The sequence below is a fragment of the Equus quagga genome, chromosome 11, assembly GCF_021613505.1.
Source record: "Equus quagga isolate Etosha38 chromosome 11, UCLA_HA_Equagga_1.0, whole genome shotgun sequence".
Lineage (NCBI taxonomy): Eukaryota > Metazoa > Chordata > Mammalia > Perissodactyla > Equidae > Equus > Equus quagga.
The window spans coordinates 67145828-67417984 of NC_060277.1; the positions used below are offsets into that span (position 1 = coordinate 67145828).

Here is a 272157-nt window from a genome sequence, read left to right on the forward strand (position 1 = left end):
ATGTTATCTATGGCTGACTCATGTAGCATATTGATTACCTTTCTCTTCTTGCACAAACTTGTTTTCCCTGAATAACTGACATTTAAAGAATTTGCTTATTCTCTGAATTTATCACTAATTCTTGTCTATACACTCCTCCAGAAGTCTATATATCCTCTCAATGCATTCAAAACAAACAGATGTTCATCTCTTTCATCTCCTTGAAGAAATATCTCCGGGAGCCTTCTGATCTGCTCCATTCTGAACTGGATGTTCTTCACGCCTGTCACCCTGGATCTCCCTTCACCCAAAGCTGGGGGTTCCTGTTCACCTCTCTTGCAAGTTGAAGGCCTTAGTTCCTGCATCTTCCTCTTCTGGGTCTAACTCTAATAAGCTCCTGAGAAAAGGTTCTTGGGAGAAAAATTTGAGACCTGGTACCTATCAAAATGCTATCTTCATTACTGACAGTTTGGCTGATGTGAGTCCAGATATCCCCTTAAATCTACCCGTCCATGGTGCTAGGACAATACCTGGCCAACTAGGTAAGGACCGGATTTCCCAGAACCCCTGAGTTAGGTGAGACCATTTGACTAAGTTTTATTTAATGGAATGTAAGTAAAAATTATATGGGCCACTTCCTAGCCAGTCCTCTGAGACAGGTGTGCCTCCTCCACATTTTCTCTTCCCCCTTCTTGCCAGCTGTGACCCAGAGATGGCAGCAACCCAGCTTTGACACTGCAGACAGCAAGGCCCTAGAGCAATGTTTCTCAAATGTCACCATGCATAGAGATCACCTCGGGATCTTCAAATTGACTCAGTGGGTCTGGGGTGGGGCCTGAGATTCTGCATTTTTAACAAGCTTCTAGGTAATGCCAGTGCTACTGGCCTACAGACCACACTTTTGAGTATAAGACCCTAAAGGATGGCAGAGCTGCACTGCTAGCCTTGGTCCCTATAAGATTTGTGGAGCACACTGAACTACTCAGACTGAACTGTTTTATGAGAAACAATCAAGTTCTATTTTGTTGAGTCATTGTGTTTTTAGCCTTCACCCTAGCACAGCTGGAGTAGAGAATTCTAGATTGGAAATCACTTTCCCACAAAATTGAAGGCATTGCAGGGGCTGGCCTGGTGGCGCAGCAGTTTGCACGTTCTGCTTCAGCGGCCCGGGGTTTGCCAGTTTGGATCCCGGGTACAGAAATGGCAACGCTGGACAGGCCATGCTGTGGCAGGCGTCCCACATGTAAGGTAGAGGAAGATGGGCACAGATGTTAGCTCAGGGCCAGTCTTCCTCGAAAAAAAAAAATTGAAGCCATTGCTCTACCCTCTTCTACTGTGGAGTGTTACTGTTAAGAGGCTGATCCTCAGCATGTGGTCTGTTCTCTCGCTGGAAGCCTTTGCAAGACCATTTCCTTTGAGCCTAATGTTCTGATATTTCATCATGTACCTTGATGCTGGGCCTTGATGGGCCCTTTTCATATGGAAGTTAAGTCTTTTCTTCCTCTTCATTTTCTCTTGTCTCTTTGTTGAATTTAAGCCCCCTGAACTGATTCTCTAATTTTCTCATCTTTTCTTTCCTATATACCATCTCTTTTCTTTTGCTTTACTTGCTGGGAGAGTTCCTCAATTTCTCTTTCAACTCTTCTGCTAGATTTTTCATTCCTTCCCTCATGGTTTTATTTTTCAAGTGTGCTTTCTTGGATTCAATCTTTTATTATAGAATCTCTTACCTAAGAATCAATAGGGTTTTTTTCCTTAAGTTTTACTCCGTGTTGTCTAAGGTGTTGCTCTGTTTTATCGTGTTTATTTTGGTTTCTACCTTTCATTAGAAAACTTTCTTCAAATATACAGAAATCCTTTATCTTCTGTCTGCTCAGATAATGGTGAGATGCTAAGAAGTTGACTAGAAGATCTATGGAAACAGCTGGGACTTCAACTGTGGGTTTCACTATAGGGTGATGTGGCTGACTGCTTTGTTGGGGAACTCCTGATGTTAATACCCCTAGGTCTTTTCTCTGACTAATCAAATTCCCCAGATAAGTCTTCCAGTCTCTGACCTGGAAGGAATAAGCCTGGTTGCCAGAGTTCTAGAAACCACGCTTCAGTAAATAAACTTTCACTTAATCTCTGTTTTCAATACAACCGTGCCCAGGTGCCCTCCATGCCAAAGACCCTCTGTTTTCCATCTCCAACAAACAAACTTCCAGTAATCTAATGGGTTAGGGGTGAGTAGTTGTCAAGATATATAGTGTAAAGGAGGAGATCTGGGGGGGTCTAACTACTTCAAATAATCCCCCCTAATTTTAGTACCTACACCCCAGTTGTACATGATGCCACTAATTTAAGGGTACATCAAGGTGCTTCTAAGCTTTCTTCACTGCTAGCTTATTTACCACTTCACTGCTAAATCACTTACACTTAGCCTTCTGTTTTCCAGTTTCTATCTAAAGTTTTGCTAATAACTCCTCTCTTTCTCTTTGACCCCTTTATAAAAGAACAATTTTATTATGATTTAGGAAAGGAGTGAAGTTAAGTGCTAGATTCCTCGAGTGTAACTGAAAGTCTCTATTCATTTGCTAACCCTGAGCAAAGTGACTTCATTCTCAATCTTCCATAAGCTGTTGAGATTGATCTTTCCAAAAAGGTAAATCTGCTCATTACACACTTCTTGAAAATCCTTCATCAAAGGTTCCCAAATGCTTTCAGAACAAAGTGCAAACTACTTGGCTTGCAAGCCTTTTCCTGATCTGGCTCCCCACTCGTCTTACCACTGTCACACCTAAACACCACCACACTCCATTCACTCCCGTCAAACTGAATCCCTCGCTGTACATCAAATTTGCTAGGCTTTTTCACAGCACCATGCACTTGCCTGTGCTGGTTTCCTTTTCCATTGCAACCTCTCATCCACCTGCTTAACCCTTAAGATTCAGTTCAAGCAGCACTTCCTCCCAGAACCCTTTCTCTGTGCTCCCAGCGACACACCTCGGGCATATCTCTAAGAAAATTCTATCCCACTACCACCTGAGCGTCCATCTCATTCATCTCTGTATCCCCAGAGCACACGAAATAGGCAGCCAGGAAGGGAAAGTGGAAAAGGCTGAAAGGAGCGAGCGTCTGACAATACATTGACAGTCTGTGTCTTGGTTGGGCTCCTGTTGAGCAGGAAGCGCTAGGGCGAATAATATAACACTCACGAAGTCAAGCTTTCCCCAGGCCCCGACAGATGGCGGAGCCGGGTAGGCAGACAGAGGGTCCACGGCTGTCCAGTCTGGAGGAACACCCCAGAGCTCCCACTATCATCACCTAGCACCAGCAGACGCTCAATAAGCTCTGGTAGAAGAAATGAAATATAGACCACAAGATTGTGTCGTGAAAGTGGACAGGTCTGAACAGCCTCAACCTAGGGAATGTTTGATACCGCCTCTTCCCACAGGTGTTCCCCTAGCAGCGGCGCAGACCTAGGCGTGCGCAGTACACCCTGGGAATTGTAGTTCACCAGGTGAAGCCAGACAGGCGAGACTGCGCTGAGCGCCCTGGGAATTGTAGTGTCAGCGAGAGACCGCTCTCCGCGCAGGCGCAAAACGACAGCCACTTCCGGGCTCAAGCGCAGCGTTTCGCAAAACGAGAAAATCCCGTGGAGGATTCCCAGAGTGACAATGGCTACCTACAGCCTGGCGAACGAGCGTCTACGCGCCCTGGAAGACATCGAACGGGAAATCGGCGCCATTCTTCAAAATGCAGGTTCGGGATACGACGACCAAAGGGCAGGGAGCGAGAGTAAGGCCGAGCCGCGTGCACATGCGCCAATCGGAGACTAGAAGGGGTTGGGGAGGGATCCTTGGTGCATGCGCGGCGCGTGTGGGGTGGGAGGGGCTGGCCCTGGGGCGGGGCTGTACTGGCCGTCTCCGGGTAACCCCGCCCTCTCTCCGCCCCGGCAGGTACAGTGATCTTGGAACTGTCCAAGGAAAAAACCAATGAACGGCTCCTAGACCGGCAGGCGGCGGCCTTCACGGCGTCCGTGCAACACGTTGAGGCGGAGCTGTCGGCCCAGATCCGCTACCTCACCCAGGTGTGTGTGTGTGGCGGAGGTGCTACGCGCCCACCCAGCCCTCTGCCTTAGCCTTTGGCGGTCCCAGGCGGAGCTTTGGCCCTGGGAGCCAGGCAGGACCAGACCTCCCAAGCCGGCACTACCGGGCCAGATGACCCTAGCAGGACCCCTCTCTTCCAGGGCCGGTTTCTTCCTTTAGAATTAAAGGTAGCCCTGCCTACTTCACTGGGTTGCATCTTATGAGCCACTGGATGGAAGAGCCCTGGGAGAGGGCTTGTAAACAATGCCAAAGCCACAGGACTTTGCCCTTAGAAACTTGCTGACATCAGGGGCATGAAGCCCAGATGGCTACATCTTGATTAAAGGGACAGGATTGAGAGGGTTTTGAAGTCATTGCAACAGCAGCCACCATTTACTAAAGTTTTACAATGTGCCAAACACTTTGCATTATCTTATCTAATCTTACAACTCTAGAAAGTAGTTATTGTCGCCCCCATTTTACAGATGTGGTTAACAGAAGGTAAGTGATTTGCCCTAGGTCATCCAGCTACCATGTGGCGTAATGGATTCACACTCAGGGAAGAAATGAGACAAGAGATGGGATGCCTGGTTGGGGAGATGGGTAAGGGAAGGGGTGCTTCATTGATCAATCTCACTGTCCTGTAGGTGGCCACAGGGCAGCCCCATGAGGGCTCCAGCTACTCTTCAAGGAAGGACTGTCAGATGGCCCTGAAACGAGTGGACTATGCCCGCCTCAAGCTCAGTGACGTGGCCCGGACCTGTGAGCAGATGCTGGAAAACTAAGCCAAGGAGCCCGTGGAGCAAGAGCTTCACGGGAGACCACCGTCTGCATCCCAGGACAGGACCTGGAGACCCGGAGGATGGGAGCATGGGCTGCCACACACATGCTCTCCCGGTTAGAGTATAGTAGGACAAAGGGGCAAAAGGTGGGAATGGAGAAACTTAAAAGACCAAGCCTGCCCACAACTATGCCCAGGCTCCTGCAGCAGGGTGCTCCTGCTCTGCACTTGACAGAAGCACTGACAAGCTGAGACAGGAGATGGAGATTCAGATACCTAACCCACTTCATATGCTTCATGTCCCCGCCCCAGGCTTCCTGCAGACTTGGGCCACTGAAGACATTCCTCTTCATTGGAAAAAGACTAAACAAGAACTAAGGATTTTAGTAATAAAAACATAACAATAAAAACAAGGAGCTCAGATTCTCACTGGGGCGTATATGGGTGACGCAGAGGATTGAGGAAGTAAAACCAGCCTGTATGGCGTCTGCTGAGGGAGGGTGGGAAAGCCTAGGCCTTCCCTGTGGGGTCAGGAGAGGAAGCAGGAGAGGGCTGGATGTAGGAGGAACAACTAGTGTAGTAGGAAGAGAGAGTTGGGACAAGGGGGGGACCATCAGCAGAGAAGCTGAAGCCAGGAATCATGGTCAGGGGGCAAGGGCATGAAGCCAATGTCTGCAGAAAGAAGAGTCAATAATTATAAAAATAATTTTTAGTAGTTAAAAAACACATAGAAAACTTGTCTAAGATATTACCCAGTGTAAAAGACGATTTCACATTATAGCACAGGAAAAAAATCAAACAGGTAAGGTCTAAGAGAGGGAAGTAAGTATATTAAACATTAACATACATACAGATACATACATAGTGTTAATGTATTAACATTAAACATACATACAGAGTGCCTGCCATGTGCTAGAGACTTAGAGTGTATTGAATGCATATGGTGCTGAATAAGTCACAATTTCTACCGTCACAAGCTTCCATTCTTAGCTCAAGCATCAGTCTGGGGCCACACGTTCATAATGAGCCTGCAAATCTGGAAAAGATAAAGAAATTGAGAGAGAAGCTCTGGGATCAAGGGAAGTTGGTGGGCGGTGATAGCTTGAACTAGGGAATCAGACTCCCAAACATTAACCATATGACCTGGGTCACAGTAGGTACTCAATAAAGATTTGTGAATTAAATGAATGGCTCCCACTTTCCTTCACGGCCTACTCTAGGTGCCACTTTGTTACTCCAAGCACTGCCCAGCTTTGGAGGCCAACCACTGGGTCCCTGGGCCAGTGGTGGCTTCCCTCCCTTCCCATTCCGTAGTCTCTGGCTGACTCCTCTCACAGCTTATGGTCCACAGTGCAGAGAGCTTTCATATTTCTCCACCGAGGGTAAGTTTCCAGCCACCTGGGAGCTACTGGGGGTAGGATCCCTGCCAGGGAGTCTGGGTCCCTGGGGAAAGGGTTCAGTGGCCCAGTTTACCTGGAGAGGGCCGCAGTGTCTTCTCCCTCTTCTTACATAACACATAGAGGAGGACTCCTGTGAGGAAGAAGACGATGGCCAAGAGGGACGGCACTGCCACTGTAACTGATGTCCCAATTGCAGAACCCACATGTTCTTTCAGCTGCTTCTGGTTCTCCCCAGCCTCGGGCGCAGACACTAGGCTGTGGCCCAAAGTGGAGGCAGTGGTTTCATTGGCATGGATGAGGCTTTTGTCCAAGGACGGTGTTGCTGCTGGACGGGTGGACTGCTGGATAGGCTGCAGGGTAGATGGCAGGTATGTCTGGGCAGGGGTGACTACGTCTGAAGATGCCCTTTCTGTGGGTTCAGGAGCCTGAGTGCTGGGGGGAGGTAAATGCTCCCGGTGGGCCACTCTCCCAAGGTTACCACGTCCACATTCTGGAGAGGCAAGAAGTGAGGAATCAGGGCTATGAGGGGACAAGGTGAAGAAGCAGATAGAGGGAAGGGTAGTGGGTCAAGGAGAACATCAAGGGAACAGCTGAACGGCAGGAGAGGAAGGCAGAGGCGGAGGGGAAAGTTGGGGGACAAGAAGTGAGCAAACCACAACATGGAACCACTGGGACCAGCGTGCATTCTGAACTGGGAAGTAAGTAGACCTGGGTTAGAACCCTGGCTCTATTACAAAGTAGCTGTATGACCTTACCCCTTGTCTCTTAACCTCTCTAGAACTCATTTCTTTAGGTGTAAAGTGGAGATAATTTTAGTACCAAGGGCCAGAGTAGCTGGGAGGATCCAATGAAATAATGTGGATCTGTGCAGCCGTAAGGGCAGTATGCGTACAACTGGTGCAACACAAGACAACTTTAGGTGGGACACGGAAGAATATTTTGTATTTTAATAGCTGTGTGTTTATTTTAGGAGAAAAATACAACCAGCACATCAAATTTGTGACTTCACAGAGGTTATTGCTTAGGACAAGTTGCTACTTAAGTTTTTCAAACGTGGCTAGTGTACACTTAAGATTTATTCATTTCAGTGTATATAAATTTTACCTCAAAAGAAAAAAGGAAGAATAAAATATTGAACTCTACTTAATAATATACATGCTGAAATGTTTGGGGATGAAGTATAGTCACGCCTGCAACTTACTTAGAAATGCATCAGAAAGAAGGGGGATTCATGATGGACAGTCAGACGGAGGTGCAATAAAGCAAAGATAGTTAAAATGTAATCTCAGTAAAGTATAAAATATATTTGTTTTCATTATGTGCATATTACATAAAATATGTAAAATATAAAAATATAAAATCAAATGTTGTAGAATCTAGGTGTGGGTATATGGATGTTGACGTACAATTCCTTCAACTTTTGTATATGTCTTTAACTTTCCATAACAAAATATTGGAAAACAAAAATAGTGCCCTTGAGGGACCAGCCCGGTGGCGCAGCGGTTAAGTGCGCACATTCCGCTTTGGCAGCCCCGGGTTCACCGGTTCAGATCCCGGGTGCGGACATGGCACTGCTTGGCACGCTATGCTGTGGTAGGCTCCCACATATAAAGTAGAGGAAGATGGGCACAGACGTTAGCTCAGGGCCAGCCTTTCTCAGCAAAAAGAGGAGGATTGGCAGCAGATGTTAGCTCAGGGCTGATCTTCCTCAAAAAAAAAAAAAAATAGTGCCCTTGATTTTAAGAAAAACATTAAGTAAATAATAGCACGGGTGTTAGGATAAATTGGCAAAAACTCATGAAAGTGGTGGTGAATGATGTTTGGTAAAGAGGGACTTAAGTGAAAGTCCTTTGGCCTTAGCGTCAGACGGTTCTAGGAATGTCAGGGGCGCTGGGGGAAAGCGCTGAGGCAAAGAAAATTGTAAGGCGGAGGCAGATGAGCCCTAGAGACCGAGCCTGGAGACGAGGGCCAAACGCTCACCTTTGCGATCGAAGCAGCTTATCAATTCATGAACCCACTGGTCTTTGCTGCCCCCGCACACACTCCGGGAATGTAGCTGAAACCTGTCGGGAAACGACCTGTTCTCAGCTACACCTCCCGCCCCATCCTTTCCCCAGCTCTTTCCTCATACCGACGGAGTGACGTCACCACCAAGATAGAGCCCTTTCTGCTGGGGCTGGGCAATTCCAGATAGCTGGGACAAGGAAACGAAGGTGAACTGGGAGAATCAGGGCAATCATAAGCCGGAGAGGGGGCTAGGTCCTCCCAGAAGGAGTTCAAGTTTGACCAGAGAGGGTCCCAGAGGCGCTGTCTTCCCGGGGTGGGGGGTGTGGGGGGTTAAGATTACCTGACGTACGAACCACAGCGATCATAGCCTCTCAGTTGTTTTCGGAAATGTTTCATAATGTGAACCGTCGGAGGGGAGTCGGACGGAAATCTTGTATTACAGCGACAACTTCCAGCGATGCTGCCCTCGTTGCCATCCCCTGAGAGAGACAGCGAAGGTCTGCACAGGTTCCCACGCCAAAGGGCTCCCCCAGCTATTACTTAGCCTCCAACCCACTGCCCCATCGCAGCCTCTCACCTAGACCAGGGTCTGGTTCCCAGGCTCACCCACACATCACACCCCTCAAAGACGTCCATAATCCCACCCGGACCCCGGCGTCCTTGAGCCTCTGTTTCTCTGCCCCAGCTGCCTTGGGGACTCTGGCGTACCTGGCTCCCCACTTATTTAACTCAACCTCGCGGCCCTAAACCCCCCCCCCCCCGACACACACACACGCAAACACTCATTGCCTTCCCGGGATTTGGGGATCTGGGCCCCAGCCCGCCCCTGACGAACCTTGCAGAGTCAGCAACGCTAGCAGGAGCAGGAGCTCGAAGGGCAGGGGTCCCCGGCGCCGCCTCATCTCGGCGCCGCCTCGCCGTCTGACTCTCAGACAGGCTCGAGAGCAAGATGTCCAGCTGATTTCTCAGGCTTTCGCCTCGACCCCCCGCTCCGCCGGAGATTCCGGGGCCGACTGCGGCCAAGGGCACCGAGTCTCGGCCGAAGAGGGGGCGCGAGGTGGCGGCGCCCTCCGTCCCCAAGCTGCGCCGCCTAGAACAGACAGCGCGGCCAGCCCTGGGGACCCCGGGCGTCCGCCCGCCTCCCGCGGCGGGGAAACCCCCGGAGGCGGAGCCCCTTCGCCCACGTCGGGCCCAGAGCCTTCGTCGACGGGGCGGCCAGGAATGTCTAAAGAAAGCGAAAGAAAAGTCAGGCTGCGGAGCGAGGCGGGACAGGCGGCCAGTGGCCGGACGGCCGATTGCAGTCGGGTTCAGGGATGCCGGTGCGCCCGCCCCAGGTCACTCCGCGGACCTGGGGATGCAGGTGAGCCGCTTCACCTCGCCTCTCCTCCGAGCCGCTTTCACTTCCCCCGTAGGGGTCCCGGCGCAACCGGACCTGTCACATGGCCGGGGTGATGACCGCGAGAAAGTTCGCGCGCTGGCCAGGCGCTCAGCTCACTCTTGATTCACCACCGGGGCGTGGCCACCGAGGGGCGGGCCGTGGGCGCGGGCAGCCCTGACGTCACGACCGCCCCGCCCCGAGGTATTTACCTTCGAAAAGTGGTGGCGGCTGCAGGTACCGGAGTAGTGGAGCGGCCAGAAGGGACTAGGTCTACTGGGGCGCACGGCCAAACCGATCCAAGCCAAAGGGATGCCTCGGCTCCTATTCCCTCCTCCTACACCCGGGAGACTGATCCCAAATTCTTCCCTCCTCACTAAACCCTTCTCCAGAGGATTAACCCTCCCTCATCTCTATCCCCAAGTCAAATCCTACTTTTGAGGGTTCGAGCCTCAAATTTTGAGCCCAAATACTATCTGACTGCTGACTACTCATCTTTAACCCTAATCTCCCGCTTTCAAGTCTAGTCCCGATTCTCATCCCGAACTCCCATCCTCAGCCCTGAAAACCCTATTCTCCGCTCATACCACTCATCCGTTGGCTCCACCCTGTGACCCTTAAACTCACACCCTTCCCAATCTTGTGACCCAGCTCCAAACTCTAACCGCTACCCTCTCCCTCACCATATATCCCTTCCTCTGCTTAATCTGGGCCCAGGCCCTGTGCCCCTGAAGACATGGAGTTTGTGTCTGGATACCGGGATGAGTTCCTTGATTTTGCTGCCCTCCTCTTTGGCTGGTTCCGCAAGTTTGTGGCAGAACGTGGGGCTGCAGGGGCCAGCGTTGATGGCCGCTGGCAACAGCTGGAGACTCAGATCAGAAGGCTGCCCCAGGACCCTGCCCTTTGGGTGCTCCACGTCTTGCCCAACCATAGTGTGGGCATCAGCCTGGGGCAAGGGGCAGAGCCAGGCCCTGGACCAGGTCTGGGGGCTGCCCGGCTCCTAGGAGATGAGCCCCCACTCCACCTTCGAGACCTAAGCCCCTATGTCAGCTTTGTCAGCCTGGAGGAAGGGGAGGAAGAGGAGGAGGAGAACGAGGAAGAGGAAGAGAATGTTGAGGAGGAGGGTGCAGGCGTGGAGAAGGTAGAACCAGAGGAGGGTGGGGAGCCAGCCCCTGTCAGCAGCGAGACCCCCCAGGAAGCAAACCCTCCAGGGGAGCCAGAGGAGGCTGAGCAGGAGGCAGGAGGTGGCGAGGATGGCTGCCGAGAGGACAGGGCAGAGGACGAAACGGGGCCTGAGAGGAGGAAGGGACGGAGAAGTGGTAAGAACCAGGGGCCGGCCCTGCCCTGCCCCCCCCCCCCCCCCAGGCATCCTCCCCTTCTGACGCCCTCCTCTACTATTCAGAACCCAGCTAGGAGTCTCAAACAGGTGGCCTTCAGGCCAACAGGCCTGAAAAGCTGTTTTCATTGACCTTTCATTCAGTGATTTTTGTTTTTTAGTTTGAGCCAACATTTAAACATTGAAAGAAAAAAATTCCAGATGCCTGGATTTATACCTTCTCAAGAAAAACATAAAGTTCTGACAGCAGGCCCACATTTCTACATGGCAGCAAATGCTGGTACTATGTAGCAGCTGTCCCCTTGAGATGAGGCACACCCTCTCTACCTAATCCCCTTTACTCACTTAGTTTACTTGCCTCACCCCTGTAGGTATTTGAATTTGGTACCCACACCCCTGACTTTTCCCTTCCTCCCCAGAGGCTGCCCCCCTGCACCTTTCCTGCCTTTTACTGGTGACGGATGAATATGGCACCATCTTGGGCATTGACCTGCTAATGGGTGGAGCCCAGGGGAGTGCCGGCAGGGTCTCAGGGACAGAGAACCTGGCTCCTCGGGCCTATGCTCTCCTCTGCCACAGCATGACCTGCCCCATGGGCTCTGGAGACCCCCGAAAGCCCCGACAGCTTACCGTGGGAGACGCTCAGCTGCACAGGTACAGAAATCCGGTATCTGAGGGGGAGGAGGCCGGGGGGTCTGGACTCTTGAACCCTCCAGCCTGATGCTGTCTCTACCCCCATTCAGAGAGCTGGAGAGTCTGGTCCCAAGGCTGGGAGTGAAGTTAGCCAAGACCCCAATGCGGACATGGGGTCCCCAGCCAGGCTTCACCTTTGCCTCCCTTCGGGCCCGAACCTGCCATGTTTGTCACAGGCACAGCTTTGAAGTGAAGCTGACACCCTGGTGAGCAGCCTGCAAAGATGGAGTGAGAGGGAGGAAGACCCTAATAGTTAGGCAAATAGAGAGAAAACAGGCCGGTGGGGGGCCCAGCAGACAGACAAAGAGAGGGACTGGGAAATAAGAAGATGAAAAAAAATAATAAGCTGTTACAGGCAGAGTATAAGGAAAAACAGACTGCGTGACCTATGGGCAGCTGCAGGGCAGATGGACAGTGGACAGAGGACCTCCAGAGGTTAACACTGGGTGCCCACCATCCCTGTGATCCCAGCCCCCAGTGCAGTGCTGTCTTATACTGTGGAGAGGCTTGTCTCCGGGCCGACTGGCAGCGATGCCCAGATGATGTGAGCCACCGATTTTGGTGCCCAAGGCTTGCAGCCTTCATGGAGCGAGCTGAAGAACTGGCAACCCTGCCTTTTACCTACACCGCAGGTACCAAAAAGAGGTCAGGATGGTGGGGGAAACTGAGACCAGGTGTTTGGGACTGGGGACTGGGTGCCTGGGAACAGAGTCCTGGGGCTGAAGTCTAAGTGCCTGGGGCTGGAGTCTAGATTCCTGGATTAAGGGCTGGATGTGGGGTATTGGGGGCTGGGGGTTAGACCCCTAGGGCTGAAGACAGGGTCTCTGGAGCTGAGGACTGAGGCCTGGGTCCCTGAGAGCTTAAGGGATTTGGGAGTAGGGATTCAAACACTCACTTCCCAGCTCCACCACAAACAGGTGACCTTAATCAAACTACTTCTCAGAGCCTCAGTTTCCTCATCTGTAAAATAGGAATAGTAACAAATGTTAAGACCCAGGGAACTGCTATAAGGATTCTGTGGGTTTGATGACTGCTACATTGTAAACACTCAGAAATGTTAGTTGGCTCCATGACCAGAACCAGACTCAGACCCAGGGTCCCTGGGAGAGGCTGAGGAGAGCTACAGTCTGAGCTCCTAGCCACCAGGCCCTCAATCCCTCCCCTCCCCCCCTCCAGAGGTGACCAGTGAAACCTTCAACAAGGAGGCCTTCCTGGCCTCGCGGGGCCTCACTGGTGGCTACTGGACCCAGCTCAGCATGCTGATTCCCGGCCCTGGCACACCGAGGCACCCCTGGGGCAGCACGCCATGCCTCAACCTTCTTCTCGGTGGTGCGTGGGGCCTCTCTTCAGGCGTGGGCCCCTCAGCTTAGAGGGAAGGATGGGAGAGAAAAAAGTGTCCAGGTCCCAGAGAACCCCTCCACAGTCACACCACCAGGGCCATTTCAGGCCTTTCCCCGATCCTCAAAGAAGTCACCCCCACCCACCCTGTCCAGAAGCCCCCTCCATAGGGAACCCCCCATTTCCTCTTGCTGCAGCTCCAGGCTCTCCCTCAGGGAATACACATCCTTTAGAAGGAAGAGACAGATGAGCCAGGCGGGGTCTCCCTGACACCAGGCTCCTCTTCTTTTCATCCTCTCAGGAGATCCCTACCAGCTTCTCCAGGGGGATGGGCCTGCCCTGATGCCTCCTTTGCCCCCAGATCCACCCAGAGGCCTCTTTGGTGAGCTGGAGGGGCCCTGAGAGAGCTAGGGGTAGGGACAGGGACTGGAGGGCCAGCAGTCTGGGTGGCTGAGAAAAAGGGGGCTATTGGACGGAAGGGGTTGGGGTCCAGGCCTGGGGTCAGGTCCCCAGTAACCCACTCTCCCCAGGTTCTTGGCAGGATTACTACACATGGCGGGGCCTCAGCTTGGACTCCCCCGTGGCTGTGCTTCTCACCTACCCACTGACTGTGTACTACGTCATCACCCACCTGGTGCCCCAGTCCTGTAAGGAGAACCAAGGCAGGGGGAGGAGTGCAGGGAGGAGGGGGAGCTGGTAGGGGACAAGAGGGAGGAGGACAGTATTCTTAAATGGCTAGCTTCTCACCCAGTCCCTGAGCTCAACATCCAGAACAAACAGTCACTGAAAATCCATGTGGTGGAGGCCGGGAAGGAGTTTGACCTTGTCATGGTGTTTTGGGTAAGTCCCTCCAGGCCTGATGGTTGGGCATTTGGGTGTGGGGGTGGACGCAGGGTGGGACCCAGATCTGTCTTCTCTGTCCTTCAGGAGCTCTTGGTCTTGCTCCCCCACGTGGCCCTGGAGATGCAGTTTGTGGGTGACGGCCTGCCCCCTGAGAGTGACCAGCAGCATTTTACCCTGCAGAGGGTGAGGGCTGAGGGGGGCTCTCATCCTGCTGTCATCCTGATTGGGCCCTCCGCTGCTTCTCTCCCCATCCCTCTTCCCTCTCTTACCTAATGCATCTGCCAGTACCCTAACTTCCAGTGGTTTCTCCATCCCACTCCTGGCTCCCCAGAATGGCCCCGAAGTATCTGCCCGTTCTAGTCCTGGGGTATCAGCACGGCTCAACTCTGGGACTAAAGAGAAGGGGGGCCACAGGGACCTGCAGATCAAGGTGTCTGCCCGGCCCTACCACCTGCTCCAGGGGCCTAAGCCTGACCTGGTTATCGGTAAGAGCCTGGAGTATGAGTGTGGGGAAGGTGGGAGAGAAGAAGACCATAGGAACCAGCTTCTCCCTGCTCTCCCTTGGTCTGCAGGATTTAACTCTGGCTTTGGTCTCAAGGACACTTGGCTGAGCTCACTGCCCCGGTTACAGGTGAGGGATGAGGCAAAAAGGAACTTTTCACCTCCTGCTCAGCCCCTCCTCTTTTTCTGAAAGTCTCTCCGTGCCATCATCTGCTCCACAGACATGGGGTGCGCCCACGGGTCCTCTTGCCCCTCTCTGTGTCTGTCTGGTGCTTCTCCCTCATCCCTGTCCGTCTGGGTCCTCAGTGTTCAACCCAGTCTTGGATCCCCGTGGCTCGGGAGGTACCTGAGGGGAAGGAGCCTCTTGAAGTTTGTCTGAGGCCCCGCCCCACCCCCAGTCCCTCCGAGTGCCGGCCTTCTTCACCGAGAGCAGCGAGTACGGCTGTGTGATGGACGACCAGACCATGGCGGTGGCCACAGGAGGGGGCACCAGCCCTCCACAGCCCAACCCCTTCCGCTCCCCGTTTCGCCTCAGAGCGGGTGACAATTGCATGCCTTGGTAAGGGCCAGAGACCCTCCTTATTTCCTTCCTGACCTTTAACTTCTTACTCCGGCTGTGCATCCTAAAAGGCCCACCTCGACCCTCGTCTCTGCTCTTCTGAGACCCTCCTCGCCCCAGCCCTACAACCCGCCTTCTCTGCCTCCACTACTCACCGCCCCACTAGCGGGTCTCGACAACCCCACCACACCCCTCTTTAGATCCAGCTCACAAAATCTCTCCAACTCCTCTCCCACCTCCTACCCCTAAAAGACCCCGCTTCCCTCTGCCTGGCCAGCCCCTAAATCTAGCCTCATTTCCTGGAACTTGGGGCCCACAAACCCCGCCCCTTGGGAATCCCGGCCTCTTGGCCCCGCCCTTGACGGCCACGCCCCCTCAGGTACTGCAACGCCTTTATCTTCCACCTGGTCTACAAGCCCCCGCAGGGGAACGGGGCTCGCCCTGCGCCCAGGCCCGCACCCCCAGCCCCAACTCCCGCCGCTCCTCCCGTCCCCGCCCGAAGGCGCCGAGGAGAAAAGAAGCTTAGGCGGGGGGCCCGCCGGCGGAGATGAGGGCGGAGAGGTAGCAGTCCACCCGTCCCCCAACACGCCTCTGAAAGGAATACGAAAATACTCAAGGCCGGGGAGTAGGCCGGTTGGAGGAACACGAAACGGTAAATAAAATTACTTGTTTGAAACCACTGAGTCAGACGCTCATAATTGGGTCATTAAACGGGGAAGGGAGAAACGGACTCAGATAATTTCTTTTCCTCCAGCTTCCCTCAGCCCCTCGACGGCTCTACCTACTCTTACTTGGGACTCTGACCCTCCTTGGTAATCTCAAACCTCTTCTAATGTATATGTCGATAAGTCATTTTCCGTCCCCAGTAACCCTCAGGGACCTGCACCAAGGCAAGCCAAGACCAAGAAGCAGAAAGTGGCTTCTCACTGGGGGGGCAGGGGAAGCGTACAACCTCCTAGGGGCACACAGACCTCTTGGTTTAGTGAAAGGCCCCAGCCACCCAACTGTCCAAGTTAGAAACCTGGCGGCCATCCTTGAGTCCACCTTCTCTCATCCCTCATATCCAATGAAGAACCAACTCCTGCTGAGTCAGACTCCTCAAGCCCCTCCCATCCACCAGTTTATGCCCAGTCCCACTGCAAACTCCACCATACCTCAGTCTCCACATTTCAGCCAGCATATTCCTTCTAAAACATTCAATTTACCTGCTTAAATACCTTCCATGACTCTCCACTTCTAAAGTCCCCTTGAGTATGGGCTGGACTTAGTGACTCTCACTAAGTATAGGATCGGAAAAATAGCAGAGAAATCTGGCAGACACCACCTTAACCAAGTGACTAAGGTTAATAAGAAATAGTCATGTTGACATCATGTGCTCCCTGACATGATGCAATGAGAAAGCCACATCACCTCTGTAGTATTCTTCCCAGAAATCCATAACTTCAGTCTAATCATGAGAAAACATCAGACAAATCCAAATTGTGGGACAGTCTATGCCTGACCACTATTCTTCAAAAGTATCCGAGTCATGAAAGGCAAGGAAAGACCAAGACACTGTTGATGTGGGCTTGGCGAGCCAAGGAGTTGAAAGAAAGATTTCTTGGACTCTCAAGGCCTGGCAGCAGTGTTCTTTTATTCAGAGAATAGCATGGAGTAGCATGGGGAGAGGACCCATGGGCAGTAAGAGCTGCAATGGGTTGAGGGTAGGGCTAAATTTATAAGGTATAGGTATGTGAGTTATTTCTTTACAAGACAAAGGAAAGATCATGAAAAAAATCATTAAAATGGCATCAGTGCAGGTGGGGTCTGCTTATTGGATGGTCCTATAACTTTGGATATGAATTAGGCTGAATCAGGTCAGGATATCCTGTGCTTCCCAGAGGATGATATAGTTCAGTATGTAGGGCAGGACACCTTGGGCTTCTCTCCCTGGGGCAGCCTTAATCCTCATCATAAAATCCCCCCTGAACCCATTTGGCCCCGAAATCTTTTGGGGATATGGATGATGGTCAATCTTCTGTAACTGCTTCCAGCTGTACAAGGTCGTAGAGCTGTCCCTAAATGGGGCCATATGGGTACAGGCAGGAAGTTCAGTGGACCGGAAGGTTGTGAGTCCAAGGCTGACAAGGTATACAGATCCTCTGGAGATGAGAGAATCATTTGATGAGAAGTGGTCCAGGAGGTGAAACTTTGTTGACACGAGGAAGACAAACAATGAATTAGACAACAAATTATAATAAGATATACAAGCAGTATGATTAACCCAATGAATATGGCTTTGATAGTAGTCAAGAAACCTGGACCTGACCAGGAGTCTAACCAATCATTTAGGGATAAGGAAGGGTCAAACACGGATTTAATTTGGTGGCTCATATCAGATAGGAAATTTGTTTAGGGCTTCCACGTGCCAGATGATACTTTCGATTCGTAATTGGGGAAGGAAAGTTGAGGCAAGGTGATCATACCAGTGGAAGACAGAACGGGTCCAGCGTTGTCATAGGTTGGGTAGGTTAGCAGGAGAAGATATAGCAAACGTAGTTCTACCTGGTATCAAGATGAAGCCTAGGGTGCATCGTCCAGTCCATCCAGGCGGCAGCCAAGGCCATAAGTTGGAGCCACATAACCACTGACTGCCGTTAGGGGCTAACCAATGAATGCTGAGCCATCTATCCCAGTCAGTCCCAAACCAATCAGCATTTTTAAGGCTATGATATGAGAATACATATAATGGGGAATTTTTCCTATAGGTTGGGTGCTATTAGGCCACGTATCACAAGTGTGATTGGTTTATTTCCAACACAGAGTGGCCTTTCGACTGAGTTGACCACTAATAGCAATGCACCAAGTATATTTGTCCCAAATTTGATATAGTCCATTCTGTGTGTATTAATAGGTTGGGGACTTTACCTTTGCAACTCATTGTTTATGATCCACCTGTGACAAGGCAAATTTAGTCAGTATTTGGGCAATAGAGTTGAAGGGAAAGGTCTAATTGTGGCCAGGGAGCTCCCAGGCATCAGAGACGGATGGCCACAAGGAGACATTATGATTAGTAATACATGAATCTTGTAGAAGAGAAGAGCTAGAAATATATCCATGAATGTGTACTATAGCTTCTACTGAAACATAATTTTTCTCTCTAAAATCACCCTCATTTTTACAAAAGATAGCCAAATTAAGATAAACTTGTTTGAAAAATAAGTGTAGTTTCAATACAACTTGGTCCAAGTATTTACATAAGTGCAGCAAGAATAGCAATTGATCATATAGGCTCTTTTAAATCTGCTTTGCTGGATTTTTTAATGAGGAATCTCAGATTGAATTTTAAAGGCCTCTCGAGGCCAGAAAAACCAAGCCAAGGACTTTCCATCAGATTTTGCCTGCAATACCTACAGATTTGGGTGGACTCCTCTCTTCTAGAAGTCCCCCAAAATATTTCGAGGTTCCTTGCACCTGCCAGATAAGTGAGCTTCCTTACTTACAAGGTAAGATTGCTGGAATCTCTGTAAACAAGGTACCAGGCCAATATTTCCAAGTGGCTTTAGTCCAGAAAGTCAACCTTATTCCTCAAAGGCAGTATTGTCATATCTGAGTCTGTATGTTTCTCTCAAATATGACATTCCAGTCAAAGCCTTGGTAAGATAACCAATGTTTCCAGATGTGTCCTGTTATAAGGAGAACAGATTCATACTGAACTTATGCAAATAACTATATTGCCATGAAATAACCATACTCACTCACAAAGAGTTTCCAAATTCTGGAGGGATCAGGTAGGGAGAAAAAGATAAATGTTTCAGTTCTGATCACAAAGGTATAATTTCACCAAATTGCTATAAGTCATAGTTAGCATAAGAGAAAAGAGAAAAAGATTTCCTTAAATCCAAGAAAACAAAACATCAAAAACTCAACAATATTTCAAACAAAAGTTATAAAAAATTACAATTACCCTCATCAGTTCATACAGTCCTGTTTAATCGATTCTTGATCTTAATCTTCTGTTAGCAGATTTATGAAGTCATCAGTTTCTCCATTAGAATTCTGTAATTTCTTACCCAGTTCAGTTTTACGATCTGAAAGTTTATCAGGAAGCTGTACTCTAGAGTAAGCGCCAGAGTCCTTTTCATGAATGTCTCTGAAGATGAAATATATTTTGCAAAAGGAAAAAGCATCAGAGTAAAACAGCAACTATCTGCAAATGACAAAAGACTCAAAAGGGCAACTGACAAAGAAATTTCGCTACTTCTGCGACATCAAGATAATAACTAGAATTATGGCTAACAGCCAGGATGGATCAGAATTTTAGGAATGCTATATAATTTTAAAACATTTATATCAATAACATTCACCTACATAATACCACCTAAAAAAGTTTATCATCACTTATTTGACAATGCTTCCCATGTAATTTAACAGACTAAATAAGCCTAATTAGTTTAGTATTTTCCTCCTTACAGGAAGAGAGCAAATTTCTTTGAGAAGTCTCAGGGGCCCTCTGAAAATCCTTATAGATATGTTCTTCCTTCTACCAGGTCAAAAGAAAGCCTTCATTCAGGATTTGAATATTCTTTTGAGGGAGAAGCTTGTCAAAAATATCAAAAGATTTTAAAACACTTCTTCAAATAGGAAACGACACTCACTGTTAAACAATGCTCAGGTATCTATTCAAAGTGACAACAGAAACAGTCAAAACATCTTGAGAGACCTCAGTCCTTCTGAACATAGGAAATTATTTTAGCAAAACATTTTCTGTCTTTTAGGTAGCCTTAGAGCAGGCCAAAAGTTCAAGAAAATTAACCTTTGAGAGAAAACCAAATTTTAATTTTTGCACCAGCTTATTTTTAACATTAAAATTCATTTACTTGGGGCAGGCCCCTTGGCCGAGTGGTTAAGTTTGTGCGCTGTGCTTCAGTGGCCCAGGGTTTCGCTGGTTCAGATCCTGGGTGCGGACATGGCTCCACTCGTCAGGGCATGCTGAGGCAGATCCCAAATGCCACAACTAGAAGGACCCACAAGGAAAATATACAACTATGTACTAGGGGGTTTGAGGAAAAACAAATAAACAAACAAAAACTCATTTACTTAATTGGATTTACTTTAATCTTAGCCAACTTGACCAGGCATAAAATTCTTTCCTGAATTTCTCTTTTACAAGCCTTCTACAACTTTCTTTTTACATTCAGAATTTGTCCCATGTTTGCTTTCTCCCCTTTTAGTACTTTAGGACAAATTTATCTTTCTTAACCCAACAAACAAAAATACTTTCATTCTTTATACCCTCTTTACTGAAAACATACATTTTTACTTTCCTTTAATACAGAGCTGTTTTCCTTATTAATTTCCAGTAGCTTTAATTACATATATTAATTAGAATTTTTAACCCTTAACAGACCCTATAAAAACTAAAAAACTAAACAATTATGAACCACCTTTTATATCAGCATTCTAAACACTTTTCATAATTTCTAGGAAACACGCTACTTCACAGTAGTAAAACACAGGTTGCTAATAGACCCAAACATCCTTTAGCCTCTCCACAATAAGAAGCCAAAAGAAGATGAATTAGATGCATTTAGCAATAATGTCTCAGTGTTTCATCTTATCCAAAAATGACCCAGATACTCAACAGGCTTTTATCATTTAACTTAACTTGGCAAAACTCAAGATTGTTACCAAAAAGAATTTGGAAGCTGTTTTTTTCCCCAAGTATACAGACCATAAAACATAATTATTATACCCACAAACTCTTACCCATTTTCATCTATCTAAATGATTTGTTTCCAACAATTATGTTCATATTACCCACAAAACCTTCATGAGTCATTAGACAAAATTAGCTATCATTTAAAGTTATTATTTTGCCGACAAATTTCTAATGGACAACATGAGCTTATTTCACTAGTAAACCCAGGCTGCATGCCTGCATCATATCCAAATACCGACAACTCTGAGGTCAAGGCTATTTCAATCAAACGAACAAACTTAAGCTTTCATTTACCAAAGGTTGATTCACATCACGTTAACTTGAAAGTCATTGGGTTAATTTCTACTGCATTTAGAATTTACGTAAGTGCTTACTTTAGGCCAATTAAACAGAGCTCTTGATTTTGGCCATACCATCCAGAGGTAAAATATCACACATATATAATGTACACATACACAGAATCTCCATAGCAACTGTTTTAAAATTACTGCCATGAACCTGTATACAGGTACAGTAATATAAAGCTCACCAGTTTTGAATCCAAATTTTCTTTTGAGACTTTTATTAATATTTGTAGGGAAGACACTCAAGATGCTAGATGTTTTAGCAAGGATGCTCTTATGGCCATTTTTTTGGCCTTTTCCTTTTTTTTTTTTTTCCTTCAGTCTTAGGAATTAGTGATGGGCTAGGTAGTTCCCAGAGGATTTGCAAGCTCTTTGAGAGAAGGGAAATGAGTGGAACCTGAACCACCCCTAGAACTGCTTTTCCAGCCTTGCAAGGATTTTCCAAAGACAGTTGCTCTTGATTTCTCAGAAATTGGGTTGTAATTCAAATGACACTATAGGTTGATCTACCTGTCCAACTACATCACAAAGGCACAGAGAAACCCCTCAAGTTTTCTCCAAGATGGAGTTTCTGGAGCATAACCCATCCAATTGAAAGAGTTTCAATTAGTTAAAATACACCCAAGGGGTGAGTCTCCAGGGATGCTTGGGGCATTCCCCATGGCAGTAAAGCCGGTGTCTGACTGACGGCGGGCCAGAGAAGGCTGCAGAGCTGGACTGCAGGCGTCAATATAGTTAAAAGATTTAGTCAAGTCCCACTCAGCCCGGGCACTTAGTCCCTGAGCAAGCACAAGGTGGGCCAGGGAGGCAAGAGGCAGAGGCCTGGAGCTGGGTGGGGGCCGGGGCTCCTAATCCTGGAGCTAAGAGTTAAGTCCCTGGCAAAAGGTTTAAGTTTTTGATTTTACAGAAGGTCCAGGTTCTGCTCAGGTCCAGCCTGAACTTAACCTTGACTCGGTGACAAGAGAGGAGATGACAAATAAAACAGACAAAGAAAGGAAAAGAAGAGATCAGGCCTCTCCCTCATGGCCTCTTCCTGAGGATTATCAACATAAGGGTCACACAACAGTTCTCGTGCCAGAGCACACCACACCAGCAGGACAGTTCACAGAATAAATCACCGGTCTCCTATCCTCACAACTGACTCAGTAGGTGTCTAAAATACTCAACGAGTCAACCACCAAGAGAGGGGATCCCACTTGGGGTCACCAGTGTGATCAGGCCTGGAAACCAGAGTGGGGGTTCCCAGGGGTAAAGCCTTTGACTCTTTAAAGATTTCTTTGTTTCTTGCTTGCAAAGCTCAAAAGGAATCCAAAATGGCAACTCTAACTTTGAGATGAAAGAAAAGGGTCCATTACCTTGAAATCCCCCCTGAACCTAGGGCAGCATCCTACCCGTTGTTCCTCCTGTGGGGTTCCTGTAGCAAGGGGTGATGGGGGCATCCCCTGGCATTGCATCCTTTGTATACCCTCCCTATTATGCCTGGTAGTAATAGGTGCCTGGTGCACGGTCCCAGAGATAAAAGAATAGAGAAAAACAGTGAAGAATTTTCTGCTGGTCTGGGGGACATTCTACCCAATTGCGTCCTGAAGCCGTTCTCCCAAGAAAGGGTTCCCATACTCAACCAAAGGTTAGCGTTTGGTACTTCCCTTAAACTGGAGTCCCGAGTGGGACTTTCCTGCAGTTCAGAGTGTGGTCAGGAGCCATAGGGAGGGATTCCAATCCAGCCTTAGGAAAAGAAACCTTCCATGGGAGTCTTGGAGATTGGTGATCACCCTAATGACTTAAGCAGTCGACAAGTAACCAAGTAAAATTTGTATATTAGAGATAGGATTAGGAAGGAATGGATTAATTCATTCTTCATCACCCTCAGGCTTAAGGTACTGATTCTCTTCAGGCTGAATGCCATGGTTTGCCCCATAGAGTAGCCATGGGCAGAAAATGTGGATTCATACAGCTGTCCGAGAAGGTTCCTGATGGAGAAGTGAATTTAGATCCATCCTTGAAAAAGAGGAAGGCACAAGGAATAAAAGGGCACTTACCAGAACCTAAGCTCACCAGCCCATGAAGCAAGACCCCCGTGTGGGCCACCAGAAGAAATGATGCGGGCTCGGCGAGCCAAAGAGTCGAAAGAAAGATTTCTTGGACTCTCAAGGTCTGGCAGTCGTGCTCTTTTATTCAGAGACTAGCATAGAGTAGCATGGGGACAGGACCCATGGGCAGTAAGAGCTGCAATGGGTTGAGGGTAGGGCTAAATTTATAAGGCATAGGTATGTGAGTTATTTCTTTACAAGACAAAGGAAAGATCATGAAAAAAATCATTAAAATGGCATCAGTGTAGGTGGGGTCTGCTTATTGGGTGGTCCTATAACTTTGGATACAAATCAGGTCGAATCAGGTCAGGACATCCTATGCTTCCCGGAGGATGATGTAGATCGGTATGTAGGCCAGGAAGCCTTGGGCTTCTCCCTGGGGCAGCCTTGATCCTCATCACTGTGACAGATTGGAAGAGACTAAGGAGACAGGCCAACTAAATATAACGCAGTATTCTGGATTGGATCCTGGAACAGAAAAAGGACATTAGTGGAAAAACTGGAGAAATCCAGATAAAGTCTGTGGTTTAGCTAATGGTATTGTATCAATGTTAATTTCTCAGTTTTGATAAATGTGCCATGGATATTTAAGATGTAACATGAAAGGAAGATGGGTGAAGGGTATATAGAAACATTCTACTATCTTTGCAACTCATCTATAAATCTAAAATTATTTCAAAATAAAAAGTTAAAAATCAAGTTCAGCCTCCTTAGTATGGCTTATGAGGTGTCTTTCTGTCATTCTCTTTTATTATAAATATTTTATTATCTAAGTTTCCAAATATACACAAAAGCCCAGAGGCTTAGCATAATAAATTTCTATGTACCCATCACTTAGCTTCAACAATTATCAACATTTTTCCCTTTTTAGTATTATCCTATGTGATATTGTGATATAATAACAAATATATATTTGGTCTTGTCCTGGTTCTTGGCACAAGAGCTTCTAAAACCCTTCGAATTTCGTGAGTGTCTTTTGTTATTCATAATAAGCCCCTTTCAACCATACCTGAGTCTGTGCTAATGAAGTGACCCTAGGTGGGCCCTTATTTAACTTCAGGGTGAGGGCTGGTTGCTAGAAGAACCAACCATGTGATTAGAGGGCTGCAACTTTCAGGCCTAACCCTCAACCCATGGGGAGAGCAGAGGGACTGGAGATCGAGTTAATCACCAAGATTCAATCAGTCGTGCCTACATACTGGAACCTCATAAAAATCCCAGCCACCAGGGCTCAGAGAGCTTCTGGGTTGGTGAATACACTGAGCTACTGAGGATGGTGCACCTGGAGGGAGCATGGAAGTTCCACCCCACCCTGCCACCCCCATACCTTGCCCTATGCCTCTCTTCCATTTGGCTATTCCTGAGTTGTATCCTTTATAATAAACAGTAGTGGTTAGTAAACTGTTTTCCTGAGTTTTGTGAGCCGTTTTAGTAAATTATCAAACCTGAGGAGGGGTCATGGAAACCCTTGATTTATAGTCAGTGGTCAGAAGTACAGGAGGCCCAGGACTTGTGATTGGCATCTGAAGTGGGGACAGATTTGTGGGATTAAGCTCACTCTGGGTATTTAGTATCAGAATTAATTGAACTGCAGGACACTCAGTTGGAGAATTGGTGGGTGTGGGGGAAAAAACCCACAAATTTGGTACAGAAGTGCTGGTAGTATAAACAGCTAATAGTTGGTGTCAGAAGTGAGATTTGCTAGACTGGCCCTGGCTCACAGAAATATGTGGTTTGGGAAGAGAAAGAATGAAAGGGTAGCAGGTGAGAAACCTTTGATTCCGGGTGGCCATGTGGTCACCCATGGTATGGAACAGCAGCTGTGCGGCAATCAGTTACTAAAGGTAAAAGTTACGAGGGGAATTTAGAATTGGATCAAACCCCCAGGGAGTTGGTTCACTGGATGTATAAGGAAATGCAAACTAATAAGAAAAATGTGAAACACATAATCTCTTGGTTATTATCTGTAATATTAAAATGAAATTTTAAAAGAGTTCTGGTTGGACTTTGATGCTAGACTAAGCTCAAATTTTGGGCAGTTTAAGCTTCGGCCACTAGCCTCAAAGCTGTTTACAAAGTGAAAAATTGAGGCCAGCCCCGTGGCCAAGCGGTTAAGTTCATGTGCTCCGCTTCAGCGGCCGAGGGTTTCGCTGGTTCAGATCCTGGGGGCGGACATGGCACCACTCATCCCGCCACGCTGAGGCGGCATCCCACATGCCACAACCAGAGGGACCTACAACTAGAATATACAACTATGTACTGGGGGGCTTTGGGGAAAAGAAGAAGAAAAAAGAAAAAAAGAATATTGGCAACAGATGTTAGCTCAGATGCTAATCTTTAAAAAAAAAAAAACTGAAAAGTTATGTAGGTACAACAGAAAGTCTCAAAAGCATCTGGTCACCAAGAAGGTAGTCAACATGAGGGGAGAGCAAAACCAAGAAACTACTGAAACCAGGGGGTGTAGAGTGTGAAGGAGTTCATTTTGCAGATTGGTATCATCAGCTTCCTGAAGACCCTTTACTAAAATGGATTGTGAGAGTGACTAATTTAGGGGTAATATCTTTGGTTTTGAATGCTGCAGGGTGAAAAAACATGCTTGGGTTGATACAGGACCCACAGCTCCCTATTAAACAATCACAGATGGCTGTACACAATCCAGACACACAGAAGGTTATTCCTGGGGAATAATCCAGAAGCTATCTAGGGGCCCAGTAAGAGTCACTTCATTAGCATAAACTCAGGTATGGTTGAAAGGGGCTTATGATCACTAACAAGAGCTGCTCCTCTTACCCCTATCATGCAGGAGATGCCAAGGGTTTTAGAAACACTTGTGCCAGGAACCTGGGACAGAGACCAAATACATATTTCTTATATCACAATATCACACACCCCAGCTTTTTTCCAGACTGTTTTAAAGCGCCCCCCAGACATCAGTCATCTCACTTATATGCATCTGTAACTAATAACGGGTTTTTTAAAAATGTAACCACCATGCCATTATCATACCCAATAAAATTAACAATTATTCTTTAATATCTTATAATACTCAGTTCATATTCAAATTTCTTCAATTATCTCAAAGATGCCTCTTACAGTTGGTTTGTTCTAATCAAGAAATAAATCAGATCTACACATGGCTTTTGGTTGTTATGTGTCCCATGTTTCTTTTATTCTATAACAGACCCCCCTCCCTTTTCTTTCTTTTTTATTTTTATGCCACTGATTCAATGAGAAACTGAATCATTTGTCCTGTCGAATGTTCTTCACGTCTGGATCTGGCCGCTTACTTCCTCAGGGTGTTTTTTAATTTGCTCATCTATCTCCTCTAGTTCCTGAAAACTGGTAGCTAGACCTAGATGGCAAGGCCCTTTTAATGCGGTCCCCGCCAGCCTCCGCAGGCTGATCTCATGCCACTTCCTGCCCCTTCTCTACCCTGCAGCCAGCTGCTTCTAAATGAAAACATCACACTCTCTCACTGTGGAACTTCCCTGCTTTCTTGCTCAACACATTCCTTTCCAACCTAAACATCACTTCCTTAGGGAGGGAGGACTTCCTGGACCCCCAGATGAAGATAAGCCCTCATATTGCCCTGGACATCCCCTACAGCCATAAAAGAGAAGCCTAGGTCCCTGGTAGGTTACGGGGAAATAGAACTTTGCATGACTCCCTTGGCTGGAAAATAACCCTTCCCTAAATTCCTGCCATCCACTGGATAAAAATATGAAAGGATATGGTTACCTCTGAGCCATAGGATTACTAAGGATTTGTTTATTGATTTTGTTTAGCTATATTGCTCATTTTTCTTCCATGAATACATAGTACTTTTGTAATAAAAATGTTTAATTTATAAATTTCTCTCTTTAATAATTTAATAAATACTGATTGAATGCACACAGGCTTTATGTTAGAGATGCAATGGGGAAAAAAGACAGGTAGTGGTCCCTGCCTCCAGGAAGCTTCCAGGCTGTGGCAGGGGTCAGTAAACTACGGCCTCTGGCCAAATCCAGCCCACCGCCGGTTTTGTATGGTCTGTAAGCTAAGAAATCAAAAGAAGATGACTATTTCATAATGTAAAAATCATATGAAATTCAAATTGCAGTGTTCATAAATTTATACTGAAATAGACTGACAACTATTTCTTTATGTATTGTCTGTGGCTACCTTCGTGATACAAACAGGAGGGTTTGAGCACTACTGACAGAAAGCATACTGCCTGCAGAGTCTGAAATATTTACTAACAGGCTCTTCATGGAAAAAGTTTGCTGACCCCTGGTCTAGGGCCAGGTTTTCAAAATGCGGACTTCTGTGATTTTGTGATTTTGTGTGGCTTGTAAAGTCCATTTAGAGGCCCTCAAATAGCATTCTTTTTTTAATGAAATAGAACAGAATCAAAATATTAGGCGTATCGCATGTAGTAAGAGTAAATATTGTGTGAAACAATTGTTTTGCTTCTATATACAACACACGCATGTATGTGCTGCATCATGATATAAAGTGTATTTCTTACGGTAGACCATGGTCAAAACATCTGGAGGCCACTGGCTTAGAGGGAGGCCTGAAAGAAACAGAGGAGTAACAGGAAAATTATAGTACAATGGGATTGGTGTGATGATGACAGAGTTAGAGACTCTTAGAGACAAAGAGGAGGCATTTAAGACAGCCTCAGGGTGTCAGGGAAGGCTTCCTGGAAGAAATGACTTTTAAGCAGTGACTTGAAGGACAAGTAGGAGTTAGCCAGGAAAAGAAGACTGACAGCATGTACAGAGGCCCTGGGGCAAAAGGAAGCAAAGCCCTGAGAAAAATTACAAGAAGTTCAACGTAGTGGGAGTTTAGGATGAGATGAGGCTCCCTTACCCCCTCACTCTCCATCACATTACTCTTTTATTTTCTTTGAGCACTTATCACAGTTATTTGATTGGCCCATCATTTATGTATGTTTATTACCCCTGCTCCTCCAACACATACGAAAAAGTAAAATCCACAAAACGGGAGACCTTGTCGGCCTTGTTTATAACTATGCCCTAGCACAGTGCCTAGGGTGTCATAGCCACTCAGCATTTCCTAAAGGAACTGTAGAAAGATGTTCCTGCTATACTAGGGGGGAAAATGGACTCTGGGAGGGTAAGACCTGAGAAGACAGACCAGTTTGGAAGTTCTGGTAATAACACAGGCAAGAGCTGATGGTGCCTTAATGTTGGAGAGAAACAGGGAGATCCCGGGCTCGTGAGGAGGTAAAAATAACAGGTGGTGATCAAATGAATAGATGTTAGGGCAAGGGGAGGGCCGGCTGAAGGGATGAAGGATGACCTCTGGTTCCTAGTTAGGGCAACTAGATAGAAGAATGGCCATCTGCTCGCAGTGGGGACACAAGAAGAAGAGGAGTGAAGTTAGACTAGTTGGAAGAGGATGAGAGAGAAAGGTAATAAATTCAGAGTGGGACTTGTGAAGTTGGAGATGCTTGTGGGACCTCCTGGTGGAGATTCTGGCAGGCAGCGGATATGTGAGATGGAACTCACACAACTAGGAGAGTGGGTGAGAGCCCTAGAGAGAAGGAGAAGAGGCCTTAACAGAATCCTGGTGAAGGCCAAAATGTAAGGCTGGTCAGAGCAAGGAGAGGCAGAGTTCCAAGGGCAGCAGGGAACCCAGGAGAGCTCAGAAACAAAGAACACGTGCTCAGCTGTGTCAGGGGCTGCTTACACCAGGTAAGATGAGAGTGAAGAAGAGTCCCCTGGACTTAGCAACAAGGACACAGAGTACGGTAGCCCCCCCGATCCATGTGGATATGTTCCAAGACCCCCAGTGGATGCCTGAAACCACGGATAGCACCGAACCCTATACATACTATGTTTTTTCCTATACATACACACCTATGATAAAGTTTAATTTATAAATCAGGCACAGTAAGAGATTAACAACAACTAACAATAAAATACAACCATTATAAAACAATATGCTGTAATAAAACTTATTGTAGATCTTAGCAACCTCAGTACGTGATTTTTTTTCTTTCCTTATTAAACGGAGACTTTTCACCTTTTCACTTAAAGGAAACACTTTGTGGCTTCTCTTTGGCATATCTGAATTGCCAGAACCACTGCTCTTGTGCTTTGTGGCCACTATTAATTAAAGTAAGGGTGACTGGAACACAAGCACTGCGACGATGGCCACTAAGTGACTACCGGGCGGGTAATGACTACAGCATGGATACGCTGGGCAAAGGGATGATTCAGGTCCCGAGTGGGATAGAGCAGGGTGGCGTGAGATTTCATCATGCTACTCACTATGGCGCTTGATTTAAAACTTATGAATTGTCTATTTCTGAAATTTTCCATTTAATATTTTGGATCGTGGTTGACAGCAGGTAACTGAAACCGTGGAAAGAGAAACCACGGATACGAGGGGGACAACTGTATTCAATAGAGTGGTGGTGGCAGACTGGAGAGGGCAGATAAGTGAGAGGGAGGTGAATTGGGGGGCAAGAATCGGACAACTTAGAAAATACAGAAAACACAAAAAAGAAAATTCCAGTGGTCTTCAATTTCAACACCCAGAGATAACTACCATCACCATTTTGGTATGTTTAGTTTTTTTGAGCAGAATGTACATATTTTTACAAACTTTTATCATACTGTACATAATGTTAACTAGCTTTCTTTTTTTAATATAACAATGCTATGAATAGTTTTTCACATCATTAGACAGTCTCTATTCATGGATGGCTGTACACTAGCTACTTTATGAATGTAACATACCCTGGCCCACTTTTGGACATTTAAGCAGCTTCTAATTTTTCTCTATTATAAATGAAGAAAGAAGCAGAAAGTGACCCAGCTTGGAACCAAACTGGGACCCAAGATAGTGTGGGCCTCCCTGGCAGCTGGGGAGTTGATTTACCTGAGATGCTTTGCATGGCATTTTTGGCCAAGGAAGGAGGAAGACAGTTTGCAGGTTCTTGGGTAGAAGCATGGGGTGAGGAAGGCAACATGATTCTGTGTGGCGTGTGAGTCCCAACCCCTATGGCCTTATGGACTAAGGTCTGACGTCTACAAGAGAGGAACCATAGGCAGAGGCCAAAGGAGCCATGGGGCATAAAGAGCACAGCACAGCACAGCACCTGGATCTCAGGAAACAAAGTCACACACAGAAAGGGCTCCTCCTACTTCTCAGTGGACACAGTGTGGCTTTGGGGGGCACTGAGAACTCCAAAGAACCCAAAAGAATGGCTGTGGTACATGGATAACTGGCAGGTTTGGAAGCTGTCACTTTCACATTGGGAGCATTACACAGTTGAGACAAGAGCCAGCAAGCTACAGGTTGTTATTATTATTATTTTTTTTATTATTATTATTATTTTGGTGAGGAAGCTTGGCCTTGAGCTAACATCTGTTGCCAATGTTCTTCTTTTTGCCTGAGGAAGATTGTCCCTGAGCTAACATATGCGCCAGTCTTCCTCTATTTTGTATGTGGGATGCTGCCACAGCATGGTTTGATGAGTGGCGTGTACGTCCACGCCAGGGATCCAAACCCAGAAACCCTGAGCCACTGAAGCAGAGCACGCGAACTTAACCACTATGCCACCGGGCCAGCCTACAGGTTGTTATTATTAATGGCCTCAGTTAGTACCCACCTGCTAGTGAGGTCATGGGTTTTTTAAGTTTCCAAGTGTTTAGAGATTTTCCCATTATCTTTCGTCATTGATTTCTAGTTTCTGTCTGTTGTGGTCAGAGAACATACTCTGTAAGATTTCACTTCTCTTCAATGTGCTGAGGTCGGTTTTATGGCCCAGGATACGGTCTATCTCGGTACATGTTTCACGAGTGCTTGAAAAGAATGTGTATTCTGCTGTTGTTGGGTGGAGTCATCTACAAGAATCGATTACATCCTGTTGGTTGATGGTGTTGAGTTCTTTTATATCCTTGCTGATTTTCTGCCTAATTGTTCAATCAGTTACTGAAAGGTAGGCCATGGGTTATGGATTTAGAGAAACTTGGTTTGAACCCAAGCATATGCAGATCCAGAACCCTGGAGAAACTCTTCTGAGAGCCACACTCTATTGGCCTAGGATGGAAAGCGCAAAGAGCAAATATTCATATAACGCTTACTCTGTGCCAGACTATGTTCTAAGCACTTTATATCAATTTGATCCTCACGACAAACCTGCAAGTCAGTAGTATTATTTTCCCCCATTTTACAGATGAGGAAACTGAGGCAATGGGAGGTTAAGTAACTTAACCAAGGTCAAGAGGGGTAGCCTGGAAACAAACCTAGGCAATCTGGCTCCAGAATATGCGCTTTTAACCTCTATACTACTGCTTCCTGGAAAACGACACAATTTCCCAGGACAGATACGAAAGGCTTGCCATGAAAGTCATTTTTCCCTTGATGATTGGCCATACAAAGAATCAGAAACACTCTGTCAAGTTTTCTTTGAAATACATGGAAGGATTTAAGGAAGGCCGCAGAGATAGATCCACGAGCTCCTGGTAAGACCACTACTCCCCCATCTGAATACTGCCCATCTCACCACGCCAGCGGGAGATGGAATGGAATATGACGAAAGCCACAGCTTAGGAATGAAAATGAACATGGTGCCACTCACCACTTGCAGCTGTTGAACAGGAAAATTTGGCAAGTCTGACTTGAGACGGGCCTCAAGTACAAAATGCAAACTGGATTTTGAAGATTTAGTATGAAGGAAGGAATGTAAACTGTCTCATTAATAACTTTTTATATTGATTACATGTTGAAAAGACATTTTGAATATATTTGGTTAAATAAAATATACTATTAAAATTTTTTTATAAAACAAGATTTAGGGATCAGATAGCCTGAGTTTGAATCCGAGCCTCCCACTTACTAGTTTCCTGACCTTGAGCAGGTTACCCAGCCTCTCTGTGCCTGTTTCCCCACCTGCAAAATGGGGATAGTAACGGGATTGTCGTGAGGATGAAGGAAAGTGACAAATGTAAGTGCTTAGGAGAGTTCTCAGCACGGTAAGTATTCAATAGATGTTATATGTTGTTGTTATTATTATTGCAAACTGCCTAAGAGACCCATTCTAAGACAGAGATGACAACTAAAACTAACATCCTACCTTTCACAAAGAGATACCATGCCTTACACCTCTGTTCATTGTAGGCACCATGCTAGAAGTTCACACTTGCCGGGGCATCCACTGTCACCTTGACTTAGCCCCGAATGACTCTGTCCTTCTGCTCTTGGGTTCAATGTCTACCCCTCCCGCACCCTGCCCCAAATCCTTTCACTGGACCTTCTGGAACTTAAGGTTGACAAAATTCCCCCAATCGTCAACCTCTTCTCTCAGTTTTCCCTTTGCCTTCTTGCTCTCATAGAAACTTGGCTCTCCTCCAAAGCCACTGCTCCCTCGCAACCTTTTGAAGAGGGAGGTGTTTTTTCTCCCACATTCCACATACTCTGAGGTGAGGCAACTCCCTGTTGTTGCTTCCAAAAAATTTCAAAACCCCAGCCTCTTTGAAGCACACAGCAACAGACTATATATCACCCATTACCCCTCCTTGTTACAGGCATCTTCCAACATCTGCCAACTTCTCTGAGGACTTAAGCATTTGGCTGATGTTTACTTCTTCACCATTAATCATGTCTTCATTCTTGTAGACTAAGATATCTACCTAGACAGTCCACCCAACACCCCAATCTCTCAGTTCCCTTGTCCTCTGCACTCTAATCTCCTCCACCCCACCTCAGCCACACACTCCAAAGGCCAAACCCTAGAACCCTGCCATTATCAGTAACTGCACCACTTCCAATCTCCTGATTTCAAACATCTCTCCACTCTCCATCTTTCCAGTCCCCTTTCTGATCCCCTCAGTTCAACAATCCTTCAACCCTTTGGGCTCTTTAGTCCATTGACCAGTCCACATCTTCACTGTCCATTACCCTCTTCAAGCCTTCACATCTCACCTCACCCAGTTTAGATCTGATTATCCATTACTATAATCATTCCTTTGTGTACATCTCAACTCTCTTGTCCTTCTTCCTCCATCTTATTTGCAAAACTGCAAGCATGACTTTTTTTTTTTTTTTTTTTTTTTGAGGAAGAATGGCCCTGATTTAACATCTGTGCCCATCTTCTTCCATTTTCTGTGCAGGACACCTGCCACAGCACGGTTTGATGAGCAGTGCTAGGTCCATGCCCGGGATCCAAACCCCGAGCCACCAAAGCAGAGTGCACGAACTTAGCCACTACGCCACCCGGCTGGCCCTGCAAGCATGATTAAACCAAGCTCCACCAACAATGAGACTTTCCCTGAGCTGCTGAGCACAGCTAAAGATAAACGACTGTGCTGACAGGTCTCACTTTGGATTTGTAATGATGAATCATAAGTAGGCTCTTGGCACTGCCCAACAATCCTATGGTTTTTCCTACTCAATTCTCTCCGCTGCTCTCTGAAATAATACTTCATACCCCTCTCTCCTCAAGTGGCAACACCCTGCCATCCTCGGCTAGTGATCTTAATTCTTATTTTACAGAGAAAAGAGAAGCAGCCTGAAAAGAACTTCCTCATCTTTCTACCAGTGCTTCTTATGATATCTACACCCTGCAAATTCCTTTTTTCTAGTTGTTTTTTGGTCTGTCATGTTGAATGCATTCCCCAAATGTCTGGTCAGCCTTTCTTCTCCATTTCACATCCCCACTAGTCCAATGAAAGCACCCTGTTGGAGATAATCTTGCCAAATCCAATGGTGAGTACTCACCTTCTTAGGAGCATTTAACAGAGTTGTCACTCCCTTCTTGAAACATTGTCTTGGCCTCCAGGACATCACACTCTCCTGGTTCTCCTCCCACCTTGCCAGGGGATCCTTTTGCTGGCTTCTCCTCCTCTTACCAGTCTCTCCATCCTCTACCCTCTTTTCTCTGACTACGCTCACTCTCCCACTCCTGCCCCACACAACTAACTGTCTTCCCTGTGCTGCTTCATGTTTATAAATGGTACCACCCATCCCATCACTGGGTCTAAATCTTAGGGTTCATCCATGCGTGCAACCCCTCAGCCAGTCCAATGGCTCTATCTTCAAACTCTCTCCCAAATCTGGTCACTCTTCATCACCTCCACCTTTACCACACTGGTCCAGGCTACCACCATCCCTCACCCGGGCTAACTGCAATAACCTCCTCACTGTCTCCCTACTTCCGTCTTGCCCTTCTACAGTCCGTTCTCCTCATAACAAAGGGTAACAGTAAAACCTGAATCAGATCACAAAGCCCCTGCTCCAAACTCTCCAGGGGCTTCCCCATGACCCCTGTGACAGCACTCAGACTCTGACCATGACCAACACGGGTTAGGGCCCTACATCACCCCTCCAGCTCTTCCCTCACTCACCAAACTCCAGCCACTCGGCCATTCTTTGCCTTGCCTACAGCAGGCCACAGTCATTTCCTCAGGGCCTTGCTCTTGCCTTCACTGGAACACCCTTCCTCCCAAACCTTCCTTCCTTCCTGAGTGCACTGCCTCAGAGAGCCCTTCCCTGACCTCCCCAACTAAAACAGCCCTCAGTACCTCTTAGACTATCTCCTTCACTTGTTTTGTTTTTCTTCATAACACTTATCGCTACCTAAAGTTGTGTATTTATTCATTTACTTGTTTATTGTCTGCTTCTCCCAACTGAATCCCCAGCACATCGAACAATGCCTGGTATGAAGTAAGTACTCAATAAATCTTTGTTGTACGAAAGAAAAAAAAGGAGAGAGAGAAATAACAAGCAGGTGAGCAAAAAGCCTCAGAAAACTGATTCTGGATAAAGCCAGCTAAATCATCAGCTCTTCCCCTCTGCACATGTCATCAAGCATGTTGATCACACAGCACAGGAACTTCAAGCACGAGAACTGAGTCTGACAGGCCTGAGTGCAAGTCCCAGCTTGACTACTTTCAGCTGTGCAGTCTCCGGCAAGTTACTTAATTTCTCTGGGCCGCATACACTCATTCAGCAAACATTTACTGAGTGCCTACTTTACAACAGGGGCACTGTGCCATGTCTGTTGTGAAGATTATATAAGACAGTGTACGATGAGTCTCTGGCACCAAGCCTAGCTAATCATAATACTCAGTCGTCTGGTATTATCTATGCCCATTCTTCAAGTTTTGCCACGAGACATTCTGTCTGTTTATAATCATCTGTGTTTGCAATTTGGATTGTCTCATTGATCAAATCATTATTTAGGACTGTTTTGGGGTTATTAAGAGGTTGGGTTTTGTTACTTAAACATTTGTAGATTTCTGGTTTATTGCATTGTGGCTGGAGAACGTGACCAGTACAATTTCAGGTTTGGGGAATTTGGTATTTCTTTCAGAGCCTAATATTTTATCAATATTTGTAAATGTTTCATTGGCAGTGAAAAAGGTGTGTTCTCCATTTATGAGATACAGAGTTCAATAAATAACATTTGAAATGCTCCAGGATGGAGACACTACGTTCACCACTGATTCCTCGTCTCCAGCAAAGGACCTGGCACACGTCATAGACATTCTATAAATATTTGTTGAATGAGCGGCTAATTAATCAATCAACCTTATTATCATCTAGATTCTCGATACCTTTGTACCTTTGTATATTTTTTTCTTATTTCACCTGCCAAAGACTGGTGAGTTGTTACAATTTCCCACCACTCTTACATTTCTGACTGTTTCCCAATGTATTTCTGACTATTTTGGCTTTATATATTTCAATACAATATGATTCAGTGCCTGAGAGTTTATGGCTGTTATACAATCATTATAAATATACTCTCTATCAATATAAAATGACTATTTAACAAAACACTATACTATATGATCTCATTTTATTATGCATTTATTATTTTGAATAGGCAACACAATAATAAAATTCAAAAGGTACAAAAGTATCTTTTCACAAAAGCGGAAAGTAATTTCCCTTCCTCTCATCTCCCGTCACCCCGTTCCCCCGACCCTGAGGCAACCAGTTAACAGAATTTTTCTGACTAGCTCAATTTGAAAACATTACTTTTTTTCACAGAGGAGTCTAAAATATCTGCGTGAATTGTTTTGAGCCATATATGTGGCAGAGTCATTTTACGCTTTCTGTTGTTTATGCTCCCTTGATGCTTTGTCTTGTGCTATGTGGGTTAAGTCTTCTTTCTTTTTATCTTCTCTGGTGCTTTGGAAGGCATATACCCCATTTTTTATTTCTCTAATGTTTCCATTTAACATTTTCAAAAGTATTCTTAACCTGTATTTCTTGACTTGGAGTCAAGAGTAAAATACCACGCTATGAGTCTGCCCAATTAAATCAAGAATGTGAGCATATCCCTTTCCTCCCCTCCTCAGAGGATGTTGATGAAATTAGGGGTTTACAGACATAGATTGTTATTATTGTTCTAGTCTGGCCTTATGGTTGTAAGGAAGATTTACCCACCTGTTATGGGCTCAACTTTGGCTCCTGGAAATTCATAGGTTGATGTCCTAATCCCCAGTAGCTCAAAATGTGACTCTATTTGAAAATAGAGTCTTTAAATAAGTTAAAGGGTGGTCGTCACATGGGCCCTAATCCAAAAAGACCGATGTCCTTATAAAAAGAGGAAATTTGGACAGAGACACATGCAGAGGGAAGGTCATGTGAGGACACAGGGAGAATGTCATCATCTACAAGCCAAAGTAAGAGGCCTCGGATGAAACCAGCCCTGGGACATCTTGATCTCAGCCTTCTGGCCTCCAGAACTGTGAGAAATACATTTCTGTTGTTGAAGCCGCCTAGTCTGTGCTGCTTTGTTATGGCGGCCCCAGCAAATGAGTGCATCACCCGAAATAACTCAAGGAAAAGGGGACCATGTGGCAAGCCCCCTCACATCTTCCCACAGGGCATCTCTAAGGACCCTCTAGAAAGAAACCTATGGAGGGGACCCAGCATGACGTGTTCCCCGCTAGGCTGCCATCTGCTGGAAACTCTTCCTTGCCACTAGTGGTCCCTAGGAAGGATGTGGTGACTGACACCTCTTAGGTGACACTGAGCAGGAAGTGACCCTCCCCTGCTCAGGATTCTGCCTTGCCAGCCTCCCAGTATAAGGAGTTAAGAAGGATTTTTTTTTTTTTTTTGAGGAAGATTAGCCCTGAGCTAACATCTGCTGCCAATCCTCCTCTTTTTGCTGAGGAAGACTGGCCCTGAGCTAACATCCATGCCCATCTTCCCCTACTTTATATGTGGGACGCCTACCACAGCATGCCTTGCCAAGAAGTGCCATGTCGGCACCGGGGATCTGAACCAGTGAATCCCGGGCTGCCGAGAAGCAGAATGTGCACATCTAACCACTGTGCCACCGGGCCGGCCCTGGAGTTAAGCAGTCTTTACCACTCCATTTAGATGTCTTCTCCTGAGGATAAAAGGAGAGAGACACCAGGCCTAGAACTCCTGCTCTAGCAGCTTGTTCCTTGCCCTACACCCCAGATTGTGACTCGCTTGCAGATGACCCGTGGACGGCCCCTCATTCCCAATACTCCACCTCTTTCTACAATTCTTTCCTGACCCCTGCTGAGTTGGTGCCTTCTTCTCAGGAAATGCCACCATTCTTGCCTATGGGAAGAATCTATTCTCAATACTTTCTTTGGTCTTGAAAATATTGAAGCCAAATGCATTTTTTTCCTGGTATCTCAGTGTCTACTCCCCACAAACATATAGTGGAGGGCGAGGGGGGACCAGTGAGCTTGGGTCCCAAGGTCTCCAGCAGTCTCAGCTGTGAGAGGGAAGAGGAGAGAAATGCCAAGGGGCTATAGTATTTGCAGGGTTTCTACTGAAAAATCTGAATTCAAACACTCTTCACCATCTGAAGGTTATTTCTCTTCTAAAGATTCCATCTGGTCCTCATTTGGACCTTACTTCTCAGGAGCTGAAAACCCTGGTCTTACCAAGCTAAGAGAGCATTCAACCCCCATCCCTGCCCCAGGTTACATTCTGAAACTTCTCACCTGGTCTACTGCGAGGGCCTCCTAACCGCTGGTCTCCACGCTTCCACGCTTCCACCCTTCCCCTCGACAATCCGTTCTCCAGACACCACCAAAACAGTCTTTTGAAGAATAAATAAAATCATGTCACTCCATTGCTTAAAATCCTCCAAAGGCTTCTAAACTCTTCACAAGGTCCTACACGATCTAGCCCCTGCCTACCTCTCTGCCCTCATCCTGGACCCCTCCCCCTCATTCTAATCACACTGGCCTTCTTTGGTCTCTTAATGCAATGCTTCTCCCCCAGCCTTTGCCTGTCCCTCAGCCCAGAATGTTCTCTGCCTCCAGCTCATCATGTGACTATCTCCCCCTGTCCTTCAGGCTCCAAGAGGCTTCCCCCTCTGAGTGGAGGCCACAGAGCATCGTGGTCAAGAGCACAGACCCTGGAGCCAAACCACCTAGATTTGAATCCAGTTGCTTCATCTGCAAAATGGGGAGGATGATAATTGTTCCAATTCCTTGTGGGTTTGTTTTGAGAATTATGGGAGTTAATATATGTTAAATACTTAGAGCCTGGCATACAGGTTAGCCATTATTATTGTGAGTTATTATTATTATTATTATATCCTGCAGCCCACTGCTAACATTGTAAGGCCCAGGACAGTAGCAGAAATGAAGGTCCACATACTGGAAGTCTAAATATTCTAATGTATAAATCAAGCTATGCCCAAGGCCTGGCCCACATTCACCCTTGGACTGCTCACCTCCTCACAATCCAGAAGCTAAAGGAGCCAAATTCTTCCCTGGACCAGGGCTGCCTCCTGTAAGCCTGAGGGTTAGCCCAGAACTGCTGGGGCAGGGTGAGCAGAAGCTGCTCTGGGCCCAGACTCCCATGTCACAGCGCACACACCTGCACACTCAGCTTCCCATCCACTCCAGCTGGCACATTTCTCTCTCATAATTCCCATTTTCTCAGTCAGTTACTGAACTTTCAAAAACTTTCTCACAGGGGCCGGCCCAGTGGCACAGTGGTTAAGTTCACACGTTCTGCTTCTCCGTGGCCCGGGGTTCACCGGTTCGGATCCTGGGTGCTGACATGGCACCGCTTGGCAAAAGCCATGCTGAGGTAGGCGTCCCACATATAAAGCAGAGAAAGATGGGCATGGATGTTAGCTCAGGGCCAGTCTTCTTCAGCAAAAAGAAGAGGATTGGTAGTAGTCAGCTCAGGGCTAATCTTCCTCAAAATAAGGCCAAAAGGGGATTTGCGTTTCAGTATTTGTGATATGCAGGGCCCCCTACAGCCTTGCTACCTATAGTGGGTCCTTGGAAGAGGAGCATCAGCATCACCTGGGAGCCAGGTAGAAACACAGGCTCTCTGGTCCTGCCCCAGCTCCACTGAATCCGAACCTCCATTTTAACAAGATCCCCAGGAGATCTGCATGAAGTTAAAGTTTGAGAAGCACTGAACTAAGCAGAGAGCCAGGGAGGGGCCCCTCCTGCCCAGGTCTAAGTGTGGGTCTGGTTCTCTAACCGCCAAATCTAGAGCAGCTACCGCCCCAGACACTCTCTATCACATCGCCCTGTTTCCTTCCTTCATATAATTTAGCATAGTCTCTAATTTCTAGTTTACCGGCTGTCTCCCTAAACTATAATATAAACTACACGGAGGGACCTTGTCTGTCAGGCTTAGTCCTGTATCCCCTGGGTCCAGAAGTGAGCCAGTACAGAGACAGTGCTCAATACTGAATTTCACTGAATCTAAGACACCTTCAATTGTAACACACACTATTATTTTATGCACCACTAAGAAAAAATGCTGCCAGTTAAATTATAACATAATGCTTTCTTAACACTTAAATTTTTATTTTTTTTTTTGAGGAAGATTAGCCCTGAGCTAACTACTGCCAATCCTCCTCTTTTTTGCTGAGGAAGACTGGCCCTGAACTAACATCTATGCCCATCTTCCTCTACTTTATACGTGGGATGCCTACCACAGCATGGCTCTCGCCAAGTAGTGCCATTCCGGCACCCGGGATCCGAACTGGCGAACCCTGGGCTGCCGAGAAGCAGAACGTGCACACTTAACCGCTGTGCCACTGGGCCAGCCGCTACACTTAAATTTTTTTAAATTGAGATTCATAATAGTTTACATCATTGTGAAATTTCAGTTGTACATTATTTCTTATCTATCACCACACAAGTGCTCCCCTTTACCCTCTGTGGCCACCCTCCACCCCCATTCCCCTGGTAACCACTGAACTGTTTTCTTTGTCCATGTGTTTGTTTATATTCTGCACATAGTGAAATCATATGGTGTTTGTCTTTCTCAGTCTGGCTTATTTCGCTAAGCATAATACCCTCCAGGTCCATCCATGTTGTTGCAAATAGGATTATATTGTCTTTTTTATGGCTGAGTAGTATTCCATTGTATATATATATATACCACATCTTCTTTATCCAATTATCAATCGATGGGCACTTGGATTGTTTCCATGTCTTGGCTATTGTGAATAGAGCTGCAATGAACATAGGAGTGCATATGTTACTTCGGATTGTTGATTTCAACTTTGGGTAGATGCCTAGTAGTGGGATAGCTGGGTCATATGGTAGTTCTATTTTTAGTGTTTTGAGGAATCTCCATACTGTTTTCCATAGTGGCTGCACCAGTTAGCATTCCCACCAGCAGTGTATGAGGGTTCCCTTTTCTCCACACCCTCTCCAACATTTGTTGTTTTTGGTCTTGGTAATTACAGCCATTCTGACTGGTGTAAGGTGATGTCTCACTGTAGTTTTCATTTGCATTTCCCTAATGATTAGTGATGTTGAACATCTTTTCATGTGCCTGTTGGCCATCTGTATATCTTCCTTTGAAAAATGTCTGTTCATATCCTCTGCCCACTTTTTGATGGGGTTGTTTGGGTATTTTGTTGAGTTGTGTGAGTTCTTTATATACGTTGGATATAAACGATTTGTCTGATAAACGATTTGCACATATTTTCTCCCAGTTGGTGAGTTGTCTTTCCATTTTGTTGATGGTTTCCTTTGCTTTGTAGCAGCTTTTTTTAACATAAAATTTTTATTTTTTGCTAATTTAAAAGCTTTTTTAGGTCCTTTTTAAGAAAATCATTCTGGTGCATACATGAAAAGAAAACAAGAAGTAAAATAAATTGGCTAAAATATTCCAGAGTCTGGCCAGTGGTGTAGTGGTTAAGCTCGTGCGCTCCACTTTGGTGGCCCAGGGTTCACAGGTTTGAATCCCAGGCGAGGACCTATACACCACTCACCAAGCCATGCTGTGGTGGCGACCCACAAACAAAATAAAGGAAGATTGGCACAGATGGTAGCTCAGCGACAATCTTCCTCAAGGAAAAAGAGGAAGATTGGCAACAGATGTTAGCTCAGGGACAATCTTCCTCACCAAAAAAATTAAAAATTAAAAAAGAAAATATTCCTGGCCCAGCCTGGTGGCTCAGGGGTTAAGTACACACATTCCACTTTGGTGGCCTGTTCAGATCCCAGGTGCAGACATGGCACAGCTTGGCACATCACGCTGTAGTAGGCATCCCACATATAAAAAAGTAGAGGAAGATGGGCATGGATGTTAGCTCAGGGTCAGTCTTCCTCAACAAAAAGAGGAGGATCGGTGGCAGATGTTAGCTCAGGGCTAATCTTCCTCAAAAAATAAATAAATAAATAAAATAAAAAATAAAATAAAATATTCCAAAATTTCTTCAGAGTCTGATTCTCCTGAATCACTTTCTGACTGAGTTATCAATCTCTGTGTTTTCCCATGCAATACTGTCCTCTATGCCATCAAGGGCACTGGTGATGCACCATTTCTCAAGAGTCCTCCCCTATTGTCTCCAAGATTTTCTCCCAAACTGCTGGCACTTTCTTATTTTACCAGATGGTATCAACAGAATTGACACCTTCATTCACATCAAATTTTTGTCCCACTACTTTGGGACAAAGCATTAGCTTTTTGTCTCAATTTTATTTTACTTATTTTTTTTTGAGGAAGATTAGCCCTGAGCTAACTACTGCCAATCCTCCTCTTTTTGCTGAAGAAGACTGGCCCTGAGCTAACATCCATGCCCATCTTCCTCTACTTTATATACGTGGGACGCCTACCACAGCATGGCTTGATGAGTGCAAGTGCCATGTCCGCACCCGGGATCCGAACCGGAGAACCCCGGGCCGCTGAGAATCAAAATGTGAATTTAACCACTGTGCCACTGGGCTTGCCCCGTTTCAATTTTAAAACACAATGTAATCCTTTTGGAGACTTTTTTTTATTGAGATGTAATTGACATATAACATTGTGTAGGTTTAGGTGTATAGCATAATGATTTGCTACATGTATATATTGCAAAATGATTACCAAAATTAGTCTAGTTAACATCCACCACCTCAGGTATTTACAATTTTTTTTTTCCTTGTCATGAGAACTTTTAAGATGTACTCTCTTTACTTGGATACTTTTTTAAAAAAATAGACTTTATTTTGTTCAATCAGTTTTAGGGTCACAGCAAAATTGAGCAGAAAGCACAAGGGTTCCATATGCCCCCTGCCCGCCACACACCCACAGCCGCCCCTACTATCAACAACCCCCACCAGAGTGGTATGTTTGTTATAATCAATGAACCTACACTGACACATCAGTATCACCCAAAGTCCATAGTTTTACATCAGGGTTCCTGCTTGGTGGTGTACGTTCTATGGCTTTCGACAAATGTATAACGACACGGATCCACCATTATAGTATCAAACAGAATAATTTCACTGTCCTAAAACCCTCTGGGCTCTGCCTATTCATCCCTCCCCATCCCCAAACCACTGGCAAACACTGACCTTTTTACTGTCTCCAGAGTTGTGCCTTTTCCAGAATGTCATCTAGTTAGAATCAATAGTGTGCGGCCTTTTCAGACTGGCTGCCTTCACTTAGTAACATGCATTTAAGTTTCCTCTATGTCTTTTCATGACTTGAGAGCTCCTTTCTTTTTAGTGCTGAACAATATCGCCTGAATGTACCACAGTTTATTTATCCACTCACTTACTGAAGGACACCTTGGTTGCTTCCAAGCTTTGGCAATCAAGAATAAAGCTGCCGTAAACATCCGTGTGCACGTTTTCGTGTGGACGCGTTTTCAACTCCATTGGGTAAATATCATGCTGGGTCGTATGGAAAGAGTATGTTTAGTTTTATAAGAAAATGCCAAATTTTCCTCAAAAGTGGTTGCACCTTTTTGCATTCCCAACAGGAAAGAATGAGAATTCCCATCGCTCCACATCTTCATCAGCATTTGACGTTGTCACTGTTTAGGATTTTGGCCATTCTAATAGGTGCGTCGTGATACCTCCTCTTTGTAAGGAAATTTGCATTTCCCTGAGGACATGTGATGTTGAGCATCTTTTCATATGCTCATTTGCCATCCCATCTGTGCATCTTCTTTGGTGAGGTGTCTATTCAGGTCTTTTGTCCAATTTTTTAATCAGGTTGTTCTTTTGTCTTATTCTTGAGTTTAAGAGTTTTTGTATGTTTTGGATAACAGTCCTTTAATCAGATATGTCCTTTGCAACTATTTTCTCCCAGGCTGGTTTCTTTTCTCATTCTTTTGATGGTGTCTTTAACAGGGCAGAAGTTTTTAATTTTAATGAAGCCTAGCTCATCAATTATTTCTTTCATGGATTGTGCCTGAAAGTTAGTTCTATCTTTGGACGTTTTGATTACCTAAACCAATAAATTCCCTTTTCATTTCAGTTAAGTTGGGTTTTCTGTTACCTGATATATTTCCTTAAAATGGACTCTGGACATGGCAGGCAAGAAATAATTGACATCTTTACTACTGTTAATATAATTTTTAGAATTTATATAGTTTCTCCTTAAGGGATTTTTTTTGTTGAAATTCCTGCTGAGTTTCGTAACCAGATTTATAGAAATTATTTAGAGTTTTGCCGAGACTTCCCCAATTTGGAGTTTTTATTTTACTACATGTCTTGGTGAGTTAAAACACTTTTTTTAAAACAAAAGGAGAAGAAGAAGAAGGAGACACAGTGGTATTTCCAAACCCAAGCATTCTCAGAAATGCAATTCTGTTGCCCTTCACATACAAAAAGCAACTTGGATATATACACAATAATTGAGTCATAGCTTTCTTTTCCTGTCCTAACTATAGACATTGCTCCTTTGTCTTCTAGAATGTCATATTGCAGAGAAGTCTCAGGCCAGACCAACTTCTGTTCCTTTCTACGTAGCCTTTTAATTCACATATTTTCTTGGGGGGAATCTAGGTTCAGTTCACTTTTAATAATTTACCTGGGGTACAGTATGCCTTTCACTCTGCTAATACGCCCAGGGATGCTTTCACGTCCACCAGCCCCGTTCTTGTCTTTGGGAGCAGCCAACAACTCTGACATCTCTATTCATCGTTCATCTCAACATTACCTGACATCTCTGTTCTCTCTATCATCTCCCCTTCCAGTGTTTTAATTGCAGGTCCTTTTTGCTAAACTTCTGGTCCTTTGCCTGTGAATTCAAGAGTTTTCTCAGGTTTGTCCTCTGCAACCCTCATTCGCTTTGTGGCTTCCATTCTGTTCGTTAGCACTGCTGATGCAGACTTCAGTTCTCTTTGTGCATTTGGAGTTTCCGTGCAATTCTCCGTTTTCTCCCCCAGATACATGCTGGCACCTTGTCATCTCAGCCTTTTCTTTCTTCAAGTACTCTGCTCCTACTTCCAGGAGAATTCTAGTGAAAACCTTCCTGAAAATTCCTTCCAAATCCTCCAGTAAACATGTCTCGAGAGTTCTGTTTCTTTCAGTCTTCAGGATGATGTGCCCCTTCCCTTGTTTTGAGAAAAATTTTCAGAATCCCCATGTTTTTAACATTACTAACGCTATTTCATGCATACAGAATTGCATAAAATGTAATATAATGAATACCTCTGGACGACCCTCCACACACGACTTCTTTGTCCTCTTTATCCTGAAAAGGAGTACCATCTCTCAGACTCAGTATTGACGGAGTTCTGCACAGATATGTGGCTTGCTCTTGGCCCCGCTCTCTGTCCCTCGGGACAATGGCTGGATCCCTCGCCAGGCCTGCAGTGGGAAGGCCCACTATTCAGCATGAAAGCTGCTCTAACAGTTCAACATTACTGCTGGTGACGCAGCAGAACCTCTTGTCAGCCGCTTCACCTAGGACCCAAATTTTCCATCTCCACTTCCCAGTCCTTGTGCCTCTTCCTCCTGAACTGCTTCTCCACACAATTCTACAGCTTCTGCTTATTTGTGGTTTCAGTTACCTCGTGACTTTTGCTCACTCCCTGCTTTCATATTTCTCTCAGTTTGGGGCCACTCTTCCCTCTGATGACTCTCTCAAGTTGTCTTGAAGTCAAGTTTCCCAAGAATTCATCACTGGTCAGTCATCACGCAGAGAGGGTACCACTGCTGGGCAGAGTGCTCAAGCTACTTCATAGGTCTCTGGCTACATGTCTGCCTTTGGGTCAGCAACTCATTCCTGGATCAGTCAGCTGTGGCCCAGATAATGAGGTCTGTGTCAGTCAGCTATTGGTGTAGAACAAAAAAGCCCACAAAGTCTGAGTGACATACAAATATAAGCATTTATTTCACTCATACATGTCTGGGTTGTTGGGGTCAGCTGATCTGGGCCTTTTCCTTGTATGTTATGCCTTCCTTTTACCAGTGGGATAACTTGGACATGTTCTTCCCACGGCAGTGATGGGGCACAAGATTTCACGCAGCAACAGAGAATGCCTCTTAAGGCCCAGGCTCAAACTGAGATATTGTTGATCCTGCCCACATTCCACTGTGCCCATATTATGGGAGGTACAATCTACCTCTAGTGGGAGTGACTACAAAATGAGATAGCAAAGAGCAAAGAGGACTGAACAATCAGAACAAACAGTTTTCAATTTTTACTACAGAATCACATGGTCACATAGCCATAAGCTATAAAGCTCAGTGTGCTAACCCGTCTGTACAGAACCCCTCAAAGGAGCCTGCAGGTATGACAGGCAGTCTGACGCTTCTCATAAAGAGGCAGGGTGACAAGTTAAAGGATGCCTTTGCAACACTTACAAGCAACCACTTCCAGGATTTAAAATATGCCTTCTAAAACACAGGAGAATGCAAAAATTCTCATGCAAAGAGGCAGAAAATTTAATGAGAGAGACATGAAAAACAACATGGAAATCTTTAAAGCATTAAACAAGACGACAGAAGCAAAACCAAGCATCAGTTATCACAATAATTGTCTATGAGTCAGAGGCAGACAGTTAGGGGAGGTTCAACGTATTTTCTTTTTCAGATATCCTCTGATTCAAGAGGTAAATTCCTTCGTAGATTTTTCTCAATCCAGCTCCTCTGTCTTATAAATAGTAGGAATCCCTCCCGGATTCTGGCATTCATCTTGAGTGGTAAGTTTTCTCCATTTTCCATGTCTCTGTAGTGGTTTGAGTGGGCTGTTGGGACAAGCTACAACCAAGGCCACTGGCTGGATACCACTCTGTGTGACATTCTCATCGCATGCCTCTGAAGTCCTGCAGCACTTCCTGCCCCCTCATCTCTTCCACGGCACTACCACATCCTACTGGGGCCTTTGCTCTCCTTTTTGTTTTGGAGGCCCAGATCTAGCTCTCATGCATACAAATGTGAACGCCCACAGTCTCCAGCACAAGGTTCTGTCCATATCCAGGGCTTAATGAATTAACTCCGTATCAGAAAAGACTCTCTACAATGCAGTTGACAGAAACACAACTCAAACTGGTTTACAAAATCAAAACTTTCCAAGGAATGACCAGGCTTCAGGCATGGCTGGATCAGCAAGTTCAAAAGATGTCATCAGGACTTAGTCCCTCTCCATCTCTTGATTGTTCTTTCCTCTGGATTGACTTCACTCTCCAACAGGAAGGCCCTCCCTCGTGACGACAATATGCCACCAGCAACTTCAGCACCCCAACAAAAACAGAACTTCTTTGACCTCAGATCATCAACATAAAAAACCAGAAATTGATTCTCACGAGACTGGTTTAGACCATGTGGCCCTTGCTGAATCAGACACTGAGGTCAGAGGATGGAATAGTCTAATCGGTCAGGCCTCAGTCCAGAGCCCACCCTGAAAGACAGGCGGTGGCCTCAGCCAGAGATGGGTTTGTTAAACAAATAGTGACAAGAAGAAATGAAAAGACAACAAATGTCCACTGCCATCTTCTTAGTTTCTTTCCAGGAGGAACCCTCCCTTTGGGACTAATTGGAACGATGAGGCCACCATACCTCTGCTTAGTGCATCCTGGTTTACAAAATACTTCTCACATTGTCCCATTTAATCCTCACAACCAGCCCACAAGCCAAGTGGCATCACCATACCCTTCAAACAGCTGAGGCAACTGAGACTTAGAGATATTAAGGGCTTGGCTGAGTCACAGAGCAGGTAAGGAGCCAACAGAGGGGCTGTAGAGAGGTGAGTGCAGAACAAGAGGATGAAACACTGACCCTCCCGGCAACTTCCTCTGTGTGTCAAGCTCCCCCTCCTCCTCCACCACATCCTCCACTGCACTTCACCTCCTCTTTGCCCAGTCTCGGGCCTCTCTCCCTTATCATCGATCCTGCTTGCTTCTGCCACACCTCTTCCCTGACCTTTGCTCCTTGCTCCAGGCTTGTTTTCCTCTGGACCTGGAAACCACGGGCTCACTTTCACTGACTGCCTGTCCTTCTCAACTGCCTCACCATGTGTACGGGAAAGTGCGCCCGCTTCTTGGGGCTCACCCTCATCCCCCTTTCCCTGGTCTGCATCGTGGCCAACGCCCTCCTGCTGGTGCCTAACGGGGAGACTGCCTGGACCAACCACCTCAGCTTGCAAGTCTGGCTCATGGCTGGCTTCGTCGGTGGGGGCCTGATGGTGAGAAGGCTGGCAAGGGAGCACAAACCAGGGGTCTGGGCACCACTCTATGGGGTTCTGTATAGGACGGAGGGAGAGAGAGAGAGAGGGAAGAGGACAGCTGCCTGGGAAGGGATGGCAGTGGCGTGGTGGGGACCTGGAGCCCTCCCAATCTGCCTCCAAACACTAAGCACTCTGAAGAGGACCTGGAGGAGCTCCAGCATCCTGAGCTGAATGTCTGAGGGGAACAAGAAGGAAGGGAGCCCCACTGCTCTAAACAGCTCCCCTTCTGGGGAGGGAGTATGTCCCCCCTGCCACTCACTGCCCCCGCTGCTGAGCAGATGCCGGGAACACTTCAGTAGAAGGGTAGATGCAGAAGGAGCAGCTGGTTATGTGGGAGGTTATCAGGGCAAGATAACAATGGGCATGGGGGTTGGGGTGCAGTGGCAACGTCTGGAGCCAGGGAGAGACGTCGCGGATCAGCTCGGTGTCACCCTCCCCCACCTCCATGTCCATTCACTCTCAGCCCACATTTCTGGATGCCCACTCTGTGCTTGGCGCTAAAGATAAACTCAGAACCTAGGTCAGTATGACAGAGAAGGTGTCCCCACGCCTTTCTGGAGACTAGGATCTGTCAGGAGGAAGGGGAGACACAGATTTGCTGGACTTCCTAACCCCCAACCTCCATCTCCCTCCCCATTTAAGGGGATTTTTGGAAGGTGGAGCTGGTTTAACATCTTCAAGGGATGAAGACAAAAGATCCACTCGGCATGGTTCCCCACCTCTCCGGAAGGTTGGAGAGGTCTCACCTGCCGCTCTTTTGCTGGTCACACCTCTTCTGCTTTACCCAACAATCCCCTCTTACCCTCTGGGATCTTTTCTACTGCTCCCCCTCCTGCAAGGAGTCGTGGCTGTTGGATTCTACTCCATTCCTCTGACCTCAGCTCTCTCTGAGATTCACACTCCACCCAGGCCAACACACTCACCCGGTGTCGCATCATGCCACTCATCCTGCAGCCTAAACCAGCCACCACCCCCAGTCTAACCAGCATGTTTCCAGGAGATCCCTAAGAATGCCCTCCCAACGTGCCCCTTCCCAGTGCCTTCCTCCCACCTCCATGCCCAGAGCCCCTCTTGAGAAAGAAGACTTTCTCAAATGTATTCACATAGCCCGTGCTACACCACAGGGGCACAGGCGAGGTCCCTGCTGTCCCCAAAGCTCGTGTTCCCACTGGGGAAATGCACAGCATCAAGAAAGCAAGAACATAAGCCCGCAACAGCAAGGACTGCCTGTTTCTTTGGCTGCTGTGTGCCAGGTGCCTAGATCGGTGCCTTGCAATTAACAGGCACTCGATTAATAGTCAGTGAATGAACAAAGTACATAAATGAACAAGGTGATTTCAGATAGCAGTAGGTACCATCAAGAAAACAAAGCAGGGGGCCATCATAAAGAGCTCCTCGGGTAATGTGGGAGGCCACTTTTTACAGCATTTTCAAGGAAGGCCTCGATGAGGTGATGTCTGAACTGAGACCCTAAGGACAAACAGAAGGAATCAGCGCTACAGACAGGCGGACAGGCAAGCACAAAGCCTGAGGCAGGAAAAGGCTCGCACATCTGAGGACTGGACAGGCGGCCGTGCGGCTGAGGTTTCATGAGATGAGAGCTGAGCTGGGCAGAGGCCAGAGCCTGCACAGAAAGCCACAGGGAGGAATTCGAATTGTATAACAAGGACAACAGAAAACTACTGAAGGACTTTTTAACCTTTTTCTGAATTTAAAAATTTTTTCCAACTTTATTTAAGTCATACAGACAAGTGCTCAGATCCTTAGTATACAACTCAATGAATTTTTACAAAGTGAACACACCCAGGGACCCAGCACCCAGATCAAGACACAGGTCATTACCAGAATCCCAGACGTGCCACCCACACCAGGCACTACCCCCCACCAAGAAGGGTCCTCACTATCTTGACTTCTACCTCATCGACTAGTTTTGCCTGTTTCCCCCTTTACATACATGGAATCGTACAGTATGGACACTGCTGTGTCTGACTTCTTTAGCTCAACATTAGGTTTGTGAGATTCATCCATGTTATTGTGTGCAGTTGTTTTTTTATTTCTTATGCATCCCATTGTGTGAAAATACCACAGTTTATTTAAACTTTCTACTGCTGATGGACATTTGATAATTCCCAATTTGGGTTTATTACAAATAATGCCGCTATAAACATTCCTCTAAATGTCTTTAGGTAAACATATGCTTGCATTTCTCTTGGATATATACTGAAGAGTAAAACTTCTGATTCTTTTTTTTTAAGGTATACTTTTTCTTTTTTCTTTTTCTTCTTCTTTTTCTTTTTCTTCTTCTTTTTTTTTTTTTGGTGAGGAAGATTGGCACTGGGCTAACATCTGTTGCTAATCTTCCTCTTTTTGTTTTTTTCCTCCCCAAAGCCTCAGTACATAATTGTATATCCTAGTTGTAAGTCATTCTAGTTCTTCTATGTGGGATGCCACCACAGCATGGCCTGATGAGCAGCGTGTACGTCCGCGCCCAGGATCCAAACCAGCAAACCCTGGGCCACCAAAGCAGAGCACACGAACTTAACCACTCGGCCATGGGGCCAGCCCTCAAAACTGCTGATTCTTAAGGTGTACAAATATTCAGTGCTGACAGGTATTGCCAAATAGTTTTCTAAACTTCTTATACCAACTTCATCCCCATCAGCTAAGTATGAGAGTTCTAGCCGCTCCACATCTTTTTGGCTCTAAGAAGGTCCCTCTGGCTGCTGTGCAGAGAACGGATAACAGGAAGTCAGCAGTGGATGCAGGAAGACCAGACTGAGGTCAGTGCAGTTGTCCAGGAGAGATGATAGTGGCTTGGAGTAGGTCAGTGGCCATGGAGATGGAGAAAAGTAAGCAGATTCAAGCTATAAACTCAATGTTTCCTCCTGCATTTACAATGGCCTTTCTCTCTCCTTAAGATGAGTAGATGGCAGAGAGCAAGACAGAGAAGCTCAGACAACAGAAGGAAACAAACACTTTGACTAAAAAAGTAAAAATCTCAAACAGGTAGATCATTCAAAATTGGTAAATCTAAAAGATAAATCCAAATTCTCGGTGTCTTTGGATCTAGGAGCTTCCCAGTAAGTGACTTAACCAGAGAAGCTAAGCAAGGGGATCAGCACTGGTCCTAGATCTGCCATGCGGCGTGGAAGAGAAGAGACACGTCTGGTGGAAAGTCTGTTCAACTCTGCAGGTGTTTCTGTGAGGTTGCTGTGAATAATATAACAGAACTAAAACTCTCAGCCCCTCCCCTGGAGAAGAGCAAAATGCTGGCTTGTACGGTGTATGCCACACACTACACAGAGGAAGGCAAAGATCAAGACAACTGTGGAGGGGCCAGCCCCGTGGCCGAGTGGTTGCGTTCTCACGCTCTGCTTAGGCGGCCTGGGGTTTCACCGGATCGGATCCTGGGCACAGACATGGTACCACTTGTCGGGCCATGCTGAGGCGGCGTCCCACATGCCACAACTAGAAGGACCTACAGCTAGAATATACAACTATGTACTGCGGGCTTTGGTGAGAAGAAGGAAAAATAAAATCTTTTAAAAAAAAAGACAGCTGTGGAATTCTAGAGATGGGAGGTGAGCAAAGAACCTGGCCTGGTGCAGCAAAGATAAAGCTGGAGCCAAAGTGAAGAGCCTCGAATGGCTTCCCAGAGCTCAGTCTGGACAGGCTACTCTTTGAGGAGAACCTAAAGGATTTGAACAGGGAAAAGACCAGTTGAAAGCTAAGTTTAATCAGGTGGTAGCAATGTAGGATGGAGTGTGGGGTGGCACAGGGCAAGAGACATGGAAATCTAGTAGGAAGGTTGAGAACATCATCTTCATGGGAGATGATTATGGATTGACGATGGGGAAGGAGAAAGGACTGACGGATTCAAGAGCCATTGAAGGAAAAATCTTAAGGACATGAGGTCCTGCTGGGTGTAGAGGATTCAAGTTTTCCAACCTGGGTGACCTGGAAGATGTTTCCACTGACGGAGACAAGAAAGTCAAAGGGAGATGAATTGGGGGGGAATAAATTGTAAGGTCAGTATGAGGTTGGCTGAATGTGAGCTAAAACCAAGACAATAAAATGAACATATCCTTCAGGCAGTTAGATATGAATCCGGAGGCATCAACTTAGGAGGCAACTATTGTTAGAGGGAGCAGCTGATGCCCTGAGAGGGGATGGGCTCTGTGAGGAAGGCCATAGGGAGAAAGAAAGACAAAGAGGATCAGGGCTGTACCTGGGGGATTCCTACACTGCCCATCAGAGCATTCACTAACATTCTCCTCTATCCTCCACCATAATCCCAGCTCACCAGACACTCCAACACCACCGTTCCTTCCTGCTGCTGAGGGAATTTATAGTTATTGAGCATTTACTCTGAGCCAGTCTTGACATCAGCTCAACCTGTTATTTCATTAAATCCTGAGAACAGCTGTATAAGGTAGAGCTTGCAGACTCATTTTACAATGGACAAAACAGACCCAGAGAGATAAATCAATTCATGAAGTGAGCACAAGGCAACCCAAGTCTCCTGATTCTCCTTCAGTTGGGCACCTACTGTGTGCCCAGATTTAGAAGCGACATAATGATATTGGGCCCTACCCTACATTGGAGGCTACAATCTGGACAGAGATAAGCAGGCACAAAAAATAAGGATACATTAAGGTAGAGCCCGACAGCGCTCCAGGAGAAACAGAGATAAGGTCTTCCTGTAGTCCAAAGGGATGAGGGCATCACAGGTAGCTTCCAGGAGGAGGTAGGCACTGCTGCAAGTAAGGGCCAGAGGATCTGGGGGGACTCGCTATCACACTGACTCTCTTCCCCCAGGTACTGTGTCCAGGAATCGCAGCCGTTCGGGCAGGGGGCAAGGGCTGCTGTGGGGCAGGCTGCTGTGGAAACCGCTGCAGGGTAAGCTCCAAATTAAGACGGGATTCTGGATCTGTCTTTGAACAGGTCCTCGAAGAGCCACGCCTAAAGCCACGGCCCACTCTACAGAATTCCTAGCTACACGAGCTCATTGGCAGAGTCCCAGGCTCCCCCTCACTTTCCCTCCCACCAGCAAATCTTAGGCCTCAGTGGGCCTGAGCACAGAGGACTACAACCCCCATGAACCTCCGCGGCCTCTGGGTCTTAGGATTAGCAGAGCTCCAAGCCGCGAGGTTTGACGGGAAATGTATTTTTAAGGTGACTCCAGAGGCGGGCGGTTAATGTGGAGGGGCGGAACTAGGCGCCATCTGCCCACAGGTGGGGACGGAGGGACCTACTCACCTCTTTTTCCACTCTGCGTCCAGATGCTGCGCTCGGTCTTCTGCTCGGCGTTCGGGGTGCTAGGTGCCATCTACTGCCTTTCGGTATCGGGAACTGGGCTCCGAAGTGGACCCTACTGCTTAGTGAACGGCACGTGGGACTACCACTTCGAAGAGACCTTGTAAGGCTTAGCCTGTATTCGCGCCCCTCCATTTTCTGTCTCTCTCACCTGCCTTTCTCACGTGGACCGGGAAACTTCGGTGGGACTCGCCTTCGAGAGTGCTTCCACCACGTGGGCCAAACGAGCCCTTCGCGAGTTCCCCTTGGCGCGTGCGCGGGGCGGGGAACCGGGAGGGGGGCGATCTGCCTGCTCGCCCTCTCTCACGTGACCCTGCCCCGCCCACAGAGGCTCCTACCTGCTCAACCGCACCCAGTGGGATTTGTGCGAGAAGCCGCCTGGTGTGGTCTACTGGAATGTGACGCTCTTCTCGCTGCTGGTGGCTGCCTCGTGCCTGGAGATCGTGCTGTGTGGGGTGCAGCTGGTGAACGCGGCCATTGGTGTCTTCTGTGGCGATTGCAGGAAGGAGGTGGGACGGCGTGAGGTGGAGTTGTAGAGGGAACCTACTTGCTTCCTGGCTGTGTCTTCACTTTCTCTTTTCCGCAGGACGCCCCTCACTGAGGCTCCACGGACTGCCCTGCTCGCTCCTGGACGCCCACCTGGCCCGCCCCAGCCCTGGAATAAACTGTTTTGAGCTCTCTTGCGCGTCTCAGATTACGCCCTCTGCATCCACCGGGGCTGGAACTCTGGTGTTTGGGGTCCCTACACCCGGCTTGTTATTTTCTTAACAAATAGTTAATTGAGCTCTTAGTGTGCCCTGGGAATACAGCGGTAAACAAGACAGGCAAGTTCTATGCTCTCAAAGAATTTAACATTCTAGGAGTGGAAGATTTTTAAAAGAGTGGCAATTTTTAAAAGAGGCAATAAGGGCCAGCCTGGTGGTGCAGCAGTTAAGTTCGCACATTCTGCTTATGCTGCCCGGGGTGTGGCAGTTCGGATCCCCGGTAGGGACCTATGCGTCGCTTGTCAAGCCATGCTGTGGCAGGTGTCCCACATATAAGGTAGAGGAAGATGGGCACAGATGTTAGCTCAGGGCCGGTCTTCCTCAGCAAAAATAGGAGGATTGGCGGCAGATGTTAGCTCAGGGCTAATCTTCTTCAGAAAATTAAAAAATAAATAAAAGAGGCAATAGATTGTTTCAGTTGGTGATAAGCACTTTTTAAAAACAGGTTGGTAATGGGATAGACATTGACTGATGGAGGGACTTTTGAAAATAAGATAGGGGCCTGCCCGGTGGCTCATCGGTTAAGTGCACACGTTCTTCTTCGGCTGCCCTGGGTTCGAGGGTTCGGATCCTGGGTGCGGACATGGCACTGCTTGTCAAGCCATGCTGTGGTAGGCGTCCCACATATGAAGCAGAGGAACATGGGCATGGATGTGAGCTCAGGGCCAGTCTTCCTCAGCAAAAAGAGGAGGATTGGCAGTAGTTAGCTCAGAGCTAATCTTCCTCAAAAAAATATAAATAAATAAAAATAAAAATAAGATAAAGTCTGAGAAAGTGAAATTGGAGCTGAAATCTGGTGGATGGGCTAACCATCTGGAAAGCTGGGGATTCCAGGCAAAGAGAACAACAAGAACAAAGATCCTAAAAGGAATCAGTATAGAGAAAAGCCACTGTTTGAGTTTTGTAGGGGAAAAAGGGGAGGAGGGAGGACTATAGGAAAGACATATTAGCCTCTTAAACTCTAGAAAAGCCTTAAAGCGTTATGACATTGTCATCTCCTAATTTGGTAGAAGTTTCTTAATCTGAGGTCACTGAGTGGTTGAGAAAGGAAACAACTAGGGCTCTGAATGGGGGCAGTGTGTCTGCAGACGCCCTCAGGAAGCCAGAAACTTCCTTAGCTTGCACGCAAGCATGTGTTTGTTTTTCTGGACTATGGGTTCGTAACTTTCAGTAGTCTGTGAAAGACTCCTGAAACCAAACCCAAACTTGGGCCTGGCCCAATGCGAGGTGAGGAGGAAGACAAGGAGGGCAGTGTCCCTCCCCGAAACAACCAAGACCAAAGCCAAGACAGAGAAGCTTTAATGGCGGGATGTGGGACTAGGCTCGGGGCCAGGAAGAGTGAGGCTGCAGCGTCAACTTTGGCAGCAGAAGAAGCGCGCGTCGTTAACCGCGGTGTCATCGCGGAGGCCTCTAGGCCGCTCGACCTTGGTCTGCAAGCCGCACACGCCTTTGGGGCATGGGTCACTCCAGTCTCCGTAGTCTCCCCAGGCCAGGCCAGGCCCCTCCAGCACCGTGCCGTCGGAGCAGCGGAAGCGCACGTTGTTCGCAGCCGTGTTGTCCCCGGGGGTCATGGGTGCCTCCACGCGAAGCGAGAAAGCCACCAGGAAGCCGCCGCCGGGACACCACAGCGGCCCACTCCACGCGCCCCACCTGTGAGGGGAGAGGAGACTCGCTGGCTCTGCGGGTCCCTCTACCCGCCTCCAGCCTGCCCCAGCCCTCGGGACTTCCCGGCCAGGTGCCACACGACCTGGGTGGGTTGGTTCTAGTCACCTGACCTCCTCCCAGGTGCGGAGGGGAGGTCTTCCAGCCACTCCGCAGGTCTAAACTGCCCCACAGCTGTGGAGGAACCTGCCTGCGGGGAGGGTGTGTGTGTAACAGAGTAAGGGGCATACGCCCACCCTAGGGGATCCGTGGCCCCTGACCCCCACCTTCCAGATTCGGACTCCACCACATGCGTGTTGAGCTCCGCGTTTCCGCGCGCGCAGTGCAGCCGGATCCCGTTTAGAGCTGTGTCGTCGCCAGGAATGCCTTGCTGGGGCTCCACCTTGGCGGCGAGAAGAGGCGGGGTAAGGAGAGTCAGAAGACCGCCAACCTCTGCTCTGGGGTCCCGCTCATCTCCGCCCCCCTCCGAGACCTAGGCCTGAGCCCACACCTTGAGCGAGAACCCGCTGGCGAAGAATCCGTCAGGACACATCTCGGGCCAGGCCCAGTGGCCCCAGGGGCCTCCGTTGGTCACCTCGATGACCGACTTGTAGCCTCTCAGCCCATCTGCTCGTGCACGTCCCCAGCAAGTCGCCGACAGCAGCAGCAGCAGCAACTTGGCTCCCGCGACCCGCTCCATCTCGCAGCCTCTGTGAGCCCGGGCCCCTTACGCAGGTTTATACCACCTCTCCTAGAGGCTCGGATTGCGGAAACGCTACCCGGATTAAGTGAAACCCAAAACCAATCCACTCCTGGAACCCTGCAGACCAGTTGTCGCTCAGGCAAACAGGCTCCCAGAGCCAGAGGAGGGGCGGTGAGAGCCGCTAAGTTGAAGTAACCATCACCTGCTGAAGGGTTACTATAGGCCACGAATTGTAGTTGGCGTTTTGCAGGCATTGCAACAATTTTAGGAGGTGGGAATTACCCTTCCCATTCTGCAGAGGAGGGAACTGGGGTTTAGAAATGGGAAGCGACTTGCCTAAGGTCACAGACAGCAAGCCAGGAAAGGGTCTAACACTGGGAAATGGCGAGCCCAAGTCTAGGGATGGAAGTGATGGCTCGGGAATCCCACTGGACAGGATTGGTCAGAAGCCAGCCTAGGGACCTCTAGGATGTGAGGGAGCATCAGAGTGAGAGATAGGGCAAGAATCATGAACTGTGGCAGCTAGGAACGGTCTTCTTAGCGATTGGGATCCTGACTCCTTGAGAATCTTGGATACCCCTTCTCCACTAGAAGAAAATATACATAGAGACAGGAACAATTCTAAGAAGTTTATGGACAGGAGATGCTGTTTCTTCCATTGCTTCCTGTATCCTTTCCCTGAATGTTTTTCCCCCCATGACCACCAGGTGGACTCCTAATTTGCTAAAAACAAACCAAAAAAACCTGGCTCAAATTTGTCCTGGGGAGCACCACCCCTGATTTGCCTGCCCCTCATACATATTCCTTTGCTTATTCAATATATATTTATTTAGCAATAATGTATTTTGACCCAGGTGATATTCTAAGTGCTGGAAATAGAGCAGCAACAAAGAAAAACAAGGCCCCTGTCTTCCTCAGAGTTCACATTCCAGTCGGGGAAACAGATGATAATTTTTTCCAGTGGACCTTGAACTCTGTGAGGGCACTTTTGTCTTCCTGAGGCCTAGTACAGGGCCTGGGATGCAGAAGTAGTTAATAAAGGTTGGTTTGATGAACGATTGAGGAACCAATCTGGAGTTTCAAACATTAAACCGCAAAAATGTAAAAGGATAAAGCGTAAAGTACCTAATCGAGAAGTCATGCAATCAGGTTAAGACAAGGCCCCCTGGGGATACAATGGAGAATTTAGAAGTGAGTGTTCCCTGGAGCCCAGGTGCCCCACGCTTGAACCTAATAGGTAAGATTTATGGAGCAATTGTGGTAAGCTTTTCCATTTACAGTGTTTGCACATAACATTATCATTTAATCTTCACATGAGGCTTGCAAAGTACCTATTATTGGCCTCAATTTACAGTGAGTGAAGTCAAGCCCAGAGTTAATTTAGGGCCGACACCGTTTCTCAGTGGGAGAGCTGGTTCTGACCCCAGCCTCTCTTCCCAATACCCAGGCTGCCTCTTCCTACAACATGGCCATATAGGGAAGGGAAATGCAGAGACGTGTCATTGCTCAAATCCCCCAAATCCTCTTCATCCAGTCCCTCACCCCCGGGATGCTGCTCTTAGGGGCAAAGGGCAGAGGGGAAGGGGGCTTAGTAGGTTAATTATTAACCCTTAGTACCTCAGAGTACCGCGGGCTTCTCTCCCCTCCTGGAGGTGAGGCGAAGGGATAAGGACTGGCTAGCGGTTGGTGAGGGGGCCGTGGTCCCAGCAGCAGCCATGAGGGTCATGCTGCCTCTGCAGGTCCCGCGGCGCTGGTTCTGCCGTGTAATTCCTCTCACTGTCTTCACGCTGCTGCTGCTTTATCTCAGCGCTCGGAGCCTCCGTGCGTGGCCCCTTCCCTCACCTGCTCTGGGAGGAACCCAGGAATCCAGGACCTCGGGACCTAAGCCCCCTCCTGGAGCCCTCACCGCTCCACCTCGCCTCTCCCCTGGCGCCCTCTCAGGCTGCCCATCCGGAACACAGTCCTGCATTCCCGAGGGACTGCCGCCTTTCCAGGTATGCTGGTGCAGGGCTGGGACTTGGAGCTCCAACTGGGACTCTGAACAGGGCGAAGTGGAGCTAAGCTGAGGATCTGGTCAAAGGCAGGTCCTCCTCCTCGTCTCCCCTCTTCTGTCAGAAGCTGAGAGTACAGCAGGAGGGACACGAGCTAGACCTTAGGAATAATTTCTTCAGAGCCCACCTGGGCTGCCCAGCAAGGAGGCCCAGAAGGCGAGGGGCTCTGCTCCCGCCCCCTTCCCCTCACATCTTCCTCCCCAGGTTCGGCAACAGTCAGGACCCCTGGAGGCCCCGGAGAGAGAAGAGCCTCAGTGTCTGGGCCCCCAGGGGATGCTGGGCCGCATGATGAGGCCGTTCCGCGCCAGTCTGAACCCCGAAGGGGATGTGGAATTGTCGCAGTACCTGGCAGGATGGAGGGAGCTAGTCAAGTGAGTGGTCTCCCTCCCCTAACCCAGTCCCCGCCTCTTTGTGGCTCCATCGCCCTTTCTCAAACCATCTCACTCTTCCCACCACCAAACACACAGGTTCCTAACTCCGCTCCGCTCCATCTTCGCCTTCGCCACAAGCGAGGCCTTCATCAAAGTGACAGCCCTGGAGGCTCGCGTGCACGGGCCAGATGCCGCGCACTACACGTCGCTGGCAGCCATGGTGACCTGGGAGCGGCGGGCGGGACTTTTGGAGCCGCCCGGGATCGCCCCTCGAGACCTGGCCAAGTCCTCAGGCTCGCGAACGATGCTTTTGCTGCACCGTGCGCTACGGTGGTCCCAGCTCTGCCTCCACCGGGTGGCGACCGGGACGCTCGGAGGCCCGGACGCCGGTGTGCAGTGCAGCGACGCCTACGACACAGCTTTGGCCCCGTACCACCCTTGGGTCATCCGTCAGGCCGCCCGACTCGCATTCCTCGCCTTCCCAGGTCGCGGCCGCTTGCTGGAGTTGGCCTGTCCGGGAACTAGAGAGGCGGAGGCACGGGCCGCGCTGGCCCGGGCCGCGGGCACCCTGGAAGATGTTTACAACCGCACCCAGGGCTTGTTGGCCGAACGCGGCCTGCTCCAGCTGGCCTGAAGCCAGCAGCTGCCGGGACCGGCGAGGCACGTAGCGCCCCGGCGCGGGGTGAGCGCCACCCGGAGTCTACTCCTCCGCGCTGGCTGCCAGCGCCAGGGGGCGGGGCCGCCGCCTAGCTCTCCTCTTCGGTGACGTCATCGCCCTTGAGGGCTCGCCCCCGGCGGGAGTGGTTTTTAGCACCTCCCTTTATTCGCTGCCTTGGAAAGAAGAGGAGCTATGGGGAATAAAAAGTATTCTTTGATTGCCGTCCATTTAGGGCGTTTTGTGTGATGACGGCAGACGCTTAAGGGAAAGAGAAAAAAATGGATATGGGAAGATGTGTCGTCTTTATTCCCGGCAGCCGAGAGATTCACGCTCCCCGTGGCCTATCTCGACCATTCCTATGGCTTCACTTGCCAACTACATGCCAAGTCTCCAGCCCAGACTTGTCCCCTGGGCTCCAGCCCCCATAAAGCCAACTCTTTCCTGAACACCTCCACAGACAGGGCAAATGCAACACGTCCCACACGGATCCAATCACCTCCTCCCAGAACCGCACCTCTTCCTGTGTTCCCTGTCTCTGTGAATAAATGGCACCCTCTCCTGTCAACGATCCAAGCCTAAAACCTGTGGGCCATGCCTCACACCAAGCAGACGCTCACCTCTATGTTTATTAAATGACTCCTTGGCCACTCCCACAATAATAGTGAATGTGAAAGAGGCTGGCCATTTCATTAATAACTCCCGAATTATAACTCCAACACACTTTCCCCTGGACTCCAGAATCCTATAATACACCTCTTTATTTGACATCTCCACTTGGATTTCAGCTAGCCATAGCAAACTTGGCATGTCCAAAACTGAGCTTCTAATACCTATTCCTCCAAAAATAGTCCCTTCATAGTCTTTGCTGGCTCAGTAGATGACAACTCCATTCTTCCAGGTCTTAAGAAAAAAACCTGTAGTCATCCTGACTCTTCTGTTTCTCTTTCATCATACCCACATCCAATCTGTCAGAATCTAACCATTTCCCACTATCTCCACTGCTACCACCCTTGTCAAGCCAACTTTATCATCTGGATTATTGCAATGGCCTCCTAATTGTCTCTCTGTCCCATACTTGGCCTTTCTATAGTGTATTTTCAATAGAGCAGCCACAGTGATCCTTTAAAACGTACATCCTATCGTGTCACTTCCCTGCTTAAAATCTTCCAATGGCTTCTTATTGCACTCAGATGAAATTTTTTTGCAATTTAAGCAGGAAGTTTTCTGGATCATATTTTCAGTTGAGGATAATGAAAAACTTCATAAAGGTCCTGTGTGATGTGACTCTACTAGCCAAATCGACCTTCTCAATATTCATTCAACATGTCAGGCATGATCCAGCCTCAGGACCTTTGCAATTGCTCTTCTCTCTGTCCAGAATGCTTTTTACTCAAATAGACAAATGACTTCCCTCCTTACTTCCTTCTGGTCTTTATTCAAATGTCTCCTCAGTGAGACCTTCCCTGATGATTCTTTCTAAAATTTCAAAACACGTACTTACACACACACACACACACACGCTTCCTATCTCCCTTCCCTACTTTGTTTTTCTTCTTAGTATGATTCACAATCTACCATACTGTATGTTGTACTTATTTGTTTTGGTTTTTGGTCTCCCAAAATAGATGTAAGCTCCATGGGGCTAGGAATTTCTGTCTATTTTGTTTCCTGATGTCCCTCCAGTGCGTCAAACAATGCCTGGCACCTAGTAGACATTCAATAGATTTTTGTTGAATGAATGTATGAATACTAAAAATAGTTCAGATGGTTGGAGCCCAGGGTGTTAAAAGGAAAAGAGGAGGATCGTGCCGGCCAGGTGGTGCAGAGGTTAAGTACACACATTCCACTTTGGTGGCCCAGGGTTCGCAGGTTCGGACCCCGGGTGTGCACCTACACATTGCTCATCAAGCCATGCTGTGGTGGGCCTCCCATATATAAAGTAGAGGAAGATGGGCACGGATGTTAGCTCAGGGCCAGTCTTCCTCAGCAAAAAGAGGAGGATTGGTGGCAGATGTTAGCTCAGGGCTAATCTTCCTCAAAAAAAAAAAGAAAGAAAAGGGGGGGTTGCACAACAGGGCAAATATACTTAATGCTACTGAATTATACTGAACCAAAAATGGTTAAAATGCTAAATTTTATTTTATATTATGTTATATTTTATTACAACAAAAATTAAAAAGCAAAGTGGAGATGGGATTCTGGACAGGTGGGCAGGAGCAAGTTCATGAAGGGCCTTATAAACTATGTTACAGGGGCCAGCCCAGTGGTGCAGTGGTTAAGTTCACACATTCCACTTTGGTGGCCCAGCGTTCACCAGTTCCGATCCTGGGTGTGGGCCTATGAACCGCTTGTCAAACCATGATGTGGCAGGCATCCCACATATAAAGTAGAGAAAGATGGGCATGGATGTTAGCTCAGTCTTCCTCAGCAAAAAGAGGAGGATTGGCTGCAGATGTTAGCTCAGAGGGAATCTTCCTCAAAAAATAAAATTAAAAAAAAACTATGTTACAGAGATGGGACTTTATCTCAAGAGTTAATTTTAAGCAGGGGATTGTCTGGATCATATTTTCCATTTAAAAAAAATGAGCACAGCTGCAGTGTGTAGAAAGAGTGTGGCAGATTCATAGAAGGACCACTCAACACAATAACAGCAAAATACACAATCTTCTCAAGTGCACGTGTGACATTCTCCAGCACAGACCATATGTTAGGCCACAAAAAAGTCTCAATAAATTTAAAAAGATTGAAGTCGGGGGCCAGCTGGTGGCGCAGCAGTTAAGTTCACACACTCCAATTCGGCAGCCTGGGGTTCGCCAGTTTGGATCCCAGGTGTGGACCTATGCTCTGCTTATCAAGCCATGCTGTGACAGGCACCCCACATATAAAGTAGAGGAAGATGGGCACAGATGTTAGCTCAGGGCCAATCTTCCTCAGCAAAAAAAAAAAAAAAAAAAAAAAAGAGGAGGATTGGTGGTGGATGTTAGCTCAGGGCTAATCTTCCCTTAAAAAAAAGATTGAAGTCATAAAATATTCTCCAGCTAAAATGGATGAAATTAGAAATTGATAACAGAAGGGAATTTGGGAGCCTCACAAACACGTGGAATCTAAACAACACACTCCTAAAAAACCAATGGGTCAAAGGAGAAATCACAAGGAAAATATTTTGAGATTAGTGAAAATGAAAACAAAACATACCAAAACTTGGGGATGCAGCATAAGCAGTGTTCAGAGGGAAATTTGTAGCTCTAAATGCTTATATTAAAAATGAAGAAAGATCTCAAATCAATAGCTTAACCTTCCACCTTAAGAAACTAGAGGGGCCGGCCCCGTGGCCGAGTGGTTAAGTTCATGCGTTCCACTGCAGCAGCCCAGGGTTTTGCCAGTTCAGATCCTAGGCTCAGACATGGCACCGCTCATCAAGCCATGCTGAGGCGGTGTCCCACATGCCACAACTAGAAGAACCCACAACTAAAAATATACAGCTATGTACCCGGGGGCTTTGGGGAGAAAAAGGAAAAATAAAATCTTAAAAGAAAAAAAGAAACTAGAAAAAGAAGAGCAAACTAAACCTAAAGAAAGCAGAAGGAACAAATAATAAAGATCAGTGGAAATAAACGAAATAGAAAATAGAAAAACAATAGAAAGAATCAACTAAACCAAAACTTGGCTCTTTGAAAAGATCAAACCTTTAGCTAGACTGACCAAGAAAAAAAGAGAGAAAATTCAAATTACTAAAATCAAGAATGAAAGAGGAGGGGCCGGCCCAGTGGCGCAGTAGTTAAGTTCGCACATTCGGCTTCTCGGCGGTCTGGGATTCGCCAATTCAGATCCCAGATGCGGACATGGCACCGCTTGGCAAAAGCCATGCTGTGGTAGGCGTCCCACGTATATAAAGTGGAGGAAGATGGGCATGGATGTTAGCTCAGGGCCAGTCTTCCCAGCAAAAAGAGGAGGATTGGATGTAGTTAGTTCAGGGCTAATCTTCCTCAAAAAGAAAAAAAAAAATGAATGAAAGAGGAGACTTTACTACCAATCTTACAGAAATAAAAAGGATTATAAAGGATTACCATAAACAATTGTAGTCCAACAAATTAAAGAATCTAAATGAAATGGACAAATTCCTAGAAAGACACAAACTACCAAAACTGACCCAAGAATAAATAGAAAATCTGACTAGATCTATAACAAAGAGATTGAGTTAGTAATTTAAAAAATTTCCCACAAAGAAAAGCCCAAGACAAGATGTTTTTTACTAACGAATTCTACCAAACATTTAAAGAAAAATTAACACAAATCCTTCACAAACTCACAAAAATAGAAAAGGAGGGAACACTTCCCTACTCATTCTACAAGGCCAGTATTACTCTGATACCAAAGATATCACAAGAAGAAAAAAAAAAAGACCCTACAGACCAATATATCGTTGGAATAGAGATGCAAAAAATCTTCAGCAAAATACTACCAAATCACATACAGAAAGGATTATACATCATGGTTGATTTTCAACAAGACCATTCAAAGGAAAAGAACAGTCTTTTCAACAAATGATGCTGGAACAACTGGATACCCACAAGCAAAAGAATGAACTCGGGCCCCTATTTCACATCATATATAAAAATTAATTCAAAATGGATCATAGACCTAAAAATGTAAGAACTAAAACTATCATAGAAGAAAACACAGATCTAAATCTTTGTGGTCTTGGATTAGGCAATGGTTTCTTGGACACGACATCAAAAGCACAAGCAAGGGGCCAGCCCAGTGGCGCAGCAGATAAGTTCACACGTTCCACTTCTCAGCGGCCTGGGGTTTGCTGGTTTGGATCCCAGGTGTGGAGACGGCACTGCTTGGCACGCCATGTTGTGGTAGGTGTCCCATGTATAAAGTAGAGGAAGATGGGCACGGATGTTAGCTCAGGGCCAGGCTTCCTCAGCAAAAAGAGGAGCACTGGCAGTAGTTAGCTCAGGGCTAATCTTCCTCAAAAAAAAAAAAAAAAAAAAACCACAAGCAACCAAAGGAAAAACAGATAAATTGGACTTTATCAAAATTTAAACCTTTTGTGCTTCAAAGGACACCAGTGGTGGAAGTGAAAAGAATCCATAAAATGGGAGAAAATATTTACAAATCGTATATCTGATAAAGATCTAGTATCTAGGGGGCTGGTCCTGTGGCAGAGTAGTTAAGTTCGCTGCTCTGCTTCTGCGGCCCAGGATTTCCCCTGGTTGCGATCCTGGGCATGGACATGGCACCCATCCTCAGGTCATGCTGAGGCCACATCCCACATAGTACAACCAAAGGCACTCATAACTAGAATACACAACTATGTACCAGGGGACTCTGGGGAGAAGAAGGAGAAAAAAAAAACCCACTGGCAACAGATGTTAGCTCAGGTGCCAATCTTTAAAAGATAAAAAGTGAAAAAATAAAAGATCTTGTATCTAGACTATAAAAACACTTACAATTCAACAAAAAGATAACCCAATTTTAAAATGGGCAAAGGACTTGAATAGACATTTCTCCAAAGAAAATACGCAACGCTCAAATAGCACATGAAAATATGCTCAACATTGCTAATGATTAAGGAAGTGCAAAAAGAAAAAAAAAAACCACAAGATACCACTTCACACCCACTAGGACAGCTAAAATAAAAAATGCACAATAACAATGGGATGTGGAAAAACTGGAGTCCTCATACATTGCTGGTGGGAACATGAAATGGGGCAGCCGCCATGGAAAACAGTTGTCAGTTCCGGAAAACGCTAAACACAGTTATTATATGACCCAGCAACTCCACTCCTAGTATATATACAGTGTGGTTTAACTCAGAGACTCTCAAGTCTAGCTTGAAGGCTCTTCGAACTGCAAATCCGGTCAGATACATCAGTCTTGCGCAATCCGAGAGTAAACTCAGTCCTTGCAGATTGTTTCCGGGGTTTTTTTTGTTTGCCTACCACGCTGCCATCAAGCGCTCACTGTCGCAAAAGAACCTTCCCTACACATTTCTTTTCCGTTCTTCCGTCAACCATGGCATAGCCTCGCCCCGAGAAGACCTCAGAGCACGACCAAAGAGAGTGACAGGGCGCTTTACGACAGTTGCTTTGTGGCAATACCGGAGGAGAAAGATGGCGGCCACCTCAGTTGCTGCTCGATTACCGGGGCCAGCACCGGCCTGGGGACCCGAGGCCATTACCCCCGACTGGGAAAACCGAGAAGTCTCCACAGGGGTGAGGAAGGACTCGGGGTTCAGGAGAGATGCACAATGCTTGATGCGATGGAAGGATAAGGCCTGAATGGGTTGTGAGAACTGGGGGGCAGGGGAGGGAGATGGTCTGTGATATGCTCGAGGCAGAGGGAGAGATATTCTGAGGATGCTGGAGTGGTGTGGTCCTTTCATGGTGGGAGGTGGCAGGCAGGTGAAGCGTGGAATTCGGGAATCTTGCGGGACCAGGGCTTAAGGCTGGGATGGGCCTTTGGGGATTTGAGGATTGGAATTGTGGTAGTTTGCGGGGTGTTGAGGCCCCCTGAAATTTGTTAATGGGTCAGTAGCACACGACTTTCGTACTCTACGGCCTGGGTAGGCGGATCATTGAGGTTTGTGTATGCTGGAGAAAGCGGAGGGGCCCAGACTCACCCCTTTCTCCTTTTTCCCAGACCACTATCATGGCCGTGCAGTTTGACGGGGGCGTGGTTCTGGGGGCGGACTCCAGAACAACCACTGGGTGAGCTCAGGACAGATATGTGAAAGGTCTTCCCATCTTTCCCTTCCTTGCTTGCCAGCCTATCCTGAACCCTCCACAAACTGCTGTGGGGTGGGAGGTTTTCCCCTACCTGGAGATAACGGTTTGTTCCAGCTTCTACTTCTCAGTTCCCCTTACCTTTTGGTGAAATTCTTGCAAAAATCTGTTCTCCAGCCTGCTTCAGTTTGGATGAGAACTAATAGGAAATACTGGAATTCCTATTCCTGATCCCTGAGGGAGTGGAGAGTAATGATACTGAGATGGGAGCAAGTGGGATCCTTCCCTCACTATTCTTCTATCTTGCAGGTCCTACATCGCCAATCGAGTTACTGACAAGCTGACCCCTATTCACGACCGTATTTTCTGCTGCCGCTCAGGCTCAGCAGCTGATACCCAGGCAGTAGCAGATGCTGTCACTTATCAGCTTGGTTTCCACAGGTGCTTGTGGGCAGGGGAGGAGCAAGAATCTGAAGGGAGTTGGGACCTGAGGAGCTAAATGGTCCGACTCCCGGGTCCTGACACTGCCTTCCCTATCACTCCCCTCACCCTTTAGCATTGAGCTGAATGAGCCTCCGCTGGTGCACACGGCAGCCAGCCTCTTTAAGGAGATGTGCTACAGATACCGGGAAGACCTGATGGCAGGAATCATCATTGCCGGCTGGGACCCCCAAGAAGGAGGGCAGGTCGGACACTACCACCCCCAGAGCACTGGAGCCACACCTTTGATCCTCTCCCCACCCCAGCCATTTTCTATTTCTCTTTCCACTGTTTACCTCACTTACTCTTACTATTAGTTCTTCCCAGACCAATCCCACAACACACGGGTGAATGTACATGTGTTTCATGGAGGGCACAACTGGTGACTCTTCTCCTCCCTCCATCTGGCAGGTGTACTCAGTGCCCATGGGGGGTATGATGGTAAGGCAGTCCTTTGCCATTGGGGGCTCTGGGAGCTCCTATATCTATGGCTATGTGGATGCCACCTACCGGGAAGGCATGACCAAGGAAGAATGTCTGCAGTTCACTGCCAATGGTGAGAACTTGGGCTTCGGGGCCCGTGAGCTTCAACCCCAGGCCAACATTCCTCATTCCTTGCAGTGATCCCCGCATCTGACTCTGACCCCAACTCTCTTCTTTTATCCACAGCTCTCGCTTTGGCCATGGAGCGGGATGGCTCCAGTGGAGGGGTGATCCGCTTGGCAGCCATTGCAGAATCAGGGGTAGAGCGGCAGGTACTTTTGGGAGACCAGATCCCCAAATTCACCATTGCCACTTTACCACCTCCTTGAATCCTGGGAATCTAGGATACAATAAGATATACCCCATACCATCGCAAAATTCAATAAACAGTTTGTCAAAGAATCTGTGTGCTCTGGAGTTCTTCTCTTGACCTCAAGCCTGAACTTGTCTGGTCCACTCCTATTTGTACAAACCCCTGCTGTGAGCTCCAAGGGAGTTGGAGAGGAGTCTTTGCAAGGGTGGTTTTCAAGCCTCTTTCTTTCTTTCTTTCTTTTTTTCTGAGGAAGATTAGCCCTGAGCTAACATCTGCTGCCAATCCTCCTCCTTTTGCTGAGGAAGACTGGCCTGAGCTAACATCCATGCCTATCTTCCTCTACTTTATATGTGGGACGCCTGCCACAGCATGGTCTTCCCACACAGTGCCATGTCTGCACCGGGGCTCTGAACTGGCGAACCCCAGGCCGTCAAAGCGGAATGTGTACACTTAACCACTGTGCCACCGGGCCGGCCCCTCAAGCCTCTTTCTCCAGACCACCTTCCCCCACATTTCCTTTCCTCTACCATATCTTAGGACACTAGAGTGTGGTTGATGGCAGGGCTACCAACAAACGGCTACCTCTCTCCCTGTTCAAGCCTGATGCGGAACTCAGAATCATGGCTGAGACTGGGGTCACCTCCCCTCAGCCTGCCTCCTGCGTGTCACCATGGGTGGCTACTTGGCCCTAAGGCCAGAAGGACTCCAGATCTCTGACCCAGGCTCATGGTCCCCTCTCTCCACACTCATCTCTGTCGCCTCATCTTGTCAGGAGCAGCAGTGTGACTTCCTGGACTTTTGGGAGAAAGGTGGACCTTGTTTGCAAATGGAGTTTAAGATGGATGTTGGGTAGGAGAGGGCAGCCATAGGAGTACTCTGGGCCAGCTCTGGAAGCCACCATTCTCCTGGGGAGTGTGATGGTAAGTCAGTCTTTAGCCCCTTGGATGGGAGACTGAGAGTGGGCTCTGGCCCCTCCAAGGCTGTCCCCACTCGAGTTCAATATTGCTCATTAACAGTGACCAACGTTCTCAGTCTTGCCTCAGTCTTCTTTTCTCCGCTCTCTGCATCAGGGAACTGTAGAAACCACATTTGAAACCTTGTTCTAGAATATAATCCTGCCCTGGAGGATTTCGGAGGGTACGAGGGAGACTTCCCAAGGAGGTGGGGAGGTCTTGGATTAAGTGAAGAAGAGCAGAGAAGGAGCTCTGACCCCAAGCATTGTACCTCAAAACTAACCAATAGAGAACTTCTGGTTTTCCTGCAAAACCTGTTCTCCTGGTCCTCCCTTTTTCAAGGCATCTTTGATTCCTCTCTTTCCCTCGTACTCCACATTCAGTCTAACTGTAAGTCCTAAAAACTCCGCAAATGCATATCTAGGCTCCATTGACCTCTCACCCTCTCCACAGCACTGTCCTCTGCCAAGCCACCATCATCTCTTGCCTGGCGGATGGCAAACCCCCTACACGCCTTGCTGCTTCCACACTTGCTCTGCCGCAGTCTCCCCATTCGGCAACTAAAGTGATCTTTAGATGTGAGTGAAATCACGTCGTCTCTGTCTAGAATGGTATTTATCTCTTTACCCAGCAGGTCCCGTCAACCTCGACACTCCAGTCACTGGCTTTTTTTCTGTTTTCTAGAACCTAAGGGGTTTACACTTAACCCTTGCTGTTTTTTTCTGCCTGGGACTGCTCTTCCCTGGTTAAAAAAATAAACTATTTTTTTGAGGAGTTTTAGGTTCACAACAGAATTGAGCAGAAAGTGCAGAGATTTCCCATATACCTCCTGCCCCCACATATGCATAGCCTCTCCCACCATCAACAGCCTGCACCAGAGTGGGACATTTGTTACCATCAGTGAACCTACATTGACACATCATTCAGGTCTCAGCTCAAATGTCACCTCATCAGAAAGGCCTTTCCTAATCACTTGGAATTTAAGAGATACCCTCCTCCACCCTGCTCTCACATTATTCTATTTAATTCTCCTCTTGGTGGCACTTATCGCTATCTTGTACTGTCACGCTTATTTGTTTATTTATTGTCTACTTCCCCTACTAGAAAGTAAGGTCAGTGAGGAGAGAGAATTCTTTCTGTTTGGTTCACTGATATATCCTCAATGCCTGGCAGGCAGTGGACGCTTGCTATTTATTGAATGAATGTGCTCCCTAGCCCCATCTGCTGTCCTGCCTAGTCCCCAGCCTCTCCAGACTGCCATCGCCACACTCAACTCTGAAGGTTGATTTCAGCAAACTTACTTCCTGCTGGCCACAGGCGCTCTGCATTAGATCAGCTGCATCATATTTACCACTGCTGTGCCCTCACTCCCACCCCATGCTGCACATCCCGCCTCAGCCCTGTTAGCCAGCCCAGTGCCTTGGCCCCCGTCGACTCCCCCCACCAACACGCACACACATACGCACAGCATTTGGCAACTTTGAATATATTTAATAAGAAGGTCATGAGGGACCTGGGGGAGCCAGACACTGGGATCAGTGAGAAGTTGGGGGAAGGAAGGTTTCCAAGGCTTCCCGGAAGTTCAGCCCCTGCTTGTCCCCTTCAAATGGTGGAGTCATTGGCCGATGCCATGTCATGCAACTGGTGGCGGAAGGAGAGTCGGGCTTTCCTGCTGAAGTAGGCACCAGACCCTGGGGTGGGTATGCCCCCCTCAGCCACCATGGGGACTATAGCTGGACTGGGATCTGGATCTGGAGGGGCAGCTGGAGCTAGGCCTAAAAGGGAGATTGGAAGAGGAAGAAGGAAGTTGTGGGTCAGAGTCCCCCTTCCCTCCCCACCCAACACCCCCACCCAGTGAGGAGGAAAGAGGCTGGAGGACACCTGAGGGTCTGGGGGGTGAGCGTCAGTGGCATCAGCAGGGATAGGGAGAGGGGGTGTTGAGAGGGCAGGGCTGGCTTCACTGGCCTATGACCCTGCGCAGCCACACAGGGCCCCACACTCAGAAGGGCTCCCCGTGCTTGGTGTAATGCTCTGCTGTCACCATCTTGAAAGTGTTAAATTTTTTTTTTTGAGGATTGGCACCTGAGCTAACATCTATTGCCAATCTTCTTCTTTTTTTTTTCCCTACTCCCCAAAGCCCCCTAGTACATAGTTGTATATTCTAGTTGTGAGTGCCTCTAGTTGTGGCATGAGACGCGGCCTCAGCATGGCCTGATGAGCGGTGCTGTGTCCATGCCCAGGATCCCAAACGGCGAAATCCTGGGCTGCCAAAGCGGAGCACACAAACTTAACTACTCCGTCATAGGGCCAGCCCCTGAAAGTGTTAATAATTTTTTAACAAGGGGTCCCTCTTCTCCATTTTGCACTGGGCCCTGCCAAGTATTTAGCCAGTCCTATGGGGAAGCGATAGATCCACCTCCTACGTGGGGAGACGGATTATCCTTTTCCCTTCACTGATTTGAGCATTTACCTTTCTTCCCAGTGCAGTTTGTCTATCTGCCTGGCAGCCCCCCTTTTTCCTCAGTTTCCCCCCATACCTGCTCCTCTTTCAGTCCCCCGCTGTCTCCGGCACCCACACCATGGGAAACACCATGCCCCCTTGAGACCCATCTCAACAATGGAGGAGACCAGGATGCTGGGAGTGGCCAGGAGGGCCTCAGGAGGAGGGGTGTGGTTTCCAAGCCCCCCCACTGTGGACAAAACTACCACTTAGCCTCAGACCGCCCGGTGATTATAGGCGGTGATTATAGGCGCCAGGAGATGGAAGGGGGAGAAGAGGGAGGAGGGTCGAGGTAGCGGAGGAATACCCCATTCAACACCTATCCTTTTGTGCCCCCTTAATTTGAGGGGTTCTCTCTGATCCCCACGGAGAAGCAGGAGGAGACTGGGAGGGGTGGCATGGCACAGGCAGTTGCAGTGAAAATTCATTGCAGCAATGCCGGACAACTTGGAGCCAGCCTGGACACTGCTGCGGAGTCATTTGTATTTTAGAATGAGAATTTAGAATGCCCAGGATGAAAAATTTTCAAGAATAGTCCATTTTTTTAGAACAGGAAACTTTACTAGTCAGAAAAATGTTATGTTCTCATTGAATGGTCTAGTAGTTCTTGTCCTCTTTTATGGAAAGTGTTGTAATTAATTAATTATGCTATGCCAGGTAGATTCTAGGCAGTTTTACATGTTGTCTCATTTAATGACATCAATGATCCTTTGAGGTAAGAGTTATGACTATCCTGACTTTACAGATGAGTAATCAGAGGCACTTAGAGTTTAGGTCAATTGCCCAAGGTCACACAGGCGGTTATCAGTAGAGCAGGAATTCAGCCCCACCCCCATCAGTCTGATCCCAGGGTTCACTCTGTTTGCTCCCACCCTGAGCTTCCCAAACATGTCCCTGGTAGGCACTGATGCCTTCACCCAGGTCTGGGGGTGTCTAGAGCACCCTAGCCAAGGACTCTAAATGCCCTCCACTAAGGCTGTGCAAATGCTGTATTATCATTCCCTAAGGGTGCCATGATGTGGGAAAGGTGGGGAAACACTGCTGACTACACTGTACCGCCTGACAGACAGAATTCTGTTTTTTGTTTTAAATTAAGTAAATGAAGTAAAAATTTACATACAATTTACTGCACACATCTTAGTGTACAGTTCTTTGTTTTGACAAGTGTACACACCCATGTAATCACCAGTCCAATCCAGATATAGGACATTTCTATCACCAAGTTCCCTTAGTATGCCCCTTTACAGTCAATCTTTTCCCCATCCCTGGCCACAGACAACTACTGATCTGATTTCCATCAAAATAGATTGGTTTGACCTGTTTCAGAAGTTTATATAAATGGAGTCATAGTATTACTCTTTTGTGTCTGGCTTCCTTTATCATAATGGTTTGTTGGAGGGCTTTTTTCCCCAAATCCCCCCAGTACATAGTTGTATATTTTTTAGCTGTGGGTCCTTCTAGTTGTGGCATGTGGGACACTGCCTTGGCATGGCTTGACAAGCGGTGCCATGTCTGCGCCCAGGATCCGAACCAGTGAAACTGTGGGCTGCCGAAGCAGAGCATGCGAACTTAACCACTCAGCCACAGGGCCGGCCCCAATCATAATGGTTTTGAAATTCACCCATGCTATATGTATTAACAGTTTATTTGTTTGTGTTTTTTGTAATAACAGCTTTATTGAAACAGTCACATATCATAAAATTCACCTTTTTTTTTTGAGGAAGATTAGCCCTGAGCTAACATCCGCCACCAATCCTCCTCTTTTTCCTGAGGAAGATTAGCCCTGAGCTAACATCTGTGCCCATTTTCCTCTATTTTATATGTGGGATGCCTTCCACAGCATGGCTGGACAAGTGGTGCGTAGGTCCACGCCCGCGATCTAAACTGGTGAACCCCAGGCTGCTGAAGTGGAACGTGCAAACTTAATTGCTGCGCCACTCGGCCAGCCCAAAATTCACCTTTTTAAAGTATACGGTTCAGTGGTTTTTACTCTATTCACAGAGCTGTACAACCATCACAGTTAATTTTATAACATTTTCATCACCCTCAAAAGAAACCTTGTATCCATTAGTAGTCACTTTCCTGTCTTCCTTCTCCCCAGCTGCTGGTAACCACTAATCAATTTTCTGTCTCTACTGACTTATTTATTCTGGACATTTCATATAACTGGAATCATACAATATGTGGTCCTTTGTGTCTGCCTTCTTTCACTTAGCATAATGTTTTCAAGGTTCATCCATGTTGTAGCATGTAATCAGTACATCAATCCACTTTATGGCTGAATAATATTCCATTGTAGGGATATACCACATTTTGTTTATCCCTTCAGTTGATGCACATTTGGGTTGTGTCTACCTTTCGGCTATTCAAATACTACTACTATGGACATTTGTGTACAAGCTTTTGTGTGGACATATGTTTTCAATACTTTTGGGTATATACTTAAACGTGGAATTGCTGGGCCATCTGGTAACTCTACATTTAACATTTTGAGAAGCTGTTTTCCAGGGTGGCTGCACCATTTTACACTTTATTAATTTTTATTGCTGAGTAATAGTCTATCTACCACAAACTAATCCAAATCAAAAATTTTTGCTCTTCAAAAGGCACCATTATTTTAAAAAGACAAGCCACATTCTGGGAGAAAATATTTGCAATACATATATCTGATAAAGGATTTGTATCCAAAATATAGAAAGAACTCTTATAATTCAATAGTAAGACAGACAACATGGTTTTTAAAAAGTTAGCAAAAGACAGACACTTTACAAAAGAAGATACACAAATGGCTGATAAGCACATGAAACATGGTCAACATCAGTAATCATCAGAGAAATAGAACTGCAATGATATAATTACTATTTTACAGTTATTAGAATGACCAACATTAAAAAGATTGACTAGCAGATGTGAGCCATGTTGTGGACAAACTGGAACTACCATACATTGACTTTGGAAACGTAAAATGAAACACCATTTTGGAAAACAGTTTGGCAGTTTCTTATAAAGTTGAAATACACTTAGTACATGACCCAGCAACTCCACTCCTAGCTATTTACCCAAAAGAAATTAAAACACATATCCACACCAAGACTTATACAGGAATGTTTGCAGGAGCTTTATTCACAGTAGACAAAAACTGGAAACAATCCTAATGTCCATCCTAAGAAGAGATAAAGAAATCTGTTTTAGAAAAAAAATGAAACATTTTGTCTTTTAGAATCTGAAAATTTTCCTGTTTCCCCCTAGCCTGTAAGTTCCAGGAGAGCAGTTCCACCATCGTCTTGTGCACTATTGTACGCTCAGTGTTTGGCACGCAAGAGCGCAATAAATGGTGAATGAATGGAAGAATGCAGGCTCGCGTAATTAATGAACTTGTGGCTGCCATCCCTTGGGCCTTTCATCATTCCTTCCATCTGCAAACATCTAGGCCAGGCCCCATGTGATTCGCAGCCGGCCCGAGAAGGGGGCACCCACAGAGCCCTGCCGCTGAGGCGCGTCCCGCCAGGGGCCCAGGCAGCACCAGCGGCCGGAAAGGGCCCGGGGGCCGCTCCGGAGCGAAGGAAGGTGCGCAGCGTCGAGAGCCCACAGGGCGGCGGCCGGGCGCTCTCGGACCGACCGCGCGGGACAGACCGACAGACCGCGGACAGCGCCCAGCGGTCGCACCGAGCGGACGCGGGGCCCCGCAGCGCCAGGGCGGACCCCCAACCAAGGGCGGCGCGCAGGACGCGGGGCGTGCCGAGGGCGGCGGGGGCGGGACAGGACAGACGAGAATCCCGCGGAGGTGAGGTCGGGGGCCGTCCCGCCCCCGAGGGCAGGCCCTGAATGCCGACCCCGCCCCGGGCCGCTGGGGCGTGGGCTCCGGCTGCGGCCCCGCTCTGCTGCCTCCGCTCGCGGACCCGCGCCGGCTCCGGCTGGGGCTGCCCGGGTGAGGGTTCCGGGGAGGGGGCGCCGCGGAGGTCCTGGCCCTGGGAATCGGGCGGGGACGGGAGTGGCCCTGGACTGCGCCTCCTGACTCAGCCGCACGCTCAGATTTCGGGCTTTCCTTCCCGGGCGGGGAGCGCGTAACTTCCTCATTCCCGCCTGGACCCCTTCTCCTGGCCAGCCGGGCCCGCCTTGAGCTCCGGTGGCTACGGTCCCCTTGCGACCCCCCGGGACCCCTTCCCCTGGCTTCTGCTCTGCCTCAGTTCGGGACCATCCGGGCCTGGCTGGGTCTTCCTCGGCGCCCTAGTTAAGGGACGGGAGGCGGGGCTCAGGGATCCTGAATGAAGGATTGCGGTAGGGGATGGAGGTTAGAGGCGGGTTGGTGGGGCGTTGCAGACCGGTGGGCCGTAATGAGAGAGAGGTTGGGAGTCATCGGGGTCCAGGTGGGTGGGGAAGAGGGGGACTTGTGGGAGATGGAGAGCCGTAGGGGTGGGAGGGAGGGCAGGGTTCTGCAGGGCAGATCACCTCCCTGAGGCCGCCCCATAATCCTAGGATGATGGCGACCCCCGTGAGCCTGTTCCCCTCTGGGGACGACCTGGACTCCAGCCAGTTACAGATGGAGCCCGATGAAGTGGACACTCTGAGGGAGGGAGAGGACCCAGGTACACAGGGAGGACGGCCCTCAGGAAGAGGAGGACCAGGGGGCTGAGAACTCCTGAGGTCTACATTCTTCCACTTTCTTTCCTTCCAGCTGACCGGATGCACCCCTTTCTGGCCATCTACCACCTCCAGCCTCTGAAAACGCACCCCTTGGTGTTTGCCGCTGGGGTCCCTGTCACAGCCCGGGTGGTGGGCACTGAAAGATACACCAGTGGATCCAAGGTGGCTGGGCTGGTTCCAGGGAGGGGGGTAATGGGAGGGCTGGCCAGAGTGGGGGGGCTGTGACCCAATCAGGGGACATCTATTCAGTTCTTCACACTCCCAGGTAGGAACCTGCACTCTGTATTCTGTCCAATTGACTCATGGCGACTTTACCTGGACAACCAAGAAGAAATTCCGTCATTTCCAGGAGCTGCATCGAGACCTTCTGAGACACAAAGTCTTCATGAGTCTGCTCCCTCTGGCTCGGTGAGGGGGACCGGACTGCTTCCTGTGAAGAGCAGGTGGCTCTCACCCTGTGGCAGCATGGGCTGTCACTGCCCCAACCCCCATCACTCCTTTCTGCCTGTCTCATCCCCAGGCCACAACCTTCTCTCCCCAGGTGCCGTCCTTCCCCAGCTCTGGCCACTGGGCCCCCTGCCCTGACCCCGGTTACCAGGAAACCTTCCCTACTCAGCTCTCCTTGTTCATGGTTCTGTGCCAGTATCTCGGCTGGGCTGCATGCCCAAAATACCCTTGGCAGCCTCCCCTCTTTTCTTGTCTCCATTCTCAAGGTAGGGGGCCTTCTTTCTGCCAGCTTCTAGGCCTCCTCCCCCATCCAAGACCCCATCTCCAGTGCTTCAGGAACCCAGGCACTCGGCCCCCCAGATCTTTCTTGACCCTCACCCCATCCCTTCCACAGTTTTGCCATTGCCCATCCTCCAGCCCGAGAGGCAGCCAACAGAGAGATGCCCTCTCTCCCCCGAGCAGGTCCTGAAGGCTCTGCCAGACATGCATCCAGCAAACAGGTGCGTCTGGGACCCCAGGTCCTCTGGGAAGGCGTTTGGTGTGCAAATGGCTCTGGTCCCATCTATCTCTCCCTATCTCCCATCTCTGCTTTAGAAATACCTGGAGAATTACCTCAACTGCCTCCTGACCATGTCTTTCTACCGCAACTACCATGCCATGGTAAGGTCCAGGGTCTGGGTGCCTGTGTATTTGGAAGTGGGGCAGGATATTCAGACCCCCAAGGGGTAAAGGATCAGGGTCAGGGGCTGAGGGGCTGAGAGCCAAAGTCTCTCCTCTGAGCCTTTGTCTTGCTTTGCAGACGGAGTTCCTGGAAGTCAGTCAGCTGTCCTTTATCCCGGACCTTGGATGCAAAGGACTGTGAGTATCTGACACTCCTCCCCCAGCCGTCTGCAGACGTCTGGATCTCTCCCTGCCTAAGAATGGGGAAAGCAGTGCAGGGTGGGCTGGGGTCTGCATTCCTCATCCAGCATCTCTTCCTGATTCTCCCCACAGGGAGGGGGTGATCCGGAAGCGCTCCGGTGGCCACCGTGTTCCTGGCCTCACCTGCTGTGGCCGGGACCAAGTTTGTTACCGCTGGTCCAAGAGGTGAGACCTGGAGTACAGCAGCTGGGCAGTGGGTGGGGGTGAGGAAGGTGATCTCGAGGGCAGGGTGGAACGGATGGAGCCCTTCTGCTCCAGGTGGCTGGTGGTGAAGGACTCCTTCCTGCTGTACATGTGCCTCGAGACCGGCACCATCTCATTTGTTCAGCTCTTCGACCCTGGCTTCGAGGTGCAGGTGGGGAAAAGGAGCACAGAGGTACGGTACGGGGTCCGGATCGACACCTCCCACAGGTAAGGCCTCCCTGGTGTGGACCGCACCTAATGAGTGAAGAGCCAGCTGAGGGCCCTGAGTGGAGTTGAGTGGAAGAGACCAGGGAAGAAAGGAAGGCATTGCCACTCTCTTGAAGCCTGCCATGATTTGGAACCAGGGAACTAGTCTAGCCAGATGCTTGAGACTGCTCTTAGAGTCTGGGTTCAGAGAAAGGGGGTTGAATATAAGCTTGGAGGAGGGACTCTTGATGTAAAAGAAAAGAAACTCCATTCATTGATTCTTTCAGCAAACCTGAGTGTCTGGCACAATACTAGGTGCCTGGGACCCAACTGTGAAAATGCAGATAATATGCCCTGTCCCCATGGAGTCGTGAATTAGGGACTAAGGGAGGAAGTGGGAAAGAGGTGATAGCTAAAGTAGGGAGGTTTCTGAGCTGCGCTAGAGGAATGGAGGGGGAGGATTGTGGTCCATCTCCTTGTTCCTGTCCAGGTCCCTGATTCTCAAGTGCAGCAGCTACCGGCAGGCGCGGTGGTGGGCCCAGGAGATCACTGAGCTGGCCCAGGGCCCGGGCAGAGACTTCCTACAGCTGCACCGGCATGACAGCTATGCTCCTCCTCGGCCTGGGACTTTGGCCCGGTGGTGAGACACTGATGTCCCTTCTGAGCTTGTCTGTGGCCTTCATGACCCCCTTGGTGTTCTCTGAGTCCTTGATCCTCTTTTATGTCCTCTGACCCCTTCTGACCTCAATAACCTCCCCCTTTGACTTCTTGAATCTCCTTAACCCTCTGACCTCTTTAACTACACTGATCTCTCTGATCTTTCTAACCCTCAGACTTGGTAATCTCCTTTGACCCCTGACCTCTCTGACCTCCTGTCACATTTCGAACCCTCTTTTACCACACTGACCCTCTCTGTTCTCTGTGATCTCCTCAAATCTCTCTGATTTATCAGTTCATGCAACAAAGATTTTCTAAGCATCTACCATGTGCCAGGTCCAGTGACAGGAATAAGACACAAGCCAGTAGGTGATTCAATCATGAAACAATGGGAGCTCGCCCGAGTGGTGGTAGATACAGGGACTGAGCACAGAGGAGGGGCATCTGCCCCCGCGTGGGGATGTCAAGAATGACTCCCAGAGGCAGTAATCCTGAGGTTGCCTTAGCAAGATAAAGAATATGGAGAAGGGCAGTCAGTGCAGAGAAGTTAGAAATAGCCTGGCGTGTTTGGGAACCACAGGACCGAATGTTGTTGCCACGTGACGAGGAGCAGCCAGAGGAGTCTGGGAGTGGGCCGCCCCTGCTGAGCCCTGAGCACTGAGCTGTGGAGGTTGACCTTCATCATAGGCAGGGGGGAATCAGGGAAGGAATATTTTTCTTAGAGGTGGTGTTGGGTTATTTGTTTTTTGTTTTTTTTTGAGGAAGATTAGCCCTGAGCTAACTGCTGCCAATCCTCCTCTTTTTCTGAGGAAGACTGGCCCTGAGCTAACATCCGTGCCCATCTTCCTCTACTTTATATGTGGGACGTCTGCCACAGCATGGCCTGCCAAGCGGTGCCATGTCTGCACCCGGGATCCGAACCGGTGAACCCCGAGCTGCAGAAGCGGAATGTGCGCACTTAACCGCTGCGCCACTGGGCCGGCCCCAAGTTATTTTTTTAACATGGGAACTAATAATAGCTAATACTTACGTAGCACTTACTGTGTGCCAGGAACCGTTCTAAGTGTTTTCCGTGTGTTAACTTATTGAATCCTCACAGCAAGCTTAGGGGGCGGGTATGGCTATCTCCATTTTACAGATGAGAGAACTGATGCACTGAGAAGTTGAGTAACTTGCCCAGGGTCACACACCTTGTAAAGAGTGAAAGAATTCCCATCCAGGCAGGCTGGGTCAAGAGCTTGCTCTGAACTCTCATACTAGACTGTTAGTTATTAAAAAGACAAACAATATGGAAACAATTAAATAAAAAATTAAAGTTCCCACTCATTGCACAACCCTTTCTCCCCCAGCCCTTCTTCCCTACCCTCCCTCCCAGCAATCCCATTTCTCCTCCCAGAAGTAACCCTGGCAACAGTTTGATCTTTACCCTCCCAGACCTTTTCCTGCATATTTTCAAATGCTTCTGCGTGTATGTTGCTTTCCGATTCAACATAAATAAGATCATGCACTCTCTTCTGTGACTTATTCCTTCACTTAATAAATGTGTTAGAGATTAGGCGTTTAGATTATTTCCTATTTTTCACTCTTATCAATGATGCTGTGATGAACATAATCTTTGCCTAAGCATTTAATAGGATCTTTTCCTAGGATTAGATTTACTATGTGCATTTAATGGTATTGAGGTATATGCATTTAATATTCTGATAGATACTGCCAAATTGTCCTCTAAAAAGGCAATAATCAAGGTATATTCCTATAGTCTGTGAGAATGCTCACTTCCCTATATGCTAATATTGAATGTTACCACTGATTTTAATTTTTGCCAATCTAATGAATTAAACTGTTTCATTTTAGTATAAATTTCCTTGTTTAGTAGTGAAATTGAACATCTTTCCCTATAGTTAACTATTGATTTCCTCTGTAAACTGTCAGTTCTTAATCTGAGGCTTCAGATTCTCTGCTCATTTTTCAGTTGGCTTATATGTCTCTTTCGTATTGATTTGTTGACACTCTTTATGTATGATGTATTAATCCTCCCAATCTTTAGTCATTTTCTTTAGTTTATTGTGTCTTTTGTAATTTTTAATTTTATTTAGCTCATACTGACAAATTTATCTATCCCACTTTGATATATCTAATACCATCTGACCTCTCTGATCACTCTTGATCTGTTGTCACCTCTGACCCATGACTGTCCTCCGGTCTTCACTCTCCAGAACTTTCTGGCTTCTGACTCCCCTGACCTCCTTGGCTTGGCCTCCCCTCAGGTTTGTGAATGGGGCAGGTTACTTTGCTGCTGTGGCAGATGCCATTCTTCGAGCTCGAGAGGAGATTTTCATCACAGACTGGTGGTGAGTCGGGGAAAAGCCCAAGCAAGAAGGGGCAGGATAGGGCCTGTAGCAGATCAGCTGAGGGTCAGAGGAGGGGTGGCAGGAGAGGAGTGGCCGGTTGTCTGGAGCTTAGCCCTCACCCCCTGCCCTGAATCCCAGGTTGAGTCCTGAGATGTACCTGAAGCGTCCGGCCCATTCAGATGACTGGAGACTGGACATTATGCTCAAGAAGAAGGCGGTGAGGAGAGTGGTCAGGCTGCAGAGGAGTTGGGGTGGGGTTGTCTGTGGGTGGAGGTTGGTTGGAAGGGACTGCGGCATGGGGGAAGGTAGGGAATCTGAGGCTTCAGGGGGAGGAAGCATGCCCATCCTGGCTCAGTGTCCAGCAAGCATAACCTCTACCTCTTCCTTAAGGAGAACTGACACCTCCCTCTTCGTGCTCCTCTTCTGCCTGGTATAGACTTCTCTCCCAGCTAACTTATTATGTTAACTGGGCATGTACATGTCTATCTCTCCCACTGGACTGATAACATCAGTAGTTCCAGTACGAGGCACAGTGTCTGCCATGTTGGGAGCACCCATAGATGTTAATGGACAGGAGGATGATGGAGAGTGAGTGGGTGAGTGGATGGATAGATGATGGAAAGGGAGATGGATAGGGGCTGGCCTGGTGGTGCAGTGGTTAAGTTCACGCGTTCTGCTTCGCTGGCCCAGGGTTCGCCGGTTCGGATCCCCAGGGCACTGCTTGTCAAGCCATGCTGTGGTAGGCATCCAACATATAAAGTAGAGGACGATGGGCATGAATGTTAGCTCAGGGGTCAGTCTTCCTCAGCAAAAAGAGGAAGATTGGCAGCAGATGTTAGCTCAGGGCTAATCTTCCTCAAAAAAAAATTTTTTTTAATAAAAAAAGAATTAAAAAAAAAAAGAGGGTCGGCCCAGTGGCACAGCGGTTAGGTTCACACGTTCTGCTTCTCGGCGGCCTGGGGTTCGCCAGTTTGGATCCCAGGTGTGGACATGGCACCACTTGGCAAAGCCATGCTGTGGTAGGCATCCTACCTATAAAGTAGAGGAAGATGGACACGGATGTTAGGTCAGGGCCAGTCTTCCTCAGCAAAAAGAGGGGGATTGGCAGTAGTTAGCTCAGGGCTAATCTTCCTCAAAAAACAAAGAAAAGAAAAAAGAAAAAAAAAGAAAGGGAGATGGATGGAAGGATATGAGGTTGGAAAAGTGGGTCAATAGGAGGGTGAGTGGGTAGATGGGCGTATGATAGATGGTAGATAAGTAAATGGTTGGGAAGATGGATGGATAGATAATGATAGGTAGGTGGGTAGATGTGCGGTTGGATGAGAGGGTGAGCAGGTAGTTGACATTCAATCTAAGTTTGCTGTAAGCATCAAGGCAGGGTGTAAGTGGCAGAACATAGAGGCTCTCCAGGCAGGGTGGAGGGACATACAGGAATCCTGAGCATGGGGAAGGGTTTGGAAGGGTGGAAAGAGGCTGTTCTGGGAGAAGCATTAGGATCTGATTCCCTCACCACCAGGAGGAGGGTGTCCGTGTGTCCGTACTGCTGTTTAAGGAAGTGGAGTTGGCCTTGGGCATCAACAGTGGCTATAGCAAGAGGGTTCTGATGCTGCTGCACCCCAACGTAAAGGTGACTCTCAGGCCTCGGAGACCCCTCCCACACTCCAGCCTGCCTCCCCACACTTGCCTATTCCCTCCACCCTCTCTTTCCTTAAACAAACGTGTCATCCTGTCTCATCCTTCTATCTTCCCATTCTCCCTCCCAACACCTCCTGTCTTCACTCATCTATGCCCACCTTCACGAACTCCTCCATACCTGCTCCAGGTGATGCGCCACCCAGACCAGGTGACGCTGTGGGCCCATCATGAGAAGCTCCTGGTAGTGGACCAAGTAGTGGCCTTCTTGGGGGGGCTGGACCTTGCCTATGGCCGCTGGGATGACCTGCACTACCGACTGACTGACCTTGGGGCCTCCTCTGGATCAGCTGCCCCACAGGTAATCCCCCAAGGCCTTCCTGGTTCCCCCAAACTCAGCTAACCCAAATCTACACCTCTTCCCAGCTCCAGCCTTCCCCCTCCAGTCATTCCAAGCACTACCCACGCCAGAGTTCCTTGGCCTTTCTGGCACCTCAAGAACCCACTTTGAAGATACTATGACTCAGTCCCTTCCCCATTTCCACAACACCACCCCCCATTCTGTTACCACCCAAAGGGGGTCATCTGCCCACCTCAAGACATGTCAGCATTCCAGAGGCAAGGTGGTAGGAGAGAGAGGGTTTTATTACAGCTCGCTAACAAGGGGGAAGATGGCTGACTAATGTCAGAAGGGACCATCTTACAGAACAAAGACTACAGGCCAGTTATATAGAGGGTTGGTCTCTGGATGAGGGAGGCATCTGGTCTCTGGGGGGGCAGACATTTGGTCCAAGTTTCTGATAATCTTTTGTTTTACTGGATATGCATCAGAGACTGGAGCACTACACCCTGATCTTTCGGTTGTCATTGATGATGGCTATCAGCATAGACTCTGCCTGGGGCTCATCACATTCCTAAGGAACTCAAAAGAACAAAGTTATTTACTTATAGCGGCTGGGAGGGGCCATGGAATCTACAGAGCATGTCTATCTCCTGGAAGGTGCATATCCAGCTGGGTTAGTTAATCAAAGGTCATTCAAAGTTACAGTGTGGTTTCTTTTCTACAATATGGCTTCCCTTATGGCAACCTTGTGTTGAGCCCATATCTATTCCTCCAGGGATGTCAAATGCAGCTGAAGGGGAGGGCTGGGGAAGCAAACTCTCTCTGTTTCATTCTTACTCTGTGTCTCTCTTGTGTGTCTGTCTCACACTTTTTCAGTGTTCCTATCTTCTCTTTGGCCCTGGCTCTGTATGGCCTCCATGACCTCTCCTTGCCCCTGGCTGGGGTGTGTTCCCCCTGCAGCCTCCCACCCCGTGCTCAGACTCTTCAGACACCCCAGACCTCTCTCACAACCAACTCTTCTGGCTGGGCAAGGACTACAGCAATCTTATCACTAAGGACTGGGTGCAACTGGACCGGCCTTTTGAGGGTGAGGGTCCCCCTCCTCCAAAGACCCTGAGAGCTGGGACCAGGGGTAGAAGTTGGGGCTGGGACTGAGAATGGGATGAGCTGGGTCGGGATAATGCAGCCTTTCCTCTGGGCAGCTCCTCCTCCCCCCGTCCCAAGTGTTCCCAAGAGACCATCCCTGACCTCTCTTGACTCTCCTGGGACCCCCAGATTTCATTGACAGGGAGACCACACCCCGCATGCCATGGCGGGACGTTGGGGTGGTCATCCACGGCCCACCCGCCCGGGACCTTGCCCGACACTTCATCCAGCGCTGGAACTTCACCAAGGTGCTCACCCCCTCCTGTAGGGGCTGGAGGGTGGGAAAGAGGCAGGGGCAGCTCGCCACCTCCCACTGACTCTACCATCCCTCCACCTCAGACTACCAAGGCCAAGTACAAGACACCCATGTACCCCTACCTGCTGCCCAAGTCCACCAGCACTGCAAACCAGTTCCCCTTCATGCTCCCGGGGATGCAGTGCGCCACTGTGCAGGTGAGGCTCCCCACTTCAGCCTGCCATCTCCCCACTTCCTTCAGCCACCACCTCAGCCCACTCTCCCTGACCTGAGAGCCCCCCAGACTCCTCCTCTCCCAGGGTCTGAAACCACGTCGTATTCGCCATCCCCCAGGTCTTGCGGTCAGTGGACCGCTGGTCAGCGGGGACTTTGGAGAACTCCATCCTCAATGCCTACCTGCACACCATCAGGGAGAGCCAGCACTTCCTCTACATTGAGGTCGGCCTTGGGGTAGAGAGCGGGGAGGGCATGGAGGGATGTTGCAGGAGAGAGATGTAGGAAGTCAGTGGGATCAGTCTTGAGGGCTGGTATAGTAGGGCCTGGAGAAATGCAGAAGCCTGGGGCCAGGGCCTGGAGCCTGGGGGTAGGGACATGGCTGGGAGCCTGAGGGCAGGGGCAGGGGCCAGGGCCAGGCTGCTGATGTCTCTCTTTGGTGCCTGCCCTAGAATCAGTTCTTCATTAGCTGCTCAGATGGGCGGACGGTTCTGAACAAAGTGGGCGATGAGATTGTGGACAGAATCCTGAAGGCCCACAAGTAAGGTGGACTGGCAGGAGGTGGGGGGACTGTGGGCATGGCTTAAACCCATCTGGAGGGTGGAGCTTTGGGGACAGGTCACACCTCTGACTCTGCCCCCTCCTCAGACAGGGGCAGTGCTTCCGGGTCTACGTGCTTTTGCCCCTGCTCCCCGGGTTTGAGGGTGACATCTCCACAGGTGGTGGTAACTCCATCCAGGCCATTCTGCACTTCACTTACAGGTGACCCCCTCAGCCAGACTCTGCCTCTCTGTGGCCTCATCCCACTCGTGTCCCCATCCTGACTCTGTCCTGATCCCTTCCTGCTGGACTTGTGAGATCTATCTCTCTCCTGACATCCCCATTCCCTCCTCCAGCCTCCACCTCCCTCACTGGTTCTTTTCCCTCAGGACTCTGTGTCGTGGGGAATATTCAATCCTACATCGCCTCAAAGCAGCCAGTGAGTGCTGGGGGCTGGGGGATGAGCTCTGGAACCCTGCAGAGGGGGAGACTGGGGAGCTGGAGGCCACAGGGGTGGAGAGAAGGAGGCTGTCATTCTTGCATGCCTCTGGGACTATTGCCCTGAGACCATTAGTGGGCTTTCACCACAGGGAAAATTATATAGACTAGGCTCTACAGGGCTTCTGAACTGAGGAGATAGGTGGGACAGGGCTCCATCTGCACACGGAGGGCACCTCTCACCTCACTCCCCTCACCCCCATCTCTCTTACTCACAGTGGGGACAGCATGGCGGGACTATATATCCATCTGTGGGCTTCGTACACACGGAGAGCTGTGCGGGCACCCAGTCTCAGAGCTCATCTATATCCACAGCAAGATGCTCATTGCGGATGACCGGACAGTCATCATTGGTCAGTGCTGGATCTGGGCCCCTGGCAGCAAGAGGAGGGTGGGGAGGGGTGAGGCAGAGGTAGCCTGGGGCAATGGGATGAAAGGGGATGACCAGACTGCAGCTGAGGCCCAGTTGGGAATGGAGACCAAAGAAGGTGTGTTGCCCACAGGCCGGTGCTCTGGTAGAGGTGATGGGGGTGAGGGGTCCCCCTGGATCCAGACAGACACAGTGTGTCCCACACCCACCCCAGGTTCCGCAAACATCAATGACCGGAGCTTGCTAGGGAAGCGGGACAGTGAGCTGGCCGTGCTGATCGAGGACACAGAGATGGAGCCATCCCTCATGGACGGCGTGGAGTATCAGGCGGGCAGGTTTGCCCTGAGTTTGCGGAAGCATTGCTTCAGGTAGAGCCAGGGTGGGGTGCTATAAGGTGGGGAGAGGAAGTCGGGGGTGGGGGAGTCCTGCCTTTTGAGCAGGTATGAGGACTGCTTAGATTTCCCAGTAGGAAGACTAACCCAGTTTAGGGTACCAGCAAAGTAGGGATACCAAAAAATGAGAAACAAGCATTTTAAAGATAATTTAGTATATATATATTTTTTAAAGCATCAAAGTAGTTGCCAAAGTTGAGACAAATTAAAGCTCTGTTGGACTCTTTTGGCTTACTTTACTGTTTCACATTGTATCTATTTTGAATGGCCTGGGTAGGCACAACACAACTTTTCTGCATTGGAGTTCTCTAAGGATCTTAATCTAGCCCCGCTGGGACTCCTTTCTCCTGTAGTGTGATTCTTGGGGCAGCTGCCCGGCCAGACCTGGATCTCCGAGACCCTATCTGTGATGTCTTCTTCCAGTTGTGGCAAGACACAGCGGAGAGCAATGCCAATATCTATGAGCAGGTGGGCACTGAGGGGGGCTGCCTATGAGAAATTCTTGGCTTATCTTGTTCCGGCTGGGATGGAGAAAAGCCCCACCACACAGCCCTTCTTAGAAGGGGGATGAGGGTCTGGGGGGCATATTAAGGGATTCAGCGGCTCAAGGTCAGTGTCACGGGAATTGATATGGGGAGTGAGGGCATCCAGCCCAGTTGGGCTTGGACTCTTGGCAGAGTCTCCCTAAGCCCTATTGGCTTCCATGTCTGCCATCCACAGATCTTCCGCTGCCTGCCGTCCAACGCCACACGTTCCCTGCGGGCACTCCGGGAGTATGTGGCCGTGGAGCCTCTAGCCACAGTCTGCCCTCCTTTGGCCCTGTCTGAGCTCACCCAGGTCCAGGGACACCTGGTCCACTTCCCTCTCAAGTTCCTGGAGGATGAGTCTTTGCTGCCCCCTCTGGGTAGCAAGGAGGGTGTGATGCCCCTAGAAGTGTGGACGTAGCTGTGGCTCCACCCAGGAGAGATCACCAGACACTGGGCTCCACTGGATTTGGCTCCCTGCCTCCTAACTCTGAGGACTGAGGGCAGTGCCCTTTGAGACCTGTGGGAGCAAGCATCCCTGGAGGGGATGAGAGAAGTCACAGAGGATCCTGTCTTGAGAAGCAGCCAGAGAAGACACTCCCAACCCTGGGCCGGGGAGGCGGGAGAGGGCCTCAGAGAAGTTCATCCTCCCCGCCGCCCAGTTCAAACCACTGCCTCCGGGGAGAAGCGTAACTCCTGCCAGGACGCCTGGGACAAGCCTCTTACTCCAGGAGGAGCAGGCTCTGCCCTGGGTCTTTCCATCTCTCCCTTCTTCCTGCTGCCCTGGAACCCCCTCCCTGCCCCAGGGTCTCTCCCAGCCCATTGCTGCCAAGGTGGAGGGAAGGATGAAGCCACTCCTGGCTTCAGCCCCCACCGTGGGGAGGGGTTGTTGTGGGGGGTACACACTAACTCCCTCCACCAGCCTGCTGACAGACACTAACTTTGTATCAGTTCAATAAGCATTTCGTAAATAAAAGCATAGAAAAGGTCCCTGTGCCTCTCCCTCACCAAACTGAATGCTTGTCTCAGCCTCTCCCCCCCCCCCCCCCCCACACACACATAGTGCCAGATGCCTTCACCTTCTCTCCACCCGACTCCTGTCCTCTTTCTGCTGCTTCATCTCTGCTCTACTTGTCTGTGGCTTCAGGAGCTCGATCACCTAGCTGCTGGGAGGAGAAGGTGTTCACACAGGGCTGCCTGGGGAGAAGGAAAGGCAGGGTCAAATCCCGACACCTGGAGACCCAGGAGGGAGGTCCACGGAGAAGGGCCTGGAGGGGCTGCTTCTTGTTCCTCAAGTGACAGTGCAGGAGAGGCTTAGGGAAGCCCCTTTGGGAGTGGTTAAGGGTACAGGCTTGAGGGCAGGAAGAACTGGGCCCAAATCCTGGACTTGTCACTTATTACCTAGGTGACATTGTCAAGTCACATCACTTCTCTGGGCCTCGGTGGTCCCAACTGGGAAATGGGAATAATACTTGCATAACTGGCTTGTGCAAAGATTCAGTCGCGGGCTTAAACATTTATTGAGCACCTGCTATTTGCCAGACACTGTTCTAGACTCACAGAAGTGAGTACAACAGAGCCTCCCCCCGCCTCATGGGGCGCTTTCGCACTTCGGCACGTATATGGTGGAGCTTCACTCTCCAGGACAGTAGCTGCTAGCCACGTTTGGCTATTTACATTTAAATTAATTGAAATTAGAAATAATTAAAAATGTAGTTCCTCACTTGCACTAGCCACATTTCAAGAGCTCGGTAGCCACTTGTTGCTAGTGGCTAGCATACTGGACAGTGTAGGTATAGACCATTTCCATCATTCCACAAAATTCGATTGCTTGGTGCTGCTCCAGAGGGAGAGAGAAAATAAATGGTATTATCTACGAGAGTGTACAGCACACACTGGATTGAAGAGGGTTACCTCCCAGTGTGGGTGGAGAGAAGGGGATAACAGAGGGGAAGGCAGAGCTCTTCAGGTGAATTGGTGGCTTTTATTTCTTAAGCTGAGTGGTGGGTACAGGAACATATATATATTCATATCTTTTTGCAATTAGAACAAAGTTTAGCACAGGTCCTGGCTCTTGCCCTTCATTCTCCTAACCTCACTCTCAGTCTCAGAATTGATGACAGGAGCAGGAAGAAACAGGGGAGTAGAGCGAGGAGTACCGGAAGCCTTCCTGGAAGAGGGGTGTGCAGTGGATGATGACGAGGGAAGAGGGGAGGCTGGTGTCTTGCCCCCATCCTCTCTTTTGAGTCCAGCCCTCCACTCCTCTGAAGAAGACACTTCCACACAAGAAATCCCCCCTCCTGCATATAGCAGTCCCCTGGCACTAATTGGCATTCTGCTAATGAGCCTCCTTGTCAGCACTAAGTGCCTCTTTCCCTAGGGGACTGTCACCTCATTAAGCGAGGAGTGGGGCAGAGGCAGCAGCTGCCCCAGGCTGGGCCCAAGGCTGAGTTGGCTTCTGCTTCACACTGTCGGTTGGTCTGTCTGCCCCCACCCTGCCTCCTTATTCCCGAAGTTTCTTGAATGGAGGCCACCACAGTGCTGGGGGAAAAGCTGTAGGTTTGGAATCAGAAGAGTTAGCTCGAGACCCAGGAGGAAGAAAAGGAATCCAGCCTCCCAAGGAGGATGGACGATCCTGAGGGTGACTGGGCCTGTGCAAAATGTTCATTCATCCCCCAGGGGTCCTAAAATTTGACTTACTTTTAATATTTTAAATTTTCTTGATGGCTGATCCAGGGCTTCCTCCACCACATTGTCTCTCTTTAAGTTTTGTTTTGATTTGTTTTTTTGAGGAAGGTTAGCCCTGAGTTAACTGCTGCCAATCCTCCTCTTTTTGCTGAGGAACACTGGCCCTGAGCTAACATCCATGCCCATCTTCCTCTACTTTATATGTGGGACACCTACCACAGCATGGCATGCCAAGCGGTGCCATGTCCACACCCGGGATCCGAAACAGCGAACCCCGGGCCACTGAGAAGCGGAACGTGCGCACTTAACCTTATTACAAACAATTACGCATATACAGTAGTCTCCCTTTATCTGTGGTTTCACTTTCTGTGGTTTCAGTTAACCACGGTCAACCACGGTCCAAAAATATTAAATGGAATATTCCAGAAATAAACAAGTCATAAGTTTTAAATTGTACACCATTCTGAGTAGCATGATGAAATCTTGCACCATCCCACTCTGTCCAGCCCTGGACGTGAATCATCCCTTTGTCCAGCGCATCCATACTGTACACGCTACCCACCCGTTAGTCACTTAGTAGCCGTCTCAGTTATCAGATTGACGGTAGTGGTATCACAGTGTTTGTGTTCAAATAACACTTATTTAACTTAATAATGGCCCCAAAGCTCAAGAGTGGTAATGCTGGCAATTGGGATATGCCAAAGAGGAGTCATAAAGTGCTTCCTTTAAGTGAAAAGGTAAAAGTTCTCGATGTAATAAGAAAAAAAATTCTATGCTGAGGTTGCTAATCTATGCTACAGTAAGAACAAATCTTCTATCCAAGAAATTGTGAGAAGGAAAAAGAAATTCATGTTGGTTTTGCTTAAACTGTAAAAAATATGGCCACAGTACGTGATAGGTGCTTAGTTAAGATGGAAAAGGCATTAAGTTTGTGGGTGGAAGACACGAACAGAAAACGTGTTCTGACTGATGGCAACGTGTTGCACCAGACAGCTTTGAGCCTATACGGAGGCTTCAGCAAGAGATCCTCTGAATTGAGTGACACAAAGCCAATCACTGCAAGTAAGAGATGGTTACAGATTCAGGAATAGGTTTGGACTGAAAGAGAAAGAGACTACATTCACACAACTTTTATTACACTATATATTGTTATAATTTTTCTATTTTATTGGTAGTTACTATTATTAATCTCCTACTGTGCCTAATTTATAAATTAAACTTTATTATAGGTATGTCTGTATACATAGGAGAAAACATAGTATATATATAGGGTTCAGTAGTTTCAGGCATCCACTGGGGGTCTTGGAATGTACCCCCTGTGGATAAGGGAGATACGTTCCCCTTTCGGGGGATAGGAGAAAGGACCCTCATGCATCCATACTCCATACTCCAGCTTCAGTAATTATCAGCACAGGGCCAATCTTGTTTCTCTACCTTCCACACCCCACAAATTACACTGCCTCTTAGGTTTGAGTGATCATTTATCCTATCCCTGTGATCTTAATTTGCTTATTCATTGATTCAGCATCTCCTTATTAAACACTGCCTACGAGTCAGGTGTTAGTAAATTTATTAAAGACCTAGGATACACCAAGTGCTTTACATAGCTAATTTTAGTTTACCCTAACCTCCCTCTTATTATTCCTGTTTTACAGATTGAGCCTGAATTGAGCCTCAGAGAGATTAATGACTTGCCCAAAGCACTAACTTCAAATTCTGTGTTTTCTTCCCACTATCCCACAGTCTTGACGTTGAATTACTATATATCACAGTGCCTACCCAAACAACAGGGGCCTTCACTCACTTAAATGTTACTGAACCTCTCGTGGGTTCCAGGCCTTGTGTTGAACAAGACTGACAGAATTCCCGCCATTAAGGAGATTCAACAGATATTTACAATTCAAGTGTTAAATGTTACCATGGGTTTAAGCCATGCAGCTAAAGTGGAAGAGCCAAACTCAGTCTTAGTGGGTCAAGGTAGGCTTCATGGAGGAGATGATTTAGACACGTAGTACAAAGCAAAGGGCAGTGAGAGTGGGCATGGTCAGAATATTCCAGGGAGAAGAAACAGCAAGTGCATGGCTGGAGGAGGACCAGTTGAGTTCTGGGAGCTGTGAGGAGAGGATTTCAGTATGGCTAGAACATGTGAGGTGGAATGGTGGAGTGTTGAAAAAGAAGGCAGGAAAAGCAGGCAGAATCCTGAAGGATCTTTCATGCTACACTTTAGACTCTACTTGGGGAGGGGCCAGCCCAGTGGCCAAGTGGTTAAGTTCGCACCCTCCACTTTGGTGGCCCAGAGTTACACTAGCTTCGGGTCCTGGGCACGGACCTAGCACCTCAAATCAACCCATGCTGAGGCGGCGTCCCATGCCACAGCTAGAAGGACCCGCAACTAAAATATACAGCTATGTACTGGGGGGGCTTTGAGGAGAAGAAGGAAAAATAAAATCTTAAAAAAGAAAAAAAGACAGTGGGGAGCCAGCGAAGGGTCTTAGTTTGAGAGTGACATCAGATTTGAGTTTTAGAAAAATCACTCTGGGTATGGAGAGTTGACTTAAGCGGGTCAGGCAGGAAGACCAAGTAGGAGGCTGATAAGAGTAATGGAGGTGAGTGGGGATGGTGGCTTCGACAAGGACAATGGCAAGATAAATAGGACGGGAGGGAAGCAAAACTTTTTCACATGTGCATGTGCATGTGAATGTACTGAGGAGAAGGATCCAGACTTTCGATTCCAACTCTCCTAAGTGATGTTTGTATTAAGGCTGGTGGTGGGGTCTTTTGGAGATAGTATTGTTGCTGGAAGTGATCTTAGGGATCAAGCAACCTTCTCCCTCAACTTTACAGTGAAAGAAAAGCCCAGAGGAGCAAAGCAACTTGCTCAAGGTCACACAGCGTGTCAGTGGTAGAACATGACTCCTTGTTCTTTACATAGCATTACCCAGCCTCTAGTGAGGCTAATGGCTGCGGGTGCTGTGCCAACACGGCTAGACCTAAGGTGACCCAAGCAAGATTTGAAGGGATTGGACATAGATTTCTTCTCTTCCCCTCCGCCTCTCCCTGCCACCCCTTTCCCCACGCGCGGCTCCAGGGATCAGTCAATGAATAATTGTTGAAACAGTTCCTTTGTGCAGAACAAGAGGTGCAGAGATAAAGCCCTGCGGTAGGATTCCCTATCCTGAGATCTGAGATTCGCCTCCCCAACACCCCTGACTCCAGCCAGGGAAGGGGGTAAAGGGCATCCCCGAGGCAGCCAGTCCCCCGTCTCCACTCCCCAAGTGGTTTCGACAGCCACGTTCTCACGGAGAGGCCCCTCCCTCAGCGGCTCCACTGTTGCCATGGCAACTAGGTGGGTGGACAGCCCATCCTATCTAGAGGCCACCCAGCCCTCGCGTGGGGAGTTACCATAACAACCCCCCAAGTAACAGAGGGGGTTGGGTCCCGCCCCCCTTCCCCCGCAAATAGAGAGGTGGGTGGCTTGATTGGCAGCTGGGCACAGGAAAGAGGAGGGAAAGGGAAGGAAAGGTGTCAAAGGAGAGCTAAGAAGGAAATGGGGGAAAGAAAGGGCAAAAAATAGGCGAAGAGAAGGAAGCGCGTGTGCGCATGCGCGCCAGCTGGTGGGCGCGCTCCGCGGCCGCCTCGGCCGCCGCCCACTTCTTTCACGCCAGGCTCGCGCAGTCGCTCAGTCCTCGCGCGCGCCTTTCGCTCTCTCTCTTGCGCCTGCGCGCAGGTGTCGACGCCGAGGGGGAGGGGGAACCCGGCGCGCTCGCGTCACGTTCCCTTTACCACCTTCCCAGTGCACGGCCACTCCGCGCCTGCGCAGGAGAGTCGGGAGCTCGGGTGGCAAGCTCCCGGGCGAGAGCGCCTGTCAGTCGCTGGGTCGGTCCTCCCGCCGGCCCTCCCCCTCCCCGTTCTCCGGGGGAGGCACGGTGGAGTCCGCCTCCGGGATCCCCCGATGGGGGAGAAGCGGCGACGGCGGCAGCGGAATAACCGAGCCGGAGCGTGAGCGGCCCCGGGGCCCCGTTCCCCGCGGAGGCCATGGGCGACCCAGCCCCCGCCCGCAGCCTGGACGACATCGACCTGTCCGCCCTGCGGGTGAGCGCGCCGCCCCCCAGCCTCGCCCTGGTTCCAGGCCCCGCCGCAGAGGAGCGGGGTGGCTGCACACCTCACGTGCTCCCTGGTCGCCCCCTCCGCCAGCCCCGTCCCCCTCGGCCACCCCCGCCCCTTTCCCGGGCGCCCGCCGCTGCTGGGCCCCCGCCCCTGCTCCCCCTCTCTCCGCTCGCTGCAGATTCTGGGAGCCCGTTCGGTCCCCACCCTGTGGTGCCCCGCCCCCACGCTTCCTAGCCACCTCTACCTTTACTGAGATTCCGGACCCCCTTCCTCCAAGGTGTTTGAGGATCACTCCTGGTTCCCCTAAACTTAGGCCCCCATCACCTGCAGAATCTTTGTTGTGGTGCCCTCCCTGGCCCCATACCTCCTCTTGGGCCTTTCCACCATTGCCCTTAGTTATATCTTCTTCCTCCCCCTCCTCTTTCTCGGTTCCTCGAATTTTGACTTTGCAACTGTCTTGACAGCCTCCCCCTCGTCACCCTTTCTCCTCCTCGCCCACCCTTGAATTGCATCTCTTCTCTGGTCGGAATTTCAGCCTCCCCTCTCCACTCCACACCTCCTGCCGTCGCCCCTCATCCCCATGTTCGACTCTCCCCATCCCTTCTCTCTTGTTTCAAGTGCAGCAGTCCAGAACCAGGCATTTCCGGTCTCAGGGTCCCTGAATATTGCATTACCAACTCTGCAGCGGTGTGGGGCTGGGAGGAAAGACAAGTGCACTGGGGAGGAGGGGAAGCATGGATTCTCTTCGGAAACTAGCCTGGGAAGAGGATGTTTATATGTATGCACACACACAAAACACACGCTGCATGTGGTCCCTCAGGAGGTGAGGGAGAGCAGTGGGTATGTTGTATGTTTGCTGGAGGGAGGGCGAGGTAATGGAGATCTCTCAAGGGAGGGGCTAATTAGAAAAGGAATAAAAGGAAACAATCGCAGCAGGAATTTCTTCGAAATACCTTTTCTATTGTCCCTCCTGGGGCACTTGCACACACTCATTTGGGAGCTTTCAGCAGCATTTATGTGTTTTTCTTCAGCAAGGAGCTCTGGCTGAAGGGGCAACTTAGAGATTTCAAGGTGAACACTCCAGACTGTCACCCAGGTGGTGTTTTTGTCCTGTGTCCTTCGGGCTTTCTCAACAGGCCAAGGTGTGGGGAGAGCAGGATTTCCCATCTCTGGGTTGGAGGCCCCAGTTTAAATTGTCTTCTGGCTTTTGAGTTAGCCAAGGAACATGGCCAGTAGCCAGAAAGGCGGTCAGCCACACTGGTGCCCTGGATATGACTGGAGGGGAATTGAAGAGAGCAGAGTCATGTCGTTAATTGGGTTTCTTTAGGTGACACAGTTTTTCTTGCCATTCAGGTCATAATTTGTTTGGTGCAGTGTTGGACTAGGAGACCTGACTTGCTGGAGATAAGGTGATAAGTTGCTGAAGAGGGAGACTGAGCATTGAATTTCTGTGTGTGTGTGTGTGTGTGTGTGTGTGTTGGTGGGGAGAGGGTCTGAAGGCTTTGGGAAAAAGATTCTAAAGGTCGGTGTGAACTACATTTCTCAAGTTAAGCCAGGTGGATATAAGATGGAAATCCAGGCTCCCCTTAATGTGCTCCTCTCTGGCATGAACCCCATCTTCCCTGACCACCTTGGTTGTTGATTAACTCTGGCTACAGGTTCCTGTGGCTGTGGTGACTGACATACAATAAAAAACGGGTTGGTCCAAATCCTGACCTTTGGTTTAAGCCTTGTGGGACTCTGCTTGGGTTTTCTTTCCCTTTAGCCTCTTCTGGTAATTCGGCCTGGAACCTCAACCTGGGATTTCCAGCAATTCTGCAAACACCCTCTGACCTTGGATGTGGTATTTCCCTTCTGGACTGATCTGCTTGAAGCAGTGTGAGCCTTCTTCCTCAAGCCTCCTGCCTTATTCTCCTCTCCCTCCCTCAAGAGAGCTGGGTGACCTGCTCCCTGTCTTCCGTCTTTCCTGCCTCATGCTTCTTAAGAAAGCATTCCTCTTCCCCCACTATCACCCCAGTCCTCCAGAGCTTGAGGGAGAGCTGTGCTTTCTTGAAATGGGGCTAGAGAGGGCTGCTTTCTCCTTGCCTCTGACCTCTTCTCAGTGCCTGTCCCCTTCGCTCCACTCAGAGAGCTACTGGGGCACTGTGGAGCAGCTAGCCCAGTCATCCCTTGTTCTGTTCCTGTCTGTTTTCCAGTAAGAAACCGTAACCTGGAGAATTAGCAACAAGGCATGTTTCCCTTTACTTCACCGACTTGTGTTGGAGGTCTGGGGGGAGGGGAGAGGAACGTAGTCAGCATTTATCGGCTGGCCTTGAAGAGCCCAAGTTGTCTTTCTCCTCTTGTTTCAAGGTAAGGCTTGGTTTCCAGCTGCTGATGAGAGTAATAGTCTGATATTAGGGAAGATTGAATTGCACTCATCTCTTAGCTATGTGTGGGGAGGGCAGGTGGCCCTGCCACTTTGTGACCACAGGCACACTTGACCTCTTTGAGGTTCCATCTCTTCATCAGCACGGTAGCATGGGATTGTATTCCTGAGTTCAAGTCCGGCTTCCTCACTTACTGTGCAGCCTTGGCCTTGCTCTCTCTTCTTTTATTTTTTTAAAGGTTTTATTTTTTCCTCTTTTTCCCCAAAGGCCCGTGGTACATAGTTGTGTATTTTTAGTTGTGGGTCCTTCTAGTTGTGGCATTTGGGATGCCACCTCAGCATGGCTTGATGAGCGGTGCCGTGTCCGTGCCCACGATCTGAACCAGTGAAACCCTGGGCCACCGAAATGGAGCATGCAAACTTAACCACTCAGCCCCTGGGCCGGCCCCCTTGCTCTCTCTTCTTGCCCTACTCGCTGGAGATTCTGCAAAGGGCCTTACTTCTCTAAGGCTCCGTTTTCTATTTTTTTTTTTTTTAAGATTTTATTTTATTTATTTATTTATTTTTCCTTTCTCTCCCCAAAGCTCCCTGGTACATAGTTGTATATTCTTCGTTGTGGGTCCTTCTAGTTGTGGCGTGTGGGACGCTGCCTCAGTGTGGTTTGATGAGCAGTGCCATGTCCGCGCCCAGGATTCGAACCAATGAAACACTGGGCCGCCTGCAGCGGAGTGTGCGAACTTAACCACTTGGCCACGGGGTCAGCCCCTCCGTTTTCTCATCTATATCAGAGAGGATGGTAATAGTACTGAACTGAGACTTGCTAAGGATTAAATGAAATATTGCATGTCCAGTACTTAGTCCAGGTCCTAGCACACAGTGACCATATATGCTAGCCCTTATTGTCATTAATTGTTATCAAATGGCAATCAGAGAAGCCTTCCAGGACAACTGTATCTAAAATAGCATTCCCTCCCTTTATTTTTATTTATTTATTTATTTATTTTAAAAATTTGATTGAAGGAGATTAGCCCTGAGCTAACATCTGCCACCAGTCCTCTTTTTGCTGAGGAAGATTGGCCCTGAGCTAACATCTGTGCCCATCTTCCTCTATTTTGTATGTGGGACGCCTGCCTCAGCATGGCTGAATGAGCGGTACATAGGTCCACGCCTGGGATCCAAACCGGTGAACCCCAGGCTGCCGAAGCAGAGTATGTGAACTTAACTCCTGCGCCACCAGGCTGCCTCCTTTCCCTTTATTTTATTTATTTATTTATTTATTTTTAAGAAAGATTAGCCCTCAGCTATCTACCGCCAATCCTCCTCTTTTTTCTGAGGAAGACTGGCCCTGAGCTAACATCCGTGCCCATCTTCCTCTACTTTATACGTGGGACGCCTACCACAGCATGGCTTTTGCCAAGTGGTGCCATGTCCGCACCCAGGATCCGAACCGGTGAGCCCCGGGCCGCCGAGAAGTGGAACATGCGAACTTAACCGCTGCACCACCGGGTCAGCCCCTCCCTTTATTTTTATATAAAATTTTATATAGCATTCCTTTAGTCTGCTTTTTCTTCATATTGTTTATTACCAGCTGACATGTAGATTTATTTTTATCAACTTCGACTAAGATGTAAGTTGAGTGAAAACTAGAATTTTGGCTATTTTGTTCCTTTTTGTATCCCCAGTGCCTACAACAGTGTTTTTCACATAGTGGGGTCTCAAATGTTTGTGGAATAAATGGTTGTTATAACAAGTGAAAGCTCTTAGCATAATGCTTGCTTAGAGAAAGCATTCAATTAATGTCACTTTTGTTAGGCTTCCTCTTGCCCCTCTTTTATATACACACAATTAAGAGTATGTCTTTTCTCAGTTGTTTTTGGAATCAGACCTTGTTTGGTGGTAAACACAGTTCTGGAACCCTCCATCTGAGCAATGCCCTTGAAGTAAAGTTACGATCATCCAAGAGAAAATTTGGGCCTTTTGTTTCAAACTTTCTCTGTGTCCAAGCTTGGTTACAGTCCAGAAGAATCTTCTGACTTAGGACTCTTGGCTTCTCCTAAAGGATAAGTGTCAGTGGAGATGGACGGGACAAGGAGGGAGCATACCCCAAGCTGACCTCTTTCCTCTTGTGTTACTCCCTTTGATTGACCCACTTCATAAATCACACAGCTTCTCTTTACTGTCTGGCCATCTGGAAGTTTTAGACTGCAGTGTCCTTGAAACTATGGAGCTGTGCTCCCTATTGCTGTATTGAAATAAAACCACGGATCGTAGTCAAGAGGGACTTGTTGCCTGGTAGAAGTGCTAACAGGGATGTTCTTTTTCGAATGATTTTGTGTTGTTGTGTCTGTTCTTTGGAGAAGTCTCTTCCCTTTCCTTCTCTCTTCACAAGGCTGTGGAGCCAGCACCACTGGGAAAGCTGGCAGTTCTGGGCTGCATTTCTAGGCTGCTGAGCAACGTGGGACTGCTACTGTGTTCTGATGTGCTAGCTGTCCAAATGTTGACGACAGATGCCTCAGGCAGGGGAACTGGAAGACTGACCTCCTGCAGCAGAAGTAATGGCATTTTTTCCTAGAGGACTGCAAATGGGTGGGGCTGTTTCGGTGGCTAGTGGCTTTTGGAGTGAAGTGAAATGCTGCCTTGGCAAAACGATGGAAGGAAGATTGCAGAGAACTTTGCTGAAACTAGGTGTTCAGCCATTCCCCAAATGAGGGAAGAGACACCACACTCATTATGCTGTGGGTTAGGACAGGTTGCCACAGCCCTTAGTGATACATGGAGGGGAGGGTCTTTGGAAAAGTGAAGGTTTGACAGTTAAGATAACAGTAAGAGGGTCAGCAGGGGAGCCAGCTGCTTCACCCACTCGTGCTTGCCTGAAGAACTCAGTTAGCACCGTGCTGCATAGAATCCTAATTTCAGACCTGGCCTCCGTTCCTTTCATCTTTGAACTATGTGCCTAAGGGTAGCTCACAGTTTGGATATGTAGTGTCCTTGCTTGTCATCTTGGGGACAAGATGGCAGGAAGTGTGCAGTCGCTCTTTACAAGCTTGCACTCTGGCATAGGTCTATAAATAAGAAATGCAGTAACCTCTCAACCCAGAAACATAAAACAGTTCTGGGTCTGGAGAGCATCTCCAGAAGTAATCTGAGAGTCTGCCTAACTGATCTTTCTGTCTCCAGACAACACTGTACAAAAGAAAGTTGTCACTAATGTTCTTTCCTGCATCAGTCAGTCACCAAGCATTGTCAGTCTACTGTATCAAGAATCAGATTCTAGATACTATGGGAAGAATGTAATATTGTGCTCAGTACTATAGTAAGCTATTTAATCAGAGCTCTGGGAGCATCCATGTAAGAAATGCCTTTGTAGGCTCAGGCTCCCCTTTTCTTAACTGTCATTGCTTTCCTCAATATCTTAGAACCCTCAAGGTCGGGAGGTTTTTGTTAAATCTGATTGCTGTGAATTTTCTGTTGTCCTGTGGTCAGTCATCTTGAATTCTGGTATCCACTCTTTTCCCCTCCACCAATACTCTGTTTACGCCCCCATCTCCCTCAGTCTTTTCTTTCCCAGGTTGAAGAAATAGTACAAAAAATAATCAGGTTAATGAGTCAACTCTCAAAGCCTTTCTTGAATGCCCACAGAATACAGGATGATATAAAAACAGTACTTGGTAGAAGACTTGGACCCTGTCTCCAGCCCACATTCATCCTCTCCTCTCTCCTGTTCTTCCTGCCGTTCTCCTCCCAACCAGTCATCGACGTGAGTCTAGGATTCTCCCATCTACAGGAAGCTCCTTCAGAGGGTAACTGAAAGGGTACTTGAGGCTTTTTGTTCTTTATAAGGGTAGGGAATGGCAGGGGGAGGAGACAAGAAAGGGGTAGAATTGTCGTGACCCAAGGAGCCCCTGGAGATTTTGTCCAGTGACCAGGCAGCCTGAGGATGTCCTAGCTAACTAGAGTTCTATTTGAAGAAAGAAGAAGGATTTCGTGTTCTGTTTGAGTAGAGATCTAGAACTTGGCACAGAGGACACACGGATGAACAAAGCAGATGTGGTTTTCCTACAGTGTAGTAGTAGGCAGAGGCATTACTAAAATAATCATATATGTATAATTACATATATATAAAGTTGCAAACCATGATAAGGACTTTAGCAGAAGACTTTAGCATGCCAGGAGAGCATATAACAAGAATTGTTTTTACTTTTTACAAGACAAAAAAAAATTTGGTTAGTTGATTGAGAGAGGAATAAATCACGTATCAGAAAACCAAGCTGGCGTTGTTGCAGAAAGAGTAGATAGAGGTGAGCCAGCCGGTGGAGTTTCGTGATGACCAGAATTGGGAGACCCTGGAATGGGTCCCTTCTTACGGCAGAGCATTTGATCAACACCCAGCGGTCTTGGGGCCTGAGGGTGGGTTGGAAACTCCAGGCTTAATTTCCAAAAGGATTTCTTCTGAGCCTTCCTATGGGAGGGGAAAAATATTTTTGTTTGTTTCTTTGTTTCAGAGGGTAAAGGTATATGTATTTGGAAAGGACATGTGACTAGTGTGATCTTCCTTTTTATTGGGGGGAGGGTGTCTGGTCTGTATGGGCTCACATGTGGCTCTGCAGAGGGTGGGAGTGTGCTTGTTGACCAGAGCAGGTGAGGGAGAAGGGTGTCTCACTAGATGTTTTGGTTTTTAAATAAAAATTGTATATATTTCAGGTGTACAATATGATGTTTTGATATTCGTCTACATAGTGAAGTGATTAGTACAGTCAAGCTAATTAACATACCCACCTCCTCGCACAGTTACCTGGGGGGTGTGTGTGACTAAATGTTCTTAGCCTGAGTGGTGGCTGGGGTTGGAAGGTAGCAGAGTCTCACAGAGATAAGCACAGGGAGGCCCAGCCTTGGGCATGGGTCTTGTGGTCTGAGGGAAGTGGGCTTCTTCCCCCACCTTAGAGAGGTACTGTGCATACATAGATGAGACGCTCAGTTTACATAGTGCATACATAAAGGTTGAGTGGGGTGTGTAGGGGGAGTATTACTGATTTTGCGTGTTTGAAGTGACATAGGGTTGGGGAAGCCACAGTGTTGGGCTTCTTGAAGGAGCCAGACTCCAGGAGCAGCTTAAATGTCAGGCTGGTGGCCGAGGAGGAGATGGTGGGATGGGCTGTGAGAAGTGTTTGGTGGCACAGCCTGCGAGAGGAGCCTTCGAGACGAATGGAGGAAGTGGAGATTCTGCCTGAGAAAAAGGGTGGTGGGTGGTAAGGGAGGAGGCAGTTAGGACCTCAGACTCATCTGGGAAGTGCATGTCCCCACAGCAGGAGCATCTTACAGGGCCAAGGTGACAGGTAAAGTGGAGAGTTTCTGTAATCACAGCGGGAACCCCCACCCTTTAGGGTCTGTGCCTGAGTCAGTGCAGGTGGCGGTCACTGCACCCCTGCCTTTACGATGAGACAGCCTCCTTAAAGCAGGCCTCACACTGGCCGGTCTTCTGAGGGAGAATGGGAAATTTCTCACACCCTCTTCCACCAGGAACCATTGGAGGATAGGATCTGAAGGGCTTGGATTGCTGATTGGCTCCTGGAACCACAGGTTTGGAGGAGTTTTGTGGGGTTTTTTTTGTTTTTTGGGGGGGAAGATTAGCCCTGAGCTAACATCTGCCGCCAGTCCTCCTCTTTTTGCTGAGGAAGACTGGCCCTGAGCTAACATCCGTGCCCATCTTCCTCTACTTTATATGTGGGATGCCTACCACAGCATGGCTTTTGCCAAGTGGTGCCATGTCCACACCTGGCATCCGAACTGGCGAACCCCGGGCCGCCGAAGCAGAACGTGCGCACTTAACCACTGCGCCACCGGGCTGGCCCCATGGAGGAGTTTTCTGTGAACGGTGGTCCTTGGGGGGACAGATTGAGGACCATTAGGGCTGAGTGAAGAAAATTCCACCTCCTTCAAGCCATCACAACTTCTGCTTTTTCCGTGAAGCCTCCTCTGGCTGTGCCAGCCCTCACTGGTCACATTCCCCACCACCTCCCGGATCCTACAATTTAGCATTTAATTATGTATTGCCTCGTGTTGAATACTGTTTTATGGTCTTGTTTTTCCTATCACCTCCTTACATGTAGGGATCATGATCCATATTTCCTGTTGATCCCTCACAGTGCCTACAAAAACAGCACATAGTAGGAGTTCAGGGATTGTTCGCTTGGTAAGAGCCATGGATCTAAGTATTCCTGTGACTTGTCCTTTCCCACTAGATTCAACCCATAAGCAGCAAAGCGTGCCTTGTGTGTGCTGGGCACCGTGCAACACAAAACGATACAGGTTCTTACTCGGTAGTTCTCAACTAGAGTGGCCCTGCCTCCAGGAGGTGTTTGGAAATGCTGGGGAGGGAGCTTCAATTGTCGCTATGTTTGGGGAGCACCAACAGCATTTAGTATGTGGGGATGAGGGATGTTAACCAGCCTGTGATGTCTGGGTATTACATTGAAGAATTATTTTTCCACCCAAATTGCCGGTAGTGCCTCTTGTGAGCTCGTTATGGACCTGGGAAAGGTCAGGTGAAGCACTAGACAGGTTTCTTCCGTGAAGTCGGAAGAGCTCCTAAGTCTGCTTCTTTCTGCATGGAGAGAGGACTGTAGGCTCTGAGTTACTTTTGTGCATTGCACACAACCTTCTGAGAGCTTTTATTTGCCTGCCAGCACACCTCAGAAGGTGAAATGAGCAGGCTGGAAGCCAGACTGTAAGGAGGAAGATTTTCATGTTCTCTCTTCACCACCCGCCCACTCTTTCTTTCAAGGCACATTTGTGAGAAAGGGGCTGAAGCATGTAGTCCTTGGTCTTTCATTCTAAGTGGTCAGAAAAGAATCTTCAAGACAACAGTCAGACAGGGGCGCCCCAAAGCCTAAGCAGCACGAGGCAGAGATACTGTGTCTGAGAGAGGAGGCCAGCACCTTCGTCACTTCTCTCGGGTCTTTTCATCTGACAGTTGTCTCCTTGAAGACAGAAGTGTGGCCAGTGAGTGTCGTCACTCAGATTGCAGGGGAGTAACCAGAGGGTGGGAGGCAACTTGCCTTGTATATCCTTTAGAAGAACAGAGCTGTGGGGTGGGTGAGTGGCTGGGAGCAGAGCAGCTGACAGGGACAAGCTGATGGAGCTGTCCATCCACTTCAGACGACTCAAGAGAGGTGAACTTGCTGGGCTCTTGGTCTTGTCCAGCTAAGGTTTGGAGAAGCAGGAGAAAGTTCCTCCAACGTTGACCAGGTCATTCTTCACCCTGGAAACTGCCCTAGACCCACATGTCACAGCGGGGCTGAGGGGACAGGCAGCATGTGGCTCAGAAGTTGGTCGGTTCCTTTATCCCTTTAGACCTCTAGTAAGCCCTTCTTTTTCTCCCTTTCTTCAGTTCGGAACAAAGACTGTTCTGATGCAAGTCATTTATATTTTAATGTGGATTCGTTTCAGAAGGGGTTTTGGGGTTGGAATAAGAATAATGATGAACGCTTACGATGCAGTAGGTCCTCTCCTTATGTAATCTCCTTACCCTCACAGTAACCCTTTGAGGTGGATGATATTCCTCATTTTCATGAAGAAACCAAGGCTTATAGAACTGGGAAGTTGAGTGACTTGCCTAAGGTTGGACAGCCAGTACGTGGCAGCGCGCAGATTCAGACTCAGGTCTGACTCCCAGCCGGACACCTGTGCCATCAGAGGCTGCTCCCCAGTGGCGTGGTGTGTGTGTGGGTGCGTGCTGAGGGGAGGGCCGTGTGCAGCTGACATTCTAGTTGGTGTGTTTTGAGCAATATTGTTTGCTTCTCACTTTAATTGTAAATTTGTGACCTGTGGCAAACAGGCTTTGTGGGCTTAGGGATATCGCCCCCTCTGTGATGTTTCTGCAGTCAAGTATTTGGTGACTTTTGGAATATGGCCTGTTTCGTGGCTTGGAGACAGCCTGTGTGAGACATGGTTACTGCCCTCCAGGAGCACACGGTCTACATCTGTGTCTTGGTGGACACAGGTTTTATTCGTATATCTGGGATAGTTTTTGAGAAGAGGGAGTAAGTGGCTTGAGCCTGAGCCTTTGGGAACTGCTGGTGGCTTGGCATTGGTGGGAGCGTGCTGGGAATACAAAGCTCCGTGGGGCCTGTGCCCAGAAGCGAGAGGTTTCTGGATGTTGGGCTGCTGGGTAGAGCGCTGTGATGACAGGAGGGGAAAGACATGCAAAAGAAGTCAGAAGATTTAGTATGGAGGAAAGACAGTTGAATGATTCAGAAGGCCTGTTCTTCAGAGGGAGGAGAAGAGGGCTGTCTCACTCCCCCCACTCTTAATAAAAAATTTAGTTAAATATGCATAATGTAAAATTTACCATTTTAACTGTTTTTAAGTGTATAGTTCAGTGGCATTAAGTACATTCACATTCTTGTGTACCCATCATCACCATTTATCTCCAAAACTTTGTTGTCGTCCCGAACTGAAACTCTGTACCCCCTGAACACGAACTCTCCCTCCCCCCTTGTCCCCAGCCCCTGGCAGCCACCATCCTGCGTCTCCTCCCTTTTTGTGTGTGCAGAGTTGAACAGAGGGCATGACAGAGCAGATGCTTAATATTTGTCAAGTCAGGTGAGGTGACCTGTCTCAGAAGTCCATGCGTCATCAGCCAACCCAGAACATTCCCCACCCTCCTGGCTCCACTACCAGGCCGTAGGCCTCTGAGAAGGATTTTAAATGAAATGGCTGCACGGAATCACAAGAGGATTAGGTAGTAGAAAGAGAAGTTAAGGCTTTCTCCGCTGTGTTCAGCTCCTTTTGCCGTCTCCCACCTATGACTTGCTTTCTGGTTCTGTCGTTGTGCTTCTGTTCAACATCTTGCTTGTTCTCAGCTCTTCTCATCCTGGGGGTCTGGTGGGTAGGTGCTCAAGGAGGTTGGAAAGAAGGTCATTTAGGGGATGAAGGTCATAAAATGTAACAGCATTTCTGTATCTGTGTGTGAGAGAGTACACGTATTAACAGGGAGTCTCCCTGGAGGTGAAAGAAAACCACCCTGAGATGAGTACCCAGGACCTGGGACAGTGTCTTCCTATGTCCTGAAGGGCGGCCCGTGCTGCATCTCTGGCTGGAGGCTTTGTTCAATAAACATGTATTCCTGTATCGTTGGGAACTGTTCTAGGTGCCGAAAGCTCGTGCGTGGGTGACGTCAAGTAAAGGCAGGGCAGTATGAACTCAGATGCTTCTCTCCTCTGGGATGGTGGGCCCCAGAAAAGGCCTAAATTCTTATGGGAGGAGGGGATGGTTAGCTGCTAAAGATGTTTTGGTGAAACTTTGGGCAGCCTTTGAGGCCCCTTCGATATCACCCTCCTAGGCCTCCAGGCCTGCACAGTTTGGCTCCAGGTCAAACTGTAACCCTCTGTGATGTCCACACCCCTGGACAGACCCAAAGTATGACCTAGAATTGAGTTGGATTTCTCAGAATAGAGGTGACCAATTCGATGACCTGCCCAGCCTCCTCACTTTTGTTTGTCCACGCCATTTACAGTTTTTTCACTGACTTTCATGGGGAAAGAAGGAAAAAGGAAGGAGTGACAGGCTTGGCACTCAAGTCGTGTAGGAAGAGAGGAGGGCAGGAGAGCCCCATGCCTGAGGGACGCCTGTCCTGCAGGTCAAATCCAGGCCGCAGAGGCCTCTAGCCGGTAGGTTGGGGTTGGCAACTTAGGGTCACCGTTCAGAGCTGTGTCCCTAGGTCACCAGTGCTTGTGTTCAATTCCCAGGACTGAGGGAAAGCTTAAGGACTCAGTCTTTTTCTCTGTCTTCCGTGCACAACCTTAGAAGAGGTTACTGGTATTTAGCATTCTCTGCCAGGGTCTGCCCAATACTAAGGGCCCTTCTCACTGCAGACCCTGTCACTGCAGTCTGAGGGCTACTTTTTTCTTCACTTGAGCTGTTTATGAACTGGGCTTGGTTGTTTTCCTTGGACTGAGCCTATTTTCCTCAACCCTGGTGCTCCAAGTTTGAATGGAGAAATGTTCCACTCACTCACTCCTAGAAACACTGCCCGCCTTAGGTGTTATCCTGTAGTCTATCACTATGCACTGCCTGGATGTGGGTGTCATCACCATCACTAAGAGAAATATTAAACACAGTATGCCTGTGTTTAAAGCAGAGCGTCCACAGGCCCATCTTACATTTTTAGAGGTGCCAGCAGTAGATCAGGGTCTCAGAGCTTGTTAGATCTGACTTCCGAGACGTACTCGTGTGCTTTACCACTCTGCTGTGTTACCCGTCTCCACCAGAAACGAAGGTCTCTTGTGTTTGGTCAGCCTGGGGTCCAAGGTGCATTCTGTGCAGATGAGGTGTGTTTCACAAAGCAGTGATTAATGCCCCTGCTCCCGCCTGGATGCCCTGCCCTGGCCTCAGAACCTCCCCTGATGGGGTAAAATTGGCTTCCCCAGAGAGCTCCCAGTTGGAGCCCTGCTGACTGACACTGGGGCTGGTGAAGCGTAGGCAACATGATACATGGAGTGAGTGTGGCGTTAGGAGCTGGGAGACCTGGTTCTAGTTTCAGTTCCATCTCCAGTTTATAGGATGAGTGTCGTCTCTCTGGGACAGGACTTGGTTTCCTCGCTGGCATAATGAGGGGTGAGAGCAGTGGCTCTTAATCAGAGGCGCAGTCACCTGGGAAGCCTTTTTAACTTACGTATACCCAGACCCAGGCCCAGAGGTGATTCAGGCAATCCAGGCTGGGGCCCTGGTATGTGTGTTCCCAGTGATCTGATGCAGATTTCCTCTGAGAACTGCTGGACTAGATGATCCCTAGGGTCCCTCTCACCCAGGAGTCCCCTCCTCCCTTCTTTCTTCTCTTCCTAAAAATCTTTGAGTGCCTACCATGTGGTGTGCTCTATTCTTAACACCGACTTAAACGTATGAACCAATCAGATGTGTGATTTGCAATGTACTATATATGTAAGGAAAGGTGCACTTATGGGGTGGTGACTGTGCGTGAAGCTGGGCAAAAGAAGAGTTGAGAGAAACAGTATTGGGAAGGGGGTTGGCCGGGGGGAGAGGGTTGAGGGTGGGGAGGGGTAACTGATGATGATGTCTCTGAGCTGGTCTGGGAAACACCAGCACCTACTGTGTAGAGATCTTGGGGGCGGGGGTGCGGTGGGAGGCGCTGGCAATGTTAGGGTGGGCATGGGGCTGGGCATCTGGGAGGGACACAAAATAAAAGGAAGGTTCAGAAAAAGGTCTAAAGGACTGTTTGAAGCATGAACTTCAGCATCAGTGTGCTCCGGAGACTGCTTCCTGAGTCTCTGAATGAAATGGCTGCACGGAATCACAAGAGGATTAGGTAGCAGAAAGAGAAGTTAAGGGTTTCTCCGCTGTGTTCAGCTCCTTTTGCCGTCTCCCAGCTATGACTGAGGGGAAGAGCAGTCAGACCAGGTGGGGGTTGACCTGGGAAGAAGGGGGAGTTTTATTTGGGTTTTGAAGATGGGGAGGGACCTGGGATAGTGGGGCCTTCCCCATCATCGCTTAGCCTCAAAAGTGATGGCATTGGAAACAGACTTGAATTCAGATCTCAGTTCTGTCACTTACTGTGTGAACTTTGGTAAGGCCATGCCTCATTTTCGTCACTTATAAGAAAGAAGACCCACCTCATAGTGCGAGGGCTGAATGACAGTGGGGTAAAGTGCGTGGCCTGGGCACTGCTCAGTAGAGGTGGTAGCTGCCTGATTTCTCTTATGAAGGAAAGTGCCCAGAAAGGGTGTCTCCTGGGGTTCTGTTAACATTCCCTCTCCTCCCGACTTGCGTTGTTTTTGGAAAAGAGAAAACCACCCCGTCTACTGGGCTCCATCTTAATGGCTGTGGGTGGGTGAGTCAGAGCCCCCAGGTGTGGGCATGGAATTCCATGAGTCTGGCGCCCCTTCCCTGCCCTAGAGCCTTCTCCCATCCCTGGAAGTCTACCTTCACTGGAAGAAAGAGCAACTTCAAAATCTAGTATCTGAACTTGAAACTCCTGTTTGTCCTGCCCCCTGAGTCAGGAATTCCGGGCAGCAGCGTCCCTGCCTGCCCTTTTGTGTGAAGGCTCTGGGCCCAGAAACACTCAGACTGAGGGGGGAAACCTGCCTCGCCCTTGAGGACATTCTGATTGGGGTACATGGCTTTGTTTGGATGCGAGAGACAGGACATTCGTACAAAAATGGGTAGAGAGCTTTACTGAAAGACCTGGATTCCCGGCTGGGCGGCTGGGGCTGCTGGGCTCCTCCTTGCCTGGAGACTGAAGATTCTTCCCGCCTCAGAGCATCTGGCCTTCCCCACCCCTTGACCTTTGCTTGGTTAATTCTTTCTTGTCCTTTTGGTCTCAGTTTAAATATCAGTTCCCCAGCAGGCCTGTCCTGGCCCCCCTCCTCATCATGACTTCCCTTTTATCTTTCTAATAGTGCTCCGAACTTTCCCTCCATAGTCTATCACAGTTGAATTCATGTAGTTGTTGTGTCATTATGTTTTCAACGTCTGCTTCCTATAAGCTCCACGAAGGAAGGGACCGTATCTGTTTTGTTCATTGCCACAGTCTAGTATGTGGCAGGCACTCGATGTTTGTTGAGTGAATGCGTGAACTGGTTCACTCGGCCCTAGAGTTGGCTTGAATGCAACCAAGGAAGATTTCTTAGGAAAAAGAGGAGAGATGGGCCTGGGGAAAAGTTGGGTGAGCATGTTTGCTCTGTCCTGCTGGTCAGGAAGTTCCTCCTCCTATCTCACCTACATCCCTTGGGCTGTAATTTATTCTGAGTTGGTCCTTGGTGGGGCCAGAGAATATATGGTCTCCGCCCTTTGGAGAATAATCCTGGTCTTCCTCTCTAAGTCTGTGATTCAGACAGTCCTTCCTTCCTTCCCCTCCCTGCTGGCCCCACCCTCCACCTGCTCTTCTCCCAACTGACTCAGCTTTGTGCCCTCTACCCTTCCTTCCAGGGTCTCTTTTCATAGTTCCCTTGTCTTTCGCGGTATTCTTTAATAAGATCTCTCTCATGCCTTCTGGTTGGTCTCCCATCTGGAACTAGAAGCAATACATGGGTAAGACAAGTCACAGGTTTTCTTGGTCCTGAAGCTTCTCCGGTCTCTTTCTTGGATTTGTGGACACCTGACTCCCCCAGGAGGAGGTTGGCAATGAGGTATAATGATTTGTTTGTGCTGCAATTGAAAACCAGCAGTGAGAAGCCTTATTATTACCCAGCCCCTGATTATTGTTGTCCTCCTCCGTGAGCTTGGTGTCTGCCAGCTGGAATGGGCTTGACATCCCCCTCTGTGCCTCCCTGCCTGCCTCCTCCTGCCTCCATGCTCTGCCTTTCTTGCTCTCCTAGAGCCTGCTTCCCGGGAACCACGCTCCTCCCTGCCCCTCTCAGCCCTGCCTCCAGGGCCAGAGTCTCTTTTTCTCCCTCCTTTTAATTCTACATACCTTGTTTCTTCTCTCCTGAGCTGCCGCTCTTCACTCTAAATCCCAGTAACACCAACAGTCTCACTAAGTCACCTTTTGACACAGTTTCTCCTGCTCTCTGGGAGGCAGCCTCTTCATAATGATTCTGTGCAAATTTATAACACTTAATGGATTTCAGAATGTGTTTACCTCCGTGAACTCTTTTGAGATGGGATTGGGTAGATAAGGAAAAGAGGCTCTAGGAGGCTAAGTGATTTGCTGATTTGCCTCAATTACATGAACGATTCGGAACCAGTCCCTGGGCTTCTGATTCCTAGTGAAGTATGAACACTAACCATTCCCTGTCCTTCCATCTGACGACACTTCTGGCTTCCTTTCTGCCTCGGTTAAGAGACTCTGTCCCTGAGTTGTCCTCTTGCACTTTTGAACCTTCCTGTAAGTTGTCCAGAGGTGGGACCTTCTGCCCTTCTCACCTACTCCAGCCTCTGCCCACCTCTTTCTCCTCCTTTCCAAAATACTTGGCTCCTTTCTCCCCTGGGAAGCCTTCCCTTTATCTCTTCTTGCCCTGTTGCTTCCTGTCGTCTTTGGGTCCTTACTCATGTTCCTGTTTGGGTTTTGCCAACTATAGAGGAGTTCTCCTGCTTTAAGAAAGTCCACTTTCTAGTGATACATATTTACCAAGCATATAAATTATGGGGCGCTGATGCACATGGCAAAGAAGGATTCATTTTTAGTAGATGCTCTAGTACACTGCACTTTTTTTTTTCTTTTTTTGCTAAGGAAGATTCACCCTGAGCTAACATCTATGCCAGTCTTCCTCTGTTCTGTGTGTGGATCCCACACAGCATGGCTGCTGAGGAGTGCTGTAAGTCCACACCCAGGAACCAAGTATGGGCTGCCAAAGCAGAGTGCACTGAACTTAACCACTAGGCCATGGGGCCGGCCCCTCTCCTGCATTGCTTTTGAGTGAATATTCATGGATTATTTTGGAGGAATGGAGATAAACCCAAAACTAGTGTTAGAAACCATTGTATTAAGGAGAGGGGAAGGTTTTTCTACATAATACCAACTTTCTTTTTATTTCTATATGAATTCATTCAACAGCCAGGTATTGAATGTGGCCCTGACCTCCAAGAACTCAGTCTAGCAGAGCAGACAGGCAATTAAAGAATCAATCACAAAAATGTACTTGGTGCCCTGAAAGGGGCAGCACAGAGTACTGTGGGAGCAGGATAGTCAGGAAAACTTCCTGGAGGAGGTGACGTTCACATTGAGGTCTGGAAGGATGGGCATGGGGCATCCAGGTAAAGAGGAGGGGAATGATCTGCTTGGAAGGGCGAGCAGCATGTGCAGAGACCCAGAGGTGAGAAAGGGCATGGCATATTAGAAGAGCTAAGAAAAACCCAGTGGATTCCAAGGCTCCTGCCCCTCTGCCTCATTCTCACACTAGCAGGAAACACAATGACCCCGTTGGAGAGGTAAAGGAGGACGCCACCTCAGCTGCCTAGAAGACTGCAAGGTCTTCAGACTCTGGACAGGGGCATGGCTGGCATGACCTCCAGCAGACTTCAGACCTGAGGCAGGATTGTCCTCACAGGCCTGCACTTCTCTGCTTTCCCTTAGAAGGCTCTGGAGGCAGGCGGAACCTCAGAAGCAAGCTGTTTATCTTTTAGGGTTTTCGGTTTATTTTTACATTTCTGACTGTGATGGGTATTTATTTTTTCCTTTTCCCTTTCCCCACTTCTCCGGCTCAGCGTCAGAAAGGGACCATCTGTCCCCTGCCTTGCCTGTGGCCATTTTAGAACCAGCACAAGGCTGCTTGAATTCTGGTCCCCTCCTTGCCTTCTCTCCCTCCCCCACTGCCTGACTGTCTGTCCTCTGTACTCTCCCAGAAACCTCTCATCTAGCTCCATCCATATGTCAGCTCCCCACCTCCTGTGGGCCTCCCCCTCCAGGAAGACCTCTGGTCTAGATAAAGCACCACCCAGGGCCCCTGTCTGAGGCAGCCAGGTCTGTGGGGAACCTGGGCATTGAGGCATGGAGGGGAACTGCTCCCAGCCTCCTTGCTCAGACAGGGCCCCCTGTCCTCTGACTGGTTTCTGATTAGAATGGTATTTATGTTTGTGTATGTGTCATGTCTAAACTTGTTTCAGCCTCTGCTTGTATCTGCAAGTCTCTGTGTCCGCGTTCACGTTCATGTATGTGTCCTTCTGGCATAAATACCAGGAGGAGTCACTTAACTGCCCTTCCTCCCAGCACATAAATATCTTTCCTGGTTTCTTTCCCTTTCCTCTATTCCCAGAGCTTACTTGAATTCCTCCCCTCCTGTGCCTCATTCCTATAAAAACACTTCAAGACGTGTGTATCAGTCAATAGATAATCAGTGGACTAGTACCTCACCGTGTGGAGCCAGAATAAAAGGATCCAGTTCAGTTCCACAGTGTGAAAGGCGGGATTAGCCCAGAGCAGAGTGGAGAGTCAGTGTTAGAGAGTAATGAAAGTTGGGAAAAGGAGTTTTTTGATGCTTTATTAGAGTCCAGTTTATTATGGACATGATGGGGAATAGGGAATTGATGAGGGTTTTAACCTTCCTTTCATTCTCTGTTCCTTCCCGATGGTTGGCTCAGTGAAGAGGTGCTTCCTTTCTCACCATAGGAGCATTTCATCTATTTCATGCTTTGGCTTTGAGCCTACTTTCCCCACTGAGCCCTTTGGGGTAGGAGTGGGGTAAAGCAACATACGTCCCCTGGTTGGCTTGGGGGAGATGGATACAGACTCTGGCTTGGAGGGCCACCTCCTGTTGAGAAAGGCAGGGGTCTGGCTCTCTGTTTTCCTGTTGGGTCCTTGGGACTGTGCCTGGTTTCTCCGCTTGGGTAGGAAGGAAGAGGTGACCTGATGCAACTTTTCCTGCCACATCCCTACCCCCAGCCCACACATCCACTCCAATTTTTTTTCTTACATACATACTCTCTTTTTCACAAACACATACCGTCCTACATTTTTTTCTCAAGTGCATACACGCACACACATCCTTTAGGTACTCACAGCTAATTGAAGGATGTCTGAGTCTCCACCCTCCTCTACCAGCATACTCCTCCTCTTTCCTGTCTGCCAGTACTGATTTTGGCCTCTGTCCCTGAGGGACTTGAACTGTTGGAGAAACTCCATCTGCCCGTCAGGCCCTTCGCCGCTCCCCTGGTGGTGGCCTGAGCATCCCCTGTAGAAGGGCTCTGGGGTTAGTCATCTGGTTGGTGCTGGGACTGAGGGATGGGGTCTGCAGCTGCACTGGCATAGCAGTCACTGTTTTAGCGCTTAGGTGGTTGGGGTTTTGAGGCACTGATGAGCTGGGAGGTTGAAGGCCCCTTCCCCCAGGCTGTGCCTTGGTACCACCCTGCCTTTGCCCCCCTCTTCCTCTTTGTGTGGGCCTTCTGGGTCACAGGAAGAGCTCAGGAAAACAGGCTTATTGTTTTCTTCTGGGAGAGAGGGAGGGCGGGCCCCTCAGCCCAGCCCAGTCTCAGTACCAGATAAATAGAGGCTCCGCGGGCCCTGGCACCCCTGCTCTTCTAGACCAAGAGACTTGTTTGGCTTGGACTCCATTATACCAGGTCTTGTTGGTGCCGTCTGCAGACCACAGGTTCTCGTTCTCTTTCCCTGGTGGCCCCACCATTCTTTTTTCCCTCTTCCCCCATCTATTTGTCTCTATCAGGTTTCTCTGAGTCTCTCGTCCTCTGTGGAGTCCCGGTGTACTTAGCCATAGGAGTAAGTCTGTCTGCTGTAAGTGGGAGGAGCTGGGCCTGTAGCCCCCTCCCCCAGCCCTTGTCCTCCTATCCCCCCACACCCATGGCAGCCCCGCCTCCTGGTGCTGCTCCTCTTAGGTAGGATGGCACCTCGTCTGGGTTTGGGAACAGCACTGGTTACAGCAGCAGGACCTGCCAGGGCATATCCAAGTGAATAATCATTGCTGGGCCTGGAGCACGGGAGAGACTAGTCCTTCCCTCGTCTCTTTCCCAAGGACTTCCAGCCCTTCCCCAGGCTTTATAGTTGTTTTTTTTTTTTGAGGAAGATTAGTCCTGAGCTAACATCTGCCACCAATCCTCCTCTTTTTGCTGAGGAAGACTGGCCCTGAGCTAACATCCGTACCCATCCTCCTCTACTTTATACGTGGGACGCCTACCACAGCATGGCTTGCCAAGTGGTGCCATGTCCGCACCCAGGATCTGAACCAGCGAACCCTGGGCCGCCAAAGCGGAACGTGCGCACTTAACCGCTTCGCCATCGGGCCGGCCCCCAGGCTTTACAGTTTTAATTCTTTCTCCCATTCTAGCATCCTCCTAGAATCTCCTGGGATTCTTAATAAATGTACCCTTCCAGCTCTGAAATTTTGTGATTATAAGCCTCATGGGTCAACAAAAAAGTGGGGGGTACATTTTCCTATCCTACCTGCTGCTTCTCCAGCCTCACAAGCAGTCTTACCCTTTTATATTTTGCTGTATTTTATGTAGCTCTTCTCTTCTCTCTGTGTTGCTGTCTGACTTACAAGCTCCTAGAAGGCAGTTAAAGGCACTTAAAAAAGATACTGGCTAATATTGATAATAGCAATCTGCTTTCGTTAAAGTACTTCAAAAAAATTTTACCCCTCAGGGGCTTTCATCTACATGCAAAGCAGACACAGCGAGCGTGCCTTGCCCTAGTTGGAGCCTGGCGGCCTAAGTACCTGAGGGAGAGGCATGTTGTCAGAGGAGTTGTTAGTGGAACAGCACTGGAGGCCAAGGTTCTCATCTCCCAGCGCTGGGCCACTTCCAAGAAAGGTGACCCCAAACCTAGGGTGCTCGCCTCCCTTTGCCCATTCTGTCACCCACCCCTTTCATCCTAGGTTCCACCGTGACGCCAGACCCCTCCTGTACATGTCTGGGCATCCGCACGCTAATGAGGAGGGAGTAATTGGGGTTTTCTCCTTCTCCTTCCCTTGTCCTCTAGCCTTGGCTCACTGCTCCCTCATCCCTGAGCTTCAGGTAGTAGCCCCACCGCCACCCCACCCCAGCCTCTGAACTGGACTGTGATTTGGTAGTCCTGAAACAATTGATGCAGAAACTCTTTTGCAAGACTCAAAAATGCGTAAATTCATTTGGCACAGCATTGTGCCAAATACTGGGGAGAGTCTGAAGAATAAGGCAGTGCCTTCAGGAAGTCTGTGGGCTATAGCTGGGAAGACCAAGACACCTGAAATTCTTGAAGGGGGATTTAAGGCGGAGGAGAAGGGACAGCTCCTTTCTTTCTATGCCCTTGCCCACCCACAGGCTGTGTGCCTCCTCTTTACTCCCAGCTGGGGGCCTCTTCTCTCCATCCAGCTCTTTTTTTTCTTTTTTTCTTGTGAGGAAGGTCAGCCCTGAGCTAACTACTGCCAATCCTCCTCTTTTTGCTGAGGAAGACTGGCCCTGAGCTAACATCCGTGCCCATCTTCCTCTACTTTATATGTGGGATGCCTACCACAGCATGGCTTTTTTGCCAAGCAGTGCTATCTCTGTGCCTGGGATCCAAACCAGTGAACCCTGGGCTGCAAAGAAGTGAAACATGTGCACCTAGTCACTGTGCCACCGGACCAGCCCCACCATCCAGCACTTTATCCTCAACTTCCAGAAAGCTTTCCTTGACCAAACCCATCTCTACCTTGCTCTGTCTGGCATTTAAACGTTAAATCAACAAGCATCTGAGTACTTCATGCATACTCAGAAAAATACCTGGTGCTGTGAGGAAGACAGAGGGATAGGCACCAGGCATTTCCTGAGTTGTGCAGGGGTAGCATCCTGAATGAGCTGCATATCACTAAATATGTGCACATCAGGATGAAATGTGTGTGTGAAACAAAGTCCTTTGTATTGCATGTGCGTTATATCTACCTGGAGAGCGTGTGCAGTTAACATCGTGCTGCCTCTTCATATCTGAACATGTATAAATTGTAAATGACATCATACAGTGTAAAGCACAGGGCCACATGACACACCTCTGACAGTGTTTGACCCACGTGAGGGGGTGTGTCAGTTGTCTCAGAGCCCCACTCTTCAATAATTGATTCTAACACTTTTATGATGCCTTCCATCAGTTGAAGGCTTTATGAAATTTTAATGTATATAAAATGTGGAGGATAAGAAATGCTTAGTAACGTAAGCTCTAGTGAGTGAAAGAAAGCAGCCAGACTGTTACTCTACATGCTCAATATGCAACAGAAATAGTTGTGTGTATGATACAGATTCCAAGCTGCACTGACAATGTGCTGCTACTGTTTTTCCACTCAGGCATCCGTGTCAGCACAAGTCTGCATAACCCTCTCCCATGCAGTGCTCACAACCACCTGAGCATGGTTCCTGCCCTTAAAGAGCTTCTCTTCTACTTGGGGAGAAGAGACATCATCACGTGAAAACTTACTGATGGTGTGGTCTGGCTCGTTCAGTTACAAGGAACCTGCTCAGGCTGGGTCAAAGAAAGGGATAGTTGTAGCATAGACTGGAGCCAGGCTGCATGCGTTCAAATCCTGGCTCTGCCCCTTAATTAGCTTGTTGACTTTGGGCAAGTTACTTCCCTTCACTGAGCCTTCATTTTCTCATCTGTAAAATGGGAATAGTAGTAGTGTTAATGTCATGGACTTTTGTGGGAATTAAATTAATTGGCGTGTGTAAAGCTCTTAAACAATGCTGGCTATCAATGTTAATTTTTATTAACTTTAAGGTCCAGAATTTCGTTGGCATCTGAGCACAAGAACTGCAGCATAGCCAGTTCCATGGAACTGGAACTGTAGGGTGGCTCTGGATTTGTGGTGATACCAGGGGACAGCTAGAACAACCGGTCAATCTCTCTCCTGCTTCTGTCCCCCTCCCTGCGGCCCTCTTCCCTTCTCCCTCCACGCTGCTTTGTTCTCAGCTTGCCTTTCCCTGAGACGGTAACGGCCTCCCCAGCCCTGACTCTGGCTGCTCCCTCTACTACCTGGCGTCTTCCCTCTGCACGTTAGTCGGAAAGGCTGAGGGGGACGTTTGCCTGAGCTCATCTTTTCTCTTTTGTCTTGGGCTGGCTACTTTTGGGTCAGGACCCCTTTTTTGGACTCATGAGCTATGACTGGGGCAAGAAAGGGACCAAATGGCTGAAAACATGGTCCATTAGGCAACAGGAGCTGTGAGCAAGGGAAAGCAGGCCTTGGAATCAAATCTTTGAAGTCACACCTTGGTTCCACCACTTCCTAGCTGTCTGTAACCCTGGCCAAGTCGTTTATTGCTTTCCTCTACCCAGGAAATGAATGTACCAACAGCACCTACCTCAGAGTTTGTTGTGAGATTATACTTCTAAAGTGCTCAGCAGTACCAGAAACTAAGAAAATGCTCAAAAATTGCTAGCTACTTAATTATTAAGGGGGTATGGGGAGGGTGGGCAATGAGACAGATCTCTGAGATGGAAAATATGGGAGATCTCATAAGATAGTAAAGATAAGGGTCACAGGGACAGGGCAGATAACAGCATTCATTGCCCCGAGGAGGTTTGGGAAGGCCTTTAGACCCCAACTTAAACATGGCTTCCCGAGAGAGCCTTTCTCTGATTGCCCACACTTGGTCACGCTTGTTCTCGTAGTGCCCAATGCTTCTCCATAGCGTGTAGATGTACCACGGTTATAATTCAAGTTAATTGTTGAGTTGTTTAATGTCTGCCTCCCCCATCAGAATGTAAACACCATTACGGCAGGGATGCCCCCATTTTATTCACTACTATATTCCCGAGCCTAACACAGCTCCTGGCACACAGTATGGAAGTAGTACCTAGTCATCAGGTGGCAGTTTCACGGAGTGTGGACTTGAGCATTTAGAATCATAGAGTTAGAACTGGAAAGTTTTCTTATCTTGTTGAAAGGGAACCCAGAGAGGTTAAATGACTTGCCCCCAAACACACAGCCTGTTAGCAGTAGAGCCAAGATTAGAAACCAAGTTGCCTAACTCTTAATCACGTAAGTGGTTGTATGTTATCCAGCCTTTTGTCTCAGGACTTTCTCGTATGTGTTATTGGATCAGAAGCACCTTGAGGGCTCCCTTCGTGTTTCTGGGCAGCTTTCTTAGAGTGGAAACTGTCGCTCATCAACAATAATTTATTGGGCACTATGGGAAGTGCTCTTAGGATGATTATTATGATTTTTAATTGAAGTATAATTGACATACAGTATTCTATTAGTTTCAGTTGTACAACACAGTGACCTGACCCTTGTATATACCATGAAATGATAATAGTAGGTCAGTTAACATCCATCACCACACATAGTTACAGAATTTTTTTCTTGTGATGAGAACTTTTAAGATCTACTCTGTTAGCAACTTTCAAATATGTAATACAGTATTATCAACTATAGTCACTATGCTGTACATTTCGTCCCAAGACTTATTTATTTTTTAACTGGAGGTTTGTACCTTTTGACTCCCTTCAGGATTCTTGTTTTTAATAACAGCTTTATTTATTTATTTGTTGGTTTGGTTTTTTTTTTTTTTTTTTGCATTGTCAACTTGAAGAGGTTTTTAATTTTTATTGCATTCCCCAAATCTGTTGAGAATCTCTTGTAGGCTTTCCCCAAATAAACATATCTGCCTTACATAATTTTGCGTACAATTTCCAGGGGGACTTGTAGAGCCCCTTAACGGCATTCACTAACCTAAAAGTTAACAACCACAGCCCTAAAAAAGACAGGAGAACCTGCCTGAAGGAGTTAGTTTGGGTTTTTTTTTGAGGAAGATTAGCCCTGAGCTAACATCTGCTGCCAATCCTCTTTTTGCTGAGGAAGACTGGCTCTGAGCTAACATCTGTGCCCATCTTCCTCTGTTTCATGTGGGACGTCTGTCACAGCATGGCTTGACAAGCAGTGTGTACGTCCGCACCCAAGATTCGAACCAGCGAACCATGGGCCGCTGAAGAGGAACGTGCAAACTTAACTGCTGCGCCACCGGGCCAACCCCTATAACAGCTTTATTGATATATAATTCACATACCACAAAATTCATCCTTTTAAAGTATTTTAAAGTGGTTTTTAGTGTATTCACAGATATACCGTCACCAACATCTAATTTCAGAACATTTTCATCAGCCCCAAATAAAACGCAGTACCCATTAGCAGTCACTGCCCATTCTGCCCTCCATGCAGCCCCTGGAAACCACTAATCTACTTCTGTCTCTGTGGATTTGCCTAGTATGGGCATTACACATAAATGGAGCCATACAGTATGTTGCCTTTTTTGACTGGCTTCTTTCATTTAGCCTAACGTTTTCAAGGTTCATCCATGTTGTAGCATGTGTCATTACTTCATACCTTTTTATTGCCAAATAATGTTCTGTTCTATGGGTATATCACGTTTATCCACTCATCAGTTGATGGACATTTGGGTTGTTTCTACTTTTTGGCTACTATGAATAATGCTGCTGTGAAGTGTGCATGTATGTTTTCAGTTCTCTTAAGTATCTACCTAGGAGTATAATTGCTGGGTCGTGTGATAACTCTGTTTTGCATTTTGAAGAACTGCCAAACTGTTTTCCAAAGTAACTGCAGCATTTTACATTCCCACCAGCAATGTATGAGGGTTCCAAGTTCTCCACACCCTGGCCAGTGCCGTTAGATTACAGCCCTTTTAGTGGATGTGAAGAGGTATCTTGTGGTTTTGGTTCACATTTCCCTAGTGACTAATGATGTTAAACATCTCTTTGTGTGCTTATTGGCCACTGTATATCATTTTTGGAGAACTGTCTATTCCGATCCTTTGCCCATTTTTAAGTTATTTGTCTTTTTATTGTTGAGTTATTTTATTAGTGAGGAGTCCTTTTTATGTTATGTATACAAGTCCCTTATCAGATACAAGTCCCTTATTTATTTACAAGTCCCTTATCTGAGAGAGAATTTACAGATGTTTTCTTCTATACTGTGGGTTTTCACTTTCTTAAAGTTTTTAATTTTGATGAACTCACACTTATCATTTTTTTCTTTTATTGCTCGTGCTTTTGGTATCATGTGTAAGAAACCATTACCTCATCCAAAGTCGTGAAGATTTATTCCTATGTTTTCTTTTAAGACTTTTATGGGTTTAGCTCTTACATTTTTAGGTCTGTGATCCATTTTGAGTTACTTTTTGTATATAGTGTGAGGTAGGGGTCCAACTTCATTCTTTCACATGTGTGTGTCCAGTTGTCCCAGCACCATCTGTTGAAAAGACTATAGAATAGTCTTGGTCCTCATGTCAAAAATCAGTTGACCACGGTGGGCCGGCCCGGTGGTGTAGCTGTTAAGTTCACGAACTCCACTTCAGCAGCCCAGGTTTCGCAGGCCCGGATCCTGGGGCGGACCTAGCCCTGCTCATCAAACCACGCTGTGGTGGCATCCCACGTAAAGTAGAGAGAGATTGGCACAGATGTCAGCTCAGGGCCAGTCTTCCTCACACACCACAAAAAATCAATTGACCACAAATGTAAGAGTTTATTTTTGGATTGTCAATTCTCGTCCATTGATCCGTATGTCTGTCATTGTGCCAGTATCACGCTGTCTTGATTACTGTAGCTTTGTAGTAGGTTTTGAAATTGGAAATGTGAGTCCTCCAACTTTGTTGTTTTTCAAGATTGTCTCTTCTGGATCCCTTGCATTTCCCTATGATTTTTAGGAGAAGCTTATCAATTTCTGCAAAAAAGGCAGCTGAGATTTTGAGAGAAGTGCACTGAATCTGTAGATCTTAACAATATTATCTTTTGATCCATAAGTATAGGCTATCTTTCCATTTGCTTAGGTTTTCAAAGATATTTTGTAGTTTTCAGTGTATACATCTAACTCTTCTTTGGTTAAATTTATTCTTTTTGATGCTATTATAAATTAAATTGATTTCTTAATTTCATTTTTGGATTATTCATTGTAGAATATGGAAATTCAGTTAGTTTTTGTATATTAATCTTGTATCGTGCAAGCTTGCTGAACGTGCTGATTAGTTCTAATAGTTTATTTAGATTTCTTAGGATTTTCTACATGCAAGATCATGTCATCTGCACATATAGGGTTTTTTTTGTTGTTGGTTTTTTTTTTTTTTTTTTCAGGAAGATTAGCCCTGAGCTGACATCTGCCCCCAATCCTCCTCTTTTTTGCTGAGGAAAGCTGGCCCTGAGCTAACATGCGTGCCCATCTTCCTCTACTTTATACGTGGGACGCCTACCACAGCATGGTATGCCAAGCGGTGCCATGTCCACACCCAGGATCCGAACCGGCGAACCCTGGGCTGCCAAAGCGGAACGTGCACACTTAACCGTTGTGCCACCGGGCCAGCCCCTGCACATGGAGATAGTTTTATTCCTTTCTTTCCAATTCAGTTGCTTTTTATCGCTCTTACTTGCCTAATTTCCCTGGCTAGAACTTCCAGTACAACACTGAGTAGAAGTGGCAAGAGTGGATAATCTTGTCTTGTTCTTAGATTACTTAAAAAATTATATCCACTTGTTCCTGTTCGTGAGAAACTTAAACTCATGATGGAGGTGAAATTGAGATTGAAATTCATGGGTAGGATAGCTTGTGGTGGGCTGGAGGAGCTAGAGAAGACTTCCTGGGAAAAAAACTTGAGATTTGGCTTGGCTGAAAGGAGAGAGGTCATTTTTAGGCACAGTTGGCCACATGAACATGGAAAAAAATGGGCCTGAGTTGAGTGAGTGAAGACAGGTGCTGTAGAGCTGCTGCAGGAGAGAGCAGGAATTAATCACCCAGATGCTGCTCACCCACCGCTTGCGCAGGCTGCCTGACCTCCCTCAGATCCCTGCCACTCCTAGATCATCCCACCCCTTCTGTTCACCTGTTAGTAACTGCCTAAGGTGCAGCATTTTTCACAGTGGGTCCACTGACCCTCTGCGTTAGAATCAGCAGTGCATCTGTTAAACATCCAGAGGCCTGCTCCTCCCCAGACCTGTGGTGCTGCATGAGGGTCTCTGGAGGCGGATCCTAGGAGTCTGCCTCCCAAGTGATTCTCATGTACCCTGACGTCTGAGAACCACCACCCTAAAGCCCCCTGTCTCGTGGCTGTTCCTGAGCTTTTCCACCTCATTCGGGCCCCCCACCTCCCTCCTACCTAGCAGATGGTCTTCCCTCCTACGCAGTTCTTAAAGTCAAGGTCATTGGGTGTTCATGGAACTCCCTCATCTTTCTTCCTCTTTACCTCAGAAGACCAGTGTCTCTTCACTTCTCCTCTCTTGTCCTCCTCTCTCCCTCCTCTCATTAGTTACCCAGCTGCTGAGAGCAAAGAGTTTGAGTGCCAAGAAACAGCAAGGGAAGGCCTACAGTGACAGCATCGGACAGAGCTGTGCCCGCGTGCAGAGGGCAAGCCAGGGCCGCCTGGGGCTTCCCAGGAGTGCAGCCCCTCCCTCTGGAGGCGCCTCTTCTAGTCACCATTGAGGAGCGTGATCAAGCACACAGACAAGTGCGTAGTCGAAGGGCCCACATTTGAAGCCAGATCAATGCACGAATCATATTAGAACTGTGACACATTTCTGGGCATTCGGAATCCTTGGGTATGTGTATGAGAGAGAGTGGGCACTGCCGTATTTTATCACAACTGTAACCCGGTGGGAGATGCAGCTGCATACTCTGGCAATGCACACTTCCATATATATACACACATAGTATAAAAGGTTAACTTGTCAAACATCATCAGTCTCACTTTTTAGCTTTTTCCCTTCCACAAGCATGACAGATCTTCCCTATCTTGAAAACCCCTTTGTCTGACCCTGCTGCCTCCTTTAGCCATCATCTGATTTCCCCTTCCTCTCAAGTTCAAGCTCTCTAGAGAGAGTGCTGTACCCATTGCCTTCACTTCCTCATTGCTCCCCTTTCCTCCAGCCCTTCTGTCTGCCTTCTGCTCGCTCAACTGCAGTTCCCACAGAGGTTCCCAGGGCTTCTTGGGTGCTGAGGCCAGTGGTATTGTCCTCAGTCCTCTCTGACCATTTCCTCCGCTGGGGTCTGTTCTTCTCCTCCTCTCCCGTGTGTAGCGCTTGGCCATTCCTCCAAGGCTGGCCCTGGCTCTTTCCTCCTTTGCCCATACACTCTCCCTGGACTTCTTATCTCCTCTCTCCCACTCTCCCACTCGTGAGCGTCCTCTACATCTTTCTCTGCAGGCCCTTGTTTCTAACTGCCTGATAGACGTTTACCCCTCCGTGTCCCCTAACGTCTCAAACTCAACATCCAAACCCAGACTGCTGTCCCTCAGCATGGCATGGCCTTCCTCACTCTTAAATTCCTGTCACCAATTGAAAACTTAATCAGCCTCCAAAGCCCAGCTCAGACACCGTCTCCTCCAGGAAGCCTGCCTGAGATTCCAAGCCAGAATTTGATTCTGTCCCTGAAACCATGAAACAGACTTTTTACCCAGTGCAACACCTTCTTAGTTTGTGTGAGGAAGATGAGGCCCCAAACAGTTAAATACTTGCCCAGGGGCACACAGCTGATGCTAAAGTTCCCTCTAGAAGGTCACTCTCCAGTGCTCTGAACGCTGTACCGAGCAGTTCCTAATGCCTCTAGTGCTGTCAGTTGCTCTGACGGCATGTGATCAAACACTGCTACATATTGCTGTTGGGGGACTTGGCCTGTCTATAAAATTATAAGGTCCTTGAGGGGCCGTCCATGTTCCTCATGTACCGTTGACTTCCTCATTGTGCCTAACTGAGTGCTCAGTAAATATTGAACAGATGGACGAAATAAGAGAAAGGTGCCTTATAGATTTTCCCTGATTAGGGCCTAGCCCGGTGCAGGATAGATGTAGCTCCTCAGAAAATATTTAGTGGTTGGTTAATGATGGGACAACTTTAAATATCAAGCTGAGGTGTTTGGACTCTTCTGGAAGCAGTGGGGAGCCGTGTGGGTTCTGGGCAGAAGAGTAAAATTAGGAAGGCGCCGTGTTAGGGGGGTTAATCCGGCAGTGGGAAGAGTGGTGAGGGAGGAGCGAAGGGAGTGGTCCGGGTGGCAGCTTCAGGAATTCAGCGGCAGAGACAAACGGACACTTTGAAGGGAGAAAGGCTGGGTGACTGATGCGGAGAGGGAAGGAGGGGAAGTAGAGAACGGTGCGGAGGCAGGATTTGGTGTGGAAAATGGTGCTGCCCTTGAGTGGAGAGGGCCGGCTCTGTGGGCGCGTTCTCTGGAGGGTGTTAGGTACCATGGCTGCCAGGCCACACGCGTGCTCTCAGCTTAATCTTCAGAATAACTCTTTCAAGGCGTGGTCGTCCTGACCTGTGAGTCAGAAAATGGGCTTGAAACCATTAAATCAATATCTGAACCCAGCCCAGCGTGTCTGACCTCAGAGATTGTTCTTTCATCACTCAGTGCCTCCCAAATGTATAGGAACAAGACAAATTCGGAGCCAGGATTGCAAAATGAATCCATTTGTGCTGATTTGAGGAGATGATGGTATAGCATGGATGACTCTACCAGGCCCATCATATTTTACCCTCTTAGTTTAGGAGCATCCAGAAAATCATGACCCTGAGTCCTTTTTCCTGTCTCCATCCATCTCAGAAGAACTAAGTTAGATGTAAGAAGGGACTTCCCAAGAGTCCGAGTTCAGAGGCCCCGAAATGGATGGGCCCTTCTTTTGGGGAGAGCGTGAGGGAACTGTGTTCCCTTCCTCTTCAGTCCTCTTGAGACAGGGTTCCCTGCAGCTCTCAGATTGAGGCAAACCTCTCCTGAGCCCCCACTCAGGGGCAGTTTCTCCCTTTCCTGGGGCTGCTGTGTTTTTAGACCTTCAACTGGAGCTAAATAATTGAACACAGAACCATGAAATTCTTGGTCTGGTCAGCTTAGGCCCCTTGGCGCTCATAGAAGGAGCCCCTGTGCAGCTTCGCTCCAGTGTCCCCGGAGCAGGTTTGGGATGTCCTTTCAGGCTGCCATGTGCCGGGCCCTGGGCTAGTGCTGCCACACTAGCCAGCAAAGAGGGTCCAGTCCCTTTCCTCCGGGAACTGACAGACAAGTAAGTACACAGCCACAGTGCATGATGACACATGCTCTGACGGGGAAGCACAGGGAGCAGAGTACGTTTCCAGTCCTCCCATCCCCACTCTGAGAAAATGGGCAAAGACAGCGCGCAGTGAGGATGGGCTGGTGTCTCCCTGTCTCCACCACGCCCAGGTTCTGTTCCATCTGCTGATGGCAGTGCATGGAGGCTCAAGGGTTCTTTTGGTTTGTTTGGTATTATTTATTTTTTAGAAATTCTATATTGGTTTTCAAAATCAAGGAGAAAGCAGTTTTAGATTATATGCTTTTAGGATTTTCAGCACGGAGACCTAAGCATTACCTGGAGAGTTTATTTCCTAGTGACATCTTCACTTTGTGCCTCCCCTCTCAGTCCTTCAGGTGGCCGGAGGGGGCCCACACCCAGAAACACCAGCCTTTTCTGCTGGGAGTGCGGACAGCACTGGGCTCGAGGGCTCGAGGCTGGCTCTCAGCCTGCCGCTCCACCTCCCAACCTCTCTCTCTCTCTCTCTCTTTCTCTCTCCCGCTCTCTCTCTCTCAAAAAGAAGTCCTGCCAGGAGGGTGTGGGTGGCCTCCCAGCAGCTGTGCTGCTCAGCCAGCCTGCCTGCTCTCAGCCCAGCAGGCGGTGAACCTCTTTGGAAGCTTTGTTTGAGCCCTTTGGGCCCTCTCCTCCTGGCACCACTTGGCTCGGGAAAGTAGGAACCGAAACGTCTCCCTTTTCACTGCCCCTCCCAGCGGCCTCTCATTGTCACCTGCTATCCCCCACCCCCAGGTCCCTTCTACCCACAAATGCCCCAAAACTTGGCCTGGAAGCCCAGGGTCTTGGGAGGACTGGGAAGGGGGGAAAGGACAGAAGGATGACTCAAATTCTAGCCCCTACCAGCTTTCCCCATCCCTGCTTTTAAAAACTAAAATAACAACAATGATAATTAACTTTTATTGTGTACACGCTCTGTGCTAGGCACTGTCTTGAGCATTTTGTGGTCATTGCCTCATTTAAAGTTGACACCAACCCCAGAGATGGGTACTCAGGATCCCCATTTTGCCGATGAGCCCACACTCTCAGTGTTTATCACTGACTTTGAAATCAGGAGCATGTCTGACAAGCCAGCTGGGCTCTGACTTCTGTTTGCTGTCACCTCTTTCTGATGTTTCCCATAGAAAACGAACTCTGAGCCAATCCAGGAGAAGGGCAGCTGGCCATCAGGGGCCCCTTGAAGCCCCCTCGTAATGTACTAGTTAGTTCTTCACTCATCTCCTGACTGAGTACCTCTTCCCACCCCACGAGCCGCATAACCCTGTTCTGAAGTCCTGACACCTTATTCTTTCTCTGCCCCCAGGACCCTGCTGGAATCTTTGAACTGGTGGAGGTGGTCGGCAATGGAACCTACGGACAGGTGTACAAGGTGAGACTGGTGGTGCAGAAGCGTGGCCCTCTTCCAGGGGGCCCTCTCAGGAGGGGTGGAAGAAGTGGGCCCCAGGCCTAGAGATCTGGGGGCGGGCCGTGGGAGAGTCCAGAGGCTGGGGGCCCTTCCCGGGGAGTGGAGCGAGGACCTGGAAAGAGAGGAGAATACAAGGAAGGAAGGGAAGGAAGCAGCAGGAAGTGGGCTGTTTTTGCTGGCCTCTGCCTCTGAGTTTAGAACTAGTCCTGGGTGTGGCAGGAACAGGTCTCGAGCTGGGTGGAGTGTGGAACAGCACATATGAGGGCAGTAGGAAGGGTCTGGGGACATGTGTGTCAGAGCTCACCTGGGAGCTCAGAGCAGAGCTCAACCAAAGGTGCAGGTTTGGCTCCTCCCAAGACCACAGAGACCCACAGGACTTGGAGTTGGTGGGACCTAATGGTTGACCTGCAGAGGGGAAGTGGTTTCTTGAGCTCCCGCAGCTGGCCTGCAGCAGGGCTGGAGCCAGAGCTCAGGCCTTCTGCTTTTGAGGCTGCCTCTCTCCCACAGAAGTGGCATTGCCTCAGCCACTGATTGTAGCTTTTAGCTTGGCCAGCCCAGCCTCTCACGTGGCCTGACCACTGGTCACGCTTGGGTGAGGGGAGGTGGCCACAGCAGAGAGATGTTCAAGGTGGACGCTGCCCCAGAGCTGGAGGCGCCCAGAGCAGATGCCGTGCTTCTTTGTGTCCAGACACAATGCTGTCTTGTCGCGAGTCTCCTCTGCATCTCAGGGGTCTGTGGTCCTGGATCATTAGGACCACCTGCCTTTCTCTTACCCTTCTTCCCTGTAAGCTTTGGGGAACAGGCACCCCCCTCCCCCCATCTCTTGCCTAGTCGTTGCCATGGAAATAGTAGCTCTATGTTCTGCTTCTCTGGGCTTGGGGTCTTAAATGAATGCTGGGGATAAAAATAATCCATGGTTGGCAATACCCATGTCCATCTGCACAAGGGGCTGCCTTCCCCCACCCACCCTGCTCTTCCCCAGGAAGCCTTGGGCTTTCCTGTCCAAGCCTGAGATGGCCCCTGCTAGCGATCTCAGAAGGATGAGGAGGGAGGAGTGGGGAAGATGGGGACGTACTCTCGAAGGAGAAGTTTCTTTCCATTAGCTTTGGTGATGGGGCATCAACACGTGTCAGCCCTTCTGTGTTTCCCCCAGTTCCCTAAAATCTCAGCTGTCTTTGTTCTTTCCTGTCAACAATAATAAAAAGGCTTGGGGGGGTGGTGATTCTGGGAAAGGACTCCCGTCCAGAGGGGACGGGGCGAGAAAGCACCCAGGCAGTTTATCGTACACAGAAGAGGCCAGAGAGGCAGAACCCCTCCCTCCGCAGCCTCCTCCCCAGCTCCCTCCAGCTCCAGCTGAGGATGGAGAAGGTACCCTGCGTTGCTCACTCTGTCAGACTGTAGGAAGTCCAAGCCCTAGAGGCTGGAGGACAACATACGTCTCTCGCTTATCTCTCGAGTGTTGGATGGGAGGAGACCCTTGGTCTTCATCAGGCTCAGCGCCTGGAATCCAGGCTCCGTAGTCTTTCTGTAGCCCTCTGTCTACCCCTGTGACCAACCCACAAACTGAGGTGTCTAGCCACCGCGAGGGGCACTTTCTAAGACAGAAAACAGACAAAAGGTGTGGCCTCTCCCAGAATCCAGCCCTCCCTGAGCGGAGACCCAGATCCCTCCATGCCTGGCTCTCTGTCCTGCAGGGTCGGCATGTCAAGACTGGGCAGCTGGCTGCCATCAAGGTCATGGATGTCACGGAGGTAGGGAGTGGTGAGGGGCAGAGGGAGGGTGGGAGCATTGAGGAGGGGGTGGGGAGACTCTCAGGGCTCACCTCCTCTGTTCACCCAGGATGAGGAGGAGGAGATCAAACAGGAGATCAACATGTTGAAAAAATATTCTCACCACCGCAACATTGCCACCTACTATGGGGCTTTTATCAAGAAGAGCCCCCCTGGAAACGACGACCAGCTCTGGGTGAGAAGTGCCCTCAGCCTTCCTGGCTGCGCATCCCTGCCCTTCCCTGGCTCCAGGCTGCTCTTGAACTCAGTGTCAGTCCCCGGGCTCCTCTTGCCAGCCCTCCCCTTCAGTCTACACAGTTCTCCCGTGTCTGATCCAGAGGGACTTCCTGACTCACACGGAGCCTCCCACACATTGCAGCCTCTTGTCCTCTGAGCCTTTTGGTGGCAGGGGTCTGGGGATTGCCCCCACCTTTGCCCTGATCGGTAGTGTGCCCTTACCCTGTGTCCAGCAGGCACTTAATGAATAATGAGCAATGGAATCCCAGCAAGGGCTGAAAGAGACCACAGGGAGGCTAGGCCATCAGTTCTCCTGTCTGTGCACAGCTCCTGGGAGAGCAACAGACCAAAATATTTGTGGGTGGCCACAGGGCTCAGACCCCTCCCGACAGTGCACAAGCCCTTCTGGATGATTATTCTAACCAGGGCTTGCTGTGGCTCTTTTGGGCCTCCCCCAAATTCCCTCTTGGCAGAACATTCCTAAGAGTCATCGCCCTCCCTGGCCTGACGCTGGTGCCAAGCTGATTCCCCGGCCTCGCCCTTCCTGGTACTCAGCTCAGCCCCCAGGAGAGAGCAGTAGGGTGCATGGCCGTGGCTGTGGGGATTTGGAGCTGTCTCCCCTCCCAGCAGTCTGCCAGACAAGTACTTATTGAGCACCTCTGTCTACCCTGCACAGATAGACATGTGTCATGGTCCCTGCCTCCAAGGCACTTAGTCTTGCTGGGGACAGGTGTGTGTATGCACACACACACACACACACACACACTCTCACACACAAAGAAAGGGAGTAGCACATCAGGTAGGTTTACCCATCAACTGTGGTAGGAGACCATCTAGGACTAGAGGCAGGGCACACGTGGCCAGGCGCCCCCTTCTGGGCCTGTTGAACACTGTCCTCCTGTCCTCCCACTGTGCTCTGCTGTTGGAGGGGGAGGCCTATGCAGAGGACTTTTATTGCATATGCAAATGTACGTGTCCCGTCCAGCTTTTTTCTGCGTTGGATGCAGCTTCTGGAAAACGTACAGTGAAAACGTTTGGACAGGCATACTGATCCCAGGGGACTGATTTGCCCTGCTTCTGGGTCTCAGTGGTTCTTCCCTCGAGGTGCTGAGATGCCTGCAGGGATCTCTCCTTATCTCCCGGCCTTGGCCGCCCCTCCGTGTGCGGTTTATGCTTCAGTCTCGCACCAGTTCCTCCTGCAGCTCTCTCTAGCCCCTTGCCCTGTTTCTGTCTCTCACAGACCTGCGGAATTGTTGATTCTTAGCCCCTTTCTTGCCTCTGGGTCAGCTATTGGCAAACTTTCTCTGTGCAGGGCCAGATAGTAACTATTTGGGGCTTTGTGGGTCATAAAGTCTCTGTCTCAACTACTCAGTTGAGCCGTTGCACCGTGAAGGCAGCTGTAGACAGTACATAAATGAATGGACGTTGACGTATCCCCCAAAGCTTTATGCAGGATACTGAAATTTGAGTTTCATATGATTCTTTTGATTTTTTCCAACCATTAAAAAATGTAAATACTATGCTTGACTCACTGCATGTGTTACTGGCCCTTGGGCTTATGGGTCCCCATGAGGATCTGACGAAAGTGTTGGACCCTTCCCCAGGGAAAAGGCACATACCTCCATTGTTTTGTCTACAATTTCAGGGATTCTTTGGACTTCTATTTTCCTTCTCCCAGACCACCTCCTTCAGCCCCACTTGCCCTGTCTTTCCCCTTTCTTTCTAAATCTCTGGAAGTTCTGTGGCCTTTGCGAGCGGTCTCAAAGGCCCTGCTCTCCAGCTCCTACCAGTTCTGTCCCCGAGGCCTCTGGTCCTCCTCCAGGGGGCTGCTAGGGGAAGGAGGCCTTGCCTGACCAGTGCTCTTCCTTCCCGTGCCTCCCTGGTAGCTGGTGATGGAGTTCTGTGGTGCTGGCTCTGTGACGGACCTGGTAAAGAACACCAAAGGAAACGCCCTGAAGGAGGACTGCATCGCCTACATCTGCAGGGAGATTCTCCGGGTGAGTGCCCGCCCCTCCCTCACCGCTGCCCCTGGGCCACCCCCGCTAGAGCTTCTCCCTGCACAAGGACCCTCCTCGCACTGGGAGGGGGTGGAACTGTGCCTCTTTAAGGAGCAGATGGCCTGATAGGGGTGGGGACGAGACAGAGTCCCGACCTTGGGGAACCCTCAGACCGTTGGAGGAGACAAGTGCCTCTGTTTCCAAGCTCTGCCACTTGGCTTGCAGCCCTCAGCTGCGAGGAATTCTCCCCACGACAGCTCTGCCTGTATGTGGGCTCCTGGGTGGAGAGGGGCCGCTCCTTCAGCTCAGTCCCGTCTAGCCTGATGACTCCTCCTCGCCTGGGCTCAGGTCCGTGGCCTTGCTCTTTCCCACCCATTCCAACACCAAGACTAATCCTTCCAACTCTCCTGCCCCAGGGTCTGGCCCACCTCCACGCCCACAAGGTGATCCACCGAGACATCAAGGGGCAGAACGTCCTGCTGACAGAGAATGCCGAGGTCAAGCTAGGTATGCTGATTCCTTCTGAGGCGGCCGGGGCACTCTCACTTCCAGGACGGAATGAGAGGCCCCTTTATTCTACCTGTTGGCTGGGAGGCTTGCCCCTCCCCTTCCCCATCTCCTCCCCTGGGGTGCCCTGCCTCCTGCTAAAAGTCATTCAAGAAATTTTTTGCCGGCTACCTGTTATGACCCTGGGGGCTGTGCAGGTCCCTCTGGGGAGAGGGGATATTTTTGACCCCTCCTGCCTGGGATGCTCTCCCTTGGTCCTTTCACCTTGGATTTTCCCCCAAGATGCAGGAAGACTAGGTCAGCTTCTTCAGGATGTTGGTGGGGTGGAAGAGGTGCTGAGGAGTGTCTGGGTAGGACAAGGACCTCCACTGCCCTGGGGCACACACATGCTGGGCTGAGACAAGGGGAGCAGATGTCACCCCTCCCTCCATGTCTTTCCAGTGGATTTTGGGGTGAGTGCTCAGCTGGACCGCACCGTGGGCAGGCGGAACACTTTCATTGGGACCCCCTACTGGATGGCCCCGGAGGTCATCGCCTGTGATGAGAACCCCGATGCCACCTACGATTACAGGGTATGGAGCAGAAAGTAGGGAGCACGGAGGCAGCCAAGGGCAGGAAGTGAGATGGGGGTGATGGGTTGATTGAAAATCTCAGGGGCTTGGGCAGCTTGGGGAAGAAAATGAAGGTCTCATGGCGTGTTAGCAGCGAGGGTTGTGGCAAGGAAAGGACGGATGGGAGGACTGGGTGAATGGGAGGACATTGCAGAGTTGGAGGAGAGGGGCCTCAGGAAGGGGTGTAGACCAGAATGTGGTCCTAAAGAGACTGCGGATGGTGGGTAAAGAGAGTCGTTGGGAACATTCACCTGTCCCTTCTTCTCTTCCCTCTATAGAGTGACATTTGGTCCCTAGGAATCACAGCCATCGAGATGGCAGAGGGAGCCCCCCGTAAGTACGGAGTCTGGGAGAGAAGGGAGGGCCCAGAAAGTGCCTGTAGGGAGGAGGTGGATCACCAGAGATCATGGTGAGAAGGGCTCCTTGAGGCTCTCGGCACGGCAGAAGGGCCTGATGGTGTGTCTTCTGTGTGCCAGCTCTGTGTGACATGCACCCTATGCGAGCCCTCTTCCTCATCCCTCGGAACCCACCACCCAGACTCAAGTCTAAGAAATGGTAGGTCTCTGGGGGTCCAGGAAGGAAGGTCTCTGGACAAGGCCACCCCGCCTTAACCTGGGCCAGGCTTGGGTCTGTGCCACAGAAGAGGTGTTGGCAGGGGGCACTGCAGCCGGAGGGCCGGGGGGCTGGTGTTGGGATGTGGAGAAGAAAGGAGGGAAGTCAAAGTGGCTTTTGGATTAATGATCCCCCCTCTTCCTCCTGCAACCCCCCTCTTCCGAGGGGTCCCTCCCAGTGTGTGGCACCATTGTTTTCAGGTCTAAGAAGTTCATCGACTTCATTGACACATGTCTCATCAAGACATACCTGAGCCGCCCACCGACAGAGCAGCTGCTGAAGTTCCCCTTCATCCGCGACCAGCCCACGGAGCGGCAGGTCCGCATCCAGCTCAAGGACCACATCGACCGATCCCGGAAGAAACGAGGCGAGAAGGGTCAGTGGGCGAGGAGGGAGGTGGCAGGTCTCCGACACTTCAGCCCCTGTTCTTCTTTACCAGCCCTGGCCCCTGCTGGCTCCCCTTCAGGTTCCCCTCCCAGGCAGGCCCAGCTCTCCCTGTCCAGGATCTCCTTTCCCAAACTTCCAGCCCCAGAGGGGTTCTTCCTCTTTACTGCCTGATCCCAGCCAGCCTTCCACATGAGTCCTTTTCCGTCCTTACAGAAGCTTCCTGTTGAGTACATGCATGTGTGAGTGCACGCACACACTCTGCCACATCCCACTTACTGTGGGGTCTGATCCTCATCTCTGTCCAGGCCCAAACCTGAGACCCCCCCCCCCATCACCCCATTGTTCCAAGGAGGGAGGAGGGGACCCAGGTGCATGGCCATCCAGACAGAAGTTATTGGTTGTCCCCATCTAAGGTTTCCCTAGCCCAGGGTGGGGTCTGGGGCACTGGGTGAAGACACAGCAGTGATCTCCCCCCTGCAGAGGAGACAGAATACGAGTACAGTGGCAGCGAAGAGGAAGATGACAGCCATGGAGAGGAAGGAGAGCCAAGGTGGGCTTGGCCGGTGGAGGTCGAGGGCCGTCACTTACTGTCTGAGGGGACGACAGTGGTCCTTGCTTGGGGATGCTCAGTCTGGGGGTGGTGGGCACAGACAGGTAGAGACTCCTAAAACCGAATCCCTGAGTGCTGAGAAGAATTGGAACGAATGGATGAGCCCGAGGTGGGGCGAGGGTGATGCAGGGCTGCAGGCTGACGGCCCAAGACTGGGCAGGGGGAAGGCAGATCCCGGTCACGTGGAGTGACCCGAGGCAGACTGGTCCAGGTAAAGCGCCCGCTCAGGCGGCTGCCCAGGGATGAGAGTGGGAAGCAGCAGGATTCTGACCCCAACCTCCATTGTGCTACCCTGACCCAGCTCCATCATGAACGTGCCCGGGGAGTCGACCCTGCGCAGGGAATTTCTCCGGCTCCAGCAGGAGAATAAGAGCAATTCAGAGGCTCTAAAGCAGCAGCAGCAGCAGCAGCTGCAGCAGCAGCAGCAACAGCGAGACCCCGAGGCGCACATCAAACACCTCCTGCACCAGCGGCAGCGCCGCATCGAGGAGCAGAAGGAAGAGCGGCGGCGCGTCGAGGAGGTGGGGCTGTCCTTCGCCTGTCCCCGGCCCCCTTCCTGGGTGGCCAGGTCCCTCTTCCTGGTGTGCCTTGGTCTGGAAGCTCCCTGGTTCCTCAGGGCAGTGGGGAGAACAGGAGCAAGCAGGGGCTTCCCCAGCCCTTTCCTTCAGACTGTGTGGAAAGGCTCTGCCGTCCTCTGTTAGAGGCCAGGCCCCGGGCGCCCTGGCCCCGCCCAGCCCTGTGTGGATGGTTGTGCCTTCGGCATCCCTTCAGAGCAGAGCCAATTCTGTAAAGCCATTCTGGTTCCCCACGGACAAGACTGGCTCTAAACCTCCACCCTGGGTTTGTCGAGCTCCATGTACCTTAAATCTCAGGAGCTGGGGTCTGTATACAAACACCTCAGTCCCCTGGGCATCGACTCTCCACAGCTGTCTGGGCCAAACATGGAGATATCCGCCTTTTACTTTTGGTTGTTTGGGCTCAGGTTTGCTGAAAAGTACAGTCTTGTCAATCAGACTAGTTGTAGGTGGGTGGGAGAAATTCATTTTAATTAATAGAGAATCTTATTTTTTGTTTGTTTTTTTTTGAGGAAGATTACCCTGAGCTAACTACTGCCAATCCTCCTCTTTTTGCTGAGCAAGACTGGCCCTGAGCTAACATCTGTGCCCATCTTCCTCTACTTTATATGTGGGACGCCTACCACAGCATGGCTTGCCAAGCGGCACCATGTCTGCACCCGGGATCCGAACTAGCAAACCCCAGGCTGCCAAGAAGCAGAACATGCGCACTTAACCGCTGCGCCACTGGGCCGGCCCCGAGAATCTTATTTTTAAATAGCTGCAGTTTGCTTTTCTTACCATCAATTTAAAATATGCATGTATCTGTATATATACATGTTTAAGTGTATTTATTTTGCAGGGGGCATGGTGGGGAAGGAGAGGTATAGGTTGCTTAAAAAAATTGCCTTAAATGATGAGATTTTTGTTAAAACAATTACATGATTTGAAAACTCATGAAGAGCTGGGCTTAACAAAAAGTTATCTAAATAATAGTAGATAGTTGGAAGCATCCACACTGTCCATGCCTCTCCCCGGAGCAGGCCCCTGTCTTTGTTGAACAAAACATAATTTGCAGGAAAGCCTGCTACAAGAGTTGTTAGTACTGAGGAGTTGCGTCTGACTCCCAGTGACCCTGTGGACAGCAGCGCGGAACCCTGCCCAGTCTTTTTGTGCCATCCTCTCACCTTCCAGTGCTAGATCAGTCCAATTGACCAGAAGTGGGTGGCCAGGTCCCTCTTCCTAGTCTGTCTACTCTGGAAGCTCCGCTGAAATATGCTCACCACAGGTGGCCCTGCTAGAATGTGAAATACTGGTGGCATAGCTTTCGGCATCACAGCAACACACAGCCTCCTCAGTGTGACAACCGACAGACAAGTGGTGTGGTTGCCTGACCAGGAAATGAACCCGGGCCATGGTGGTGAGAGCGAATCTTAACCACTAGCCCACCAGAGCTGGCTTGCTACAAGAGAGCCTAGTGCAAATCCCTTTTAATAAATACTGTTTTCAGGTAACAGAACAGAAAATCGTGTCTACCACGGTGTTTCCTGGAGCAGGCCTGCCAGATCCTCATTGTAGAGATAGGAACAGCAAAGTTCTCCCAACTGGAATGGCCCTTAGGGGTTGTGCTTTTTCCCTTCTTTTTTTAGCAGACTCTTTCGTCAGAAAGATTGTGAAAGTAAAGTGCAACCTGGGCTACTGCTGTTGGCCAAGGAGCGGGGCCAAGTCCCTGTCCTCGGAGTAGCTTTTCTGTCCCCTGGTGCCTCTTGCCCTCTTCTGGCCAGTGGCTATCACTACAGCCCACTCTATTTGGACCTCCGGGCAGAGGTTAATTTGAGAGGCCAGGAGTGTGCTGGGGGTTATTGTTTGGTTTGGTTTGGTTTGCTTGTTTGGTGGAGGAGTGGATGGGGCAGGTACTGTCCAGTTCGGCCCACTCCAGGGGCAGCAGTCTCTCTCGTCCCAAGCCAGCAGCTGTGTGAGACAGCAACTTTTCCTAAGCCAAGCCCCGTGGGCTCTCGTGTAGGGTCATAGAAACAAGTTGGAGCCCTTCTCACTCACCACCATCCCTAGTGAGGAGGAGACCTGGGCGTGCTGTCCATTAGGGATCCCCTTCCAGGAGGCACGGAAATGGGCTGGATGCCCCTTCCAGGGCTGTGCTGTCTGAGCGTCTGGTAGGGTCCCTAAGACCACCCCTCTCTTCACCCGCAGCAACAGCGGCGGGAGCGGGAGCAGCGGAAGCTGCAGGAGAAGGAGCAGCAGCGGCGGCTGGAGGACATGCAGGCCCTGCGGCGTGAGGAGGAGCGGCGGCAGGCCGAGCGGGAGCAGGTACAGCGCCCCCAGCGCACACCGCCACACCCCTGCCCTCCCGGCCTTCCCTCTCGCTCCTGCTGCCCGCCTCCCCTGCTCCCCGTACCCTTCCCCTTCTTTCCCGACCCCTAGATTCCTCCTATCTTTTCCAGCTTCACTCTTTCTCTCTGTTTTCTCCCACCCTTCAACCCCCGACCCCGGCTCCTGCCCTCCTCCTGTCTCTGTACCTTCATTCCCCATCTCTCTGCCCCATCCTCAACTCCTCTCCCCTGCACCTTCCCTCATGGGTCCTCCACCCTGGCTTCCTCCTCATTCCCTGCCCTCGGTGGGCTCATCCCACCCTGCCCTCTCTATTGCTCTTCCCCGCTCTCCTCATCCTCACCCCACTGATCCCTTCCTCCTCCTCCAACTCCTTCGCCGCCGCCGCCGCCCCCTCCGCCTCTCCCTCTTTCCCTGCCCTTTGCCCCCCACCCCCCGTCCCCCCAGGAATATATCCGTCACAGGCTAGAGGAGGAGCAGCGACAGCTCGAGATCCTTCAGCAACAGCTGCTCCAGGAACAGGCCCTACTGCTGGTAACGGGGTCCCCTAGCTTCCCCTGGGAAGATGTGTCCTCAGAGCTCTGCTGGAATGGGATGGGGACACTTCAGGGGAAGGGATTCACCCAAGCATCAAGGGAAGACGTCTCCTCTCTAGGCAGTTGGAGAAAAGGAAGGGCGTGCCTGCTCTAACTTCCAGGGCCACACCCTGCTGAGCCCTCTCTCCCTACCCTTGGGCCCAGGAATACAAGCGGAAGCAGCTGGAAGAGCAGCGGCAGTCAGAGCGTCTCCAGAGGCAGCTGCAGCAGGAGCATGCCTACCTCAAGTCCCTGCAGCAGCAGCAGCAGCAGCAGCAGCAACTTCAGAAGCAGCAGCAGCAGCAGCAAATCCTGCCCGGGGACAGGAAGCCCCTGTATCATTATGGTCGGGGCATTAACCCCGCTGACAAACCAGCCTGGGCCCGAGAGGTACTCACTGCCTCCTTTGCCACCTGGGACTCCATCCTCCCGGCCCCACTGCCTGAGGCCTGATAGCTGCAAGGTTGTTCGGCACTGGTGGGCCCTGAGAAGGGAAGGGGCCACAGGCCGGAGGGCTGGAGCCGTGGGATGGGTGGGGACAAGGAAGCAAAAGCTGGCCTGGTTGGCTTCCTTTCACATCACAGGTAGAAGAGAGGACGAGGATGAACAAACAGCAGAACTCTCCCTTGGCCAAGACCAAGCCAAGCAGCACAGGGCCTGAGCCCCCTGTCCCCCAGGCCTCCCCTGGGCCCCCAGGACCCCTGTCCCAAACTCCTCCTATGCAGAGGCCGGTGGAGCCCCAGGAGGGACCACACAAGGTGAGTCTCTCCTCGTTCCTGTCTTAACACACGTGTGCACGTTCACACACACACCATTAACCAGGGATCACAGACCTCAGGATACTTTGGCAGAGACTGTCACCTGCTCGCTGCTGCATGTGTCTGTTCCTACGTCTTACCTGTTCTTGGGCTCTAGGAGTCTCTTTCCTTCCATGGAGAATCAGAAGCCAGAGGCTTTACCTGCCCCTTCCAACCAGCCCAGGCCCCAGCTCCCAGGTGGGGATGTGCCACAGAGCGGGCAGCCCACCCTCCCTGGTCTCTCCCCGCAGAGCCTGGTGGCACACCGGGTCCCACTGAAGCCATATGCAGCACCTGTACCCCGATCCCAGTCCCTGCAGGACCAGCCCACCAGAAACCTGGCTGCCTTCCCAGCCTCTCACGACCCCGACCCTGCTGTCCCCACACCCACCGCCACGCCCAGCGCCCGAGGAGCTGTCATCCGCCAGAATTCAGACCCCACCTCCGAAGGGCCTGGCCCCAGCCCGAACCCCCCAGCCTGGGTCCGGCCAGATAATGAGGCCCCACCCAAGGTAAGGACAACCATTCAGGACCAGGAAAGAGCAGAGAAATAGTAAGGGAGGAAGAGGAGAGCGAGTAGGGAGCAGGCAGGTGGCAATGGGTTCCGGGTTGGAGGGGAAGAGAAGGGTGAGGCATCCGCCATGGCCTCTGTCCCGCAGGGCTTACCTTCACTCTGGTGGGTGGGGCGGCATGTGAATGTGTGGAGGTGACCCCACCGGTGAGTGTGGGAGTGGAAGAATGCCAGGGTGTTCGGGGAGCATGAGAGGGCAGACTCCCTGGATTATGATCCCAGCTCCGTGACCTTCCACAAATTAATTAGCTTCCCTGACCTCAGTTTGCTTCTCCATAAAAGCCGACGAGAGCACGTATCAGAGTTAACAGTGAGGAGGAAGTGTTTGGGGGTGCCCGGCACCAAGCTAGTACAAGGCACGCTGACTTCTTTCTTCTCTCCTCAGGTGCCTCAGAGGACCTCATCTATTGCCACTGCCCTTAACACCAGTGGGGCCGGAGGGTCCCGGCCAGCTCAGGCTGTCCGTGCCAGGTAACAACCGGGTGGAGTTGGCGGCAGCCTGGGGAGTGGAGGGGGGGCAGAGGGAAGTTTGCCAGGTTACCCGCTTAGGGGTGGGCAAGCCCCAACCCAGTCACCTCAGCCCCCTCCCTGCCCCCGCCCCCGGCACCCCTGTGCTCCCTCCACAGACCTCGCAGCAACTCCGCCTGGCAAATCTATCTGCAAAGGCGGGCAGAGCGGGGCACCCCCAAGCCTCCAGGGCCCCCTGCTCAGCCCCCTGGCCCGCCCAACGCCTGTAGGTAATGGAGTTGTCCCCCCACTCACTCCCACCCTCACTTCTGCCACCTGCTTCCCCTGGTGATGGCTCCCTCTGCGGTGCAGCTCAGCACCCCGGGGAGGGGAGCACCCTGCCTCCTTGACCCTGCCTCTGCTCCTCCCACAGTAACCCCGACCTCAGGAGGAGTGACCCTGGCTGGGAGCGATCAGACAGTGTCCTCCCAGCCTCTCATGGGCACCTCCCCCAGGCTGGTTCACTGGAGCGGAACCGTGTGGGAGGTACGTTGGCCGGGCTGGGGCAGCCTGCTCTGGGGCCCCAATGCATTTGCCATCAGGACGGACCCTTCCTTTGGCAGCTTTGGCCTGAGATACTCTCGGGGCAGGATGGGGACCAGGCTGGGTATGGAGCATGGCACTGAGCTCTGGGGCTCAGGCCCAAGAGGTCAGCCCAGCGTGTGGGCTTGAGGCCATTCCTGTCAGAAGTCAGTGACCTCCCTCTCCCACCCTGCCATGTCCAGCCTCCTCCAAACTGGACAGCTCCCCAGTGCTCTCCCCTGGGAACAAAGCCAAGCCTGATGACCACCGCTCACGGCCAGGCCGGCCTGCAGTAAGTCTTTGGGTGGCAGCCGTGGTCCTGCCTCCTCTTGGTGGGGCTTAAGGGCTAGATGTGGAGCCTCTGGAGCCCCCAGGAGCCGGGTGCCAGGGGCCGGGCCTTCATTAATCTGCGTGAGGGGGGCTGCAGGATAAGAGGATGGCACTTCTCAGTTACTAACCTCTCTCACCCTCTCTCCTGCCTCTTCCTGACTGCCCGCCTTCCCCTGTGGCCCCACCCAGAGCTATAAGCGAGCCATTGGTGAGGTCAGTGAGTAGGGGCCTGCTTGTGGGAGCCCCTCTTGTTACCCTGTCCCTTCCCCTCCCCTCCTCATGCAGTTCCTCCCCTGCAGGATTTTGTGTTGCTGAAAGAGCGGACCATGGATGAGGCCCCCCGGCCTCCCAAGAAGGCCATGGACTACTCTTCATCCAGTGAGGAAGTGGAGAGCAGTGAGGACGAGGAGGAGGAAAGCAACGGCGAACCATCAGAGGGGAGCAGAGATACCCCTGGGGCCCGGTATGGGGGCATCCTGGGGGCAGGGGTGCTCCCACCTCGGAGGTGCCGACAGGATGCAGGCAGGAGGGGAGGGGATGAGGCTCTGGGGCAAGTCTGAGGGAAAAGGGTTCCTCTTTCCCCAGAGTGGGGAACCCTTGCTGTCATTGCTGGTCAGGTCTTCCCCCCCTTCTCTAGAGAATGGGGTACAGGGGCTGGTGTTCCTATCTTTCTTCCACTATCCTCTCAGTTGGGAGTGGGCCTCTTCAGGTGCCTCTCTGTGGCCAGCCTTCCCCGAGTGCCAAGCACGGAACACCCAGCAGTGGGGCAGAGGCTGCTTGGTGACGGCTGAGCATACGGGGTTTGGATGGAGACTGAAAGCACTGGTCCTCCTGCTTCTTCTGCTCCCTGTGTCACTTGCATGGTGGGCAGGGTCTGGAGGGCCTCATGACCTTCCTCTCTCCCATAGCAGCGATGGAGACACAGACAGCGTCAGCACCATGGTGGTCCACGACGTGGAGGAGATAGCCGGGACCCAGACCCCCTATGGGGGCGGGACTATGGTGGTCCAGCGTGTGAGTGGGCTCCCCCTTCTTCCCAGCGCCTGCCATGCACCCTCCTTGGCCCCAGCACTGGCCCCCTTCCTTCTGTTCCTTTAGACTCCTGAAGAGGAGCGAAGCCTGCTGCACGCCGACAGCAACGGTTACACAAACCTGCCGGATGTGGTCCAGCCCAGCCACTCACCCACTGAGAGCAGCAGAGGTCAAAGCCCCCCCTCAAAGGAGGGAGGCGGCGACGTAAGTGGGTGGAGAGAGGAGCCCGCTGGGGTGGGCAGGGGGTCTGAGGGCTATTGGGGCGGAGGGTGCACTGCGGTGGGCAGGGCAGAGCACTGGGAGCTGGTTGGCCAGGGTTCCAGAGTGGGTGGGCCATGGGCTGGGGTCTCATGTGTTCTACTGCCCTCACCCCTGCAGTACCAGTCTCGAGGACTCGTAAAGGCCCCTGGCAAGAGCTCCTTCACGATGTTTGTGGACCTAGGGATCTACCAGCCTGGAGGCAGTGGGGACACCATCCCTATCACAGGTGAGGATGGGAGAACAGATCTGCGATGAGGCCTGGGAGCAGCACAGGTGGGCTTCTGATGATGGGGCTTGATGAAGCACAGTCCTGGCCTTCCCTTTGGCTTGAGCACCTGCCCTGGGCCAGAGGCAGCAAGGGCTTCTGGGGCCTCACTGACCCAAGAGGAAAATTGCTCAGAGTGGCCCAGCACCTGAGTGACAGAACGAGGACTTTGCCAGGCCTTTTGGCTCTTGTTTCAACTCCTTGGTGCACCTCCTCCATTCTCCAGTCTTGCACTTTCCTTCTGAGTGTTCAGAGGAGTCAAGAGCAAATGTAGGGGGTGGGATCAGGAGAGACGGAGGGAGGGCAGCAGCCCACTTCTCCTCCCCTCTCCTCTTCCCTGCAGCCCTAGTGGGTGGAGAGGGCAGTCGGCTCGATCAGCTACAATATGATGTGCGGAAAGGCTCTGTGGTCAACGTGAACCCCACCAACACCCGGGCCCACAGTGAAACCCCCGAGATTCGGAAGTACAAGAAGCGCTTCAATTCCGAGATCCTCTGTGCAGCCCTTTGGGGTAAGCTGGGGCCGGGGAGGAGAAGAGGGGTGTGGTGTGCTCCTGGGCTCCTGGTCAGGTGAGGGTCTGGCTCTGCCTCTGATCTGCCCAAGGGCTCCTATTGCAGGGGTCAACCTGCTGGTGGGCACCGAGAACGGGCTGATGTTGCTGGACCGAAGTGGGCAGGGCAAGGTGTATGGACTCATCGGGCGGCGACGCTTCCAGCAAATGGATGTGCTGGAAGGACTCAACTTGCTCATCACCATCTCAGGTATGTGTGTGGAGTACAGGGTGGGGGCAGGGCCAGGAGGAGGGGGCTCAGTTTCTCGGCTTTCTGTCACCATCTTCAGCCTGGGAGGAGGGCACCCTTGGTCCAGGAGCCGGAAGGTGGGGTGACACTCTCACCCCTTGTGGTACACAGAGAAAGGATGGCAGGGAGGCAGAAGCTGGACCTCCAGTGAGGGAGTGTATCTGTCCGCTCCTCAGGGAAAAGGAACAAACTGCGGGTGTATTACCTGTCCTGGCTCCGGAACAAGATTCTGCACAATGACCCAGAAGTGGAGAAGAAGCAGGGCTGGACCACCGTGGGGGACATGGAGGGCTGCGGGCACTACCGCGTTGGTGAGGAGGTCACAACAGAGCGGCCAGGGCACATTTGTTTATGAGAAGAGAGACACAGGTGTCTGTCTGGGCTTAACAGCTAACTAAGAAAGCCTTGAAGCCAGAGACTAGGGACCTGGGCTTGGGGTGTAGTGACAGACCCGTGGGAGGGGCCGACAGCCCAAGAAGGGAAGTCCCTGCATCCCTCTTCTTTCCTGCCCTCAGTGAAATATGAACGCATTAAGTTCCTGGTCATCGCCCTGAAGAACTCCGTGGAGGTGTATGCCTGGGCCCCCAAACCCTACCACAAATTCATGGCCTTCAAGGTAAGCGCAGCCTCAGCACCCCTAGTGCTGCTCCAAGGTCCAGCTTCTCCACTTGTGTCCCCTGAGCCTTTCTCTCCTCCACAGTCCTTCGCTGACCTCCCTCACCGCCCTCTGCTGGTTGACTTGACCGTAGAGGAGGGACAGCGGCTCAAGGTCATCTATGGCTCCAGTGCTGGCTTCCATGCTGTGGATGTCGACTCGGGGAACAGCTATGACATCTACATCCCTGTGCATGTACACTTGGTGGGCTGTGGGCAGAGTGGGAACACCAGTCTGGGCCCCAGACGTGGGGACTCCAGTCTGCCTTCTCCTCCCCAGATCCAGAGCCAGATCACACCCCATGCCATCATCTTCCTCCCCAACACCGATGGCATGGAGATGCTACTGTGCTATGAGGACGAGGGCGTCTACGTCAACACATATGGGCGGATCATTAAGGATGTGGTGCTGCAGTGGGGGGAGATGCCCACTTCTGTGGGTGAGTGAGGTGCCATCGTGCCCCCCTCCCCCGACCACATGTCCCTAAGCTGGCCCACAACTCACTGGCCCTCAACTCCCTTCTCTCCCAGCCTACATCTGCTCCAACCAGATAATGGGCTGGGGTGAGAAAGCCATTGAGATCCGCTCTGTGGAGACGGGCCACCTGGATGGGGTCTTCATGCACAAACGAGCCCAGAGGCTCAAGTTCCTGTGTGAGCGGAATGACAAGGTGCGAGGCCCCTGGAAAGGGCTCGGGCCCCCGCACTGGTCTGGCCCCCATGACCCTAGGGCCCCAGACGGAGTTGGGGGAGGAGATGGTTGTGGAGTTGTCCTGAAAGAGGGCCCCTCGGGGAGCACAGCATGCAATCACAGCCTGCCCTTCCCTCCCCTTCAGTTTCTGAGACCTCCACATTCCCTCACCCCCCCACCTCGTCTGCCAGCTACCCCCTTCCCCAAGCATTTCTGCCTTTCCTGTCGCAGGGAGGGAAGGGGGGCACTCTGAGAGACTAAATTCTGCAGTCTGTCTCTCTATCTCTCTTTCTTTCCCCCTCTCTCCCTCTCCCAGTTAATTGAGACCCTGCCCCATCCCTTAGTGACTTCTCTCCTACCCCACCCAGGTGTTTTTTGCCTCAGTCCGCTCCGGGGGCAGCAGCCAAGTTTACTTCATGACTCTGAACCGTAACTGCATCATGAACTGGTGACGGGGCCCTGGACTGGGGCTGGCCCACATGGACCCACTCCCCGCACAGCCAGACTTCCCAGGCCGCCCTTCTTTCCCCTCCCTGGGCTTTTGCTTTTACTGGTTTGATTCACTGGAGCCTGCTGGGAACGTGACCTCTGACCCCTGATGCTTTTGTGATCACGTGACCATCCTCTTCCCTGACATGTTCTCTCCCCAAAACTGTGCCTGTCCCAACTTCTGGGGAGCGGCACAGCTTCCCCTTACCAGGAATTGAGTGGGCCTAGCCCCACCCCCCCTTTTCTCCATTTAAAAGGGGAGTGCTTGGGGCTTGGACCCCAAACCCCGCTGCTGCTGACTGGGCAGGGCCCTGGGCCCCTTTATTTGCACGTCAGGGGAGCCGGCTCCCCCCTTGAATGTACCAGACCCTGGGGGGGGTCACTGGGCCCTAGGTTTTAGGGGGGTCACCAGCCACTCCAGGGGCAGGGACCATTTCCTCATTTTCTGAAAGCACTTTAATGATTCCCCTCCCCCCAAACCCCAGGGAATGGAGGGGGGACCCCGCCAGCCAAAACATTTCCCCCTTTCCAACCCCCATCTCTTCTAGCCTCTGCCCTTCCCTAGTGGAGGGAGGGAGCAGGGAGCTCTCACCCTCCACACCCCCGTGCTTGCATCTGTATATAGTGTGAGCAGCAAGTAGCCCCGTCCCCTCCCCACCCCCACCCCTCCTCAATGTAGTGGCCTTGGATATCCCATTTGTTAATAAAGACAATTCAACCAGCGCCCACCATTTCAGGCCCTGTTTTATTCTTTGTTCTTTCACAATCCCAGATACTAGCCAGGACAAGCCAGCGGAGCTGGGATGAAGGGGGCAAGGTAGGGTGGAATCTGCAGTGAGTCTTGGTGGGGCAGTGCGCGGCCAGGAAGACCTAGAAGAAGTGACTGTGGGAGGGCCAGGGCATCCTCAGCCTTGAACCTGTGGGCCTGTGGGGGATCTGCACTGAGGGCCTTTGGTCTCTGCCCACTCCAGCAGGATCAGGCCAGAGAGGGACCTGGCTTCCTGGTTCCAGCCTCCATATGTGCCAGTCCTGCAAAGGGGTCTGTCCTGTTTGGCTATGAGATGGATAAAGATCGCTTATAATCTGCAAGGGCTAGAGGGTCACATGGGGCCTGAGAAAAACTGGGAGGTGAGAAAGGCTGAATCCAGGGTGATTCTTGTTTCTGGAGGATTGGGGCCCATGAGCCTGCGTGAATCGTCTGCCCTCTCCTGATTCCTGCTGCTGGGTGGCCAGACCTACATACGGGTGCAGACACAACTCCTCTTGGGAAGTTGGCACAATACAGATTGATTATTGGCAGTGGGAAAGGGTCATAATACAACAGCGGCAGCAATTTGTTTTTCAAAATCAATTTCCTCCTGGAGATGAGTAGGAAAGTGGAAGTCGGTGTGGCCCCGGGCTTGGGTCTACATACACGGCGGGTAGGGCAGTTCAGGCACTTGGTTGATGTAGCCCCCGAGGAAGATGAGGCTGGACCCCACACTGAAGAGCACCAGAGCAGCCCAGAAGCAGATGTTGTCAAGGGCCTTCCCCATGCACACCCAGTCGGACACCTCCTGGGGAAGGGCGGGCACAAGCTGAGTTCTGTAGACTGCAGGAGCCTGCCGCACCAGAGAGGGTGGGGGACCTCTGCAGCGCCCCACCTCGCCGGTGGCCTCCTGGTCTCTCATGCTCTCGGCCACGAAGTTCACGGCATCCACACAGCAGCGGATCTCGGGGGCGGCGGCGCCCAGGTTCTGGCAGAGGGCAGCTGGTGGAGGCAACCCCAGGGGTCGGTTATTAGAAGCCTCCCCCGCTGCAGGCGCCCCTGTTGGCCCGCCCGGGCTACTCGGCTCACCGCTCCAGGTTCCGTGCCGGTACCTCTGCCCCTCAAACACGAGCTCGCTCCGCGGCTTTTTTAATATCAGCTCCTCCGCGCGGAGCAGGATGCCCACGGACGACGCCCGCCTTGGGGGCGAGGCGGCCCGGGGGACCTCGGGGGGCGCGCCCGAGCCCAGGAGGCGCGGCAGCAGCTCCAACAAGACCTGGTGGGGCGGGGCCGGGGCAGGGATTAGCCCGAAGCCCCGCCTCCCACCCCGAGCCGCCCACCCGGCGCTTACGTGGCGCAGCCGCGGGGACATGGCGTGAGTGGTGGGCGTCCGCAAGGACACGTTGAGCACAATGACGCAATTCACGACAATGAGCGTGGCAACCACCATGACGAAAATGAGGTACCTGAGGAGCCGGGAGTGCGTGACGTCACAACCCTCCAACTACCCCGGAGCCACAAAGGGCGCCGCTCGTCCTCTGACCTCACAAACACACATCTCCGCCAGGGGTGGAGTTATGCCCCTTAGGGGCTCATCACTGGCGGGGCCAGACGCGTCCCCCGGCCCTCCTCCCCCTCCTTCCGCCGGTGGCAGCCATGAAGGGGACCCCCAGCTCCCTGGAAACCCTGCTGTGGGTTTATCGCTTCCACAGCTCCACGGAGGTAAGGCTACCCCAATGCCCCCCAGAGCTGGCACCTCGGGACCCTCTGGGAAGGTCCCCAACGCCCCCCCCCCGACCTCTGCCCTGTGACCCGATATTCCTTCTCCAGGTGGCCCTCCAGCCCCCGCTTCTATCTTCCCTGGAACTCGCTGTGGCCGCAGCCCATGAATATCTGGAGCAGAGGTTCAGAGAGCTGAAGTCCCTGGAGCCGAAGAAGCCGCCCACCCCGAAGCCCACCCTGGGGCTGGTGCTCAGAGAAGCCGCGGCCAGCGTCGTGAGCTTCGGCGCCACCTTGTTAGAGGTGGGGCGCCGGGGGACTAGGAAGGGACTGGGAGGGGGGATCGGGCAGCGGGAGCAGGGACCTCTGCATCCCCACTAACTCCTGCACCCCCACTGCAGATCTCAGCCCTGTGGCTGCAGCAGGAGGTGCGACGACTAGACGGCGGCAACGGCGGCCTGAGCCCAGCCCCAGATGGTGGGGATCCGGGTGGAGCGCTGGCCCGGGTAGCCGAGGCCGCGGGGCAGGGGGCTCGGCAGGTGGGGGCTGCCGCGGGAGCGAGCGCCGGGCTCCTCCTCCAGGGGGCGTGGCTGTGCCTGTGCGGACGGGGTCTGCACGGGTCCGCCTCGTTCCTGCAACAGTGGCGACGCCAGCTGGGCCTCGGAACCGCCGGGGAACCGGTGAGTTGGGGATGGAGGGTGAGTTGGGGGCCACAGGCGGCAGGGATGAGGAGGCACTGAACCAACCCGCCCCCAACAGAGATACTCAGGAGACCTCAAAGTGGCGTCCAGCAGCAGTGCGGAGGACGGAGAACCAGAGAATCCACCACCGCCCCACCCCACCCCGCGTCCAAGTAAATAAAATCCAGCCAACCAAAGCTGCTCCGGAGTGACTTGGCTATGGCCTCGCCCCCCGCCCCCCCACCGGCGCGCCCCTCCTGCTCTGCTCCGTGCTCGCTGGCTCCGCCTTTCACGCTGGCCACGCCTCCACGTGGGCACCGCCAGGACCCCCTCTACGCTTACCTGCCCAGCAGTGGCACGCTCAGAGACGTCTCTGGGATTTTCTGGGCAATTAGGAACAAGAAGACGGTCTGGGCGAGCAGGACGTTGATGGAGACTGTGCATTTCTGGCCGCCAGCTGGAGGGAGCGCCCGGTGAGAGCAGGCCCCGCCCCCCAGGAGTGAGCCCGGGGTTAGGGTCGGTGGCCTCCCTACCCTGCGCCGGCAGGAAGTAGGCGAGCAGCACTAGGCCCGAGATGAGCACGCAGGGCACGATGATGTTAATAACGTAGAAGAGCGGCTTCCGGCGAATGATGAGCGTGTAGATGACGTCAGTGTCCCCCGGGCCGTCAGCGGCGTCACCGTCGTAGCGGCGGATCACCCCGGGGCAGAAGTCTATGGCCCACTCGCCGTTCTCTGCAGGATGGGAGGCACGGTCAGCCCACCCTCGGGAGTGCGGCGCCCTGCCCTGCTTTCCGGCCCCACAGCTGACCGCGGGGGGACGTCGGGCCGAGGAGACAATGCTGCTGTCTGGACAGGATGGTTGGGACGGGTGGTCTGGACTGCGTGTGCCATGGGCCGTCAGATGAGGGCAATTCGGGCAGAAATGGGCATTCCCAGTGAGAGTACGGAACGACCACAAGCGAGGAAGCAGGACCAGTTTGACGGTCGAGAATGGTTTCAGGAAAGGGGTAAGTTCAAGCCCAGTTGCCCAAGTCAAACCCTAGTATCGATGGTTGAGGCAACTCCACTCTGCAGGTGCCCTCTCTGGACTCGGTCTAGAAACAGTTTTTTCAGAGCAGAAGGGGGCCTCACCAGTATAGGCCTCGGTGTCGATTTCGATCTTGCTGATGGTCTCGCCTTCATCGTCCACCGCAAAGACGAACTCCACCTCTTCGGCATTGTACGTCTGAGAGCTGCGGAGCCAGAGCCCGGGCCCCCACCCCAGAAGCTCGGACCCGGGCTCTGCCTCAAGCCGGCCCTGGAAGCTCGGATGTGGCGGGGGAATAATGCTCCACCCCATTGCCCAGGCCCCGCCTCTGTTTCCACCCTACTTCTAACCGGCTCGAGCGGCTCCACCCCATTCAGAGGCATGGCTCCGCCCCCAGCTCAAGGCCCCGCCCCCGGGCTAGAGTCCCACATCTGGCCCCGCCTCTGCCCCATAATCCCATAATCCCATAACAGTCAGGGCCTCTGAGTAACTCTTCCCACCGGAAAACGAGCGAGCAGTTCTGCCAGTCGAAGGGGAAGTAGGTGACCTCCACGGCGCAGGTGCTGCGGTAGATGGCCGGGGGCAACCAGCTCACGTAGCCGCCCGCGTAGACCAGCACGTTGGCGTCGTAGGCCACGCCGAACTGGCCGTCAATACTGTGTGCTCGGGGAAACCCGGCGTTTGCGCAGGTCCGCGGCCCCCGCCCCCTCCAAGTAGCCTCCTGCCCCAACCAGTTCCAGCCCAGACACCCCGGGCCTCGGCTTCCCGCCAGTCTGGCTCGGTCCTCACTTGTTTTCCAGCACAATCTCTGGTAGCCATACGAGTTCTGAAGGGACTCGCAGAGTTTCTATGCCCCCAAAGTCGTCCTTGCTGTAATTGAGTCGGTAATCCTGCCAATCCTAAGGGGTGGGGGACGGAAAGACGTGTGTCCTGCATCTCCCACCCAGTGCCAACGAGGAGTTTGGGAGAAAGGGGTCCCCTGGACAGGACTTATGCTGTTCCCCAGATTTGACTCACGATTCCAATCCAAACGCTGGTGGTGAGGGTCTCCTCTTTCTCGTTCTGCAAAGGGAAGATTAGGATGATTGACGTGGGGTTCCAGTCAACTTTAGGACAGGGCTCAGCCATTGGGGTTAGAAGTGGGATTTTAGGCTCAGAAACGGAGATGGGGATGGGGGTATCTTACCAGTGAGATGAGATTGGTCAGGGTGACCTTGAGGCTGATGGTGACAGTGTCCTCAGGCCCCTTCACTGGCCGGGATTCTGGGTCATAGTTGTCAAAGAGATGGTGATAAAGCCGCAGCTCCTCGTTCTTCCCCTCACCTCTGCCTGGGGATGGGGTCAAGCAGGGGGGTCACTGGAGATGAAGAGGCTGCGGGGCCTCTCCTCTCTGCCTCTGGGTCGGCACAGTCTCTGCGTGTCTGTCTCTGAGGCTGGGTATTTTTCCGTGTCTGTCTCCTGAGCTAATGATATTGTGCCTGGGGACCAAATATTACATCCCAGTCTACATCTTGGTCTCTGTCTTTGTCCTGTCCCTTTATGTCAGTATCTCCGTGTGTGTGTCTGACCACCTCCTCTGACCCCTGTCCATACCGAGAAGCTGCAAGAGGAGCAGGGCGCCGAGCAGAGCCCCTGCCATCCCGCTGTCTGGTCCTCGGGGTTATTCTGAGCTTTAGGAAGCTTGGAGGGTGGGTGAGTGAGGGGGAGGAGGGTGTTAGTTCCGGGCTGGGTCAGGGGACTGTCACCTAATCCTCTCCCCACCCCTACTGCAGCCAGGAACATCTTGGCTGCTTCCAGAGGCAGCTGCCCCATCCTGTGTTCCCTGCCCCCGCCCCATCCCAGTATCCTTTGTCTGGTCTTTGGCCAGCTCCTAAGTCACAGACCCGATCCTCTCATGACTGAAGCAGGCCCGATGCAGGTGGACAGGTCCTTCAAGAGACTGGCAGCAGCCCCTGCTTTAAACATGCACTGGTGTCCTTTGAGTAAGCTGCCCTGGGCAGGTGACATCCCTTGCCTCACATACTCACCCGTGTGGAACACACATTATCACCACACAGCACGGCCAGAGTCATGCTAATGCAGTTTCTGCCGGCAGTTTGGCAGTAGCAAAGTCTCCATAAGACCTGGTAATGAGACCGGCGGTCACAGGGGATCAGTCTGCAGTAACAGATTTCACCTGGCAAAGGAGACCATGCAGGATTTCGGGGGTCCACCTCTTCCCACAGCCTCATTCCCATGCATGCCCACCCCAGCCCCTCTCAGTGGGCACCTGCTAGAGGGGGCCAGTTTCTCCTTGCCTCTCCCTGCTGCCACCTTGTGGCCACAGGTGATAGTACTGTCTTCCCCAGCTCCCACCCCGCCTCACACCTTAATTGATCCTTTCAGTGTTTCTTAAAGTCTCCTTGGACCACCCTAATCCTTCACCTGTGGTGCTTATTTAAAATTCACATTCCTAGGCTCCATCCCTAAAGAACACTGATTTAAGAGGGTGGCAGAGATGGGGTGCCAGAAATCTGTTTTTTAAGAAGCTATCCATATGTTTCCTCACCCGGTAGGAGGTGCTGGACTTAGCACTTTCGATCCTTACCCGTTGCTTCCCCACACCGGGCCAGCACAGCAGTTACCACTGACCTGAATGTACGAAAGCGGACTCTCAGGTCAGGGCCAAGGTCACACAAGTAGGCTGACAATAATGCATGAGATTTGTCAGTCAGCTTTATTGATCATGTACACCTGTGTTTGTTTTACACTTCACTAAACACTTGCATGTCCATCATTTTTGGCGGTCTTCCTCTCCCTATGAGCTCCGTCATAATCACCCCCATGTAACAAGCAAGGAAACCAAAGACCAGAGGGTCCACACAGTTTGTCCGCTTCCCACACATCCTTGACGCCTCTGCTTCCACTGCTGATTGCCTTATTCCACGTTTTCCACTTCAGACCCTCAGGAAGAATCTCTTTGGCCCAGCTCACCTTGCACGTGGCTGTTACACACACTGACTCTAAAATCTGTGCTGCTGCCCATTCCACAGCCTCTGCGTCAGGGCCTAGTCCAGGAGTTGTGATAAATGCAGATATTTACTCAAACAGCAATGGGCACCTACGGGGTTCCCTACACAGGGCCAGATGCTAGGATTATAGAGGTGAATAAAACACGGCCTCGAGGAGGCGGGAGAGACCAATAAACAGACAGTGACACCAGAACTGTCAAAGGGTAAAAAGCAGGAGTCATGGAAGCTGTAAGTAGTGTACCATGTCACTCAGCTTCTTTGTGTTGCAAGAATCAGATCCACAGCCTTACAGGTGGATGGAACACACTGGACCAGTGTCAGAGGCTAAGGCAGCTCTGGGGACTGGCCACTCCCACCTCTCCTGCCTCTGCTCTGTCTGCTCTGTGCTCCTCTCACTCCTGACCAGCTGCCTTTTCCCTCTACTTTGTATATCCCCTTTCTGCTGTGCGGTTTCTGCTTTCTCATAGCTTCTGCATCATTTCACCATGGTCTTGGCCCCAAGTCGTGCTCTTGGCTTCTCTCTGCAGATGCAGTCAACTCAGCCTTTACTCCCATTGCTACCTGCCTGATGCCACGAGGCTGGGGGATGGGGGGACTGGCACGGAACACTCATGGGGTTGGCCCAAGACTGCCCAAGGGCAGTGGGTGTGGCCACCCACATGTCCAGAGCCTTCCACCCTTACCAGCTCCGCCCACTTCCTGCATATTTAGTTCCTAAAACACCCTGTCGTGATCCCATTCTCACTGCGACAACTGAAAATGCACTATGGCCTTCCCAGCAGGATTGAAAGCTGATGTCTTACTTCCAAAAGTGATTGTGGCAGGGGCCTTTGACAAAGCCCTTGACCTCAGAGTCCAGTGTCCTCAGATTTACGTACAGTCTCCTCCAGGCGTGATTTCCATCCATTCTCCAAACTATGGGCTAAATCCTCAATTTAAGCGCCATCATTACATCATGTATAAACAATGTATCACACACACCCCACATCCCATAAGATACAATAGTGGCGCAAAACCACATTTGGACCAACAACCTGCATGCAGGAGAGTAGTTTGAGGGGGTGGGGGGGAGTGGAAATACTCATCGCTTGATGCCCACACCCACAGACTGCAGCTTGGGCCATTGGCCGGAGGCAGGGATCACATCTATAGGAGAGCACTCTGCTGTTGAGTCCCCAGCTGGGGCTGTAACTTGCGGGTGGAGACCTTTCTCAGACCAGTGAATCCCACAGGCATCTCTGACAGAGCACACACATCAGAAAACCTTGCCCTGGGGAGTCTGCAGGAGGGGCTCTTACCTCCACTCCCCACCCCCACCCCGGCAGCCATCCCGTTCCGGAGTGCTAGGCCAGAACTGAGCCGCCGCGTCTTCTGTGTTTGCTCAGGATGACGATAGCCTGAGGGACCGAGACTTCCTGCCAAGTTGGTGGAGCCAGGCCTGGGGTTTGTATTTCTATAATAACAATTCCACAGAACCTTGGTGGGCTGCCTGACTATTTTGTTTCGGGGACATCTTGACTTCCAAGCTGGACCCAAAGATCTCAGCTCAACAGGAAGCCACTCCCTTCACCTACTGGCTCTTGGCTGGCAACTCAGAACAGCTGAGCCGCCTTCCGTGGCCCGGCCTGCCAGGCTCTGTTCCTTAGTCATCCGTGCCCGCACAGTGGAAATATCCCCGAGCTGGTCTGATGAGGGCCTCCTCTGCCTGCAACAAAAAGAGCTCCTCTTTCTTTTGTGAACGGGAAAGTGGGTTCGGCTGAGCCAGGACAGGGAGGTCTGGCAGACACCAATTTCCAGACTGTCTCCCTCACTAGAACCTAAGCTCGCTGATGGCTGAGCCCTTGCTGGTTGCAGAGCCCAGCACATGATGGGCACTCTGAACCAATGAAGGCATGAGCTCAGTGTTATCTTCCCAGCACCCTCCCTTCTACCGAGAACCGTTCTTCTCCAACCATGTGACCTCAGAGGGTCTGCCAGCTTCTTAGAGACACTCCCCACCTCCCACCCACCCCCCTCCCCTGGCCAGAGTTGATGGGTCCAGGGGAGGACACTTGACCCAAGCCAGGCCAAAGACAGTCCTTCCTTGAGAATTTTGTCAAGCAGGAACTCAGGAAGGCGGTCTCGCTGCTGTAGGAGCTGAAAGATAAGACATTTAGATGCATGGGGCAGCCATGTTTCATTCCTCATCTTTTACGTGGAGTGAGAGAGAAGGCGGCTGATACACAGAGACAAGTAGAGACAAGAAAGGGCCGTCAGCATCCCAGCCCCTGGTCCCCAGAAATTCCTGAGGCCCAGCCGCACTGTCTCCTGCAGCCTGGGGGCCCAGCACTTCCTTCGACGGCATGAGGCACCTCAGCGTCTTTCCAGTGAATCCCCCTTTTCTCAACTTAAAAATATTAGGATTAAAAAAAATAAACTAGTATAAAGAAAACAAAAATGCCCCATAACACAATACCCAGAAAAACCTTTCTGATGATAAAAAAGTAATACATGCCATCACTAGAAAAATTGAAGGGTACAGGAAGGCATAATGAAAATCAAAAGCTTTCCTCTTTCCACCCAGTCCGTTTTCCCAAAGGTTAGCAGTTTCTTGTAAATTCAATGCTTCTAGATCAAAGTGTAGCATATGTGCCGTGTATATACGTATATGTATATGCATTTATTGATTTAACATATATGGAAAGCATCAGAGTATGTTTACTATCCTGCATCTTTTTCTCACTTACTATACCGTAGAGAGTGGCCCATAGCAGGGCATACAAGTTGTCTTCATCTTTTTAACTGCTGCACACTCTTCGTTGTATGAATGCCCCATAGATCATTTATGCAGTTCTCAATGGATAGACATTTAAGATGCTAACCACTTGGGTTTCTGAGATTACATACTATGCAACAGTGAACATATTTGTGCATTTATCGTTAGCATACTTTTGGAAGTATATCTGTAGAGTAAATTCCTAGCAGTGAAATTGCTGGGACAGAGTTCATGCATTAAAAAAACACACATAGGGGCCGGCCCAGAGGCGCAGCGATTAAGTTCACACATTCTGCTTCTCGGTGGCCCAGGGTTCACCAGTTTGGATCCTGGGTGCGGACATGGCACCACTTGGCAAGCCATGCTGTGGTAGGCGTCCCACATATAAAGTAGAGGAAGATGGGCATGGATGTTAGCTCAGGGCCAGTCTTCCTCAGGAAAAAGAGGGGGATTGGCAGCAGTTAGCTCAGGGCTAATCTTCCTCAAAAAAAAAAAAAAACAACCCCACACAGACACACACAGAACTGCTGATGCCTTTTGCCAAATTGTTGTCCAAAAAGCACGTACCCACTTCCGTTCATGCCAACAGAGTATGAGAATGCTTGTTTCGTCATACCCTCCTCAGGAAAGATTATCAAACTTTTAAATTTTTGCCAAACTGACAGGTGAAAACTCCTATCTCATTACTTAGATTTACATGTCTTGATGAAAAAGGTTGAGCTTTTTTTTTTTCAGCTGGTGTACTGGCCATCTACATATATTTCTATTTTCTGAAAACTGCCTATTCATGTCAATGGAACACAATATTATTTGTTCCAATATATGGGAATCTGCAATACAATAAAGATAAAATAATACATCAGGGGCCGGCCCCGTGGCCGAGTAGTTAAGTTCGCACACTCCACTTTGGCAGCCTAGGTTCGCCAGTTCAGATCCTGGGCGCAAACATGGCACCGCTCATCAAGCCATGGTGAGGCGGCGTCCCATATAGTACAACCAAAAGAACCTGCAACTAGAATATACAACTATGTACTGGGGGGCTTTGGGGAGAAAAAGAAGGGAAAAAAAAAAAGAAGATGGGCAACAGATGTTAGCTGGTGCCAATCTTTAAAAAAAATAAAGCAAATTAATATGGAATATAAGGCTTAGTCAAATAAATGCTGTTGGGACAACTGGAAAATCAATCATCAAAATAACCACCAGACCCTCATCTCCCCACTTCCACCAGGCGGTCTGATATTTGAATGCAAAATGAAACCAAGAAAGTCCTAGGGTAAAATCAGGATGGATGTATTCATCATCGTGGAGGGAAGAAGGCCTTCCTTGCCTTCCTGGGAGCCTCAAATCAGACCATAAAGAAAAAGAAAAAGAAAAAAATGCAAAAAACTTCTGTAGGGTCAAAAGTATAAAACCAAAGACAAGCAAATGATAAACTGAGAGAACATGGCTTATCTCCTTTCGTAACAAAGTGCCCATGGAAAGCCATAAAAAACGCACAAGGTGGTGAAATCACTTGGGCCGCTGGCTCCCTCCTTAAGCGTCAAAGCCTTGCTGCAAACCTGAGAAACCCCTGGGAAGAGAGAAGGTGGAGGGTCCTGGCGTCGGAGGGAAACAGCAGGCCAGAGCCAAGGGGGGCGTGCTCCCCTGCAGAGAGATGAAGATGGCAAAGACTCATAATAAATAACTTCAAAAAGAGAGGGGCAGAAATGAGAGAGGAGGGGCGGAGGAGGAGGGGGAGGAGGGGGATAAGGAGGAGGAAGAGAAGGGAGGGAAGGAGAGAATGGAAAGGAAGAGAAGGGAGACGGCTCAGCGGGCCCCCCGGGATGTGGCGACGCGAGCGCAGCCAGGGAGGCCCCCAGGCCCCGGTGGAGCGTCCGCCCTCCCCAGGCGGGGATCTCTTTACTGACCTGGGTAAAGAAGAAAAAAGTTTGGGGACTTAGCGGTACGGAAGGAAAATCCATACCGGTCGTCTTGTTAAAGGAGACGTCGAATCACCTTCCCACTTCAGAACAGAAGACAAGAAAATGAGTCGAGAAGGGAAGTCTCAGTATCAGCCAAGAGCGGACAGTACGTTCGCGGGAAGTTTCTACGACGCGGCGCGCCCGGCCTGGGAGAGTGCGAAGGCGGTGGAGAAGGTGATGCGACCGCTGCTGCCGCCGCCAGGATGCCGCTGATTCTGAAAGTCCGGGAGGAAATGATTCAGGCTCGGGGAAAACTGCTGACAACTCCCAGCACCGGAACAGCCTGATGAGGTGTGAATCCTCGAGCGGTAAGGATGCGGGAAGCAATTCTAGAATGATGCGTGTTAGATCCATGGTTCATATTCCCAACTCGTGTTGACTTTTAATCCTCTTAATATTCATACTAGTCATATCAAAAGTAAGTGGAACTCAATTTTTTTTTTTAAAGTAAGTGGGGGAGTGTAAAATAGACAACCACTTTGGAAGACGGGCAGTTTCTCCCAAAGTTAAAAGCATGCATTCCCCCCCGACCTAGGAATTCCATTCCTAGGAATTATCCAAGAGAAAGGAAAGCATATGTCCGCAGGAGACTTTCACACAACCCAGACCAATGGTTGCTTGGTTGGGCGGACTGAGCCGGAAGGGGCACAGGGAAGAGATGGAAATGTTCTCTGTCACCACCAAGGGTGGCGGACACGTTTGTCAGAACTTATGGAACTGTACACCTAAGATCTCGGTATTTCTCTGTATATAAATTGTTACTCAGTTTTTAAAAGTGATTAGTTAAAAAAATTAAAATAATACATTGTTTAAACACACAGTGGAGGATTACATATAGAGCATAGAGCTGTGTATTTTAGTTCTTAACGGCCATTTTCAATAATTGCAAAGAGTGTTTGCTTTCAGATGCCATGGGTTACATGACGACGGTTATGACTGTATCCATTTTTGTAATTTATGACAGCTGTATAAATACCAAATAAATACAATTCTTATTTTCCTTTCATATTATAGCATCGTCACCTTTTTACTCCTAATACAGTTGTAGAGGACACACTGTCAACACACGTAATGTCTTGTGACATTGCTTGCTTGTGACGGCTGGTGGATCTTTTTCCTGCCCTTCTGTATTTTCCTTATAAAAGTTCCCTTGGTACTGTGATGAGATCATGAACAAACACTTCCTTTAATAGTCTTTGTTAGAGTAGAACTATTTATCTTGACTATTTCTCCTGCCAATAATCTATTCTAAATTAATGAAGGGAAAATATTAGGTACTTAGTTTACTATTAATGATTCTGTCCTATTCTTTTGAACCAAAGCAACAGGAGCGCAGATACGTTCACACCTGGTGGGGCTGATAACACTCTCATGCCTTTGAAAGCAGTGTTTGTATTAGTTGAATGTTACATTGTGATCAAATGTGACCAGTTTTTACAGGAGAAATTTATTTTTCTGATCATTTGATCTTCTCTATTTAAGAATATGTAGAACTGAATTTTTAAGAGGAATATATGATCAAAGTTAAATTAATTTTCTCCACATGTTCTAAATATAGAGGAAACAGATTCCTATATTTGATTATGATTTCAGGGGGTTTTTTTGTTTATTTGTTTGTTTTTGCTGAGTAAGATTAGCCCTGAGCTAACATCTGTTGCCAATCCTCTTCTTTTTTTGCTTGAGGAACATTAGCCCTGAGCTAACATCTGTACCAGCCTTCCTCCACTTTACATGTTGGTCGCTGCCACAGCATAGCTGACAAGTGATGTCGGTCCATGCCCAGATCCAAACACATGAACCCGGGCTGCTGAAGCAGAGCACACTGAATTTAACCACTATGCCACGGGGCCGGCCCCAAGATTAGGATTTCTTTATCCACTTCATTTCAACATGAGGAAAAGCTTTACTGAGCAAGAATCTGAAACAGGAAATCCTCGTCACCTTATCCCAAGGCTCGGTTTTTTATTCATTTTATTCAATCATTACCAAAAATAAGTGCTACTTTATATAGAGGGAAAAGGGGGGAATATCAGTAAACTGAAGCAGAAAGCAGCAGTTATAAAGAATAGTGTGTGACGAAATGATAATGAAAGCTCTCTCCTTGCAGCGAACCCACTCCCAGCTAGCTTTGTGGATGAGTTCCACCAAACTTTGCAAGAATGGAGCATCTGTACTCCATACAAGTTGTTCCAGAAAATAGAAAGAGAAGGCAAGCTAACTAGTTTTCTGACGTTTTTACTTCAGCTAAGGACATGACAGGAAAATAAAAATATAGGCCCCATTCACTTAGGAATATAAATGTGAAAATCTTAAATAAAATATGGGCCAATTAATCCAAAAGTTTATTGAAAAAGGAATTGTCCAACCTGATTAAGTCAAGTTTGTCCCAGAAATGCAAGGATGGTATGTGCCCCCACATTCTTCCTTCCCGACAGAACCCCAGCCTGTTGGGAGCAGCGCGTGCCCAGCCCCAAGGGATAAGTTGCCATTAGTCACAGCCCTCCCCTTCTCCTTTGCCAGATACTCAGAAGGCAAACCTCCATCGCAGCCAGAGCACTGTGATCCATTTCTGACCAATGACACTAGGACAAGTCTGCCAGGGGAGGGGGCTTCTGGGAAAGCTTCTCCTTTGCTGATAAAAGGAGCATCACTTAAGGTAAAGCAGTTTTGTGCCTCTGCTCCTGCTCCCTTCCTTTCACCACCAGATTTATGCCTTTGAATGTGGCAGCCATCTTGCGACCATGAGGTGACTAGCATGAGGACAAAAAGCCAGTGTGCTGAGGATGGCAAAATAGAAAGATAGGCTCCTTCTGTGGGATGACACCATCACACTGCTAGACCACCCCAAGGTGGCCCACCTCCAGACTGCAAGCTAAGGAGTGAGTGCCCTTAGGTCTCCAGACTGTTGCTGGGATTCTGCACATGCAACTGAGACCATTTCTACCAACCCAAATGGTTTATCATCAGAAAATCAACCAATACTATTAATTGCACTAGTGGACTAAAGGAGAAAGATCACATGATTGTAAGACCAGAAACAGAAAAAAACCTTATGGAGTGCAATGCCTAATTTTAACTTTTAAAACTTCAGATAACTAGGAATGGAAACAACTTCTTTAACTTGAAAAAGAATATCTATGAAACACCTACAATTGGGGCCAGCCCAGTGGCACAGTGGTTAAGTTCACACGTTCCGCTTTGGCGGCCTAGGGTCTGCGGGTTTGGATCCCAGGTGAGGACCTATGCACCACTTGTCAAGCCATGCTGTGGTAGGCGTCCCACATATAAAGTAGAGGAAGGTGGGCACGGATGTTAGCTCAGGGCCAGTCTTCCTCAGAAAAAAAATTTTAAAAACCGAAACCTACAATTAACATATTTAATGATGCCCTCCCTGTAAAGACAGGAATAAGACAGTGTTGCCACTACTGCAATACTGGGGGTCCTGGCCAATGTACTAAGAAAATGAAATAAGCAGTATAGAGACAGGAAAGGAAAAGATAAGCTGTTGTTACCTGTGATGATGATTACCTATGTGGAAAATCTATCAGAAACAATAAGCAAACCATTAGAACAAATAGGAGAGTCAGGAACTTTACTGGATACAAGAAAAATTTAATGCTAATAGCTCTCCTTTACACTGGTATAATCAACTAGGAATCATAGAAAACAAAATATCATTCACAATAGTGACAAAATCTATAAAGTATTCAGAACTTAAATTAATTAAGAATATTCTAGGGGCTGGCCCCGTGGCCGAGTGGTTAAGTTCGTGTACTCCGCTGCAGGCGGCCCAGTGGTTGAGTTCACGTGCTCTGCTTCGGCAGCCCAGGGTTTCGCCGGTTTGGATCCTGGGCACGGACCTAGCACCGCTCATTAGATCATGCTGAGGCGGCGCTCCACATGCCACAACTAGAAGGACCCACAACTAAAAATACACAACTAGGTACTGGGGGGCTTTGGGGAGAAAAAGGAAAAATAAAATCTTTAAAAAAAAAAGAATATTCTTTGTATGTATGTAAAACCTTTATGGAAAAAATCTGAAACTGTTAAAGGACATAAAAGTTCAGTATAAATGGAGAGAGAAACTATTCGGATGGGTCAACTCAATATTATAAAGATGTCAATTCTCCCTAAAATAATAAGTTAAATTTTTGGGAACTTGACAAGTGTATGTGACAGTATATAAAGGTACATGAATAGCCACATCAGGTTTTTTTTGTTATTGTTTGTTTGTTTTTAAAGATTGACACGTGAGCTAACAACTGTTGCCAATCTTTTTTTTTCCTTTCTGCTTTTTCTCCTCAAATCCCCCCCGTACATAGTTGTATATCTTAGTTGCAGGTTCTTCTAGTTGTGGGATGTGGGACACCGCCTCAACGTGGCCTGATGAGCAGTGCCACGTCCACGCCCAGGATCCGAACCAGCGAAACCCTGGGCCACCGCAGTGGAGAGCATGAACTTAACCATTTGGCCACAGGGCCAGCCCCGCCACATCAGTTTTGAAAAAGAAAAGAGGAGGGAATCACCCTGCCAGATGTTAAAACATACCACAAAAGTCGTAACAGACAAGCAAACAACAACAACACAAAAACCCCCACAATTGGTACTGCTTAGTAACTGACAAATAAGAGAAGGAAACTGAATAGAGAGCACACAAACAGACCATGTGCGCTCGGAAGCTTGATACAGGATAAAGACAGGATAACATCAGTGGTCACAGGTTAGATTAGCAAGTGGGGTAAGTAGCTGCCTCACTTTAAGAGGAAAGAAGAAATCAAGCTGTACCCTTCCTCACACCATCTATAAAAGTAAACTCCAGACGGATTAAGGACTTTAAAACAAAAGGTTAAACTAGGAAGCTAATAGAAGGAAATGTAGGAGAGTATTTTTGTGACCTTGCGGTAGGATTTTCTTAAACAAGATACCAAAACCACAAACCATAAAAGGAAACATTGATGGATTTCAATACACTAAAATTAAGAATTTCTGCTCAGCCAAGGCTATCACAGACCTACCCACTGTTGTCTGCCTACTCTGCTGACATTCATTCATTCATTTATTCAAGAAATTTTTATTAAGCACCATGCCAGCACTGGGGCTACAACAGCGAACAAAGTTCGCAACAGGGAACGTGATCTCTGCAGAAATGTGGCTGGACTGGCTTTGCTGAGTGAGCCGGCAGGAGGAGCACATTTTCCAAAAGTGGCATCTTTTCAGCAAGTGTGCAGGTAGCGTTTTGGCAGCATCTTTGTTTTGTTCTGTTTTGGTGAGGAAGATTGACCCTGAGCTAACATCTGTGTCAATCGCCCTCTATGTTTTGTATGTGGGACGCCACCACAGCGTGGCTTGATGAGCGGTGTGTAGGTCAGCACCTGAGATCCGAACCTGAGAACCGGGGCCCCAGGCCGCAGAAGCGAGCGCACAAACTTAACCGCTTTGCCACCAGGCAGGCCCCAGGATCATTGTTAAGACTATAATGAGACACCAGAGGAAGCACATAAAAGTGAGGCATGAGACACAGAGAGAGAAGCCGAAGGAGGTGTCTTATTTAATGTGCTCACTCCTCCCTCAGCGCATGCAGCAGTTTCTCCACCCCACCCCCGAGCATGGGCTGTTCCTGAGTGCCTGCTGTCCCAAAGCTCGCCATCTAGAGGGGTAGACAGACATTAAGACAAAGTATCATGATAACTTTGGCAGGGTTGTGGGAACTTACAGTATAGTACCTAATCCAGTCTAGAGAGCTCGAAAAACCATTTCACTCCTGGAATTCAGCCAGAGCTACAGCCACCGGATCCACCACATCCCCACTGACAGAGGGCTCCTGCTGTCAGCCCAGGAGACCCCGGGGGATGGCTTCCTTAGCGGCTGTGAAACCCTGGATAGAAACATTCCATTCCACCTGCTGACACTCAGTGTCAGTTCCATGAAACCCCTCTTCTGATTCTAATTTTTGTGTTAGTCGGGTTCTTTTGGTTACAAGGAAAAGGGAATAAACTGAAATCACCTCCAACAAAAATGTTTTTCAACCTTCATGGCAATAATTGATTCAGGCAATAATCATCAATGGATGTTGCAACTTGTGGGCCAAAGTTTGATTAGGAACTGATATTTACATAGTATCAAAATACAGGGCTGCCCCACGGCATAGTGGTTAAGTTCGGTGCATTCTGTGGCGGGCAGCCCAGGTTCACAGGTTCAGATCCAGGGCTCAGACCTATACCACTCATCAGCCATGCCGTGGCAGTGACCCACATATAAAGTAGAAGAAGATTGGCACAGATGTTAGTTCAAGGCTAATCTCCTTTAAAGAAAAAAAAAAAAAAAAAAAAAAATCCTCCACCAAAGTGCTTCTTAGTTACAAAAGGAAAAATAGACTCTTGACAGTGAAGAAACACGTGGACTCCATGTTAACCAAGTTACCAAAGTTAACACCACTGGTAATGGGTCAAATTGAAATAATGTACTTCCTGATGTGATGTACTGAGATAGACACGTCACTCATGTAATATTCCTGCCAGAAAAACAACCCAAATCCAACCTTGAGAAACATCAGACAAATTGAGAGAAATTCTACATAATTGAGGGATATTCTACACAGCCACTGGACTGTGCTGTTCAAAAATGTCAACTCATTAAAAATAAAGACAAGTTAAGGAACTAAAGGAAACTATAGAGAAATGGTCCTGGATTGGATCCTGGACTGGTAAAACAAAGCTATAAAGGACATTTTTTGGACAGCTGGCAAAATGGGAATATGAACTGGATTGTATCAATATTAAATTTCCTGAAATTAATAAGTATCCTGCAGTTATGTAAGAAAATGTCCTTGTTTTAGGAAACACACATTGCATATTAGTGGTAAAGGGCATGATGTCTCCAGTTTATTCTCAAATGGTTCAGGAAAAAACAGAGGAAGAGTGATAAAGCAAATGAGACAAAATGTTAACAAATGGTGAGTGTGAGCCAAGGTGATACATAAAATTAACCATCACACCATACCTGGGATGTTGATTGTCAACTGCAATAAATTTAGAGGTTTGTAATAAAAAGGCAGCAAAATCTACCTGAGAGATTTCTGCTTCTGGGAAGATGGACTAGATGTACTTTTCCCTGTTCCACCCACTAAATACAACTAAAACCCTGGACATTATATATGAGCAAAAATAAGAAGATGAAAAGTGGTGAGAAGAAGGCAGAAAGGCAAGGGACCTTGGGACCCAGGGAACAGCACAATGATGGCGAGTTCTCTGGGTTTTCTTTCTGTCTTGCACGTCCCAGTCTTGGAGGTGAAGATGTTGGCAACCTGGAAACACCACAGGCACAGACGAAAAAGCCCCAGCATAAGCTTGTTCTCTCTAGCCAAAGGACCAGGAAAGGGGCAGCCTAATAAGACAGAAAACGTAGAAAATAAATACTCTGCTCCAGACAAATACCACAGAAAAACTGTGGCCCCAACCACATCCACACCAGCAAAGGCCGAGAGGCAAGCCTAGATTTCCACCCTCCCTGGGCTGTAATGAGGCACCCCAACATCCCTGCCAGGGTGGTTTCCAGGAAGGCCAAGTAGGGAGTGGGGACTTTCACCCTGGCCAGCTGATAATGAGGCCTCCCACACTGCAGGGTCAATGGAGACCAGTGGGAGCCTGGACTTCCATCCCATACGGGCAGTAATGAGGGATCGCTCCCCGTCCCCGCTGGGGTGGTGTCAGAGGAGGCCTACTGGTGAGTCAGAACTTTCACTCATTTCAGCAGCAATGAGGCCATCCTCACCGAGGTGGCAGTGGGGACCATGTGGGGAAGTGGAACTCCCACCCTTACCCAGCAGTAAGGAGAAGCACGCCTCCCACATCAGATACCAACAGAGGCTGAGTGGGGAGCTTGAACTTCTACTTCCACCTGGCAGTAAAGAGGCAGCATCTCCCTTTTCTCTGCCAGAACAGTACCAGAAAAAGCCAGGTAAAACAGAAGGTTTCAATAAAATCCAGAATCTCATAAAATAATACAAAAACGTCCATATTTCCATTAAAAATCCTTCATCATATCAAGAACTGGGAAGACCTCAAACTGAATGAAAGAAAGACGATGAATAGCTGCCAACACCCAAAGGACAGAGATGTTAGAATTATCTGAAAAATATTTTAAAGTAGCTGTAATAAAAATGCTTTAACAAGAAATTATGATGGGCTTGAAACAAATAAAAAAAATAGAAAGCTTTAGCAAAGCAATAGAAGATCTAAGAAGAACCAACTGGGCCAGCTCCGTGGCCGAGTGGTTAAGTTCGTGCGCTCCGCTTCCAGTGGCCCAGGGTTCAGATCCTGGGCGCGGACATGGCACCGCTCGTTAGGCCATGCTGAGGCGGCATCCCACATGCCACAACTAGAAGGACCCACAACTAAAATACACAACTATGTACCAGGGGGCTTTGGGGAGAAAAAAAAAAAGCAGGAAAAAAAAAGATTGGCAACAGTTGTTAGCTCAGGTGCCAATCTTTAAAAAAAAAATAAAATAAAAAATAAAGAAGAACCAACTGGAAATTTTAGAGCTGAAAATATAATATCTGAAATTAAAGCTCAGTGAATGGGCTCAACAACAGAATGGAGGAAACAGAGAAAAGAATCAGTGAACTAGAAGATACAGCAACAGCAGTCACCCATTCTGAACAAGAGAGAAACAGACTTAAAAAAATCATCTCAGGGACTTGTGGGACTATGAAAAGGATCTACCATTGTGTCATCAGAGACCCAGAAACAGAGGAGAAAGAGAGGGAGGCTGAAAAGTTCTCAAAGAAATAATGCCTGAAAACTACCCAAATGTGGCAAGAGACGTAAACTTCCACACGCACACAAGAAGCTGAGCAAACTCCAAACAGGATGAACCCAAAGACAAAGCCCGAAATAAACACACAACTCCCTGTGACCCAGAAACTGCACTCCCGGTCATTTTCCCCAGGGAAGTGAAGACTTGTGTTCACACAAAAATCTGTACACGAATATTTATAACAAATTTATTTGTAATGGCCAACAACTGGAACCAGCATAGAATCCTTCAACCGGGGAACAGTTAAACAAACTGTGGTACACCCATACTTTGGAATTCTACTCAACAATAAAAAAAATATGAACTACTGATGCATGCAGCAACCTAGACGAATCTCCAGGGGATTATGCTGAGTGAAAAAAACAATTCTAAAAGGTTATAGACTGTATGATCCATTTATATAACATTCTTGACATGATAAAATTACAGAAACGAGGGACAGATTAGTAGTTGTCAGGGTGTAAGGAGGGGTGGGGGTACGAAGGAAGTGGATGTAGTTATAAAAGGGTAACATGAAGGATCCTTATTGTGATGGAAATGTTCTGTATCTTGACAGAACAATGTCAATATCATGGTTATGATAAAGATGTTACCATTCAGGAAAACTGGGTAAAGGGTACATGAGATCTCTGTTTTATTTCTCACAACTGCATGTGAACCTATAAATATCTCAAAATAAAAAGTTTAATTTTAAAAAATCCACCTGAAAAATGTTTTTTAAAGATTTTATTTTTCCTTTTTCTCCCAAAGCCCCCCTGCACATAGTTATGTATTTTTAGTTGTGGGTCCTTCTAGTTGTGGCATGTGGGACGCCGCCTCAGCATGGCTTGACAAGTGGTGCCATGTCCACGCCCAGGATTCGAACCAGTGAAACCCTGGGCCACCGAAGCAGAGTGTGCAAACCTCACCACTCAGCCATGGGGCCAGCCCCCTCACCTGAAAATTTTTAAATACCTTTGTAAATAATTTCACGTAAAAAAAAGAAAAATGGAAAATACAATCTTTATCTCTTAAAGCTCATTATATTGCAAGTAACAATTCCAAAACCAGTTGGTTTTTTAAAAAATAAGAGGATGTTTGGCTCACTGAACTTCAGAATTGGTTTGATACAGCATCTCAATGACGCCAAGGACTTGGTTTCTTTCCATTTTTTTCATTATAACTTCCCTGACATTAGCTTCATCCTAAGGCCAGATGTCCATGCGAACACAAGATAGATGCCAACAGTTCACCTGGGGTCACATATTTCCTTGTCAACATCCAAAGAAAGTATGTATACCTCAACCATCCAACAGAAGTCTTGGGCTTTGTTGTGAAAGGACCAACTTACTTCCTGCTTCTATCTCTGGACCAGTCACTCTGACCATGGGATACCCTGACCAGCTTATATCAGGGTATTTGTTTGGGCCCTAAACTGTGTCAAAGGGGAGGCAGTCTAGTGACTGACTGAGGTCCGCTCATACAGCTGGGTTAGAGTCCTTCCCACCAAAAATCCTAAGGATGGGGTAGGAGTAATTTCTCAAAAAAAGGGGAAAAAGTTGAATGGATCTTGAATAGACTTCCAACCAATGTCTTCTGCACAAACTCTTTACAAATGAACCACAACTAGAGCATGGAATTGGATTTCTTCAGACGCATGCAACAGAAATCAACTCTACCTAACTTAATCCAACAGAGACTTCTTGGAAAGATGCAGGAGCTCGCTGGGGTCTAAGAGAACACTGACCATCTAGGACGGCTCAGAAATCAGGTGGCTCTGGGGGCCTTAGCAGCAGGAACTGCTCTACAGCTTTTCCTGAGCACTTTGGAGAATGAATGAAGTCCGGTTCTGTTTTCTTTTCTTTTGTCACTTCATTCGCCATTTGAAGTCCTAGGAGAATGAGTAAAGTTGTCTATCATTAGGTCACATCCCTGGGCTGAACTCAGGTGGTGACGAGAAGAATCTAGTGGAAGGAACTTCCAAAGACATTTTGGTCTCCAAAGTGAGAGGTCAGAGTGCCTACTTCTATAGTCCCATCAAGTTTTCACTCATGTGGGGAGGTGTAATCTCCCAAAAGGAAACTGGGGTCCTCTTATCTAAGAGGAATGGATGCTGGATAAAAAAATTACAAATATTCACCTTAGGTATTACATGATAAGACACGTGAGATGGCACAAGAAGGAAAGATTGAAAATAAGTGAACTAAGATTTCAACTCAAGAAGATAGAAAGAGAACATGACAATAAGCTCAAAGTATGAGGAATTATTAAAGATAAAAGTAGACATTTGTCATCAAATACAAAAAAACCCCAGCAATTGACTAGTAAAACTAATAAATCTGGTTATTTGACTAGTCCAATAAAACAGACCAATCTTTGGCAAGTCTGATGAATAAAGAAAGGGAGGGAGAAAGGAAGAGAGACAGAAAGAGGAAAATACAAATAAACAACATTGGGGTCATAACTATAGATAAGGAGATTTTAACAAGTGTTGAAAGTATAAATGTTCAAACTTGCAATAATAAATTTGAACAGTCACACGAAATAGATATTTCATTAGAAAATATCAATCACCACAATTAACTCGAGATGTGGAAACTTCAACAGACTTACTATAATTACAGTAGGAATTAGAAAGGTATTTGAGGAGGTATTCCCCAAATGGCATCAGGTCTAGATGGTTTTATAGGTGATTTCCACCAAACCTGCAGAGAACAGAAAATCTCTATGATTTCTAACTTTTCCGGAGAATATAAAAATTTCCAACTTATTTTACAAGGGCAGCATAACTCTAATAACAAAACAAACAAACAGAAAAAAATGAAGGCCCTCAAAAGGAATCTACAGATCACTCCTATTTTCTAACTTAGATGTAAAAGTTCTGAATAAAATGTGAGCACGCCAAGTTAGAATTATATTAAAAGAATAATCCATAATGGCCAATTAGGGTTAATCCCAAGCATTCAAAAATGCAAAATTAGAAGAAATTCGGGACATTGACACTTGAAGAAAGTAAAACATAGGATCGTTTTAGTAGGTGCTAAAGCATATGAATGTCTTTTCTGTCGGCCAAATCTTTCAACTTAAGAATCTTTGGAGAAGCAGAACTGCCTCCTGTTAAAGAAGCTGAAAATGCCAGATGCTTGCTTCCCTGGCCTTCCTTGCAGCTGGGCCACAGGTGCATGACCAGTCAGACTCACACCCAGACTTTGAATCGGGAGATGATATCACAAGGAGTAAGGGTGCTGCAGGATTCTCTCTCTGCGACAGGGAGGTTGTGCTGGCTCAGCAGCTGGAGGGGTGCAAGCTTCAGTGACCTGGTCTTGCAGCAGGAGCAGAGTTTTGCTCACCAGACTGGTTCTGCAGCCTCATTCTGGGCCCTGTTCCTGGCTGACATACTTCCAAGTCTGGTTCTCTAGCCCTCACTGACAAGTCTGTGAAGTAGCCAATGTAATTTTTTTTCAATTTTTCCTTTTTCTCCCAAAGCTCCCCGGTACATAGCTGTGTATTTTTAGTTGTGGGTCCTTCTGGTTGTGGCATGTGGGATGCTGCCTCAGCATGGCTTGACGAGTGGTGCCATGTCCGCACCCAGGATTCGAACTGGTGAAACCCTGGGCCGCTGAAGCAGGGTGCACAAACTTAACCACTCGGCCACGGGGCCGGCCCCCACCAATGTATTTTTAATAAACTCCTTTTCAGCCTAAATTAGCCAGAACATTTTCTGTTGCTTACCACTAAAAACTCTAACTGATACAATGCAGCAAAACCCAACAGCCTCAGGGCCCTTACTCCACGTCATGGCCTCTCTCTATGCAACTTCCCACCTCACTTCCTGCTGCTTACAGTCTCATTTTCTCTACATTTTCAAATACATTTTGCAGCCAGCAAATTATACAAACAGCAAGTCTATGGATTAACTGCATCTGGCTCAAGTGTCCACCTCTTGTCTGCCACCAGTGGGGAGCAGACAGGGGCAGGCTCATGTGGTTGCATGGTGCTCCTCCTGGGGGACAGGAGGTGGGACATTTTCCTCATTAGAAAGGGCAGTAGGGGCTGGCCCCACAGGATAGTGGTTAAGTTCAGTGTGCTTCTCTTTGGCGGCCCGAGTTCACAGGTTCGGATCCTGGGCACAGACCTACATACAAAATAGAGGAAGACTGACAAAGACGTTAGCTCAGGGCTAATCTGCCTCAAGCAAAAGAAAAGAGAGAGGAGGGCCGGCCCGGTAGTGCAGTGGTTAAGTTTGCATGTTCTGCTTCAGCAGCCCGGGGGTTGCCGGTTCTGATCCCAAGTGCAGACCTACATACCACTTGTCGAGCCATGCTGTGGTAGGCATCCCACATGTAAAGTAGAGGAAGATGGGCACAGATGTTAGCTCACTGCCAGTCTTCCTCAACAAAAAGAGAAGGATTGATGGCAGATGTTAGCTCAGGGCTAGTCGTCTTCTTCAAAAAAAAAAAAAGAATGAGAATGATCTCGAGTGAAGTGTGGAGTGTTAAGAGATGGAGCTGGACAGGTAGGAAGATCAGATCACACAGGATCCTGTAGGCCATGTTAGGGATCTAAGACTTCCTCCTGAGAGCTATAAGGAGCCACTGATGAGTTTCAAGCAGTGGAAGGATATGAGCAAATTTGAAGTTCTGAAGGACCACTCCAGTGGGGAATGGGGAGAAGAAGGGAAGTCAGAAAGCTGGGAGACCAGCTGGGAGCTGAGCAGTGAAGCAGTAGAGACAAGATGGCCCCCTGGATTAGGAATGGTGGCAGCGGGGATGGAAAGAAGTGGATTTGAGAGAGATTAGGAGGTAAAGTCAGTGGGACTTGGTGAGAGGTTGGATGTGGGAATGAAGGAGGGGAGGCATTAGGATGACTGCCAAGGATTTTGTTTGTATTGACTGAATGGGTAGATAAATGAGTAGATGAGGGTACCATTTCCCAGGCTGGACAACACAAGAGGATAAGCTATTTGGAAAGAGATGACGAGCTCAGGTTTGAACATATTGTTTTAGTGCCTGTGGGACATCCAAGAAATTCTAAAGGCAGTGGGGTATATGTGTTTGGGTCTCAGGAGAGGGGTCTGGGCTACAGATAAAGATTTGAGAGTCACTGGGGTTGGGGTGGTAGTTGAAGGCAAGGGCATGGATGAGGATAATCTCAGGTGTTTGTATAGCATAAGAAGAGGGCCAAAGGCCAAACTCTGGGGGAAGGTTAATTTTTCTTAAAGGACAGAGGAAGAGGAATCCACAAAGGAGATTGAGAAGGGCCAGCTAGAGAAGTAAGAGGAAAACAAGGAAAATTAGTGCCATGAGTCCCAGGGTGGGAGTGGCCATGGGGATGCAGGCTGCAGAAAACAAGTAAGATCATAAAGGAGAGGTGTCCAGTGGATGCAGAGGAGTGGGGGGCACTGGCGACCTTGGCAATAACTAACCCAATGGAGTGGGGCTTGGGGGGAACCAGACTAGAATGAAGACAGAGGGAACAAGGATTAAAATTAGGCAACTCTAAGAATGTAGCTGTGAAGGGGAAGTGAGAGTGGCAGCTGGAGAGGTTTTTAAGAGCTGGATGAGAGTGGTGGTTGGAGGAGTCACTCTCAATCTCCCCAGTGTAGAAGGAAAGTGGGAAAGAGTAGAGCCAAAAGAAGGGCTTAGGGGAAAGTTGTGGAAGGAGGTGATAAGGGCCTATGTCCGGGAGGGAGACTGTTCTGCAGGTCACAGGAGTCCCTATCAGGCTAGCATTTCCTCTCAGTCCCCACCCCCTTCCTGCCTTCCCTGGAGCTGGAAGAGAGAAGAACCGAGTCACACCCTAGAAGAAGCCCTGTGCCTTCAGAGGTCTTCTGCCTGCCTGTAAGCTGGGCTTGGGGCTGGGGGAGGGGGGGTGAGGGAGGGTTAAGAGCCAAAGACCTGGAGCTAGCAGTTTAGGCTTTGGGGGGCAAGGGTAGGAGAGGGGAGTGGAGAGATTGGGAGGTGTGGGAGCTGAGTTTCTGGAAGGGATCCTGGAGGCGGCAGTGGGGGCTAGGGCCTGGGGGAATAATGCTGGGGGCCAGTGGGCTGCCCACTCAAGCCCCCCTCGCCGACAGGTCCCCATGCCTCTCCTCTTCCTGCTGCTCCTGCTGCCAAGCCCTTCACACCCCGAATCTATCTGTGAGGTCTCCAAAGTGGCCAAGGTGGAAGTGAACTGTGATAATCGGAGGCTGAAGACGCTGCCTCCCGATCTGCCAAAAGACACAGCTATCCTCCACCTGGATGAGAATCCCCTGGGCAACTTCTCTACGTCCTCCGCGGTGTTTCTGACTCACCTCACTCAGCTGTACCTGGTTAAATGCCAGCTGACCACGCTGACGACTGACAGTATGCTGCCACTGCTGGATACCCTGGATATCTCCCACAACCAGTTGAAACGCCTGCCCTTGCTAGGACAAGCACTGCCAGCACTCACTACCCTGGATGTCTCCTTCAACCAGCTGACCTCCTTGTTTCCTCATGACCTGAATGGCCTGAGCAAACTCCATGAGCTCTCCCTGCGTGGCAATAAACTGAAGAGTCTGCCCCCTGATCTATTAAGGCCCACACCCCAGCTGAAGAAGCTCAATCTGGCTGAGAACAGGTTGCAGGAGCTGCCCCCTGGGCTCCTGGATGGGTTGGAGGACCTCGACACCCTCTACCTCCAACAGAACTGGCTGTACACAATACCAAAGCGCTTCTTTGGGGACCTCATCCTGCCTTTTGCTTTTCTCCACGACAACCCCTGGAAGTGCAACTGTGAGATCCTCTATTTCAAGCGCTGGCTGGAGGACAATGAGAAGAATGTCTACCTATGGAAGAATGGTACAGATGTCAAGGCCATGACCCCCAATGTGGCAAGTGTGCAATGTGACAACCAACCCGTCTACACCTACGCAGGGGAGGGCTGCCCCACCGCTGGTGATGAGGACATAGACTATGATGACTATAGAGAGGAGGTGACGACCATGAGGGGTATGGTCAGCTTCTCTACCAACACTGAAGCCAATACAACCCACCAAGGCCTACTCTACTTAGAACCTAGTGCTTCTCTACAGAGCCAAATGCCCTACTTGCCCCCAGCTGAAGAGTCCACTAAGAAACAGACCACATTCCCATACATCACAGAATTCATCAGATTCTCCAAAATGTCAAAACCCCCTACTGAACCCACCACAATGCCGACCACCCCAGAGCCCACAACCCCAAGTACCCCAGAACCCACCACCACCCCCAGTACCCCCCAGACCACCCCCGCGCCCACCACCACCCCGACCACCCCAGAGCCCACCACCACGCCGACCACCCCAGAGCCCACCACCCCAGAGCCCACCTCAGTCACTACTAACTTAGAATCCACAAAACCCAAGACCGATAGCAACTCCTTGATGGTCCTTGGGATGGGTCAAGAGAATTTGGATAGCTCTAGAAATGACCCTTTTCTCAACCCTGACTTTTGCTGCCTCCTCCCCTTGGGCTTCTACATTTTGAGTTTCCTCTGGCTTCTCTTTGCCTCTGTGGTCCTCATCCTGCTGCTGACCTGGGTCCAGCACGGGAAACCACAGGCCCTGGACTTTGGCCAGTCTGCTGCCCTGGCCACGGCCACACACACCACACATCTGGAGCTGCAGAGGGGAAGGCAAGTGACTGTGCCCCAGGCCTGGCTGCTTTTCCTTCAAGGGTCACTCCCCACTTTCCGCTCCAGCCTTTTCCTGTGGGTACGGCCTAATGGCCGCGTGGGGCCCCTGGTGGCAGGACGGCGGCCCTCTGCCCTGAGTCTGGGTCGTGGTCAGGACCTGCTGGGTACAGTGAGCATTAGGTACTCCGGCCACAGCCTCTGAGGGGGGTGGTTTGGGGACCTTGAGAGAGGCTCTGATGGGCTTTCCTACTAGGATCTAGCTGGAGGGGGGGAGGCGCTGTGAGGGGGAAAGGAGCACAGGGTCAGTGGAAGGTCTTCATTACTTTTCCTTCGTCAGAAGCCTCCTCTTCACACCACAGGCACACAACCCAGACCCACAAGTCAGGAGTAGTGAGATGGAGTGGGGTGGCCCACAGAACCAAGCTCCCAATGCCACATGGTTTTGTTTTGTTTTTCCCCACTTTTGGGGTTACTACCCCATCACTTTTGGGAAGTTTTAGGAAAAAGCAAATAAATAGAATAGGGCGTGGTTCTGACATGTATCTGCATTTTGAAGAAAACTTAGAAAGAGATTTATCAAGATGTGAGCCCTGATTCTCTGGGTAGGATAGATATGGGTGGTTTTTCATTTTCCTCTGCTTAGCATTTTCTAGTTTTCCACCATCGTGTATTATTGGTATAATAAAAAATAATTTAAAGAAGAAAATTTGGTTTCTTTTGGAGAGGGAGAGTGGCTGGGGCACTGTCACCAGCATCTCACAGCCCCAACTGCCCCCTGCATGCCTTACGCTACTCGCCCAAACAGCTCTAGTCTGAGCCTGCACTTCCCCCACCTGGTGCCTCCTTCTCTCCTCCAGGGGTGACCACCCACCAGGCCACCCCAAGCTCCAGGTCCAGCTCAAGAACCATGTTTCCCTGGAGCTTTGTGACATTGCTGAGGCCTGCCTGCAGCCTGCAGCATTAGGAGCGAAGGTGGGTGTCTGTTCACACTTGTGGCCTCAGAAATGCAGCTCTCCTGCTCTGCCCAGGTCAGAAGGACAGAAGGGTGTGGGCCTGGTGGTGTGTGCCACCTTGGTGGGTTTTACTGAATAGTCCTGGGTTTCCTGCTGTCAAGCTAGGACACAGACAAATGGAACCCACTGCTCTCCATTGTGCAATAGATTCTGCCATTCCCTTTACCACGCTGGGTGGGGCTTTCTCTGCAATCCAAGGACTGGGGCCCAGAGAATGGGAGTGAAGCCTGAGCCTTTCTGGCTCCACAGACCCCCTCCTCCAGACGGTGTTGGAAGAACCTTCTTATCTTGAAAACCTGACTGCATCTCTCCCCTGCTTTGAACTCTTCTCCCGGTAGAGGACAAACTCTTGAGTTTGGCGATCAAGGACTTCTGTGCACTGACCCCCACCTCACAGTTCAGCTTTGACAGACTTCACAACCTGTGCTCCAGCTATTTCAAACTTTGCATAGATCACCTGTTCCCCAGCATTTCTCCTCTAAGCCTCTGCTCTCAGATCAGCCAGAAGTGCGGCCCCATCCCCTTCCCCGACCAGCCTAACTGCTACTGTGCACAGGTCTCTCCTCCCCCAGGCTGGGCCAGGTGCTCCAAGTAATGGTCTATTGCTACACTCCCAGTTTCCCAACTGCTCCTGTGTCATCTTCCCTTCTGGACCTGGAACTCCTTAAGAACAAGGTCCAGCCTCCAAGTGTCTCAAAGTGGCCACTGTGGCCCAGGCTAGCATGTGCAAGGAGGGGGTAAGCAGAGACGCAGAGGTGGGAGGGCCCAGCAGGGACGCCAGGCGGCGAGGCACCACCTCCTCTTCTATTGAGGAGGCCCTGCCAAGGGGGAAGCTCCCACCTGCTGCCTGCCTGTCCCCTGGCCTGGCTCAAGGCCTTCGGGCCTCCCGCTGCCCAGCCCTCCTTCCAGTTGACCTTCCCATGCCCTTTTATGCCCCAAGAGGCTGTTGGGCTCCTTGAGGGCAGGGCCTGGGAATCACACATCTCCTTCTAAAGAAACAGATAAGGCAGAACTCCCCCCAGCCGGGGGCCCAGATCAAGTCTCTAATACCACCCTCGCTTTCCTCAAGCCTCCAGGCTTTGGGGTCCTGCCCCTGCATTCCCACAGGCCGGCTTCCCCTCAGAGCCTCTTGATTCCCTCCCTTCTCAGGCTGCAGAAGCAGTCACAACCCCAGAGGCTTTTTCCTGGGAGAACGTGAGCCGACTCATGCATCTGTCTGTGGCAAGTGGCTAGGAAGAAGCCCCCAGGGCCTGAGTCTTGGTTTTCCTCACCCGGTCAACTGCTGCAGCAAGACTCATTTACATAGCATTTGCGTAAAACCAGCGGGTGCTTGTCTTTAATAATTTTTCTTAAAAACTCCAGGTCCTGTTCTTCAGGAGCAGCTGCTTCTTTGTCCAGTCTCCTCTCCCACCTGCCCCCACAACTCTCCAGATTTGGGGTGGTGTCATCAATCCAATTTATTGATTACGTCCTCAGTGAGGTGCAGGGAGGGCCACGTCCTCCCCCTGCAGACCCTTTGACCATCTTGACAGCTTCTGCTCTCTCCTGTCCCCTCGGCTCTGCCTCGGTTTCCCCACTGAGAAGGGGCGGATCTTTTGCTGTCCTATGTGTCCTGAAACTAACACCCAAGAGGAGGCCAGAAATCCTCAGGGAGTCTCCCAACTCCCCCCAAGGCACCGGCAGGGACAGAGAGGTCATGAGGATCAGGACAAGCAGGGCAAGCTGGAGCAGGGGTGGGACAGACCAGTCCTTTACCGCAGAGGGGGCACCACACTGTGGAGGGAAAATAAATAGAGGGGCCCCGGCAGCAGAGTCCAGGCCCCCCGGGGGTGCACTGACTGCAGGAGCAGCGGGCGAGTGGGAGCCCCAGCACACCGGCTCCAGGCCCCTCGCCCGCCTCAGCCACTGAGGAAGAGACGCTTGTACGCTTTGTTCATCTGCTCCAAGAAGATGAAGGTGAGGACGGTGTGGGGGCCCAGGCGGGCATAGTACGGTGTAAAGCCCTTCCACAGGCTGAAGAAGCCCTCGTAGCGGACGACCTTCACCAGCACATCCTGGACAGGCAGGCAGGGTGCTGAGGCTAGGACCTGGCCTCTGGCGCCCTGTCCCTCCTATGCAGCTACCCTCACTGCCCTCCCAGGACATCCAATCCTCCAGCCCAAGCCCCCCGCCCTGCTTCCTCACCAGTCCATTCTTGTATTCTGGCTTCCCATCAATCATTCGCATGTTCTGGATCCTGAAGGAGAGGAGGGTAGGGGCATGAGAGACATAAAGGGGGCCCTCCTATCCATCTCCAGGCCCAGGCCCGCATACTCACCGGGTCTTGACAATGTCCACTGGCATGGAGGCAGCAGTGGTGACCAGGCCGCTGATCATGCTGGCACAGAAATGGCACAGGATGTTGTCAGAGAAGTAGCCTGGGGGAGGTGGAGCAGGGGGTGGCAGTCAGCTCGGAGCTGGCCCAGGCCAAGCTGGGAGCTGAGGGCCCAGCTCTGGACCTCACCTGAGTCCAGTAAGAACTGCTTGGATTGGGAGTAGGAGGCAAGCTGAGCAGCATTGACAACAACAGCCCGAGCCATGGTAGGGATGCAGCCCTGGGGTGGGAGAGCGGGAAAAAATCAGAGATGGCCGAGACCCGACCCCACGTCCCCCAAGTCTCCAGCCCTTTTACTCACCCTCCATAGTGTGAGAACCCCCTCCTCCCGGACAATTCGAATCAGGGCATTAAACACATTTTTGTAGCCACGGCGCTGGTCAGCTGGAAGCCTGGTGGGAAGGCAGGGAGAGGCCAAGCTCAGGATAGACCACCCTGTCCCGCAGGAGCAAAGAAAGGGAGGCCAGAACAAGTGAATGCTCTGCTCTAGATCTAGGATAAGAAATCAATCCTTTCATTCTAGATTCCAGGGAATGGGGCTGGGGGCAGGTTCAGACCTGGAACTCACCGGCCATCGGCAGTCATGCGAATAAGAGCCACCTCAGCTGGTGTTCCCACAAAGGCACCAGTTGCACCTGCAGTCATGCCAATCACAGCCTTCAGCAGAAAGCCTGGGGGTGTACCATCAGCCCCAGTCAGGCGCTCAAACAGCACGGTATAGATGCCAAGGCGAGTAGTGGTGTAGGTAGCCTGGCGCAGCAGGCCAGCTGACAGCCTGGGGAGTGAAGGGGTCAGTGCATCAGGCCAAGGTCTGGAGCTGCCAACCACACCCTATCCCTCATTTCATGGTATGCCCCCAATACCCAGTGTAAATGCCCCTCAGTCCTTCTGCCCTCAGGATGCTGGTGAGGGCATGGAAGCTGGTTTTGTATTCTCGTGTCTTGGCTCCTTCCCCACTCAGCTGCATCCGATTCTTCACCAGGTCCAGGGGTTGCACAAAAACTGTAGCTCCCATCCTGGAGGAAGACAGGGGTGGAGTCAAGGGCCAGGTGTCCCAGATCTACCAATGCCCAATGGAGCCTGGCAACAAGGGGTCACAAAGGGCAGGGCCTGCCATGCGATTGTCTCAGTGCTCAGGAGGCTGACGGGCATGTGTATGAGTCTCTGTGTGTACCAAGAGCAATGGGTCTGAAAAGTCCAGGAGAGGCCAGGCAATCATCAAAGTGCTCCATGCAGCTCCAAGGAGGTCAAGCAGTGACCTGGGACCACATGCAGTCTGACCCAGGAAGGAGAGGTGGGCACTCATGACCTGAGCCTCCACATAGTCCAGGAGAAGCCCCACGCAATGACCTGAAACCCCATACAGCCCGGCAGAGCCAAGCAATGGTTTGGGAAACTCAGGTGGCCTGACAGGGACTATGTAATAACCCTGCACGCAGCCCAGTAGGGGCCCTGCAATGGGTGAAAAGATCCTGGCAGGGCATCAAGGACCTTGCAATACTCTGGGGACTGCGCCGACACCATGCCGGCTCAGTTCACTGCAACAGACCCAAGGATGAACAGGGCCCAGTTTCTCGCACCCGTCCCATCATCCTCCTTTCCCATCCCTGGGGCCTGAGCTTACCCGGCCAGGCCCCCAAACAGGAACTTGACGGACTTAGGGGAGGTGCGGGCCTTCGCGTCCATCCCACCAGCCCCGGGACTCGCCGTCGCCGCCATCGCCACTCAATGGCCCCCGGCTCCGAGTCCCGTGCGCGCGCGGCCACGCTCGCGCCCAAGGTGACACCGCGCGCGCAACAGGGGGAGGGCGCGCGCGCGCGCACGCCCCTCAAGCTCTCACGATCAGCATAAGCTGGAAGCTGGCGCAGGCGCAGGCGAGCAGCGCAAAGGCGGCCGGGAATAAGGCGGAGCTAAAGGAGGGGCTTCAAGGATGGGTACGGGAAGGGGTGTGGCTGATTTAGAAAGCCAGAGCGGCGACGCAGTTTTCACCGAATTGGAATCGCGGGAAAATAGAGAGGAGCTTATTTGAAGATCTCGCGAGATCGAGTGAGGTAGGCGAGCCAGAGTCAGGAGATCTCTCGCGATAGACACAGGAAGATTTCAGCTGGTGGGAGGGAAGTCTGGTCAAGACTCTCGCGAGACCTGAACGTACCGCAGCGGCGGCGGCCAGAGGGAGGACAGGTTCGTAAACTGGGCAGCTCCAGGATCCCGGACACTAAGCGGGAAACGACTAGGTCGTCTTCTGGGGCTTCAGTGCTCCTTCCATCTTCACACGCACTGCCTCCACCTCTAACCTTTCTTTTAACCGGCCTTTTAGGACCGGAAGTCCTTCATCTCGAGCATCCAATGCTGGAAGCGGTCTGACTTTCTTTACCGGAAACCCTTTTCCAGGGGATAGGAAGACGGCCCACCTGGCCGGAAGTCCCACCTCCTGGAGCTCCCCCACCCTTCCAGAAGTTTTTCTATCACCTGTGTTTGCCTCTGTCCGCTTTCCCCGTTTTTATCCCTATTCCAGAAAAGGATATATTTAGTCTCCCTCCCAGCGCCACTAAACGGGTTGGATATATCACTCCCCGAGTCAGGGTTCCTTCCCCGCGCCCCCATGTAGCTGGGAAGTGGGACCTGGGGGTGGTTGGACCCCTGGGATCCTGAAGCGGGGCGGAGAGGAGGCGGAACTCCGCATCTGCTCCTGCTACCGAGACGCGGCCTCCTTAGCCTCTCCCCTCCCGCTGCCATGCACCCTGCGGCCTTCCAGCTTCCTGTGGTTGTGGCCACTGTGCTGTGGGGAGCAGCCCCCATCCGGGGGCTCATTCGAGCGGTGAGTCTGAGGGGCAGATGAGGGAAGGGCGCTCAAGAGAGAGGTGGCATGCTGAAGGGGACCATGGACTCTCTTGTCCGCAGACCTCGGACCACAATGCCAGCATGGACTTTGCAGACCTTCCAGCTCTTTTTGGGGCTGCATTGAGCCAAGAGGGACTTCAGGTGATTTTCTTACCTTTTTCCTGTTTCCCTAAATTCTCCATCCTTAGTAGGGGTTGAGGAACCTTGCCTTTTGGTAAAAGCTGGAAGTAGGAAAAGAGTCCACTTAGGAACTAAATGCACAAGCACATCCAGGGTAGAATCTAGAGGGAGAAGACAAAGTCTGCCCCTAGAACTCTAAGCCTTACAGGAAGAGGGCGCATGGACTATGATAAAAGGCAGGGCAAAGTGGTGCTTATCAGTAGAGTCTCTGGAGCTCCGTGGGTCATTGGTTCTATGTCCTTTGACAAGTTTATTCTCTCTCTGAGCCTTAGTTTGTTTTCCTGTAAAATAGGATAATAGAAATTATCTCAGGGTTATTATGGGGATTAAATTAGATAAATAGTTTTATAGTACTTCATCACAAAGACTGCCACATAGTAAGAACTCAGTTGGGTCATAGATATCAGTATGCTTGTTTGTAAGAGGAGTATTTGGAAAATTAAAGGGAGGTGTTAAAGAACAACATTCAACCAAATTAATTTTAAAGATCTTACTGGCTGTACCCAGTGATTGATGAATCGGCCAGCATCCCGTCTGGTAGATAGCAAGGAGCTCCCAAGAACTGTACAAAGTGAAAGACTTTTATAGGCAGAAGGGGACCAGACAAGGAAGTTATACTAGCAAAAAGCTGATTGTGGCAAGACCAACTTTCTTTAGGAGACAGCAGGGGTCTGTCAGGCAGATTACCTCACTGATGCTGACCAGGTAATTCCAGATTGACTGGTTTAAGATTCCATTCCTGGGGGAGGCTGAAACTGTAATTAAGTTACTTATCAAGTCTTGATTCGGTAATGGTGGGGCTTAGCACGAGTTACTACATTTTGGGCCTGTTGTCTTTTTTTTTAACAGAGGGGAGTATGTTCTGTGTGAGTATGTACCAGAGAAGGGAATGTGAAACAGAACTTGAGAGAAAGTGACATGGATGAGTGGAGAATTGAATTACAATCAGTGGGAAACTGGAAGGCAGAAGAACTTGAATCAGCTTGGATTAGGGGTATAGATTAGCTCATTTGGGACAGAGAGAGGGATATTGGGAGGGTCGGTAAAGGGAGGGTTGGATGTCATTGCATCTTCAGGAGGCTAAGAGAACAGGTAGACTTCTGGCTCAGGCCAGATGCTCAGGCCCCAGGAATGAGAAGGAAGTGAGGAATAGAAGACATGCAGCTTGTGAGAGCCAGTGTGCTTGGTGGGGCCCTGTGGGGAGCAGAACCTAGGGAGGTGAAATCCAGCTGTTGTTTGCTTTTCTTCTCCAGGGCTTCCTTGTGGAGGCTCACCCAGCCAATGCCTGCAGCCCCATTGCCCCACCACCCCCAGCCCCGGTCAACGGGTCAGTCTTTATTGCACTGCTTCGAAGATTCGACTGCAACTTTGACCTCAAGGTTGCTGAATGTGGAGTGGGAGCTGGGAAGCTGAGGGTAAAAAAAAAGCACCAGGAATGAAGGGAGGTAAGGCCCATGATGGCTCCTTATCTCCTGCCTTGTCTCCCTAGGTCCTAAATGCTCAGAAGGCTGGGTATGGTGCAGCTGTGGTACACAATGTGAATTCCAATGAACTTCTGAACATGGTGTGGAATAGTGGTAAGGCTGGGGTATTTGGACAGCTGGGTTTTCAGTAGTGCTCAGACTGAGAGATGGTGAAAGGGCTGAAAGTGTAGGGAAAAGAAGTCAGTCCTTTGGGTGGAATGGGGCAAAAGAGCCAAATGCTAGGGTTACTAAAGGATTTGAGTGGAAGGTTGGGTCCCAGTGTAATGCCCTGATCCTTGCAGAGGAAATCCAGCAGCAGATCTGGATCCCATCTGTGTTTATTGGGGAGAGGAGCTCCGAGTACCTGCGTGCCCTCTTTGTCTATGAGAAGGGGTAGGACATGTCCCTCCTTCCCCCTTTTCCTTCAGCACTTCACTGCTAACCTGGAGCCCAAGCCTCAGTGCCCCCACCATTCAGCCTCAGCCCTTCCTACTCTGCCTCTTGACTTTCTTCCCACCCCCTTTCCCATCCACGGGCCTTGTCCAGAGCCAGGTACTTTGTTCCTCTGCCTTTCCTGCCCTTCTGATACTGGTCTTCCTATTCCCAGGGCTCGGGTGCTTCTGGTCCCAGACAATAGCTTCCCCTTGGGCTATTACCTCATCCCTTTCACAGGGATTGTGGGACTGCTGGTTTTGGCCATGGGAGCAGTGATGGTGAGTAGCTCAGGGAGTATGATGGGAAGAGCCAAGGCCTTTAAAGCCAGGCTGGATCTGAAGTTGGGAGGTGGGAATGGTTTCTACTGGATTGTCCAGTTCTGTTCCCTAAGCCTGGTCCATCCACTCCCACTCTCCCCAGATAGTTCGTTGTATCCAGCACCGGAAACGGCTCCAGCGGAATCGACTGACCAAAGAGCAGCTGAAACAGATTCCTACACATGACTATCAAAAGGGTGAGGGGGATAGGGGAAAGGAGAGCCTTTCCCACAGCTTACCTCGTTTTGAAGGAATTTGAGCCCAGGAGATAAGGGGCAAAGAAAGATGGCAGGGAGAAGGTATCAGCCTGAGATGCCATTTTTCCTCCTCCTTCCCATACATACAGTGAGGACAGGATAGGAGTAGAGCAGGAGATGGAAGGCAAAAATGACTAAGTGGAATAGTTGGGGGAAATGATGGAGGCCCAAACTTGTTTATAAGGGAGAAGGTGGGGGACTGGCCCAATGGCATAGTGGTTAAGTTCACGTGCTCCGCTTCAGTGGCCCGGGGTTCACAGGTTTGGATCCTGGGTGCTGACCTAGCACCACTCGTCAAGCCATGCTGTCCGGTATCCCACATAAAATAGAGGAAGATGGGCACAGATGTTAGCTCAGGGCCAATCTTCCTCACAAAAGAAATAAAATAAGGGAGAAAGTGGAGAGAGAAGAAAAATGGAAGGAATGGGGAGGATTGAGTCTGAGAAGGAAGAAACAGGTAAGGAGGGGCTGGGTCTTCAGGCCCTGGAGCCTCCAGTGCCCATATAAGGCTGTAACAGAAGCCCTGCCCCCCCATTTCCGCTCCTCCCACTCCCTGTCTCTCCACCCTTACACCTCCCTCCAAAAAACCCACTTCCCGTCTTACCTCTGCTGCTCTTTGCTTGTCCATTCTAACTCCAAATTCCTCATGTTCTACCCTGGCCTTACCCTGCCCGTCTTAGCACTTCCAGTGGTTCTGTAAAACCAGGGAAACTAACTTTTGCAGGGTTTAGCTCCACCAGAGGCCTCCCAGAGTGAGTTCTTGTGGGCTCTGTCCAGGATGGCTCAGTAAAAAGACTCCTTTCGTCCTTAGGAGACCAGTATGATGTCTGTGCCATCTGCCTGGATGAATATGAGGATGGAGACAAGCTGAGGGTGCTCCCCTGTGCTCATGGTGAGGCCCTCACTTCCTGTGTCCAGGTCCCTGTTCCACCAGCAGGCACCAGGTGCTTCACCTCATTCTCTTCTGCAGCCTATCACAGCCGCTGTGTGGACCCCTGGCTCACTCAGACCCGGAAGACCTGCCCCATCTGCAAGCAGCCCGTTCATCGGGGTCCTGGGGACGAGGAGGAAGAAGAAACTCAGGAGCAAGAGGGTGATGAGGCAGGGGAGCCAAGGGACCACCCTGCCTCGGAACGCACCCCACTTCTGGGCTCCAGTCCCACACTTCCCCCCTCCTTTGGCTCCCTAGCCCCAGCCCCCCATGTTTTTCCTGGGTCTTCAGCGGATCCTCCAGCCTCTCCTTCCTCCTCTTCCTCTTCAGTTGCCATCCTGGTCTAATGCTCCCCTCACCCCTCCACTTCTGCTGACCTGTTTGCACAGCTCCTCCTCCTCCTCCTCCTCCCAGTCTTCTATGTTGAGAGATAGGGGACATTTCCGCCCCAGGTTTCTCCCTTACCGAACCCCATCCTTTTGAGGGGGTTGAGGGTGCAAAGGGACTGGGTCTTCACTTACTGAGTTAATAAAATTGTTTTTGTGGACTAAGGAAGGGTGAGATCCTTCTCACACAAGTGAACTTATTATCCTTTTAGTGAATTGCCCCTTTTTTGCCATAAAGGGGCAGGGGAGTGCTAGGAGACTAACCTGTAGTCATGGGGACAGCCCCAGCAGGCATTTGTTGTGACTCAAAGAGGGGGAGCCCCACCCACACATGAGGATGACTCAACTGGCCCTGCCTTTCCCGCAGGCCTGGACCCATTCTCTGTCTGGATGGCTCTATTCCATTATCCACCAATTCCTCTAGGACACTGCCGACCTAGGGCTGGAAATGCCCCCGTGGAAGGGCTGGGCCAGCTGGCTAGGTAGGCCTGAAGCAGGTGCTTAGTCCTGGAAGTAGTGCCTCAACACTCTTGCTCCTAACCCCAAGCCAGGATAAAGGAGGCAGGTACAGAGAGTGTCCTCCATCCTGACACCCAGGCTAAAACCACACAGCACCTTGTTAGTAGAATCTTTTTTATTCAGAAAAAAAACCCAAAAAACAAAAAAGTTTTCCAACCACACACAGGAGGGGTATGGGTAGGGGGAGGTGTCTGTCCATCCAGCCCCGGCCCCCAGCCCATGTGGTTTTGGCAGCAATAAGGGATGTGGGGTAATGGCCCCAAAAATAAAAATGGTGTATGTGTGTGTATGGGAAGGGAAGGAAAGGGGTGCAAAAGCAGTGGGGAGTGGTGGAGGGAAGGGACAGACGAGGTCAGTACTGGGAACGCCGCAGGTGGGAGGCCATTTCATAACATTTCTTGTTGATCATACCACCGTGGACACCTTCTTTGCCCATCAGCAGGACTAGCGCTAGAGGAAAGAGAAAGAAGGCTAGGACCCAGGTGTCACAATTCCACCCCCTGCCAGCTGTTCAGCAGCTGTCCAGCCCTGGGGCTGTAACCCAACCTCATCTCTCCCAACCCCGCCCCCCCACACACAGGCAGGCTGTCAGTCACCCTGAAACAATAGGGCTTTTCAAAAGGGGAAAATCAAGCTTAAAGGCTGGAAAGGAACCCGCTAAAATTTAGGGGTCAAAGGCGTGTAGACTGTTGACTCGTGTTAAGGCTAGAAATGGCTGTAGAGGAGCCTGCCGCCTCCGAGTTTTAACAGAAGGCTCAAAAGATGAGAGCTAAGTGCGGACTTACGACCAACAGTCTACCTCCTCCAAGGAAACAGGGAGTTTCTCGTCCGAAAAGGCTCAAGGCAGGAAGGAACTTAAGAGGTAATACAGTTCAACTTCTTTATATTACAAGATGAGGAACTGAGACGGAACTGGAGGGACTATCCAGAGTCCCAGCATCCAGCAGGCTGGGAGCCAAAGCTGGTCTGGTCCCTTCATACTGAGGAGGAACCACACAGAAAAAGCAGCCAAAAAATTAACAGGAGGAGGTACACTAGGGACCTTGGAGCTAGTAAGATTCAGAAACTCACTCTTGGCAGTCATGGTGACAGTGATGTTGAAGGTGGGGGCTCCGCCGGTGCTCTTGGTACGAAGATCCATGGTAAATTCTCCATCCTGCAGCAGTGAGTCCCGGATCACAGAACATTTCTGGCCCCCAAGTGTCAGCCCATTCACGAAAAAACTTGACCGGTCTTTGCCAACCAGGACACCAACCTCAGCTGGCTGGAAGGGGAACCAAATTAGTACACCCACCGAGTTACTATACTAAGGTTCCCATCATCTCCAAGGACCCACCTGCCTTCCACTTCCCAGAACTAGAGCCCCCCGGTGGGGAGAGGCATAGGTTATGTGCTTTGTACACAGGACTGTTAGAAGTCAGTGCACAAAAAGATTATGATCCTCAAACCTAGGGAATAGTAATAGGAAGGGACAACATGCTTCCTTTGGAGACTTAGACCTGGTTTAATAGGGAAAGCAAACCCAGGAAATAGAGGGCGAAAAGCCAGTGAGGATAGTGCAGTAACACGGAGTGGGGAGCCTTTGGATGCTCAGAACTCTCCTTCAGGAAAAGCAGAAGCGAAGAGGGGAAGGGAGGGGGCGGGCTAAGCAGGAGAAGCAGCTTTGCCCTTATTTGGTCAAAGGTTCTGCAGGAGTTGTTAGGGGCCCGGACGCCTGGGTCTCCAAGTAACCTAAGAGCTTAGGTCTAGGTTATCTATGCCCCACGATGAGGAATCAGATCCCTGGGGGCTTTCCGGGAAAGTCGGAAAACTTTTGAAGGGGGCCCGGGGCTAGACCCAGCAAGCCAGCTCTCGGGTCTAGATACCCTAGGGAACCTTTCTCCCCTCCCCCTTACACCCCAAATCCCCACATCCGGTCCCCTCCCGCCCGGAAATCCCCTTCCCCCCCCTTTTGAACTTCCGCTCCCCCTCCCCACTTCCGGGCAGTGTGGACAGGGGAGGTGGTGATGGGGACAGCAGTAGTCATCCCCTATTCCTTCACTCATACTGTCCTAGAACTTCTCACAAAGTTCCCCTGCTGCAGGCCCCGCCGGATGGCGGGAAGGGAGGGCGAGGGGACTTCCGGGATTGTTCTCACAGGAATGTTGAGTCCAACATGCCGACTTCGGGGGGAGGGGGGGCGTGTGGCGGCCTCGCCCTCTCTAATGGAGTTGGGAGGGGCAGGGAGCCCAGAGGACGGGCATAGGACCCAGGCCACGCGACTGGGGCTCCCACCCGCATAAAGAGAAACAATGGTGGAGGGGGCGCGAGCGGGCGGCCGGAAGTAGAGCTGGGGGTCCACGGGTCCCCAAGTCCCCTCTCAATCACAATCCCTGGTTGAAATTGCAGCGCGTGCCCGCCTCGCCCTGGAGGAGGCGGAAGTGGGCCGCCGCACCGGGCGGCGCGCCCCTCCCCGCCCTGTGCCCCGGATGTAACGCCCCGTCGCAGAAAGCGGGGCGGCGGGCGGGACGGGCACCGCCGCCTGGGGCGTAGGACTTGGGGGGCAACAGAGGGACCCGTTCACGTGCAGCCGCCATTCATGCCGCTTCCTGGGCAAGGACCGGGTCACGGCCATTCGCTGCCCTCCCCAGACCGCGCCCGCCCCCACCCAAGTCCCTCCCTCAGCGTCCTAGCCCGGCCAGTGCCCCAGACCGCGCAGGCCTCGCAGTACCGTGATGTTGACGAAGGTTTTCCCGGGGACGGCGGCCCAGACGGAGGGCGAGTCCTTATAGCCCACGATGGCCGCGTCCTGACAGGTCCCGTCCGCCATGAGGTTGTCGATGTAGGCGTTCCACCCGGCCATGGCGCTGCTGCTGGGGCTGCTCTCGGCGCTGCTGCTGGGGCCGCGGGCTGGGCTCGGGCTGCCTCGGGCTGGCGGGCGGGGGGAGGCGGAGAGCTTGGGGCACGCGCTGCTGTCCGGACCGCGGCTCTGCTAGCTGTGCAGCAGCCCTCGCACCGCCACTTCCTGCTCCTCCCCCCCTCCTCTAGATTTTTATTTGCAAAGGGCGGTAGGGGCGGGGCCTGCTCCCCGCTCCCTCCCTCCCCCCTCTTGCCTGCCCAGATACCGAACTTTGCAAATGCAATTTTAAAAATCCCTCCCCCTATTGCAAAATTTGCAGAGTTCGAGTGAAAGCAATGTCAAAGGCTGGGGGGGGGGGGGCAGGGAAAGGTTAGGGTTTGGGCTCGCTCCAGTTCTCATTGAATATAAACTAGTCTTTGGGATAGGGGAAGGGAGTGAGCCGGAGGGAGGAAAGAAAGTGAAAGGAGGAAGAATTAGCAAGCTGCAAATTTAGCAAATTAAAGAGGGTTTGGGGAACTCAGGGTTAAATGGAACGACTCCCCCTTCCCCCACCTCCGCCGAAGGGAAGGAACGGCGGGTGGCGGCGGCGCGTGCGCCCGCGCCCGCGCCTGCGCCGGGGCCGGGTGGGAAGGCGCGTGGGGCGGTTGGGGCCGGCGGCCGGCTTCGCGGGCGCGCGCCGGGCGCCTCTGGCCGGACCGATTTGGACCCGCAAGCCAAGGAAGGCGGGCCGGGGACGTGTCTCCCGCCGGGCGGAAGGGGCGGGGGCGAGGCGCGCGCGTTACCGCTTCTCCACTCTTGATTTTATTTATTCAAGAAACAAGGGAGCTAGGGGAATTTGACAAAATAGCCTAGCCGTTTACAGAGTTGAAGGCATCCACTGGGGACACTTGTGTCCCCAGCATCTCCGTGGGTGGCACAAGTTGGACTCACTAGAGCCCACTCCCATTCCAGGGGATTATCCCTTGCTGGATCAGTTCCAGCCCCGAGCCCCACAGCGACGTCCCAGCCCCGCCCGTCCCCTGGCCAGCAGTTTGGGTCACTAGCCGTGCCTCTTGGCCCGTCTCTGCAGAGGTCACTGGGCGCGGGCGCCCACGAGGCGAGACGGACGGGACTATTTTTCAAGGCGGAAGAATACTAAGAAGTTTCAAGATTTGCAACTTTTTCAAGAAGGGGAAAGTCCCTTCTACTTTGGACCAGTTGGGGTTTTTTTTCTTCTTCTTTTTCAGTAAAACTTATGCTAAGAACTTGCGTGCGATTAGTTCTCTCGCCTACAACTGGGAAGGGGGTGGGGCAGGACCTCGCGGCGGGCTTAGGTGAATTGGTCTTCCCTGGCCAGTCTGGCCGCCGAGGGGCTGGGCCGCTTCCGGTCCCTCGGGGGAGGGGCGCCTCCGGGGCTGGCAGGGGCGTCGTTTCTGTCTTCCTCCCGAGTCCGGCGTGGTTCCCTGCGGCCACTCCGAGCCCTTTGGGCATCCGATGCCCCCCGAGCCCGTGTTCCTCGACAGCCGGCGTGGCTGAGTCACTGGCCCGCTAGGGCAGGGCCACACTCAGGCACGTGGCAGCGCTCCCCGCCCGCCATCTCCTGACCTCTCACCTGCCGCACCCCCTACTCCCGGGTGGAAAAATCCCGGGAGGGAGCGGCCAGAGATAAGGGGGGAGGGGCGAGATGGGACATGGGGGGAGGGATCCTGGGGTGGGGGCTGACAGGCAGACTCTGCGGGGCCGGGAGGGGCACTAGGAGAGGGCCGCGGGGGTGAGTCACCGGGCGCGGGCCGCTCCGGCGCCGGCGGGAGGGACCTCCGAGTCGGGGGCGAGGAGCCGAGGCGCCCTGTGACCCTCGCCGGCTGTCCGGCCGGCCCGAGCCTCGGCGTGCCTCCCTCTCCCGGCCAGGGCTGCTGCAGAACTCGGGGCAGCCCCACACTCCCCCCAGGCCCGCCCAGGCGGACACGGTTACCGAATGCAGAGACCCACCTCCCTGCAATGCTCCGAGCGGACCGCCGGACTGGCCCCGGGCGTTCGGACGCTCACAAAGGGCCACTCCCCTCCTCCCGTCCATTCATTTTTTTCACTCCTGATTCAGCATCATTCATTGATGGGCTGGGACCGCGCCCTGAAGTGCCCGCAGTCGTTAGGGAAAGGGGCTCCTGACTGACAGTCTCCACGCACGGCGATAAGTGCTGTCCTAGCGCTATCAGCAGGGAGCCGCGCCAACTTTGAGGGCCCGTCTAAATTTGGCTCCCTGCTCCCTTCTCCACCCTCTTGCTGGCCTAGAGAGGGTAGGATGGGATGGAGCCCAGAGAGGCCGCTATGAGGACCCTGAGAGGTGAGACCCTCTCGCCTTCGGAGTCGGGGGTTCAATTTTAGACCTCAGAGCTTGCCCAGAACCCCCAGCCCCCTCCCCTACTCAGGGCAGAGGCAGCTCTGCGCCCGCCAAGTGAGCTGAGCATGTGTGGATGTCAATCCTGCAGCCCCTCTTCCAGGCCCCCTCCCCAGTCCTGCAGTGCTCAGGTTACTCGTGGCCTTTCCTAAAGGGCAGTCGTTCCTCTTTAACCTTTGCAAAAGGGGAATATAATCCTGGGGAGGGGAGAGACCCCCCTAGTCTGAAGTCCCTCCCCTGCTCCTCCCCAGTGGTAGAATTAAAAGTAGGGACTTTACTGGGAGACAGAGAGAAAGGATAGGAGTGATTGGCCTTTGGGAAGGGGGCAGGTGCCCAGGGCCAAAGGCTTCTTTAGGCTGTAGTGGGCACTTGGCTACCAGCCCAGTGTGGAGGGGGAGGATGGAGAGGGAGAGAGGCGGAGCTGGCTGGGGGACAGGGAGGCTCGGGGATAAATGCCCAGCCTGAGAGGGGGTGAACTGACTGTGTCCCAGCTGCCACCAAACTCGGAGCTCACCTCAAACTTCCAGTGAAGACAACCCAGGTCTGATGAATCTTTCATCCCCGGAGGATGGGCCTTGTAAAGGGCGCGGGTGGCGCTGGCTTGGAGCAATCGGGGGAAACGTCGGCTTTTTTTCCTCCTGACACTGGGAGTGCTTGAGAAAGACTGGAGGGGTTGGAGCAAGCAGGATGGGAGTACCCAAAGAGAGGGAAATGAGACTGAAGAGAGGCAGGCAGAGATGGCGACAGAAGAGTAGTCAGAGTTGGAGGCAGGGGAGGAATTTGGGGCCCCTCGAGGATTTGGAGAAGACTGAGGAGCAGGAAAATGAGAACCAGAATAACAGGAGAGGATTTGCGGGCTAGGAAGCCATGGAGAACAGATTGCTTTACCAGAGGGTGCGGGGAGAAGGCATAAGTGCAGCCCTGTGGGAGATGGGGGTTCAGGGAGTAGTGGAATCTGGGGAGTCAGAAAAGAGAGGCCCCTGGAGTCTTAGGATGGGAGGGTGGAATAGGAGCTGTTCTGAGTGGGGGAGGGGGCTCGCCTGCCTCTTTGGTCTGTGACCTTTTTGTGGGATATTTTTAGCTCCAGCACCTGCCTTCTTGGGGTGGGGAAGACTCTTAAAGGGCAAGGGATTTTGGGTTCCTTAAGGGATCAACTGTTCGCACTCACTCACGTCTCCTGTCCTGCAGCCATGGCCATGCAGAAAATCTTTGCCCGGGAAATCCTGGACTCCAGGGGCAACCCCACGGTGGAGGTGGACCTGCACACAGCCAAGGGTAACATAGGCCCATTGAAATGGTTTGCCTTGGAAGACCCTCAACCCCATCAGGCCTTTGTCTCCCATCTCTGTGCCACAACCTCTCCTTTTTCTGGGATCCCCTTCCCCAGAGTTCTTCCCAGGCCTTCCTCTTCTAACCCGCCTCCCCAGCGAGGAGAAGCAGGAGTGTCTGCCTCCTGCCCTGGGCTCAGAGGATACTTCGGCCCTTAGTGGGTGGATGGGGCTCCCTGTGATCTTCCAATTCCTCCTGCCCCAGGCCGATTCCGAGCAGCTGTGCCCAGTGGAGCTTCCACAGGTATCTATGAAGCTCTGGAACTAAGAGACGGAGACAAATCTCGCTACCTGGGGAAAGGTGAGGAAAGACCGACGCTGGAGGGGCCTGTGTGGGGGGTAGGTTTGAGGACAGGGGCACACAACGTCTGCATGGGGTGGAGGACTGGGGTCCACAGGAGGAGACCTGATGGAATCAGAGAGCTGAACCCCACCTCTGGCCTTTCTAGGGGTCCTGAAGGCTGTGGAGCACATCAACAAGACTCTAGGCCCTGCTCTGCTGGAAAAGGCAAGTGGAGGAGCCTGCATCCCCCTCCCCCATGCCCCTGTCGCTTCATCCCAAGCAGCTCATGCCTGGGAGAGGCCAACTATTCCATCTCCCCAGACACCCGCGCTTCCCCTTCCTCTGGCACGTACCCCGGCTCCTAGGAAGCCTGACCTCTGCTCTCCCCTCCTCCAACCTGCCCTTCCAGAAACTAAGTGTTGTGGATCAAGAAAAAGTTGACAAATTTATGATTGAGCTGGATGGGACCGAGAATAAGTGTGAGTGAAGGGCTAGGGATAGGGGAGAGGGTGGGGTGTGGGAGGGGTCGGAGAGACCACGGCCGAGGTCTGGTTAGGATTATTTCTGTGTCCCATATTTTGGGGCACACCGTAGCTGGATGGACTTTTATTCATTCCACAGGCATTTCCTGATGCCTGCTCTCTGCCAGGCCTAGGCCGGTCTGTGGATGCAGACGTGAAGCCGACACATTCCCCTGGGGTGGGGGCTCCTGGGGCACATCGGGCTGCTGGGAGAGATCTATTAAGAAACTCTTAATGCCCTGTGGTTTGGAGTTCTGGATTCTTCCTGGGGTGACCAGAGGGAATGTTTGAGGAGATGACCCCAAACCCTAGGGGAACAGCTCTCATCCTTTCTTTGTGCTTGCTTCCCCCAGCCAAGTTTGGGGCCAATGCCATCCTGGGCGTATCCCTGGCTGTGTGTAAGGCTGGAGCAGCTGAGAAGGGAGTCCCGCTCTACCGACACATCGCAGATCTCGCTGGGAACCCGGACCTGGTCCTCCCAGTGCCTGTGAGTGCAGCTGCCCCTGCCAGATCCCACAGTGACAGAGTTGCCCCACCCAGCGAGGATTGCATAAGCAGCCCCTGGAAAGTCCACCTTCCAGACCCAGCTCCAAAGAAGTGGTTTCCTGAAATGGAACCTCTCCTGCTGCGGTCCTGCCCCTCCCTCTTTCCCACAAGCCAAACCTTCCCTTAAGCCTCTCTGCTTCTTCCCCTGATGTAACCAGGTCCCTCCCATTCCAGGCCTAGGCTCAATGACTCCCACTTCTCATTCTGCCCTGTACCCCAACCCCCAGATCAGATTGAGAGCTCCTTCATGGCAAGCATCTTGGCATTTCTTTGTATTTTCTTTAATCTTTGTTAAACCAAATTCCCTCTTTATAGAAACCCTTTGAATTTAATCTCAATGATAATGTTATCATTTACTGTTGCTTATGAGGCAGATTGTATGAAAACATGAGCTCTGGAGACAGGCTGCCAGGTTCCAGTCCTGGTTTTACTAGTTTCCTAGTTGTGTGATCTTAGGCAAGTTGATTTAACCTCTCTATGCCTCATTTTCCCCATCTATAAAATGGGGGAATAATAAGAGTGCCTACTTAATAGGGTTGTTTTGAGAATGAAATGAGCTAATAGAATATGTAAAGTGCTTAGCACAGTGCCTGGCCTGTGGTAAGTGCTGCAACAGTGTTAACTGTTACACACCAGGCACATGCTAAGAACTTTCCGTTCAGTTTCTCTAGTTTTCAGCATAAGATCCTGCAGATAAGCTGGTGGTATCCCCATTTTATAGAAATGAGGAAAGAGGCTCTGAGGAGTAGAATTACTCATCCGAGATCACTCAGCTGTTAGTAGGAAGCCAGGATTCCACTTCCACAAATCCCCCTAACCCTTCCTGATCCCTCACCCCCTGGCCCAGGTCTGAATGCCCTCTCCCCGCTCAGGCCTTCAATGTGATCAATGGGGGCTCCCATGCTGGAAACAAGCTGGCCATGCAGGAGTTCATGATTCTGCCCGTGGGAGCCAGCTCCTTCAAGGAAGCCATGCGCATTGGTGCTGAGGTCTACCACCACCTCAAGGGGGTCATCAAGGCCAAGTATGGGAAGGACGCCACCAATGTGGGCGACGAGGGTGGCTTCGCACCCAACATCCTGGAGAACAATGAGGGTCAGTGTCAATGCTAGAAGGGGTAGAGCCCCTGGCTCCCACAGAGAAGGGGCTGCAGAGATAGGGTGCCATGGAGCCTCAGGTCCTCTCTTGCCTCTCTCTCAGCCCTGGAGCTGCTGAAGACGGCCATCCAAGCAGCTGGTTACCCAGACAAGGTGGTGATTGGCATGGATGTGGCAGCATCAGAGTTCTATCGCAACGGGAAGTACGATCTAGACTTCAAGTCACCTGATGACCCCGCACGGCACATCACTGGGGAGAAGCTGGGGGAGCTATACAAGAACTTCATCAAGAACTATCCTGGTGAGACCCCAGGTGTTCCACTGCTGCTGCCCGAGTTCCTGGCAACTGCCCAACCCACTGACCTCAGTGCCTCCACTGCCACAAATTTGGTCCTTCCAATCCTTAGCCCCATCAAAATCCCACCCAAACTCTTCTGACCTGTCACCCCTCCATGGGGCCCTTCTAACCTTTCACCCAACTCTGCCCCCATCTCCCACCAGTGGTCTCCATCGAGGACCCCTTTGACCAGGATGACTGGGCCACCTGGACCTCGTTCCTCTCGGGGGTCAACATCCAGATCGTGGGGGATGACCTCACAGTTACCAACCCCAAGAGGATTGCCCAGGCCGTTCAGAAGAAGGCCTGCAACTGCCTGTTGCTGAAGGTCAACCAGATTGGCTCGGTGACCGAATCCATCCAGGCGTGAGTGCCTCCTGGCCTGGGGTGCACCATGGCTTCCATCTGTCCAAGCTCTGCCCACTCCAGCTACAGCCTTGCCCACTAACTCCAAGGCTGACTTTCCTCTGGCTCCTGACCCATTCCCTCCCTCCTAACTTCAAGGCTTTGTCTAACCCTTGGCCTGACCCCAAGAGCTTTGCTACTGTGACCCTGCCATGCCCCATCCCCACCCCATGCCATTCCTCTCTCCCAGATTCCACCCTTCTTCCCACCAGCATCTCAGGAGTCCAAATTCAAGATCAAGAATCTCCCCCTTCTCTCCTCCTTCCTGAAGAACTTAGTCATTACCCTCCCTGCAAAGTGCCCACTCCTCAAAACAAGGGGAGAGCGCCACCAGCCCTTGGCTTTCCCCCTGAGGAGGCCCCATTAGGCCTTATCAAATGTCCTCTCTACCTAGCTGCAAACTGGCCCAGTCTAATGGCTGGGGGGTGATGGTGAGCCACCGCTCTGGGGAGACTGAGGATACGTTCATCGCCGACCTCGTGGTGGGGCTCTGCACCGGACAGGTACTCATGGCTCCCCTCTGCCAAGCACCTGGCCAAGTTTTCTTGGGGTCCCTGGCCTCCTGCCCCTGAGTTGAATGCCACCACAGGCTGCTCCCTCAGGGCCAGGCCCAGGCCCAATCTCTCTCCAGCCTGCTGCAAACCTCCGAATCCCTCTTCCCTCCTCAGATCAAGACTGGTGCCCCCTGCCGCTCAGAGCGTCTGGCCAAATACAACCAGCTCATGAGGTACAGTGGTGCAGTGTGCCTGGCGGGGGCGGCCGACGGCTGTTGGGTTGGAAGGGCACAGCTCTGACTTTATCTGCCTTCCAGGATCGAGGAGGCTCTCGGGGACAAAGCTGTCTTTGCTGGACGCAAGTTCCGTAACCCAAAGGCCAAGTGAGAAGCCGGAGGCCCCAGGACCCCACAGGACAGATCTAGGCCTTCAAGCCCTTCTTCCTGAAATAAACAGTGGTGTCAATCAAGACAGTGGCATGCTCTTTTGTGGGAGGGAGGAGATGCTGGTCTCTGGACTGGGTAAGACAGGAGGTGGAGAGGTGGGGGCAGGAAGGGGAGAACAGACGTGGGACTTGCTGGGATGAGGAGGCAGTGAGGGACTGGTCAGAGGAAGTTGGACTGGATCTAGAACGACAAAGTTCACATTTTGGAAGGAGGCTGGGGGAGCAGGTGTCATGTGTGAAATGAAGCTGAAGAGGCACTGATGGAACATGGAACCAGCCCCAGAAGGGCAGCAGGGTGGGGGACCAAGGGTCTGACATCACCGTGAGGGGGCAGCTGGATCAGGTCTGCCGCTAAGTTGAAGTGCACGGTCTGCAGACTGCTCATCCTCATGAAGTCCGAGTGTGCTGCGAGGATGCGGTACCTAGAGCAGCTTCTTCTATGGAACGCTGAGGATCTGGAACTATTCTAAATATCTGGCATATTGACTTGTGTAATCTTTGAAATGGTCCTATCAGGTAGTTACCATAATTATCCCCATTTACACGTGAGGAAACTGAAGCACAAAAAGGTAAAAGACCTTACCTAAGGTAAAAGTAACTGGCAGAGCCAGGTGCCAAGGCTAGGCCATTTGGCTCTAGCAATTGTGCTTTTAAAATACTATTTCTGGGGCCAGCCCCATGGCTGAGTGGTTAAGTTCACATGCTCTGCTTTGGTGGCCCAGGGTTTCGCCGGTTCAGATCCTGGGCGTGGACATGGCACCACTCATTGGGCCACGCTGAGGCAGTGTCCCACATGCCACAACTGGAAGGACCCACAACTAAAAACACGCGGCTATGTACCAGGGGGCTTTGGGAGAAAAAGGAAAAATAAAATGTCAAAAATAAAAAAAAAATTAAAAGAAAAAGGATCTCGTGTAAAAAAAATACTATTTCTTATAAATCTCTATGAAAGTGCCCATATTTGGCCATCTTTGGCCTACACAAACAACAATTTTATACTTTTCAACCTAAAATTATTTCTCTTTCTCTCCAGGACCCACCTTTCTCTGTTCAAATAAACCAAGACATTGGGTCAAACAGTGTTTATTGAATGTAAAGTAACCCCAGCCCCATGGGGAAGAAAATTTCAAGGAGAATGGAGAATAATACAGATTAAATACCCACCCATGCACTCACACTCTTTCACACACACATGCACACACACACACAGACAACACATACATATCCAAGCTCCGACAGTGACAAATCAAACCCCTGCTTCCCCCAGCCTGAGTGACAGCTCTTAGGAGGTGACTCAGAGGCGGGGCTCCAGGACGGGTTCTCATAGCAGCAGCCTTGCCCCTCCCTGCCCTCTGCCCTGCCCCAGGGAGCTGGGGTGCCTAGGAGGTAGGTGGCAACTCTTCCCCGCTCTGCCGCAGACGCTTCTTGGCTCTGATCTCATTCATGGCCTCTTCAATGGAGCGTGTGTCCCTCTTGTTGGCCACAGGCACTGGGGGCAGAGGGGAAGGTGGGGAGGGCCTAGGAGGCCTGTGCTGTGGGCTCCCCACCCCTCCCCCACCATCCTGTGCTCCTCTCCCTGCCCTCCCCAGCCCCCACTGTGGCCTCACCACAGCCGTAGGTCTTGTTGGCTTGTAGCATGTGGGCTGCATCCTTGGCTGCCCCCTTGCCGATGAGGTGGCTATACTTGTCCTTGTAGTCGCTGGCGGGGCTCACCACCACAGGTCCCTGCTGGGCTGCCTCTTCCTCCTGCCGCTGGGCCAGCTCCTAGGGGTGCAGAGGTGGGGCACCGGTGCTCAGGGGCCAGACCCCAACCCCTCCCAAGTGGTGGGCTGCAGGGCTCCAAGGATGGCCGGGCATAACCCACCTTCAGCTTCCGTTTCTCCTCAGCCTTCTGAGGGTCCCACTCCTCGCCACGACGGTAGGAGTCCAGCTCTTCGTCTGAGGGTGCAAACTCCTGGGGAAGAAGGGAATAATGGGGTCACGGTTCCATATACACGTTTTATCTCATTCCTCTCCCCCAGGGAAGTACAGGCTGAAAAGGAAAGAGGAGAGAGTGGGGAACTCAGGCCTTTCACCTTTTTGAAGATCATGACATAGCGACACTCATCATCTTCCCCGAAGGAGAAGGATGTCAGGCCGGCCACTTCCACCACATCGTGTCTGGCAAGGGAAGGCAGAGGGAAAAGAGCATGGAGAGCCAGGACAGCGCCTACTGCCCTCCTCTAGCAGATTCCCCTGCTGGCCCTTTCATGCCACCCTGGCCACCCGTTTCCTGCCTCCTCCAGCCCAGAGACACTCACAGTATGCTCCTCTCTATCTTGTTCATTGGCTGAAACTTTTTCTTGATCTGCCCACTGTCTTGGATGAAATCTGACACCTCTTTCTCCATCTTGGGGGAAAAGGTAAGATAATATGAGATGATGGCTCTGCCTCAATATCCCTCTCCCCAGCTGGGCCAATGGCCTTCTCCTCCCCACCTTTCCCAGCCTCCAGGCCACTGGCTTCCAGGCTTCACCTCTCTCAAGACATTTAAAGAAAACTGAGTCCTCAACTTTCCAACCCTAACTTATTGTAAGTCCTTCCTGAGGCTGTCTTTGACCTCTCCAGTTGTTCTCACCCTTTTACGAAACTCCACTTTCTGTTGTTTCTCTTGCTCCTGTAGTTTCTTCAGGCGGGCAGCCTGCTCTGGGGGTGAGAAATGGGAGCATGAGGCCAGAGTGGAAGCATGGGTGGGGAGAGTTTGTAAAGCTTCAAAGGAGGTCTGGGGTCCACTGGGAGGTGTCAGCTGGGAAGGCAGGATTACTGGTCATTCACTAAGCATTTATTGATATTTCCTCTATATGTGGCACTGTGCTAGGCCCCGGAGTACAAAGATGATTAAGATAGCGCTTTGCACTTCAAGAGCCCACGGTCTAGTGGGAATAACAAAGATTAGAATCATGCTTAACTCCATTTCCCAACCCCACTGGGGAAACCAATTAACAAATATTTATTTAATGCCCACAACATACAAAGAACTATAAGGCACCTGCAGAGGTAAGGAGAACAGGCTAAACCCTGGCCTCAGAGAGTTTACTATCTCATTGTCTACATAGGAAAGGGGAAATTATTTCACTTCCTATATTTGGTAACACCCTCACTTCTCACTTCCACAGACAGGATGAAGCTGAAATGGCTGATCTGCCACTCTTCTCCTTTAGGAGTGTAGGTGTCCAAGGTGACCTGCAGAGGAACTCCCCACCCTTGAGTCTTCATGCCTCCCTCTCCTCTCTTCTGCCATTTCAAATCCTTTCTAACCTTAGAGCCCACTTCCTCCACAGGATCTGAATCCCTCCAGCTGCACTGACCCTCTTCCCGTTTTCCTAATCACTCCATGCCTTTGCACACCTTGTTCCTTCTGCTTGAAATGCTTTTCCTCCTCTTGTAAACTTTGAGATCTACCATGAGTCAGAGTTACTCACTGCTTCCTCTGGGGCCCAAGCACGTTCGGTTCAGACACCCACTAGAGCACGTGCTGAGAACTAACATAAGGTAACTTCTTATTTGTCTCCCCTACCAGATTATGAGCTCCTAGAAGGCAGACCCTGCTGCTCTCCTACCTAGGTATTCTCTGTGGCCGCAGGGCCCGATAGTTTAGGAGCTCTCATCTCTCTGACCTCAAGGGCTCCAACTATCAACGCATCCCATCTTGGCCACTGACTGTTCTCTACTTGGTGTGCGAATCTTCTCTCTGAATCTGAGGAGGTATAACGAGATTGTGGTTAAGAGGCACATCTGGGTTTGAAACCCTGCCACTTTGTAACCGTGCAACCTCAGACAAGTGACTAAACTGTGAACTTCAGCTTCTTAGTCTGTCAACTGCTACTGGTGAACCCCACCTAGACAGTATGGTGAACATTAACAAATTCCGATTCCCAGTACCCATTATGCTCTCTGCATCCTCAGGGCTTTCAAATGCACATCTCTGCCTGTAACACTTCGCTCCCCCTCTCACTCACTGAGTTACCTATTGTTCAGATCTCAGCTCACTGAAGACTAGGTTAGGACTCCTAGGTAGTCGGTCTCATAAAAATTATTTTTCTTTCAGAAGACTTATTAAGTTGGTTATTAAACTTCTGTGTGATCATTTCATCAGTGTTCCAGATTGTGGGCTCCTTGAGGGTACCCCGGATCCCTAGCAACCGTTCAGTAAATAATGGATGATATTTCGATATTAAGCAGCACTTGAGAACTTTGAAGGCATCCAACCTGTGGGGGAGCCGGTACCCAGGACGGGGCTTGTCCCTGTTCAAGGCCCGCAGGGTTGGGAGCTGGGGTCCTCCCCACGGCAGTCATTCTGCCAGACTCATTCACACGCCGCGCCGCGGGCAGCCCGGGGGAGGCCAGCATTGCCCGGCCGGCCGCGCCCTAGGCCGGCAACCGAACTTGAGCCCGCCTAAGGGGAAGTTACTTGGAGAACACAGGCGGGGAGACTAGGCGAATCGGGCCCGGCAGGGGCATTCTCATCCCTCCGATCAACATCACGATCCGCGCGGGCAGCTTGGGAATTTAAGGGTACAAATGATAGAAGGGTCGGAGGGAAGCAGGAGGGACCGGGTTAAATTAGGTTATAAGGCGCATACGGGCACCGAAAGGACCCAGCAACCAATGGAGGTGCTAAAGGTGGCGTGGGCCAGAGATAGGTCAAACAAGACTTCATAGGTAGACCTTTAAGTTGAGATGACCAATAGAGGTGAAAGGATTGCGGATGGGCGTGTCCCGGACCCACTTGGAAGGGGGATGGGGCGCAGGGACACGCGGGCCGGGAGGTAGGCGGGGCCGAAGAACGCCAAGGGATTGGGCGGAGTGAGGCAGCCCACCAATCAGAGCACGCGAGCAGCGGACAGGCGGGCCCGTCGGCGAATTGAAAACAAGGACTGCGGAAGGCCAGGCTAGGGAAAGAAGCAGGAGGCTGGCGCTTGGCTTCAGGTAACCAATCATCGTCCGCTAAGGACAGCGGGCGGGTCGGCTGCCCTTTTAGGGACTCTGGGGGTCTCTCAGAAGGGGCCTGTGAGGGGTCTCTCAAGGTTGAGGAGGCGGTATCGTCCAAAGAGGGAAGAGTGCAGTCCTGAGAACTGGGCGAAGAAAGGCGGTTGTGAATTTGGGATCCTCACCTCGGGCCTTGCGCCGAGTCTCCTGGTCACCGAGGCTGGGTGGCTTCTCCATGGAGCTCAGGATGGAGCCCAGTAGGTCCGCCATCTTGGGAGTGACTGAGAAGGGGCGGCGCGTCTTAAAGGGAAGGGCGAAATGCCTTTAAGGCCGGAAACACGTCGGAGGCGGAAAACCGTGCGCCCGCCCCGCCCCGCCCCGCCCCGCCCCGTCCTCCTCTGATCCCGGGCCAGGCGCGCGCGGAGACCTCCCGCCGGCGGAGGCCCCGCCCTGTCCCGCCCTCGCAGACAGAGGCCGGAGGCTGGCTGGTGCAGCGATGTTTAATGGCAATTCGTAGAAACCAAGCCCATGCACAAGTAGAAAGTGCTCGTGGAGCCGGCAGGAGGCCCCCGCCGCGCCAGGGGACCACAAGCCCGGCCGTGCAGCCCTCCCCGCGGCGCCTTAAATAGATTCTTCACTATACTCTGTATGTTACATTATGTACAAGCCCCCTCCCCTCGGGGGACGGGGCGGGACTCCGCAGCGCGTTCCTATATACACCCCCCTTTGGCCCCGAGGTTGGTGGCCAGAGTCGGGGTGACGGGGGAAGACAGGGCCAGGAAGGGAGGAAACAGACGCAAACATGCGGAGTCGGGTGGGGGCCCGGTCAGCCCTGAAACACGAGGGGCGCGCGCAGCGAAGGCAGAGGTGGGGCCGAGGCGGATACATTCAGAGACGCGTCGAACAAATAAATAAGGCAAGTCAGGAAGGGGCCGCGCCGGTGCAGGCAGGGAGGGAGCTGGGGAGAGGGGGCAGGCAGGGCTCCGGAGGTCACAGCTGAAGATGCAGGTATGTGGGGCGTGGGTCTTCTGGAGCCAGGGACCAAAAGAGGGGGCACGACCCCGAGGGAAGAGGAGCGAGGTGGAGGAGCTGGGGTGGGAGAGGGAGCTCAGCACTTCGGAGGGGGAGGAGGATGGAGACCTAGGAAGGACTCCAACCAAAGTGAGGGGGAAAGCTGCCGACAGGGGGCTCCTCCTCCCCCAGAGAGTCCTCTCCCTGTTAAGACTGCAAGAAGCGGCCCCCAGGGTGATGAGAAAGGCGGTGGAGAGGTCAGGTGGCCAGTCCGGGTTGGGGAAGCCCTTCCAGCTCCTGATTCTGCTTCAGTTCCCTCATCCTGCAGAGAGACAAGGAAGGAGTCAGAGGAGACTAGCAGATCGGGGCAGGTGGGATGGTGGAGGTGGGCGGTCAAAATCCAGAGCAAGAAAGGGTGAGGACCTGTGTCGGCAGCGCCGCAGGAATCTCATGATCTTCCGGGCTGCCTGGTCCTGCTTCTTGGTGAGAAAGGAGCCTCTGGTGAAAGAAAGAAGAGATGAGAAGATCTCACCCAACACTCAGGCATCCCCTGCCCTCAGCCCCTTAGGGACCTAGCAGGGAAGGGTCCCTAATGATGATGAGCTGAGGGTTGGGGGTCTGTGGGCATTAGGCATGGACACAGTGGGTAGGGACAGAGGGCTGGAGTCGTACTTGGTGCGGGCAGGCAGGCTGCCTGGGGGCCGGTGGGGAGGCCCGGGCCGGCGGCGGTAGGAGCGGTAGTGCTGCTGGATGAGCACGGCTGCTCGGCGGCTCTGCTGAAATCGCTTCTGTTCATAGTAGCTTCGGAACTTGCTCTGGATCAGGATGGCCGCCTGGGTCATCTTCTTATAGAGTGCAAACTGCAGGGATAGGGAGGAGGGACAGGAGCTGAAACTGAGGGACAGACCTAAACCCCTGAGGGTCGCCCCCAAGTTCAGTTGATGCACGTCTCTTTGGCTAATCCACACGCTCATGGAAAGGCTGAATGATCACAGACAACCTCACACCCAGATCTCATGCTTGATACCTTAAGTGCAATCCAGGTCAGCTTGTGGAAAGAGAAGGGGAGTTAGGGCTCCGGCAGCATTCTGGGTGCTCTGGGCTGGAATGGGTGTGTGTGGGTGTGGGTTGGTGAGTACGCTTTTGAGAGAGAGAGGGGTCTCACCTGCTTGTACTTCCGGTAACAGCGCTGGATCACAGCTGCTGCCACCTCCTGCTGCTCCTTCAGCCGCCGGCCCTAAGGGTAGGGAAGGAAGCCTCAGCACCTAATGGCCCACCTAATAGACAACTTGCCTGGGGTCCCCTGCTCCTTCACCCCATCCGAGGCCTGTCTGGATGACTGCTCTCCCTCCCAAAGTCCTGGAAGCTCAGTCTCCCCTGAAAAAAGATTGTGTAATTCATCCCGAGACCCCCAGCCCCCTGACCTTGTACTTTCGGAAGGCTGTCTGGATGACTCGGGCTGCCTCATACAGCTCCCGCTGCTCATGATCTGATAGTGTCAGCAAGGCAAAATCACTCTCCATCTTGCCACTGGCAGATGCAGAGAGAAACTCTGCCCAGGAAGGTGCTGGAGGGATAGCCAGGCGACCCCGCTCAAAGGGCAGTTCGCTGTAAGGGATAGGGAGAAGGGACGTCATGGGGCATCTGAAGTCCCTCTTCTCCCACCTAGGGACTGCTGTGAAGGCAGACCCCCAGCAGTAGACTGGAGAGTTACTTCAGAGCTTATCAGTCAGTTCCAATCCCCTTCTCAAAAGCCCTGGGGCCTGAGAATGGAGCTTTGGCTATGGGGAAGCTTCCTTCCCTCCCATCTTCCTTTGAAGAACAATTTGGAGGCTTTGTCCTGAGCTGGTCACCTGGGAGGGGCTGAGCTGGGGAAATGGTCCACATTCTCCAGGTAGCTAGCCAGCCAGGACATGGTCTCACTGAGCCCCAGGGCCCCTGTCCGCTCCCTCACTGGGGCTCCAGCCTCAGGCAGCCCCACGAAGTCCTCTCGTTTAATCCGCTCTGGTGTGGCTTCAATGATCTGCTTGGCCAGTGAGATCATGTCCACCTGGATGAAGGAGAAGCTAGGTGAGCCTTGAGATGCCTCAAGTGCCAGATGTTCCTGCCCTGCCAAAGCTGGAGCTTCAGTCCACTTCCCATCTTATTCCTCTGCTCACTACTGGACCATGAGGCCTCAGGGATTGCTGTCCCTGCTAAACCCGTTTTTCTCAGCCACTGCTCCACATTCATTCATTTATGCTTACTGGGCTCCCACTTGGGAGTACAGCTCCGTATGTTGAGGTGTAGTAGAAAACATAGACTAGGGAACATATTCCAAATGGGGATTCCAGAGCTGGGCAAATGAAGGAATTACCCTTCCAGGCGAACTGCCTACTGTCCCACCTGGGCCTGCCCCATGCCAGCCTACTGGCACATCCTCCCCACAGGCTTGGCCATGCGCGCCACCCCACTCCACCCCACTTCAGCTCTCCAAGAACCAGCTCAGTGCTTGCCAATCACATGACACCCTATTGGACGGCTCCAGCCTTGCCTTTGCTCCAGCCCTGAAGCCCACAGTACTTCCTGCTGGCCACAGGTAACACAGCCAACCTTGTGGAGTTCTCTTCAGTTTTTTATACTTATAGTGCTACCCAGTTAATCCAGTAGCCTCTCTAAAGCAGATACGTCTCCAGGTTCTAGCAGAGAAATATGCTGCTGCACTTCCAGATTCACTCTCTCTCATTTATTCATTCATTCCATAAGATTTTCTTAGCTTTTACCATGTGCAAGGCTCCTCCCCGCCCAGATCACCGCCAGATCCCTCCATCTTACCAACCTCTCTGTTCCACACTCCTCCAAACTTCCCTCCATCGCTCTGGTTCCCCAAGAACCTTGTCTCTTCATGGATTAACAGGTAACCCCTACAACCCAGCACTAACTGAAGATATTCCCCAGAATTTTTAGCCTCTGGTGCCTCATGATTTCTGAGTTGCAAGCTCTCACAGGAGCTAAGCAAAGGGTTACACCTTGCCTACCCCAAAATGAGGGTACATGGCCCTTAGTTCCCAAACTGAAGCCAGACTCTGACTCTGTTCTCATAATAGTTGGCCTCACCCTACCCCTGCACCCTCTCTGTTTCTAGCCCTCATAATTCCATCAACATAAGCAGTACCGAGATCACATCCACAGCTGGTGGGCTGTCAGCATCCTCTGGAGCAGCCCCACCATCTGGGGCTGGTGGAAGAGGAGGTGGTGAGGGTGGGGAGCCTTTGGGGTTGGTGGCTTCATAGTCCATGAGGAGTAGGGGGCCCTCCGGGGTACCAGGGGAGAGCTGGCCTGGGACCACCTCCTCCATAGTAATCTCAGAGGCTGGCAGAGGAGCAGGGGGAGGACTCCCATCTGGGGCACTAGAATAGGCTGATGTGACGGAGAAAGTGCCATCCGATAGCTCCGAAGGCGAGGAGACACTACTCAGACCTGTGAGGTGACGGAAGAGGGTGAGGGCAGCAGGAGCCATCTGCCATCCCTCAAGTCACCTACCTGCCCCTATCCTTGCTCTCAATGTCCCTGTCTTCCTTGCTACTATTATCTCCCCATCCCTGCCTCCTCCCCTTATATTCTGTCTCCCACTCTTCAGTTTTCCCCTGGCCTATCCTCCCACCCACATCCCCCTCTTAAAAAGATTAGGGGCAACCCTCACCAGTGTCTGGGCTGGAGGAGGGTGGCGACAGGGCAGGTGGGGGCTCAGCTGAAGCTTCCTGTCTCTGCAGTTCTTCAAGGCAGCGGGCAAGGCGCACATGACCCCGGGAATGAGCCACGGACAGGGGTAGACGGCCCAGAGAGTCGGGAATGCTCAGTGCCTGTCTGTTCCAACGGAAAAGGAGCACAGCAGCTTCCAGGTGTCCCAGGGCACAAGCCCACATCTGAGGAGAGGGGCAGGGAGAGCAGGACGGAGGAGGGGGAATAGAGGTGGAGGTGAGGCCTAGGGCCCTTCCTCCCAGTTGCCAGGTCTTCAGTCCCTAACCTTCCCCACTCCTTCCCTGCATCATTTTGAAGCCCTGTCCCCATTTCCCATTGCCTGCATGCACTCAGGACTCCAGCCTCCTCACCAGAGGGGTGCAAGAGAAATGATCAACGTTGAGTGGGTCAACCTCTTGCTCTAAGTCCAAGCTTCCGGTCTGCACACTCCTGGAGGGTTTGGGAAAGGGACAATAGAGCCCATCAGGGGAAAAGCAGGCAAAGAAGGAACATCAGAATTGATGGGACTGGGAGGCAAGCTGTCTGGAAGCACTAAGGTCAGAGGATGAGGCAGTCAAAGAGATTAATAAATGTAAGGCGGTCAAGAACTCAGTGTCTAAGTCAGGGGATATTAAAATTCCCTCATATGCAAATCTTCCAGCCCCTTTTCCTTCCCATAGTGACCCCAGCTCCCTCTTGGCAGGGCTGCAGGTCCTCAGTTCCTCCTCACTTCCCTGACACTTCTGTCCCAGGGGCTGCCCAGTCCCCTCCCTGCTGCCCCTGCTTACCGCCACTGGCTCAGGGTCTCGATGAGGCGGGCGTAGCCCTGGGCAGCGGCCAGGTGCAGAAGGCTCATGCCCCGGAAGGGGCTTCCGTGGGCCAGACGTTCAGGACCCCTCCAGGTGGAGCGTGGGATCATGCTCTCTACCAAGACCACCACCCGTGCCTCGAACCCAGGCCCCTGGCCTTCATCCTGCGGTACACACACACTTATATAGAGAGACCTGAGCATTTGGTCCCCTGGCTTCGCATGGCCTTGGCCATCCCACACCTGTCCTCTCAGCTTCTAATTCTGCCCCGTCCCCACACTTCCCACTCCAGGTTCCCACCACCCAGACCTCTGATGGCCCATCAGTTCTCCCAGGTCGAGTTCCTGGGTGTCCCCCACTCCCACAGCCAACTTCCTTCAGCGTCTCTGGCAGCCAGACCTCACACACCCTTGCCCACGCTGTGCCTTCACATTGGCTCAGATCAGTGCCATATCCACAGATGGCTTCTCCCCCTCAGAACCCAGAGTTCTCTCCCAGTCTTCTTCCTTCAGAGACTCGGGACCCACAGAGCGCTGAGCCCCAACTCTGCTGATCCCCTCCCCCACCCTCTCCTTCACCTCCACCCTTCTTCGGACCAGAAATAGTCTGAAGCCCGTCATGCCAAGAGGGTGCCCAGAATAGCCACTCTTGCCACAGGGCGGGGGTGGGAGCAGGGTGACGTCAGGGAGAAGGAAGGAGGACTGGCTGAGGAGGCTAGGGACAGGAGAGCAGGGTTCGTCATACACTAGAGCCATTTTCTTTAGGAAGACCCTCGCCCTGTTCCCCACTGTAGACCTCCCCCCCCATGGAAGTACCTGCATTGGAGGCGCCTCAGGACCCTGGCAGGGTGCCTGCCCAGCTGCTGCAATCTCTGCCATCCGCTTCTCCATCTGCTCTAGTCGCTCCAGTATGGACATCCGGAACTGGTTGTCTGAGGGGAACGGGTATGGGGGGCTGAGTGGGCAGGGTCTAGGTGATGCCCTGATCACCAAAACCAGACCTGTCCCAGGATCTGGGAGGTGAAGACACAGAATCATATCCCTTCCTCTTCTCCAAAACAATAGCCCCTTTACCCACCCACCTTCTAAATACAGCCCACCAGGACTCAGTCCTTAAACTAGGGCTCTTAAAACCACCTATTGACCTAGGACCAGACTCCAGAACCAAGACCGTGTCCTTTGAGACACAGAGACAGTAGGAACTCCCCAATGGCATGCAGCCCAAGCTGTCCCAGATTACATACATGTACTCCCCAGGGGAACTTCTAGGGGAACTGTTCCCTCAGTTCTCCTTGCCCCAGACACTACCTTTGTCCCCCATGCTGGGGCTGAAGGACTCCAGGGTCCCTCCTCTCTGTTAACCACTGCCCAAAAGAGCTCAGGGACCGTGATTTGAAAAGCACCACCCCCTCTTCCCGGCCCCCCACAGCTGTCCACAAAGAGGATGGCAGGGAGGGAAGGTGACAGAGATGGATAGCCATGTCCATTCCTCCCCCCCCATACACAAATACACTTGTGCACACACACACACCCAAGCTATATCTGTCCCCTCCTGAGATCACACAAGGACAAGGAGGGGAGTTGGGAGGGGCTCAGAGCCATTGGGAAAACAGGCACAGAGAAACAGGTGGAGGTTGTGGATGTTCTGAGATGCCAGAACAGAAGGGGATGAAGGTATAGAGGTGATAGTGGGAAGCAGGGTGACAATGATGAGCAGAAACCCAGGTATAACAGAGGAGAAAGAGCAGAAAGGATAAACAAGGTGAAGGAGAAGAGAGAAAGGACAAAGGAGAGTTGGGGAACATACCAAACAAACAATAAGAGAAGGGGGGCAGGTTAAGACGCTGGTCCAAGGAGAAATGGAAAGAAGAGAGAGGGAGGAACCCCACAGGAGAGATGGTAAACACAGATTAGACAGCGACAGCCAGATGAGGAGCAGTCACAGAGTGGACAGAAAAGGGCTGGGATCCCAAAGTAGGTGGACTCGAGGCAGAGAGCCAACACTCACACTTGGGCTTTGTGAGAGGGCAGCTCCAAGAGTGAGCAAACCAGGAGTGAAAGCCCTGAGGGAGAGAAGTAGGGATGGAGGAAGACAGAGACAAACTAAACAGGACCACAGCAGAACTGAGAGAAACCAAGAGGCAACAACAGAGACACCAAGAGGAGGAGACAGAGAAAAGCAAACGCCGGGAAAGAAGCAGGTGCAGAGAGAAACAATGACCAAAGCAAGTAGGGATAACCAGGAAAAGGAACAATACAGTTCTAGACTTAATAAATACACACATACACACGTGTGTGTGCGTCTCTGTGTGTTTGTATAAGGAAGTGTATTAAAGGTGGTAAATATCACTGAGTAGTAAGATTATAAGCAATTTTCATTTTCTACTTTGTGCTTCTCTGTAATTTCCAAATTCCCTGTAATAAACAACTATCTTTATACTCAGAGGAAAAACAATAAGAAAATTTAAATACATACATACGTATATATATACACTCATGCATATCCCACATATATTGCTCTAGACCCCGTCCCTACACCTGCCTCTTGGCCTCCCTTGCCTAGATCCCATCCTCCGGGATGGAGAGGACATGGCAAGAGCTGGGACAAAGATGGCTCCAAGATTTACAGGCAAGAGGAGGCGAGGGAAGTTTGCTGCTGCATTTAGAAATGACCAATGGAGCAGGAGTTGAGAAAAGAGGGGTGAAGTGGGGGCTAAGCAGTGGCCACCTGAGTCCTGAGGGGTCTAGGAATGTGTCATGCTCCAAGGGGCCTGACACTAGGGGTTAGACGATTAGGTACTCACCGTCCAGTGACAACCAGTCGAGCTGAGTACTAGGAAGTGACAGGAATCGGCGGGCTCGATACTCAAAGAGCACAGAAGCAGAAAGGGGCCCCTCCCGCCCTGCTACCTGCAAAGACACCAGCCCTACCTCATGGGCTGGGGAGGGCAGGATCAGCGAGAAGGGCTCTCCTTCCCTGGCTCCTTCTCTGGGCCCTTGAGTCAGAGCCATGGATGATCATTTCACATCTATCTCTCCTACTCCCCTGCTATGGGCCAAGAGGCCCCTGGCTTCACTGGCTTTGGCACTAACTGGGAAGGGACTCCATTCATTTGAAAACTCAATATCTACTATGGGCCAGGGACCCCTTGGATTCTAGACCCTGTAGTTAAGGATCTTTGTTATTCAGCACCAAGGCCTGGAAGATGAGGGCCTAGAGATACCTATACTTATAAATAATTTGATGGTGGTTAAACCCCTCATCCCCCAAGATCAGAGTCCAGAGGTCATGACCTTGTTACTAAGATGGGGGAAAAGGTTATTAGCTGCTCACCAACAGTGTCTATTGAGAGCTATGTCCCGGGGTCTCAATGTCTGGAGCCTTGAGAATGAAACCACCAGGCCCTGGTCCCAAGACTAGAGGCTGAGACTCTTGCCCAGTCCTAGCTTCTCTGGTCTCATCCCCTTTCCTTCCATGCACCATTGAACAGGGCTGTTGAGATGAGGGGAGAACACACTCATAGACAGCAAAGCTGTCAACTTGCTGTCCTTGGGGTCCCACAGTAACACTGACTGTTGAGTGCAGGGTAGGGGACAAAATTGGTGGCAAAAGGGCAGAGACGAGCCTTGGCAACGAAATCTAGACCAATACTGTCCAACAGAACTTTCCTCAACATGGAAATGTTCTGTATCTGCACTGTCCAATAGGGTAGCACTAGCCACATTAGTTAGAAGGAGTTAGTCAGAGGGACTATGGAAACAGGAAAGAAGCTGCAATCCACCTAAAAACAAAGGTTGGGAATAACCACATGTGGCTATTGAGCAGTCAAAATGTGGTTAGTGTGACTGAAGAGCTAAATTTTAAGTTTTATTTAATTTAAATTAATTTCAATAGGCCTATGTGGCTAATGGCTACCATTTTGACAGCATGGGTCTAGAAGCCAATGTCCTTCAGTCCCAAGACTGGTTGGAGGAGACCAACGTTTCTTCCTTCTCATTCTTCCAAGAGCTCCCTGGATTGCAGCAGAGACTCTGACTTTAAGCCAAGGGCCTGGACAGACCTTAGGGACCCCTTGGGTCAAATGCCTGACCTTATGGGAGGGGAGGCTAAGCACCCAAGAAAGGAACAGACTTATCCAAGGTCACTATTCAGCTAAGGAGCAAATTTCTTAGACCAGAACCTAGACCTTCTGACACCTAAGCCCAGACTCATCTGCCTGCTGGGGGAACAAGGGGCTCAGCCTCAGAACTAGACGAGGTCCTTGTGCTCTCAGGAACAACCCAACACATTTGTTCCCAGTGCTTCCTGGAAGTCCTAACTGCCCATATATTAACCCCTTCCCCTACTGTTCCCAATTCCCATACCGGGACAGTAGCAGCGTAAGACACCAGGCTGGACAAGTGAGGCTGGCACTGCGATGTGATCAAAGACACAGGAGTAATGCTCAGCGGCCTCTGTCCAAGGACCTGTGATGAGCACCTTGACCCCACCCTGCAGAGAGAAGTCAGAGAGCCATGTGACTGGAGTTCTGTTGGATATTCATTTCCTCATTCATTCATTCACTAAATCAGACCCTGAGTGAGTATCTAATATATGGCAGGCCTTGTACTAGAGTCTAGGGGTACAGGGATTGGACAGGACCCAGTGGGGTGAGGTCAGCCAGTCTGTCCCTCCTCCCCAACATTCCTGCCCTCTACCTGAATCTGCCAGAAATGAGAAACTCACTGCCTCCCCCAAGGCTATCAACTCATTTGCAGATAGCTATCATTGGCAGGAAATCCTTTTCTTAGGCCCCCCCTGTACCCCCACTATAGTTCCTCCTTTCCCTCTCTGGGGCAGCATAAAGAAGAACTTCTCCACTGCTGAAGACAGTCTTTCAGCTTCCCAAAGTCTGCAATCACACCCCAGCTGTGTTTTCTCTTCTGCAGGCTGAGTTGTCCCAGTTCCCTTCCCGTGAAACAGTCAGCAAGGGACAGTGAAGTCCCCTGGGACACTTGGGGGACTCACACAACCACAGCTAACATGTTGAAAGGGGAGGAAAGGAGAAAGGGTTAGTCAGAGGGACTACAGAGACAGGAAAGGAGCTACACTCTGTAAAAACAGAGGTTGGGAAGATAACTAAGCAGCCATGAAAACGAAGGGAAACTAGGTCACAGACCATGGGATAAGAGAGATGGAGAAGGGAGGAGAGAAGCCTGAGACTCACCTCTGGGTAGGACCACTCTGGGGAGAAGTCAGTGATGGTGCTAAGAGCAGGAGAGAGCTGGGGGGTTGGAGCAGGGATGCTTGGAGCTTCGTCACTGATGAGTTCCCCCATAAGGTCTGGGAATGATGAAAGACTGAAGGGCTCCAGTTCGCTGGCCCCACCAGCTCCTTCAAACAAGGCCTCCCCTCTTCCTACTCTGCCTGATGGCTCCAAGGGGGCAGGTGAGGGTGGGGGTGAAGGAGGGGGTGAAGGTACAGGTGGGGTGGCCCCCTGGGCCTTGAGCTCCTCTCCACTGTCATCATCTTGAATGAAGAAGCAGTTTCCTCTCCTCCTACCTGCTCCCGACTGTGGAGGGGGACCCCGAGCAGCTGCTTGGGGCTCCAGGGCAGCAGCAGGCTCTAGGGCAGGACAAGGGCTATGGGCAGCCTCTGCCTCGGGGAAGTCTGGACTTACCCCCTGCCCCCCTCCATAGGTCTGGCCCCTCTGGGGGCTGTTGAGAAAACGATCAGGGTCAAAGGCAGGGCTGGGAGGAGCTGGTGGGGCAGAGGGCTCAGAGCCTACAACCACAGCCAAACTCATAGAAGGCCTAGGGTCAGCCTGGGGAGCCAAATGCCTGGTGGGCGTCAAGCCCCCAGTTCGCTGCTCCAGTCCTGTTAGGAGGAGGATAGCGGTGCCTCCTCTCGACGAACCCCCTCGAGAGGTGGGAGGGCTAGGTCTGATCTCTATGGGTTCTGCAAAGCCTGAGGAAGAAGAGGAAGAGGAGGAGGAAGAAGAAGATGGGGAGGTATGTGCTTTGGGGAGCTCTGGGGGAAGTGGGGCTATCAGTGGAGGGGGGTCAGGGGGCTGGGGCTGGGGGACTGAAGTCAGGGTTAAAGCTCGGGGCTCCACTTTGGGAGAGATGATTCGGTGTTTCGTGCTGCTGCATTTGTGCGTAAGGCTCCCGGAACCTGGAGTACAAAGGGGTGGGGAGGGGAGAAGGGCTAAGACACATCTTTCTCTTACTGGAGCCTTCTCTTACTGGCAGCCTTCATGTATTTCCCGGGACTGTGCTATGTACCACAGATGTAATACTGACCGTGGCCACTGGGAGGCAGCAGAAATGTTTCTCCTCCCCACCTTTCCCCTCCCCCCAAATTCAACAAGACTATAGCAGCATTGCAGGGGAGAAGCAGGGCTTGGGGGAGTAGCTGAGAGAAATAGGTAAAGACATAGAGAAAGGACAAAAGAACAGAACCAAGGGGGTACCAACTAGGAATAAAGCTAAGGCTGGGTGTAAGTGATAGTGCTGGGGTGGCCAGGAGTTGCTAAGGGTAGAAGGCAGATAAAGAGCCCAAGCTGCCAGGACTCAGGTAAAAGGAGCTGGGGCCAGTGTGCGCCCAGATGGGAAGCCCTCTGCTCGCTCATCTGGCCCATCTTTCTGGAACATGCAAAAGACATGCAAATCAGCATGCAAATCTCAGCAAGACAGATATCCCCCGGGCTTGAATAAGAGCAGTGTGGCTAGGCGGGAAGAGAGCCCCAAGGTCAGGGGTCACTAACCAAGGCCCCCACTGCAGAGACAGGCATGGGTTCGGGGTGCAGGCTTGGTCGGGTGAGTGTCCAGGATCTGCTGCACCAGCTGCTCTACAGAGAACTCCTCTGTCCCGTTCCCACAGCTCCACTTGATGCCATGAACTAGGGGAGAGTTGGGGGGAAGTGCTGTGGGACCCCCACAAAACAGTCCCAAGAGCACCTTGATAGCTCCTGCAAGCACCTGAGACGCTCCAAGACTTCTGGCCAGGTGAAGAGAGGCCAGCAGCCTCAAGACTGCTCGGACATGTAGCTCACAGCTGTGCAACACCTTAGAACACACCAGGAATCCTAGCCCCCCATAGGAAAGTACCCCCCTGGCTTGGAAGGAAATGGACACCCCACAGGCTTCTGGTTATAGCACCCTGGCCCTTTTGGAGGCCCGTTTCCAATCTCCCCTTCGAGCGCTGTCCTAGCTCTGCTGCCTTACACATGGGCTTCAGCTGTCCCAGCAGCTCTTCCCGGGACCACTTCAGCCACTCTCGACGGTCGCTGCTGATGGAACAAAAGATGGGGCTGCAGCCCTTTCCACAATCCTCCAGGGCTGGGACATTCAGGTAGTGCACAAGGACGATGTCAGGGTTCTGAGAGCAGAAGGGTACACACACAGAGCACCATGGGGTCCTGAGATCTAGAGGATCAGCTGGCTTCCTAGTTCTCACTTTCTGCCGGGCAACCCCAACCTCACCCCCAACTTCTGGCTTTCTCCATCCCCAAGCCCCTCTCTCTTCTTCCCAGGCTCCTTTTCCCACTCAGAACCTAGTTATGCTGCCATTTCATCCTTTCAGACCCCATCTCCCTCAAAAAGCCAGGAAGAGTCTAGCTCTCTGAGCTCTTCCATCCTTACCTGGAGCAGCCAGTAGCAGCGCCGATGGAATGTGGGGACGATGGAAGAGTGAACGTAGCAGCCATAGAGACACTGCCAGGAGACAGGCTGGGGTGGGGGGAGGGCTAGTCTGCTCCCCAACTCTTCCTCTGTTCAGTCCCTTTGCAGGAATCCCAATCTTTCCACCAGTTCCTCTTCAACCCTCACCCACTCCCACCTATTTCCCACACCTTTCAAATCCCAGCACCCTGAATCATAGATGAGGGATCGAGAGAAGGGAACAGCGGGGCCAGGGCCTTACAATGAGGAGCAGATTTGAGATATGGGACTATCTAGAAGTCAGAGGGCAGGGCAAGAACTCATCCGAGATGAGGAGCAATGATTTGGGGAAGAGAAACCTGTGCTCAGAGGTTCAATACTTGGACCCCTGAGGGAAATGCGAGAGAAGTGAGGGGACTGGGGATCGGTGTCCTCCAGGGGGAGGCAAGTCCTGGAAAGGTGGGTCATGGAGGGAAATGGGAAGCAGAGAGTGAGCTAGGCAACCAACTTGCTGATCCAAAGTGAGAAAGGAACGGTGACTGGGAGGGTGACAGATGACGTCACCAAGCCCTGGCAGGGCCCGAACCAGCTAAGAGTGGAGAAGGGCAGGCAAGGGCAGACGAGTGGGATGCTTCGCTTACCTCCATGCCCTGGACCTTCAGCTTCATGTGGTCCTCTCGGGTGGTCTTCCCATCCCTCCGCTTCTTCCAGAGGTAACCATCTTTCCGGTATTTCACCTTCTTGCGATTGTAGAGGATAATGGAGCCATTCTGAGGCCTGAGGAGGGAAGCGAAGGCCTCGAGTTCTGTGGACAGAACCCAAGACCCCTGCCACTCCCACCCTTCACAAACTTTCTCACCTTGTCTTTGGGGCACAGGATAGCCACTCATCATGCTTCTCAAAGGTGATTAAGTACGATGCAATCTCCTGTAGGAGGGGAGGCAGTCAGGTGGGTGTCCCCTTCAGAGTCTCAGCCTAGCGTCTCAGTCATACCCTCAGTCACATTCTCTGCTGAGTTCTGGCAGCTAATGGAGGATGCTACCAGGCATTTGGACCCAGCAAGGCCCACTGCCCTCCTAGGAATCCCAGGTTCCATCTCAGACAAAAGTCTAACCTCTTCTTCTTTCCCTCCCAACTGGGATGTTTATCTTGGGGCCAGGTCCAAGCTCTTCATCACCCATTCTTCATACTGCATATTATTTTACTCTCTCCAAATCCCATTTTTGTGCCACTTCCTGACTCAAAAAATTTCAATGGTTTGACACTGCCAGGAATTCTAGACTCCTCAGCCTGACTCCAAGGCTCTCCCAGAGCAGGGATCAAACCATCATTCCCACTATTTACTCATATGGTGAGTACCATTCCTACCAGATCAGTCTATTCATTGTTCCCTGAACACGGCCTGTGCAGTCACCTCCTGAATGTTAGCACCCTACAAGCCTGAAGTGCCATGTGCACATCTCTCCAAGTCTGGAAATCCCAGCCATCCTATCAACCAAATCCCTTCCCAGGTCTCCATGAAGTCCTGCTACCACCCTGGCCCTTCCTGCATTTATAACAATAACACACACACACTACCCTTTTACTGACAGTTGTCTTCTAATCAACAACCAAATCATAATGACTGACCATCATGTACACACAAAGCACTGTGTGTTGAGAACACAGAAGGTGTGTAACACAAGGTCCATGCCTTCCAGAAAGAGCCAGCATCAGTGGTGGTTAAAAGCAGGGACTCTGGAGTTAGATAAACTATATGAGGTAAGCTGGTTTCCTCATCTATACACGGGGATAACAGCAGTGTCTGTTCTGTAATCATTAGGGGACTGAATGAAATAACGTAGGTCAAGTGCTTAGCACAGTGCTCGGTTTGTAAGAAATACTTTGTAGGTGGTAGCTATTATTTTTCCCTGGGGGGATGTGCCAAGAAGTGAGCTCCTACAAGATGCAGGTCTTTATACCTCTCCTATGATCCCCAAAGAGCCTAGAACAGCACTCTGCACTTGGTAGTGTCGACATACACAGGAGGACCCCCAGTCACCCTCCTCCAGCCCACGAGGCCTTGCTAGGCCCTGATCCTCCAGGCTCCCTAGAAAACCTCATTTGTATTCCACCGTAGCCGCTCTGGAGGCAGCAGCGGACAGCGAGGAAGACACTCCAGCAGCTTCTTGGGGAGAAAGATCTTCAGGTGGTGGCTGTTCTCTAGAGGGAATTAGAAGGGAGGACTTAGTGTGCTGCTCCTGACATCCCTGTGATAGCCCAGGGGAAAAGAGCTGAAACCAGAGCTTTGGGGGAAACTGAAATGATGACAAGGAGAGCAGAGATCCACGAATTAGAGGGTCACCACAGTGTGGGCAGAAAAAAAGGCTGTGCCCAAATTGGGAACCTGGATTGTGAACTCACCAGCAACCTCGGTGGTGTCCTTGGTATTCATGGTGAGGGCTCCAGGGGGCAAGGTCACCCCCGGCCTGAGGGGCCGGGGGGAGGGGGAGTCTGTGCTGGGAAGGGAGAGAACAAGGTCATGGCAGAAGCCCCCACACTTAAATCCAGGATGAGGAGGATGAGGTGGGAGAAGGGGTACAGAACTGGGTCGTGTTATTTGGAAAGACGAGGAATCGAGAAGGGGCTGCACTATGATGTGAGAGCAGAGCCAGGGAATGGAGGAGAGAGAGAACTCCGACGTGGTGCCAGGAATCAACATGAGTGTGGAGACACGACAGAACGGAGCAATCAGGAAGAGACGGGTGGGGTGGGGGAGGGGAGAAGGCTGGCAGGGCTGGCGCTTCAGAGCCCTACAGCGTGGGCTCTCGCGGAGGCTGGGGCTACGAAATTGGGGCTACGGTGGGGTCAGGTCCTTGGAGGATGGTTTGGCAAATGAGAGCCTGGATGTTCGGGGGAGGGCAGATCTAAGTGCAGGTGGAGAGCTGGGCCTTAGAAGACACACCCTGAGTTCCTTCTCTATTTGATTTTTCCAATGGGAAGGGCAGATCGGAGAACTGATTCTAACCTACTCCCTCTCCTCCAAGTTGGTCAGGGCCTGGTAGAATCTGGGCGAGAGATCCAGGACCCAGCTTCTCATCCTCCGGACAACCCATCCTCCACCCTGAGGCTGACCGCCCTCCCCCTCCCCCCCCCCCCCCCCCCAAACGTCTCTGCTTCCCCTGGCCTCCAGGCCTACTCTACCCCATCTACCACTCTGGCTCCAGCCTGAGTCCCCACCCTCCTGAGGGAACAGATGGAAGCTGGAGGAGGCTCTGGGCGCGGGCTCCGCCAGGTGTCCGAGGATGGAGAGGGGGAGGAGGCCTGTCCGAGCTCGGCTGTGTGCAGGGAAGCCTGGGTTGGGGTAAGGACTCCGCCCAGGGCGCAGGTGCGCAGTCCGGGCTGGGCAGCCTGCCAGGGTGCGGAGCGGTGCCGGGGGCGGACCCCGCGGCGGGGAGGTGGTCCCCCGAGAAGCTCCAAGGTGGTAGGGTCCCACCTCCCGCCCGCACGGAGAGACGTTCTGAGGAAGCTGCGGAGCAGAGTCCGTGGACCCGCGGCGGGCGAGGGGCAGAGCCGGAGCCGGGGTGCGGGGGGTCCCCGGGACCGTCCCGGCACGGCAGGTCTGCCGTGGGGCCCTGCGCCGAGCGGCGCCCCCTGGCGCGGGGGAGGAGGACGGAAGCGGGGAGTAGGGGGAATCAGGAGGAGGGACGGTGGTCCCCGGCGCGGCGCGCCACGTCCGGGCCGGTGGAGCTGCGCCCCCTGGCGCGGGGGCGGAGAGGCGGGCGAGAGGCCCTGGCTCTTACCTCCCGGGGTCCCGCGGGTGACGGCGGCAGCGGCCATTCTACCCCACACCGACCCCCCCCCCGGCGCCGGCTGACAGCGGCGTCCGACGTCACTGCGCACGGGGCGGGGCCTCCCAATTAAGGGGATGGGGGTCGGGAAGGGAACCTGGGGTCAGCGCACGTGGGGCTCTGGGTGGGACTCTGGGTGGGGCGCTGGGCCAGGCGGCGGGACCGGCTGCCGGGAAGTCCCAGAAGGGGCAGGAGTGCTGCGAGGCAGGATTCCGGGGTCCCCGAGGCGGAAGCTCGGCCAACTGACGTGACCTCCGGGCCAGGAGAGTGGGGCGCGGGCGGCCGGCCAGTGCTGGCGAGGAACGTCGGACTTGGGGCAGGACGCTTCAATTTTGAGGACCCAGCCCGACCTCATTGTAACTGGGTCCTCGAGAAGGTGAAAGGAGCCCTCCTTCCCCGTGAGCCTCTCCATCAGTGCCTCCCGGAGAGAAAGACAACTCTGGGCTCAACTTGCTTGCTTTTTAATAACAGAACAGAGAGAAGAACACAGTGCTAGGGAGCGGGCCTGGGGGGGGGGGGGGGGGGTACAACAGGCCTTGGGGAGATCCTGTGAGAGAGGTGGGTTGAGATGGGAGCCAAGGGGGCTTTTAGTGCCTAGTTCAGAGGACAGGAGAGGAGGTTGGGAGAGGCTAAGGAAAGGGAAATGCCTGGATTCCAGAAATGGGGAGATTCCAGTGATGAGAACTAGTCTTGGGCCCGTGAGGCAGCGCTAGCATCTTGGGCATTGACAGTTTCTCCTTACTCCTCAGGCTGCAGCTCCATCCCCCAGGGGTTGTAAAGGGGGTTCCTACTGGCTGTGACAGTGCTGTAGGAGGGCAGAGAGCTCAGCTGCCTGGAGAGACAAGACCCCTCCTGGCCCAGGGGACTCCAGGGGGACCAAAGCAGCTGTAAAGATGAGAGAAATTGAAAAATGAATGAAAGAATGGAAAAACAGGTCTTTCTCCAGATTTCCTAGTCCCCAAACCCCGGGAGCCCCACGTCTCTGGCTCTTGCCTACTTTAGTTTTGTTCCTCTCAAATCCAGCTCTGCACCCTGGCTCTTGGCTTCTTCAATCTCTGTGAGACCAGGCATCCACATCACCCTCCACCACCCCGCCAAGTTCTCTGCTGACCATACCTGGGCCTGGCCGACCATACCTGGGCCCGGCCGACCATACCTGGGCCCGGCCGGGAGTGAGAAAGTGGTCCTCTTCCCATGGATAGGTTGCCCTCTCTGCCTCCAGGGCAGGGTATTTGGTGGTGCTGGGGAATTCACAGCCCTCTTCATCGGGCACCAGGGGCTCAGACGTAGCCTCAGGGCTGCCCCACTGGGCCTTCTTCAGTCTGTGGAGACTTTAGGCTTAGGAAAGAGGTGCCTGGAGGCCAGGCTTCCTGTCTTTCCCTTCTTCACCTTTCTGCCCTGAAATGCTTCCCCCGCTGGGACCCAGGGGTGTTGTCACTTGACCTGCAACGCTCCATTCCCAACTTTCTGCTCCCCTCAGACAAGTATTTTCAGTCCAGGGACTCAGAGGTGACCTCTAGCTCCCCACTCTCCTCTGGTTCTATGGCATGCTTTCCCGTCTTCAGTGATCCAGTTTCCGCTCCTTCCAGCTCCTGTGGCTCGTCCTCCATCCCTCAGTTCCCTCCCCCTTTCCACAGTATGGAAATTCGGCTTCAATTGCATGGAGTCCGTCACTCATTCCCAAACAACTTCCAATTCCTTCAAAGCTCTCAACTCCTTCCTTAGTTCAAACCATTCTGCCCCCAAACCCTGTTTGGTTTTCAGAGCCCAGATGCCTCTCCTTACTCATTGATGATTCTCTGTCTCCTCCGTAGATCCTCCAGGTGATAAGTGACAGCCCTTACCCGGGCTGGGATGCCCCCAGGTCCCTGCTGCGTTCCCACCAAATGAGGCCTCCTTCTCTTTCTTCTGCAAAGCATCTCAGGGGGTGGGAGCCCCTCAGGGGGATATAAGCCAGGCTGGGAGCAACCCGTGGCTCTCTGTGCCAGAGAATGGGGAAAAGGAGCAAGGGGGCAGAACTGGGTCTCTCAGGGAACCCTGGACTGAAATAGGGAGTCAGGGGTCTTGGGAAGCCCAGATCGCAAAAACATAGCCGTGATCTGGAAAACAGGATGAGTGATTCATAAAAAGGAGGACCTAGTTAACTGCGCTGGTTGGGGGACACCAGAGGGAACGGGTAATAAGGAGAGCTCAAGACAGAATGGCAGTGGGTACAATTTTAACCAACAAGAGTTGAAGGGCAGACAGTTTGTCATACCAGCAGGGGTGGGATGTAATGTTCCTCCATCCAGGTGGGGCTGTGAAGCACAAAAAATGGGCTAAGTGCAGACAGGACACCCTCATCCATACCGTTTCTCTAACAACCTCTCCCCACCACCTGTCTGCCTGGCATTAGGAATTACAACGTGCATCAGCCAGTGGGGCAACTCTCTAGACTAGGGCTTATTGCTAGGGCTTAGGGTATTTTAAAATTGTACAGCCTCACCTTCCCACCTCCAGTTAGTCCCCATTTTCTCCATTTCCACCCACCTGGGCCTTTGACTAAGGTTCTCCCAAAAGATGTCTCCATAACGCTGGGGTGTCAGTCTGAGGCTCTGGGAAGGCAAGCTCGGGGGTGGAGATCGGCTGACCACCCTGGAACACCTGAGGTGAAGACAAGGCAGGCTCAGGTCTGGCTCTTCCCTTACAGCATCTACTCACCCCAGGGATTCAGGAGTCCTGTCTTTCCAAGGGAAGACAGAGCTGCACAGGCTCCCTCAGGCCATGTCCTCCCTTATCCATTTTAGCTGAGGAAGGTGGTAAGGCCTCTGATTTGAAAGGAGATTGGAGCTGGGGTGAGGGTAGAGATTGGCAATTGTTTGAGCTCGGATCTCACTGAATCTCAAGCTTCTACACCCCACAACCAGAGAACATCATATTTAGCAAGCAGGGCTGTTAAAGAGGAAGGCCCTGATTACTCAGGTGATGTGACAAACATGGTTCCTTTTGGTCAATGCAAGGATCCAGGAGAGCAGAACCTCTGTTCAGCCCTGCTTTTTTTTCGAGTGGACTCTTCATTTTTTTTTTTTTTTGAGGAAGGTGAGCCCTGAGCTAACTGCTGCCAATCCCCCTCTTTTTGCTGAGGAAGACTGGCCCTGAGCTAACATCCATGCCCATCTTCCTCTACTTTATATGTGGGATGCCTACCACAGCATGGCTTGCCAAGTGGTGCCATGTCCGCACCTGGGATCTGAACCGGCGAAGCCTGGGCCGCCGAAGGGGACCGTGCGCACTTAACTGCTCGCCACCGGGCCGGTCCCTGTTCAGCCCTGCTTTGTCTCCCCTATCTCAGAAGGACTAATATCCTTATAGGTAGGGAGGGGTGTGCAGAGCTGTTTGAAAGCAGTGCTCATCACTTCCAAAGCCCCCAGATTGAATGGTGCCTACCCTCCTGATCTCTAGGAGAGTGTCCTAAGGCTTAGGCCTGGGCCCTTTATCTTCTCCATCTCCAGCTCCCCTTAGGTGATCTCACCCAGGCCCATGACTTTAAATACCACCAATGTGCCCAAATCCATATTTCCAGCCCTAGCTCCTCCCCTGGACTCCAGACTTGCAGGTTCAACTGCCCGCTCAACATCTCCCCAGCCTTCCTCATCTCACTAAAAGTCACCCCAAAAGCCCAGTTGCTACAGCCAAAAACCTGGTATGCCTCACTTTCCCTCACCTCCCATATCCAGTCTACCAGCAAGTCCTGTCAGTTCTGCATGTAAAATATACCCAAATTTAACCACTCCTCACCATTTCCACTCCCACCACCATATCTCAGCTCACCTTCCCCTGGACTACTGCAATGGCTTCCTCCTCCTCTGTTTCCATTCTAATCCCCCAACAATCTATTCAGCACAGAGCAGTGTGAGTAATCTTCTAAATATGATCACATGAAATGATATATGGCTTGAGATTTACTTCAAAATAGTCTGAGTAGTAGGGGGTTCAGTGGATATATAGACGAAAAGAATATCCATATAATGATAAATTATTGAAGCTGAGGAGGGTACACAGAATTCATGACTATTATTTCTCTACTTCTATCTTCGTTTGAAATTTTCCATAATAAAAAAGTTGAAGGAAAAAAAGTCTGCTCCTGTCATTCCCTGGCTTAAAACATTCCAGTGATTTCTACCGTTCTTAGAATAAAATCCAAACTCTTTTCGATGGCCTAGAAGGTGCTATATGATCTTGCCTCTGCCTAACTCTCTGACTTGACTTTCCGCTTTTCCTTTGGTCACTAAGGTTCAGTTACACTGGCCTGCTTCCTGGTCCTAGAAAATATCAAGTGTGTTTTTTCCTTGGGGCTTTTTTACATACTATTCCTACTTCTCTCCCCGGGTTCTCTCTCTTTTTTTTAAGATTTTATTTTTTCTTTTTGTCCCCAAAGCCCCCCGGTACATAGTCGTGTATTTTTAGTTGTGGGTCCTTCTAGTTGTGGCACGTGGGATGCCGCCTCAGCACGGCCTGATGAGTAGTGCCATGTCTGTGCCCAGGATCCGAACTGGCGAAACCCTGGGCTGCCGAAGCAGAGCGCGCGAACTTAACCACTTGGCCACGGGCTGGCCCCTACTAGGTTCTTATCAGACTGACTCCTTCTCATTTTTCAGATCTCAATTAAAACTCACCTCCCTAGAATGGTTTTCCACAATCATCCTATCTAAACTTATGTCTCCAAGACATTCTATTTTCCATTATATTATACTCCTGTTGTATTTTTTTCATGGTACTTATCACTGATTGAAATTATATTGGTTTATACATTCTGTTTCCTCCCTTTAGAATGTAAGCTCTATGAGCAGGATCCCTATCACTCTAGTTGCTGAATCTCCGGCATCTAATACAGTGCCTAGAACATTGTAATGTTCAAAAACTATTTGTTGAATAAATTAACGAAGCATCAGTCTCCTGAGACCAGGCACTGAGCTTCCTGTTCCTTATTTCCCATTCCTCTTAGGGAAGGACCCAGCCATGCAATCTTCCCTCCATCCCATTCCCATCCTCCCCACTAGGTGGGAGGACTCACTTGGCAAAAGGGATGAGGTTGTCTCCATCTTCTTGTACCTGAATGACTGGACTGGGCTGGGTAGGTGGAGTGAGTCTCCTCATTGGTGCTGGGAGGATAACAGAAAATGAATCATTCACTCATGTAACGCCTGTAGGGATGAGACCAGTAGCACATCTAGAGATGGGAAAAAAGACATATGGGTCCTGAAAAGGGAAAGAGAGCTTCAAAGGTACTTCTAGTGATGGACATTTCTATTAGCTGAAGACAGGTTGAAGATGGTAAGCACAGGAAATTTGGATGTGGTAAAAAATAAAGGACAAAATAAATATTCTGAAGCCAAATGTATAGAGTAAGTGAAATGGACAGATGACAGTTAAGTGACTTAACTGACAATATGGGATGATGAAATGAAGAATGATGATGGGGGAGACTAGATGGGGCAGAAGCATTTGGGGGTACAGTTAGTACAGAATTGGTGGTTGGGGGCAGTTAGGGAAGTGGCAGAATTGAGGGTTGGTAAATAAAGCAGGTCTGAGCGGTTATGAAACTTAAGTGTGGACAGAGTGATCAGTTGGTGACAGGGAAGGAGAGGGCAGTTGGGAATGTCTGTAGGCAAAGAAGGTGAGCACAGAGGTCAGCGGCCCAGAGCCAGAATTAGGGACAGCCACAGAGGACCTGAGAGCCAGTCGGGGTGGGCAGAAAAGGCAGATAAGAATGCGAGATAGGTTAGGAGGGTGCGTTAGGCAGCATAAAGAACAGACAAGGCCAGTGGGAAACTGTTACAAGTGAACAAGTATTTATCCAAGGGCAAACAAGGACGGGTTGAGAAAGCAGTCAGGTGAGCTAAAAAATGGACAGAGGAGTCTTCAGGGCTGAGGTGGCAGATGGGACAGAGTTGGGCTCAAAGAGCAGGTGGGATCTAAATGGGACGGTCCCGGCCCAGGGCGGGTGAGCTGAACTCAGGTGGCAGCTGGAAGCTGAGGGGCATTCAGACGTCAGGGAGTTGGGTGTAAATGGGTGACCTGGATGGAGGAGGTAGGACGAGGCTTAAGGAAGCGGGACAGGGTACTCAACAGTTGACCGAGGAGGTACTCAGGGTCCTGGAGGGCACGTGAGCCTGACAGGGCAGATGAGGAGCTGAAGAGCCAGGCTGGGCAGAGCCCGGGGGTGGTGGGGGCGGCAGCCATGCCTTGAGGGAGAGGCCAGGCCTGAGGGGGCAGAGGGGACCCCTGGCAGGTGGACTGGGACGGGGCCAGGCCTTCGGGAGCAGCCAAGCCTGAGGGCATAACTGGGGCCTGAGGAGTCGATGTGGCCCCCGGGTGGCCGGCCCATGCCTGACGGGACAGGCTGGGTCCGGAGGGGAGGCCTGGGCCCGAGGGCGCACCCAGGCCTGCGGGAGTGGTTGGGCCTGAGGCGGCGGCTTGGGCAGGCCGGGACGGCAGAGCTTGAGGGCCAGGCAGGGACAGAGCGCCCGGGTGGCTGTGCCGCCGCTGACCGCACTTGGCCACAGCACCTGAGGCAGCTGCGCGGCGAATTCTAGAACCATACGCCGGGCGGGGAGGAGGAGAGGCGATGACTGGAGCTGAGGGAGGAGCCGGCCGGCGCCTCGCGTCTCGGGGCGGGAGCTGGGCGGAACCGCCTCCTGGGCGGGGCCATAGGGGAGGCCCCGCCCCCTGGGCGCGCCTCCGACGGCGGCGACGTCCGCGGGTCCGGGGCCTGGGTCCCCTCCAGGGCCCGCCCCCACCTTTCCCGGCTCCTCAGGCGGCCGTAATCCTCCGAGTCCTGGCGTCCTGCTCGCCCTTCTGCTTCCGCAACTCGGTTCTCTCGTCCCCTCCCGGTGGGCCCCACAGTCCCGTTGGCATTGCCCCTTTAACCGGAGTAGTCTGGGTCGCTCCAGGGCCCTTCCCGGGACGGTGCGCGCCCGCCCGCCCGCGTGCGCGCGCCCGCCGGTCCCCCGCCCCTCGCTCCCGCCCCAGCTCGCGCTGCCCGGGCGGGCGCCGGCCGCTGGCGCCGCTGCTGCTGCCGCCCCCGGGGCGCGAGTCCGCCGCCCGCCGCCCGGGGACCCGGCGAGGGGCGGGGGCAGCCCCGATCCGGCCCCGGATCTCTCCCGCTCGCGTCTCACGCTTCCCGGAAAGTTTGTCCCTTTGCGCTCTGCCGAGCGGCTCGGGGAGCCCCTCCGCGACGAGGTGAGAGCTGGGGGAGAAGGGGGGGGTGAGGGAGGGGACGCCCGCGGAGGAATGTGCCGGGCTGCCGGGCGGGGAGCCGGGGTCCCCGTTTGCACGACCCGGCGGGGGCCGGCTGGCCGCGAGAGCCGGGATCATGTGCTGTTTGTCCCGCGGAGGCGCAGAGAGGTGCCAGGCCCGGGGCGGCCGTCGGCTGGCTGGTCAGGAGGACAGGGTCCGCATGGCCGCCCAGAGAGGCCGGGCCGGGGGCCTGTGTGAGAACTGCGGGCTGGCGATGCAGGTAGCCCGAGGCCCCCTTTCGGATCGGTCGGCCCCACCCCAGGCCCGGCTCCTCCTGTACCCCACTGCTCCTTTACACTGCACCAGCCGACCCCTGTACCTATTCCTTAGTCTTTTACCCGGTTATCCCTCAGCCGTGCCACCCCATTCCCTGCCCCATTAGCCCCAACGGCGTCACCATTGCGTGTCCCCATCAGTGTCTCTTCCCTCCCCTGGTCAGGGTCTACGGGTCAGGGCTGTCCTTCCTGAGACAGCCTCTGTGATTTCAGCTACTCCCTTCCTGTCCTGGGACAGACCAGCTCTCTCACCCCTCCCACGCCCTGCCCAGGAAGGCTGGTGAGGTGAGGCCCGGCATGACGGGGGTTTGAGGTCCTTTGGGGCCACAGAAAGGGGCCCAGCATCCCTGATCCCTCTTCCCAATTCTCCACCCTGCTGTCCGTGGGCGTGGGCTGCTCAGCCTCTCCTCCCAGGGTGTGGGCACCCGATCACCCACATTCCTGGGCTCCAGCCTGGCACCTTCCCCAGGGCAGTAGACGCCATAGCACTAGCCCCAGGCTGGGGCTGGGACCTGCCTGCTTCTTTTCCCTTCTCTCCCTTTTCACGGAGACCCCTGTGCTATCCTCCCTTCCCACAAAGACAGGTATTCTGGATCCCTCAACAGAGGAGCCCTGGGGTTGGTATGAGGGATGCAGGATGACCCCACCCTCCCCTGCCCATTGTCCTAGATCCTGAGGAGGAAGTGCTGGGGGCTGGGCAAGGGGTTTGGGGCCCGCAGGCAGGCCCTTTGGAGCTCAGTCCTGGGCTATATCTCCAGCCCTTGGACTTTGCCCATCAGCAATCCTTCCCTCTGTGTGGAGGTTATGGGTCCTAGGTGGGAAGTGGTTTCTACTTCTCCCTGGCTGACTCTCTGGGGAAACTTGAGGATAGGTTTTATGTTTGGGGTTTTCTCTCCTCTCGTTTCTCTTCTGGGCTCCTGATTTGTGCTTTTGCCCCAGAACTCACCTTCCTGCCTGTTTAACATTTCTGTTTACTCTCCTCTATGTTTCTCCTATTTTCCTCCTCCCATTATATCCTTCATAGCGTGACCTCAATCCTGCCTTCTCTCTTGTGTCTCTCATTTTCATGGTGTCTCTGACTTTCTGCCCCACCGCTCCCCCCTTCCTGCCACCCTCAGTGTCTCTGCCCATGTGTCCCTCTCTGAATTGCCCTCTGTCCAGTTTCTCTCTGTCTTCTCTATCTGAACGTTCAGTACGCTTGTGAGTGACGAGGAATAAAAATATCACCGTCCCTGCCCTTGGATTCACATTGCATTCGGCCACTCCAGAGGGACAGCCACCCTCACCTTTCCTAACGTTACCCCCTACTCCTTGCCCTCCCGCTGCGGAACCCAGACACACCTCTGGAGCCACAGGTGCCTCCTAACCACTCTTCCCCCACAACCAGGGTTTTCCCCACAGCCCCAGCTGCCGTGGCCAGGCCCCAAGTGTAGGATGGGGCTCCTCCTACGAGGGCCGGTGGCAGCCAGAACTGATACAGCCCCCCTGGTCTGGGGCCAGGACGCCAGGTAACTCTGGGGTGATGGCCCAGGTCCCTGTGAACTGGGATATGACTGGGGAGAGAGGCAGGAACACCCTCGGGAGTCCCTGAGGAGAGTGACACTTGGGAGGAAGGCCAGGGGAACTGGAACTGGGTCCTTGAGGGGCTGGGTAGCTGGGGAAGGGAGATGGAGACACTGGTTCCTGAGAGAAGCTAGGAGGCAATGTCTGGGTCCCCTCAGGGGCTCTGACCACCTCTTCTGTTTCTGTCCTCCAGCTGAGGAGGGTGGGAGTATCTGGAGCCATGGCTGGTGCCTCGGTGAAAGTGGCGGTGAGGGTTCGGCCCTTCAACGCTCGTGAGACCAGCCAGGATGCCAAGTGTGTGGTCAGCATGCAAGGCAGCACCACCTGTGAGTGAGTCCCAGGGGCTTTGCTGGGCACAAGCGGGGCAGGCTGGGCCCACCACGCAGGCCAGTCCTGCTGGGCCGAACCCAGAGGAGGGCTGAGCTGGGTGCAGAGCAGGTGCTAGTTGTAAGGGCGGGGGCTGGGGCAGGCTGGCCTTTCCATGTTCCCAGTCCCTGGGAGGGGGAATGTTGGCCTGGAGCCCTCCGTTGCCCAATCCAGGGAGGCAGCCCGGTGGGGGGCGGGTCCTGGGAAGCCAAAATTAGCTTTGGTAGCTAGAGGGGGTGGGGAATATTAAAGGGGAGAGATGAACTAGGACAGAGGTGGGGAGTGGGATGCCTGGATTCCAGGGGCTTGGAGGGAGAGGGCAGAGGTTGGGAATACCTCACCTTGGCCTGCCTTCCTTTGCTCTCTTCTGCCCCCTCAGCCATCATCAATCCCAAACAGAGCAAGGATGCCCCCAAAAGCTTCACCTTCGACTACTCCTACTGGTCACACACTTCGGTGAGGTTGTTGGGCTAGGGGGAGAGCTAAGCAATTAGGGACAGGGGATTTAGGTCGTGGGGAGGAGGCATTGCTGGGAAATCAGACCACCAGGGCATGGGTTGGGAGAACCAGGACTCCTGGGTGGGGGTGGGTAGGACCCATAGGTTGTGACTGGGACCAGGATGGGGGAAACAGAATCCCTTAGGATAATCAGGACAGGCAAGAAACTGGCTAGGATCCTCAGGGGTGATTAGGACCATGATGGGGATGGGGGCACACAGGACATTTGCGTAGTCATCAGTGTTGGGGCCAAGATTCTTGGGACCTAGACATTAAGGACAAGTCATCTAGGGCTTCTGCTGTCTTTCTCTGCCTCCCTTTCACCTAGGCCGAGGACCCTCAGTTTGCATCTCAGCAACAGGTGTATCGGGACATTGGAGAGGAGATGCTGCTCCATGCCTTTGAAGGCTACAACGTGTGCATCTTTGCCTATGGGCAGACCGGGGCTGGGAAATCCTACACCATGATGGGGCGGCAGGAGCCGGGGCAGCAGGGCATCGTGCCCCAGGTACATGCTGGGCCCTGGCAGGGCAGCCAGGGCAGGAGCATCTTCAGCTGCCCCTGTGGAGGAAGGCCAGGGGTCTAAGGGTTATGGAGCAGAGACCTGGCTTTCTGGGGCTGTTAGTGACAGGGAATGTGATGGGGGAGAGGGGTTGGCTGCAACCTGGATATCTAGGCTCTCTGGGGAGGGGGTCTTTGCCCTCGTCAGAGGCAACAAGGCTCAGTGAGAAGAGCCAAAGCTTTGGCATCAGAGAGCCCTGGGTTTGAACCCTGCTTCTGTCGCTTACTACTGTTTTCTCTTGTCTTGTAGTTATTCGTGAGTGTAGTTCTGTAGGCTTGTGTATAGTAGTCAACGTGTTGACTATAGAAAAATTCTAGGATAACTGAGAGTTGACCATAATTTTCTCTGACTGCGCAGCATGGTGGCCTTGCACACAGGCTCTGGAGTCAGGATGCTTGGGTTTGCATCCTGGCTCACCGAATACTAGCCTATGACTCTGGGAAAGTGTGACCTTCTCTGAGATTGTTTTCCTGTCTGTAAAATGGGAATGATCCCTCCCTCAGAGCTGTGGTAAGGGTTAAACAGGGTCACCTGAGACAGGGCTTGGCCTGGTGCTGGGTGCCACAGGTGCGATGTGAACAGCAGCTTCTCTGTGTCCCCCTCCAGCTCTGTGAGGACCTCTTCTCTCGTGTTAGTAAGAACCAGAGTGCTCAGCTATCCTATTCTGTGGAGGTAAGCCCAGGTCTTAGTAGGGGCCGGAGAGGGGGCACGGTGTTCCCAGGGCAGGGAAGGGGAGAGCAGAGTAATTAAGACCAAGGGCATTCTCAAGTCAGACACCCAGGGATCTATTCCTGGCTCTGCCAATTACTAACTGTGGCTTTGAGTGGATGATTTCATCTCTCATCTGCTGAGTATGTTCATCTGTGAAATGATAATGATCGGATCCCTCCTGGGGTTATTGCAAGGATCAGTGAGCTCGCATATGCAAAATGCTTAGCAGTGTGTGTGGGACACAGTACATACTCTGTGTACATTAGCTGAGCTTACCTGTGTCATATCCAGGAGAGTTCAGGGTAAATTTCATCGTTGCTATTATTGCTGGCTTTGTCACTTCTTATTTGCTTCTCCCACTCAGGTGAGCTATATGGAGATCTATTGTGAGCGGGTACGAGACCTCTTGAACCCCAAGAGTCGGGGCTCTCTGCGTGTCCGGGAGCACCCCATCCTGGGCCCCTATGTGCAGGACCTGTCTAAATTGGCTGTGACCTCTTATGCAGACATTGCCGACCTCATGGACTGTGGAAATAAGGCGCGGTGAGGCAGGCTGATGGAGTGGAGGGCAGGGAGCCAGGGTTAGGAAGGTGAGGGGCAAGACCCAGTGACCACTCCGTCCCCACAGGACCGTGGCTGCCACCAACATGAATGAGACCAGCAGCCGTTCCCATGCCGTCTTCACCATTGTCTTCACACAGCGCTGCCACGACCAGCTCACTGGGCTGGACTCGGAGAAGGTGGGACACCCCTCCCATCCCTACCTGGTAACAGGGACAACGATGTGATGAAAGGACCTTGCGTCCTCCCTCCCCACCCTTGTTGGGTTGAGTGCCTCTTCTGCTTTCACAGCCCCCTCTGCTTTCCCCGTCAGAATAGGGTGGTACAGTCTCCTGTGTGCTCGTTTGCAAATTACTAGATTTCTCAGGGCAGGGCTTGGATCCCACTGGGTCCCTTGTCCCAGCACATAGTGGGCATGTCAGTATCTGTAAATGAACAAATGAATGAGTAACCAACCTCTTGCTGTTCCATTTCCTCCTGTCGCCTTCATTCTTTCCCTCCTGGCTTTCTCCTCCCTTGCCAACTGCCCATTCCTTTGCTGGGTGTTCTCCCGATTTGCCTGCCCCACCCCTACCGACCCCAGTCATCTCCTGCCTATTTCCTCTGACCCAGGTTAGTAAGATCAGTTTGGTGGACCTTGCTGGGAGTGAGCGGGCTGACTCCTCGGGGGCCCGGGGCATGCGCCTCAAGGTGAGGGGGCTTAGGAGGGATGGACGGGGACAGTTGGGGGCTGTGTGTGGTGGACTCTGATGGTAACCTGGGAATCTCACTGCAGGGAGGTGGAAGGGGAAGTGGATTGGAGTGGGAGAGGAGGGCCTCATTCCCCATGTTCCTCATACCTTTCCAGGAAGGCGCCAACATCAATAAGTCCCTGACTACTCTAGGGAAGGTGATCTCGGCCCTTGCAGATATGGTGAGACCTGGGGCGTGAAGAGAAGGGGCTTTGGGAAAGGGGACAAGGGGGTGGCCCGCCCTGATCCCCTGGCCTCATCTGTCCCCCAGCAATCGAAGAAGCGGAAGTCGGATTTTATCCCTTACAGGGACTCTGTGCTCACCTGGCTGCTCAAGGAGAATTTAGGTGAGGGCTCCTTCTTTCTCTCTCTCTGCTGGCCCGGCCACTATCTCACTCCCCGCCTTTGATATGTTTGACAGATCCACTTGCCACTCCTAGAATCTCAAATCCCTCAGTTGTCCATTGGCTTTCACCTTGACCCAGGGAACATCCTTTGAAGATGTTCTGATACTACGATCAAGGCCACAGCCTCTCTGCCAAGCCAAGGGCCTCACTGACCTGGCTACCCATAGCCGCTCTCTGACCCCACACCCACTGCTGACTTTATCCTCTTCCCACTGTTCTCTGACTGTCCACAGATGTCTCATGTCTCCCTGACCTCACCCTGCCTCCCTCTTGACCACTAGCTTTCATGGTTAGCTCTATAACTCTTAGCTTCACCCTACCTCAAACAGTGACCCTATCAGACCCCTGCCTGGGCACTGAAGTCCCCCTCACCCCGTGACGCAGCGTGACTTTACTCAGGACCCAGCCCAGCGCAAGCTTTCCCCTCTGTCCACTCATAGGTGGGAACTCACGCACGGCAATGATTGCGGCCCTGAGCCCCGCGGACATCAATTACGAGGAGACCCTCAGCACCCTCAGGTGGGCCTTCAGCTCTGGCAAGGTGGGGCAGCATACGAAAAGTGCAGAGCTCAGGCTGGAAGTTCAGAACCCTAGAGACAGCGTCGATCCTCAACTCCCCAGTATTTTAAAACCTGGGAGGGGAAGAGGGAAACAGGCAGCAGAGCAAGGTCATCTGCGTCTGGGCCTCACCAGTCCCCATCCCCCCTCCTCACTCCAGGTATGCCGACCGCACCAAGCAGATCCGCTGCAACGCCATCATCAACGAGGACCCTAATGCCCGGCTGATCCGGGAGCTGCAGGAGGAGGTGGCTCGGCTCCGGGAACTGCTGATGGCTCAGGGGCTCTCAGCCTCCGCTCTGGGAGGTAGGGCTCCAGGGGAGGGGGAGCTCATGGATGCCCCTTGGCCTGCCTCATCCCTCCTTGTTTTTCTTTGCCCAGTCCTGGGGCCAGGGTGGGACCACTGACCACAAAACGTTTCATGTGCTTGGTGACATGGATATAGATTTGGGGAGGGGACATATCACACCTTCAGGTGTTCAGAGCTGGGAGGGACTGATTCTCCCGGGGAGAGTCAGGATTCAGAGAGCTTGACAGGCTCCCAGGACTACTAAATGGCAGGAGCAGGAGTGAATGGCAAGTCCTGCATTTGTGGTTCAAACAGTAAATCATTTAAGAATAGGCTGCTGGGCCACCTGCCTTGACAGAAGTTCTTGTGAAACCTCAGGGATTTAGTTGACCATAAGCTTAACAAGAGTCAATAGTGGAATGGTTTCTAAAATGCAGTGCTCGGTCTCAGTAATAGGAAACAGCATCTGTATTAGAGGATGTGTAATTTATGTTGACTGCATCGGTGTGGACTCCACATTCAGTCTTGGGGTCCATCCCATTGAGGACAGTCAGGGTGCTGAGCGGCACTGTAGCGGGATAAGGGTGTCAGTTCTTGGGAAGAGAAGGATAAGGTTGACATGATGTTCGCCTTCCCACATTTGAAGGGTAGTCTTGCAGAAGGAAAAGCAGTGGAGTTGCTCTTATTCTGGAGGGCAGAACTAAAAACAGTGGCATACGTGACGTGTGGCAGATTTCAGCTCAACCCGGCTAAGAACTTTCTGATGATTCGAGTCATCTAACAATGGAAGGAACTGGCTGCCTTGTTCAGTGATGAGCTCTCTGTTCCTGGAGGGGAACAAGCAGAGGCTGGGAGCCCATTTGTCAAGGCTGCAGTAGGCGGGCTCCCTGTTTGGTGGAGGTTGACCGGATATCTTCTGAAGTCCTTACAGGCTGGTCTTCTGTGAGGCCTTCTCTATGTCTCTGACCAGTTCCATCTTTTCTTAGCTTCCTTCTTTGACTCTCTTCTCCCTTCCAGGCCTGAAGGTGGATGAGGGGAGTCCTGGAGGTGCTCTGCCAGCTATATCATCTCCCCCTGCCCCAGCTTCGCCCTCATCTCCACCTGCACACAATGGGGAGCTGGAGCCGTCGTTCTCCCCCAATGCTGAGCCCCAGATTGGGCCTGAGGAGGCCATGGAGAGGCTGCAGGTAGGAAGCTGGAGCTGGCAAGGGTGGGAATCTAGGGGCTGCTTGGGAGTTTAATTCTCCAAAACCAGGGTCAAAGAGAAAGAAGGAATCCTAGGAGCAGTGTGGCCCCCATGGTAGGTGCTTGTCCCAGACTGTCCTGACCCATGCCTGTCTTGTGCCTGCAGGAGACAGAGAAGATTATAGCTGAGCTGAACGAGACCTGGGAGGAGAAGCTACGCAAAACGGAAGCCCTGAGGATGGAGAGGTGTGAAGGGCAGGGTGTGACAGCTGGAGCCCTGGGAGGAGTGGGGGTGGGGAGAGAAGGTCAGGCCCTACTGGGAAGGAGTTCGTGGGTAGCGAGGATAAGACCAACATTTGCCTCTCCTTTGCCCACAGAGAAGCATTGCTGGCTGAGATGGGGGTGGCTGTCCGGGAGGATGGGGGAACCGTGGGCGTCTTCTCTCCCAAGAAGGTGAGTGGGCAGTCCGGTGAGGAGGCCTAGGGAGGCCTAGGAGACTGGATGCTTAGAGAAGAGGTTTGGGGGCTGCAGGGTAATGAGTTCTAACTCTGATCTCTGAGATCTCTGAATTGTCCCTCCACCTGTGTCCTCACTCCTACCACCTCGTCTCTGTGTTGTCCACCATCCCTGCCTTCTCCCTCCATCTGACAGTCAGCCAGAGAGGCATGTGCTTATTAGGTGCCTGTGGCCAGGGTCTCTAGGGACCACAGAAGGATGACAGGGTCCCTGCCCTCTGGGAGATTTCAAGAGCTGCTTGGAATCTAGGGATTTACAAACATAACCTTACACATGTGTGTATGCAAGTTCATGCATAGAATTTATCTCCGAATTCATGAGAAACTGGTTATGGCGCTTACCCTGAGATGAGGGAGAGGACCTGGGAGGTTGGAGGTTGTTTGGGATAGTGACTTACTCACTGTATACTTTTCTGTATCATTTGAAATTTTGTACCCTGTGTATGTGTTACCTATTCAAAAAAGTAACTGAAGACATTTTTGAAAGGATAACTTGGAAAGACAAGACTGTAAAGGGAATCAGAGAGGAGTAAACACTAAACTCTAAGATGTTGATTGTAAACGCAGTGAGAGTTTTAAAGATAGAAGCATCAGTACAGCCTGGGGATGTGTGGACACTGGTTTCCTGGAGAAGGTGGTTTAGAAAGTGGAGCCCGAAAGATGGATGGGATTTGGGTGGTAGAGAGGAGCAGGGAGGACACTAGGCTAAGCAGCCACAGGGTGGTGTCGGCCGAGTGGGGCACACCAGTGCCTGTCACGTGCCTGCTGTCTAGTAGGTTCTCAGTAAATCTTTGCTGAGAGGAAGAAAGGAAGGAAGCAGGGCAGGAGCCATCAGGCTCAGTTGGAGGCTGGAATGGTATTCGCAATCTTCAACAACCAGCACGGCACAGGGGCAAACCAGTCAGAATGGCTGCCGGCTGTAGATAGCCAGCCCAGCTGTACTGGTGCATACTGATGACGGATGATGTGGAGGCCAGTCTGAGTAAAGCAGGAACTTCCAGTCCCACTGGGGAGCCAGCCATGCCTGTCTGGTCCATGGTTCAGAGCACAATAGGATCAGGCCCTAAATCAGACGCACTGTGCTCAGAGCCAGACAGGGGCTGCCTGGAAGAGGTGGTGGGTTATTGGAAGGAGGCCCATCTTGATTTCCTGAGGTCAGGGCGGTCTGGGAGACTGAGCAAGCAGGGATCATTGAACAGGGATCCAAGAAGAGGAGAATTTGTCTTACTTGACCTGAGGTGGAGCCAGGGAGTGACAGAGCTGTGGGTGGTGACTGAGGGCAGCAGGCCAGGCCAAGGGGCCTGGTCCAGAGCTGGGCACCCAGGGCTTTGGGGTCCTTCTGAGGGCTGCATCTGGGATGAGGGGCTACACGTGGCTCTCAGTGTGGCTTGTAGCCGCCTTGGGGTGCTGTGTACCTGAGGAACTTCCACCACAGTTGCAGGGTTGGAGAAAGGGTAGAAAGGGGTGGAGACACTGAGGGGGGCGATGTTTCTTTCCTGGAGGGTTTTACTCTGCACAGGGATGCCACCTGCTAAAGCCTGGGGACCAACGGGAGGGGGGTTTTGTTTTGTTTTGTTTTTAATTGTTCTTGTAAAGGTAATATACACTAGAGAGAACCTGCACATAGTACTGAGAGGTGTGCACGGTGGGAAGGCAGTCTCCTTCCTTCCTATCCTCAAGCCCCCTGCCCAGAGGCAAGCCCTAGTATCAGTTCCTGATGTGTTCTTTGAGAGGTAGCCTGTGGCGCGTACAGGCGTGTGTTGTGTGTAATTATCCACTCATGCACACACACGCAGCCCCTCTTTGCAGTAGTGGTTCTATACCTGACACTTTACTTTTTCATTTAACAATGTATCAGAGTTCTGTCCTTTTTCAGTCAGAACATTCCATCGTGTAGATGTGGGATAATTTATTTAACCAACTTCCTACTAATGGACATTTAGGTTGTTTCCCATTCTTTGATATTGTAAACAGTGTTACAACAGATCATCTTATAAATAGGTCTGTTATCTGTAGAACAGATTCCCAGAAGTGGAGATTTGGGGTCAAATGGTAGCCATGTGAAATTTTGATCTATTTCCCCAAAGTGCCCTCCAAAGATCATAACCATGCCACTGTCTCCCCGAGAGCAACACACAAGAGAGCCTCTGTTCCCTCAGCCTCTTCAACTTGGGATCTTTGCCAATCTGACGGGTGAGAAGGTGTCTTAGGGTAGTTGACTTTTGCACTCTCTCTCGAGGTGGTGAGGATGAACATACTCTCATATGTTGAAAAGGCGTGTGTCTTTCAGAAGGGAGAGCTGCTCAGCTCAGTGGAGGGAAATGGGTTTGCTGGGGGTGGCTCCAACCTGGGAGTGGTCAAGTGGGGAATTGGGTCCTAGGGGAGAAGCTACAATTTGTCTTGGAGAGAGCCATAGCCTTAGGGGAAGCCCCCTCTTTCTGGGACCCCCCCCCCATCACCAGGCCTAAGAACTTCTTAAATTGGTGGTTTTCAAACCCGAGTCAGACTTGTTCCACAGGGGCTGAGGTGGGGAGTGGGGCAGGACCGGGCTCTGGGTCCCCCACCCCCAGCCTCGGCCTGAGCGGCTCCCTGCTTATCTGCTTGACGTATGAGGCTTCTAGGTAAGGTTTCATCTGCACAAAGGGATCCAAGGCTGAACAAAGATTGAAAAGCACTGCCCTAAATCGTGTCCCCTCTCCCGAGGGATAGATCGCTTTCTGCTTCCAGAGCCCATCAGTGTTTGCTGTTCCCAGAGCAGGCCTGACACTGCAGTGTAGGGAGGGGCAGAGCGTCCCCGGGGGAGAGGAAGTGTTGCAGCAGAGACCATTGGGGGCCCTGGGTGGAGGAGCAGACACACAGGTACGCATCCTATCCACCGTGGACGCTGCCTTGGGCTCTCTGTTCAAGGGGCTCCCAAAGAAATGTGGGGCCTTGACTGCTGGCTGTGTTCACCTACACCTTGTGCTATCCTGCCTCCGGGCGTTCAAACTCCTCTTTTCACCTGGAATGCTCTTCCTTCTGCATGTCCACATCCTCCTCATCCTCAGAAACCAGTTCCCCTGCTGCCCATTCTGTGAAGTCCTCCTGAGCTCTCGAAGTTCTTCGCTTTATTCACCTTTGCATGTGAGCCCCTCCCAGGATGTGATGGCGCTCAACTCCCTGGGAACAAATGAATGAACAGATGAATGAGCAAAGTGGGAGCATGGAAAGAGCAGAAACTCTACTACGAGACATCCATTTCCCACTTGTAGTGGTGTTTCCACGCCAAGTCTTATCTCCACAAGTTGACTCTAATTTCCTTACTGATGGGTTTGATTCATCTCTGAGTCCTGCCCACCACCTCACCAGGGTCTTGCTCATAGAAAGCCCACGGTAAATCCTTGTAGAACAGAAGCAGGGGATCTTGTGTTCAGGTGGAAGGCTTAGGAAAGCTTCCTGGAAGAAGTGGCATTTGAGCTAGACCGTGAGGGACAGGGAGGAAGTGGATGACTTTGACAGGTGGAGGTAGGGCTGGGAGGGAGGCTGTTCCAGGTGAGGCAACATGGGAAGCAGCTCACAAGGGTGGTCAGGGGTGCAGGAGGCCTCTTCTGGAGTGAGTGCTCAGCGGTCCACTGGACGGGAGCACGGAAGGGGAGAGGGCTTGGAGAAGTGAGCTGGGGCCCTGACGTGGAGGAGGCCAAGGGCTACCAGCATAAAAAGAGGCTCAAGTCAGGCGGGCATAGGGTGCCAGCTGGAGAGGTCTGAGTGGAGAAGGGTGACGCGAGGCCATAGTGTGGTGTGAGCGGGAAGCTGGGAGACGTGGAGATGGTGAGAAGTGAGCGGGCCTATGGTGGGGGGGTGGGGCATCAGATGGTAGGGAGGGCGATTTCCCTGGGCTGGGCAGCCAGTGGCGTGAGGGGTGTAGAGGGATCAGGGCTTGTATGCTGCCCAGAGTTACATGCCTGGAGAGGGCGGGGGTCTAGTAAGAGAAGCAAGTCAGGAAAAGGTGCTTTGGGGGACGGAACAGCTGGGGTTTCAGTGCGGAGCAGCATGATGATGAGCCAGGTGTGAGGGACAGATTCGGTTGGGGAGGTCTTGGCAGGGCCGGCGCCAGGCAGCTGCTACAGCAGCGACCCTGGTCCGAAGCGAAGGGGCAAAGCCTGGGGGCGAGCAGTGGCTGGGAAAGAATGGGCAGTCTGCTGTGAGAAACGGGTCTGTCTGTCTTATTTGCTTTCGAATTGAACTGACCCTTTTTATTTTTAATTATAATTATAAAAGTAATCTGTGTTCCTAAGAAATTCAGGCTGGAGTAAGACATGGGAAGTACCAGTTCCCCAACCCAGTCCCCTCTTGTACTGTCCAGAAGTCGCAATATACATTTTAAAGGAAGACGTAATGAGACCTGGGGACGGAAGGAAGACAGGGAAAGCAGAGGCGAGGGCAGGTGGATTCTAAGGTTTCTGGTTGCGGAGGCTGGGGGTTGAGGTGCCTCTGAAGATATGGGGCCTTGGGAAGGGTTGCTGACCTGGGAGCGGGTAGGTGGGTGGGGGCAGTTTTGTAGGCCCCTTGTGTGTGAGGAGGGGGTGGGTCAAGCTATCCTGAAGGTGGTTGGTGTGAGTGCGAGTGAGGAGGGTGGGAGAGTTCTCCGGGTGAGGGGCGCAGGCAGCAGGCAGCGCTAGAACCCAGAGGGATGTCTGCTGAAGCTCCTGGCTCCCTTCCTCCTTCCGGCACCCTCCAGCCGCCTCTCGAGATCCTTCCCTGACCACTCCCCTCCCCCCTCAGACTCCCCACCTGGTGAACCTGAACGAAGACCCCCTGATGTCTGAATGTCTCCTCTACCACATCAAAGATGGCGTGACCAGGTAGCGTTTACTCAGTGGCCTGTGGGGCAGCCTCTCCTTTCGGGGTGTGGTTGCAAAGGCACGGCCACCCTGATGACTCCCTTTCCTGGTGACCTCACTGGAGACACCCCAGACCTCAGGACAGCTGCCTCCACAGCCCCGCTCACTGTCCGGGCTTCCTGAGAAGTTGCTGAGCCTGCCTGCTCAGCGGCCGTCCTGCCTCCATCCACCTCTTTGGTAGGAGTGAGTCGCCTCCTGAGACCGGACTGACCAGTGCTTGTCGGGATAGCTCCTGGGGCAGGAGATGGGCAGAAAGCTTAGACCACTGCAGTCTTAGGCCCTGGCACCATGGCTGTGGCATGCCTTGGTGGGACCCTCCCTTAGGGGAGGAGAAGGGAAACATGGCCCTGGCCCCATGTTGTTGGGGGGCGGGTGGCTTCACTCACTGATGCTAATGAACCCCTGGAACTCAGTGCCTCTGAGGTCGCCTCTGGAATTAAAGGGGTGAGGGTGCCCCTTCCTCCCCTACCACAAGCATTCATAGCTGTCCTTGGTGATCCTCATGGCTAGGGAGGGTGATCAGCTGAAGGATGGGTGGGAGGACCATGGCTGAAGGCGCCCATTTCACTCCAGGTTCCCTTTTTCCCTTTGCTATGTAATGCAGTAGGTGAGGACATGGGCTGTGGGGTCACGCAGATCTGGGCGCAAATCCCAGCTTCACCACTGTCAGGCTGTGTGACCCTGGGCAAGTTCCTTTACCTTCCTGAGCCTCCACTTCCTCATCTGTGAAATGGGAATAATTATGCTTGGCTCACTGAATTGGATGAACCTGTGTTCAGAAGAGGCTTGGTGAATGTCTGGCACATGCTCAGAAAATGTTGGCCATTGCTTCCCCAGGGTCGGCCAGGTAGATGTGGACATCAAGCTGACCGGGCAGTTCATTCGGGAGCAACACTGTCTGTTCCGGAGCATCCCTCAGCCAGATGGAGAAGGTAATGGCTGAGAGGGTGAGAGTGGAGCGGCCACTGCGTACAGTCGCACCCCACACACTGAATACAGAGGCCTGGGTCGGGCACTGGGAGTGTGGCCATATAAGGGGGCCTGTGTCCTCACCCTCAGAGGGACGTCGAGCTTATAGTAAGCAGTGGGGGAACATCCAGGGCCCAGCAATGTGCGCCCGCCCTGAGAGTGCAGACCGGTGCAATGCACAGGGAATGGCCGGGGTCCCCAAGGCAGAAACAGAACACTGGCCAGAGAGGAGATCTCATCTTCTTGATTTTTTAGCTTCCTATAGCACTCTGGTCATTTTTTATGAAAACCTGTGTTTGTTTCAGTGGGATATCTGAGTTTGTCTCTGGAAAACCTGCTTCTGTTCAGCTATGACTGCAAAGGTTTCTGGGAGTTAATTGGCCCATGTATCCCTCTGGTTCCAGAACTTTCAGATTTTTAGCTCTTATGTGGCCACAGCAGCAAAAGCTTTCAGGCATCCCGAGCCCTAAGGGTGAAAGTGGTAGCCTGTCTGATGGATCAGAACGATACTCATGCAGTTCAGGCTGTGTTTTGAGGTCACCATTTCCTTCTGGTTCAGTCATTTTCTAAAAGTGGAGTGATTTGGGTTCAATTAAGCCCAAGCGAAGTTGAGCTCTGGGAGACAAGTTGGGGAGGGAGCAAGACATGTTACCCCTGAGCCCTCCATCAGCTTGGGCCTGCGTAGTGGGCCTCAGAGACCTGGAAGGAGCGCCTTGCGTGACGCCTTCAGGGGACTAGGAGATGGGGCGTGGCCAGCACATCCTTAAAAATAAGAAGGACACTATCATGTGGCTTACAGCTCAGGTTTAAGACACGCTCATTGGGCTGTCAATTGGTTCAGGGTCGGCAGGGTAACGCAGTCATTCTGGTCTGGTTCAAGTCCCCAGTGGCAGCAGACGCTTCCGGCATTGCGGGCTGCAAGCCGTTGAATCAGTTCAGCCCACTGAGTTATTGCTGAGTTCCTGTTCTGCGGTTACCTCAAGCCATGTGCTGGGGTGACACCAAAACCATACAAGGCCTGTGGAGCGAGCCCACCCTCGGGAACTCAGCGTATGTTGGGGACATGACAGACAGGCACTAAGTGGTTACCTCGCAGTAAAAATAGCCAATGATCCTGTGCCCCGAAGGGAGGGGGCTTTTATAAAGGTTTGGGCCTCTGTTCTTATGGCGGATTTAAGAGTCAACCAAAGGCAGGCAGAGAGGAGGCGGGCAGCATGGACAAAGCTGTGGACGTGGAATAATAGTTATTACTTACTGACCATCTGCTTTGTGCCTTGCGTTTTCTCACGCAGCCCATGGGCAGGGGAACTGGGGCTCTCAAGGATAGGGAATTCGCCCAAGACCGCACAGCTGGAAGATGGCAGGACGGGACGGGAATGCAGCATGGCAGGCGCCAGGGCTGTGCTCTGAGTGCAGATCCTGTGGGCTCGTGGACATGGAGAAGGCTGCCCTGGCCAGGCTGGAGCAAATCATCCCTTCGCCTGGCCCCATTTCCCTCCATGACACCTGTCCCCCTGACTTTAGATTACCTGCTGATTTACTTGTTTATTGTTTGCCTTACCAGCTGGAGGTGAGCTCTATGAGAGCAGGGGTTTTGGGTTTTGTCCCCACTGTATTTCCAGGACCTAAAATAGTGCCTGGCATATAGTAGGGGGGTGCGATATATTTGTGGAATGAACAAAGGAATTTGGGGGTATGGTGGAAAATAAGGATGGGTATAGACTGGGACCCATTACAGCCACCCTGTCCTCTTGTCTGCCACGTTCTTCCGTTTCTGTCCTGGACACACAGTGATGCCTAACCTCTGTCTGTCTTCTTTCTCTTCTCCATCATTTCTGCCCCTTGAAATCTGAGGATCCCTTCAGGCATTGACTCGGAAGTTACCACTTTCCCGTACTCATTTCCAGTCCTCTGCCCCTAAGCTGAGTCCCTCTCTGCTTGCTTTGTACTCCCACAGCGTCAGTAGTCCCATCTTTTCCTTATGTTACAATTCATGCTGGTTTCTTTATTACTTTTCGTATAAATAATAACTCCCTTTTGCATATTTCTTTATTTGAGCCTTTCAACCATTCTGTAAAGAAAGCCTTCAATATCCCATTTTGTAGAAGCTCACAGAAGTTGGGTGACTTCCTCAGAGTCCTCAGCTAAGGAGTCGCAGAACTTTTTGGATACAGGGGTCCCTCTGTGACAAAGGGGCACCACTCCTTGCAAGCAGGGAGCTGCCTTGTGTATCTTGGTGTCCCAGCGAGCAACAGGCTCTACGATTTGTACACAAGCCAGAGGAGCACCTTGGTAGATGCTTGAATTGGGTTAACTTTGTCTTGTCCTGTGGAGACAGTGATCTGTTGCTGTGGCTTGAGAAGATTAATCAGTCAGGTGGCAGCTTGCAAGATGCGTTGGACAGAAGTGGGCTAGGAGCCTGCTGGAGAAATGCAGGCCTGGGCAGGGATAATGTTAGTGGGAAAGGAAGGAATGGACATCTGGAAGGCAGACATGACAGGGCCTGCTGACCCGTTGGACAGGAGAAAGGAAGCCCTCTGAGAATTACTGATTTGCTAAGCCCCTCCTGGGAAGGGTGGTCGGGGGCGAGTAGGGAGTCCCTGCAGAGGCTCCTATTGTAGCCGGGGCTCTAACCCTCCTTCTGCTCTTCCTTCCTGTGCTGCCTGCCACCAGAGGGGCCATGGCACCCCGACAGGTACTGGGGGGTGGGACTGGGGCTGCATGTCTGTTTTTGGGGGGTAATGCAAGATGGGAATCTGTGACCATAATCCCCCTTCCCCCAAGGTCTAATCGCTCCCCTTTCTGTCTCCCTCTGCTCAGTGGTGGTCACCCTGGAGCCTTGTGAAGGAGCCGAGACCTATGTCAATGGGAAGCTTGTGACCGAGCCACTGGTGCTGAAGTCAGGTAGAGGAAGGGTGCAAAGTGAGGGTTCTGGGACATGGCTGTATGTAGGAAGTCCTGGGGCAGAGCTTTCTCGGGGAATCCTGGGGCAGGACCCAGCAATAAATAGGAAACAGCATGGGAGTATGAAGAAGGAAGTGGGAAGTGAAGATGAAGGAGTCAGGTTCTTGTTTCTCTTGCTGCCCAGGGAAACAGGAAGAGGCTGCAAAGCTTCCCCACTTCCCTCTGGCTGTCAGGGATGGGGTAGTTCCTGGGGTCAGTGGGGGAGCCTCAGCTCTGACTGCCCTCAGACTTGGGGTGATGGGAGAGATGGTATCGGGGCCTCTGGCACTTGTGGGCAAGGCCCTGTACGCCTTGGTCATGGGGATGGGTTTGCTGCTATGGGGGAGCGAGTCCACTTTTCCCTCCTCCCATCTCCAGGGAATAGGATTGTGATGGGCAAGAACCACGTTTTCCGCTTCAATCACCCGGAGCAGGCACGGCTGGAACGGGAGCGAGGGGTCCCCCCACCCCCAGGACCGCCTTCTGAGCCCGTCGACTGGAACTTTGCCCAGAAGGAACTGCTGGAGCAGCAAGGCATTGACATCAAGCTGGAGATGGAGAAGAGGTATGAAGAGAGGTGTTCACCACCCGGGCCCTCTTGGCCGTCCCTCCCAGGCCCCCCAGTCACTAGCACCCTCCTACTGTCAGACATCCCACTGAGGTGGCTCCAGAACCCCACACAGCTCTTCCTTCCCTCCCTATCCGATCCTAGGCTGCAGGATCTGGAGAATCAGTACCGGAAAGAAAAGGAGGAGGCTGATCTGCTCCTGGAGCAGCAGCGACTGGTGAGGGGTTGGCCGGGGGCCACGCAGAGGTGGGAGATGGGCTGGCGGGCACATGAGCAGCAAGGCCGGTAGTGCTGCAGCCTAACTCTGCTTTTGGTTTACGCTGTCTGAGCCAGAGTGGGGAGTGGGCATGGGGATGAGGGGTAGAGGTGGGTTCTGGGAGGAGACAGTTAGGAGAGAAATGTGGCTCGGGGAGGAAACTGTATGTAGCTAACTACACTTCCTCCCGGTTGACCAGGGCTTCCCAGACTCCCGTTGATCCTTTGCTAGCTTTATGCATTTTACTGTATCCAAGTGCCACCTATATTATTGTTTACTTAAGATTGTTCTGTAAGTGGACTTACTTTTAAATCCTTACCCTCATCCTGAGCAATGATAATGGATACACAAAAGCTAGACTTGATCCAGCTACAGCTAATGTTTACCCATCACTCTCTGTGCCAGCCACTGATCCACACACTCGGCGGACGTTAATCCTCCACATGTATCTGTGAGGGAGATGCTGCTGTTATTTCCGTTGTGTAGACGAGCAGAGGTTGAGCAGTCCACCCAAGGGTGCGCAGTTCTGACGGTTGTTTCTGGTGTCGTTGGGACCTGTGGATTCTGGGATATCCTTACCCTCTCCGTGTCCTCTCTGTCTCTCTGGCCTCAGTATGCGGACTCTGACAGTGGGGACGACTCCGACAAGCGCTCCTGTGAAGAGAGCTGGCGGCTCATCTCGTCCTTGCGGGAGCAATTGCCCCCCACCACGGTCCAGACCATCGTCAAGCGCTGCGGCCTGCCCAGCAGTGGCAAGCGCAGGGCCCCTCGCCGGGTGTATCAGATCCCCCAGCGTCGGCGGCTGCAGGGCAAAGACCCACGCTGGGCCACCATGGCTGACCTGAAGATGCAGGCAGTAAAGGAGATCTGCTATGAGGTGGCCCTGGCCGACTTCCGCCACGGGCGGGCCGAGATCGAGGCCCTGGCCGCCCTCAAGATGCGGGAGCTGTGTCGCACCTATGGCAAGCCGGAGGGGCCCGGAGATGCCTGGAGGGCCGTGGCCCGGGATGTCTGGGACACGGTGGGCGAAGAGGAAGGCAGTGGAAGTGGAAGTGGTGGTGGCGAGGAGGGAGCCCGAGGGGCGGAAGTGGAGGACCTCCGGGCTCACATCGACAAGCTGACGGGGATTCTGCAGGAGGTGAAGCTGCAGAACAGCAGCAAGGACCGCGAGCTGCAGGCCCTGAGGGACCGCATGCTCCGCATGGAGAGGGTCATCCCGCTGACCCAGGTAGGGAGGGCCCTGGCCCCAGCTTCCTCGCTCTTCCCTCCTTCAGTTCTTCTCTTTAGGAATCAACCTCCCGCTGCAGATTCCAACCTCCTCCCCCATTCCTTTAAAAAATTGTGTTGAGCTATAACACAGCTTTTCTCAGGGTAGTTTAGTTTGTGAATCACCAGGGCACCAGCTGAAAATGCAGATTCCTGGGTTCCCCAGGCCTATTGAACAGTGTCTTTGGGGATGAATCTGCGTTTATAAGAAGTACCAGCTGTTTCTGAAGTACAGTAAAGTTTGAGCACCACTGATAGAAAGTGCACAATTGTTTTTTTTGAGGAAGATTAGCTCTGAGCTAACTACCGCCAGTCCTCCTCTTTTTTGCTGAGGAAGACTGGCCCTGAGCTAACATCTGTGCCAATCTTCCTCTACTGTATACGTGGGACGCCTACCACAGCATGGCTTTTGCCAAGGGGTGCCATGTCTGCACCCGGGATCCTAACCGGCGAATCCCGGGCCGCCGAAGTGGAATGTGTACACTTAACTGCTGTGCCACCGGGCCAGCCCCTAAAGTGCACAATTCTTAAGTCCCTGCTTGATGACTGTTCACTCACATGTACACTCTTATAACCACCCTTCTCCCAGGGGTGACTGTTGGCTCTGTGGTAGCCTCTGTGCTGAGCGCTTCTCCTGCATCACCTCATTTCATCCTCGCAGTAACCCTGCAAGTGGCACTGTTATCGCCGATGTCTGTTTTGCATGTATTCACTCAACAAGTAAATATTTGAATGCCTGCTGTGTGCCAGGTATTGTGCTGGCCACTGGGGTTACTTACAACAGACAAAATTTCTGCTCTGTTGCACCTTGCCTTCTACTGGGGGACGACTGTCTGCCTTCACAACACCACCTCATGGTTATTGAGGGCTTACCTCCCAATGCAGCTCCCCTCGCTCTTTCCACTCCAGCCCTTGCTGTTCTTCAACTTCCTGGGCAAGTTCCTGCCTCGGGGCCTTTGCACCTGCTGGTCCCGCTGCCTAGAATGCTTTTCCCCCTGATAGCCTCATAGCCTCACTTCCTTCAGGTGTTTCCTACAATGATAACTTCTTGGTGAGTCCCTTTGTATCCATTCATTGCAGCCACCTTCACCCCAGCCTCGTATTCTTCTTCCTTGCTCTGTTCTTCTCCATCTGAATGCATATATTTATGTGAATTGTGTTATATAATATATCCTATATATATATATAAAATATATACACTTACATGTAATATGAATAATGTATATTAAGTAATATAAATATATACACTCATATTTTACTTGTTATTGAAGTATAATATATGTACCATACTATGTATTTTTCTTACTCATTTATCAGCTGTCTCACCCCACTGAAATAATGCAGGTATTTTTCTTCCCTCTTTGTTGACTGCTGTATCCCCAGGGCACGTCATTTATTCAGCGTCGTTTACTGAGTGCCTACTATGCGCCGGGCACTGTTCTAAATACTTTACATGGTTTAGTTCATGTAATTCTTACAACCACCCTGTGCAGGAGGTACCTTTATTATTGACATCATCTTACACATGAGGAGACTGAGGCACAGAGAGGTTACAAGCCAGAGGTCCAGACCACACAGACGGGAAGTGGCAGACCAGGATGGAGCCCAGAGCACCTGGCTCCTGAGCCTGTGCTCCTAAACCGCTGTTCTAGCTTCCTTATCTCCAGGCCCCTCTGGGGGTCCCTTGACATCCAGCCGCTTCTGACTTCTGGATCCGCGCGTGCTCAGGACTCTGCTCTCCTCATGTCTCTTCTCCTTTTCTCTCACCCCTCTCCCTCCCAGGATCATGAGGATGAGAATGAAGAAGCCAGTGATGCCACCTGGGCCACGCCCCAAGGGTCAGAGGCAGGAGAGGAGGAGGCCCCCAGTGACCGCACGCCCTCAGCCCGGCCCCCCTCGCCACCCCTGTCGAGCTGGGAGCGGGTGTCACGGCTGATGGAGGAGGACCCTGCCTTCCGTCGTGGCCGCCTTCGCTGGCTCAAGCAGGAGCAGTTGCGGCTCCAGGGACTGCAGGGCGCTGGGGGCCGCGGCGGGGGGCTGCGCAGGCCCCCAGCCCGCTTTGTGCCCCCTCACGACTGCAAGCTGCGCTTCCCCTTCAAGAGCAACCCCCAGCACCGGGAGTCCTGGCCAGGGATGGGGGGCGGGGAGGCCCCAGCTCCACCCCAACCCCCTGAGGAGGCCACCCCCCCTCCGGCCACCCCTGCCCGCAGGCCCCCAAGTCCCCGCAGGTCCCACCGTCCCCGCAGGAACTCCCTGGATGGAGGGGGCCGATCCCGGGGAGGGGGTTCCACGCAGCCCGAAGCCCAGCACTTCCAACCCAAAAAGCACAACTATTATCCCCAGCAGCCCCAACCGTACCCAGCGCAGCGGCCCCCAGGGCCCCGCTACCCCCCATACACTACTCCCCCACGAATGAGACGGCAGCGCTCGGCCCCTGACCTCAAGGAGAGTGGGGCGGCTGTGTGAATCCCACACCCTGGGCAGAGGGCCTGGCAGGCCCCTTGCTGGGAGGAGTGAAGCCGCCGGAGATGCTGCTTCCCCAGGAGCCCTGGGGCAGGGAGGCCCTAGAGATGAGAGAGAAGGTCCGAGTAGGTGATAGAAGATGTGGGAGTGACTGGGCCGGAGGCTGGAGGAAGGAAGAGGGCACGGAGTTGCCAGGAGCAAACCAAAGTGAAGGAAGAGAGATGGGAAGCTGCCTCGGGGCCGCCCCTTGCAGAGGGGGGGTCCCCACAAACGCTGCTATGGGTGGGGTGGGGGGCTGGGGGGGCTGCGTAGCCAGTGTTTGACTTTCTTTTCAAGTGGGGGCAAAGGGGAGAGAACCTAGAGTGAGGTGAGTTCTCTTCCCTGGCCCCTGTCTGTCTGTCTGTCTGTGGTGGGTTTCTGTTTCCAGGGAGGTGTGGTGGGATCATAAGTCATTCCCCTCCCCTTCCAGGCCTCCTGCTATATTTGGGGGACCTGTCTGGTTTCTGGTTTGGCTGGGCTCCCATGAGGATGTGGGACCCTTTAATAAAGGATAGCAAACAGAGGGAGCTTGTTGCTGGTGGTGGTTTGGTTTGGTTTTTAGTGGAGGTGTAGATTATATAAGTAAAATGCACAGATCTTAAGTGTGTGGCTGAGTGAATTTTTATGTAAGTATGCCCCCACGCAGTCACCACCCAGATCAAGACATGTTTCCATCTTGGTTTCTTGAATGTTCAACATCATGTCTCCTCACTTCAGAGTGCGTAACCCACTCTTCCTTTCCCTTCTTTCATATATGCTTATCCGCGTCTCCATCTCTGCCCTCAACACCGCTGTTATTGTCTGGGACAGAGAGGGAGGGATGAGGGGAGCTGGAGGGAGTACCAGCCTGTCAGTGCCACCTGGCTCTTCCTAACAGGAAATGGAGGGATTTGGGGGTGAGGAGGGGTTCTGCTTCACTGAGCCACTTAACTGTTTGAAAAGCCTAAGTGGCAGCAGTTGCCCGGGATTCTATTCTGGCTTGGATGTGCTCACCAGTCAATGTGGTGGTCAAGTTTACTGCACCTACCTGATAATTTTCATCCCATTCCTGTTTCCTGCCTTTTGGTTTTCCAAGTAGGATTTTGTCTTAAGCCTGTTTTCAAGGAGGCTGCCTGCTTGTTTTCATGTTCTGGCTTGGAGGAACAAGCCCGTGGCAATGCCATGTCATAAAGGCTTTGTGCGTTAGATGTAGCCTTCCTCTGTCTTCACCTTGCCGAACTCCAGAATCCCCATGTTTGCATCCTGTTCTCAGGAAAACACTTCTACCTACTTGAAAATTTGAGCTGCTTCTCCGCAGTTTCCTGATGTTAGTCTTGAGGTGCAAGCAGCCAAAACCACAGACATTATCCCAACTGCAGCCAGACCACGACTCTGGGCAAGGGGACGATTAGGTTGACCATTGGTTTCCACGCCCTGGTGCTGGCTTCCTTTATATTGGCACCTTTGATGGCCACCTTGGACCTGTTGATGGTGACCCAAGATCTGGAATGTAATGGATAGTTTGGTGACAGTGTTTATTTGAGCAGTTTATAATCTGGTCGAGGAGACTAAATGTGAGCAAGAAAATGATAGAGTACAAAGTTCTCTGCAGGCCAAGGCAAGCTGAGACAGTGCTTTGCGAGTGAAGGTGGGAAAGATAGCTTGCTAATTTTAAATACAATTGGATTACTTTTCCCTAAAGACTGCTTTATATAAATAAGTGTTATCTACCATTTTTATCTACTTGTCCCTGCCAAACTGATCTTTTAAAATGGGTTGAACTTTAGATTTCATTCAAAGAAGTGCCCACTAATCCTAGCATCCCATATGCGTAGCACCCTTAAAACAGCCCTGTAAAGTAGGTCTCTTTTTGTCTCCACTTTTCAGATGGGAAGACTGAGGTTTGAATAGGTTAATGAGTTTCCCAAGGTCATACAGTTCTTAAGAGGCAAAGTTAGGATTCCAACCCAGGTCAGCTTGACTGGAGCCCAGACTCCATCTCACACCTCTGGGACATCAGATACCACCTTTCCTTGTGGAAATCACATTACCTCTCATATTAGGTCTTCTCAAGTATTTCATGGGTCTGCCTTTAGTTTCTGGTCTCTCCCAAAGTTGCCCTGTGAGGAAGTGAGGGCTGCTGTTTGTGGGCTGCCTCCAGATTTATGGGCAGAAGTCCCCCAGGCAATTTGGCAGTTTTCTTCCTCAGTCAATTTGGACATTTCTACAGTTTCATCCTCAGTTTCCTTGGAGGTTCAGTTTGCTTTTCCTCATTTTTCTCTTTGGAGGCCTCCTCTTGTTTTTCATTTGGGCTTTTTGTTTTTTTGTTGTTTTTTTTAAAGATTTTATTTTTCCTTTTTCTCCCAAAGCCCCCTGGTACATAGTTGTGTATTTTTAGTTGTGAGTCCTTCTAGTTGTGGCATGTGGGATGCCGCGTCAGCATGGCTTAACGAGCAGTGCTGTGTCCGCGCCCAGGATTCGAACTGGTGAAACCCTGGGCCGCCAAAGCAGAGTGCGTGAACTTAACCACAGGGCTCACCCATGTTTTGTTTTGTTTTGTTTTTGAGAAAGGTTAGCCCTGAGCTAACATCTGCTGCCAATCCTCTTTTTGCTGAGGAAGACTGACCCTGAGCTAACATCTGTACCAGTTTCCCTCTATTTTGCATGTGGGACGCCCCCACAGCACGGCCTGAGTGTTGTGTAGAATTCAAACCAGCAAACCCCGGGCTGCCGAAGTGTAGCGCGTGAACTTAACCGCTGCACCACCTGGCCAGCTCCAGTTCCGTTCCCTTTTAAAGATTTAACGTCAGCAGCTATCTGATGATGTTTGGGTTGAGGTGGGTGGTGGGTAGGTTCTACTTACCATCCCCAAAGACCCACCATTCCTGCCAGGTCAGAAACTCTGCTTGCACCATCATCTGATGCCTTCACATGGAGTCTTTGAAACCCTGGGTGTCACTGGGGCCCTGCTTCCTGTGCCAGTAGAGTTTTTAGGGAACGCTCCCCAAGGCAGGCTGGCTTTAAATATCCTGCTTGACCTGACTCGGCTCCTGGGCTCTCCCTGTGGCCCTGATACTCTGCTGCTTCACTGACGTCTCTGCCTACCCACTCCGGTTGGCTTAGTGTTCGCCTTCCTCCAGGTCAAAGGCCAGCAGCCTCTGCCTCATTATACGAGTTCTTACACCCACCACCCACTTCTGTCTCTTGAAAGGCTAAAGGAGACTGTGGCATCCTTTGGATAGTATGTCTCATCTAAAAGTCTGGTCACCAGATGGGTGTTCTAGAAACCGCTTCTCTCATCTCTGAACAATCCCACAGGAATTGTAGGAGCTGACATTAACCTACAGTGTCCCTGATTGCCTCTTCAGTGAGGATTTCCACTTCAACTCCCCCAGATCCTTTCTCCCCTCCTACCCCCAATCCTGGAGACGGGCTGTGTTTTCAGATACCCGGGAAGGTCTTGCCCTAGCTTCTTCAGCTCTGAGGCTGTAGCTGGGTTCCTGTCTGACACACCAGACACATGGACTAGCCTGAACAGATTTCCTGCCTAACCAGCTAAGCTTTAAAAATGACCTTGGGAACTGTTCTGGGCATTCTTGCAGAGCCGTCTCGGCTTGAGAGAAGCAGCTGTGCTTTCTCCATGTCCAGGGCCCCAGCCCCAACACGTCAGGGCTGCAATCAACCATTGGAGCACACAGGCAGACCTGGGTGCCAGTCTGGTCACTAGTTAGCTGTGTTACCCTGGGCAAGTCACCCCTTCAGGGCCTCAGTTTCCTCTGTAAATAAGACTAGTAACCCAATGAAGATGTTGGGAAGATTTTAATGAGATAATACGTCCACGTACATGTAAAGGGCCTAGCACATATTAGGAGCTCGAGGGTGGCGCCTTGCCTTTTTCCTTGTTCTGAACTGGAAATGAAGCCACGGAAAAGAAGGGAGGTGCCGCAAAACGACGTCAGGTCCCAGAAGATGTCAAAGCTCCTCTCCAGCTCAACCCTCCGCGGTGCCTGGACCCCTACCCGTCAAAACTTCTCCCGAGCCCTGTTGTTCCAGTGTCGTCCGCTAGGGGGGGAAAAGGTGCAGGTTCCCTCGCCGGCCGCTTAGGGGTTCACAGTCTTGAGAGCCGCCCGGGGGGCGGGGGGAGCGCGGCGGGGCGGGGGCGCACGCGCAGAAGGCTGGGCATGAGGCGGCGCCGGCCTGGGGCGTCTCGGTCCCGCGTGGCGCAACTGGCTGGGCTTGAGGCTGGGGTTCCAGGTGTCAGAGGAGTGCGGCACGGGCGTGGGGTGTAGCGGTAGGGGTCCTGCGGGCATTTCCTCTTCCTACGGGATGTTTTCGTCTTCATTTTCCAGAAGGGACAACCTGACTGCCTTAAGAGTATTTCTTCCCGATCGAGGATGCGCTCGACTTCCAAAGAAAGGGACGAGAAGGGACATTAATGGAGCATCTTCTGCCGTAGGGACTGTGCAGGGGAAGTGGACCAACCTTAGGAGCAAGGATGCCCTCCATACTAGAGGAGGCTTTGGGTAGGGGTTTGCTTTGTTCTAAATGTAGCAATTCTGGAAACGTAGAAGGAAGAAAATCGAAGTAATCTGTATTCCCTCACCCCAAAGCACCCATTGCTACCTCCTGAAAATGTGTCCAAAAATGTTCAACAGGTATTTATTGAACATCTACCTTTGTTAGGTGCTTAGCATGTTAGGTGGTGTGGAGACTACAAAGAGAAGAGAACGATGATCAACAAACAGGGTTTTCAGAAATCCTTGCAAATGAGTGCATGTTAGTGTCCTAAGGGAAAACCCCATAGGGAAAGCCAGAGAATCATTTACTAAAAGAAAGATTTCAGGAAAGAAAACCCACAAAAGAGAGAAGGTGTGGATATGATAAAGGCTTTACAATCTGTATTCGAATCTAATTGCACTTTAGAGAATATATATATATGGACAAAATGATTTAGCCCAACTCTCTGATTTTATTAATTTTTTCGTGTAAGGTTTTGACTTTTAAGTCACAAAATAATGCATGTTAATTGTATACAAAATTGTAAACGCTATCAGAATGTTAATACTCATGAGGAAAATGAGGCCCAGAAAAGCTTAGACTTGCTTAGAATCCAGTAGGGTAGGGCAGGGACCAGACCCAGATCTCAGATTTCCAGGCTGATACTGTTTCTCTTTGTGTCATAATAGCCAGATGTAGTTCAGGCTTTAAATGAAATTCTGACCTTACTGAGTTTCAGAGAATCATCCTGGAGGAAAAAAGTCTGTAAATTTAATCAAAGCTCAAATTCTCAGATGATAATTAGATCTTGGATAATTTTTACTGAGGAGATAGTCTATAAACATAATGAATAGCTTTTGGCTATATCATAACTTTTAGTAGATGGCAGGATTATACTGGAGAGTAACTAAGTAAATTTAATAAATATGGTAAAAAGCCAGATAAGGGCTGGCCTTGTGGCTGAGTGGTTGGGTTCACCTGGCCCACTTTCGTGCCTCAGGGTTTCCCCGGTTCGGATCTTGGGCATAAACATGGCACCACTTGTTGGGCCATGGTAGGGCGGCATCCCACATGGTACAACCGCAAGGGCCTGCAACTAGAGTATACAACTATGTACTGGGGGACTTTCGGGAGAAGAAGAAGAAAAAAAGAAGATCGGCAACAGATGTTAGCTCAGGTGCCAGTCTTTAAAAAGTCAGATGGATTCTTTTTTTTTTTTAAAGATTGGCAGCTGAGCTAAAAACTTGCCAATCTTCTCTTTTTTCTGCTTTTTCTCCCCAAATCTCCCCAATACATAGTATAGCCAGCCCCCAGATGGAGTCTTATTTCCAAGGAATCCACACTTGAATTAGCTCCTGTGAAAGTTTACAAGTTTCCCCGAACCAGGTGGGTGCCTATCACTCCCGTGATGGAGGAACCTTGGCTTTCTGTGTGGTTCAGAATGTCTCAATCCATTCTTCATTCATGAAATGGGGAGGACATGGGACTGTGAGAGCAGGACCCAGCTAGAAGCCTTTACTGCAGACTCTGTGGTAGGGGAAAGAAGGCCTTTGGAAATACCCCCTCAAGAAGTTTCTAGACTGAAGATCCAGAGTCAAACCTCTGAGGGGAAATTATTAGGATGCTATAAGAGTTTTCAACTTGGTTGTGCGTTAGAATCACATGAGAACCCCTGGTTTTTACTTTCCCCTTAGAAGTAAAATTTCCCAGGCCCAACCTCACAGCTTCTCTGCTTTCAAACTTGCGGTTCCCTGGACACCTCCTTACCGTGGCCCACAGGCTCTGGTTTTCACCTACCGCTCTGCCTTTATCTCTGAGCTTCTAAACACTTTCCTTCCAGGCTTTGCATGACAGTTCATATCATTTAGGTCTCAACTTAAATGTTATCTCCTCAGAGAACCTTCCTTGACTTCCCCATCAGTGTTACCCACAGACACCCACATTCTCTAGCATATTTCATCCTGTTTCCTTTTCTTCATAGTCCACCTCTCTGTTTGAAATGATATTTTGTACTTGTTCACTTGTTTATTGTCCATCTCAGGGACTGCTCTGGCCTACCACCTGTTTTTGTAAGGCCTTTGAGCTAAGAATGGTTTTTACATTTTTAAGTGGTTGAAAAAAAGTGAAAAGAAGGGGGCTGGCCCCTTGGCGTAGCAGTTGAGTTCGAGTGCTCTGCTTCAGGGGCCCAGGGTTCGCTGGTTCAGATCTCAGGCACGGATATGTGCACTGCTTATCAAGCCATGCTGTGACAGGCATTCCACATATAAAATAGAGGAAGATGGGCACGGATCTTAGCTCAGGGCCACTCTTCCTCAGCAAAAAGAGGAGGATTGGTGGCAGACAGGGTTAATCTTTCTCAAAAAAAAAAAAAGAAGAATCTTATTTTGTCCCATGTGAAAATTACAGGAAATTCAAATTTCAGTGTCCATAAATAAAGTTCTGTTGGAACATAGCCACGCCCGTCATTTACAGAGTGTCTGTGGCTGCTTTCCTGCTGCAAGAGCACAACTGAATGGTTGCACAGAGACTTTATGGCCTTCAAAGCCTAAAATGTTTACTATCTGGTCATTTACAGAAAAAGCATGCTGACCCCTGGTCTGTCTCCCTCACTAGGGTGTAAGTTCACTGAGAGGAGTTACCTGTCTGTCTCACTACCTTCTCTGTTCTCCTGATCATCACACCATGTAATATGTGCTCAGCTCGTTGTTGAATGAATGAACCAGTGAATTCCTAGAATCTGTGCTTAAACAGACACAAACTCCCCAGGTGATTCTGATGTGTAACCAGGATTGGCCTCTCTGCTGAGGGGAAAGGCTGAACCAGACCAAAATGTGGTCAAATTTAGGCCCTCATGGTAATACCAAGCAATGGTATTTCTAATCCTCTGAGAAGTCTAGAATTAAAAAGACAAATTTAGGGGCCAGCTCTGTGGTGCAGCGGTTAAGTTCTCACGTCCCGCTTTGGTGGCCTGGGGTTCGTCAGTTCAGATCCCTGGTGTGGACCTATGCACCACTTGTCTAAGCTGTGCTGTGGCAGGCATCCCACGTGTAAAGTAGAGGAAGATGGGCATGGATGTTAGCTCAGGGCCAGTCTTCCTCAGCAAAAAAGAGGAGGATTGGCGGCAGATATTAGCTCGGGGCTAATCTCCCTCAAAAAAAAAAAGAAGACCAATTTACTCAACACTTTTATACTGCTGCTTATATGCCAGGCACTGTGCTAAGTATTTAACAAATATTAACAAATTTAATCCTCATAACAGCCCAATGGAGCAGTTACTATTATTATTATTATTATTATTATTCCATGTGTGATGAGGAAACTGAGGCACATAGAGGATAAGTAATTGGCCCACACTTCTGCAGCCATAAGCAGAGCTGGGATTTGGGCCGGGGTGACGTCTCCAGGGCCTGTGCTCCTGAGGATTCCATGTCACCCTAGGCCAGAGGCTCCTGCCCCACTGCCTGTTTGCGAATCAGTTATCAGCAATTTACAGACAAAGTTGCCTATGTGTTAGGGGCCCTGAAGAGGAAAGAAAAGTAATAAAGTGCAGGTGCTTATCCTTGAGTTAGTCTGAGACGAAAGAAACCACTGTGTCTTTAGAAGTGGAGCTCTGGAGCTGTGGAGAGGCAGAACGCTAGAAAGGCTGCACCGAGAGGCAAGACCACAAGAAAGGATCTAGCAGCGTGCTGTGAGCGGTTACTGTTAGAAGTAAGTATGCCCGGGTGTTTGTCATTTGTGGGGTTGTAAAAACACGTTTTGTGTGGGGCCGACTGAGGAATGCATACTCCAAGTAGGAAGTGGAAGGACCTTTCTTAGTGCAGAATGTCACCGGGCACTGGAGTGTCCCAAGATCAAACTCGTTCAGGTCTGGGGTGAGACAGCTGACACAAATGGGAAGAAAAGGCACAGTAGGTCACAGTGAGAAGTGGCTCGAACTTTGGACTTCACCGTGAATTTTTCACAAAAGAGCAGAAGCTGAGGTACAAGGAATAGGAGTGGGCGCCCTGGGGAGGGGCTGGGGGAGGGGAGTAACTGAGGGGACCAGGGGCTGCCTTGCCCCTCTCACTGGGGAATCCCTATGCTTCTTGGTGGACGGCTCACAGTCCCTAAACAGCCCTAAGCCTGGCAGCCCCGAGTACCCCAGGGAAACCGAAGCATGGAGGAATAGCACTTACAGAGGGAGGGAGGGAGTTTCCAGGGCCTAAGGCTCTTCTCATTCTGCAGCCCCGAAAGATGATTTAGGTCACCATCCCATCCAGATGGGTGGGAGGGGCAGTGGTAAGGATTTCCCCGGTCTCCAACCCCTGATTTTTACTTCCCCCGAATTCCCTTACCTGTTAGCCAGAAAGTACCCAGAATCCTAGACAATTGCTTGGGTTCCTCCCTTTTCTTTTTCCTGAGGAAGATACACCCTGAGCATACATCCATGCCAATCTTCCTCTACTTTTTAGTATGTGGGCCACTAGCACAGTGTGGCTGCTAACAGAGCAGTGTAGGTCCGCTCCCAGGAATTGAGCCCAGGCTGCACAGATCTTAACTGCTAGGCCGCTGGGGCTGGCCCTAGGATTCCTCTTTTGAAGACCCTACAGCAGCATTTAAATACTAATGTTGGTATGGATAGGAGGGTGGGGACCAAATCCTCAAAGCCTTGTGAGGACTGGGCTGGCCTTGGGGTAGGCACCGTGGAGGCCCTTAATCCGTGAAACATTGTGCACGGGATGAACCCTTCTTACTGATTTCCATGACTTAACCCGCATCTGTGTGGAAGAAGGTCGTCACACTTGAAGGTGACTATCTTCCAGCATTGGCCTCTGCTCCCGCAGCAGCCCCACCTTCCCCTCTGCCTCAGGAAACTTGTACTCGTATCTCAGAGAAGGAGGTGAACCTAGGTCAGCCTGAGTCCTTATCTTGCTTATCTTAGACCTGCTTCAACCTGGCTCCTCCGGATCCAGGACCCCTCCCTCCCTGTGGGTGGTTGTAAAGGGCCACAGCCTTACCCCTCCTTTCAGTGTGATTGTCTCCAGTCCAGGGCCTGGTTTTGACAACTCACCCAGGGAGAGGGCAAACCCAGCCCAACAATATAACTTACCTGTCAGGCAGGTTTAACATCACTCCCCTCTCCCAAATACACACTTCTATGGGGCAAAGTCACGCCAACTAGTTAGTGGCTCAGAGGTCACACCATTTGGCCACAACACTACTGATAAAAGGGAGTCATTCTGCCAGTCAGTCCTTCGTGTGGATTACTTGGTTTGGGTTTGCAGTTAGGGGTGAATTTGGAAAATTAAGATTCTGCATTGTGTTTTCCAATCAGTCTTAGAGATTTACTTATTAATTTGCATTTGTTTGTTTTTACAGGAAGGAATACCTTTAGAGAGGTTCTTGAGAACCCACAGAGGTTTTTATATTGGCAGAGTTAATTAGAGATAGACCAGTGATGTCACAGAGGCTTGATAACGACCTGGTCCTGGGTCAAGTCAACCTCTTATGATTCACGCGGTTTCCGACTTGGGTGAACAAGGACAGTTTTCTATGTCAAACACTCAAGCAAATGTAGATTCCTGTAACTTTCCTAGGCTCGAGGTTACAAACGAACAATTCTTAGAAGTATGAAAACAACTCTTTCTAATATTGATGAAAAGCTCTTTGGCACTTTTAGAAAACAAAAAGAAACTGAAACCCAGTTCTAGCAGGATGAGATAAAGAATAAGCAAAGATTTAACTTACATTTTATGGCCCTAGGAGGTAAACATTTCCTCACCTGGTCTCTTACCCTTCTGAAAAATGAAGACTAGTGACTTGCCCGGGCTTTGCATGCCCTGCATCAGAGGGATTTGGTTTATAGGTTTTTTAATTCCGCAGGGTGAGGTGGATTTTCAGATGAAAGGGGTTGAGATGCTGAAGTGAGAAGAGGTGAGATAAGGTAAAGAGTGGAGTGAAAGGGGGCTCCTCCATTCCCATTGGAAGGAAAAGAAACACGTCAGTCGCTCTAATTCTCTGCTGTTAACCAGGCGAAGATGAATGCGGCTGGCCCCCTGCCTGCTTTTGCTACACTATGCCACAAATAATGGCTGTTTCAGAAGCTTTTCCTGTTTTAAGGCCCGGGGGTTGGAGCTTGCTTCTTTTCACAGTACCTACATCTGGCGCCAGAGGGAGGCCTGGAGGGGAAGGGAGCCTCCCCAAGCCCTGCTGTCTTTCAAGGAGGGAACAAACTACAGACACTCATCTTGGGTGTCTTCCCAGGCGGGGGAGCGGGGTAAGGAGGAGGCTGCCCCCTCATCATCCTCCTCCTCCTCGCGCTATTGCTTGTCTCCTTTTAAGGGCATTTATTTTGTTTCTGTTCTGACAAACAAATAATAAGATTTTCTGTGGAGGACTGGACAATCAGAGGAACTTCAAGGCGGGGCTGGGGGGTGGGGGGTGCTGTTCCTGCTTTCTGTACAGTTTTGTAAGGCGGAAAGGAAGGAAGATGGAAAAGATAGGCTTGGAAAACTTAACTGTGCATCCCTGAGCTGGTTTTATATTGCCATTAAATGAACATAGCAGTTTACCACTGTCGCGCAGGAGCGCTCCCCTGTAGCTGAAAGGGAGGTTGGAACAGTAACCGTCAGACTAAGTGAAGGTGACATGGCACCCCTAAAAGCAGCATTCCGGGGCTGGAATGCTGAATCCAGAAGTGAAGAAGACCGGCAGTGTGAGGAGGTTCAGAAGTTAGACTTTATTTGAGCTTTTGACATTCAACTAAATCATTGAGTTTCTAAGACATAAAGAAGCAATCCCAATATATTATGTGGTCCCATTTATATGAAATATTCAGAAGAGCCAAATTTCTAGAAACAAAGTGGATGAGTGGTTACCTGGGGCTGGGCTGGGGTGGAGGATGGAGGGTGACTGCTAATGGGTACAAAATTTCTTTCAGGGATGATAAAAACGTTCTAAAATTAGATTATGGTGGTAAAACAGTCAAATTGTACACTTTAAGAGGTGAGATTTATGGTATGTGAATTATATCTCAATAAAGCTATTAAGTGAAATCTCCCTCCATCCCCCAAGAAAAGCAAATTCCAGCTCTAACTATAGTTAAGGAGGAAGATATCCCCACTGAGGTTGAGGTTGTAGATGAAACAGGATTGACTGAGTTGATGGTTGTTGAATGTGGGTGATGAATACTTGGGGGTTCATTATATTATTCTCTCGACTTTGGTACATGTTTGACAATTTCCATAATAACAAGTCAAATAAAATGTTTAAAATGAAAACACACAAAAAACACCTAAAAATGCTGCGAGAAATGAAAGGACAGAAAATGGATGATGGTAAAATCTAAAACTCATGGATACCACCTGAGAGGAGGGTCATCTCAGATGTCAGGAAAAATGAAAGGGGTAGGTCCTGTTGTGGTCATTTAGAACCTGGCCAGTCAACACAGAGAAATCTAGACGGTCCGTAGCTGATCATGTACATCCTCATCGATTTTTCTTTTCTTCATTCAAGTATTATTTTATAGATACGAAAAATGGGCAGGAAAATGGAGAGGTGAGAATTATTTCTATCTTTTTTGAGATGAAATAAAGATTTTACAAAAATTACTCTGAGTTTTTTAAAAAAAATCACACCATATGCGGGGGCTTGCCCCGTGGCCAAGTGGTTAAGTTCTCTCGCTCCGCTGCAGGCGGCCCAGTGTTTCGTCGGTTCAAATCCTGGGCGCGGACATGGCACTGCTCATCAAACCACGCTGAGGCGGCGTCCCACATGCCACAACTAGAAGGACCCACAACGAAGAATATACAACTATGTACTGGGGGGGTTTGGAGAGAAAAAGGAAAAAAAATAAAATATTAAAAAAAAATCACACTATATGAAAAGATGTACACAATGAAAAGTGGGTCTCCCTCCATGGTGGACCCCAAGTTTTATTCCCCAGAGACGATCACCATCGCCATCAGCTGTTCTTATAAACGCAGAATATGTGTGTGTGTTTGTGCGTATATATGGGTATATAGGTGGGGTATTCTCCTTTGCATCCTGCTTTTTTTTTTTATTAAAGGGAATTTAATGGTCGCTTTTAAAATATCGCTAAGATACCCCCTGCCTCCAGGGGTGTATCAGATGGTGATTTTCAGTGACCAAAGAGAAATATCAGCCCTAGATCAAATAGTCTCTAAATTCAGGCAAAGGCAAGTTCTCTCCTTGCCTTCCATGAAAGAACAACAGGCCCACGGGGAGCCTGAGATCAGGTTGGAGGCAGGGCAAGGAGAAGAAAGGAGCAGAGCGTGGGAAAGAGGAGCGTGGGAAAGTCAGATTCACAGTCGGATTTGGGTGCTCTGAATCTGACTGTCCACAGCCTTGTTGCTTTCCCTCCATGGATGTGTTTGAACTCTGGGAGAAAGGTGCAATCCAGTTCTGAATTTGTAGACCCTATTTGCCCTTTCTATTATTGCAGGAATTTCCAGACACAACCTGCACACTGAAGTTTGCCCTGGTCCTGCGGGAAATGCCCGTGTACCCCGGATGGGGTGTGTGCACCTGTGTGAGAAGGTTGCCCTAGTTGGGAGGGCTTTTCCTTCATTCTGAGATTCTTCCTTCCTTCCTTTCTTCTTTTCTTTCTTTTTTTCACAAAAAGATGTCAATAGAGTTTTTTCCTTTAAAGGTCTTTATTGACAAAATTAAAGACAACAAATATTTGTATTGGAAAAAAATTTTCAGTGAGTCTTTGGCTTCACGATGGATTTCATGAATAGTAAAATGAAGAACAATAAGTTGGGAACCACTGTGTTATCATATAGGGGGCCCCCTTTGTCAACACCACCTCTCCACACTGTTCCTACAGACTAGACGAGCTGCCCTCTCCCCATTCCTATTTGTGGAAATTCTCACCATCGAGGTTCCGTTGAGAATGCCACTCCTGTAAGCACAGAGAAGTTAATAAGAGAAAAGAGACACCTCAGAGACATACCCTAGGAGGGTGAGAATGATGAAGACTGTATTACAAGATAGTGGAAAGGGGGACAGTGGAAGGATTACTTAATAAATGAATGTTCTTGGGAAATACAAGTAGCTGACACATAGGGAAAAAGCGCTCTCCTTGACTACGTATCCAAAAAAGGCAAATGAAAACATCAGTGGGGTACCGTTTGGTAACTATGAAAAGGAAAAAATATTTTACAGATATTTTGGCTGATAAAATTCAGTGAAAGTCTCCAACTCTGCAGCCATAAATTGGTTGATGAAAGAGGATTCAATTACCAGCAGAGGAAAAGAAACGCTGGGTGGGTAAAAACAAGAAGGGCCCATTACAGAGGTTTTAAACTTTTGGCCTTTTTTTTTGGTCTGGGTAAATTCCCAGCCATAGAATTATTGGTGAAAACGTAGGCTTTTGAGATGGACTGCCAAATTTCTTTCCCAAATGGTGATCCTGATTTACCCTCCCATTAGTACAGGGGGATGCCCAGGCCAGCATTCAAAAACAAGCTTCGAAAATTAAAGTTAAAATACCTCTGAGCCAAGTGAAAAAGAGCAACAGGACTATGGATATGGCTAAGCAAACTGTGGAGTGCGTGGGAACTGGAGGAGGCCAGGAGTCCACTCCTGGCTCTGGGTTCTGGTCTTGTCTTAGACATTAAACTGATCCATGATTGGAACTCCAGGTTTTGTGCCTCATTTTGTGCCTCATTTTGTGCATCTGCTAAATGAGAGGCTTGGACTAATTGATTTTTTTTTTTTTTTTTTTCTGAGGAAGATTCGCTTTGCACTAACATCCATGCCAATCTTCCACTTTTTTATATGTGGGCTGCCAGCACAGCATGGCCACTAACAGAGTGGTGTAGGTCTGTGCCTTGGAACCGAACTGGACCACTGAAGCAGAGCGTGCCAAACTTAACCAGTCCAGGGGCTGGCCCTGGACTAATTGATTTTTTTTTTTTTGAGGAAGATTAGCCCTGAGCTAACTGCTGCCAATCCTCCTCTTTTTGCTGAGGAAGACTGGCCCTGAGCTAACGTCCGTGCCCATCTTCCTCTACTTTATATGTGGGATGCCTACCACAGCATGGCTTGCCAAGCGGTGCCATGTCCGCACCCAGGATCTGAACCGGCAAACCCTCGGCTGCCAAAGCAGAACGTGTGCACTTAACTGCTGTGCCACAGGGCCAGCCCTGGACTGGTTTTTAAGGTCTCTTGTGGCATTAATATTTTATAACTCTATAATCACAGTTTCTTTACAGCTTTCAAAGGTCTGGCACATTTAACAGCTGACATTTATTTGTTACTAAGAGCCAGGACAAGTTGGTACCCAGTGGAAGGGGTCCTGAGCAGGGAGAAGTACATGAAATGTCTGGTGTCAGCCCACAGAGGATCAGCCTTGTTCATTGGTACATGTAAGACCTCCTTTGGGGACAACCACAATTACCTGGGGAGTACTTTGCCTGGAGTTGTGGGTCTACATTGGGAGGCTGGGGGCAAGAGCCAGAGAGTGTGTTATGTCAACATGCCCCAACCCTAACCCACCTTCCCCAGCCCAACTTTCCCACCTGTCAGTAGAACCACTTGGCCTCCTAGTCACCCTGGCTCAAACCTCAGTGTTATTTTTGACTCCTTGCTTCTTTTATCTGGTCATGGCTACAGCTAGCAAGCCCTGCCAGCTTTTTCATTCAACAGATATTCTCAAGCTTCCACTTACTCAGCCCACACTGATTTCTTTCCTCTTACAGCATTTATTTTTGGCACACCCCGTTTGGCACTTGACTGCACTGTTCGCCTGACATTTGTGCTCCTGTGTCTTCATTTCACCTCGTCTGTAACTCCTAGGCGAGGATGACATCTCACACCTCGTTGTAACTTCCCCAGTACCTACCTCACAGTCCTGCACATCATGCAGGCACTCATTCATTTACATATATATACTTTTTGGGGAGGTGGGGAGTTATATTTGCTCTTTTTTTTTCTTATTGTGGAAACTTTGGTTTATAGCATTGTATAAATTTCAGGTGTACATTATTAGAGTTCGATTTCTGTGTAGTTTACATCATGTTCACCACCCAAAGACTAATTACGATCCATCACCACACACATGTGCCACACACCCTTTTGCCTTCCCCCTATATATAGAGCCTCCCCTGTAATCAGTATCCCTCACCAGAGGGGTGCATTTGTTACAATAATGAAGCTACATTGACGCATCGTCATCACCCCTTGTCTACACTGAGGTTCACTCTTGGTGTTGTACACTCTATGGGTTTGGACAAATGTTTCAGGATGTGCATCCACCATTATAGTATCATCCTGAATAGTTTCACTGCCCTGAGAATCCTGTGTTCTGCCTATTTATCCCTGTCTTCCCTCTAATCTCTGGAAACCAGTGATCTTTTTGCTGTTTCCATGGTTTTGCCTTTTCTAGAATGCCATATAGTTGGCATCATACGGTATGTGGCCTTTTCAGATTGGCTTCTTTCACTTGGTAATACTCATTTAAGTTTTCTTTATATCTTTTCATGCCTCGATAGCTCATTTCTTCCTAGTGCTGAATAATAGTCCATTGTCTGGATGTGCCTTGGTTTATTTATTCTTTCACCTACTAAAGGAATCTTGGTTGGTTCCAAGCCTTGGGAATTATGAATAAAGCTGCTATAAACATCCATGCGTAGGTTTTTGTGTGGACATAAGTTTTCAATTCCTTCAGTAAATACGAAGAGTGTGATTGCCGTATGGTAAGAGTATGTTTAGTTTTTGAGGAAACTGCTAAACTGTCTTCCAAAGTGGCTGTACCGTTCTGCACTCCACCAGCAGTGAAGGAGAATTCCTGCTGCTCTGCATCCTTACCAGCATTTGTATTTGGCCCTTCTAATAGATGTGTAGTTTGCTTTAATTTGCATCTCATTGTGGCTTTAGTCTGCATTTCCATAATGACATACGATGTGGAGCATCTTTTCATATGCTTACTTGCCATTTGTATCTCTTCTTTGGTGAGGTGTCTGTTAAGACCTTTGGCCCGTTTTTTAATGGGGTTGTTTATTTTCTTATTGTTGAATTTTAAGAGTTTTTTGTACATTTTGGATAACAGTCCTTTATCAAATATATCTTTTGCAAACATTTTTCTCCCATTCTGTCGCTTGTTTTTTCATTCTTTTGACAGTATCTTTCACAGACCAGAAATTTTAATTTTAATGAAGTCTGGCTTATAAATACTTTCTTTCATAGTTTGTGCCTTTGGTGTCATATCTTAAAAGTCGTCAACAAACCCAAGGTCATCTAGATTTTCTCCTGTGTTATCTTCTAGGAGTTTTATGGTTTTGCATTTTACATTTAGGTCTGTGATCCATTTTGAGCTAGTTTTTGTGAAGAGTTTAAGGTCTGTGTCTAGATTTATTTTTTTACAATTGGATATCCCATTGTTCCAACACCATTTCTTGAAAAAACTATCTTTCTCCGTTATATTGCCTTTGCTCCTTTGTGAAAGGTTAGTTGGCTGTATTTATGTGGTTCAATTTCTGGGATCTTTATGCTGTTCCATTGATCTATTTGTCTAGTTTTTCACCAGTCCTACAATGTCTTGATTACTGTGGCTTTATAGGTGGTGTTGAAGTCTGGTAGTGTCAGTCTTCCAACTTTGTTCTTTTCCTTCACTACTGTGCTGGCTCTTCTGGGTCTTTTGTCTCTCCAGATAAACTTTAGAATCAGTTTGTCGATATCTACAAAATAACTGGCTGGTATTTTTATTGAGATTGCATGGAATCTGTAGATCAAGTTAGGAAGAACAGACATCTTGACAATATTGACTCTTTCTATCCATGAACATAGAATATCTCTCCATTTATTTAGTTTTTCATTGATTTCTTTCAACAGAATTTTGTAGTTTTCCTCATACAGATTTTGTTCATATTTTATTAGACTTATACCTAAGTATTTCATTTTGGGGGAGTGTTAATGTAAATGATATTGTGTTTTACCTGCAAATTCCACTTGTTTATTGCTGGTATATAAGAAAGTGATTGACTTTTGTATATTAACCTTGTATCCTGCAACCTTGTTATAATTGCTTATTCATTCCAGGAGGTTGCTTTTTTTTGTCAATTCTTTCAGATTTTTCTGCATAAAGAATCATGTCAACTGTGAACAAGGACAGTTTTATTTCTTCTTTCTCAATCAGTACACCTTTTATTTCTTTTTCTTGTCTTACTGCATTAGCTAAGATTTCCATTATCATGTTGAAAAGGAATGGGGAGAAGGGACACCCTTGTCTTGTTCCTCATCTTAGTGGGAAAGTCTCTAACTTCTCATTATCAAATATGAAGTTAGCTGTGGGGTTTTGAAGATATTATTTATCAAGTAGAGGAAGTTGCCCTCTAATCCTTGTTTACTAAAAGTTTTTATCATGAATGGAAATTGGATTTTATCAAATGCTTTTTCTGCAGCTCTTGGTAAGATCATGTGATTTTTCTTCTTTAGCTTGTTGATGTGATGGATTACATTAATTGATTTTCAGATGTTGAACTAGCTTTGCATACCTGGGATAAATCCTACTTGGTCATAATGTATGATTCTTTTTATACATTTTTGGATTCAATTTGCTAATATTTTGTGGAGAATTTTTACATCTATGTTCGTGAGAGATACTGGTCTGTAATTTTCTTTTTTTTTAATGTCTTTGTCTGGTTTTGGTATTAGGGTGATGCTGGCCTTAGAAAATGAGTTATATTCCCTCTGTTTCTATCACATGAAAGAAATTATAGAGAATTGGTATAATTTCTTGCTTAAATGTTTGGCAGAATTCACTAGTGAACCCATCTGGTGATTTTTGCTTTGGATGGTTATTAATTATTGATTCAATTTCTTTAATAGATACAGGCCTATTCAGATTGTCTGTTTCTTCTTTTGTGAGTTTTGGAAGATTGTGTCTTTCAAGGAGTTGGTCTACTTCATCTGGGTCATCAAATTTGTGGGCATAGATTGTACACAGTATTCGTGTATTGTCTTTTTAATGTACATGGTATCTGCAGTGATGTTCCCTCTTTCATTTCTTTTTTTTTTAAGATTTTATTTTTTCCTTTTTGCCCCCAAAGCCCTCTGGTACATAGTTGTATGTTCTTAGCTGTGGGTCCTTCTAGTTGTGGCACGTGGGACGCCCCTCAGCATGGCTGGATGAGTGGTGCCATGTCCGCGCTCAGGATTCGAACCGACGAAACACTGGGCCGCCTGCAGCGGAACGCGTGAACTTAACCACTTGGCCATGGGGCTGGCCTCTCTGTTTCATTTCTGACATTCGTAATTTGTGTGCTCTCTCTTCTTTCCTTAGTTAGCCTGGCTAGAGGCTTATCAATTTTATTGATCTTTTCAAAGAACCAGTTTTTGGTTTCATTGATTTTTTCTATTAATTATTTGTTTTCAATTTCATTGCTTTCTGCTCTCATTTTTATTATTTCTTTTCTTCTGCTTATTTTCAATTTAGTTTGCTCTTCTTTTTCTAGCTTCCTAGGGTGAAAGATTAGATTATTGATCTTACATCTTTCTCCTTTTAATGTATGCATCAATGCCTTAAATTTTCCCCCAAGCATTGTTTTCATTGTATCCCACAAATTCTGATAAGTTGTGTTTTAATTTTCATTTAATTCAAAAAATATATATATATAATTTTTGAGGAAGACTGACCCTGAGCTAACATCCATGCCCATCTTCCTCTGCTTTTTATATGTGGGGCTCCTGCCACAGCATGACTTGCCAAGTGGTGCCACGTCTGCACCCGGGATCCGAACTGGCGACCCCCAGCCTGCCAAAGTGGAACGTGCACACTTAACCACTGTGCTACCAGGCTGGGCCCAAATTCAAAATATTTTTAAAAATCTTGTGAGATTTCTTCTTTGACTCATGTGTTATGTAGAAGTGTGTTGTTTATTCTCCACATATTTTGGAATTTTAAAGTTAACTTTGTGTTATTGATTTCTAGTTAATTCCATTGTGGTCTGACAGCAAACATTTTATGATTTCTGTTCTTTTGAATTTGTTAAGGTGTGTTTTACAGCCTAGAGTGTGGTCTGTCTTGGTTGAATGTTCCATGTGAACTTCAGAAGAATGTGTATTCTGCTGTTGTTGCATGAAGTAGTCTATAGATGTCCATTATATCCAGTTGATTGATGGTGCTGTTGAACTCAACTATGTCCTGACTGATTTTCTGTCTGCTGGATCTGTCCGTTTCTGGTAGAGGGGAGCTGAAGTCTCCCACTAAAATAGTGGATTCATCTATATCTTCTTGCAGCTCTATCACGTTTTTGCTTCATGTATTTTAATGTTCTGTTGTTAGGAGCACGCACATTAAGGACTGTTATGTCTTCTTGGAGAAGTGAACCCTTTAGCATAATTATATAATGACCCTCTTTGTCCCTGATAACTTTCCTGGCTTTGAAGTCTGCTCTATCTGAAATTAATGTAGCTACTCCTGCTTTCTTTTGATTAGTGTTAGCTTGGTATATCTTTCTCCATCCTTTTGCTTTTAATCTATGTGTGTCTTTTTGTTTAAAGCGGGTTTCTTGTAGACAACACATAGTTGGGTATTGTTTTTTGATAGACTCTGACAATCTCTGTCTTTTGATTGGTTCGTTTAGATCATCGATATCTGAAGTGACTATTGCTATAGTTGGATTAATATCTGCCATATTTTTTACTGTTTTCTATTTGTTGCTCCTGTTATTTGTTCGTATTTCTGTCTTCCACTCTTTTTCTAACTTTTTTGATTTTAATTGAGCATTTTATATGTTCCATTTATTAGCATATCAGTGGTTACCCTAAAGTTTGCAATGTACATTTACAACTAATCCAAGTCCACTTTCAATAACACTATACTTCTTCCTGGGTAGTATGAATACCTTATAATAACAAAACAATACTAATTCCACCCTCCCATCCCTTGTATCATTGTTGTCATTCATTTTTCACTATATATATACACACACATATATATAAACATACATTATTGAATGCGTTGTTGCTATTATTATTTTGAAAAAATGATGATCTATTAGGTCAATTAAGAATAAGAAAAATAAAAGGTTTTATTTTACTTTCACTTATTCTTTCTTCAGTGCTGTTCTGTTCTTTGTGTAGATCTGAGTTTCTGAGCTGTATTATTTTCTTTCTCTCTAAAGAACTTCTTTGAACACTTCTTGCAAGGCAGCTCTTCTGGCAGCAAATTCCCTCAGTTTTTGTTTGTTTGAGAAAGTCTTTATTCCTCCATCACTTTTTTTTTAAAGATTTTTTTTTTTCCTTTTTCTCCCCAAAGCCCCCCGGTACATAGTTGTATATTCTTTGTTGTGGCTCCTTCTAGTTGTGGCATGTGGGATGCTGCCTCAGCGTGGTTTGATGAGCAGTGCCATGTCCGAGCCCAGGATTTGAACCAACGAAACACTGGGCCGCCTGCAGCGGAGCGCGCGAACTTAACCACTCGGCCACAGGGCCAGCCCCCTTCTTCACTTTTGAGGGATAATTTTGCAGGGTACAGAATTCTAGGTCTGTGGGTTTTTTCCTCAGCATCTTAAATGTTTCATTCCACTCTCTTCTTGCTTACATGGTTTCTGAGGAGAAGTTGGATGTAATTCTTATCTTTGGTCCGCCACAGACTTTTCCAGGATTTTTTCTTTATCTTTGATTTTCTACAGTTTGAAAATGATATGCCTAGGTGTAGGCTTTTCTTTTTGTGGATTTTTTTTTCTTTTGTATTTATCCTGCTTGATCTTCTCTCAGCTTCCTGGGTCTCTGGTCTGGTGTCTGACATTAATTTGGGGAAATTCTCAGTCATTATTTTTTCAAATATTTCTTATGTTCCTTTATCTTTTTCTTCTCCTGGTATTCCCATTACACACATGTTATACCTTTTGTAGTTGTCCCACAGTTCTTGGATATTCTGTTCCTTTTTTTTTAGCCTTTGTTCTCTTTGCTTTTTGGAGTTGGAGGTTTCTATTGAGATATCCTCAAGCTCAGAGAGTCTTTCCTCAGCTATGTCCAGTTTACTAATAAGCCCATCAAAAATATTCTTCATTTATGTTACAGTGTTTTTGATGTCTTGTGTTTCTTTTTGGTTATTTCTTGGAATTTCCATCTCTCTGCTTACATTGCCCATCTGTTCTTGCATCCTGTCTACGTTATTCACTGCAGCCCTTAGCACATTAGTCATAGTTTTTAAAATTCCTGGTCTGATCATTCCAAGATCCCTGCCCTGTCTGGTTCTGATGCTTGCTCTGACTTCAAACTGTGTTTTAGCCTTTTAATATGCCTTGTAATTTTTTTCTTTTTCTTTTTTTAAAGATTGGCACCTGAGCTAACATCTGTTGCCAATCTTCTTCTTTTTTTTCTTTCTTTTCTTCGTCTTCTTCTCCCCAAAGCCCCCCAGTACATAGTTGTACATTCTAGTTGTGAGTGCCTCTGGTTGTGCTATGTGGGATGCCGCCTCAGCATGGCCTGACGAGTGGTGCCATATCCATGCCCAGGATCTGAACCAGCAAAACCTTGGGCCGCTGAAGTGGAGCACATGAACTTAACCACTCTGCCACGGGGCCAGCCCCCTTGTAATTTTTTCCTGATACCTGGACATGATGTCCCGGGCAAAAGGAACTACCATAAGTAGGCCTTTAGTAATGTGGTGGCAAGGTGGGTGGGAGGTGGAGCATTCTGTAGTCCTACGATTAGGTTTCAGTCTTTTAGTGAGCCTATGCCTCTGGATTGTGAACTTCACAAGTGTTTCTTAGATTTTTTCTCTCCCTTTGGGTGGGACAGGATGGCTATAGTGGGCTGGAGTTGGATACTTCCCTTTTTCCATGTGGAAGGCTACAGCTGGCTAGAGTTGGGTATTTCTCTTCCTCCAGGTTAGGCTTGGATAAAACCCCAGCAGGTTAGGCTCTGGTTAACTAGTTTCTCCTAAGGGCAGACCTTGTTAAGAAGAACAGAGTGCTCTGGCATATTTCAACGTGGTTCCTTTTCCCATCCTCCTGCTGGAAGTACAAGGGGATTTTTCTCTGATAGTTACTGTGAAAACCTGGTCAAGCTCCTGAAGGTAAAATTCATAAAGGCGTGGAGTCCCCATTCCCCCTTGACTGGGTCCCCTGGAGTTTTTAACTCTCGGACTTGTCCACACTGAGCCTCCAGCAATTCATCAATTAAAGGTCAGGCTTTCCTACCCGGCACTGGTTCCCATGGAGGTTTCTGCTCCAGCATGTTGTGATTCTCTGTATTCGCCTGTCTCTCCAACTTTGGGGGCAGTGGTTTGCTCTGTGACCTCACTTTTCTTACTGATCTCAGAAGAATTGTTGATTTTTCAGCTTGTTCAGCTTTTTACTTGTGGTTAGGATGGAGTGGCGACTTGCAAGCTCTTAACGTGTGGAACCAGAAACCGGAACAGATTACAGTTTTAAATAATGCGTTCTCTGCATTATTTATTATCACTTCCTTGCTCTATCATAACCTTTTTCCCTGCCTGAATTCATCTATTTCTTTCCTAGATTTCAGAATTTTTTGAAATTTAATTTTTAAACTAACCAATACATTTTTGTAGTATAGAAAGCAAAAGAACAAAAGGGCAGTAGTTCCCAGTTTTCCTCCCTGGAGTAAGGATCTCAGTCCTTCCAGGGATAGTCTGTGCGTAGTCAATCAAAATGTGGGAGCATTCTCTCTCTGTTTTTGTTCGTTTGTTTTTTGTTACACAACTGGCAGTGTTTGGTAAACACTATTCGGAACCTTGTTTTCATTTTTAAGGTAATTCCAGATTGGTTTATAAAGAGCTTCTTCATTCTTAGTCATGGCTACTGGGTGTCTCATTTCATGGATGTGTCATAATTTATTTAACCACTTCCCTATGAATCCATTTAGACGGTTTCATACCACTTGATGTTATGAATAATGTTGCACTAAGTAACCTCGTACACTTGTAATTTTGCACGCAATAAAGTCTACGTATAGAATACATTCTCAGAAGTGGAATTGCCCCGTCAAAAGGTGCATGCGTTTTTAACTGGAAAAATTTGCTCTCCCTGGAATTTGTACCAATTTGCGCTCCTGCAGCAATAAGCAAGTGCTCATTTCCCCACCCACCTCACCAACAGAGTTTTATCTTTACCAATGAGCTAGGTGAAAATGTGCCATTTGTGGCCAAAAAAGTTTATACCATACTCCATATAAGATAATCCATACTGGAGAAAAATCATATAAACACAGTGAATGCCAGAGGGTTTTCAAAGGGAAATTAGAACTCATTAGGTATCATTGAGTTCATAGTGGAAAAAACCTTATAAATATAAGGAATGTGGGAAAGCTTTTTAGGTTGCGATCTTGACTAGTTCAACATCAGAGAATTCACGGTGGAGAAATGCCATAGGAATGTGATAAATGTGGAAACTTTCTGGAGGAGTTCATACATTGTTCAACATCAGGTAATTCATCTGGGAGAAACCCTGTGAGTGTACTGAGCATGACAGAGCCTTCGGCTACAGCTTAGGTCTCATTGAACATCAGTGAATTCACACCACAAAAAACCCCATGGATCTAAGGAATGTGGGGAAACATTTAGACATAATTCAGCCTTACCCATCCAGGGACTTCATGTTAGAAGAGAAACCTTTTGCATGTAATGACTGTGGAAAAGCTTTTCCTCAGAGCCCACATCTTATTTACATCACTGAGTCTACTCATGAGAGAAACCCTATAATTTATTGAATGTGGTAAAACCTTTAATCAGAGCTTGAGTCTTATTCAACATCAAAGAATTCATTCTGGAGAGAAATCCTGTGAAATGTCCTAAGTGTTGGAAGGCCTTCATTAGAGTTCATACCGTATTCGACCCCAGAGAATTCATCCAGGAGAGAAACTATTTGGATGTAATAAATGTGGAAATGCTCTCTGACTTGGGTCAAGCTTTACAACAGCATCAAAGAATTCACTTCAGGGAAGAATTCTATGAATGTAATGAGAATGAGGATGCCTTCAGCCAGACTGACACCTGGGAATCTACTTGGCGAAAGAAGAGATGATAAAAATGCGAGCAATTTGAATGTGTCTGTGTATTTATCTTGTGGTACAAAGTTGCAAGCTGATCCCTGTATGCGGCTCCTTGCTTCATACCTTTCTTGTGCGAATAATTGATCAAATGGTAAATCTGGAGGAAAGTTTGTCTACAGTTCCTCCTTATATATCATCAGAAGTGCCACACCAGATGGAAAAGCAGTGGATGCAATTTTTGGAAATTCTTGGAAGCATTCTGACTTGTCACACCACGTAAGCATCACAAATGTCCTTGATCAGGATCAGAACTCCTGCTATCTCTTGTAGTCATCTCCTTCCTGGAATCAGGGGAATGCAAAGGAGCGCTGAAATGGAGGGTGTTGGCAAATTTTCTACCTCCAAGTAGTAGTTTATAAATGGGAAGAAAGATTCTGAGATGCAGTGGCCAAAAAAGCCCTCATGACTCTGAGAGGGTTGAATGGTAAAGGGGCCCTGGTAAAAATGAGGGAAGTGGATGGTGGTCATCAGGACCCATTTCAGTTATTTTCTGGTGCTTAAAGTTAATTGGATTACCCCTTAGGATGGCGAAGGAGGATGTGAAGATGCATTCATGCTTACCTGAACTAACGCGCCACTCTGTGTCCCAAGACTTGGCCTCTGTGCTTCTTTTCAAACCTGACCTTTCCCTCTCAACACACACTAAGGGGTATGGGTTCCCATGCAGAAACTCTTTCAAGACAGAATGCGGGGCCAGGACTAGAATGAGGCACCTATGGGACAGAATTTAAGAAGGCACTCTCTCTGTTGCATGACTCTGAGAGTGATGCCACCTTAAATACTGTGCGCTGTGCCTCACTTGCCTCTCCTTAGTCCTGACGCTGGACAGAAGCCCTGAAGCCTGGATGGCTTGCCTGGGGGAACTAAATGGAAATCTGGGTCTTGGGGGTCTTGGAACAGCTGGAACAGAGAGAAAGGGATGGGAGGAAGAAAGGAAGGAAACACTTGGGAGGAAGCTGGCCAAGGGAAAGAGCTGTAGGAATGGGCTTAGTCACAGGGCCGCAGCTGGACAAAGTGGGCAGCTCTGAGCCACAGATCTTGCACCTTCAGGAGCACCAGGAATGGCCCTCCATATATTCGTTCACTCATTTATTGAGTGTCACCGTGCTAGACACCTTGCTGTTAGAGATGTGCTTTGCTTGGACTCTTTTCATGCAAGGAGTGGAGGTCTTTAGAAGCTAGCTCAGGTAATGGTGCTTTATTATAATGGTACTGGGATTATTTTTGTTATTATTTTTCTTTCTTTCCTTGTTTCTTTCTTTCTTTGTAGCCTTCCTTCCTTCCTTTCTGTGGCTTTATTATAAAGATAAAGACTTAACTTGGCAGGTCTAGGCTGCCCAAATCCTGCACATTCCAAAGATTTTCAGGTCTAGCCCTTGACCAGCTCCTGAGAGATAACCTCTGAGCCCTTGGAATACCTTGCCTGATAAGAGTGTATTTGTACACCGGAGGCTTTGGGCCACCCTAGATAGTTTATGCTAATGATGTGATATCTGGTGAATGCCTGTTTCTTTGCCTAGGGGCTTTGGGCCACACTGTATCAGTTTGCCTTCTGGCGGGCTGGAGACTGAAGAGCTACTGTCAGTTGCATGAGCACTCCATGCTTACATGACTGACCCCGGCCAAAAATCCTGAACCCCAAGGCTTGAGTGAACTTCCCTAGTTGGCAACACTGTGTACGTGTTGTCACACATCGTTGCTGGGAGAATTAATCGCTGTCTGTGTGATTCTACTGGGAAGGGACAACTGGAAGCTTGCACCGGTCACCACCCTGTGCGCCTCTTCCCTTTGCTGGTTTTAATCTGTGTCCTTTCTCTGTAAGGACCCATGCCTGTAAGTGTGACAGCTTTCTGAGTTTGGTGAGTCCTTCTTGCAAACCATCAAAGCTGAGGGTGGTCTTGGGGACCCTCAGTGTAGACACTCGTGCAGGAGAACTCAGGAAAAGCTGAACAGGCAGACTTCAGATTGTTTTGGATCCAAGGCAGCTCGAAGGACTTTATTTTTTGTGTGTGTCGTTTTTAGTCACAGAACTTCATTAGTTTATTTTTTTATTGAGTTCATAATAGTTTACATCATTGTGAAATTTCAGTTGTACATTGTTTCTTGTCTGTCACCACATAAGTGCTCCCCTTCACCCCCTGTGCCCACCCCTCACCCCCCTTCCCTTGGTAACCACTGAACTGTTTTCTTTGTCCATGTGTTTGTTTATATTCCAGATATAAACATTGAAACAGTGAAATCGTATGGTGTTTGTCTTTCTCTATCTGGCTTATTTCGCTTATCATAATTCCCTCCAGATCCATCCATGTTGTTGCAAATGGGATGATATTGTCTTTTTTATGGCTGAGTAGTATTCCATTGTATATATATACACCATATCTTCTTTATCCAGTCATTGGTCAATGGGCACTTGGATTGTTTCCATATCTTGGCTATTGTGAATAGTGCTGCAATGAACATAGGGGTGCATATGTTACTTTGGATTGTTGATTTCAAGTTGTTTGGTAGATACCCAGTAGTGGGATGGCTGGGTCATGTGGTATTTCTATTTTTAGTTTTTTTGAGGAATCTCCATACTGTTTTCTATAGTGGCTGCAGCAGTTTGCATTCCCACCAGCAGTGTATGAGGGTTCCCTTTTCTCCACATCCTCTTCAATATTTGTTATTTTTAGTCTTAGTGATTATAGACATTTTAACAGGTGTAAGGTAGTATCTTAGTGTACTTTTGATTTGCATTTCCCTGATGATTAGTGATGTTGAACATCTTTTTGTGTGTTTATTGGCCATCTGTATATCTTCTTTGGAAAAGTGTCTGTTCAGGGGCCGGCCTGGTGGCGCAGTGGTTAAGTTTGCACATTCCGCTTCTAGGCGGCCCGGGGTTCGCCAGCCCGGATCCCGGGTGCGGACATGGCGCCACTTGGCATGCCATGCTGTGGTAGGCGTCCCACATATAAAAAGTAGAAGAAGATGGGCACGATGTTAGCTCAGGGCCAGTCTCCCCCAGCAAAAAGAGGAGGACTGCCAGTAGTTAGCTCAGGGCTAATGTTCCTCAAAAAAAAAAAAAAAAGAAAGAAAAATGTCTGTTCATGTCCTCTGCCCATTTTTTCATTGGGCTATTTGTTTTTTTGTTGTTCAGTTGTATGAGTTCCTTATATATTATGGAGATTAACCCCTTGTGAGATATATGTTTTGCAAATATTTTCTCCCAGTTGGTGTGTTGTCTTTTTGTTTCGATCCTAGTTTCTTTTGCCTTGCGGAAGCTCTTTAGTCTGATGAAGTCCTACTTGTTTATTTTTTCTTTTGTTTCCCTTGTCTGAGAAGATATGGTATTTGAAAAGGTCCTTTTAAGTTCGATGTCAAGGAGTATGCTACCTCTATTATCTTCCAGGAGTTTTGTGGTTTCAGGACTTATCTTCAAGTCTTTGATCCATTTTGAGTTTATTTTTGTGTATGGTGTGAGATAATAGTCTACTTTCATTCTTTTGCATGTGGCTGTCGTGTTTTCCCAACACCGTTTATTGAAGAGACTCTCTTTTCTCCGTTGTATGTTCTTGGCACCTTTGTTGAAGATTAGCTGTCCGTAGATGTGCGGTTTTATTTCTGGGCTTTCAGTTCTGTTCCATTGATCTGTGTGCCTGTTTTTGTACCAGTCCCGTGCTGTTTTGATTACTATGGCTTTGTAGTGCATTTTGAAGTCAGGGATTGTGATGCCTCCAGCTTTGTTCTTTTTTCTCAGGATTGCTTTGGCTATTCGGGGTCTTTGGTTGCCTCATATGAAAGTTAGGATTCTTGTTCTATTTCCGTGAAGAATGTCTTTGGGATTCTGATTGGGATTGCATTGAATGTGTAGATTGCTTTAGGTAGTATGGACATTTTAACTATGTTTATTCTTCCAATCCATATGCATGAAATCTCTTTCCATCTCTTTATGTCATCTTCTATTTCTTTCAATAATGTCTTATAGTTTTCATTGTATAAGTCCTTCACGTCTTTGGTTAAATTTATTCCTGGGTACTTTATTCTTTTAGTTGCGATTGTAAATGGAATTGTATTCTTGAGTTCTCTTTCTGTAAGTTTGTTATTAGAGCATAGAAATGCAACTGATTTTTGTAAGTTGATTTTGTATCCTGCAACTTTACTGTAGCTGTTAATTATTTGTAATAGTTTTCCGATGGATTCTTTGGGGTTTTCTATATATAAGATCAGGTTGTCTGCAAACAGTGAGAGTTTCACTTCTTCACTCCCTATTTGGATTCCTTTCATTCCTTTCTCTTGCCTAACTGCTCTGGCCAAAATCTCCAGTCTATGTTGATTAAGAGTGGTGATAGTGGCCATCTTTGTCTTGTTCCTGTTCTCAGAGGGATGGCATTCAGTTTTTCCCCATTGAGTATGATGTTGGCTGTGGGTTTGTCATATATCGCCTTTATTATATTGAGGTAATTTCCTTCTATCCCCATTTTGTTAAGAGGTTTTATCATAAATGGCTGTTGGACCTTGTTAAATGCTTTCTCTATGTCTATTGAGATGATCATGTGGTTTTATTCCTTATTTTGTTAATGTGGTATATCACACTGATTGATTTGCAGATGTTGAACCATCCCTGTGTCCCTGGTATGAATCCCACCTGATCATGATGTATGATCTTTTTGATGTATCGCTGTATTGGGTTGCCAATATTTTCTTGAGGATTTTTGCATCTAGGTTCATCAACGATATTGGCTTGTAGTTTCCTTTTTTGTGTTGTCCTTGTC

General features: G+C 50.4%; 20 protein-coding genes across 60 annotated transcripts; 12 read left to right on the top strand and 8 right to left on the bottom strand.

The window, feature by feature from the left end:
- Positions 1 to 3331: 3331 nt before the first annotated feature.
- MED11 (mediator complex subunit 11) lies at positions 3332 to 5243 on the top strand. Of its 2 annotated transcripts, none has more exons than XM_046677710.1 (3): positions 3332 to 3759; positions 3921 to 4051; positions 4697 to 5243. In XM_046677710.1, exons 1-3 carry the CDS (start codon positions 3639 to 3641, stop codon positions 4832 to 4834), a joined length of 390 nt encoding a protein of 129 aa, XP_046533666.1. In that variant the 5' UTR covers positions 3332 to 3638; the 3' UTR covers positions 4835 to 5243. The 2 variants fall into 2 exon arrangements, with proteins under 2 accessions (XP_046533666.1, XP_046533667.1); XM_046677711.1 differs by having other exon boundaries at positions 3388 to 3723.
- A 395-nt stretch (positions 5244 to 5638) lies between these two features.
- Positions 5639 to 9767, bottom strand: CXCL16 (C-X-C motif chemokine ligand 16). Of its 3 annotated transcripts, none has more exons than XM_046677709.1 (6): positions 9612 to 9767; positions 9073 to 9462; positions 8578 to 8716; positions 8211 to 8293; positions 6304 to 6720; positions 5639 to 5866 (listed from the first exon to the last, which is right to left on the bottom strand). In XM_046677709.1, exons 2-6 carry the CDS (start codon positions 9137 to 9139, stop codon positions 5829 to 5831), a joined length of 744 nt encoding a protein of 247 aa, XP_046533665.1. In that variant the 5' UTR covers positions 9140 to 9462; positions 9612 to 9767; the 3' UTR covers positions 5639 to 5828. The 3 variants fall into 3 exon arrangements, with proteins under 3 accessions (XP_046533665.1, XP_046533664.1, XP_046533663.1); XM_046677708.1 differs by having other exon boundaries at positions 9586 to 9734; XM_046677707.1 differs by having other exon boundaries at positions 9073 to 9715.
- A 581-nt stretch (positions 9768 to 10348) lies between these two features.
- Positions 10349 to 15564, top strand: ZMYND15 (zinc finger MYND-type containing 15). Its single transcript, XM_046677063.1, has 13 exons — positions 10349 to 10931; positions 11368 to 11602; positions 11692 to 11847; positions 12113 to 12273; positions 12818 to 12970; positions 13281 to 13361; positions 13510 to 13626; positions 13731 to 13819; positions 13907 to 14005; positions 14154 to 14307; positions 14395 to 14453; positions 14722 to 14882; positions 15262 to 15564. Exons 1-13 carry the CDS (start codon positions 10349 to 10351, stop codon positions 15431 to 15433), a joined length of 2220 nt encoding a protein of 739 aa, XP_046533019.1. The 3' UTR covers positions 15434 to 15564.
- A 32070-nt stretch (positions 15565 to 47634) lies between these two features.
- On the top strand, positions 47635 to 53906 carry TM4SF5 (transmembrane 4 L six family member 5). The gene is made up of 5 exons (XM_046677019.1): positions 47635 to 47866; positions 52727 to 52807; positions 53191 to 53327; positions 53553 to 53733; positions 53811 to 53906. Exons 1-5 carry the CDS (start codon positions 47696 to 47698, stop codon positions 53823 to 53825), a joined length of 585 nt encoding a protein of 194 aa, XP_046532975.1. The 5' UTR covers positions 47635 to 47695; the 3' UTR covers positions 53826 to 53906.
- Positions 53907 to 55269: 1363 nt separating this feature from the next.
- VMO1 (vitelline membrane outer layer 1 homolog) lies at positions 55270 to 56351 on the bottom strand. The gene is made up of 3 exons (XM_046674554.1): positions 56141 to 56351; positions 55917 to 56032; positions 55270 to 55638 (listed from the first exon to the last, which is right to left on the bottom strand). Exons 1-3 carry the CDS (start codon positions 56327 to 56329, stop codon positions 55341 to 55343), a joined length of 603 nt encoding a protein of 200 aa, XP_046530510.1. The 5' UTR covers positions 56330 to 56351; the 3' UTR covers positions 55270 to 55340.
- A 150-nt stretch (positions 56352 to 56501) lies between these two features.
- Positions 56502 to 59591, top strand: GLTPD2 (glycolipid transfer protein domain containing 2). Its single transcript, XM_046674553.1, has 3 exons — positions 56502 to 58326; positions 58588 to 58754; positions 58851 to 59591. The coding sequence occupies exons 1-3, from the start codon at positions 58048 to 58050 to the stop codon at positions 59386 to 59388; spliced, it is 984 nt and encodes a 327-aa protein (XP_046530509.1). The 5' UTR covers positions 56502 to 58047; the 3' UTR covers positions 59389 to 59591.
- Positions 59592 to 65479: 5888 nt separating this feature from the next.
- Positions 65480 to 67511, top strand: PSMB6 (proteasome 20S subunit beta 6). The gene is made up of 6 exons (XM_046676013.1): positions 65480 to 65636; positions 66064 to 66131; positions 66456 to 66587; positions 66703 to 66832; positions 67038 to 67182; positions 67296 to 67511. Exons 1-6 carry the CDS (start codon positions 65535 to 65537, stop codon positions 67436 to 67438), a joined length of 720 nt encoding a protein of 239 aa, XP_046531969.1. The 5' UTR covers positions 65480 to 65534; the 3' UTR covers positions 67439 to 67511.
- A 7032-nt stretch (positions 67512 to 74543) lies between these two features.
- PLD2 (phospholipase D2) lies at positions 74544 to 87189 on the top strand. Of its 6 annotated transcripts, none has more exons than XM_046676797.1 (25): positions 74544 to 74659; positions 75352 to 75461; positions 75551 to 75681; positions 75785 to 75927; positions 76361 to 76466; positions 76561 to 76626; positions 76766 to 76824; positions 76960 to 77052; positions 77146 to 77298; positions 77768 to 77917; positions 80202 to 80285; positions 80424 to 80502; positions 81802 to 81912; positions 82108 to 82278; positions 83221 to 83347; positions 83536 to 83654; positions 83746 to 83859; positions 83996 to 84100; positions 84328 to 84416; positions 84524 to 84637; positions 84805 to 84854; positions 85132 to 85266; positions 85498 to 85651; positions 86029 to 86143; positions 86396 to 87189. In XM_046676797.1, exons 2-25 carry the CDS (start codon positions 75353 to 75355, stop codon positions 86618 to 86620), a joined length of 2802 nt encoding a protein of 933 aa, XP_046532753.1. In that variant the 5' UTR covers positions 74544 to 74659; position 75352; the 3' UTR covers positions 86621 to 87189. The 6 variants fall into 6 exon arrangements, with proteins under 6 accessions (XP_046532753.1, XP_046532751.1, XP_046532754.1 ...); XM_046676795.1 differs by lacking the exon at positions 74544 to 74659 and adding an exon at positions 74674 to 74803; XM_046676794.1 differs by lacking the exon at positions 74544 to 74659 and adding an exon at positions 74840 to 75166.
- Positions 87190 to 92697: 5508 nt separating this feature from the next.
- Positions 92698 to 143045, top strand: MINK1 (misshapen like kinase 1). Of its 11 annotated transcripts, none has more exons than XM_046677212.1 (34): positions 92698 to 92979; positions 125097 to 125162; positions 126893 to 126949; positions 127038 to 127163; positions 129091 to 129201; positions 129618 to 129708; positions 130150 to 130280; positions 130598 to 130652; positions 130796 to 130874; positions 131132 to 131307; positions 131799 to 131868; positions 132230 to 132449; positions 134691 to 134807; positions 135276 to 135362; positions 135569 to 135793; positions 135988 to 136161; positions 136452 to 136712; positions 137157 to 137242; positions 137398 to 137508; positions 137652 to 137764; positions 138004 to 138092; positions 138320 to 138343; positions 138430 to 138593; positions 139039 to 139144; positions 139229 to 139366; positions 139541 to 139649; positions 140032 to 140199; positions 140306 to 140449; positions 140665 to 140799; positions 141004 to 141104; positions 141189 to 141338; positions 141423 to 141582; positions 141674 to 141813; positions 142202 to 143045. In XM_046677212.1, exons 1-34 carry the CDS (start codon positions 92923 to 92925, stop codon positions 142283 to 142285), a joined length of 4125 nt encoding a protein of 1374 aa, XP_046533168.1. In that variant the 5' UTR covers positions 92698 to 92922; the 3' UTR covers positions 142286 to 143045. The 11 variants fall into 11 exon arrangements, with proteins under 11 accessions (XP_046533168.1, XP_046533169.1, XP_046533171.1 ...); XM_046677213.1 differs by having other exon boundaries at positions 139042 to 139144; XM_046677215.1 differs by having other exon boundaries at positions 136512 to 136712.
- A 3-nt stretch (positions 143046 to 143048) lies between these two features.
- Positions 143049 to 155169, bottom strand: CHRNE (cholinergic receptor nicotinic epsilon subunit). Of its 4 annotated transcripts, none has more exons than XM_046677225.1 (13): positions 154228 to 155169; positions 148092 to 148621; positions 147685 to 147827; positions 147516 to 147560; positions 147288 to 147397; positions 146999 to 147154; positions 146603 to 146703; positions 146003 to 146203; positions 145812 to 145926; positions 144422 to 144536; positions 144160 to 144346; positions 143966 to 144072; positions 143049 to 143878 (listed from the first exon to the last, which is right to left on the bottom strand). In XM_046677225.1, the coding sequence occupies exons 2-13, from the start codon at positions 148135 to 148137 to the stop codon at positions 143729 to 143731; spliced, it is 1476 nt and encodes a 491-aa protein (XP_046533181.1). In that variant the 5' UTR covers positions 148138 to 148621; positions 154228 to 155169; the 3' UTR covers positions 143049 to 143728. The 4 variants fall into 4 exon arrangements, with proteins under 4 accessions (XP_046533181.1, XP_046533180.1, XP_046533179.1 ...); XM_046677224.1 differs by having other exon boundaries at positions 148092 to 148674; XM_046677223.1 differs by lacking the exon at positions 154228 to 155169 and having other exon boundaries at positions 148092 to 148178; positions 148526 to 152571.
- Positions 144522 to 145800, top strand: C11H17orf107 (chromosome 11 C17orf107 homolog). The gene is made up of 4 exons (XM_046677227.1): positions 144522 to 144792; positions 144901 to 145092; positions 145191 to 145469; positions 145549 to 145800. Exons 1-4 carry the CDS (start codon positions 144727 to 144729, stop codon positions 145648 to 145650), a joined length of 639 nt encoding a protein of 212 aa, XP_046533183.1. The 5' UTR covers positions 144522 to 144726; the 3' UTR covers positions 145651 to 145800.
- Positions 155170 to 161119: 5950 nt separating the features above from the next.
- Positions 161120 to 176342, bottom strand: SLC25A11 (solute carrier family 25 member 11). 3 transcript variants are annotated; one of them, XM_046675535.1, is made up of 8 exons: positions 176196 to 176342; positions 174907 to 175059; positions 174612 to 174818; positions 174345 to 174435; positions 174173 to 174263; positions 173987 to 174086; positions 173854 to 173905; positions 161120 to 161608 (listed from the first exon to the last, which is right to left on the bottom strand). In XM_046675535.1, the coding sequence occupies exons 2-8, from the start codon at positions 175056 to 175058 to the stop codon at positions 161348 to 161350; spliced, it is 954 nt and encodes a 317-aa protein (XP_046531491.1). In that variant the 5' UTR covers position 175059; positions 176196 to 176342; the 3' UTR covers positions 161120 to 161347. The 3 variants fall into 3 exon arrangements, with proteins under 3 accessions (XP_046531491.1, XP_046531490.1, XP_046531492.1); XM_046675534.1 differs by lacking the exon at positions 176196 to 176342 and adding an exon at positions 175668 to 175901 and having other exon boundaries at positions 161127 to 161608; XM_046675536.1 differs by lacking the exons at positions 161120 to 161608; positions 176196 to 176342 and adding exons at positions 173109 to 173723; positions 175668 to 175898.
- GP1BA (glycoprotein Ib platelet subunit alpha) lies at positions 167396 to 172924 on the top strand. The gene is made up of 2 exons (XM_046675529.1): positions 167396 to 168861; positions 169095 to 172924. Exon 2 carries the CDS (start codon positions 169101 to 169103, stop codon positions 170856 to 170858), a length of 1758 nt encoding a protein of 585 aa, XP_046531485.1. The 5' UTR covers positions 167396 to 168861; positions 169095 to 169100; the 3' UTR covers positions 170859 to 172924.
- Positions 175967 to 181018, top strand: RNF167 (ring finger protein 167). Of its 3 annotated transcripts, none has more exons than XM_046675530.1 (10): positions 175967 to 176094; positions 176361 to 176861; positions 176945 to 177025; positions 178318 to 178443; positions 178554 to 178641; positions 178830 to 178920; positions 179135 to 179240; positions 179383 to 179476; positions 180348 to 180428; positions 180507 to 181018. In XM_046675530.1, the coding sequence occupies exons 2-10, from the start codon at positions 176778 to 176780 to the stop codon at positions 180812 to 180814; spliced, it is 1059 nt and encodes a 352-aa protein (XP_046531486.1). In that variant the 5' UTR covers positions 175967 to 176094; positions 176361 to 176777; the 3' UTR covers positions 180815 to 181018. The 3 variants fall into 3 exon arrangements, with proteins under 3 accessions (XP_046531486.1, XP_046531489.1, XP_046531488.1); XM_046675532.1 differs by having other exon boundaries at positions 176083 to 176224; XM_046675533.1 differs by lacking the exon at positions 178318 to 178443.
- Positions 181019 to 181469: 451 nt separating this feature from the next.
- PFN1 (profilin 1) lies at positions 181470 to 184366 on the bottom strand. Its single transcript, XM_046674406.1, has 3 exons — positions 184083 to 184366; positions 182444 to 182636; positions 181470 to 181822 (listed from the first exon to the last, which is right to left on the bottom strand). Exons 1-3 carry the CDS (start codon positions 184212 to 184214, stop codon positions 181725 to 181727), a joined length of 423 nt encoding a protein of 140 aa, XP_046530362.1. The 5' UTR covers positions 184215 to 184366; the 3' UTR covers positions 181470 to 181724.
- A 2134-nt stretch (positions 184367 to 186500) lies between these two features.
- Positions 186501 to 192065, top strand: ENO3 (enolase 3). 2 transcript variants are annotated; one of them, XM_046674451.1, is made up of 12 exons: positions 186501 to 186531; positions 187774 to 187860; positions 188119 to 188214; positions 188363 to 188421; positions 188606 to 188675; positions 189071 to 189204; positions 190136 to 190358; positions 190464 to 190661; positions 190862 to 191063; positions 191497 to 191605; positions 191771 to 191829; positions 191914 to 192065. In XM_046674451.1, the coding sequence occupies exons 1-12, from the start codon at positions 186516 to 186518 to the stop codon at positions 191981 to 191983; spliced, it is 1323 nt and encodes a 440-aa protein (XP_046530407.1). In that variant the 5' UTR covers positions 186501 to 186515; the 3' UTR covers positions 191984 to 192065. The 2 variants fall into 2 exon arrangements, with proteins under 2 accessions (XP_046530407.1, XP_046530408.1); XM_046674452.1 differs by lacking the exon at positions 186501 to 186531 and adding an exon at positions 186995 to 187126.
- A 1043-nt stretch (positions 192066 to 193108) lies between these two features.
- On the bottom strand, positions 193109 to 197352 carry SPAG7 (sperm associated antigen 7). Its single transcript, XM_046675346.1, has 7 exons — positions 197195 to 197352; positions 194659 to 194726; positions 194342 to 194430; positions 194117 to 194201; positions 193906 to 193995; positions 193649 to 193805; positions 193109 to 193530 (listed from the first exon to the last, which is right to left on the bottom strand). The coding sequence occupies exons 1-7, from the start codon at positions 197277 to 197279 to the stop codon at positions 193421 to 193423; spliced, it is 684 nt and encodes a 227-aa protein (XP_046531302.1). The 5' UTR covers positions 197280 to 197352; the 3' UTR covers positions 193109 to 193420.
- Positions 197353 to 197491: 139 nt separating this feature from the next.
- On the bottom strand, positions 197492 to 214035 carry CAMTA2 (calmodulin binding transcription activator 2). 10 transcript variants are annotated; one of them, XM_046675350.1, is made up of 22 exons: positions 213972 to 214035; positions 212593 to 212687; positions 212288 to 212391; positions 211049 to 211116; positions 210831 to 210966; positions 210172 to 210243; positions 209755 to 209908; positions 209295 to 209429; positions 207756 to 208702; positions 206914 to 207040; positions 205353 to 205487; positions 203365 to 203480; positions 202529 to 202713; positions 202112 to 202190; positions 201703 to 201925; positions 201175 to 201479; positions 199874 to 200070; positions 199445 to 199628; positions 199186 to 199257; positions 198693 to 198880; positions 198444 to 198518; positions 197492 to 198342 (listed from the first exon to the last, which is right to left on the bottom strand). In XM_046675350.1, the coding sequence occupies exons 2-22, from the start codon at positions 212621 to 212623 to the stop codon at positions 198279 to 198281; spliced, it is 3597 nt and encodes a 1198-aa protein (XP_046531306.1). In that variant the 5' UTR covers positions 212624 to 212687; positions 213972 to 214035; the 3' UTR covers positions 197492 to 198278. The 10 variants fall into 10 exon arrangements, with proteins under 10 accessions (XP_046531306.1, XP_046531304.1, XP_046531308.1 ...); XM_046675348.1 differs by having other exon boundaries at positions 210172 to 210258; XM_046675352.1 differs by lacking the exon at positions 210172 to 210243.
- A 153-nt stretch (positions 214036 to 214188) lies between these two features.
- INCA1 (inhibitor of CDK, cyclin A1 interacting protein 1) lies at positions 214189 to 221776 on the bottom strand. 3 transcript variants are annotated; one of them, XM_046674917.1, is made up of 7 exons: positions 221695 to 221776; positions 219073 to 219160; positions 216549 to 216662; positions 216277 to 216316; positions 215805 to 215998; positions 215176 to 215341; positions 214189 to 214904 (listed from the first exon to the last, which is right to left on the bottom strand). In XM_046674917.1, exons 1-7 carry the CDS (start codon positions 221708 to 221710, stop codon positions 214758 to 214760), a joined length of 765 nt encoding a protein of 254 aa, XP_046530873.1. In that variant the 5' UTR covers positions 221711 to 221776; the 3' UTR covers positions 214189 to 214757. The 3 variants fall into 3 exon arrangements, with proteins under 3 accessions (XP_046530873.1, XP_046530874.1, XP_046530875.1); XM_046674918.1 differs by lacking the exon at positions 221695 to 221776 and adding an exon at positions 220799 to 220925; XM_046674919.1 differs by lacking the exon at positions 221695 to 221776 and adding an exon at positions 220501 to 220880 and having other exon boundaries at positions 219073 to 219162.
- KIF1C (kinesin family member 1C) lies at positions 221075 to 243504 on the top strand. 4 transcript variants are annotated; one of them, XM_046674915.1, is made up of 24 exons: positions 221075 to 221240; positions 221737 to 221857; positions 222960 to 223080; positions 223329 to 223461; positions 223881 to 223957; positions 224328 to 224507; positions 225168 to 225233; positions 225637 to 225815; positions 225901 to 226012; positions 226446 to 226523; positions 226681 to 226746; positions 226836 to 226911; positions 227412 to 227490; positions 227690 to 227835; positions 228836 to 229005; positions 229170 to 229249; positions 229381 to 229456; positions 234280 to 234359; positions 235236 to 235330; positions 238188 to 238271; positions 238689 to 238875; positions 239023 to 239095; positions 239748 to 240362; positions 242183 to 243504. In XM_046674915.1, exons 4-24 carry the CDS (start codon positions 223356 to 223358, stop codon positions 242864 to 242866), a joined length of 3309 nt encoding a protein of 1102 aa, XP_046530871.1. In that variant the 5' UTR covers positions 221075 to 221240; positions 221737 to 221857; positions 222960 to 223080; positions 223329 to 223355; the 3' UTR covers positions 242867 to 243504. The 4 variants fall into 4 exon arrangements, with proteins under 4 accessions (XP_046530871.1, XP_046530870.1, XP_046530869.1 ...); XM_046674914.1 differs by having other exon boundaries at positions 221084 to 221240; positions 221786 to 221857; XM_046674913.1 differs by lacking the exon at positions 221737 to 221857 and having other exon boundaries at positions 221090 to 221240.
- Positions 243505 to 272157: the final 28653 nt, after the last annotated feature.

What these genes read in the sequence shown, in the direction of transcription:
- MED11 (XM_046677710.1), top strand. Translation starts at nt 3,639, where the DNA reads ATGGCTACCTACAGCCTGGCGAACGAGCGTCTACGCGCCCTGGAAGAC. An exon ending in CCAAAGGGCAGGGAGCGAGA is followed by an intron (nt 3,760 to 3,920) that starts GTAAGGCCGAGC and finishes CCGCCCCGGCAG; the next exon opens with GTACAGTGATCTTGGAACTG. An exon ending in AGATCCGCTACCTCACCCAG is followed by an intron (nt 4,052 to 4,696) that starts GTGTGTGTGTGT and finishes ACTGTCCTGTAG; the next exon opens with GTGGCCACAGGGCAGCCCCA.
- CXCL16 (XM_046677709.1), bottom strand. Translation starts at nt 9,139, where the DNA reads ATGAGGCGGCGCCGGGGACCCCTGCCCTTCGAGCTCCTGCTCCTGCTA. An exon ending in AGCGTTGCTGACTCTGCAAG is followed by an intron (nt 8,717 to 9,072) that starts GTTCGTCAGGGG and finishes TGTCTCTCTCAG; the next exon opens with GGGATGGCAACGAGGGCAGC. An exon ending in AAGCTGCTTCGATCGCAAAG is followed by an intron (nt 6,721 to 8,210) that starts GTGAGCGTTTGG and finishes TTGCCTCTCCAG; the next exon opens with AATGTGGACGTGGTAACCTT.
- ZMYND15 (XM_046677063.1), top strand. Translation starts at nt 10,349, where the DNA reads ATGGAGTTTGTGTCTGGATACCGGGATGAGTTCCTTGATTTTGCTGCC. An exon ending in GAGGAAGGGACGGAGAAGTG is followed by an intron (nt 10,932 to 11,367) that starts GTAAGAACCAGG and finishes CTTCCTCCCCAG; the next exon opens with AGGCTGCCCCCCTGCACCTT. An exon ending in CCACCTGGTGCCCCAGTCCT is followed by an intron (nt 13,627 to 13,730) that starts GTAAGGAGAACC and finishes CTTCTCACCCAG; the next exon opens with TCCCTGAGCTCAACATCCAG.
- TM4SF5 (XM_046677019.1), top strand. Translation starts at nt 47,696, where the DNA reads ATGTGTACGGGAAAGTGCGCCCGCTTCTTGGGGCTCACCCTCATCCCC. An exon ending in GCTGTGGAAACCGCTGCAGG is followed by an intron (nt 52,808 to 53,190) that starts GTAAGCTCCAAA and finishes CTCTGCGTCCAG; the next exon opens with ATGCTGCGCTCGGTCTTCTG. An exon ending in TACCACTTCGAAGAGACCTT is followed by an intron (nt 53,328 to 53,552) that starts GTAAGGCTTAGC and finishes CCCCGCCCACAG; the next exon opens with AGGCTCCTACCTGCTCAACC.
- VMO1 (XM_046674554.1), bottom strand. Translation starts at nt 56,329, where the DNA reads ATGGAGCGGGTCGCGGGAGCCAAGTTGCTGCTGCTGCTGCTGTCGGCG. An exon ending in CCAGCGGGTTCTCGCTCAAG is followed by an intron (nt 56,033 to 56,140) that starts GTGTGGGCTCAG and finishes CTCGCCGCCAAG; the next exon opens with GTGGAGCCCCAGCAAGGCAT. An exon ending in GTGGAGTCCGAATCTGGAAG is followed by an intron (nt 55,639 to 55,916) that starts GTGGGGGTCAGG and finishes CTCCCCTCACAG; the next exon opens with GTGGGGCGCGTGGAGTGGGC.
- GLTPD2 (XM_046674553.1), top strand. Translation starts at nt 58,048, where the DNA reads ATGAGGGTCATGCTGCCTCTGCAGGTCCCGCGGCGCTGGTTCTGCCGT. An exon ending in AGGGACTGCCGCCTTTCCAG is followed by an intron (nt 58,327 to 58,587) that starts GTATGCTGGTGC and finishes CTTCCTCCCCAG; the next exon opens with GTTCGGCAACAGTCAGGACC. An exon ending in GGATGGAGGGAGCTAGTCAA is followed by an intron (nt 58,755 to 58,850) that starts GTGAGTGGTCTC and finishes CCAAACACACAG; the next exon opens with GTTCCTAACTCCGCTCCGCT.
- PSMB6 (XM_046676013.1), top strand. Translation starts at nt 65,535, where the DNA reads ATGGCGGCCACCTCAGTTGCTGCTCGATTACCGGGGCCAGCACCGGCC. An exon ending in GACTCCAGAACAACCACTGG is followed by an intron (nt 66,132 to 66,455) that starts GTGAGCTCAGGA and finishes TCTATCTTGCAG; the next exon opens with GTCCTACATCGCCAATCGAG. An exon ending in TATCAGCTTGGTTTCCACAG is followed by an intron (nt 66,588 to 66,702) that starts GTGCTTGTGGGC and finishes CTCACCCTTTAG; the next exon opens with CATTGAGCTGAATGAGCCTC.
- PLD2 (XM_046676794.1), top strand. Translation starts at nt 75,141, where the DNA reads ATGAAGGATTGCGGTAGGGGATGGAG. An exon ending in ACCGCAACTACCATGCCATG is followed by an intron (nt 76,627 to 76,765) that starts GTAAGGTCCAGG and finishes CTTGCTTTGCAG; the next exon opens with ACGGAGTTCCTGGAAGTCAG. An exon ending in CGGATCGACACCTCCCACAG is followed by an intron (nt 77,299 to 77,767) that starts GTAAGGCCTCCC and finishes GTTCCTGTCCAG; the next exon opens with GTCCCTGATTCTCAAGTGCA.
- MINK1 (XM_046677212.1), top strand. Translation starts at nt 92,923, where the DNA reads ATGGGCGACCCAGCCCCCGCCCGCAGCCTGGACGACATCGACCTGTCC. An exon ending in AACCAGCCTGGGCCCGAGAG is followed by an intron (nt 135,794 to 135,987) that starts GTACTCACTGCC and finishes TTCACATCACAG; the next exon opens with GTAGAAGAGAGGACGAGGAT. An exon ending in GGCCCGCCCAACGCCTGTAG is followed by an intron (nt 137,509 to 137,651) that starts GTAATGGAGTTG and finishes CTCCTCCCACAG; the next exon opens with TAACCCCGACCTCAGGAGGA.
- C11H17orf107 (XM_046677227.1), top strand. Translation starts at nt 144,727, where the DNA reads ATGAAGGGGACCCCCAGCTCCCTGGAAACCCTGCTGTGGGTTTATCGC. An exon ending in GCTTCCACAGCTCCACGGAG is followed by an intron (nt 144,793 to 144,900) that starts GTAAGGCTACCC and finishes TTCCTTCTCCAG; the next exon opens with GTGGCCCTCCAGCCCCCGCT. An exon ending in TCGGCGCCACCTTGTTAGAG is followed by an intron (nt 145,093 to 145,190) that starts GTGGGGCGCCGG and finishes CCCCCACTGCAG; the next exon opens with ATCTCAGCCCTGTGGCTGCA.
- CHRNE (XM_046677225.1), bottom strand. Translation starts at nt 148,137, where the DNA reads ATGGCAGGGGCTCTGCTCGGCGCCCTGCTCCTCTTGCAGCTTCTCG. An exon ending in GCTCCTCTTGCAGCTTCTCG is followed by an intron (nt 147,828 to 148,091) that starts GTATGGACAGGG and finishes CCCCATCCCCAG; the next exon opens with GCAGAGGTGAGGGGAAGAAC. An exon ending in ACCAGGAGGCCACCGGCGAG is followed by an intron (nt 143,879 to 143,965) that starts GTGGGGCGCTGC and finishes GCCCTTCCCCAG; the next exon opens with GAGGTGTCCGACTGGGTGTG.
- GP1BA (XM_046675529.1), top strand. Translation starts at nt 169,101, where the DNA reads ATGCCTCTCCTCTTCCTGCTGCTCCTGCTGCCAAGCCCTTCACACCCC.
- SLC25A11 (XM_046675534.1), bottom strand. Translation starts at nt 175,762, where the DNA reads ATGGCGGCGACGGCGAGTCCCGGGGCTGGTGGGATGGACGCGAAGGCC. An exon ending in CTGTTTGGGGGCCTGGCCGG is followed by an intron (nt 175,060 to 175,667) that starts GTAAGCTCAGGC and finishes GTCTTCCTCCAG; the next exon opens with GATGGGAGCTACAGTTTTTG. An exon ending in CTGAGGGGCATTTACACTGG is followed by an intron (nt 174,819 to 174,906) that starts GTATTGGGGGCA and finishes TTCACTCCCCAG; the next exon opens with GCTGTCAGCTGGCCTGCTGC.
- RNF167 (XM_046675530.1), top strand. Translation starts at nt 176,778, where the DNA reads ATGCACCCTGCGGCCTTCCAGCTTCCTGTGGTTGTGGCCACTGTGCTG. An exon ending in GAACATGGTGTGGAATAGTG is followed by an intron (nt 178,642 to 178,829) that starts GTAAGGCTGGGG and finishes TGATCCTTGCAG; the next exon opens with AGGAAATCCAGCAGCAGATC. An exon ending in TACACATGACTATCAAAAGG is followed by an intron (nt 179,477 to 180,347) that starts GTGAGGGGGATA and finishes TTTCGTCCTTAG; the next exon opens with GAGACCAGTATGATGTCTGT.
- PFN1 (XM_046674406.1), bottom strand. Translation starts at nt 184,214, where the DNA reads ATGGCCGGGTGGAACGCCTACATCGACAACCTCATGGCGGACGGGACC. An exon ending in AAACCTTCGTCAACATCACG is followed by an intron (nt 182,637 to 184,082) that starts GTACTGCGAGGC and finishes TTCCCCTTCCAG; the next exon opens with CCAGCTGAGGTTGGTGTCCT. An exon ending in TGTCACCATGACTGCCAAGA is followed by an intron (nt 181,823 to 182,443) that starts GTGAGTTTCTGA and finishes TCTTTCCTCTAG; the next exon opens with CGCTAGTCCTGCTGATGGGC.
- ENO3 (XM_046674451.1), top strand. An exon ending in ACCTGGTCCTCCCAGTGCCT is followed by an intron (nt 189,205 to 190,135) that starts GTGAGTGCAGCT and finishes CTCCCCGCTCAG; the next exon opens with GCCTTCAATGTGATCAATGG. An exon ending in GTGACCGAATCCATCCAGGC is followed by an intron (nt 191,064 to 191,496) that starts GTGAGTGCCTCC and finishes CTCTCTACCTAG; the next exon opens with CTGCAAACTGGCCCAGTCTA.
- SPAG7 (XM_046675346.1), bottom strand. Translation starts at nt 197,279, where the DNA reads ATGGCGGACCTACTGGGCTCCATCCTGAGCTCCATGGAGAAGCCACCC. An exon ending in GACTCGGCGCAAGGCCCGAG is followed by an intron (nt 194,727 to 197,194) that starts GTGAGGATCCCA and finishes TCTCACCCCCAG; the next exon opens with AGCAGGCTGCCCGCCTGAAG. An exon ending in AAGATAGAGAGGAGCATACT is followed by an intron (nt 194,202 to 194,341) that starts GTGAGTGTCTCT and finishes TTCCCTTGCCAG; the next exon opens with ACACGATGTGGTGGAAGTGG.
- CAMTA2 (XM_046675347.1), bottom strand. Translation starts at nt 214,008, where the DNA reads ATGGCCGCTGCCGCCGTCACCCGCGGGACCCCGGGAG. An exon ending in CAGAGTGGTCCTACCCAGAG is followed by an intron (nt 207,041 to 207,755) that starts GTGAGTCTCAGG and finishes TTCTCTCTGCAG; the next exon opens with GGTGGGGTCAAGGTGCTCAT. An exon ending in CAGCTGTGGATGTGATCTCG is followed by an intron (nt 200,071 to 201,174) that starts GTACTGCTTATG and finishes TCCTTCATCCAG; the next exon opens with GTGGACATGATCTCACTGGC.
- INCA1 (XM_046674917.1), bottom strand. An exon ending in AACCTTAGTCAAAGGCCCAG is followed by an intron (nt 216,317 to 216,548) that starts GTGGGTGGAAAT and finishes TGTGCTTCACAG; the next exon opens with CCCCACCTGGATGGAGGAAC. An exon ending in ATTACATCCCACCCCTGCTG is followed by an intron (nt 215,999 to 216,276) that starts GTATGACAAACT and finishes TCTCTGGCACAG; the next exon opens with AGAGCCACGGGTTGCTCCCA.
- KIF1C (XM_046674915.1), top strand. Translation starts at nt 223,356, where the DNA reads ATGGCTGGTGCCTCGGTGAAAGTGGCGGTGAGGGTTCGGCCCTTCAAC. An exon ending in GCGTCTTCTCTCCCAAGAAG is followed by an intron (nt 229,457 to 234,279) that starts GTGAGTGGGCAG and finishes CTCCCCCCTCAG; the next exon opens with ACTCCCCACCTGGTGAACCT. An exon ending in ATCAAAGATGGCGTGACCAG is followed by an intron (nt 234,360 to 235,235) that starts GTAGCGTTTACT and finishes TTGCTTCCCCAG; the next exon opens with GGTCGGCCAGGTAGATGTGG.